The sequence below is a fragment of the Diabrotica undecimpunctata genome, chromosome 1 (genome assembly GCF_040954645.1).
Source record: "Diabrotica undecimpunctata isolate CICGRU chromosome 1, icDiaUnde3, whole genome shotgun sequence".
In the NCBI taxonomy this organism is placed as follows: domain Eukaryota; kingdom Metazoa; phylum Arthropoda; class Insecta; order Coleoptera; family Chrysomelidae; genus Diabrotica; species Diabrotica undecimpunctata.
This window is the reverse complement of record NC_092803.1, coordinates 111,902,064-112,190,421: the sequence shown is the minus strand read 5'-3', so window position 1 is coordinate 112,190,421 and position 288,358 is coordinate 111,902,064. Positions and strand designations below refer to the sequence as shown.

The following is a 288,358-nucleotide window of genomic DNA, read 5'->3' as shown; positions in this document are numbered from 1 at the left end:
GAGCCGCAGCGAGCAAGGTCATGATTGCCAATATGATTTCCAACATCCAAAACGGATAGGAACCAGAAGAAGAAGTACCCAATATTACAACCAATTTACTGTCAGTTAGCCAGTTGATTTTAAATGGTAACAAGGTTGTTTTTAACCAGAAGGGTTGTGAGATTTTTAATAGTAAAGGTACAAGTGTGGCTACAGCTGATTTAATTAATCAAGTTTATAGATTTAATTTTGTCATGTCTCAGCCAGTGGCGTTCTCTATGTATGCTCAGGACTGTTGTGATTTGTGGCATAGACGTTTTGGTCACATCAACTTTAGAGATTTGGGTATAATGAGGGACGGAGCAGTTGAGGGCTTCAACTATAAAAGGCGGGCAAGTTTGCATAATCTGTGTCAAGTGCGCTGTGAGGGAAAGCAGACTCGGTTGCCATTCAAGAGTAGTGGAAATAGTGCTGCAGAATTGCTCGAGGTTGTGCATGGTGATTTGTATGGTCCTATGGAGGTGATGTCCATCGGAGGATCTAGATATTTTTTGGTTCTTGAAGATGACTTGAGTAAGATGGTTTTTGTTTATTTTTTAAAATACAAAAGTGAAGCTCTAGATAAGTTTAAGGAATTTAAATTGCTAGTTGAGAACCAAAAAGAGCATAAAATCAAATGTTTTAGGTCTGACAACTCAGGAGAATTTTGTAGTGCTGACTTTGAATCTTTTTTAAGTAGTAATGGTATAACACATTAAAAAACAAATCCTTACACTCCAGAGCAGAATGGTACTTCGGAGAGAATGAACCGTACCCTGGTGGAGAAGGCGAGGTGCTTACTATTCGATACAGATTTTCCTAAGCAGTTTTGGGCTGAAGCCATCAATACTGCTGCATACTTAAGAAACAGATCTATGGTCAGAGGTCTTGAAGGTAGAACACCATATGAACTCTTCTATAGTAAAAAGTCAGATGTGAGTCATATTCGAATCTTTGGTAGTGAGGCAATGGTTCAAATACCCAAAGAAAAAAGGCAGATGTTTGACAAAAAGGCAGAGAAGATGTTCTTGGTTGGTTATAGTCAAAATGTGAAGGGCTATAGGCTCTATGATCCCGTTAAGAAGAGTGTAATTATCAGTAGAGATGTGGTCATTAATGAAAAACCAAAGCTGCTGAAAAACTTTGATTTCTTAGGATCACCAAGCAATGATATTGTAGTGACAGAGGTATTACCTCAAGTGGGGGATCCAGACCAAGTTAAATTCCCAGATAGACTGTCATATGAGGAAAAATACCATAATGTTTTGATCACACCAGAAACCAAGTAAATCAAGATGATCCGACAGAACCAAGAAGCCCAAGGTCTTCAAAGACTATGTGACATTTCAATGTCATAAGCAGCAGGAAGTAGATCTGGAAGACATCCCATCCACTGTGTCAGAAGCTCTATCCAGAACAGATTCGGCAAGATGGAAGAGGGCCATGGATGAAGAGATGCTATCTTTTGCAGAAAATGAGGCATGAAAATGGGAGTTGGTCGATACTCCAAAAAGTGGAACTTTGGTTGAGTGCAAGTGGGTTTTCAACACCAAAGTTGATTGTGATGATCAGGTGTGTTATCGGGCTAGTTTAGTGGCTAAGGGGTACACTCAACGTGAAGGTGTGGACTATGAGGAGACGTTTTCTCCTGTAATAAGGTATTCAAGTTTACGATTGTTATTAGCCTTATCTGTAAAGTTAGATTTAGATGTTATTCACTTGGACGTGAAGACAGCTTTTTTAAATGGTGACTTGCAAAAAACAGTGTTTATGCGTCAACCAGAATGTTATGTTCTTAAAGGTAATGAAAATAAAGTTTTTCATTTAAAAAAGGCCATTTATGGATTAAAGCAGTCTTCTCGAGCCTGGTATCAAAAAGTGAATGAAATTTTAATTAGCCTAGCATTTAATAAAAATTATGAGTTATGTGTCTATATTAAAAAAATTGATAAAAGTTATGTTTTAGAGGCTCTATATGTTGATGATTTTATAGTTTTCAGTAATGATAAGATCCAAACTGATTTATTAAAGACAGAATTATGTTCAACATTTAAAATGTTGTTGTTGACTTAAGTCATTTAAAATTGTGTCTTGGTATGAAGATTCATAGGGATAAAGATACTATTAAATTAGACCAGAGTGCATATATTGATCAGTTATTAAGAAAGTTTAATATGGAGGAGTGCAATGTTGTCAGCTCACCAATAGATAATTTTGATTGTACGGAAAGTAATTGCTCAGAAAAAGTTAAAAATCCTTTATATCAAATATTAATTGGTAGTCTAATGTTATTAGCCGTTTTGACAAGACCAGATATTCCATATAGTGTAAGTTTTTTTGAGTCAATTTAATAAAAGTCATAATGAGTATCACTCGAAATGTGCTAAAAAGATATTGAGGTATTGGAAGGGGACCAAAGATATTTGTTTGACTTATAAAAGGGATGATTTGGATTTAACAGGGTTTGTTGATGCTGATTGGGCCTCAAATAAGTTACATAGAATATCTTAACCAGGTTTTGTTTTTAAAGTTTCGGGTGGTGCGATTTCTTGGAAGAGTGTTAAACAGAAATCAGTGACTCTTTCTAGCACTGAAGCGGAGTATGTAGCTTTAGGGGAGGCTACTAAGGAAGCCATTTACTTGAGGAATTTGTTGTCGGAAATTCAAGGAAGACTGGATCCAGTTGTTTTATATAATGACAATCAAGGGGCTCAGAAGTTCTGCATAAATCCAGTATTCCATGAAAAAACAAAACATATTGGCATTCGCTACCATTTCATTAGAGAGGCTATCCAAAATAATGTTATTGAGTTGAAGTATTTGAGTACTGATGAAATGTTGGCTGACATCCTTACTAAAGGGTTGAAAAATCTTAAAAATTCTAAATTTAGGCTAGGTTTGGTTTGAAAGTTTAGATATTTTTTTGATAAGTGGAGATGTTGTGATGTATCAAAAAAAAGTATTTTAATACATGTAGCGCCATCTTTGCATAACTTTTGTAAACACTCGATGTATGGCGTGTTGCCAATATTGCTTATTGAAATAAAGATGAAGTCGTTGCTGTCGAACGAAACATGGCGTTTGTTATTTCAACGTACCCCAGAAAATCCTCAATTCCACTATAATTTTCAAGATCATCATTTGGAACTTGATGAGGCATCATTTTGGACATGCTGTTTTAAAACATCTTATGGAATTTTTAGATATAAAGTATTGCCATATGGATTACCAAATTCCCAAGATCTGTTTCAAGAAGTAGAAGAAGATAAATTTAAAGTTATAGCGAGTTTATTGATTTGTCATGATGCTAAGATTGTTATGGGAACAACAAAAGAAGAACATGTTACAACTATTAAAAAAGTATTAGAAAGGGCTAAAGAACTAGGAGCGAAGTTTAATAGTGACAAATTGTCATATTGTCAAGAATAGGTCAAATTTATGGGCCAAGTTTTTTTACATAAATGGATGCAAATAAATTCTGATAGAGTAGAATCACATTGCAAACTTGAAAAAAAATAGTAAAATACAATTTTGGGTGCATTTAAATTACAATTACATTATTATAAGACATCACGAAGAAAACCAATAGAGTTTAGAAAGGAAGATAGAAATGAAAAATTCATACACCAGAACACTTAAAAAAGAACTCTTTTAGAACCCGGGTTGCACCCTGATATTCAGTCACAAAGTATTCATAAAGATACCGCTAGCATCCACGTAAATGATAGTGTTAATAAAATCATTGGGTGCTCAAGCCCAAATATAAACTCAGTACCTACGTTGAGTCATAATATTAACCCAAATAATATTGAGACTTCTAATGGTTATAAGACCAGAGGTCGTCGTAATATAAAAACCCCTTATAGATATCGATCTTTAGTGTGAAGATGTTTAATGTACCTATATAGCTGTGTAACAGCGTAGCAAGGGACTGCTTGACATATCCATGACATGGCTAATTTCAGGCCGTCAACATAGGTTAGACAAGGAAAGAAAGGGGACGCGTAAACGTATGGAATTGACTGAAGCCGGCACCAGAAAGGTTCCCAAATCATATTTTATTTCTTCAGTAGATTGAGAATAATGGATATATATATATATATATATATATATATATATATATATATATATATATATATATATATATATATTTATATATATATATATATATATATATATATATATATATATATATATATATATATGTTGGAAATATCGGGTATGTGGTCTATATTAAATAAAAAATCTTTGTTTTTTCTAAAGCTCAATATTTCGCCATTTATTTAATAGCTTCATCGGGAGTAACTGTAAAAAACAAACATTTCAAAACACTGACGTACACTTAGATTTACAATACTTACAGAAATTAAAAGATTATACACATAAATAAAATTGAATACTAAAATAACATTATTGTTGATGAAACTGTACATTTAATAAAATGCATGTAAAAATTTAAAATATCTTTGAGCACGTTCGTTAACAATAAATAAGATGGAACAAGTAAAAATTATTTCAAAATGCAAAAAATAACAATGTAAGAAAACATTAGAGGAATAGTATTTCTTTAATTAATCATTAAGGCTAGTTAGTATGATTAATCATTAAGGTGAGTGTAGTTTTAAATTTTGTTTAATATATTGCAATATATGTTGCTTAATTGCGCCGTGTCTGTTTTATAATTTAAAGTTTGTTTATTTTTGTTAATGTGGTACATCTCCAAAAATAACCTACTTTTGTAATTTTCAGTCTGTGCCAAAATACGAGTATTGTTGTAGTCTAACAGATGACCGGTGTTTTTGTAGTGCTCGACAACTGCGCAAGAATTTTTTCCTAAGCGGCAATCACTTTTATGCTGTGTGATACGTTGTTTTAGCCACTGCGATGTATGGCCAATGTAGCTTTTTTCACATACTAGACACGGTATTTCATATACCACATTACTCCTATATAAGGTTGGTACTGGGTCTTTAATTTTAGAAAAAAGTTGTTTGTTATTTATGGTATTGTATTTAGCTATATTAATATTGGAAACATCTTTAAATATGGATACGACAGACTGGGTTAGACCGTTAATAAAGGGGAGTTTTTTGTATTTGATTGACTCATTGTTAGAATCAAGGACAGGACCATCATAGAAATTACTGCTGTAAATGAGTTTTTTTAAAATATGTTTAGGATAGCCGTTGTTTCGAAAAATTTTGTATAATATGTCCAGATTTTTTTGTAACAAATTATCATCAACAATGGACATTACCCTGTTTTTCATACCCAATACTGTATTATATTTTTGACGAGTGGTGTGGTTTGAAAAGTAATTCATATACCTTCCCGATGCTGTTGGCTTTTGGTACCAATCCAATGTCAGAATATTGTCATTTGATATATATATATATATATATATATATATATATATATATATATATATATATATATATATATATATGTATATATATATATATATATATATATATATATATATATATGTATATATATATATATATATATATATATATATATATATATATATATATATATCAAAATGCCACTGTCGGAAATGTTCGCGCCAACCTCGCGCCAATCCCCACCCTAACCCCCACCTAGGCCACGTCACCATCGACGGTATAAATGAACCGTCCCCTGGTCCCAGTCGTAGTAGTGAACTAGTGAGTGAACTAGAAGTGACTAGTGAGTGTAGTAGTGTCTGGGGGCTCGGGAGACTGAGACCTCGGAAGCCCTGAAGAAGACATCAGAGAGGATGTCGAAAGCTCGGCAAAATGGATATCGACGCGGTTCAACCCGGAAGACTGGTGAGTTTAATATTAATTTTTATAATAATATTAATCTTAGCTCTAAGTTTAATTGTACTAACCGCGGAAATCTTTCCGAACATATATATATATATATATATATATATATATATATATATATATATATATATATATATATTTTTGTATAATATGTCCAGATTTTTTTGTAACAAATTATCATCAACAATGGACATTACCCTGTTTTTCATACCCAATACTGTATTATATTTTTGACGAGTGGTGTGGTTTGAAAAGTAATTCATATACCTTCCCGATGCTGTTGGCTTTTGGTACCAATCCAATGTCAGAATATTGTCATTTGATATATATATATATATATATATATATATATATATATATATATATATATATATATATATGTATATATATATATATATATATATATATATATATATGTATATATATATATATATATATATATATATATATATATATATATATATATATATATATCAAAATGCCACTGTCGGAAATGTTCGCGCCAACCTCGCGCCAATCCCCACCCTAACCCCCACCTAGGCCACGTCACCATCGACGGTATAAATGAACCGTCCCCTGGTCCCAGTCGTAGTAGTGAACTAGTGAGTGAACTAGAAGTGACTAGTGAGTGTAGTAGTGTCTGGGGGCTCGGGAGACTGAGACCTCGGAAGCCCTGAAGAAGACATCAGAGAGGATGTCGAAAGCTCGGCAAAATGGATATCGACGCGGTTCAACCCGGAAGACTGGTGAGTTTAATATTAATTTTTATAATAATATTAATCTTAGCTCTAAGTTTAATTGTACTAACCGCGGAAATCTTTCCGAACATATATATATATATATATATATATATATATATATATATATATATATATATATATATATATATATATATATATATATATATATATATATATATATATATATATATATATATATATATATATATATATATATATATATATATATATATATATATATATATATATATATATATATATATATATATATATATATATATATATATATATATATATATATATATATATATATATATATATATATATATATATATATATATATATATATATATATATATATATATACATATATATATATATATATATATATATATATATATATATATATATATATATATATATATCAATATATATATATCAATATATATATATATATATATATATATATATATATATATATATATATATATATATATATATATATATATATCAATATATATATATCAATATATATATATCAATATATATATATATATATATATATATATATATCAATATATATATATCAATATATATATATATATATATATATATATATATATATATATATATATATATATATATATATATATATATATATATATATATATCAATATATATATATCAATATATATATATATATATATATATATATATATATATATATATATATATATATATATATATCAATATATATATATCAATATATATATATATATATATATATATATATATATATATATATATATATATATATATATATATATATATATATATATATCAATATATATATATATATATATATATATATATATATATATATATATATATATATATATATATATATATATATATATATATATATATATATATATATATATATATATATATATATATATATATCAATAAATAGATTTTTTTCAAAATTTATAATTGAACACTGACATAATGATCATGTTTTGAACATGATTTCATCATTACATATTTGTTTAGTACATCGATATAGTGTTTTAGCAAATCAGTAAATTGAAGATGAAATCAGTAGATCTACTGAAAAATCAGAAGACCTGGTAACTCTGCATGTAGTAATGGGCAAAGCACAGTCACAAAACATAGCGATCACATCGAAACTGGCCTCACTTTTCGAAAGTTTATTAAATGAACGTTACCTGCCCTCTCTCTTTCCTTGTCTAAGGGTTGAACAACTTGTTATAGATTGATACATGTATGATTTTCTGAGATATTCGACAAGATTGTAAAATATAAGCTTACTTGGTATATATGATTGTTTGACTTATAAACCCATAAAGTATAAAACACCTTGATGTGTTACTATTCTTCAGGGCAGTCCAAACCTCAAAATGAAATTTTCTACCAGTGATTTGGCTAGTGTTTCTTTGTAATGGGTTCTTTGGTCATGATCGTGTGCTTATGCGATTGGTAGTCGTTACATCTCTTCACATATTCTTCAACATCATGTATTGCTCACTTGTAAGATGCTCACATCAAACAATACTCATAGTCGGCATTTATTATTTGAGTGTTAACCATAAATTAACTTTGACCTGTCTTGAAGACCTTGTCACTTGTAATTAATTTTATTATCTGATCAAGTCAGTTGGCTGGCATCAACCGTTAAAGTCTAAAGTCCTTTTTCGAGCGAGGATCTGTATGCTTTTTTAAAACCTTTTAAAAAAAATTAATCCTTTTGGATAAATTAAAAATTTTTATAATATAATCCACCATACATCAGAAGTTTTTATTTCATTGTAAGTTTTTTAACTATGGTATACAGCAAATCACTGGATATTGCTATGAAGACACAGAGAACTTTTGACCACCATTAAAAAGCGAAAGACAGCGTATTTGTAAATTTGTAAAAAAGGGGTCCTGGTAGACGACAAATATCCTGGCTGAAAAACATTCACGACTGGACCGAATTTGCAATGGTTATAGCCAACCTTCGTTAGCGGAGACGATACTAGAAGAAGAAGAAGAAGAATGTACTTCGGACACAATACGCTAGTTGTATCTAGGACATATCCTAGGTACAACTTGGTGATTTAATATTTGTAAAACCTGTTTGAAAATCAGTTGTCGAACGTTTATATTTATTTTTTATTTTCTTAATAATTGTAGGTTCTAGAAAATATGCAGTACACAAGGCATAAAACGAACTCCGCTCGATAAAGAGCAGTTGCGACAGGCCGTTTAATTGTTTCGAGAAAAGAAAATGTCTTTATTTGCGACAGCTAAACATTTTAATATCAGTAGAACTACTTTGAGGCGTCATTTTCAACATTATACTGATACAGGAAAGAAAATTAGTACCTTACACGATAATTAAATGCACCATAAAGCCTTTACAGATTAAGAACAGCTAATGTTGTGTGATTATATTAAAGAGGCTGCAGATTTACAATATGGGTTGACTCTAAAAAATGTTTAGATTGTGACCTATCAGTTTGCAGAAAGCCAGAAGCCACAAGTTTAGAACGTTCGACTGCTTTCAATAAAAACAACGTAACTGCAGTATATACAAGCTATAAGGGTGCATTGTCAAAGTGTTCCATAAAAAATCTTAGGACCTAAAGGCGTTAAACAAATCGATTCAATGACAAATGCTGAGCGAGGTTCTACTGTCACAATGATATGTGCCATTAATGCTGATGGAGGTTTCGTACCTCCTTTGCTAATATTTCCACGAGTCATCTATAAAGACTTCATGGTAATCAATGCTCCACCTGGTACTATTGGAGGTGCAAATTCTTCTGGAACGAAAATTTATTTTTTCAGTTTATAGAACACTTTAATAAACATGTAAGGCCTTCTACTGACGCACCGTGTATTGTACTCTTGGACAATCACGAAAGTCACATCAGCGTGCCTGTTATAGATCTAGCCAAGCGAAACGGTATTATTTTAGTGACATTTCACCCACATACAAGCCACAAGCTGCAGCCACTAGACAAATATGTGGGTAAACCAATAACTATTTACAGTGTGGTTTCATTAGTTGGGAAAACATTTCCACTAGCTTTTACTCCCAATAATATTATGCAAGGATTTATCCAGTTAACGAAAACATTTTCGACGACTCCGACTATTTATCAGCACAGGTAACTGATCGTTCATATGATGTTACTTCCGATAAAAACGCAGATACAATTACAGCCGCTAATTCTGACATTTTACCTCAATTAGCTACAGAGGCTGAGATTTCTTCGCAATTAGTTGCAGAAGCTGACATTTCATCTCAATCACTCCCAGAGACCGAACTCCATCCACTTCTGTGATTAAAAATATTGTTACACCAAAGATGATTAGACCTCATCCTAAAGCTGCACCAAGGAAAAGCAATGGAAGGGTAAGACAGAAAGGAAAGTCGTGCATTTTAAAAGATACGTCAGAGAAAACCAGGATTAAAATGTTGAAAATGGCGAGTCTAATAAAACAAAAAAGAGAAAGACAAATGTTAAAGTTTCGCAACAAAATGCAGCTAAAGGCAAAAACAAGAAAAAGTCCGTTAAAAGAAAACTCGTTTCTGTTTCTGAAGCTTACATATCAGATGATAATTTTTCGGTACAAGAATCAGATATGTCTGAAATGTCTTTTGAAATATATGATAATGAAATTGAAAACACAAACAGTGATTCTGAAGTCTTAAAATTTCAATTAGGTGATTTCGTGATTTTCGTTTACGAAAATAATTATTTTCCTGGAGAAATTGTTGATATTATAAAACAAGAATTGGTAACACTGTCTTTGAAAAATCACTCAAAAATTGGAAATGGCCTGAGAGGAAAGATCAAAACTTATACCCAGCATGCGATACCTCCAAAAAAATTCGTTGCTCTAGGGAGGTTTATGAAGTTTCAGAGTTGTTAAGCTTTATAAAATTAGTTTAAACTACTTTCTGTTTTTTTTAATATGTATAAAAGTTTTATGTATCATTAACTTTGATTCGTTTAATTTTGTGTTTATTATTTTATAAAGGTTTGTTAAAATAAAATTTATTTTTATAAAACATAATGACGGTATTAGATTTTTGTTTTGATACAGGGCAGCGACAGCCGCTTATACGTATTTCGACCTCTTTAGGTCTCCTCAGAGCGATATAGCCACTACTCTGAACCAAAACAAAAATCTTTCTCGTCCTAGACAATAGTTATCGAAATAACTATATACAGACGTAACTACGCCATCTAAAAACAAAAAGAGAAATCAAACGATTTCTACCTGGCGAAACCGAATTCAAATTTTTCCCACTGTGCTTCCTAAAACTTGCCAAGCAAACAGCTTGATAAATTACTCGGCAAGGGAATCTAAAATTGCATTCCACATGCCGTTCATTATGGTCAAAATTCGTAGTGAATTCAGTTTTTGGTACTCCAACCGAAGTAAAGTAATAAAACATAATGACGGTATTAGATTTTTGTTTCTCTACCGTCTCTCATCTTAATTTAATGCCGTCATTATGTTTTATTACTTTACTTCGGTTGGAGTACCAGAAACTGAATTCACTACGAATTTTGATTATGATGAACGGCATGTGGAATGCAATTTTAGATTCCATTGCCGAGTAATTTATCAAGCTGTTTGCTTGGCAAGTTTTGGGAAGCACAGTGGGAAAAATTTGAATTCGGTTTCGCCAGGTAGAAATCGTTTGATTTCTCTTTTTTTTTTTATTTATCGTATACTGAGTCCATGGTACAACATGCTTGTGTTCAAGGTACAACACCAATTGTACCTTGGACAATTTGTCACTATTTTTTGAAGTGACCTAATTTTTTTAAATACAAATGTTATAAACATCTAACAAAAATTGAATTGTATAGATGCAAAATTCACATTCTCCCAAAATGAGAAAAACTGTTTACCATTGAAGGCTATGCTATAATGCTTCATTTTTTTTTGTGTAACAACTTTGTTGTAATAAAAACTGTTTTCCTAAATTTCATAGGTGTATTTAATGAAGATTGTTTTGTAAATTTAATTTAAAATTCAGACAATGTGAGTTTTGTAGATACCACAATGTGGAGAACTGTGAGTTTTGCACCAAATTCTCATGGATAATATTAGTCATGATGCAAAATATTTGAACTTTGATTTATATATATTTTAACCTTAAATTAAAAACTAGGACCAAGAAAAATAAGGTGATTTATATTGTTAAGGTGATAAGATATAAGGTGATTTTTGTGGGTTAGAAATAAAAACAATAAATAAATGATTTTATTTTAATTTTAATTTTAGCAAATCATTACATTTATTTTACAGTTACTATGGGATATTTGGGATAATAATAATTATTGGGAAAAAATTTATTGATGAATGAAAAAATTTAACCTAGTACGATTAATTGTTAAGACAAAAAAATGCGAAATTCTAATAACAGCAGTAGGTAGCAGTAGTATAGTACCTATACTTTCCTCCAAAACAAGCGTTAAAGAAAAATCAGTATGTAAACTTTCCAAATAGTCAGAGATTTATCATTGGATGCGATTTTAACGTAAAAAAAAACATCAATTGGAGCTCTAGGCTAACAACGAAGAAAGGAGGCGAATTGCTAAATTCATGTAGAGAATTAAAATGTGAAACTATATACACAGGGCAGCCAACATACTAGCCAACTGATCCTAACAAAATACCAGATCTGATAGACTTTTTCAAAACTAGAAACATTTCTGTGAGTTACATACAAATTGAGGATGCATGGGGTATGAGCTCAGATCATTAACCCATCATTCTGGCATTAAATTATATAATACAAAAAGAAAATCCACCTAGACTAATCAACACAAGAACTGGTTGGCAAAGCTTCAGATTTGAGCTCGAGAATTTGATTAATATGTTAGTCTCATTACGAACAAGAGAACAGTTAGATGAGGAAGTATAGGTACTAACTGAAAATATACAAACCTCTGCTTGGAACAATGCACAGGTAACATCAATCAAAACAAAAGGTAACAACTATCGTAAAGAAATTAATTTCGAAAAATTAATTTTCGAAAAAACAGATTAGAGCCACTGCAAATAAAACTTTATTCAACAACGCCAGCCAACAGTTAAAACTGGGGGGGTTTTGGGGGTTAAACCCCCCCCCCCCCCCAGTTCACTATTCCGACAACAAATTTTAAGGACTCAAAATGGAAGGTAGCATCATAAAAAAAATTTCGGTGTCCAACTAAACCCCTGATAAAATAGAATATAATCAGGAAGACATTGAAATTAAATTTACGAATCCGAAAGACATTGCAACAGACAAATGTTTAATGTAACTAAATCAAACTTACACACATGTTTAATGCTACATTTAGGTTAAAATATGTATCTAAGATGTGGAAAATAACAGAAATGATTATGGTTCTAAAACCAGGCACGAACATATAGAAGACAGTTTCATATTAGTTAAATTTCCATTGAAAACGGCAGCAGTTTTTTAAAGAGATTTAAAGGAGACATTTCATTACACCTTTGAAGGAATTACTGTTAAGTAAACATCTTTGTTATTGGTTATTAATGTTTTTTTTTTTAATTCAGCAGTTCATTTTTGATATGGTATTCTTCTTATTTTTTATATTTTGGCTCTTTAAATCCATATTTTTTTACTGTTTTCTTTAATAAAGAGTTTAACTTGTATCATTGGTATTTGTTGTGCAATAAAACATTGCGGCCCAATATGATTATTGTAATATATTGGTTATTTACAAACAAAAAACTAAAAAACATACAACAAAATTGATTTACTGGTTAAATGGGCAAATTTTACTTCTTTGTTTCCAAGTCTCAGAAAATGTAACATTTCTGTAGTTTTTTACCTAAAAACAATTATGGGGCCAAGTGTGTCCCACTAATCTAATATTTTATATTAAGTAGATTATTTTAAACAAATGTATATAAACTAAAAATTAACTTTCTTTATGAGCCCCAAAAAAAATTTAAATTCAATTTGTTTAACTTTAAAATCTGCACACGTCTCATATAAAATTGACAGTTACATTACGGAACGTACTCCCAGTCCAAAATCCAAGCCAAGCCACCATAAGCGTCATTATTTAAATCAATAAAGTAATTTCCCGCTTCGGTTTCGTTCTGTTATTGGTCACCAAAAGTCATGTGCGCATTTAATGTGTTTCTATTTGTTCGTATCGTTCGTTTGGCGCCATTATCGTTTGCGTATGCTACATTTAGTTGAAAGGAGTCGGTAGTTATCGTTTCAGTTTCATAGTCCAAACGATAAATTTGCAAAATGGTGAGTGTATTAAGAAAATAAATAAAATAGTTATTTAAAATGCTTTCATATCCGTCGATAAATTTAACAATGTAAAAATAACATTTCTATATTACATAGTACATACAAATATTAAATATGTATTGTTTTAGGCTGGTGGCAAAGCTGGTAAAGATAGTGGAAAAGCCAAAGCTAAGGCGGTTTCTCGTTCAGCGCGTGCTGGATTACAGGTAAGATACATTTTTCTCATATTTTGTTTTTTTTTGTTATCATAAATTTAGGTTAGTTTGTCATAACCTTTTTCCCGGAAGAATGCTCAATTAAAAAATTACTGCTAACGATTTATCAGTGTATGACCTAATTTATCGTAATCTATACGACCGTAATTTTGGAAATATTAAATAATGAAACCGATCTAAATAATACCAAACTTCTAGTGTGAAATTAAATGATTGGCGGGCTTTTGGCCGTTTATTCAATTTTAAACATACCGAATAACGGATTTAAAGTATTCTTTCAAAATAGACAGGTTTTTTGTATGTTAACGGTTGTTATATATTCCTAATATTACTATTTCACTCTATGTTCAATTTACTTTATAATTGTTGAATTAGTAAAAATTCCAAGTTAAATTCCTTTTATATCAATTTATCCCGTTAATTTTATACCATTCATTATCTTTGCCTTAATTCCAATGTTTTTGTTTGTTTACTTACTAAACAGTTTGAAGGGAGTTCAAAACATGATGCACATCAACATTATTTGTTCTTTATTGATATAGCCAAATTTGATATTTTTAAACCATCTTCCTTGGTAGAAAAGTCTGCTTTATCTAAAATACAATATTGTCTACTTTTAATAAATGTAGGGAATTACATGTAAATAAGGCAAGAGCCTTGCTATCATAATATATTCTAGGGATCAAGCTAGACTTTTTATTGATTTAAAGCTTTATTTTCCTGTGGAAATGATTTTGGGGCTTAATCTTGTTTGGACAAAGTCTGGAGCTAACCTTTCTGTCATCTCAAATTTTCTTTCTCTCTGTTCATTACAGCTTATGCCATATAAAAATACTTCTTGTACCTTATGTTTCGTTAAATTTCAAGTAAACATTCAAGGAAAGTACTATATACTATTGTTAGATCTTGTATTGACATGTTAACTCTTTTCTTATTTGTGAAATTGATCTTATAGCTGTATTAGAAAACTATAAGACCTATCATGACATGATGCATAAACGATAAACTAAACCAGAAACAAATCAATAGTTACTTACGTTTATTAAAAAGAAAAAAGAGGGGATGAACATATTAACATAATGCAAGGAAGAATGGTGAGAATTTTTTTGGCAAATCACCAGTGGGACATTGAAGCATGACACATCGCCAGAAGATGTGGTGATATGATCTAAGTATAAATAATATAATTGATATTTTAGTTTGAGGTTTTCGTATTTGCAAATTGAAAAAAGGAAATATATTAAAATTTAAATTAATAATTTGTAAATATAATAAATATTAGAATATAATTAAATAATAATTGTAAACATTAACAAAGATTCAGTTTCTGAATTGGACATAAATTAACAAATACTGTTTCGAAATTCTTGTAACAAATTTATAAATTTTTATTGTAATTTTCAATATGTACACTTCGTGATATTTTATGGGTAGTATATCTGGGTATTTGTAAGTCAACACTTACTTTATTGAACCATATGTTTAAACTTTCTAAATTAATACTGGTTTGCTGTTTTTGCAATAGTTAAAGTTTTAATACTTTTTCATAAATCCAATAACTTATCATTATTTCTTCTAGTTCCCTGTAGGAAGAATTCACAGACATCTAAAAAATAGGACTACAAGTCATGGACGTGTTGGAGCTACAGCTGCTGTCTACTCTGCAGCCATTTTAGAATACCTTACAGCTGAAGTAAGAATTAGTTTATTTCACATTTGCAGTTGTTTCATTTGCAATTTGTACATTTTATTTTTCTGTAGTTATAAAGTATTTATTTAGATTAGACACTATTATTATAAAGTACATCCATTTTAGAATTATTGTACCAATTGTTACACTTTTTTGTGAGAATATGCATGGCATAGTTAATTTTGAAAGGTGTTTTACAACTAACAAAATATGTATTTTCATTTATGATTTACCCATCAAAACTCTTGGATGGCCTACATCTACTTAACTTATAAGTAATAGTAATTATTAGAATTTCAAAAATAATTACTTAATAACTTTACACAGATAACACAGTTTCAAGTAACATGTTGGGCCTTTAATAATTTGTTTTGGGTGTCAATTGAAGAAACAAAATAGTATGCTTGGAAATTTCCATCACTTAATTTTACTATATGTATTTGAATAGTTTTTTCTTTATTTGCAGACCTTTTGTAAGATTTCTAGCTCAATAAGTATTAAAGTTTTCTGTTTATGAGACCTATAAACTTTTTAATAACCATAGTACCTGTGTTTAAAAATGGGCTTTGCTGGTTGATATTATCCTTTTGAAACACCTTTCTATTGATGTGTCATACAACGATTTTTCACTCTTTGATAGCACTGCTGATTATCTCATTCTGAGAAATAGTTTGTTTTTTATCTTGCTTAGTTTGTAGATCATTACCTTTTATAAATAATAGTCCCCCTTTATACTGCTAGTGCGGCTTTGGGATTATAGCATGGTAGTTTGTTATCCCTTGGGCATACACTACACAAGAAAGGAAAAAGGGCAAGTGCTATGCTTCAGCTGCCTATTATTACCCCTGGTTTTACATCAGGTACACATTTTATTCAGACGGAATCAATGTGGGACCTGTTAAAAATATCTAGATGTTCTCGCTGCCACTGGGGCTGTATCACTGGCCTTCTGCGTGGAAGTCAGACACTACTACCTTAGTTATCAGCCCATATTTATTATCTTTTATAATGTTGATAATTCATCTTCATTTTGCATAAGTTATGATGAGTTTTTAACCTAAATTATCTGTTTTCAGGTTCTTGAGTTAGCAGGAAATGCCAGTAAGGATTTGAAAGTGAAAAGAATAACTCCCCGTCACTTGCAGTTGGCAATCAGAGGAGACGAAGAATTGGATAGCTTGATCAAAGCTACCATTGCTGGTGGTGGAGTCATTCCTCACATCCACAAATCACTTATTGGAAAGAAGGGGGCACATTCTCAGCCTGCTTAATCTTATTAAATACACATATATAATATAGTAATGTTAAGACTTGAAATGTGTCAATGATGTGTTTTAATATTATTGGGCACGTGTTTCCCTCATGTGCAAGGCCATGCAGAAGAATTCCAATTTTTCAATATTTGACTACTGCTTAAATAAGCAGTTCAGTAATTTTTTTGTGTAACTAAAGAATTTCCGTTGTGCCTTGTAATTCAAATTTAATTTACTTAGTTCTTTTCTCTGTATTTTAGAAATTAGAGTTCATCATACATTTTAAGAAAAAATGTATTTTGTGTTCATTTAATAAAAGTTTTCTTACAAAAGTATCTTTGAATATTTATTTAGCTTATATGGCTATTTAATGGAAAATATTTTATAATTAAATCATTTAGGTATTTAACCCGGCATCTGACAGGTGAATTTTTTTCCACTGACAGGTGGGGTGTGACAAACCCCAGCAACTGAAAAAGTTAAAAAATTCCAAAAAATATCTTTACATTTATTTTTTATCATTTATTATTGTAATTTGTAATACACAACATGTAACCAATAACATTATATGAGTTTAAATTAAATTAAAGACAAAAGAAAAATGATTTTATGTATAATACTTAATAAAAAATAATTATATTGCACTCTGTAATAAATTTGTATTCCAAAAAAAATAACCAAATAACACAAGTAAATTAAAGACAACAGAAAAATTATTTTATTTATAATTAATAAAACAAAGATGGCTAAATTAGTAAACAATACGAACTTGAATAATTGCTCAAAATCTGTACAGTCCTTAACCCTTTAATAGGCAAGACCGTCTACAGACGGTCTTTACTCTAACCTAAGTATTTTTTTAATAACGTGTGTAATCGAGCTGAACGACAAAACCGTTTGTAGGTACTGAAACTACGAAACAAACGGTACCAGTTTGAACACTCTAGCTTTAGTTGATTTACAGTAGCTGGCATTTGTGTCGAGACATTCGTATGATTGAGACGCTAAAATTATTGGTGTTACGGGTAACAACCAATGTTAAAAAAGTACTTTCTAGTTGAGAAATAAACATGAAAATTTTTGTGGTGAGTAGTTATTAGGTATATTTATTGATTTACTACTGTGTGTTGAGGAAATAAACAGTGGATTTGAAATATCGCGCATTTAATGAAGGCCGTCTGCAGACGGTCTTGTCGCTTAGTTGCAAGACGTTTCTGCTCTTTTCTTATTAGCATGAATATTTTTGTTTTTATTTTACCTACTAAACCTGCGGTTATCGTTTTATTATGTAAAAAATGAAGGGTACACATGGTGTAGAAGGATGTAGGAGGACGTGGGCGGTAGGAAAAGGATTCTATGTCTCTACTCTGAGTGAAGAAGAAGTAACAGACATGGTATCGTTTACGGATGAAGAATATGTTGATGACGTAGACAGTGATCCGGATTTCAAGTGTGATGAAATAACACCTTAGGATGATGAGATGATAACTGAATGCATGCAAAACTTAGATTCAACCACTAAATTTGTACAGGCTGCAAACTTATCACTGAATATCAGTAGTACTTCACTCAGTTCGGTCGATGCTACTCCAATAGTACAAACTTAGCGGCTATTGTAATTAGAGATGAATCTCCACCAACTACAGCAGCAGAAACAGTAGCATCGACATCAGAAGACAACCACGGTACCAACAACAGTAGATATGACAGTAATAGCAACAACATCAAGAGGTAGAGTTTGAATGTAGAGCATCTACATTCAAACCACCAAAGGGACCAACATGATTGTTACCGACTTTGGAAGTTTCCGGCCCGAGAGTAGTACCATCAGTAGGTGGCTTCACTTGAAGAGGTTGTACATATTATGAATAAAAAAAAAATGAGATCTACTGATTATTTTTTCTTTCAGCGTTAAAAAATATTGCAAAGGTTTCACAGGAATGGAAGAATATTCTGTGGCGTCAACGTTCAATGTACTTACATGTGAACGAGGTTGTACAAATTATTTGAGAATACAACTCCCACATGGGAGGTAGACCTCATGGATTCATATATGGGTCAAAATGGACTTAGTATCAAAACAATGGACATGGCCACCAGAATTTTTTACCATCTACTGGAAATGGCGATTACCAATGTCTTCGGTCTTTATCGATGCGTAAATATCGAGAAAAATCGGAATGTCTCCGATGAAAGTGAAAGACAAAGACATAACGACGCAACAATTTCGATGGAAAATGGCTAAAGAGCTGTGTGCTACTACTGAAAAACGTCCTGTTGGACGACCATCGTCCGTTCCACAGTCGTCTAGTAGTTCTTCCGTCGGTAGACGAGCTGTTCATCAGGTGGATAGTGTAAGATACGGCGGATTAAATCATTGGCCTGAATGGGAATCGTAAAAGTCGTGCAAACTGTGTATAAAGTCTGACACTCATTCCTTTTTCACCAAGTGCAACCTTCATTTCTCCAACAGGAAAGGTAAAAATTGCTTCACATAGTATCACACCAAAGTCTGATACCTTTTTGTTTATTTACTTGTAATTTTTTTTTCAATAAAAATATTAATTTCGTGCAACTAATAAATTATGGTGTTTTCATAAATTTTCCTTCTGAACGACAAGACAGTCTGTAGACGGTCTACCATTTATTGAGCTGACGACCCCACACACACCCAATATCTCCAAACTGACCTCAGATTCATTTTTCCCACACCTAAATTACCCTAAAACCAAAATTCCTGAAACTTAAAACCTGCTATTTCTATCTTGCCGATTAAAGGGTTAAGCTTCGTCCTCACTGTGCTGCAGTTGGCAAATCCGATTTTACCAACCGAAGCTTGCCATCTACACCTGAGTTGACATTCAGTCGCAAAATGTCTGCCGAGGGGGATGTACTAAAGTTTATTTCATTAAGCGATGCAGGGCATATAAACAACGATAAATTTAACAGATAATTGTTAAAGGTGTTGCAAATGAGTCAACTCGTTCTGATAAGTAACAGTCTAATTATGACACTTTATTAATTTTTTTCTTTTCCTAACTATTAGTGTTTATTACATAGTAAATAAATATTTGTTATCATTGAATACATAGTAAGTGAAAAAATAATCCGATTTATAAAATTAGTGAATATTAATAAAAACGGACTTTTTTACAAAATATATGACCAGAGATCGCATTCTTCAACTATTTCGATATTTACTCTTCGTCGACAATGTAGAACATGACAGTCCTTTTTAGACAACAATATATCCCCTCGAAAAGACACCGATTTGGAGTAAAAATGTTTATGCTGTGTGATAGTGAAATTGGAATAATATCAGATTTATTAACAGATTATACAGTGCTACATCAGATATAGTGCGAGACAATTTATTAGGATTTAGTGGTAGTGTAGTAAAATATTTTATAACCAAATATGAAAATAAAGGACATATATTCTAGAGAGACAATTGGTACGCAAGTCCAAATTTAGCAAGTATTTGTGACAAAAATGCATGGAACGTTCTACATGAGGACCAGTGACAATATTTTAGCAGTGAACTGGAAAAACAAACGTAATGTTTATATGCTGACACCAATTCACGATGGCATGTTTTGGCTGGTAGCTGCTGTAATAAATACATATGTTTTTATTTGGCAACAGCGCTTTCCTGTGAAAACTTAACGGTAACGAAAAAACTAATATATGAGGAACAATTTGTTGAATTTGTTTGCCGTCATGTTTTTACCGGTGAGTTATCATTAAACCTATGACTTGCATGCCTCATTGCCTGACTTTACCGTTAGTTCTGATGACATATTTATAGTACCTACATATGCATTATCCCGTTTTTAGCAACTGGAGACTCTTACCACTCGTTAAGTTACACATTCAAGATTTCAAAGCAAATAATATCAGCCATCATCCCTATTGTTTGTGAGGCTATTGTCAGCGTTTTACAGGATTACATGAAGGTAAGAAAACATAGTCTATGACATATACAAAACCTTTATTTGGTCGACATGTGTCTCAAGTGAACAAAACAATCTCTATAAATGAAACATGTACTCAGTTAAAATGTGTCTTAAGTTTATTCTAACACAAAATGAAGAAAAGTAACTCAAATTTGAATTTTGAAAAGATGAGGTGGGAACTACAGTTGCATCAACACAGTGTCAAGAGAGTCATTGTCCGTTACCGTATGGGTTGAAGACGTGGAACTCATGGCTGACTGCGGACAGGTTGCTTGTGTGTGTCCCTGAAAAGAGACTGTTCAAACTATGGGTTTGGATTGGGACAAGCTGGTGGCATCGGAGCAGGAATCGGTTGGTGTACGTTGTTCGGTATTGGGTAGAAAGGCTGTGAGTAACTTCCGCTCAATGGGTTGCCATAGTCGTACTTGCCCATTTCAGCTTCAAACAGAATATTGCTAATAAGTTGTTTCACAATTTTCTAAGCATTTGACGATGGGAGGTCTTTAATATGCAGTCGTACTAGCTCTCCAAAAGACTTGAACTGATCCATACCTGATGTATGCCGTCCTTGGATAGCTCTCATAATAGACAGAGCTTCTTCTGTAGCTGATTTCTTTTGTGGGCCTCCGCCTGGCCGAACAGACGGTTCCTTTGGCAAACTTTTATTTCCATTGTCACCTCTTCGAGGTGTGTCTTTACTTGATCCACCAACTTGGTCCTGGTCGACAATCTCTCCTTCCGGCTCGCGGAGATAAGAATACGGCCGGGGTCAGAAAGCCCTGCCTGTCGTAAGAGGCGACTAATGGGTAGGAATAGGGAGGTGGAGAGCCGTCGCTTGAGGTGTCGGGTTGGTAGAAACGGACACGGTCGCTTCGGCGACACGGTCACCGGTCTACATTCCTAGTATCCGAGACGAGACTCTCGTGGGACCACTCTACTCCCATTCCAAAAGAGCCTGGTGAGGTTGAACGAGGTGGTAGAGGAGAGATCCTCGGCGGCGATCTGTCTACGTGCGAGGTGGAAATTCCTCCGCCTGCCGAGCCTATCCGCCCGTGGTGTGGGAATAACGGGTAGGTGAGGTACTCGCAACACAGGTACTACGGGGAGGGTGAAGCCCCCACGCGGTATGACTTGCACACGCTGCGTGGCACCTTCACTTTGGTGTCGGACTCGTAGGGGCAGAGGTTTCACTATGGGCGTATGTCGCGAGATAGGTAGCCCAGGGTCCGGCCAGGTCTTTATACTTGGAGGGCACGCAATTCAGCAATGGTCGACAATCTGGGTTTTGTTTGCAGCATCTTCATTTGAATGCTCGGCCTAAAAAAAGGAAAAGATTAATGATTGAATATTGCTATATCGTTAAAATTTTGTTTCAGATGCCACAAAATGAAGCAGAGTGGAAAGCTATTTCAAAAGAGTTCAATGATAAGTGGAATTTCCCAAACTGTGTGGGGGCCTTTGATGGGAAGCATATTACGTTGCAAGCACCTATCCATAGTGGCACAGAATATTTCAACTACAAGAGGTTTTTCAGTATAGTTCTATTTGCGGTGGTAGATGCGCACTACAACTTTACCTACGCAAACAAAGAATATCAGACGGAGGTGTGTTTAGTTACACAACATTCAAAGATTGCCTTCAGAAGAACACAATGCATCTTCCTCCTCCTACTGCTCTTCCTGGAAGAATAGATGAAACACTGTATGTTTTTGTGGCCGATGATGCTTTCCCTTTGTCAAAAAACATTTTAAAACTATTCCCAGGTGTTCAAAATAAGAATTCCAAGGAAAGAGTGTTTAACTATCGCTTAAGTAGAGTGTCAGAGAATGCGTTTGGCATAATATCCTCTGTGTACCGCATACCTACTACGAAGACCTATGCTATTACAACCAGAGCGGGCTACGATGGTTGTGTTGGCAGTACTTTATCTGCATAACTACTTGAGGAAAATTAACTCCAAATCAGTGTACACTCCCCCCGAAACATTCGACTCTGAGTGCCCAACCACAGGTGAGATCAATCCAGGAACTTGGAGACAATCCCCTTCCTCAAATCAAGCTTTGGTCAACATTCCTCGAACTTCAAGAAGAAGCATTGCTGAGGCACAAGTCGTTAGAAATGAATTTGCAGACTTCTTTACTTCCCCGTCTGGAATAGTATCCTTCCAACACGACAAATAATAAGCCCTAAACTATGTCATGTGTGTTGTATATTAATGTAAAATATAATTACTAATCATTCTATGAACTTACTGTGTTAATATATATTTACCTGCGTGATTGTGTCCGTCGTATCTTTAGGTGTATTTCGATCCTTGAGAAATAGTATGTTGTTGAAGCAGAACCATTTACTCTTGTATACATCAGAATTTCCGGCACCAGATTTACTTGAGTCTCTCTCTTTCTTTACTTCACGTAAAAAATGACACACTAGGTTCTTGATTTTCCTTTCCACAACTTCTTTAGCAACACCAAAAGTATCTGCGATTTCTTGTAGAGCATCTTGTTTCTTATTTCTATCTTTGTGCACTTTCAAACGATAGTCCCACAGAACAGGACGATCACGGTACAGCTCAATAAGTTCACACACTTTCGCGTTGGTCCACTTCATGACTGCATACAGCGCTGTCTCATCCCCAACTGAACCACGTGCGTGCCGCGTGAAGCGAACGGTTGGTTCGTCCCCACTACCGGCTCTCGCTGGCTTCCTTTGATGGAGACCGACACCAGAGCGATTTTCGTTGTCAAACCATTGGCTCAGCGGCACATGCCAACGGCCACGTCTACATTGTATTGGCTTTGCCAACAGCCAACCGCGGCACAGTGAAGACGAAGCTTTACAATAGATTTGGGCATGTTCAAGACAGAGGTAAATCTCGCATACGTATTTGGTTTTTCTGTCACGAACACTAGGACACTTAGAACATCTTGCCTGCTGACCTGGTCTCCTTCTCTTGGGTACTGGCTCTGATTGTTCACCCAAAATATGTCTTATAGAACTACGCGGTTCTCGAGTTAACCTCGGATTTGTTACTCTATTCCGTTGATTGCTTTCTATTAATTGTTTTCCTAACTCTTTTAGGAAAATTCTCCTAGCAATTTTCACGTCATTATTGTTCACTCTGTAAATTATTTGGGCATTAATTCCTGCGGTATTGAGAAGGGAGAAAAAGATTGATAGTGGCCAGCGGCGACTCCGACGTGAAACTGTAAGATGCGGACATTTCATCCACGACATCAACAATAATTTGTGTTGCCCAAATGCAAGAACAAGACGAGACTTAGACAGTCTTGGTCTTGGTCTTGCGGCAATGCACCTGGTCTTGGTCTTGGTATTGCACTTCCGGTCTTGGTCTTGGTCTTGCAGCAAGAGTCTTGCAAGTCTTGCAGTTACCCATTAGCCTATTGCTATTTATTAAACGTTACTTTAGATCTTAGAACAACGTAGCAGAGTAAGTACATTTTAAGCTTGAATTAACATAGCCATAATAAAGGTCGAAGAAGAACGTCATGGCTTATAAACCTGAGAGATTGGTTTAACAGATCCTCTGCATCTCTTTTCCGAGCTGCCGTCAACAAAATTACTATAACCAATTTGATAGCCAACGCTCGACAATCGAGCTCGGCACATGAAGAAGAAGAAGAATAATAAAGACCAACCAAATTAATAAATGTCTAAACAACTGACATCGGGTAGGGTTTGAAGCCACGATCTAAGCGATCTGTGCCTATGCTCTAACTAACTCATCTATCTACCATGCCCCACGGAAGTCAATCAGTTTCTTAATAAACGTTTGCATTTACTACGCTTACATGTGCTAAAACGTGGTTAAAACACAAAAAAAACAAATTAATGACATCAGCATGCCTGTACTTTAAAGAATATTATCTGCCTAGAAAGGGATTGATGGACATTATGGGCAAAAAATCCACATACATGTATCAAGGGCACAGATTTTTTCGTTGATCAGATAAAAAACTATAATCCACTTAGTAAAGCAAAATAAATGTTTTTACCAATCTTATTTCTACTTTTATATAAAAAACTAACTTATACTTAAATAAAAAATAAAGAAAAAATAAAGAATAGGTAAAAAAGCAATGATATAATCAAAAGAAGTTGTTTTAAATTAAGGAGTACCTACTTAATAAATACATTAATTTACCAAACTAAAGTAGTAGGTAGATAATATATGTAATTGGTAATAAGGTAATAAGTATATTTTTTACATCTCCACTTTTTCTAGCGGTTATTAAAAAGCTTGTAATATCTCCACCGAATTTTGGTTTTTTAGGAAGAAATATTTGTAATTCTTTTTTGTGAAAGGATATTAGATGCTTCCTTAAACCTGACGTGTTTCTGGTGTTCATTTTCATTTGAACCTTCTTATGTAGGAACAATTTACACAAAGCAATTTGGGATGCATAAATTATTTCGAAAAACTCATCAAATTTGCTTTTAGGGCTTTTAGATCTATAACTCCAACGCTCATTACTCCGACTAGAACTATTTGAATCTTTGTCCCTCATATCAGATTGTAAACTTGTCACTCCGGGCACGGGAATAACAAGGATTAGATGAAAAACAATTATTACATAATTAGACTCAAAGGAAAGCTTCTAAGTAGGAAAGCCCTAAATATCTAATAACAAACCGAGAATTATATATCGTTACTTCGGTATTTTGTTTACATGGTAGGCGACATTATCTGTTATTAATTTGTCTCGTTACTTTTGACTGTTTCAGCAAATTTTCTTTAACCGAATGATCTCATCGCACACTCAGCAGAAACAATTTATAGCCTTAGGCCGATAAGATTTGTTTATTTAGATTACTCCTGACTAAATTATAATGGGAAAAAAATTGAATTATTAAATGGTTGTTCGTAACAATTATATATTTTTTTAGCTAGGGTGACATATTTAAAAAAATATCGATACGATAATATTGTCGGCGTCGCAATGCAAGAAGATTATTTTTATGAATAGAGAGCGGCTATTCTCAAAATATGGACAATTAATTTCAGAGCAAAGAAGTCTGCTGGAAAATGTACAAAATATTTTATTTTTACATTGTAATTATGACCTCTGAGCACGTGTCAAATGTGTTTTTTTAATGAATATTTTAATTCGGTATGTATGTTTATGGTATTGTTTGTAATTCGCATAAGTCCAGTTTTTCAAATTTTATTACATATTTTTTTGCATCTCATAGAGTCTTTAAGCATATACCCGAACTACTATACTCGCTAAAACCACACTCAGTCCTAACTGCAAGACGCAAGAGTCTCGCAGGCTTAGTCTTGTTCTTGCTTAAATCTTGCACGGTCAGTCTTGGTCTTGCTAAAATTAGGCGGTCTTGGTCTTGGTCTTGCAAAAACGCAAGAACAAGACCAAGACCAAGACCGATTTTGGGCAACACTAACAATAATGTCACTTTTCCCTTTTTTGAGTGATAGGATATTAGTGTACAATTTTCTTGAAACCCAAACAGTGTAGAATACAAATCTCTATTGCGTACATTTAAAAATTCTGGAGGTATGTGTGGCTTATTTTTTCTAATTGTTCCAACCGCAGTGAGTTTGTGAGTATTTCGTAGGTTTTCGAGGAGTTCGTAGCTGGTATACCAGTTATCAAACGTCACGTTCCGTTTTATTCCAGATATCGGGGCAACTAGACGGTCTACAATATCTTTAGCGCTATTGCTTTGTCTAAAAGGTCCATCTGGCTGCTGACCAACATAAACCTCCATATTTACAAGGTAGTATGTACATGCATCTACGAAAGCGTATACTTTTATACCGTATTTAGCTGGTTTGTTCGGTATATATTGTCTAAAACTGCAGCGGCCACGAAACGCCTCCAATTTTTCGTCGATTTCGAATATTGAGACGGTGTATTGGCGTTCTTGCAGTAATCGGTCAACAATTCCTCGAATATGTGCCAATTTGTCCAGTTTCAATCTGTCTGCCCTGTTCTTTTTATGATCATTTTTCAGTCTTTTCTCTTATTCTTTCATTAGTGTATGTAACAATGTCAACAATCATTTGTTCAGATTTAAATAACTGAAAACATTCGATAGGAGTTCTGGCGGATTTAGCATACGTTTTAACACCAGGTAGATATGTTATAAGGTTTTCAGATATTTTTCTAACGTTTTTGTTTGGTACAGCTTTCAGCCACTTACTTCCATTTTTTCCTAAAAAGTGGGCACTTACATTTGGACTTCCATCTTCATCTGGGTTGTCTGATATCTGGAACGTCAACATCTTGAAGCTGGTCAGGATAGTCACTATTTTCACTATCATTGTCTAATTCTTCACTTACTTCCGAATCACTCTTGGCAATACATTCGTCACTGTCTACTTCATCCCATAAGGCCTGAAGGCGTGCTTGTTCTCGTTCGTAATTCATTTTAGCTTAAACTAATAAAAAAATATGTTAAAATCTATAATAAGTATTATTCACTTACCATACTTACTTATTTATAGGAGTAAAACAAAATAAAAATAATTCGGCAGAATGTACAAAATCCGACACGTGGGGTCTGACCGCTTTCAATCCAAATATACTTGGCGAAACTAAACAGATGACTAAAAACTATGTGTCATCGCATAGATGGATATACAATAGAAAGCTATCTATAACCTATAATAAATGCATACCTATATCTGTCTATTAAAGAAACAGGTATTGATAATGCATTATTTTGTATTCAACTATACATATCCTTTTATTAGTGAAATTAATTAACTACAAGTACACAGTGCTGAATACGGCTCTGATTAGAATGAATCATATATCGACAATCTAATAAACCGCATGCCTAAGAGTTTTGGCAACACTGATCTCCATAAGCCTAATGTTATTTTCTTAACGTGGAACGCTGTATAGCCGCTGTTACCACTACATGCAAAATTTCCATTTGTTTTAGGCGCTTCAGTATTGTTGGGGTGTACTACACCCCACCTGTCGGATCCCGGGTTAATTAACCCTGGTGTCATGCAGGCAAAGTCTAGCAGGTCACCATCATATTTCCACCACACAGCATTGATTACAAATGAGACAAACCCACTGTCAAAATTATACAAGTATGATTGAAAACAAAGTATCTGACCTCTGGCGGAATAAATTTAAACTACTAAAAGTGGTATAAACCACGTATAAACAAACCAGACAGCTGTTGATTTGAATAGAATTATTAAATTTTTTAGTAAATTTCAGCATTATGACTATGTCACAGTATATTGCCAAAGAATATTCTTTATAAAGCAATATTCTGTGACTACGTTAAAGTATTTTAAGTCAAGTCGATATTGTTCTGTTCCTCAATGCAATTCAAGATCCACAAAAGATATTTCCCTATTTCTCTTTCCTAAACTAGAAAACTTGAGGAAAAAGAGGAAATCAATAAAAAGAAAATACCACTATCATTAAGTCAACAACATACTGAGAATACATAATTTATTTTCTTGAATAACAGAACAGAAATACAAATACTTACCATGTTGGGATAGTATCACGAGGTTTTTCCCTCATGATTTATTATGGAATCTTTTAAAGACAAATCATGAGCTATGATCTTTTTTGACTGGTGACTCTCCAAGTTAAGGTCGATTTCATGTAATCAAATGAACTATCTTACAATAAAGTCAAGTTCAAGTTATTTATTTATGTTAATATACAATAAAGTACTTACATAATGTCAAAAAATAGTATAAAATAAAAATGAACATATTAAAAACATAAGGTGTAATATAAAATAATGCATATATTAGTAAGACAAACATTACACAGAACATTATACTCTGGGTTCCGCGGTATACACAAAATAGGATTCTGGATTCATCAATACACAAGCCAGTTCCAAACATTAAAGTTAAAATTTAAGAATTCATCACTTGAAAACTGCTTCTCCTTCAACCAATGGTCTCTTTGCGTCACCACAGTACTCAAAGATATCATTAGGCTAATTTCCATTTTTAAATGATAAAAATAGTCTTAAACCAAACTAAACAAGCAAAAGCAATGGTAAACATAAGACTGTTATGTTTGTTTATACCATTTATATCGGCCATGACACTGCAATCGACCTGCCCTCTACATTCAGTTTCAATCGCGAATTAAGCCACAGTCACATGATGATCACCTGAGAAAAATGATTGGTGGAACTATCAGACCATGATTGAAATGTCCGCTTTTTTCTTAATTCTCGCCTGTTTTTTTGTTCCATCTGCTATTCCATATGTCAACTATTTTGTCCTGGAAATACGATTGGACATCTGCTGCTGAAGTTACTAGATATATTCTCACTAGTTGCATCCTCTAAGGCTTCTTGTGCATATTTATCAGCCACTTTGTTTATCATATTAGGTGGCACCCAAAAGAAAGCAATGTTCTGAGATTTAGATTGTGTTATTCTTGTCTAATGAGCTTGGCCACAGGATGGGAAGAATAGGTTTTAGAGATGATTTGTAGAAAATTTAATAAGTCTGTAATATTAGGAAGTTAAATTCAGGACTTTTTGCAATGTGACATATGGCTTTAATTACTGTAAAGAGTTAGGATAGTATTATTAATCTCCGCTAATTAATATTTGTTTAATTCCATCCGTTGTTACAAAGGCAGATGCTACACAATGTTTAGTCTTAAATCCATCAGTGAATAACTGTTTTAGGAAGAAAATTAAGGTTTGATATTTAGAATTAATTAAATTACCATTGCTTTCTTATTTTCTGACAGTACCAAATTTATATGAGAAGATATCTTGCTAGGATGGACTTTGGGGACTTACAAGGTTTAATTCATTTATGATTCGTCTGCGTCTTTCATAAAAGGGAATGTGGGTTTTTGCGTGCTGAATATTTGAGGAGCGAACGGTTTGGTGACATTGTATAGTAAAGCTTCGCTGTATATGAGAGTATTAATTCCTGTCTTCTTAAATCTAATGGTAGTTCACTGAGTTGAGCCTGAAGACTTATTGATCTGAGTTGTTCTAAATGCACTGCACATTATTCTAAGAGCGTTAATTCAAATGGTGTCTAAAATTTTTAGGGTTTTCCTTAAAGCAGAGTATGGGCCGCTTCGGCCGAGCATGAACCTTAGTCAAGACCGGAACCAATATGGCCGCCGACAAAACTTAGAAGGAATCTGCATTACAGATTGTCAGAGTTCAACATTTATTCGCTAGTCTTTATATCCTCCGTTGTCGTTTGATATATTAGAATTCGGATAGTTGTTTATTTCGTACTCAGCCAGAGGCTTTCTTCAGGTAAATAAAGCAAATTTACCTTGTAGTGTGTCTATTATTATCCATACTGTCATGTGATATCTCGTGTGTCGCTATTCGTCCATAAATAAAGAAGATGCTATGTAATCCCCTTGTTTGATTTTTTATATCTTAATATAATCGTTATCCACACCCCTTTCAGGTAACACATCATACGCTCTAATCGGACCAATAACAACAGAGATATGATGTAATGCCTTTTTTGTAGTCGCCCTGTTTGTTTCCTCTTCTTCTTCGGTTTTTCCCATTATGAGTTCGCCGTTTTTGTCCTTTGGACCAACTCTGTTGAGGAGCAGTCTTTTGAGGTTCTTGTAAACTCACGGCGATGGGGTGGTACTTCTATGACTTTTCTGCTAGTTTTCCTTGCTTAAGGATCTCTTAGATTTGTTTTGTTTGGTTATTTGGTTTAACCTTACAATGCTCAATTTTTTATTTTACATTGAAAAAAGTCATATGTATAACCGTTTTATAAAGAAGACCGAAAAAAAATAATTAAAAAATATAAAGTTATTTTTATTTTAATTTCATGACATTTTTGGTAATTTATCAAATTTGATACAACGTGCATTGTGCATTTGGGCAAAATTATATATAGGAAATAAAATACTTAAGTACCTACCTTTGTAATATAATATTTTTATTGATGAAAGTTAAAGAAAGAATTTGAATCATTATTAAAACATAAATGTAAACCACATTTCGACGGCGAAAACGCAGGAACTCGTAAGTGACAAGATGATGATTTTACAGGAGAGCAAAAAAACCGTATAATTTTTCATTTAAGGTGCATCTTATTATATTTTATGTGAAATAGGATTCATCTTTGGTGAGTAAAATAAAACAAGCAAATATTTTTTAAAATCCCAACTATCACATGGAAGACATTTTTTTATCGCCTCAAGGTGGTCAAATTTAGTTTTTGTTATCAGATTTCTGGAATTGTATAGAGGAGCAAATGTCACAGATTTAAAGTCAATTTTATTAGGCCGTATTGGTATTTCCTGAAACTCGTCACCAAAATCCATTTTGTATGAAACTTTACCATCTCTGTACTAAAGCGCACGAATATCCGTAACAACGTAATTCGAATTACTTGTTCTTGAAGGTCTTATAGACTTATACGTCATTAAACTCTTTTCTCCAAAATTTCGGAAAACAACTTATAAAAAACTTATCAAGTTATACAATGTAAAGTTGTGACAACAGAATTTAGTCTTATAATAAAGTGCGCTTGCAGGTATTTGTGGCCATAACTTCACTGCATGAAATCCATAGTTATTAAATGCCATTCTCCTTTTACTGCTTTTTCCTTGTCTTGTGCTTGTAATTTTCTTGCTCGAAATTGAAATCTAAAACATAAAAATGTTTCATTTGGTTTGGCACGTTCTTGAATAGTTTTAGAGAAAGTACTTTATGATTTTCCTCTCTGCATCGTTTCTCGTAAATCTTATACACATCAACCCATGACTGAACTTTAACTAAAATTAGCTTTACTTTTAAAGCTGCTTGAACGACCAATTTTATCATTGAAGCCATTTTGAAATTAAAGCAAACTTTTTTTTCCTTTACTTTTAAAGCTGCTTGAACGACCAATTTTATCATTGAAGCCATTTTGAAATTAAAGCAAACTTTTTTTTCCTTTGGGTTCAAGACCTATTTAGCCAGACAATTGGTTGTTTAATACGTAAAAACAATCTCCTACACTTCCTTTAAATTCATGACAATTTCCTAACCGTTCGTTCATTCGCTCAATTTCCTAACCTTCCCATTGAAAACGCTAAGGTATTGTTACGTAAAAATATGAGTCATAGTTTTAACCTGTAAACATGTTTTTATTTACATGCTTATGTTTTAGATTTTACGAGAGGCGTCTATTTACCTGAATGGACCTTCCAGAACAAGGTCGAACCGATGCGGGAAATCCAGTTTGCCTTTACCGTTTCGCCGTCGTCTACTCAAGAAGGTTTTAGACTTTTCGAGATAACGGCACTGGCATATATTAACAGGACATTTTATTTGGAGGGGACAGTTAATTCTGAAGACGCGCTCGCGATATTTATTGTTACGCTCGCCTAGATAAATTATGTGTATTATTCGTTAAATAAATTGATATAAATTATTGTGCCTTTTAATGAATTAAGATAAGAACAAGACATTATAAATTAAATAGACATTGAAATAAATTCATCACAGTGGTGTAAGAAGTGAGATCGAACATAAATTAGACTTATAATAATAATACAAGTGAATATAAAATAAATTGTGAAAATGGCTACGATTTATGAGCTGACAGTGACTAATTAAGGAAGACATCTTGAAGACAGAGAATTAGCTTCTACCGGAAAAAAGGCTGAGTTAGTCCAACGACTAAAGAACGCTTTGCTAGAAGAAGGACTAGATCCAGAGACTTATATATTTGAAGATGCTGTCCTCTCGTCGATTTCGAAAGTTTCTGGTGATGTAGCCAAAGTTTCTGGTGACATCGCATCATTAGAGAACAAAGTTTCTGGTGACATCGCATCATTGGAGAACAAAGTTTCTAACGAGATTTCTTCTTTGGAAAGCAAAGTTTCTGCTAACATCTCTTTGGAAATCTCTAAAGTCACTTCTGAGTCACGTCTGCCCTCGACGATAGAATGTCGTCGTTAAAAAACCAAGTTGCTGCCGATATGTTGGCCTTCGAAGAAAAGATATGGAAAGAGATGGAAAGGAAGCTGGAAACAGGGACAGCAGAGAGAGGAAACAATCCGATTACAGTGGAGATAAAAGAAGACGAGACGAAATGTAAGTTGGAGACACGGCCGAAATTTGAAGGAAGTGGAGGTTCTATTCATGTTAAAGTCCCAACTTTCGACGGAAAATCATCATGGAACAACTACATGAAACAGTTCGAATCAGCCGCAAGAGCGAATGGATGGTCTGAAAAAGAAAAGGCTGTAAACCTGACTATCGCTCTTCGAGGAGATGCCTTAGATGTGCTTCAGACCATAGCCGTAGAGGAGACCGATGATTTCGAACAACTGAAGAAGAGGTTAAATATGCGATATGGCCACGAACATTTGGAGCATGTATATCAGTCGCAGCTTAAAAATCGTAGACAGAAGAAAGATGAGGCTCTTCAAGAATATGAGGTAGATATTGCCAGATTAGTACGATATGCTTATCCAACAGCTCCCGAAGACATGATGGAAAAATTGGCCGTTCAAACGTTTATTGATGGTCTTCGTGATCATGAAATGCAGAGAACACTGCGATTAGCTCGTCACAAAACGCTGGTTGATGTCTTATCCGCCGCCCTCGAATACGAGTCAGCTACGCAGGCCTCTGGCGGGTACAGTAAAGTTAGAACTGTAAAAGAGGAAGGAGATGAAGATAAACTTGACCAGCTCGTTAATATGATAAAAAGCATGACATACAAGAAAACGAAGACCATCAGATGCTGGAATTGTGGCGAAATAGGACACGTACGAAGCTCCTGTAAGCACCCTAGGTACGACGCAAATCAAGAAACTCACCATCAGGAAAACTAGAACGGGTCAGCCTTAGGGGGGCAGCTTCGACCCAGAACTTTTCCAAAGACCCTCTCATACTAATAGCTTCTTTGAAATGTCGTGAAGATAGTGTATATGTAGATGGAGACATAAATGGTAAAAAGCATACGTTGTTGGTGGATACCGGAGCGACCAGAACCATTATACGCCCGACAGTTATAAACAGCCGAAAGAAACTGTTACCAACGAGGTTGCGACTTCGGACCGCTACAGGTGAAAATGCTAACATTCATGGAGAAATCCAGGTACAATTGGGAATTGGAGCAGAAAAGTTCGTCCATACTGTTATAGTTGCTGACATCGAAGAGGATGTTATATTAGGAATGGACGTAATGAATATGCATGGATTCCAATTGGATTTTAAGAATAAGGTAATCAAAGTTGGCAACGAGGAGGTATTTCTCCATCCACATAATGACAACACTGTGCAAGCAGCCATTACAGAAGATACAGTCGTGCCTGCGAGAAGCGAAACGATCATAGTAGCGCGGCTACAGGGAATTGTGGACGAAGGGAGACCTGTTATGATGGAGCCTTGGAACCACGACGATGAGGTTGGCCGTGGAATCATAATTGGAAAGGAATTGGTGACTTCGGCTAAAGAAATTCCTGTGAGACTTATCAATGTCAACGACTACCCAGTGACCATAAAGAAAGAGACAAAAGTAGGAACTTGTGTACCTGTGACATCCATAATCCGTCAGGCGACAACATCTGATAATTCCAACGACAAATTCGACCAAATGGTTGCAGTTGCAGGACAGTCTCTAAATCAGATGGAGAAAAGGAAATTAAGGGAATTTCTGCGGCAGTATCGTGATATTTTCGTACCGAAAGGAGGAAAGACGGGAAGAACTACCGTTGTTAAGCATAAAATTGATACTGGCAATGCTAAGCCAATTCGTCAAACAGCTCGACGATTACCACAGGCGAAGAGAGAGGAAGCTGAAACGATTGTTCAGGAAATGAAGAAAGACGGGGTGATAGAACCTTCTACGAGCCCATGGGTCTCTCCGGTGGTCCTGGTTAAGAAGAAAGACGGAACGACGAGGTTCTGTGTGGATTACCGTTTGCTGAACAACGTTACCAAGAAAGATAGTTATCCTCTGCCTCGGATCGATGACACATTGGACACATTGGCTGGAAGTAAATTGTTTTCTACTTTAGATTTGAAGTCTGGATACTGGCAGGTAGAAATGGACCCAGTCGATAAAGAAAAGACAGCCTTCACCACAGGATCTGGATTGTGGCAATTCAACGTTATGCCATTTGGACTTTGTAATGCTCCTGCGACATTTGAGAGGCTTATGGAAAATATGTTGAGAGGGTTATCTTGGAAAACATGCCTGGTTTATTTAGATGACATAATCGTCTTGGGGGAGACATTCGAAGATCATTTGAGGAATTTAGAAAACGTTTTTAATCGACTTAAAGCTGCCCAATTGATGCTAAACCCCAAGAAGTGCCAGCTATTTCAAGGTAAAGTCAATTATCTGGGTCATATAGTCAGTAAAGAAGGAGTGGCCGTGGATAAGGGAAAAATCGATTCCATTAATGAATGGCCAAAACCAACTGACAAACATCAAGTGAGAAGTTTTCTTGGACTATGTACTTACTACCGGAGGTTTATTAAGAAGTTTGCAGATATCGCTAAGCCATTAACGCGACTTACAGAGGAAGCAAGAGAATACCGCTGGGATACAGACTGCCAAAATGCCTTTGAGACCTTAAAAAAACATCTAATAACAGCACCAATTTTAGGGTATCCACTGCCAGAAGGAGAGTTCATCTTAGATACGGATGCAAGTAATGTGGGAATTGGAGGAGTGCTGTCTCAGATTCAAGGAGGACAGGAACGAGTCCTCGGATATTTTAGTAAAGTTCTTTCAAAACCTGAGCGGAATTATTGCGTCACGAGAAGAGAACTTCTAGCAGTAGTTAAATCAGTAGAACACTTCTATCAATACCTCTATGGCAGAAAGTTTCTAATCCGAACCGACCATGCCGCCCTTAAGTGGTTGATGCAGTTTAAGAATCCAGAGGTGTCAGATAGCCAGGTGGATCGAACGACTCCAAGAATACGATTTTAAGATTGAGTACCGGGCCGGAGTTAGCCACAGAAACGCTGATTCTCTTTCCAGAAGGCCATGCCCAGCAGAGTGTTCCCACTGCAACAAAACGGAATCCAAGGAAGCAGCAGTGCTAAGAACGACGATTGTCAACGACGACTGGACGCCTACTAAGATAAGGGAAGAACAAGAGAGAGATCCAGTTATACAGAAAATCCGAAAATGGAAAGAGGAAAACCGTCGACCACCTTGGCAGGAAATATCAAACCTATGCTCAGTAGTTAAGAGGTATTGGGCCCAGTGGGACTCATTTATCATCGAAGATGGCTTGCTCAAACGAGTCCTGGAAAATGATGACGGTTCAGAGAAGAGAAGACAGTTGGTGATCCCAAAGAGCAGAATAGCCGAAGTACTTCGTCAGTTACACGACAGTCCATCGGGAGGGCATTTTGGTGTAAGGAAAACCCTTCAGCGAATTCGGGAACGGTTTTATTGGATGAACAGTTCCGACGATGTAAAAGACTGGTGTAAGAAATGTACTATTTGTGCCACGAGTAACGGGCCTTACCGAAAAAGGAGAGCTCCTATGAGACAATATAATGTTGGAAGCCCGTTTGAAAGAATAGCTTTGGACATCGCTGGGCCATTTCCAGAAAGTGAAAATGGAGGCAAGTACATGCTGGTAGTAATGGATTACTTTACTAAGTGGGTCGAGATTTACGCACTTCCCGACCAGAAGGCCGCCACCGTTGCAGATTAGACTAGGCATGAAGAAAACAAGAACTACCGCGTATCATCCGCAATCGGATGGTATGGTAGAACGAATGAATAGGACAGTTGGCAAGTATTTGACAAAGATGGTGTCCGATCATCAGCGAGACTGGGACCAATACCTTCCGTTCTTCACAATGGCCTACAGATCTGCTGTTAACGAATCAACAGGCCAGACACCAGCCAAAGTCCTATTCGGACGCGAAATGCGACTACCTTGTGATCTCGAGTTTGGATGTAAACCTGGAGAAGATGTAGCAGGTGAAGATTATGTGATCGAATTACGAAGAAGAATGGACGATGTACATGAGTTGGTCCGTTCCCACCTTCAGATCGCTAGCGACAGAATGAAGAAACGGTACGATACACAAGCCGAAAAGGGTTGCTTTAAGAAGAACGACAAAGTATGGCTGTATAATCCCAAGAAGCGAAAAGGTTGTTCTCCCAAAGTGCAGCAGTTTTGGGAAGGTCCATACCTCATTATGGAGAAGATCAACGATGTCATCTACCGAATAAGCAAGATTCCGAGGGGAAAGCCGATGATAGTACACCATAACCGGTTGGCGTCTTTCGAAGGTGACCACGACGTAGATGAAGAAGTGGAAGTAAACCAAGTCCACGATGTGTCTGACCTCACGTTTGAGGAATTCATGGGTGCCTATGGAGGTACCGGTAAAGCGAGACATGGTGTTACCACTGAAGAAAAGCAAGATCTACTCGCGCTCCCCGATGACTACTCGCTGGCCCTTACCATCCCGGCCAGTATCAAAGACGCACCAGGGTTGGCATCCGTCTTTCGAAGGAAGTTTGGTCGAGTTGCAGAACTTCAATGCCAGGTGCCAGCTCCCGGTAAAACCTTGAAACTCCAAGATGCATCACGTTACCTTTTCTACCTGGTAACAAAAGACACTGCCCGTGACCAACCTACCTACCGAGATGTATGGGTAGCCTTACTTCAATTGAGAGAGCACGTACTAGAGTCCGACGTGCAAAAGTTAGCCATGCCAAAGTTGGAGTGCCGCCAATTAGATTGGAGGGTTATCCGAAATATGGTGGAGGAGATCTTTAAAGACACCGAAGTCCAGGTGTTAGTCTGTTGCAATCCGCATAGTTACTGGTGCGGAGAGAAAACCGTCCCTTGTCATTTTTATACAACTGGAAGTTGTAAAAGAGGGTCCAGTTGCCGATACCAGCATACCGCTCCCGTTCTAGTCCCGACAAGGTTCCAGGAGGAACCATCTTTTGAGAGGGGGGCAATGTTACGTAAAAATATGAGTCATAGTTTTAACCTGTAAACATGTTTTTATTTACATGCTTATGTTTTAGATTTTACGAGAGGCGTCTATTTACCTGAATGGACCTTCCAGAACAAGGTCGAACCGATGCGGGAAATCCAGTTTGCCTTTAACGTTTCGCCGTCGTCTACTCAAGAAGGTTTTAGACTTTTCGAGATAACGGCACTGGCATATATTAACAGGACATTTTATTTGGAGGGGACAGTTAATTCTGAAGACGCGCTCGCGATATTTATTGTTACGCTCGTGTGATTTATTGCTACGCTATTGTGATTTAAATGCTCTTGGAGCGTTTTAGATATTACTACGATATCATCCAAGTAGGCAAACGCGAATTCCATATCGGGAGGTATTACCTTATCCAGTAGGCGTTGGAAAGTGGCTCCTGCGGAATGCAGTCCAAATGGGGTGGTTTTGAACTGAAAATGGCCTTTTCCGGGTACGCTGAATGCTGTCACTGGGCGGCTTGTTTCTTCTAGGGGTATTTGAAAATATCCCTGTTTCAAATCGAGGGTCGATATAAAATTTGCTTCCTTAAGTCTATCCAGAATTTCCGATATTCTGGGTAACGGATATGCGTCCTTATCTGATAGTTCGTTGACTTTTCTAAAGTCAATGCAAAATCTGTACGAGTTATCCTTTTTCCTAACTAGTACAATCGGTGAACTCCAACCACTTGTGGAGGGTTCGATGGTTCCTTCTTTTAACATCTTGTCCACTTCTTGGTTGATGATCTGTAGCATTGCGGGATTGTGCCGCCTGTAAGGCTGCTTGACTGGATCGCACTTTTTCTTCAATTTTATTTCGTGTCTTATTAAGTTGGTGGGTCCTGTTATATTCTCAAACTCCCTTAGTTCTTTTCTTAGGAACCTTTCTAACTCCGTATTTTGAGTGGAGTCTTTTAAAGTGTTACATGTCTCTTCTTGATGTTGTATGTATTGTTTGGTCGTATGTTTATCGAATTTAAGTTCGATAGAATGGTTCCTGAGGAATTCCACTCCTATTAATGCATCTTCCGTCAACCCTGGCATTACTATGAATGTTTGTCGGGTTTGTAACTTATCGATCTCGCATTCAATTGTCAACTTCTGGTTAAGCTCGATTGACACTCCATTTGCTAGTCTTGTTCTCCCGCTGTAGCTATCTAGAGAGTCCTTGTATATCTGAGCTATTCTATCCCCGACGTAATTTTTAGTAGTTCCTGTGTCGATGAGCGCTCTGTATGTTCTTTGCCCTATTTTTAGTGATACGAACAGTCGAATGTCATTGCTTGCTGGCTGTGTAACGGCGAAAACGAATGGAGTCGAATCTTGTTTTACAGACTGGGACGACTCCTTGTTTCTCCAGTCTGTAATTCGTTTCCCTGACGCCTGAAACAGCAGTCGCTGCTGTAAACCCCTTCTCTGCCGCAACGCGAACAAAACTTTTTCCATGGGTTTTTGCAGTTTTTACGGCTTTTTACATGCCGTTTTCGCATCGTACTCTGCTTGCTCCGTGCGTCTCCAGTTTCCACGGCAAATCTGATTTGCTCGGGTCTTTTCGTCTTCTAGAGCTTCGTATTCTTGGGCTAAATCCTGTAATTCGGCTAAGTTTCCGAAATCCCGGCGGCGAGCATAAAGCTTATACTCTGGTAACAAATTTTTGTATATCCTTTCGAGTTCTTGGTTTTTGGAAAAAGAGCCTTCTCGTCTGATTAATGTTTGAATCTCCGTGATATATCTATCTACTGGTTCGTTCTGTCTCTGTCTTCTGTTTCGGATTTCCTCTTCTAGTTGTAGCAAATATCCCCTGGGATAGAAAGCTTTTTTAAAATCTTCGCTGAAATCTGTCCATGACTTCCAATTTTTGTTATTGTTTCTGTACCATAACAAAGCGTGGTCTCCTAATAATTCTGGTAATGCTCTTAGTAGATCTTGTTTATCGATCTCGTAGGCCAAGCTTAATTCGTCTATCCTCTCTAAGAATTCTATTGCATCCGAATGTTTCTTGTCGAAGTGTGTGTTCCACTTTCGTACTTGATTTAGCAATTCTGGTTGCCCCATTTGTTTCGTTATTGTTAATTCCTGTAATTGTCTTCGGATGCCCGAAATTTCCTGGGCCAGTGTGTCGGATTCTGTTCCCTTGGAAGTTTTTTCTTTTGGGATTGTTCCTGTAGCTTCCTCGCGATTTTTAAAATAGATTCTGAGTCGTGCTCTCAATTCGTCGACGGTTCCCTTGGGATCTAAGCCGCATTTTTCGGCCTCGCTCTGCAATTCCTCTTTGCAAAGTCGATTTATCCACGACGTACCTGTTACTGAGTCTGTGTCTTTATCTGTCGGCATGTTATTAATTTTTGCTCGGGCGCCAGTTTGTGATGGGTAGCTCTTTCGGGGCGACAGACTCAGTAAAACACAGGTTTGAAATAAAAATAAATCTATTAAGTATATATATACAATAAATAAAAACTAAAAAAAGAAATTCTACGTTGTATATTTATAAAACAAAAATAAAATGAATTCTACGTTTCCGTCTGGGTCCCGCGATGAATGAATATTCCCCGGCAAACGTCTATAAAAGAAAAGAAACTAATTAGTACTACTAATATACTCGCTTTCGCTTCAATTCAGAGAAAGCTCCGTATATGCTCGCAAACAAAATATTTAGCTGTGCAGACCCACGGCAATGTTCAATACACAATGCCGACGGGTTCCGCTTGGCTAAGGACAGAGTATGATCCTCAATACGGAAATCTCTGTCCCGGTTGGTTCTGTGCAGATCCACGGTAATGCTCAATACGCAATACCGATGGGTTCCGCTTGATTAGGGACAGAGTATGATCCTCAATACGGAACTATCTCTGTCCAGAATGTCTCGCTGGTTCACTACACCGGCGAGTCAGGGAGCCTAGAGCGCTAGCTACAAGACTGTCTAATTCCGCTATTCACATGTCGCTGAGGTGATTCCACGGGAGGTTGTGGATCTCCACCAGTCGCTCTGTCTGCTGCGGCAGACGATCGTGTAAGCCTCTGTGAATCCATTTTTACTAAAACAAATGACAAACAGAGGGAAAGGAAGAATAAAAGAAAATCGGAAGAAGGTTTTCTTTATTTACTAAAAATCGGTGCGTCGGGGTCAGTTCGCCAAGGTTTTCCCCATATAGAGAGTATATCTTCGGTCTTCGTAAGACGACGTGTGTGACCAAGCAAAACGAAAGGATGTAAGCCTCGTGCTTGTACAAAGTTATCCACTTATAGTACGTGTTACTCAAGTTTGGATCCCGGAGATAAGATATCTCGGAGACCGTCTTTAGTAACCGTATGAAATGGTATCTAACTTTCTGTTCAAGCTTGCGGAGGACGTGGTTGTTGCTAGGCCGATACGGCAGAGCAGAAGCGCGAACTAACCTCCAGACACACCACGTAAGAAGATCGGAGAGGTACCTAAAACAAATGGGTAAGAGTATGGAAAACGACAGAAACTAACATAAAATAATAAATAGGTAGAAAAGAAAGTAAATATAAACAACTTATCTGTAATAGAGAATAACGGTTGGTTATTAAGAAATATACACACAAATATATATATCAATGCACATAAATATGAGATATAAGTATAGTTTAAAGACAAATAATTCAAATGGCTGTAAGAGAAGTAAGATTAGTTTAAGCTGGAAACTAATAATAAAATTAATAATAAAAATAGCTCTGGAGCAACCACGTTGCGACAGAAAAAAGGTATTCAAGATTATAAACAAATAACCACAAATAAATGTCACAGTCAAATAATATCAGTGTAAGAAATAAGCATCTACAAATATCACAAGCTGTAAGTAAAATAAGGTACATATGAAATATCAAATAAACATAGCACAATGAAATGGAAATGTTTCTGAAATAAAATAAAATACCCAAATAATATTCTTACGAATATTAAATAATAATACCAAGCTGGATCTTGAAGAAAGGGCGGAAGAGAAGTCTAATTCTCTTCCAAGGTTTCGAATATGAAAATGCTAGTTATTTAACAATGAATGGGTATTCCCCAACCAGAGGTCTTATCTAGATTAAAACTCGAAACCGAATAGGCCTTCTGCAAAAAGTGCACCGTCTTTTATCCCATTTTCGTGGCCTTGGTGAGTGTTGAAAGTGGGCGTGACCGTTAACTCACCAATCAGAAAATAGGATAAAGTCAGGGACCAATCAGAAGGCCGAAGGGTGAGAAATGCGCAGATCTGGATGCGTATTGGTCAGTTTCACGCTGTCTACGTGGCAGATCTGACGACATCCCCCCCCCTTTCGAGACTGGTTGGTTGGAGAATACTTTTTTTTTCTTTTATTGAGAAAATTCATTTTTACAAATTAGTAAATGTAGCGAAAAAACTTAGGTTTTTACAAATTCGTAAATATAGGAAAGAATGTTATATAAAACAAAATCTTCCGACTTGGAATGAGTGGAGATCAGTTCCTTTATTGTCCTTGTCGGAAGATGTACAAAAACTTTAAAAATATTTTGAAAAAAGGAGAAAAAAAAAATGTTCAAAGATATGTTTTGAAAAAAATAAGAAAGTTCGTTTGCTTTGCACTTATTGGACGTTGTCGTCTTCTGCTGCGTCGTTGGCGGCGTCGTTGACTACGTCTCGTGGTGGTGGGGCTGGTCGGATGTCGTCGACGTGGATTAGTCTGTCTACATCCTGGTCTCTATGAACCTCGTACGTATGGTCTCCGGCTGCTCTCAAGACGGTATGTGGTCCTGTCCATGTCTGGCCAAAGTTTCCCTTCATGTGGTTTCGGACCAATACTTGTTCTCCTGGGAGGTACGTACGGGGTTGTCGGGCGTCAGGGTTGTCGGGGAACAGGTTCCGGGCGTAGATGGTCGCTCGTTGGATGGCTCGATTGACTCTTTGCTCTCGTGTTTCCTGTTGGTGGACCTCATGCTCTGTCTCCTGGGAACGTCTCGGGCGGTATCCAAGGAGTAGTTCGGCTGGAGTTTGGTCCGTGGCATTGTTTTTTCTGGTACGGAGGCTGAATACAATGTCCGCAACGTAGGTGTCCCATCGTGGATCCTCGTTCGACTTCACTCTAGCCCTCAGACCTTTTTTTAGTTCTTGCACTCTTCGTTCTACAGGGTTTGCTCTTTGGTGATAGATGGGGCTCTTCTCACCTTCGATAGTATGTTTCCGCAGGAACCTCTCCCAGGCGTCTGTGCGGAATTGGACGGCGTTGTCTGTAATTATTGTTGAAGGTCTGCCCCATCTATTGCAAACTTCTTCCTGTAGAAAACTGATGATGTCTCTGCTTTTGGCGGCGGGTGTGCATCTGTATTCCAGCCAATTGCTCAGGCAGTCGGTGGCTAGCAGTATGTACTTATTCTTGGTGCCTCTGGCTGTAGGGTAAGGTCCGAGGATGTCGAACGAGACTCGTTCCCATGGGGCGGTCGGACTTCGTGGGACTATGGGGGCTTTGGGCTGTCGTTGAGCTGCTTTCGTGGTGGCACAGGTGACGCAGGTTCTGACGTGTTTGGTGACGTCCTTCGACAGCGTGGGCCAGTAGTAAACTTCTCGGATGGCTCTCGTGGTCTCTTCTTGGCCGGGGTGGTTGGCTTCGTCGCTATCGTGGTAGACTTTCATGATTTCTGGACGGAAGCCGGGGGGAACTATCAGTCGGAGTTTGTCTTGATCCTTGTAGAAGGCTGCTTCGTTCTCGACTGTGAATTCTTCGACGAGGGATCTTTCGATGTCATCTCGAGGTCCTCGTCTGGAGATTCTGTGCCATCGCTTGATGAATCGCTTCATGCCGGGGTGGACTTGGTGATCCCTCTGGATTCTTGTCTGTAGGGGCATGTCTGCGAGGTCGTCGAGGATGGGATGGGCTGCTTGCTCTTCGTCGTCGTCTAGGAGGCACAGCAGGGGGAAGTCGTCGTCTTGTGAGTCTAGGGTCTGGGGCCAGGCGAGGCGTTCCACTTCGGCGTCGGAGTCGTGGTGTGGTCTCTCGTCTTGGGCCGGATTGCGGGACAAATGGTCGGGTAGCTCGTTGTCCTTGCCGGGGATGTGGACGACATCGAAGTTGAATTCTTGTAACAACAGGGCCCATCGGGACAGCTTGGCTTTGTCGGATTTGTATCTATCCAACCAAAGGAGGGCTCTGCTATCTGTGTACAAGGTGAACTTCTGGTCTTGGATGAAGTGTTTGAATTTTTTCAGGGCCCAAACCACTGCGAGGCACTCCTTCTCGTTGATGTGGTACCTACGCTCGGCTGGTCTCAGTTTTGTCGAGCTGTAGGCCACAATTTTTCTATCGTTGGCGGGACCTTGAAACAGTACTGCTCCCATTCCAATTTCGGAGGCATCGGTTTGCAAATTGAACGGTTGGCTGGCATCAGGCCGTTTTAGTTCTAAGTTGCCGGATATTGCGTTTTTGATGTCGTTAAACGCTTGGTCTGCTTGGCTGTTCCATTTAAACTTTTTGTTGCCGGCTGTCAGGTCTGTTAGTGGGGTGACCATCGTGGCGAAGTTTGGTATGAAATCTCGGAGCCAACTTGCGGTGCCGATGAAGCTTCTGGCTTGTTTCAAGGTCCTCGGAGTGGAGAATCCTCTGATTTTCTCGCAGTGTTTCTCTAGTGGTTGGGTATTTTCGGATGTGATCTTATGGCCTAGGTATTCAAGCTCGTTCGCTGCAAACTTGCATTTCTTCAGGGAAACCCATAGGCCATGAGTTCGTAGTCGTTCCAAGACCAGTTGGAGGTGTCTCTGGTGCTCTTCCCAGTCGTTAGAGAAGATGATGATGTCGTCCATGTAGACTTTGACGAAGACATCAACGTATCCGGCAAGGACTGTCGTGACCAGCTTCTGGAAGGCAGCGGGGCCGTTCTTCAAACCAAAGGGCATCACTGTGAATTCGAACGCCGATCCATCGGGTAGGCTGAAGGCTGTTTTGGGCTTGGACTCCTCGGCGAGCGGTATCTGCCAGAAACCGCTTTTTAGATCAAGGGTTGAGAAGATTGTTGCTGTGCCCAGTTCCTTGATGCTGTCATGGATCGGTGGCATGTTCGAAACTTCGTCCACGGTGATGCTGTTGATTTTTCTGTAGTCGACACAGAACCTCGGCGTACCATCCTTCTTGGTCACGATGACGACGGGGCTGTTGTAGGGGCTCTTACTTGGACGGATTACTCCAGCGGATAACATTTCTTGGACCTCTTGAAACATTATCCGCTTTTTCTCTTGGGAGTACTTGTATGGCCTGACGTTGATTGGTCTGTCGTCGGTCAGGTCGATCCGCATGGAGACGGCTTTGGTGGTCGGCTGGCGGATTCTATCGTCGAAGACGTCGTTGTAGTTTTGGATCGTCTCTTGGATAGTGTGGAAGGCGAATTCCGGAGCTTGATCCGGTTGTAGCTTCTGTGTTGAGGTGTTGCTTGTAGTCTTCTTCGGAGCTTCCCAGTATAGTGTTCGGCGGCTCTGGATCCCAGCGTGCAGACATTTACGGGGTATGTCTACTAGGACTTCTTCTTGCTTGAGCCATGGCATGCCCAATACTATGTCATGGTGGAGTTGCTCGACTACGATGCATTTTACCTTGGATTGGAAGCTGTTTGAGAATCGGATGTTGACTTCGGTTGTCCCTAGACTGCGGGACGTGTGGCCTTCGCACGCCAGCCGGACTGTGGATGGACCGCCTCGTATTTCCTCCCTCTGGATCAGGTTCTTGCTGATGAAGTTGCCGGATGCACCAGTGTCGACTAGTGCTCTGATCCTTTGGGTGTTGACTTCTGCGGAAATCTTTGGGAGGTGAGATGAGGTGGGCTGATGTTCCATCGGGTTCAGCTGGGGCACTACTGCGGCTGAGGTCCTTAGTTGAGTGTGCCCCGGTTGTCGTTTCCCTGGTTCTGGTCCTGGGCACGTGGTCTGGGTACAGGGCGGCTCTGTTGACGGTTGTTTGGTCCTCGGTTGCGCCAGTCGTCAATCGTCTCAGAGGTTCTCGGGGCTGGTTGGTTGCGGGGTTGATTTTCGGATCTCGAGTTGCTGTTCTGGGTGGATGGACTTGACGTGGTGGCAGCTAGTCGGTTGTCAAGTTCCAACTCATCTGCGGCTCGCCGGAGCTCTTCCTCGGTCCTTGGGGTGGCTATTCTCATATGTTTTCGAATCTCTGGTTTTAACTGGTCCACGATGATTCTGCATCGCTTCTCCTCCGACACCTCGGGGGCTACTCGTCTGAAGAGGGCCATCTTCTTGGTGATGAATTCTGCTGCGGACTCTTTTCTCTGCCACTGGCCGTATAGCTTGGCAAGTAGCTTGGTAATCTGGGAAGAGTGACTAAAGTGATCAATAAGACGGGTAAAGAACGTACCATGATCTAGTTTTGGATTGGCGTGGTCTTCGGCCCATGTGGCTGCGTCGCCGGCTAGTCCTTCTTCTAGTATGTAGGCTGTCCAGTGTCTTTCATCGAGTCCTATGTTCGTCAAGTGTTCCGTTGCGGCGTCTTGGAATTCTTCAGGACTCTCTGTTTCGCCGCCTGAGAATTTTTGTAGGGTTGGCCTCCATTTGGTGGTGGGTAGTGTCGGTGCCGGAGGAGGGGTTGCTGGTTCGGTCTTCGCTGATTGCGCTAGCGTCAGCGCTGTTACGGCTTGCATTAAAGCTGCTAGGAGCGTCGGCAGCTCTGTCGGTGTGGGTTGAGGATCTGTTGTCCCCGTGAGTTGGGCGCCATGTCGCTGAGGTGATTCCACGGGAGGTTGTGGATCTCCACCAGTCGCTCTGTCTGCTGCGGCAGACGATCGTGTAAGCCTCTGTGAATCCATTTTTACTAAAACAAATGACAAACAGAGGGAAAGGAAGAATAAAAGAAAATCGGAAGAAGGTTTTCTTTATTTACTAAAAATCGGTGCGTCGGGGTCAGTTCGCCAAGGTTTTCCCCATATAGAGAGTATATCTTCGGTCTTCGTAAGACGACGTGTGTGACCAAGCAAAACGAAAGGATGTAAGCCTCGTGCTTGTACAAAGTTATCCACTTATAGTACGTGTTACTCAAGTTTGGATCCCGGAGATAAGATATCTCGGAGACCGTCTTTAGTAACCGTATGAAATGGTATCTAACTTTCTGTTCAAGCTTGCGGAGGACGTGGTTGTTGCTAGGCCGATACGGCAGAGCAGAAGCGCGAACTAACCTCCAGACACACCACGTAAGAAGATCGGAGAGGTACCTAAAACAAATGGGTAAGAGTATGGAAAACGACAGAAACTAACATAAAATAATAAATAGGTAGAAAAGAAAGTAAATATAAACAACTTATCTGTAATAGAGAATAACGGTTGGTTATTAAGAAATATACACACAAATATATATATCAATGCACATAAATATGAGATATAAGTATAGTTTAAAGACAAATAATTCAAATGGCTGTAAGAGAAGTAAGATTAGTTTAAGCTGGAAACTAATAATAAAATTAATAATAAAAATAGCTCTGGAGCAACCACGTTGCGACAGAAAAAAGGTATTCAAGATTATAAACAAATAACCACAAATAAATGTCACAGTCAAATAATATCAGTGTAAGAAATAAGCATCTACAAATATCACAAGCTGTAAGTAAAATAAGGTACATATGAAATATCAAATAAACATAGCACAATGAAATGGAAATGTTTCTGAAATAAAATAAAATACCCAAATAATATTCTTACGAATATTAAATAATAATACCAAGCTGGATCTTGAAGAAAGGGCGGAAGAGAAGTCTAATTCTCTTCCAAGGTTTCGAATATGAAAATGCTAGTTATTTAACAATGAATGGGTATTCCCCAACCAGAGGTCTTATCTAGATTAAAACTCGAAACCGAATAGGCCTTCTGCAAAAAGTGCACCGTCTTTTATCCCATTTTCGTGGCCTTGGTGAGTGTTGAAAGTGGGCGTGACCGTTAACTCACCAATCAGAAAATAGGATAAAGTCAGGGACCAATCAGAAGGCCGAAGGGTGAGAAATGCGCAGATCTGGATGCGTATTGGTCAGTTTCACGCTGTCTACGTGGCAGATCTGACGACACACACGCCTTAAATAGCCGTCCTGAATCCCACTATGACTTCACGTTGTAGAAGTGGATGCGCAAATATTGACACTCCCACGGTTCGAACTGTTAAACGATCATAGCATCGTTACAAATTATGTGTATTATTCGTTAAATAAATTGATATAAATTATTGTGCCTTTTAATGAATTAAGATAAGAACAAGACATTATAAATTAAATAGACATTGAAATAAATTCATCACAGTATACTCGGTTCGCTATTCCCAGTCCGAACTGTCTAGTGAATTTAGTAATTATTTTTTGCGAAGTTAGTTACTTTTTGACAGACTAAAAGTGGCTGGAAATTACTATACAACCAAGCACACCTACTCATAACCAATATTAATAGTAAACAAACTAAATAGTAAAGAAAATAGAACTTTGCGAGTTACCAACAATCAATATTTATTTATCTGCACCATATAATAAATAGTTATGTTAAATTATAACAACTAAAATATATTTTTTATAATATAAGTTATAAGATTAAAATAAAATGAAAACACTTCTCTAAATTAATTGTTGATACTTACTCGTAAAATATTATCAGTCTTAAGCCAATATATATCGATAAATAAGCTTAGAAAAGAAATTATTGTGATGCACACAATCAACTTGTTTACTTTAACATAGCCAAACCATAGTATAAAAAGAACTGTGGTTAAACTGTGGCCAAACTGACAATTATGAGGTACTGCGTCCACAAAATGGCTGGAAAAAGTTACGAGGTACCGTTTTCTGTAATTTAAAACCTTCTGGAAAATTTTCCGGCTTTAATCGCTGGTTAATAGATACTGCTACTTATTCTAAAGCGAAAACCTAAATAACTCATTTTTTGCAAATTTGTCAGTTACGAGGTCCTGCCTTTCCGACGTCGATTTGTCACATTTATTGAAGGTTAATTTTTTAGAGTTTGGTTTGTTTGCATCGGGTTGTTGCAATGTCCTACAGCAGTGGTGCTCAGACTTATAAATACTACATGGAATCTACCACATAAACTGCAAGCGTCCGGAGATCGACAGTTATACCCTGATTTTAAACCAGGAGGAGTAATTCAAATTTACGCACCGCAATGTTTGTTTGTAATTGGTACAACCTCAGGCAAGTTTACTCCACTGTTATGAAATTTTGGCACTAATGGCATTTCATAGCTTAATTAACTTATACCGGCGATTTTTTGTGTTTTTTGCGTTATTCTTTTAATTTTTAGATTTTTAGACTGCTTTTATATAAAAAAGTTGTTTTTAAAACTCTTTAGCGACGTATTAGTATAATATAATATTTTTGGATTACCGTCGAAGGCCGATATTATTAACCAAAAAAGAAGATGTATTTGGTAACCTTTTTAGTGACTTTCTTGGGTGTGAATATGTCTCTTTAGTTTACTCCTCCTGGTTTAAAAACAAAGCATAGTAAAAAAAAACAATTTTGAAAATAAAAAACTTTATTGCGCATTTCTAGTTAATAAAAAGTTGTAACTACAGTGGGTTGTAAATAAAGTCATGTTTTTCATATTAATTCTATGTGGATGTTGATGCGTGGCACTGCATATCATCCACAAGTATTTCATATGATGGTACGTAATTACGGAGGGCCAAACACAAGCATAAAGAGAGATGTTCGTCAGTTAGCCGATTACGATATTTTGATTTCACTATCTTCATTTGGGAAAATGCAGACTCACATAAGTATGTTGATCCAAAGAATGCTGTGAGCTGCAGAGCTAGCTGTCTCAAAGACGGATATTTCTCAGACGATATGAAAGACCAAAATTTCGTATCGGTAGCTCTGGATTTAAGATGTATATCTAAATTATTTCGAGTACCTCATTTTAGACGGAAATGATCTCCATATTGAACGTAACGGATATTTCAGTGCCTATTTTTTCCACATCTTGACAAGAAAATGAATTCGACATGAATGTTACAATATCAGTCAGTTTTAAAATCAGCGAAGCGTCTTTCAAACTCACCATGAAGTGTTTGTAGCTCCGTTTCGTAATAAACATAATTAAAATGGGCGGCTACCCTTTTTTTCAACGATGGAAAGTTGTTTAAATCCTTTCTGCTAATTTGCTTAATCAATAATTTCAATTTATTGACAAAAGAATGTATTGCGCTCATCATAACGATAATTGTTTTATTTTTACCTTGTAGTCCAAAATTACGGAGGTTTAAATGATTTGTTAAATTTGTTAGGAAAGCTAGATCACTGAGCCATTTTTCGTTTTGAAGTAGATGAGTGTCGTCTCCTCGTTCTTCTAAAAAGAAATTATTTTGGGAAGTAGCTCCTGGAACCTATCTAAAAATTTTCCACGGCTCAACCACCTAACATCTGTATGCAGAAGTAAATCAGTGTGTTCTGCAGAGTCGCTATCTTCCAATTGCGCTTTAAAAAGACGTCGTTGCAAGCTTCGCGCTCTGATTGTATTCACAATTTTTGTTGTCATCTTCATGATGTCGTCCATATTTAAAATTTTGGAACACAAAACTTGCTGGTGAATGATGCAATAAAATGAAAAAAAAACGATGGAAAGTCATCGTTAGCTCGACATAATGCAACAAATCCATTGTTAATGGATGTCATGGATGGTGCACCATCTGTTGTAGTACACACGAGTTTGTAAATCGGTAGCTCGTATTGTTTGACAAAATTTATAAAAAAGTTGTATATATCTTCTCCGCGAGTTTTTTCTTTCAGAGGCAGCGTTGTTAACAATTCTTCTTTAGCCAACATGTCAGAAAATACCATCCGAATGAAAATACACAACTGGGCGGTATCAGTCATATCGGTTGACTCGTCAAATTGCAAAGAAAAGTACATACACTTCATAATACCACTTTTAACTTGACTTTCCAAATCTTTGCCAATGATTTCGATACGTCTAGTAACCGTTGGACGTGACAACTGGACTTCTTTGATGACGGACATAATATCTGCTTTATTTTTGAAGTCCTGAAATAACCTGAATGCTTCCTTCACTACCTCTCCATCTTCAAATGGTTTTTTATGTTGTGCCAATATATAAGAAATTTTGAACGACGCAATCGTTGCAGCTACTGATTGTTTAACAGGCCTAGTGAACATTGATTGTTCCGTCTTCAAACTACTTTTCAAGTCTTGTACTTTCCGTTTTCTAAACAAACTCTTTTGCGGAAAATCATTTTCATAGTTTTTATGCAAAGTTTTATAATGCCGTTCTAAATTTCCGCGTTTGGGCAGAGCATCGGAAGACCGACCAACAAGATAAACATACTTATCTTTCACCATAGTAAACAGGAATTCTTCTTCCCACGCATTATTAAAATATGTTTTACTCTTTTTCGCAGCACTCATATCGAATTTCAAATATTAATGTAAAGAATAAATATATTACAAAAATGTTTTAAACTTACTAATGAATGATTAATGCTTGACTAACAGCATGCCGATACAGCACACTCCCAGTTTAAATTTATCTGTGAATGCTGATATGCCGAATTAGCATTATCGCAACTTTCGGGTGAAGAGATAGCATCATAATTATTTCGATCATGCACATGTGGTTGAGTCAGGATATTAGGCATTATTTTAGTTTCGTTTATGTGGACTATTATCTTCTTTTTATTCTTGGGATTTTCAATTTATATTTTCCCATTTTCTAATATTTGCGTCTAATACAGTTCTCGTATTTTCTCCGTGAATTTTGGAGAAATGTAACTTGTCGACCCTTTCTTTTTCTTCAATTGTATTTCCTGTTCAATAGAACTTGTAGATGGCTTCCTTGCCATCTGATGGCTTGTCACCTACCTCAATTCTAAAATTTACCAGCGTCATAGACTTGTTTCCATTTTTCCTCTACTCTCTTATAAAGAATTTACCTACAGTAGAGCGCCAATTATCTGAACTAATTGGTGGACATGGGTGTTCGGAAAATCGGTTGTTTCCGATAATCGAACAGTATTGATGTAACCTTACATATTTATCTACGGATAAATGAAAGCCATATTTACATACTTACTTATATGTATTTATATCGTTAATGACAAATAAGAATTAAACAAAAAAGTGCAGTCTTTGCAACAAAACATATTCTAGGTAAATATTGACGAAATTTTAACCACTAACGCTTAAAAATCTTCTAGTCTGCCGAAGCAAGTCTACTGCTTACGAGCGGCTAGGTCACGTAGTTTTTTAAGGACAGGTCTTTTTCATTCCAACAGTAAACAATAATGTTTTCTCTCTTTTACCATTTTTTAATTGATGGGCTTTAACAGAGGATATAAAAGTTTCTATAAACCATTTCATGAAAATTGTACTATTCACCCAAGCACTCTTTTTCGAAGTGTAAACGATAGGCATCACAGACATATTAATGTGTTTAAAACAACGTAGTTTCTTGATTTTACCAATGACAAGTATGGACAATCAGTGGCTGCCAGTCGTATTAGCACAAGCTAATGCAGTGATACGATCCTTGCTTATTTTAGGGTCAGATGCTGTTAATTTCACGACGTGACGCAAGAGTTTTTTGTGGCAAAGTTTTCCCATTGAGCCCAGTTTTTTCTGCATTGTAAACGTTTTGTTGGCGTAATTTTCTTCCTTTAGTAAATCCCTTAATTTAATTTAGAATTAATCAGCACAGTTTTTATCCTCGTATTTAAAGCTCATAAATGTCTCGACTTAAATCGTTTTAACCAGCCCGTGCTTACTTGAATTTAGCTCTCTGGATTTTTTGTTGAATTGAACTGTTTTTTACACAGATTTAGATCAGAAATAGGTTCTCCCTGGAATCTTTTTTGATTAAACCACTTATATACAGCATCATCTAAATACTTATTTAAAGCAAGTTTCATCGTTTTACGACTTGTGAATCCGTCAGAAGACTCAAGCCAGTGGTCGTATTTTCGAATTCAATCGAATTTTTTCGTATACGAGTAAGCTCGAATGAAAAATTTCGTATACGAATTTGAATCTGTATTTTTGAACGTCCTTCGAAATTTTATACGTATACTAAAAGAATTTGCACCGGCAACACTGCAAATTCGAACAACCAAAACTTAAATAATAAAAAAAGAAGAATAATTGGCAGTTTTACTTAACCTAGTTTATGGTGAATTTGTTATCTAAAACAAGAAGTAAAAAAGGGCATGAACTATGGTGGTTCAGTGTCGGCCGAACAAAAAAAAAGCCATTCTATCAACTCCATTGTGAGGGGCCTTGTTAATCTGTACAATTTTTGAAATTGTACATCCGAATAGTCCTCTAGATGGTTAAGAATGGGTTGGTGAACTTGCCTCTTCGTTCCGCTAATATTATCGCCTCGGCAAGGGCGTTAACTATTTCTTTCTATTAAAAAATTATTTAAACCACCCATTAAAAACAAAGTTCAATGTAAAAATATGGTAGGTATTAATGTAAATTTTATTGTATTGTTCAATCTAAAACAACGATTAAAACCTATCAGCTGAAATTTTATCTGACGTACACGGGCCCAGTGACAACTGAAATGACAAAAATTACTTTGATCGTATACTAGCATCGAAATTCGAATGGTTCATACCCATTCGTGTCGTCGTATACGAAAAAATTCGTATACGCACTATTCGAAAATATAAAAAACTGGATTTCGAGCGAATTTCTTCTAATTTCGTATGCGAAATATGCTCGAACGAATTCGAAAATACGACCCCAGGACATAAAGTTACTTATGCTATGCTTGTCTTTTGTCGTGAGTCGAGAGTTCGGATAAGTGGTCGTTGGGTTGATCGACGCGACGTTCGGATAATCGACGCTCTAGTGTATTTACAAGTGTAAGATCTACAAGATGGAAAAAAAAATTCTGTGTTATTAGTGGTCTGTAGCTGAGACTATGAATTAAAAGTTTAGTCAAATGAACCATAGTTGTAAAAAATATAACTTTTCTTACAAAAATTAAATTCTTTTGAACAAACATTAAATACAACATTTCATCCCTATACGGTTTTTGAAAAAAATAATAAGAATTTGATAAATTAGATGAATAGGCAATATGTCATACTAATTTTTAAGCACACGATTACTTAATTTTTAATTAAAAAATCAAATTTGACTATAAATTAAAAGTTTAGTAAATTGAACCATAGATGAAAAAATATAACTTTTCTTGTAACATCAATTTTTTTAAAAACTTTTTTAATTTATCATTTAAGACACAAACTTTTAATTTATCGTTGTAAAAAATTAGTTTGTTTTGTTCATAACAAGAATTTCACCGTGTATAAGGTTTTTGGCAACTCTAAGAATAATTTTATAAATTGGGCAAATAGACAATTAAAATGCCATATTTATTTTTTCCCCCACGATTACTTAATTTTTAATTAAAAATGGGTGTGGCAGTCCAGTGGGACTGCCGGTATAAGTTACACTTCTATACACGCATTCGCCGTTACAAATGTATTTGGGGGTCAATCTGCACACTCATTACATATGTAATGCTATAGGTAAGACATAGCAGAAAGAGAAACAGAATTTATAACAACTTACTAACAATTAATACACAACATTTGACCTGTATGAATGTATATATCCGTATATATGTATGAACGGAGTTGAATGCAAAAATTTTTTTACACATACTCTGCAGTAAAATTCATTGTTTATTTTACAGCACTAGAATAAAGTGCAACATAATTCAATATAATAATCCAATACAAATTAAGATGCAATATTCATAAGTATTTAAAAATGACAATAATATACATAACTTTTCTACTTACGCATGTGTTTAATTTACTATGTAATAATATTAATAAAAAAGTCCTCCCCGACTGGGAATCAAACCCCGGTCTCCCGCGTGACAGGCTGGGATACTGACTACTATACTACCGAGGACATGACACAAACTTATTTCAAAATTGACAGTTCTGGGTCATACAGTGATTTATTGAGATTATTATTTTGAAATACAAAAGACTAATATAATTATGAACATTTAATAAATAATACAAAACATATCACATAAATATTAATATTAATAAATATTTTATTATATATATAATATTATATGTATATATATATATATATATATATATATATATATATATATATATAATAATAATAATAAATATATAAAAAAAGGAACAATTTTATATTCGAGAGAGGAAGAGAGAGAAAATAGATCTTCTGTCTCTCTCTTACTCATTATCTTACATATGTAATGATTTCACAGATTCACTCCCATACAAATTTCTAACGTGGAGCGCGCGTATAGAAGTATAACTTCAAAATATATATAATTAACATCTTGCATTAATAGAATATTTAATGAAACAACTTAATAACTATAACAAATAATTATTAGAATGTTTCATTAATTTAAACCTTAATTCTAATTTAGATATTAGTTGCGTAAACCATACAATCGGGATCGCATCGAAATTAAGTTTGTGATTTCTACCTACGAAAAATCATCACCTGTTGAGGAGGGTATGGTGGAAAACCTATGTATTAGTACTTCACCATGCCCATCCCGCACTCTCTAATCTGTTTTCATTCGCATATATGATATTCTGCTCCATTATAAACTACAACATTTCCGCTGCGTTCTTACTTTCTCTCTCGCACCAATATCTCTTTCTCTTTTACCACTACTGTAATATTCCTATGTAAGTCTCTCTTACACTCCCGTCTCTGCTGTACTGTAATATTTTTATGTAAGTCTCCCTCACACTCCCGTCTTTCACTCGTCCAGCGGTATGCCGTTTCTTCTCACATGATGTACATACATGATAGTCTACTCCTTTCTATACGTTTCAGTTTTTTGCCGAAACAATCATGTTCCGCGTATACCATAGTCAGATGATAATTTACTTACCCATGTTCACGATCGACTCAGTATATTGCTAAAGAATTCTTGTATGCAAAAATGTGCCCCGCACAGTACTACCACCGCATCCGTAGACACGGTATTTATACCCAGTTATACACGGTTATACACGGTAAGTATTTCTTTGCACTCCTCTAATTTTGGAGGCGTACCTATTTTTAATCTCAAAACCCGCCATCCATACAAGGGTATGGAATGCACCACAACAATGCAACATCTAGTTAGATCCATTGTTTAGTTTAGTCCATTGGCGTCTTATACTATAGGCAAAATGAAAACTAGGTGAACTGTAACACTGGCTTTATTAAAAACTGTAACAAAACGCTGTTAAAACTAAACTTTATTGTCTTTTTGTAAATGAACACCTTTACGAACAAATTTATTGTTTTACACCGAACTGCTTACAATTGTACATTACTTGTTGATGTCTGGATATCGTCTCCCTGGCGCGCACTCTGTTCGATGAAGTAACGCACACTGTTGCCGGTTGTAGTAAAAGTCTAAAATAATAATAATAATAAGCAAAGATCCTTAGCTTTCAATTGGTAATGGACAAATTTTCGTAAAGCTCAGCTTAACGATTCCATCTTGGGTCTTGATTGATGCTACTCTTGCGACGTCATCAGAGCCTTGAAAATATGAACAATGCGACCTAAACGCCATTGAGTAGTACGAATATTGTCCAACTTGAGTAAAACAAGAGAACCCTCAGATAGGCTGCCGTGGTTGGTTTTCCATTTGGTTCTGTATTGAAGTTCGGCTATGTATTCGAGGCTCCAACGTCGCCAAAAATGCTGACACAATAACTGAATGTGCTGATATCTACTAAGGCGGTTTACCCTTTCTTCGGTAATGTTACGGTCTGTACATGCAACCAATGGTCGACCAATTAAAAAATGAGCAGGAGTTAATGGAGTATAATCGGATGGATCGGATGATAGCGGACAGAACATTGATTTAACACAGTATTGAATTCCTCAAATGTAAAATGAGTGTTTTGAAGAACTCTCTTTAAATAGTGCTTACAACTCTTAACACCCGCTTCCCAGATTCCGCCCATATGTGGTGAAAACGGTGGGTTGAAATGCCATGAAATAGCTTCTCGAATATATGCTTTCTGCATATTCTGCAAGGTTAGTTCGTTATTATGAAGGAAAGTGCCTAACTCTTTGATTGCACCCACAAAATTAGTTCCGTTGTCGGAAAATATATTTAAAGGCTTGCCCCTCCGTGCAACGAATCTACGAAGAGCAAGTAAAAATTCGTTTGCTGAAAGATTTGAAACAAGTTCCATATGCACCGCCTTTGTAGTGAAGCAGATAAACAGACTGATGTAACCTTTAATTATAGAACCACCACGCCCCTTGTGCGTTTTGATATTGAAAGGTCCATCATAATCTACTCCGGTATAGCTAAAAGGACTAGCCTAGCTAGTTTGCCCTTAATTATTGATTTGCTATTGGTTAAGAGTTCAATTTCGTTTGAGAAAGATTCTTGTTGTGACATTCGAATTAATGAATGAAAAGCTTGATCTAATTCGTCAATGGAAATAGGAAATTTATTAAGAGATCTTTTCTCCTTATCTGAGCGCAGAGAATTTGATTTAAAACGAAAACACACAGCAACCACTCTTTTTAAATGACTAAGACGTGAAAAGCGCTCAAATGAAAATAGCTTTGAGGTAGTGGCCAAATGAGTGAAATTCTGTTGCTTTAATTCTGGCAGGTCTAAAATATAGTCTAACTTAGAGGTGGACCAAGAGTATTCATTCAACTGAAACCATGGAGGACCTGACCACCATATATCGTGATTCAAAATTTTGCTGTGAAATAGACCTTTGGACAAGATGTCACATGGATTGTCACGTGATGATACGCGTCGCCATTTGCAATTGAAAGTGAGAGATTGAATTTCGGATACTCGATTGCTGACGAATGTGTTCAGTAAATTTGGACTGGTCCGAATCCAGGATAGTACTATAGTAGAATCGGACCACAAAACAGTTTCGTTTATTGTTATTCTTAAAGATTGCATCACTTTATTGAATAAACGTGCTAATAAAAGTGCAAAGTCCGCAAAGCTCTAACCTAGGGATAGTAATTGTTTTTATTGGAGCGACCTTTGACTTGGAGCAAAGTAAATGAATGTGGACCTTATTGTCATCATCTACAATACGCAAATAAATGCACGACCCATATGCAATAGTAGAACTATCGGCAAATCCCTGAATTTCAATGTATTTATAATTTTTGTATATGGCATGCCTAGGAAGATTGGCTTGACCAAGCTGGGATAATTCAAATTGGAATTTAATCGAACGTTCTGCTAAATCGTTTGGAATGAGTGCATCCCAAGAAATCTTCTCGAGCCAAAGTTTTTCCTTTATAGTTTTGGCTAACACTGTGCATGGACCTAAAAGTCCTAATGGATCAAAAATCTTGGCTATTGAAGAAAGAACAGATCATTTCGTAGGAATTTTATTAATGGGTAGTATTTCCACCTCATAATGTAGTAAATCCGCATTACATGACCATTTCAGTCCAAGCGTTTTTGCCTTTTCTTCTGGATCAAACTTCAAAATACATGCAGCGTTTGAATGCTGTAAGCCATCCAATACTTTATTGTCATTCGAATACCATTTTCGTAGATTAAAACAACCTGATTTTAAAATGTTTAAGACGGTTTGACAGATATGTTGGGTATCTTCAATAGTGTCTGCTCCAGTAAGCATATCGTCTACGTAGAAATCGCGCAAAATGATTTCAGCTATCTCGGGAAAAGTTTTTTTATTGTGTGTGGCGAGTTGAATAAGACATCTTATTGCTAAGTAAGATGCACATGCTTGTCTGTATGTAACGGTGTTTAGAACAAATGTTTTTATTGGTTCGGAATGATTGTCCCTCCATAATATTCTTTGTAGGTTTTTGCACTCATGTGTAAGGTAGGCCCGACGTATTGAATATGGTTCAAAGACAACCCTGATGTAGTCGGTGCTGAACAGTCAAATACTACTCGTAATTTGCTAGTCAAACTTTGTTCACGAAGCACTCCGTGATTTGGCATATAGTATACAGGATGAGGATAATCGTTTTCTTCTATCGCAGTCATGTGATTAAGTTCTTTGTATTCTTGCATGAACTGAACGTACAATTCACGGAATGATGGATTTCTTTTTAGTTTTCTTTCAAGGCTGTAGAATCTCTGTTCTGCTTGAAACTTGGATTCACCTAGTGATTCGGATTACTGTTTTAATGGAAGATGCACAATAAATCGACCGTTCTCGTTACGACGTGTATTTTCCTTGCAGTGCTCTTAACAAAATTGCTCTTTAGTGGAGAGAATCTTGGTAGATTGGCATTCCTCCAATTCCCAAAATTTTGCTAATTGCATTTGCAAATCCAAATTAATGCTAGTGCTGAGGTGGCACGGTGGCATTAGTTTCGCGTTTATTCTCGCAAAGGTTGTACATTTAAAAAATGAATTCTCGCAAACTTAACGCAAAAATTTTATTACTCCAAGAAGAGGAGGAAGAAGAAGAGTTGATAACGTTAAATCTAAATAAAAGAAATAAAAATGTAAACGAAATTTTTTCATGTCTTAATAAAGAAGGTGCTTTTAAATTAACAGTCAACGAAAGATTGTTTAAAAACGAAGAAAAACTTCGAGAATATTTTAGACTTTCCAGGGATATATTTGGAACTATCTTACAATTTGTAGTAGATCCACTAGTCTTTCATCTTCCTCGGGAGAAAATTTAGTAGATATCACTTAATTATTACAATAATAATTACTATATAAAAATACAATTATAATTTCGGTATAGATGTGTACGCTGTGAGCTCAGCTGAACGTTTGCGTCCAAATCAAATCGCAGTTGATTCCAGCGCACACCGTCGACGTACACGGCTATCGCTCTGCAGTGCGCGCAGCTCAGCAGAACCTAACAAACCGTTATCATAGAGAACCATTTCTTTGATTTTGACGAACGTGCGCGGCGTTCGACTGACTGTGAGTTATGCGCCGCTCACTGTTCTAACAAACCATAGCTTTAGCGAGTGCAAACACCACCAAAGATCGTTTAAATATAGTGTAATGTTAGCTAGATATGTTTGAAAATAAAAAATATTTCAAGTTGTAAATTGTTTCACAATGTATATTGGATATGTAATACTTTTAACCTACTTAAAATATTTGAGACGACTGTAATATAGTTCAAACTTAAATTTATGGCTTTATTTTAAAAATAAATAAATAAAATGAATGAGGCTATATTATAAAGAATGTTATCGCTTGTAATAGATAAAAAAGGATTGCTCACTCAACACTTTGCCGGTAAATGTTTATTTGTTCTGGCGTCGACCTTGACAACAACAACTGTAGAACGTAGAATCTCGAATACGTGTATTTGTTATTTGTCTATCGCAGTCCAGCCTTTTATAGTTTGTTCGCATTGGAATTGCCCATCCGGCTCGAAGGACCACGATATGTTTAGTTTGGTCGATTGGCGTCTTATATTATAGGCAAAATGAAAACTAGGTGGACTGTAACACTAACTTTATTAAAAACTGTAACAAAACGCTGTTAAAACTAAACTTTATCGTCTTTTTGTAGATGGACACCTTTACGAACAAATTTATTGATTTATACCGAACTGTTTACAATTGTACATTACTGGTTGATGTCTGGATATCGTCTCCTTGTCGCGCACTCTGTTCGCTGAAGTAACGCACACTGTTGCCGGTTCTAGTAAAAGTTTAAAATAATTGTTTGCGTCGCAATTTATTGTAACCCTTACAAAAATTTACAATTATATTTGTGCTCATACTTGTCGAATTCTTCTACAAAGTTTATTTAGGTCTGTTGGGGGTTTTATAAATCTTTTGTGTGATAATTCTCCCGAAAACGAAGTCTAAAATTACGAGAATGGGGTAGACAATCTATCAGTAGATACCACGGTGTGTCTGTCGGTTTTATGTATGTTCTGTTTAGTCCTTAAGTAATTTTGCTTCGCAATATTTGAATCTAAACATTGTAAGGTGTAATATGTTTTACTTCAGACATCGCCAAATAAGCTCTTGAGGCACATTCAAATCTAAAATGCTATTTTCTTTTTCATATTTATTGTTGCAGTTATGACAATAAATCAGTGGCTGATCTAGAATTTGCCTTGGGGAGAGGGGAGGGGGAACTTCCAATAAAGCACCAACCAAACAACATAGAAAAGATAAACCCAAAATACACAAAAGTCATTATATGCATTAAGTTCCCTTAATTTTTCTAATTAGCGGGTTTATTATGTTGAATTTGTCTGTCTGTTCATTAACTTTCATGTCAGCTAATATATTTTTATGTTTCAACAATTTTTTTCTTTAGTTTTGGAGCTTGTAGGGGGAAATTTTCCCCATTCCCCCTGTGTATCCGCCACTGCCATAAATAATAATTAAAAGAACTGTTAAGTAAATATCGTTGCCAATTAGCAAAAACAATAAAGAGTTTATTGATAAAATATAAATTAAAATTACTAATTGGGTAGAATCATAGCCCAATAGGTGATGCGGCGAAACTGGGGACACAGGCGTGGTTGGGGCAATGAACATTACTTGAGTCAAATTAATGTTAGTTTAGTGAGTTTCCGAATTTTAAGTTGACCAAACTTCGTTACTATTAAATCTATTTTTGTGAAATTTTTGTTTACTGATAACCGGGCGAATTCTACATCCAGTGGCGTATGTTTGTACGGGAAGGTGTCCTAAAATGACATACTTTTTATTTGAGAATTTTTTTGCAGATAATATTCGAAATATTAAACTGAAAAAAATGTTGGGACCTATTAAATGCCATAGCTGCAACACAGCTTCAGGTTGCCTCAATAATATTTCAGGATGTCGCATACGATATCCTCTTAGCCACTATCGTCCAGCGCTGCCAATATAACATTATCGCATTAACACTTCCTCCTCATAGTAGTCACCGTATGCAGCCACTTGACAGATGTTTTTTAGCCCGCTAAAAAAGTTTTATTCCAATGAATGTGAAAAATGGCTGGCAAACCATTCAGGACGGGTAATTACGGTTTATCAAATTGCTTAAATATTTGCTCCTGTATACTTTAAAGCTGCTACTATAACGAATGCAATTGAAGCTTTTAAAGTGACAGGGATATGTCCCTTTAATAATGATATATTTACTGACGCTGACTTCATGGCCACTTTTGTCACAGAACGAAAAGAACCTGCTACACCTGCAGTAACTACGGAACCAGAAGCGTTTAACGTACAATCAGGAGTCGCTAAAAACTCTACGTCTGAAATCGATATTTAACCACACCAAATGTCTGAATCAGCCTCTGTAAATACTCCCAATGTTCTTGACAGTCCAACTATTGTTCTTGAGAATTCCACTACTAAGGAAAATATTCATGTTAATGAAAGAGATGCCATAATCAGCGAAATACCTACATCTGAACCCGATTGTACGAGAAGAATTTTACAGATCACAAACAATACCCCTCAGCTTACAGATCCGGTTTCCAACACATCTGCAATAACTTTGAAAGAAAAAGTTGATATAGCTCCAGAAACAAAATTATTTGATTTATCAAACACTCCTGGAACATCATCAAGTTATATCAAATTAACAACCATTTCTCCGTTACCTAAATCAATTGTAGTTAGATCCAGAAATCGCAGAAGTAAAAAGTCGGAAATTATCACCAGCTCTCCATATAACGACCAACTAATTGAAGAAAATGAGAAAAAAAAGTCGCAATACAAACTCAAACTGGATGTTGGCCATAACCTACCGCCACCGCAAGCGCATCTGGGAGGGAGTTTAAAAAGGAAATCAGATGTGAACCTCAGATCGGCAGAGAAGATACAAAAAATGAAAAAGCTGGTTTCACAAAGCCAAAAACAACGCCCCATAAGAAAATTTGGAGCTGTCCAGGGTGCAACGAAACATTTAAAGAACCTATCACAAAAGACTAGATTAAGTGCATATCATGTGCTGAATGTTGGCATGAAAAGTGCAATGCCTACGCAGGTTTTGGATCTTATAAATGTGACCTATGTTGATAAAATTAGGTGCGCAATCTGACAATCCTAAATGCGTACTTTTAAAAAGCGGGTTTATAACAGTGCGCAAAAGCACTTTTTTTTAGTTTCACTTTTTCTATTAAAGTAATGTTTAGTTCGCAAATTATAATTGATTTTGTTGTTTATATATATATCAAAATGCTTAAATAAAAATAAATATACTTTCAACGCAATTGGTTTGGATTTTACACTTGAATAAACCTTAAGAGCGCATTCTTGAAGCACTCTACCCTATATACGCACGTATTATCTATTTCAATTTTCAGTAAAGGTTCACACTTATTCTTTGTAAAGTTTAGTAGGTTCATTAATTATATGAAATATTAACACTGACGTTCGATTTATTACTTTGTTGATTGGGTCATAACTGATATAGGTTATATGATAAATATAAAACATAAGCGATTTTATCAATAACGATTTTACTCCAAAGTGTACAACATGAGGATAACGTACAATAAAATGCAGGTGTGCACATGTGTTCTAATTCTAATTAAGGCTACCATCATAGTTAACATTGCAACTGCAAGTGTCCTGAGCTGAGCAAGTGATACACATATCACCAAATGAAAGAGAAGGTAGATATGCACTTTGAATATTTCCACATCTTTTACTTAGATACATAAAACTTTTAATTGACCATCAATAACTGACTTTAAAAATAACATTGTTTTCACAAAATAATTTTGTGATAATAGTGTACGTACAAAACAGAGAGTTTTGTTTTGAATGAACCTTAATTTCAACTATAACGTGGCAGAACATTTTAACCTACTTTACAATCAAGTTAGATTTAACACAGAATAATGTATTGAACCTCTTCGAATATCTTACATTTGTCCACCGACTTATTTCAATTATAGAAACCCCTGAAACTTTATCATCCACTAACGAGGCCACTTTCAAACAAAATCCTATCATCTTATTCATTATACGAGGTCAGTGCAGTAGCATCTGACCTTTATTCATAACTTTGCACCAAAACGATGCAATTTCACGAACTTGTATACTGCAGTTACCAACTAGGATTTTCTTGTTCGTAATAGTTTTACATTGTCCTTTTTGTATTCGTCGTATTTTGTTTTCGCCGAGAATGACAGGGGTAAGAAAAGAATGAGAACAACAAATTTTGCAATAATTTTTGCTTTAAACTCGATAAAAGATGTGTGGTAACTATTCAAATATTGTGAAAGTAGTTGGAAGATAAACGTATGCGTAAAACACTGATAAAAGAATGGTCTAATCGATTAAAAAGTGGCTTCACATCGGTCGACAGTATCTATAAGTTGTTCCAGTACAACAACATCGGAACATATCAAACGTGTGAGACTAGCATCGAGATCGAGTTAGAATCTATCTAACTCGATGGAGACTAGCGATTGAAGAATATTGTCGTTTGACTATGCGCAATTTAGGAAGCGACCTTCAAATTCAGACAACTTATGTTTCGAGGATTCTAACCGAGAATTTGAAAATTACTCGCGCGTCCTAAATTCAACCTTACGAGTTGGTCTAGAAAATATCCATCATTATAGGTATCAAGTAGTAGGTTTACACTTCCCGAAACAAAACAACAATCTTCACAATTGAAACTTTCATCCGAGAAGGTGAAGTTCTAACACGCCTTCTCAATGCGTAATGTAACTTCAATACCGTGGTCTCATTCATGAGCGACTGGCGACTGGTTTTCTCATTAAAATATTGTGTCATATTCATTGAACCTTTTGAAATAGTTTTTCTCAACATACAAAGTTCACACAACTGCTTATATACAAAGAGAACTGCTTCAGTGACTTAAAGCACTTTTGAGAGCATACTGTTGAGTGGGGAGAATGGGAATTATTTCGAAGGATGCCACAATGCCACGAGTTGAAAAATGAAAATAAAGCAATTTGAAACTATAATCGAAGGTTATGTACTTTTGGGACAGACCTCATACAGTAAGGCTCATTATACATAAAGTAAAAATATGAGTCCATTATTATTCCTCGTTTAATTATTTTATTTCTAAAGATATAATGTAATAGCTATTTATGCCATTGTTCGTTTTGCTCTTTTTTCCCTGAAAAGGGATTAGTGGAAGAAAAGTCCTATCTGATTAAAACAACAAAATAAGAAACAGTATTTTTATGACCGCCATACTGTTTTATTTAGTTCTGTTATATTCGGTTATAACCGATTTCCTTTCAGTTGTATAGGGTGCAACCATTATTTTAGATACTATCATCTGAAATATTTCCAAATTGTTAGAAAAACTTTTGACCTTGAAAGTATTGTTGCTCTCCACATATTTCTATGTTCCATCAAGTGTCTCACTTTATTCATTTTTGTACATACATGTCTCCCATCGTCCTTTCTACTGGTCGATATCCAATGCTGTTATCGTGAATTTGGTCGAGATTTAAAGTCCTTCTCTCTAGTATTCCCATGATATTCAGTATACATGTACATATATCAAGACCCAGTGGAATTAGATGGTATAGCCTTATACCACTTTTGTTCAAACTGAACATCGACAATATTATAGAGAATGTATTTCCTTTAACTTGAAATTAATTATGATATTCAGAATAAGTTGGAAAGTATTATTTATGCAACAGTTTATGCGCGTTATGAAACAATAACTTGTAAAGGAATCAACAATGAACCAATAATCAAAAACCATGGGATAAATAAAGTTGCAGTATCATGCTACCCGAGATAAGGTTTTGAACAAATAACTTCATGAACAAAAGCATGGCTAAGACAAACAGAAATGAATAATATCAAGACAGTAGGGAGCAAAAATTTTAGGGCAATATCTTCAAAAAAGATTGCATTTAAGTAATCTTATAAAAGATTTAAAGAATAAAGGTACCTACCATACGTATAATACCAGTGGATATTTCATGAAATCAAGTTGTGTATTACCAATATCCTTTATTTTTGCAAATATGTGTTACATGTCAATAATAAACAGTAAAAGCAGTAACTCTTCAGGTATTTTAAATCAGGCACACAATTTTTTGATTTTTATCCCTAAACACAGATCAAATATACCAGTGGAAATATTCAAAGCCTATTACTAAGAAGTCAACTGAAATATTTTTATGATTACCAAAAAATAATTCTCTTTATACACTAGAAATATTTCAGTTAACGAAATGAAATATTTTCAAACAATATGCAACACATAATGGATACTACTTACCAGATATATTGTGTACTGTGTTATTTAATCAAGTTAGTATGATATAAAAAAAAGCGGAAACAGCAAGGTTATTTTTGTTAATTTTTGAGTGTGTTATGTATTGAGTTATGTGTAATGTTAAATAGCGGTACATATGACAGGCTAAAATAATTATACACATATGTTTTTAATGGTGTCCTATTTGGTTTGAACTATATTACATATACAAAAACTTCACAAGCGTGCTTGTTATTAGTTTTTCATAACAAAATGAACAATTCACTGTACAAATTAATTAGCACTGTGAAATAAAAAGTAGAAAAAAGGAAAAAAGTTAAGAGAAATAAGGGGGGCAAATATTATTTAAATTGAGCAGTCTTTGTGGTTGCAATTGGTAAATATATTTTATAGATTTTGGACACAAATACTTGGATGCGCAAACAATACGGTGTATATTCCTATTGTGGGATGAATATTTTGATGCGTATTGCCCTCCTTTCCTAACTATATACAAAAATCAACAACTTATGTACTGTACGGATCAACACGCTGGATATTTATGCAGTTATCTGGTATAGGGTAACAATCTTTAATAGTAGTGGACACAAAAAATTAAATGGTGCTGCATTCATAAATTTGAGTGCATACATAAAAATTTCTAGTCTTATATAAAAAGTATTTACTTACCTTTTCGTGCTAAAAAAAGCTAATATTAAGATCTTTGCACATAATCAAAAAGAAAAATGCCTAATTTTTGGCAATTTAAATCATATTTTTTTATATTTGATTCAATATAAATCCATTTCGAATAAATTGAGGAAATCAAATTCTAGTAAGCTAAGGAAAATGCGATCGATCCTTTCGTGCTACCAAAAAAGTTTGGAACACCTTTATACACACCACGACAATTATTTAGGCACAAGACAATACGTTTAGGCGTTGGTAACTTTTTTCATTAATAGGCCGAATGAACTTTCCAAATCTTTGCAGCAGCCAGAAATTGGATATCTTTCTCCTTACTAGCGTATCTTCAGCTGTCGTCGATTTGAAGTATTTATATTTTATCAGGCATCAGTGGTATATTTTCTATACTGCCCATAGTAATCCAAATGGGACATATTTCTAGTCTCCTAATAATTCAGACATTATTGGTTTCTTCACAGAAATACAAAATTAAGCATACTTTATATACAGCTCATCAGCTAGATGTTTGCACAAGTATGACATTATTGACGAATTATATATATATATATATATATATATATATATATATATATATATATATATATATATACTTATATATAATATGTGCAATTATAAAAAGGAAAGAAAATAATCATATTCTTTTAAAGCCAGGCAAAAGTAGACCTCGTCCGAAAACCAAGACAACCGATCTACCTGAAGGATCAAAAATGGAAGTACGGAATACAATATACGACATGTACCAATTTCTTCAATGTCCAAGGTTCAAGTATCAATTTCTTAAATGTCTATTTGATAAATCAGTGCAAGTCCTTGCCTATGCTGATGATATCAATATTGCTAGGGGGACCGGAAAAAGCGACACGAAAGGCGAATGTAGCATTAAAAGAATCAGTTACAAAAACGGGTTTAAATAAGAAACACCAACAAAACGACGTACATGAAAATAAGCACGCAACCACAAATCCTACGACCAATTGTTATAGAAAACGACGTCATCGAAGCAGTGAACGAAGCCATCCTTAACACTGAAAATAATACTGCCGCAGAGATAAACCACAGAATTTTCACGCCAACAGATGCTCTTTTGGGCTCGATCTCCTTTTTAAATCCACAAGTATATTGAGAAATACAAAAACAATCCTCTACAAAACAATATTACGCCCAGTCCTAACATATGGTTTAGAGAACCAGACTCTTAACAAAAAGTAATGAAAACATGTTACGATGTTTCGAAAGAAAAGTACTAAGGCTAATCTATGGAGCAGTGAATGACAAAGGAGTGTGGAGAATACGATACAACTTCGAACTTTATAGAATATACTAGGAACTAAATATCGTAAAACATATTAAGACAGGACGTCTAGGGCATGTAATGCGGATGGAACAAAATGACCCAGCTAGAAAAACGCTCCTTGATAGACCCATTGGCCAGAGAAGTTACTTGACAATATCGTTAATGACATGAAAAATATGGGAATACGTGCTTGGCGGAGGAAGGCGATGGATAGGGAGGACTGGCAAGAAATTCTTGAGGAGGCCAAGATCCACGTAGGATTGTAAAGTCAGAATGATGATGATGAATTTGATAATAAACCAGAATGTATTTTTTAATCAATACTTTGAATAAATGAGTGCGTAAAAAAAGATTGATGAAAGTAGTTTAAGGAATTTTGTGCTGAAAAGATAAAACCCAAGAAATGAAATAAAAAAATATAAAAACGTTCATCGTAATATTAACCATTTTCTAATTCTTATGACCGAGGTAAGTTTAACTCACATGTTTTGGTTTAATTCCTAAAAATAATATATGTTATTTATTACGTATGTTATATAAGTCTCTCCCAAAAATAATCGCGCCAAAACGTGTCAGTAGCCTCTGCGGGATCCTGCGTAATCAGTAACTTTCTCGATCTTGCCGTATATTATCCTGTTCGACAGAACATTTCTAGTTTCTAATAACATATCCCTGTTGTGACTGAATATTATGCAGATACTAGCAACGAATTTACATTGTTTTGCTCTAAACTCAAAAAAAGGTTTGCGGAAACTATCCTAACCATTTAAAAGTCCTTTCTATATGAATGTACGAGCCAAAAGAGATAAATGAATGGTTCAGTAGGTTTAAAAATGGCTGCATTGTGGTCGATCCTCCAGAGAAAGACCGGTAAATATCGAACGTATGAGACTTGCTATTGAAGAATATTGGAAATCTATCTTGGAATTCCGAAACCTTGTGTTTCGAGAATTCGAAAATTACTCGCGTTTGTGCTGAATACATTCTAATATTGCTCACGGTAGAACAGAAAAAGATTCACTCTTGCTTACTTGGAAATGGTTGCTAATGAAGAAAATATACTTAAAATGTCATTACTCTTAACAAGTTGGTAGGTGTACGATTATCTAGAAACAAATTAGAAGTATTTATTGGAAGCTTTTAACCGAACGTCCATGTTGATTTTTTTTACAGATTATGAAGGTATTGTGACCCTACATACGCTCTAAGAAGTCAGATAATCAACAAAAATTTTACATCCAATCTAAATAGGTAACCAGACGCAACGAAAAGAAAACAGCCTCATTTTTCGGACAAACTGCGGCTGATTTCGTAATCACAATGAATCACAGCACATTCATTTAAACTTGTTGAACAGTTATTAGTAAAACATAACTCAGCCAAAATCTGTACAGTTCCGACTTAACACTCTGCGACTACTTTTGTGTTCCGAAAACTAAAAATGTCACTTAAAGTGCAAATTTTTGACAATAGAGACTATTCAAACGAGTACAACTATGGCACTGGAAGCTATTACAAAAAATGGACTTTAAAATTGATTCAGCGACTTTAAGCACCGATGGGAGCGTGTTATTAAGTCGAATATGGGAATTACTTTAAATTATGCCACAAGTATTCTTCTTCTTGGGAGCATTGGCATCCATACTCAGGTCTTCAGGTATAACTCTTGTTTATTCTGTAGTTGAATATTGCGCACCAATATGGATCAACAGTGCTCACGTTCAGAAGATTGATGTCCAGATAAATATCACCATGAGAATGATCGCTGAAGTAATCAAATCCACACCAACCCATTGGTGACCAGTACTGAGGGACATTCCACCAAAATACCTTAGCCGACTCAAGACTCTAACCAAAGAATATAAATACATCCATTCCGTGAGATGCTTGCCATGCTTGATTCCGTGAGAGAAATCTTCTAAATGCGCCCATCTTCTAGAGATGTTGGCGACCACATTGACCCATCTTATTCTATTCACAGCAACTGGAAATAGATCAGTTGACGTTAGACCAGTCCACTTCCTAAGATTGGCCAGCCAGGATATACGTCTATGTCCAGGGTCTCTCTTACCCTCAATCTTACCTTGTAGAAGTCGGTATTTATCATTACGCATGATGTGGCCGAAGTAAGCCAATTTTTGTGTTTTTTATGGTGTTAATAATTTCTTTGTGAGAGAAATGGTGGAGAAAATATTGAGGGATGAGTGGTGGTGGACACGGTTCCACAAATTTATCAGGGAGCTGCTGTCTTCAAAAGAACGAAAGAAGAGGGAACTCGCAACAGAATTTTAAAACGAGCAAGTAGCACCTCGCAAGAGGAGCGAATGGGAGACAGACGACGCGAGAGAGATGACAGCCTCGCTAAGGCAGGGAGTTGAAAGTCTTTGGTGGTTCGTGTATGTGTGGTTTTCCCGATGAATGTGTGGGAAAAAGAATGGGAATCGGGTGATAGCAGGACATCAAAAGAGATATTTTGCCTTAACAAGCCCTTCCATCCTGATGTCTGGAGTGATAGAGGATAGAAGGACCCGTCGCAAGTTCAACCAATTACAATTATACCTTGCATCGCAGAGACACCTCCTGTATTTGACCTACCAAGTAAGACCTAGTGCACACTTAACCTTCAGAACTCAACATGGTCGACGTGCATATATATGTTGCATAGGTGGGATAAGCTGTGATAACCGTCATGAAGCTGCGGCGAGGTCCAATCCATCAAACACATAACGGAGGAGCGTCACTAGCGAGCATACGAGGGCAGTCCCCAAGATCACCTGTTTGCGACGCAAGAGTCGATTAATTACATAAATAATTTCGATGTATACTTGTACGGCGTTAGATATGATTGAGCTTTGCTATATAGAATCAATTTTATTTAAATAAGGGTTAGTTAGGAGTGGTAGGAATTTTCAAAGATAAACAAGTACTATTAATCTTTTCTTCCAAATTTAAGTATTTAATTATATAAAGTTATTTTTACCATACAGAATATTAAAATATCATTTTAGTTTCTGTGGTGCCATTTTCTGTACCAAGTGTAGAAACAAGAAAACGTATTTGCACGTCTTTTTCAATTTGGTAGAACTTACATTAGAAAAACAGGAGATAACTTATGATAAACATTATTTGGTAACTTTATTAATTATTTTTCACTTTATTGTCAAATAGAAAAATCGCTCGATTTTCGCTGATAGCTTGCTTTTGATATCAAAAATTTTGTTTGCCACTGCATTTATTGGCTAAAGTTACTTGATCCCACTTTCACAACTTGCGGCATACGGTAAATTATACAGCTGAATATTGTTGCATATTGTTTGCCACATCACTAGGGACAAATTGTGCAGTAAATGAAAAAAAAAACTATTCTAGTATTGTCGAAGAATATTTTATACATTCATAAATAGTATTTCTTAATGTACATGGCCTATTTAAAATTTACAGACTAATATTCACAAAAATACTAAGTATCACTAATCACAAAATTATGAATTATTATAAACAAAAATCTATGAAACCAGTCGTATTTGATCAGTAAAATAAATGGTGTTCTATCAAAAAAGTACATACTTTCTGTTTATTTTTAAAAGCATATGTTGTTACTGCAAGTTTTGTAAATTAAAAGTCTTTAAATAGTGGAAAAGTACTTAAAAATGAAACGAAAAGTTTTAAATTCTGTGATGTCCAATAAACCATAACATAAACTTTTCTACTTTTTTCTTGATTTCCTCTTATGGAAAATCAGATAATTAATCGAACTCAAAGCAACCTCATAACCAGGTTAAATAATAACCAGTTTCTTTTATAAGACGCCTACTGCAGTATTAAAATTAAATTTTTGATAAAATATGTTGATAAAAGTAACATATTTTATTTAAAGAGACCTGTTATAATCGATTTAAACTATTTAAGATGATAATGTATTGGGTGATACCGACAAAATGATATAATAATAAAAACATGAATAATCTTAATTCTAACATTACTTAAAGGGATAATGAAAATAATTTCAATAAGAAAGACACAAGTAAAGGAACAAAGATGCCTCCTTGGACGATAACCGGCTCTATTTTCAGCTTTGTGACTTATTTCTATTTGCAGTACTACTAAGGCTGTTTGATAAGTTCTTAATCTAGCCCAGAGATAGCAACCATACTTTTTCACTTACGTTGGTACACGAGATTGTAAAATAAAATTTCGTCAAAAGTCGTTGAGGACAGCAGTTGATTGTCAATAGAGCAGTTTGAGTACACGTGGTTTTAAAAATAAAAAAACAGTATTTATATGGGGTTAAGCAGAAACAGAATTCAGGTTTGATAATTAACAAAATTATTTGCGGTTTCTAAATTTGTTCTTCAGCTCAAAAAAGGCAACGAAGATGAAAAATTCTTTTCCATCAGAGAAATTGGGGATCTATTGGGACATTGGGAGCATATAAGGTGGGTGTAATATCCATCGTATTCTCACTAGGAATTCCATCGAGTCTCAAAACATTAGGCTTTCCTCGGTGGTCAATCCTTTTCGTTCAATTTAGAAGTAATTGTAGATACACTTTGTAGTACTTTAGAAAAACACTACAAGGAGTGGATAAAGAGATTGGAATATTGCCAAATGAAAAAAAAAGTATTGATGTTAGAGGAGATTATGTTGAAAAATATGACTTTTTTGAAGGTATATACTGTTATTTTCTTTATCAGGCCATTTTGTTTTCAAATTACCCATGTAGGTACAGTAATATTGGTAAAATATAACAGTATATATACAACCCAATTTGGTGTTGGTTCTCACTTAAACGATACGAATACGCCAAACACAAAAAGTTTGCGTTTTAAAATTCACTAGAAAAAATATACAAAGAAAAAATTAGTGTTGCATCTCAAAATACATTGTTTATGTACTTTTTTAAAAACTGGTTTGGGCATATTTCATTAAAAACTATTCTACATTATAAATGAAACATAATTTACAAAAAATTTAATATAAAAGTAGCTATTGATATTTGTAATTTTTCGATAGGACACTAATACAGAGTTTATCCATTTAATATCATTAAAAAAATGCTTTAATGACCTGACATACATTTCGACTTAAATACTAATAACATTTCAGTTTTTATACAGTTTCTTGGTATTGTCAGGGTCATTAAACTCAGAACAGAGAGCGCTAGATAATACAGTTACTTCAATATCTTTTTTGAACACTGAACTTTAAATTAAAGTGTATCTCAATCGATAGAAAAGCTTGAATAGACCCTAACTATTGTCAATTTCAAATGATAAATCTAAATTTGATTAATTCTAACCAATTTGTTTATATTCGATTATATTTTTAATTTTATTATGTACAATCTTATCTTTGATTTACTAAATAGAAGTGTTTACTCAAAGGGCATAGACCAAGTTTTATACATTATTCGATTCGATTTTGTACATGGATCTTACAGTTTGGACTACTAGTTTCGAAAATCTTACTACAAACACGAGGTGCATTATAAAATAGCAGGTCTGATGCTACTACAAGAGATGATGCATGCGCCAAACGCTAGCAACCGCAAAAGAAACCATAATTGAGTATGTTGAAAGCTGTGAAAAAGAAAACTGCCCGAATCTTGGAGGAATTGACAAAAGACTTTCAACACTGTTTTGAACAATAAAAGATTCTAATTGTAATTAATGGTTTAACCTGCAAATATATTATTTTTAATTAAATTTAAAATAAACAATAGTTTGTCAGTTTTTCGTCTTTGCTTCTACTCAAAGCCATGACTAAAAAAATTCCTGTTTCATCCAGCTTTTCTAGCATTAACAAAACTTCTAGCACACTCTGTAAAATTATTGGTAACATTTATATTCTTTTAAGTTAAAATCATGTCTAAATAAGATAGTTAGTTGACAATATATAATGTATAAAGAATTACAAAATATAAAGAAAGAGCCACAAAAATGGCTACAAATGTAAATAAAATCATTTTTGAATCGTAATATTGGTTTGAAGCTGACATGTCATCGTTTTAAAACAAACCAAAATTGTTCATACTTAAATTATTGAAAATAAAAAAGTACTTTGTAAGTACAAAGCAATATAAGTACAAATTTTCAGAAATAATTAAATAAAATCTTTTTTACGTAATTTAAATAAAATGAATGCGAACTAAGTCATATCCCGTATGACTTACCGCCATTTTCTGGATCTGTTGGGAATTAAACCTATATAACTATATGAAATATTCAACATTTCATTTGAACACGATGATAATAATGTGCTTTAATAACATAAAAACTTTTTAACGTCCAGCGGTTTGAATTCTCAAAAAGAAAAAACTAAAAAACTTCTTTCGTTTGACAACAGCCCCGAATGGGTTCTAGCACTTTAAATCTCAGTTAACGTTCAAATTTCTAAGTTTGAACAAACCATTTAAATAGTAGATATAAAATAATATTCTCAGACTTATGTATTAAGTAATTATATGAAGTGAAATGGGTATAATTTGCAATCATTATAGTGTTTATTCAAGACCAAAACTTATAGACTAGAAACTAAAGCGGACCGGACAGGTTGTCATGCAGAACATGAACAGGTGGGAAATCAGGGTCATATTAGCAAAATAGTTGAGACAAACTGGACGAAAGGAGCAAAAAATAGAAAAACATGAAATCCGAGAAGAACTCTTTATCCAGCAGTCGGCAGGGCTAGAAAAAGATAATGTTTAGTTTATTTTACTCAACTAGAGAATTAAACTTAAAAAATATACGTATTTAATGATCTTCAACAATTTAAAAACTGATACAACCTATTCAATATTGGTTAAAATTATCAAGATAATTATAAAATAATGATCACGGAAGAAAAATAATTGAACAAAGATAGTTTCTACTGCAATGCATTGCACCGCAAATTTATTAGAAAAGAAAATTATATCTCTCTTTTGTGCATCCCCTCTTTTGTATGTTGAACGAACACAAACATTTGGTTCCTCGAAATTTTTCGAAAGTGATGATAGGATATGAGAGTTATGATACAGTGTATCAAAAATAACAAAATAATAAAACATAATTTCAGCCATTCTTAAAGATTTTGACCCTGCTTCCCCATATGGTAGTTTTGCACACCATCTTAAAAAATGTCGTATGCGTGTTACGACCTGTTATGCGATGAAAACGTCTAAAATAACTTCGTTTTATATATTCTTAATGCATTTTATATTTGGCAAATGATTTAATGCATACAACATAGTTTTATAACAATACCACTTAACACTTCGCATTCAATGTGAAAAATTATGCAGTGAATTAATTCTACCAATTTGGTAATTATCCACAATGATATCGGATTCAACTACAATATATTTCAGGAACGTATAGTTAATGTAAATGGAGTTCTTATCTAAAACAGGTACAATAAAATAGACCAATCAATGATGAACATAATTTCACAAAAAATAAAATAAATTTTTAAATTTGCCAGTATAGTAGAATAGTATTTCAAATAATAATAATAATAAATTACATTAAATACCATATAGGTTTTATGTAAATATTTTTACTTATATAATTTTTAGTCTTGGTATTTTAAAAATAGAATCTATCTATACAACAGAAGTCTATTCAAGTGGTTATTATAGAGTTGAGAATTCTAGAAACTAACCGGTAAATTTGATAAATTTTCAATATAATTTATGGAATATTTATTCATGATTTATAATTACTAATAAGGTAATTTTACTGACCTGATTAGGTGTGGTTTTCACCATAACCAATCACGTCATCATTTTATTATTTATTTTTAATGAAAATTGTCGTTTACTCCCCTTAAGTATAGTAGATAATATAATTTATCCTATCTACCGAATTGAGTGGTATTTATGAATAAGTTTTCAGAAACTATACACTTTTCAGGTTGTGGAAAATACAAAAAAACCTTGTTCTTCATAGGTATAGGTATTTTTTGTAATTTTTTTGGTATAAAACAACCCTTTTGCCTGCTTACAAGTTCAGTTTGATAAAGTAAGTCCCAAACTCCATTATTCCATGATAAAAATTATTAATAAAGCTAACATATGCAAGATCTTTCAAAATTTCTTAATAACAATTCTGTTATTATCTTATACAATCTTAATATCTTAATATCTCAGTATCTTAATAGCAATTCTGTTACAATTAATCACTTGGCATTTTCAGATGGGGTAATTCAGATATCAAAAAATAAACAGTTTAAATTTAAGATCAGCTATAATAACATTACATTTGTAAACGTTTTTGAAGAAAGTATATATTTATTCATCTCTGTTGATTTTAAAACTTCTGTAATTGCCTTCGAAAATTTTGCCTGTTAATCTTAATCTGAATTTAGATAAGATGTAGCGTCATTGGATTGTTGATATAAATGAATTCAGTACACGTTATATCCATAAGCATCACAAGCAAAAGTTATCGTCCAAAATGTGTATTAGATTTTGTTCGAAATTAACCCACATAACTATAAAAAATGTTTTTAAATAACGTATCTCCTAACTCGGTATTTTATTGCGAATGAGGCAATTACATATGGACAGAAACTAAACAGCTAATTGAACTCAGTTGAAAAACAAAGTACATAAGAAAACTTTCACACAAGAAAAATCGTTTCGTCGAAATTTTCTTCATGTATATGTTCAAGAAAAATTTAAATTATTAATCAATTAAGTTGGTAAGCTGCCATTAAATCTGTATAAAATAGAAGACGAATATAAGTAATACCTTGTTGCGGTTAAAAAAAAAATAATTATTCATTAACCCGAAAATTGCGTAACGGACATAAACACTGAAAACGAATGTGACATAGACGATTAAATATATGTTATATTGTCAATATTTTAACTTAATGTTATTGTTAGTGTTGACGACAAATTACAAATTAATAATTATATTTTATTCAAATTATACTTCAAAGATGTTTACTGTAACCTTTTTCTTTGGTTTAACTCAAGGGTAATATTTTTATTAAATAGTTACATATTTATGTTGTACCTATCCAATGTTACTAAATTCTTCTTTCAAACTGCAGTCGAGTAAACGATTTGTTTATAAAAATAAATGAAATTGTGTTCATCGGTGACTGGCCTGTTCCTTAATACTTGTTTAAAATAACCCATAAAATAATTTGGAAAAACAAGCTTCATTGAACAAGAATTACAAGATATATCGCCAATTGAAACTCTCGCCCATTGCAAATTATTAAGTTCATCAGTCAATCAGAATATTCAAAACAGACTGGCCGAACATACGTATATTGGTACAGTTGAAAATAGAATCGAGTAACGATTAAGAGTTAGTTGGTAAATCGGTGCAAGATAAGTATTTAGAGTGGCAAGAAAATGCACCAGGACAAAGAGCTAAAGAGGACATTCAGCCAAATTCTCAGCCTACTTACTAACCCACAGTCGAAGGATTGTCAAGGTGATAGTGGGGCTGTTGACTGGACACTATATTCTCAATAACAAGTTGAGTCTTATGGGATTGACGGAAGAAGTTACTTGCTGGTTCTTTCTGAAAGAAGAGTAAACCGCTCTGCACGTCCTGATTCGATGTGAGGGCCTCACAAACCTGTGGTATTTATAAAACGGAGAGAAAAAAAACAGAAGCATTAGCCTATATGCAAATACTCTTCTCGAGACTATTGAATCTCATTAAAAAGATAGGGCAGAAGTTTTAATCGACAAAGAAAACCACAGTAGATCTGTAAAAGATCGCAGTGTGTTCTTAGTTTGTAATCTGTGCGATGTGTTTCGGTTTTTTAACGCCTTACATCCCTACCGTAGGGATCAAATGGATCAAAACCAAAGAACAAATTTGTGTTTTTAACTAGGACGTTTGAAAAATATCTAGCGGTAGTGTAGCTCGAACTAAATAGGCGCTATACCACTCAAGATGAAGTGAGCCCATTGAGTTATTAAGCCGAGAAAAGTTATAGTAAATTATCAAGAAATCAAGGATATAGTTAGGAATAAACCAATAATTATAATCTAAATTCTTTATTTTTGGAAAATGTTTCCAAAACACATTTTTGTATTTAACATAAAATAAAGATTTTTTTTCTAATTTTGGTTTATTCTCACCAAGATATTTGATCAAGTATGATATGGCCAAAGTAAACAGTTGCACACAAATAGTAAATTAGACAGATCTTACCTTAATAAAACATGTGGGACTAAAAAATAATTAATGTAATCGATTTAAGTATATTCTTAATTATATAGAGATCATTTTTAAATAGCACTTTGTTATTTATATAAAAATCTTTTTATCAATAAATTTCCAAAACAGTTTTTTAAAACTTCGACATGTTAACTCACATAATTTGTAGATGGATATCTCTCTTTAATCCATCAAGAATTATATATAATAATCTTTTTGTAAAACAATTAATGGCATCAGTTACTTTTTATCACCTGAAAAATGTTTATCAGTTATGTTAAATTATTTCGTACTTTTACAGGTTGTAATTTCGTATTTTTTTTTAATCTAATAGTTTTAAAATTGTTTTTAAGTCAATCATAAGCATCCAGAAGACATTTTTTAGAGAATGGTTGTACGCCATATTCAGTGTTAAAAAAGGGAACATTGCTCATCTGATGAATGTTGCTCATCTTTAACATATTTTTGTTCTTATAACATTTTCCCAAATCTTAATCAGTATTTCTATAGTTTTTTTTTGGTCTATGGTCTTGTTTTTAGTTCTTCCTTTATTACGTGGAATTATTTCTTCCTAGGCCATCATTTATGCTCTTCCTTAAATGTTCCCCACAATCCTGATATTTTAACCATTATCATGCACGGAAATCTAAGGATTTTAATAAGACTGTCGTTTGTGCGTTAACACCATAAACCTACTTTTTGGCATAGAAAAGTTCAGACTAAACGCACAACGATTAAATACAATTGAAATTATTGAATAATATTGGGGTTACAACGTGCTTCAAATTCCCTCCCTGACATGTACCTTGTTTTATATAACAAAAAAAGGTTGACATTTTACTAAAGAGGGGAAATTAAGACTATATTCTGATAGCAGTTTATAAAAATTGAAATTGTGGCTTGTTGCTACGTACAAAAATCGATAATATTCAATATACTATTAAATATTAGTTCCAAATTATATAAAAGTTCTTCCAATCACTTAAAAGAATGCGAATGTGGTTTTTATGTCAATATCACAGACAACTCTTAGCTGCATATAAATCAGCATAATTTTAATTAAAATACAATTCTTAAATAGAAATATATGGCCTAGTCCTATCGTTTTTATGATCGAATTACCAAACATACATCTTGACAACACTGACTTATTAGAATATTCTAGCACTTAGGATGGATTTGGTAAGGCAAATGTGTTATTATCTAAAGAGATTGCAAATACCACCCAATTGAATGTACTGTATCCCTCAAAAAATGGACTGTAACGTGACTGGGAGAAAAATTTAAGAACTGTACTTGAACGAAAAACCAATAATAAGTAAACATTTTTTCAGGCGATGGTATCGTAATCAACACATGAACCTACTACCAACATACTTATAAAACAGATTCTTTCAGTTGTATTTCTTCCTTTTCATCAGGTGATGAAGTAGCTGTTTCAACTATCGTGGGAATAACATTCTTCCCACTTCCCCCTCCCATCGTTATTGGTTCATCGTCCTCCTCCTCATCTTCATCAATAGGCGTGAGAGCGTCACCGTCTCCGGGTGCCGGTTCGTCGGAGGGAACAAAGCATTTCAGGCAGGGTGCTAAAATAAAAATAGTTTAAGTACTTCATAAAAAATCGAGTGAAATGTAATAAAATTATAATAACAGAAATATTTATTACACCATCAATAGGAATCTAAGTTAGTTGCAAAACTGCACCAGAAGTAGCTGAGGTCCGCAATTCGTATTAAGTAGGGAAGGAACTTCTTCTATTGCTTCTCAGTTTGTGTGATGACGTTTAGTTCCTAAATGTTTCTGAAGCGATCCGGACAAGGTACCCACGGACAACATTCTTGTGACACATCACGTAATTTGTCCATTAATTTGTTTTTATTTATTTTACTATATCCTGAATTTTGCATTATGCTCAGTGTATCGTTTCTCGTCTTGACTTCTTATTTCGGTTATTTTAAGGTCTGTTCCAACTCGCACAGAAACCGTACAATGTACGGTACCGCTTCTGCGCAATAGATAAAATGTGTTTAAACTGAAATGGACGGTTCATCGTACCATCCCTTTGGCTTTCCAACTCAACTTCAATGATTGTTCAATGTACGGTTTCGAAACCGTCATTTCAGTACGCGGGCAAAACCTATTACCGTTTGGTCTGACCTGCTGAAGTGGTATAATATACTAGTAAAAATTCTCATTTTAGCTTAGTTGGTCGTTTTATTTTGATTTTCAAGTGAGGTTAAGTGTTTTAGCACTATTCTTTATAGTATTTATTGTTAAAATTACTCACATTTTACAGAATTGAAAATGGAACTTTTTGCCTGATTTAAAATATTATTTTTTTCTCCAAATAAATTATTTTTCGGTTGAATTATATTGTTTCTTTTATCAATTAGATCATTTCTTATTTTGATTTGTTGAAGTTTTTCTCTTTCTAATTATTTGATATTTGATATTATGATTTATGTCCAAAAATTTCACTAATTTCCTTCTCACACTTAAAATTTATTTACGGCCACACTTGCACATTTTATTTTGATTATTTAAAAATTTCTTGTAATTCCTTTCAAGAGCCCTTCAACGATTAATTAACCAAGTATTGAGTGTTACATTGAGATACCATTATCATTTAAATGTTGGGCTATTTTAGCCACAGTAATTTGGTATTTTTAATTTCTAAAGTATTCAGTTTGCGTTTGTATTTTATATATAAATCTAATAATAATTTGAAATCGTTTTCGTTCCATTTGTAATCAAACTTGATGTTTGTTCTTTGTGAAGATGGTCCTGGCCTGGGTGGATCAAAAATTATGTATTCTTGTAAATCAGCAATTTACAAATGCATAATATTATTTTAACTATTATTCCTATGTTTTCCAAATTTTATTCATCAAGTAATACATTATTAGAATGGTAAGAAACAGAAAAAATATTAGAATGGCCAGAATTAAAACAAATAACCAGTCTTAGGTCAGTATCAAAATCCGTTCCAACACGTCTCCTTTTCGCATCGTAAGCGAACGGCAAGTCGAAGCATGCGCATAAAATCGATGCCAAACAGTTTCGTGGCCGTTTTTAAATAAATTCTTTTTTATCTGGTTATTTTTATTGCTTATGTCATTATTGGTCACAGGTCAGCAACTATAACTAAAAAAAATAGACGAATAAATAAACAGATAATAGAGAACACGAGAAAACTATTTAATAAATGTAGTACATCGTTCTTTGGAAAGAAAGAGATACATACCTAAGAATGTAAAAACGAAAGTATATCAAAAGTACTGAACACTCAATAATGTATGGGGTCGTGGGTACTAACAGACAACAACAAAAGATGAATTCAGCTACCAATATGAGATTTTTACAAGATATTGAAGGAATCTCAAAAGCGAAAACGGTAATGGCAGATACAGAAGTGAAACTGATAGAATAAAATAAGTGAGAAGCAATTCGGACAGCTCAGTCCTATACACAGAAAGAACCATGAAAGACTAGCAAAAATGAAATTCTAAACCAGAGCACAGGAAAAAACAAGGTTGGCCGACCGCGATTAAGATAAGATGAGCAAGTTATACACTTGCACGAACGGAGACTTCAGAGAAATGTACCATATGGACAAAACGTATAAAGGTGGGAGAATAAATATAACATAAGGATACAAAAACAATTTCGACAGAAGGAAAGAAGTCTTGAAAATTATAGTGGAAGTGAGGATTTTCTGGGGTACATTGAAACAACAAACGCCATGTTTCGTTCGATAGCAACGACTTCAACTTTATTGTAATAATCAATATTGGCAACACGCCATACACCGAGTGTTTACAAACATTAATCCAAAGATGGCGCTACATGTATTAAAATACTTTTTTGATACATCACAACACCCCCACTTATCAAAAAATATCTAAACTTTCAAACCCAAACCTAGCCTAAATTTAGAATTTTTAACATTTTTCAACCCTTTAGTAAGGATGTCAGCCAACATTTCATCAGTACTCAAATACTTCAACTCAATAACATTATTTTGGATAGCCTCTCTGATGAAATGGTGGCGAATGTCAATATGTTTTGTCTTTTCATGAAATACTGGATTTATGCACAACTTCTGAGGCCCTTGATTGTCATTATACAGAACAACTGAATCCAGTCTTCCTTGAATTTCTGACAACAAATTCCTTAAGTAAATGGCTTCCTTAGTAGCCTCCCCTAAAGCTACATACTCCGCTTCAGTGCTAGAAAGAGCCACTGATTTCTGTTTAACACTCTTCCAAGAAATCGCACCACCCGAAAGTTTAAAAACAAAACCTGTGTAAGATATTCTATCTAACTTATTTAAGGCCCAATCAGCATCAACAAACCCTGTTAAATCCAAATCATCCCTTTTATAAGTCAAACAAATGTCTTTAGTCCCCTTCAAATACCTCAATATCTTTTTAGCACATTTCCAGTGATACTCATTATGACTTTTATTAAATTGACTCAAAAAACTTACACTATATGCAATATCTGGTCTTGTCAAAACTGCTAAAAACATTAGACTACCAATTAATTTCTGATATAAAGGATTTTCAACTTTTTCTAAGCAATTACTTTCTGTAAAATCAAAATTATCTATTGGTGAGCTCACAACATTGCACTCCTCCATATTAAACTTTCTTAATAACTGATCAATATATGCACTCTGGTCTAATCTAATAGTATCTTTATCCCTATGAATCTTCATACCAAGACACAATTTTAACTGACCTAAGTCTTTAATTTTAAATTTTGAACATAATTCTGCCTTTAATAAATCAGTTTGGACCTTATCATTACTGAAAACTATAAAATCATCAACATATAGAGCCACTACAACTAAACTCTTATCAATTTTTTTAATATAGACACATGACTCATAATCTGATTTATTAAATGCTAGGCTAATCAAAATTTCATTCACTTTTTGATACCAGGCTCGAGAAGACTGCTTTAATCCATAAATGGCCTTTTTTAAATGACAAACTTTATTTTCATTACCTTTAAGAACATAACATTCTGGTTGACGCATGAACACTGTTTCTTGCAAGTCACCATTTAAAAAAAGCTGTCTTCACGTCCAAGTGAATAACATCTAAATCTAACTTTACAGATAAGGCTAACAACAATCGTAAACTTGAATACCTTATTACAGGAGAAAACGTCTCCTCATAGTCCACACCTTCACGTTGAGTGTACCCCTTAGCCACTAAACGAGCCCGATAACACACCTGATCATCACAATCAACTTTGGTTTGAAAACCCACTTGCACTCAACCAAAGTTCCACTTTTTGGAGTATCGACCAACTCCCATGCCTCATTTTCTGCAAAAGATAGCATCTCTTCATCCATGGCCCTCTTCCATCTGGCCGAGTCTGGTCTGGATAGAGCTTCTGACACACTGGATGGGATATCTTCCAGATCTACTTCCTGCTGCTTATGACATTGAAATGTCACATAGTCTTTGAAGACCTTAGGCTTCTTGGTTCTGTCGGATCGTCTTGATGTACTTGGTATTTCTGGTGTGATCACTATGTCTGGAACATACTCTGAGTCATTTGAATCATCTCCGAGGTCATCATCCAAAACATCATGGTATTCTTCCTCATCTGACAGTCTATCTGGGAATTTACCTTGGTCTGGATCCCCCACTTGAGGTAATACCTCTGTCACTGCAATATCATTGCTTGGTGATCCTAAGAAATCAAAGTTTTTCAGCAGCTTTGGTTTTTCATTAATGACCACATCTCTACTGGTAATTACACTCTTCTTAATGGGATCATAGAGCCTATAGCCCTTCACATTTTGACCATAACCAACCAAGAACATCTTCTTTGCCTTTTTGTCAAACTTCTGCCTTTTTTCTTTGGGTATATGAACCATTGCCTCACTACCAAAGATTCGAACATGACTCACATCTGGCTTTTTACTATAGAAGAATTCATATGGTGTTCTACCTTCAAGACCTCTGACCACAGATCTGTTCCTTAAGTATGCAGCAGTATTGATGGCTTCAGCCCAAAACTGCTTAGGAAAATCTGCATCGAATAGTAAGCACCTCGCCTTCTCCACCAGGGTACGGTTCATTCTCTCCGAAGTACCATTCTGCTCTGGGGTGTAAGGATTTGTTTTTTGATGTGTTATACCATTACTACTTAAAAAAGATTCAAAGTCAGCACTACAAAATTCTCCTCCGTTGTCAGACCTAAAACATTTGATTTTGTGCCCTTTTTGGTTCTCAACTAGCAATTTAAATTCCTTAAACTTATCTAGAGCTTCACTTTTGTATTTTAAAAAATAAACAAAAACCATCTTACTCAAGTCATCTTCAAGAACCAAAAAATATCTAGATCCTCCGATGGACATCATCTCCATGGGACCACATAAATCACCATGCACAACCTCGAGCAATGCTGCAGCACTATTTCCACTACTCTTGAATGGCAACCGAGTCTGCTTTCCCTCACAGCACACTTGACACATATTATGCAAACTTGCCCGCCCTTTATAGTTCAAGCCCTCAACTGCTCCGTCCCTCATTATACCCAAATCTCTAAAGTTGATGTGACCAAAACGTCTATGCCACAAATCACAACAGTCCTGAGCATACATAGAGAACGCCACTGGCTGAGACTTGACAAAATTAAGTCTATACACTTGATTAATCAAATCAGCTGTAGCCACACTTGTACCTTTACTATTAAAAATCTCACAACCCTTCTGGTTAAAAACAACCTTGTTACCATTTAAAATCAACTGGCTAACTGACAGTAAATTGGTTGTAATATTGGGTACATAATGAACATTTTTAACTACAATGTCAAAGTTTTTATTGCTACTTACTGTAGTTAACTCTACTTCTCCAGCACACAACACTGGCATTTTTTCATTGTTGGCTACTAAAATTTCTTTGAGCTGTATATCCTGGGATGCATTTTTTATCCAGTCATTTCTTGACGTTAAATGCACACTTGCTCCAGAGTCAATATACCAATCTGAATTGTTAAATTCACCATTTAAAAAGACCGCACTAAAAGCACTCTTATCCTCCGGTTTTCTCTGCTGTTTTCGAAAACTCTCAAAATCCCTTTTCAAAACTGGGCACTTGTTTTTGTAATGACCTATTTGTTTACATCCAAAACAAATCACATGTTCTTTATTGTCATTTTTAACACTGCCACCGCCATCTTTGGGATGTTTTCGGAACTTGCCTTGACTGGCAAAAGCACTACCAGTAGATTTCTCGCTGCCCGCGTTCCTACCAGTTCCATCTTTCTGCATATCAATTAACTTGGACTTTATTGCATCCCCTGTAATTTGAATTCCAGAATGTTCCAGTGCCATTATCATTGGGGTGAATCTGTTTGGCAATCCTGCAAGCAACAATGAACCAATCCACTCACTAGTAATTTCGAATCCACTCCGAGTTAATTTCCGGGCTGTTTCAATCATCTGCCCTATATAATTCTCCATACTGTCACAATTATCCAACCGCAAACTTATGAGAGTCCTAAGTAAATCAATTTTTCGTGTAAAACTTTTCTCGCCATACAGTTTTTTTAATGTTATCCACACATCCAATGCCGTTGCCGCCTCTCGAATATGCACATAAATGGATGGATCAATGGATAAACATAGCTTTGCCCTCGCTTTATTCTGCGTGTCTGCATTTGTTTCACCATTTTCTTCCAGGCATTTCGATAAACCATCAAGCACAAAAACGTTTTCAATCGCAAAAGACCAATCATCGTAGTTCTCGCGACCCATTAATTTTGGCACACTGGCTAAATAATTCGTAGCCGCCATTTTCAGTCCACAAAACAAACTGAGAATTTCACTCGACCCTACGTGACTACTTTACCAAAAAAAACTCACAACTGATACCTTCAGGTTATAGAACTTTAAAACTGAATGCTGGACCCATAACCTCTTGAAAATTATAGTGGAAGTGAGGATTTTCTGGGGTACATTGAAACAACAAACGCCATGTTTCGTTCGATAGCAACGACTTCAACTTTATTGTAATAATCAATATTGGCAACACGCCATACACCGAGTGTTTACAAACATTAATCCAAAGATTATTAAAATACTTTTTTGATACATCACAACAAGAAGAATATAAGAATAACGATTACAGAAATACAAATGAATACGTACGAAAAGAATATTATAACGGAAGCAGATTCCAAAGAAACAGAGGATCATGGCAAGCTTAACGAGGAAGAAACAATAATCAATTAAGAAACCATATATATTGTTTAAAAATAAAAGAAAAATAGAGACAAACTGTATAACGTGCATAAATTTTAAATTGTAAAAAGAAAAATAGAATTATTAGGGCTCAACTGTAATAATATCAATTCAGGTTTACACAGAAAGTGTAAGTTTTTTGTCCTTTTTTGAAAGTTTACACTGAAGCTTCAGCGGTTACACTTAAAAACGCTTAATCATGTAAGTTTTTTTGTTGGTTATTTTTTTGGTTATTTTTTTGGTTATACCGGAAGTAGACGCCAACTTTGTTATTTTAAATAGAACCTAATATTTTTTATTTTATTTCCGAATTCTACATGAAATTTTAGATACAATTTCTGAATTTAGATAACAATGTCCTATACACAAAAATAAAGTATTATCGAGATTCTCTTTAGTAAGCAACTTATAAATGATTTGAATTGCACATATAGGCGGTTAAGTTTCAAACATCGTGTATAAAATATCAATAAGTTGGAAATATGGAGATACGGGCAAGAGCTTGGTCATTATTGGTTACAATTTTAAGTCAATAGTTTCGTTATTAATAGAGATATCGTAATCAATGTAGACTAGGATTTTTTTAACATTTTGAAAAAATCGAAATATCAATAACACCCTGTATTTTATTATATTTTCCGCTACATTGTTTAGGGTAGGCCATGATTTCCATTATTTAAGTTGATATTTTATTATTTTTTCATAAGTTATTAATTCTGAAAAGTAACCAATAGCATGAAAGGATTATTAATTGGATATCATTAAAAAAGTTGTAGGTATTTGGTATTAATTTAATTAGCTAATTTACAAACTAAAATAACTACATGTATTATTAAACAAATGAAGTTTTATAATAAGTTTTGAAAATTACCACCATCTACTTATATTTATGAATACTTTTCATTAAGTTAGGTATTGAAATTGTGGAAATAAGGTCGGGTGAGAATTAAAAGTAAGTAAGACTTAGGTTTGGAAAATATGTAGGTATTTGATTTTTAATGTAACCCCAAATGTCAAAATCTAAAGGAGCCAAGTCAAGAGGGCGAGCTGGCCAACGAAACAGACCCTGATTGGCAATCCATCTACCCTAAAAACATGTAAATATGTTGAACAATATACTCAAAGTTATGAGGAGGTGCTCCATCTTGCTGATAACAAGATGAAGACGCTTTTCCATTTCTTAAAGTAAGTAACGTCGGTCGTATAGCTTCTTCTAAAAGGTGGCAATAACTTTCACCATTTAAATTTACTATATAAAATTTTATTACACAAAAAAACATTAAAACTCCAACTATCTTGGAAATAACGTTCTCTACTAACATTTCGATTTTGATTAGACCAAAAATGGGAATTATGTCGATTAAATAATCCATTCTTGCTAAACTTTGCTTCATCAGACCATATAACTTTTTGATGAAGTTTTCATCCTATTTAATCTTCATTAAAAACCATTCACAGAATTGTACCCTTCAATGAAGATCACATAAATGTAAAGCCCGCCACTTACGTTCCAACGGCGCAGTACGATTTTGTCGAATGCAATTGCAGTACAATAATATTGAAAATCGGATGGGAACACACAAGTACCGATTTTGCATTCCCTTTTTTATAATGTTAAAATTATTAATTTTCTTTTTTACCAACTCTTCATTAGTATCTGCTTTCACTTTTTAGCAACCAAAATATTCACAGCTTTTTTTCTAGCGGTTTTATCATGATATAATGTCGATTTTATTTTCCAAAGCCATTCTTGTTCTTTATGAATGTCAAAGAAATTTCTTAAAAACTCCCAGCTATAAGCCATTTTCGAAATTTACCAGCAAATGATTTTTTTGCAGTCGTACGATTTTGTCGTTGTCACAATATACACGATCAAATTTACGACCCAACCAATTCTGTCGTACTGCTACAGACTGACTTGTTGTCTGCCGTCAAATCGCGCCGATTTGGTCGAATGGTGCAAATACACCTTCAAATTCCGTTCAATTTTGTGGCATTCGACAAAATCGTACTGCGGTGTTGGAACGTGAGTGGCGGGCTTAACTGTTGCACCAAATGATAAAATGGTTTCCATTTGTGTGTTCCTTTTTGTAAATGCCATGAATTGTTCTCGTCAACAAAGTAAGATCTTCCTCACAAGCTCTAACGTAGACATTTGAAGAGACCGTAAAATAACCTAAAACATTAATTTCGTTTATGTCATTGTCTAGTGATTTATTCCGCTATTCCGTTCTATTACACTCTCCATAAATAATAAGATTTAAAAATCATCATTAGTAAATCCAACATATAAACAATTGACGTTCTAAGTATCAAATCTTTGACAGCCATGGTCTACCCTTTACTAATGTTAAAATAATTTAGTGAGTTGTTATGTTTTAACTTAGATAATGAAATATCTCCAAAGTGTTTGTGTTCTATATAAAGTAAGCAACTAATAAATGATTTAAATTGTGCATGTTGGCGGCCAAGTTTGAAACATCCTGTATGAAATATCAATAAGTTGGATATAAGAAGTTCACGGGCAAGCACTTGTTATTTATTGGTGACAATTTCACGGCACTAACCTCGTTATTAATGGATATCTTCTTCTTCTGGTTTCTATCCGTTTCGGATGTTGGAAATCATATTGGCAATCATGACCTTGCTCGCTGCGGCTCGAAACAGCTCCGTTGAGGTTTTCTTAAACCATGTTCTTAAATTCCGCAGCCATGATATTCTCCTTCTACCGGGTCCTCGCTTACCTTTGACTTTACCTTGCAATATAGACTGCAGCAGGGAGTAACGGTGCTGATTTCTCATAACGTGTCCCAGATATTGCAATTTTATGCGTTTGATCGTAAACACAATCTCTGGTTCCTTCTTCATTTTTTCTAGAACTTCCTTGTTCGTGATCCTTGCTGTCCATGATATTCTCAGCATTCTTCTATAAAGCCACATCTCAAATGCTTCAAGTTTTTTAATAGTGGTGTCTGTAAGCGTCCATGCCTCCGCCCCGTACAACAACACAGAGAAAACATAGCATCTCAAATGTCTCATTTTTGTATCCAGGGATATGTTGTGACTTTTGAAGATGGCGCTCATTTTGTTAAAGACCGTTCTTGCCTTTCCTATGCGGCACTTTATTTCCTGTACATTGCTCCACTGTTCGTTTATAATAGTTCCCAGGTAGCAATACTGTTTTACTCGCTCTATCTGCGTCCCATTAATGTATAGATGAGCCCCATTTATATTCTCCTTGCTGACAATCATTTGTTTGGTTTTGTGGGTATTAATGTTTAGTCCGTACTGTTGACTGTACTCGTTTATTCTGTCCAAATGGATATTAATTAATGGATATATCGTTATTCAATATGGACTATTTTTCTCTAAAACTAGCTGACCCGCCAAACCTTAAAATTACATAATGTATCAAAGTTCAATAAGCTCCTCTTTCGAGTCCGTTAAGAAACAGATATCTCTGGGTACATAATGAAATGAATCCGGTAGAGGTGTCAATAGCGAGTTTAACATTTTCAATGTCTAACAACTGCTTCGAAAACACAATTGCACTTTGATCTTGCTGCAATAACACTCGCATGTTATTTGTCAATTGGAGCAGCTTTATATGCCGCCACAACTTGGATGATGTTAGGCACGCGTTTGATTCGTCTGCAGCAGTTCATTGGTGAATAAGTATTAAATAAAGAAGTCTGAAAATAGGATCATGGCTCCACCAAAAATGTTATTGATTGTCACGAATGTTCTTCAAAGTTCTGTTCAGTTCCTGTAATGCCCTCTTGCGGGCCAATGTACATTCATCCTAAACTATTAATTTGCATACCTGTAAAATATTCGCCATTGCTCTATTTTTTACGATGTTGCAATCTGGTGCTTCATTAATTTGGATGTTTAATGGTAATTTCAAGACAAAATTTGTAATTCGTTTGCCTTTCAATAAAGTGGCAGATATTCCAGATAAAACCAACGCTATAATTACTGCGATCTGATCCTTGTCAATAACAATAAAATTAGCAATTTGTTTTCTGTCCATCCTCAGCATCAAGGAAGTAAATTCCACCAGATCCAATGTTCACAACTTCTATCAAAGTATCATACACAATCCTTTGTTGTTGATTAAATTATGGAAAATTTGTATGAATCATTTCGAGAAATGCTTTAGTGTTAAACTGTTGTTCTCTTTGTAACTGTTGTTCTTTTTTGTAAGCATTTATTTATTTACTATCAAATATTATTGGGGCGTAATAAATTTTCTTTGAAAGTTATATTAAGCTATAAAATAAAAGACAGATCAAACACTTGAATTAGCATACTGCGGACCTGTTTCAAATTCAAGATTTGATTTTATTATATATTTTATTCTCCAAACCGCCTCATTGACATATCTTCCCATCTGTTATATTGAAACTTCATCGTTATTATTTGTCAATCATCTCAATCTATCAATACTGACATTAGGGAGTTATTAAAACCGTAAGATGACAGTCACCTTTATTACAGAATCCATTACTAAAGTACACTTCATGTCTAAGAGAGAGTTATCGCTAGACTTTTATTTTGACAAATGACATTAAATATTTTTTTATGATATAAAAATAACCCATAAATGCCTGTAAGATCCTATTTGTTATTTATATACCTAATCATACATTAACAATTAAAATAAGATCATTGAAAAGAGTAAAAGGTTGAATTTAATTAAAATGTTATTTAAAGAATATTATAATATAAAGGATGACATAAAATACGTCTTCAATAACTCTTACTTATTTTGTTAATCATAGCAACTTACTTTGTTAGTCATAGTATGACGCAATCTATTAGTTGTGATTTAAAATTACAGAAAAACTGTTTTTCATACAAATTGTCTTTCCATACAATTTTTTGAAAATTGTCTTTTACAAAAACCTTCTCCTGATAATAACAAACACAACAAAAAAAGAATTGTCGTTCTAAATTGATGCTCGTACAAACATTTCGGACATACATTTTTATTAATATAGATTTCATTGAGAATTCTAAAATAAAACTAAAAATATTAGGTTCTATTTAAAATAAGAAAGTTGACGTCTACTTCCGATATAACCGCCACATTCAGGACGACATTATATTTCAACTCAGCGTCATCCAAAACCTATGGCTTCGTAATTTTAGATTTTTAACGTAACTATATCCGCCATTACTTTATCAAAATTTATCGCGCCACACTGTATATAAAATAAAGAAAAGAGGTGAGACCAGAGATAAAAGGAAATTTTTATTGAAATTCCCCGTCATCCTTTGCTTTTCCCCGAGAAGTGTAGAGGCACCCTACGCGTCACCCTTGTCATAAAAATAATTTGTTTTCATACACTCAGTTTTCACGCTTGATATCATTCATTCACGACGGGCATTATTGTTGTCATTGTCCGTTGATGTTGTAGGTATACCTACATACGACAACATATACATTAAATGTAGGTGACTGTTAATAAATGTTCTTTGAAACAAATTTGTTAAATTTGTCTCCGCGAAATGGAAGAAGTAGTTCTTTCATTTCACACCGGTTCCCAACATCACATTGATCTAAATCTAAAATGTACAATAATAAATAAGCAATATTTACCTATGAAGCTAGTAATGGCTGAAATGGCAAAAAGACCCCCTCCGACATAGAAAGGTACATCGTAGGAATTGGTTGCATCGTATAAGGCACCTGCTAGCGGAGAACCAATTATGGCTGCAGCTCCTCGGAAAAGAATCAGAAGACCAAACGCATTGGTTAACTTTTCCAAGCCAAGTAGATCCACTAGGATGATTGAAGTTAAAGAGATGTAACCAGCTAAAAAGTTAAACAGCTCGTTTAAAATAAAATATGAAAAAATGAATGGTAATTATTAGGAAGGATTACTGGGCCAACATTAAATTGTTTCATATATACGCACATTATTCAAATGGTAATTTAAAAGAGAAAATACATGTTACCTGATATCGGAAATCATTAATTATAATGAAAACTTACATTGAAACTTGTCAGGATCAGTTGCTACATCGGAGTGTTGGTAAGGTTGGGTTAGTTCATAACAAAAACCAATTTAAAATAACTGTTTCATTAGTTTAGTTATCCAATCACAAATTGAAAGTATAAAATATAACTAAGAGTCAAAAATAGGAAAAAACATCCGGAAAGACGGATTTCTTTCAAATTTCTGAGGAAAACGACTTTTAATATGTTTTCTTCATTACTAATGACTTCCGAAATTACTTAGTATTTTTAACTTTTAAATTACCAATGTAATATATGTAAGCATGAAACAATTTAAATATGAACTTTAAATTTATATCTTTCAGTATTAACAAAGGACTTTCTACTCATTTATTGGCAAGAAGTTCTATCTAAATCTTCTGTTAACTAATTGTTATGTATTAAATCACAACTGTTGACACATATATTATTTTTGTTCTGAAACTATTTTGTTGGTGGCATCTTTAAGGTAAATATTGTATTTATTTGGGATTAATCCACATCTGATTGTAATGAAAATTATATTTTACATTTGTTTTTGACGTTTTGATTTCCAATCCGGAAATCGTTTTCAAAAAAATATAAATTAAGAATTAAGAAATTGTTAACCTATAAATGTTTATCATTGGCGTTTTGTGGAAGCCAATTTGGCAGTTGACTTATAGGAAATAAATACAATATCACAACATTCAAAACAACCAACACACTGAGATCTATAATGTCCAAAACTAAACCAAACCAAACAACACACTTTAAGCGAGAGAAACCTCAAGATCACTAATTGTTATAATAATATAGGGAAAAAACAGAGACTTCGACAGATCCCAGATATGCAGACATGCCTGGGATAATGAGCACAGAGTATAATGGAAAGATACATCAATATTCATGAAAGAAGCAGACAGCAAAAAGAGAAGAATCAAAGCAACAGTCCTTATCTTACTTATAATGAAGAAAAATGTGTAGCAAGCCCAACAATAGGATGTAGCAGGTTCTGGTTACCAATACGAAAAGAAGATGCAACATTAATAGTTTAATAGAAGGTCATAGATAGAGTCAAAAAGCAAAATTTGATATCAATCCGAGGGTACAAAACCACCGTCAGAATTTCAACTCAAAAAACGTGGCTATTTGTCTACAAGATCGAGGTCAAGTAAGTCAATTGTCAAACTGACTGACACAAAGCGACAATGATAAACATTTATAGCTTAAAAATTTCTTAATTCTTAATTTATATTTTTTTTGAAAATGATTTCCAAATTGGAAATCGAAATTTCAAAATTGAAAACGGACGTGTTGCAAAATAAGTGGTAAACCAGGACAAAATCTAATTGACAATAAACTCATGTAAGTCATATAAATCACCGAGTCCTTACAAGATTTATCCAATAGTCCTATAGAAGAGAAATGACCTTCCAGACAAAAAATTATGTATGATAATATAGGCATGAATGACATCAGATATATATATATATATATATATATATATATATATATATATATATATATATATATATACATATATATATATATATATATATATATATATATATATATATATATATATATATATATATCTGATGTCATTCGTACTGAAGACTCTAGAAAAACTTCTCGATGGGCACATTAGGAATGGTGTTTTTATTGAAAATCCCATACATAGGAACAGTATGCGTATCGAGCAGGACTCTCTCGAAAAACTTTAAACTTAATACATGAAATTAGCAAGAGAGCGCTAACTAAGTACGTTAATGGTAGCCACACGTACTCAGGGAAAAATTTGGGGTTTAAAACTGGATATGTTACATTGGATTTTTTATAACATGTTAGTACAACCACAACTACATGATTCTTGCTTTGGATCCACAGGGGCTACGATGACCACACCAAGGGCAGCTATGAAGGCCCTACTGTACCTACCTCCTTTAGACCTTTTTAGGCATAGATAAAAAGGGGGAAGTGAGAATAGAATATTATAGACTATAAGAAAACATAAACAGCATAACGGTTAGATCAGGACATAGTAAAATTTTAAATGAAATTAGAGATACCGAATGGATAATGATTTCTGACCATATGGTATCCAGATAAAGGTCTAAAGTACCTTTCCAAGAGTTATACCTGGTACACACACGGGGCTAAAATTGCAGAAAGGTTGGGTGTCGGAATATTCGGAAGTGGTGGAAACATAAACAGTTTTATTCCACTACATATTACAATCTTGCACAGTGCAAGAGAACAATCTTACCATGATGGCTTTCGAACAAAAGCGGATAAATATATGCACAGTTATTCAATGGGGGCACTTAAAAGCATCATTCGCGACTAAAAAAAGCCTGGATCTGTAGGCAACATAACTCTCACTGAAAAAATATACCCGGTCAAACAAAAGGCAACATGTGTATGTATCAGGAGAACAAGTGCTAATAGGGCTGAAGTATTGCGGAAAACAAGCATTAATCAGCTCATAGTCAACACGCTTCCTTATCTTAGCGTCTGTATACAAAAACCAAGGATATGTTTAACAATGTACAAACTACAGGGCAATAACTACTTAGTCATGTCATGAAAATAAGGGAGAGGGTAACTCATAGACAGATACAAGAGGAAACCGAAATACCCTAAAATTGGTTTCGATGTATATAAGTTAGAGCAACAGCACACATAAGTTTCATTAGAGGGCAGCCGATCAAAAAATATAAAATAAAGAAACAAATGCTCATCTGGTATTCATTGATCTTGGAAAGCGTATGACAGACTATGATAGGTTTTTGGTAGTCACTGAATGAGAATGTTAGTTTCGGAAGATTGTGAGAAAGATATTTTTATGATGTAATAACAACTTATGATAGGTAAATGGGTGACTGACAAATTTTATGTCGAGTCTAGGGGCGTGGTGGGGCCACACAATGATTCTAAAATCAGAAACTCAAGACTGAAGGATCGTTGGAAGCCAACCCGGCATAAGAATAAAGGTAAAGAGAGAAGTCGAGAGATGTCTAGAAATATGAAATTGTTTATTTGGCTATTTTAATGAAAATTGCATGTTTTTATTGACATTGTCATAAAAAGTAATACAACTCTAAATTAAAACGCACATTTCTCTTTATTATAAATCATTATTTTTGGCTAACGTCACTTAAACCTATGAATTAACTTTTAAAAAATAACATACGTGATACTTACATACTGCGATTCCGAAAAAGATTGCTACAGTGACGTACAATCCATACGTGTGGCAAAGGGGAGTTAAAGCTACAGCTATCGTAGATATAATTAAACAACAGTTATTAACAAAAAGTGCGTTGACTTGTGGAAAATCAGCTATGTATCCGCATACCAGACGACCCACAGTGTTTGTTATACCGATAATGGAAAGCAAAAAAGATGCTTTAGAAGAATCAATTCCCTAAAATAAAATTTTTCATGTTATACAAAATAAACCATAGCCAAAAAAAAACATATAAGTGATTACAAAACAAAGAAAGTCATCAAAAGTAAAAAATAAGTTTGTAACATTATTATTGGGGTTTATGGGCCGTTGTATGTTTGTTCGTTCCTTGCGTTTCGTCTGCAACTGTTGCAACTGTAGCAGATATTATCAAAAGTAATGCGGTAGTGCATGTATACGTTACCTATCGTTTTTGTCGTTCACTAATGATCTTCCTCCATGAGTACCTGAGCTATTTGTATCTGTCATACGCCTCCAGAGATCTGTCGGTTGGCCCGGTATTGAAATCGACATCGGTATCGGAATTGGTATTGAAATTTTTCAATTCAAATTTTTCAAAATTCGAGTATTTACACTAGGTTTTATTGTTCCAGTTCCATAACCTCAGGAAATGCGGTAAATTGCTGAAGTAGACAACGGTTCTTTTGGAACTTTGGCCGATCTTAAAATTTCTTTTATTGTCTTCGTTGGTTAGGTTAGGTTCGAAGATGGACTCAATGTCATGTTTTACTAATATTTTTCGACTCGATCTGCAGCCCTTTTTAACCCTTATTTTGTTTAGGATGGTGATTGGACTTGTTGCTCACATATCGTTCGGTGGGCGTTAGTTTTCGGTTTACTTTATGTTCTTCTGTACTGTATGTATTTTCCGTGCAATTTCTCTTTTACTAAAACAAAAAGTACAATCTGCTTGTTGCTCTCTATTTCCATGGTGAACGAAGTGAAGCTTAAGATCCGTGATGAATCTTGAGATTTAGTGAATTTTTCAAATTTAAGAATTATTATGAAGTTCATCTTTCCTACGGCTCCCTATCGTAAAAGTGTTGTCCACATAATATAATCAACATAATGGCTTTTTTTCTTAGCCTAGACTCTCTCTTTGAACTGCAGTGTTTTGTATTACAAAATCCAAATATTTATATAGAGTGTTTCATTAATAGGAGAGAGCGGGGCAAGTTGATACACAGGAACAGTGGGCGCACATGCCTAGATGGAAAATGAGTGAGTAGAAGCTTCTGTTTATGGCGACGCAGTGCCTTACGAAGTCCTAATGTTAACGGAACACTCTAGGTTTTATAATTGAATGTTTGTTTTCATTAGTGCAAAGTAATTTTTGAGTACAATTCATAGTGTATCTAAAGGTGAGTGGCTTGTAAAAATTTCAGTTTTTCAGTCTTCTTGGTTTAGAGGATAATTTGATTTGAGACACAAATATTCAATGGGGGCAAGTTGATGCAAGGAGCCGGGCACATTAATAGGGTCTAATATATTATTCTTTTCAAACAGAAATATGGTGCGGAGCTATTCTAGGAAGACGGATCGAGGAAGAATCCCAATTGAGAATTTTGGGAAGCCTATGAAGACATTCTAAACCAAGACAAATTTTCCCAGATCAAATAGAGACTGAACTTGAAGAGTACATAATACATTCATCGCAAATTTATTATGGACTCACTCCACAAAACATTAAAATATTAGCTTGTGAACTTGCTATGACTAATAATAATGTCAATGGTGTTCCTGATGCATGGTTACACCATAAAATGGCTACAAAGGACTGGTTCACATTATTTATGAAAAGACACGATCGACTATCAATCAGGGAGACTTAAGCTACGAGCCTTAGACGTGCAACCAGCTTTAATAAAACCAATGTTGCCCTATTTTTTGATAATTTGAAATGCGTTTTGGAAAAGTACAAATTTTAAAACAAGGATATATTAAATGTCGATGAAATCGGTGGGTAGGGAAAGCTACGTCAGGGGAGAGAGGGCAAACGGTTACTATGGTCTTGGCTATGAGCACCATAGGAAATTCGGTTCCTCCGATGTTCGTTTTTCCACGAGTGTTTTTCAAAGACCATTTTATCAACAACAGAACACCAGGCTGCATCGGAATTTTCTACCTATCGGGATAGATTACATTCGAATCATTTTTAAGTTTATTAAACATTTTCAAGACTATGTGAAATCTACAAAAGACCATCCTTGTTTGTTAGTTTGGGACAATCATGAATCACATCTTTCTATTCTTCTTCTTCCTCTTTATAAGCAATTTTGCTTGTTCATTGGCAGATTAATACCTCTATCGAAGGTTGTCACACCATCTTTTGCGCGGTCGTCCAATACTTCTTTTGCCGATTGGTGACTTATCTCTTGCTATTTTGACGACACGGGTCTTCTCCATTCTGCTTATGTGGTTATTCCATTCTTTTTTTCTATTTTGTGTCCATTCAGTTATACACTGTACGTTACATTTTCTTGTGTCTTCACTTCGCTTTTGATCTTTCAGTGTAATTCCTGTAATTCTTCTCAGTACTCTCATCTGAGAGTATGTCTGAGAGTATATCTGAGAGTATGTCTGAGAGAGTGTTTCAGAGGCACATGTCATTATTTGTCTTACAGTGGCTTTATAAACTCTTGACTTCATCTCAGTGTTAATGTGTCTGTTTCGCCATAAGGTGTTATTAAGGCATCCTGCCAGTCTATTTGCTTTTTGTACTTGATCTCACTTCTTTGTCTAGGTCTACATAGCTGGACAGTGTAATTCCCAGATATTTTATTCCCATTACTTGTTCAATACTGATGCCATCAATTTTTATTTTACATCTGATTGGTTCTTTGCTGACTACTATTGTTTTAGTTTTCTGAGATGAGATTTTCATATTATTGACACATACACACATACATATTTCTATTGAAGTACTTAATTTTGATAAAGAAAATCTATCGTCATGTTGTCCTCCCCGTCTCACACTTCTCATCGCCTGGAACCTCTTGACAAATCAGTCTACGGACCTTTTGAAAAATTTTATTTTGCTTCAGTTGATGATTGGATGACGAACAGTCCAGGTAAAACAGTGACAATTTACGATATTCCTGGAATCGTGAAATTGGCACTAACCAAAGAAATACATCCTACGAATATTAATTCTAGATTTCAAGCCACAGTAATTACGCCCTACAACAAAGACGTGTTTACTGATGCTGACTTATTGTCAAGCTCAGTTACAGATAGAGAGATGAATTGTCAAAACAGCGCTGTCGAAACTACCCAGGCTGGGACTAGCACCGTTGATAATATACAGTCACAGGAGCACCAATCTAGGTCTTCTATGAGTAAGAATGTTTCCATTCACCTGTTCACGGCGAGTCCTTAACAAATTCGTTCCTATCCAAAAGCTGAAAAGAGGAAAAATAATAAAAAATGAGAAAAACCCTTGATATCTGCGGTTCTTACAAGCCTCCAGTAAGCTGAAGAAAAAGAAGCCAAAAAAATGCTGCAATAGAAAAAGTAAAAAAGGTTAAACAAAATTATCAAGACTGGCACAAATGAGATGAAAAAATAATAATTTTAAAGAAAATGATCAAGATTGAATTTGAGTCTGAGGAAGGGGATGATACCTTATGTCTCAAATGTTTGGAGCCTTACTCGAAATCCAAACTTGGTCAAGATTGGATACAGTATATGCCATGGAAAAAATGGGCCCATATTGAATGTGGCACAGACAGTAAAATGTACACTCGTGTTCATTGTACCTCTGACTTTGGAAATAGCAATTCAGACTAAGTTTTGAACAAAAACCTCATAATTAGTGTGAATAACATCAATAATATATTTTCCTTTCACTTTTGTACTTCTTTTTGTTATATAAATTACTTTAATATTCTATTAAGTGATTAATTTCTACCTTAAACTCCATTTTCTTAACATTTATATACTTGTCTCAACCTGCCCCAGCTAATATCAACTTGCCTCCATGTGGGGAACATTGATACACTTTGTACCATTATACAAAAATGTCAATTTTGGGAAAAGTATCAATTCGATCAAAAAGTGAATGTTAGAAAAATTTGCAACATATGAAAATATCATATCGTAATGTTTTTAATAGGAAAAAAATCTAAACTAAAATTGTGTAAATAACCTCTCCCACATGTGTAAATAATTTAACTGTACAATTTTGACGCCACAATATGATTATCTAATTTAAATAACAAAGACTAAATGTTACTTCTTTATTAGATAAGATTAGTCTTTGAGATTTATACCGACGGATGCTGAGAATTCCATGGACATAAGAAGTTATCAACGGTGGGGAAACTTCGGCGCATAAGTAAACAAAAAGAATTACTAAGCATAATCAAGGTGAGGAAAATATAATACTTGGGTCATGTGCTAAGAGGTAAAAGATATGAATTACTTCAAATCATATTGGAAGGTAAAGTGAGTACAGGAGTACAAAAGATCAGTTGGAACGCGCCAGAACTCGTGTCTGAAAGACCTGAGAGATGGTTTGACCTCTCATTCACAGAAATCTTTCGTTCAGCAGTTTCCAAAGCTACAATTGCCATCTGGATCGCCAATCTTCGAAAGGAGACGGGGCAATAAGAAGATTAGATAGAATATGTAATATATAAATAAGTTTTTTTTAAACATGTTTGAGTAAAATATTTCAAAATAAATTTTGACCAATGTATTGAAATTCACATTAAACATTTGTTATAAATTGTTTTAAACTTTATATGTTCTACAATATTTATGTCCAACATCCATGTCCATCTTTTCCTTCGTTATTGATTATTGCTCTGAGGTATTTACACTTCCCACATTCTTTTATGTTATTATTTCCATATTATCGTAAAATAAGATCCATTATTTCCTCTTTTATATACTGTTTTGTTTAAGTTTATTGTCACTCGCTGATTTTTGGTACTCCTCTTTTACATTATTCACATACTCTAAGCCGTCTTTGTCCTGTGCGAAGATAATTTGGTGGATCGCGAACTGAATTGAATCTGTTGACTCTTTCGATCTCTTCATTGGCTGATTAGCACCCCAGGATCTAAATTTGTGCGGCTAATAATCACGAATTTGGTCTTCCTAATGTTAACCTTATGCTCGCAGTTCTCACGCCAATCATACATACATAAATTTATATTTAACCAGTCTAATATACTAAATAGAAGCATAAACATCTATATACTTACATCTAATTTAGCGCATTCAACAAGGTAGACGAAAGGTATGTACAATCCTGCCATTCCGAACAAATTCGAAATTCCGATCATTACAAATACCGGATTTTTCAACAGGCTCACGTCCAACATTTGAGACAGTGCAGATTTGAAACTATCGGGTAATACCAGGCAAGGGCATATATCACCAGCTGGAACAAATATAAAAATTACATGAGTAACAAAACAAAGCAATCCAATAAATTAATCTAAAATTGAAAATAACGTATCATTGTTCAGCTGTTACCATAATATGTCGTAATGTATTTAATTAAAAGTAGTAAAAAGAGTAATAGTGAAATAAAGAAATGTGTTTTTTGGTCACCGTGTCCAATATACGTTATAACTTGTAATTAATAGTCCTTATGATAACCCTCAATTAATAAATATGGTTACCGGTTGCACAATACGTATTAATTTTAGTTCAGTTTTCTCGCAAGTTCCTAAGGTTAAATCACCGGATGCTTTATATATTTAGATGTGTAAATGATTGACAACTTTCCAAAATGTGGTACGTTGGAAATACAACTTAATTTTCATAACTATAGAATTTTCTACGACCTGGACCAATTTTCCTATTTATTTTCAATATTGGTCTTCCCACATTAATATAGATCTGAGAAGATCGTTACTTGATGGAAATTTGTTATTAAATATGCTGTATGCCATTGAAAATAATACACCGATTAGACATCAAAATATGTTCATAAGTTTTTGGTAGTCCAAATTGCTTACAAACTACTTCAAATGACCAAAGTTTGAAAACAATTTCCTTGGTCTTTGTCTAGAAATTTTAATAATGAGTTAAGACCCCTTTAAGATAACAAATTTCTCAATTCTCATTCGTCAAATAAGGTGATTAATGTCTAATGAGGAATTAAGTCCCAAGTAACTTGAATTATATTTCATATAAACCAGGAACTTAATCTCATCTATCGTGACCCATGCATAATCAATGGGTGAAAGATCAGATCTATCTGGCTACGAACAAATACCTACTAATAGCCCGACAGTTATGAGGGAGCTTGGCAATGACTGCTGCTTAAGAACTCTGTCATTATTCTGTTGGAAAATTGGGCTTTTGCTACGATGAGTAAGCTCAATTTCATGTTTTAGGAAAAATCTAATTTTCCGTCTTTCAACACGTTGGCCGTAAAACAAGATAGAGACCCATCACTGAAAACAATTCTATTCCATTCCCGAGTCCACTGGACATGTTCTTGACACCAGTGCAATCTCACCCCCATGTTTTTGCTTCAATGGCAAAATACGACGGGGTCAATACTGTAACCGTTTCAAAAGATTTAAAAGAAAATCATTATAATTTCGACTATTTTTTTTAAATAAAACTACTAACCCCATCTATCTGTCAAGTACCTGTAGCCGACTCAAGGATTCTTCTGTAATTCCCAAATATATCCGGTAGATGAGCCTATTCATCAACTTGTCACTCACACCCAATTTTCAGAGAGCGCAAGAATAGCGTCTCGCTCTTTTCTCTTAAGAACGTCCAACCGTTAAGACGTGTTTTCGAAGTGGGTCTCATTTAGAGATGAGCTAAGAAATCCTTTTCTTGTCCATATTTCAGATAAATATTTATTTTTAGACCCTTATTGGAGAGGCTATAATGCTGATATATTTCTGATACATGTCTCAAGATAATATTGGTATGGAGTTATTCCAAATCCTGGCCCAATAGCCATATTTTTTTTATGGAATACCTAACCGCTCTTATCTAGGATGGTGGTGGATTGATATAGGATGTAGCCGAATCAATGGTTTCATTTGGTTGACTGATTAAATAAGAAAATAAACAGAGCAGATTCAGGTTGTACCAATTTTTATTATATCTTTCAAGAAAACGGAAATGATTATGAACTCATATAGTGTTCTAATTTTATTTAAGGGTTTATTTTCTCTATTATTCCTAGTTGATAAATAACTATATTATTTTCAATGTAAACAAATTTCGAAATTTGAGGTTAATATATATATATATATATATATATATATATATATATATATATATATATATATATATATTCATTTACTTTATAACTAATTCTTAATTTAATACTATACAAAGCTTTTTTGTTTATGGTAATGTAAACATGAAATGGTAGTTTGGTATCCTTTTGGGATGACATAACTTTTAATGTTTTCTTTTTGTTCATTACTAAGAAATAATAAAGTATAGTTTTCTTGTAAACCTTCGATAAATCTTAATTTTTTTTGCTCGTCCCCTTCGAGGATAAACCAGGGGTGGCGTCCAATAATAAATTATAATTTCATATTATCTAATTGTGCTTGGATTTAAGATACGATATAGTTTCTATATGTTTAAAAAAACCCCGCCCAATGCTCTTCGACAGTGAGCGATTCTGGCCTTGCATATATCATTGTAGTACGCAGTGTTACAATACAACACCGACTACGATAAAGTGATCCTAAACAGAAACGTCGTTCTGTAGCAACCAGCTTGTCCTGTGGCACAGACTGACAGATTACAAAATCCCTTTACATTCGATTTGGTCGCATGATCGCATTTACTATGGAGAAACTTTCTTCATGGTTTGTAGTTTTTTGGACAGAACTTGTACCACTACAATCTTCGCAGATCACAAGAAAAGTGGTACAGTCAGCACAGTATTTTTTAAAAAATATTTTAAAAATTAAATAAAGTAATTTTATTACTATTTTTTTTAATCGTCGATTTACAAAGTTTACTTACTTATTTTAAGAAATTTTTGTACATTCTGTTCAAAAAATCGAAAAAGTCCCAAAATTTTAAAATACATAAAACATGTATTCGCGGTATAAAGTATAAAGCTTCGCTCTAGTCTACAGTACCGCCTAATGTACCAACTTTTTTTTTATTACTAACGGTATAGCACATTATTTCGGAAAATTTTGTTAAAATTCGTTATTTTATACTAGATATTTCAATATGAAATAAATAAATTCGAACGTGAATTTTATACGAATAGACGAAAATTAAAACTTAATATTCCGCGTTTATAATAATTTTAATATTTTCTACGCCTTCTATAGCCCGTCTTAACTTGACTTTACAGTGACCAACAACGATTCCAAATTTCGTCAGAAAGTGGTTTTAAGAAAATCCGTCCTATTCGTAGGTTCGAAAAATATAAACTTCTTTAAAATTTAAGAGTTTTATGGAATTATATTATCTAAATTTTGTCGTTGTCATGTGCTCTAAAACATATTATTTTCTAACGATACTTGCATTCGAATGAAATGAAAATAATTGTGTATTTATGTGCGAAACATGGAAACTCTTTTCACGGAAAGTTAATTCCACAAACTTCCAACGGTTGGCCTTGCGATTTGTTTATTGTCATTGCAAAAGCCAAACATACGGGAAATTGTAGACGCTTAAAATCAAATAGTAGGTCCGTTGGAATCATAGTTATACGTGGGACATCCTCTCCTTTGTATTTTTTCTTAATGATTGTAGCCCCAATGACATTATTCATTAGCCTTATCATAGTCAGTCTCGTTTCATGGTACAGTCGAGGTATATTAATGTTACGCTGCGTAATGAAAACTGATCCTACTTTTAATTGTAAATTGTGAGGTGGAAGTCCAAGCAATTCCAACGAATTCAGAAATTCCGTAGGATAGTTGACTATATCATCCTGGCTTATAATTGTGTAAACTAATTTAAACGAAAACAGCTTTCCTGGAAGAAAATTCTGAATGGTCGTATTAAGATCATCGATATATGTTTTTTTTTCGCCAAAATTTCCAATGTCTAACAACTTAGAAAACACAATTACATTTTGATCTTGTTGTTGGGCATGCGAAAATTAGTAATGTTTTTTCTGTGCCAAACCCCTCTCAAAAAGGAAGTAAATTCCACTAGATCCAATGTTCACAGCTATCAAAGTATCGTACGCAATCCTTTGTTGTTGATTTAATTCTAGAAAATGTCTTTAACTAATCGTGAAAATTGCATTTAAAATTAATAATTTCATTAATTATTGATAAAATACAAAATAAATCATTATGACTCAGCAAACTAATCACAAATTTACTTGGATATAATAATTAATAAATGGAAGATGTATCTTCCATTCAATATCTTCTAGACCAAAGACTTCTTCTGACCAAAGAAACTGCCAATTAATACCAAAGATAAAAAAAATCCTTTTTAAATAGATGCAATAATGCAAATGGAAATATACTCATTTTTTTAGATTTCATCATAATCTAATATATTATGATCTAATCACAAAAAAAATAAGGCGAACATATTATGAATTTAAAACTCTCTTTATATTTTATACACTTATACGCCTTCGTTTGAATTCATTTAGTGCATCAAATACCTTTTCGTTCAGTTGTTGACACAAAAAAGTTCTGCACTTACTGTTAAATTTTGAATCAAATCGATACTCCGAAACTACTTAAGCAAACTGATCAGAAAAGACGAGTTATCGAGAACTCTTCAAGAAATTTGTCGAGTCAATCGAAAGTTCTTTTTGGATAAGAAACGGGGGAAGTCGGATAGCTTATTATTTTTTTAAAACTAAGACGAATGTAAGTTTTTAATACCACAATGTCCTTTCAAAATAGAATAAAGACCAGCTCTTCTTCTTCTTCTTCCTCTTCCTTCTTTATTCTATGTGAATCGCCTGTTTAAACTTCATCCACCTGCATCAACATTCAGATTGTCGCTTCACCTTTTTCAGGGTCGGCTTATACTTCTTCGTCTCGTTGGCGATTTATCTCGATTTTTACCAATTTTTACATTTTCTTCCATTCTGCTAATATGTTCATTCCACTCTTTTTTCTGTTTGGCACCCAACCATTAATTTCATCTACCCCACATGTATTTCTTATGTTTTCACTTGTTTCTCTCTCTAGAAGAATCTTTCCAGCTATGCCACGCAGTACCTTAATTTCTATTGTTTCAAGCAATCTTTTGGCTTTTGTTGTTTCTGGTCTAGATTCTGCGGTGTATGTAATTATAGACTTTATAGCAGCTTTGTATATTCTCGATTTAACCTCAATGACAATATTTTTATTACGCCATATTGTATTGTTACGGTAAACATTAAAACTGGAAACAAATTAACTAGAGAAATTCCTATTAGTAAGGGTATCAAGCAAGGCTACAGCATAGCATCTACACTCTTCAAAATATATCTGAATGAGGCGCTCTCAGTGTGGAGAAGAAAATGCTGCAATATGAGCATTCCAATCGAAGATGAGAGATTGTACACTATACATGTACACCAATGTACATGCCGAATATATGTATATATATTCAGCATGTCAACACATGCTGAATATATGTCCAAGATAAGATGTTTTTAGTTTTTTCATAATTTCTACAAGTTCACGATCTCTATTCATACGTCTTAAAACTTCTTCATTTCTATCATGAAACATGATTTGTTCATGAAATTATATAGAAACGAAGAATCTGAAGTCGAAATTATATAAAATAAACAAAAAATCTGATACCTGGAACAAAATTTCTACTGATATGAATTTTGATGTCTCTGAAGTAAATAAAAGATTACTTCGCTTTTGGCATCATTTAGACAAGAACAACAAAAAGTGAGAAAGACACAATTCTATACACAATATAATTCTAGTGGTTTGCTTTTAAATTTCATTTCAAAATCATCCACACACATTCTACAGAAATTTGTAACTTGACCTAAATTGTCAGTCGTTAAATAAATTACCAAGGCTCATCATCTCTTTTTTCTCTTTTGTAACAAATTTGAACACCACACTCACTTCTTCTTTTTTTTACGGAGTCCTGCAATAAATATAAAACTAGCAGCACTAATGATTACATCTTCATCTGTATCCGACATTGCGGACGGATCATTAACGAATGCGAACGTTCGCTACAATGTAGATGGCCCTGCTTTGTAGAGAACAAATCAAGCGAACACCTACGAATTCGATTCTTCGTTCGTTCGTTCGCTTTAATTTAAATGCACCTTAAGGTTATCAGCCATCTTCCAATTTTTTTAGTTAAAGATTCTATAGATTAACGAGCAAACTACTTAGAAAAAAAAATGAGAGAAAAATGGAAAACTTTTATATGAAAAATATATATTAGCTAGTCTGTGAAGAGAATTAATCTTATTGTGATCTTTAAACAGAAGTAAATAGTCTCCTACATAGGTTGATGATCATTTAGCAATCATTATACGAGAGATCGCGGTTAAGATTCGTATTGACGTAGTTTCTAGATCTAGATCTTTCAGCCATTAATTTTGCTGTGAACGAATAAAATACTAACTAGTAACATAACACAACAGCTTCTAGGTGACGGCAGTGCTATCTTCTTCTTCTGCAGACGCCACCCCCGGTCAACTCCTTCGGCGAGTTGGTCTTTTTGGTTATCTTGGCCATCACGTTCTCATCCGCTATATTCCACGGTTGTTCATAGTCGAGTGTACCTGCGCTTACGTGGTGTGATGGACCACATATTTGTAGGTCAGGGACTGACTAGGGATTTCAGGAGCTTCTGGGACTTGAAGACATCTGGTATGAATTGAAGACATCTGGTACACTGAAGGTACCAGGTGTGCAGAAGATTTCGATGGCGGATGTTAGATTCGGGATAGGTTGCCATCGTGCTTTGTCCGAACCAGATAAGTTTTTTTGTTGATGTCATCAGTGATTATTCGTTTGATTCCCATTATTTCTCTAATGCGTTTGTTGTTAATCCTTTCTCTTTTAGATCGTACTGCCAATCTTCTCCAAAAATCCATTTCCATAGGCGTTACCAATGTTCTTTATTTCGATGGTTATACTTATATATCCGGTGGTTATACTTATATATCCGGTGGCTACACTTATATTATTGTCGATCTTACATTCGTTGTACTTTCTTTATCTTTTTATTTTGTTTGCTGAAGCGTTGGTCCCTATTTAATATTGTAATGTATTTTCTACCTGCCGTATTTCTTTCTCTTATGGATTTGTCTAATGTTCCATCGTGCGAAATATTGATACGTAGATATTTGTTGTCGTTGCAGTGACTTATCGTGGTTCTGTCGTCTAATATGAGATTTTTGTTGTTCTCTAATGCACAAGTATTCGTTTTTCTTTGCATTGACTTCTGGATGTATGCATTGAAAATAATTTTATTTAATAAAATATTGAAAGTTAATTATAGTTAATTATAACAGAACTATAAATAGACCATAAAGAAGAAAAAAATATATCTCGATTATATTCTGAAAACTAAAAAAATATGAACTACTGCAATTAATAAAATCAGAGGCAAAATTAACCGGAAACATGGTTGAGATAGAAGGAAAATATCGTGGTTAAAGAATTTACGTCAACTTTTTGGAGCTCCAGATCACTATTCCGAACATCAGTAGATGTTGCTACTATAAAACGCAATTAACTGACGAAGTTCTAGGAAATTATGATACATGAAGTACCACAAAAGATTAAATATAAAAATAACTTTTAGATACCACCGCAATACTATGTACTTTTTGCTTTACGGCCTATTTTTTATGTTAAGGTAACGTAATGTTATATAAAAAAATCAACGACCAATGTATTCTTTATTTCTCAAATACACGGAATCTCCCACGAGAAAACCTCGAGTGCGTTTTATACACAAGAAAATCCCGAGTGCCGCCAGAAATCCCTTAGCTTAGCAACGCCTACACTATATTCTAAAAGAGGTCAGCATTTTTCGATCTCAATTATTATCCTAAGCTGCTGGAATTCATTCACAAATAGGAGCTCGGAATCACGAAAATAAAAAGTTCGTTTCTCAATAACCTACATTAAAAATTGGGTTACAATTATCGATTATGTTACATATTATTAATGTTCCACATAAAATTTTGGGCGTAGGCAGCCCCTCCGTGTATATCTATGTTGTGTATCATTAAATGTACACAGATAAACGGGATGCAACGGAAGTTGATGCAATGCAATTCTGGCTTTCTGTAGTAGAGCTGCAAGAGATTGTACATGGGATCGGAGTTTGTTTACCCGTAGAACTTTGCTCATCAGTGGTAGGGTCAGCAATCAGGAATCAGTCAGGAATCTCGATTTAGAGGAAAAATACCTGTTTTTCTAAAGCCATTTGCCCCAACAGGCTCTCTAATACTGCGCCAAGCTTTTCCCAAAAGGTTGGAAAATTCGAATTTTGTTAGTTGATTTTCTAAATTTTTGCGCTGCCAATCTGTTAAAAAAGCATCCCATGAAGATTAGAGCCCTTTGAATATACACATCCGAAGGCTGCAATATTGCAGAAGGATATGCAGAAGGCGGTAATTTAAGAATAATCACACATTCTGCCATAGCCAACACAATTAGTTCAGCTGAAATGTGCGATAAATAACCATCGTAAATCAAAATACCTTTATGATATTTCGCAGATTTCAGTTACAACCTTAGTACGTGCGGGTTCATAATTAAAAGCCATTTCATCTGCATTCCATATCCTAGTAGGGTATTGAGGTAGTTTCAAATTATTCATCCTCCTCCTAAGTGCCTTCTCTGTTGAGGTTGGCGATCAATATGGCAAATTTCTCTCTATTCTGGGCTTGATGAATTAATTTATTATTTATTTCCTTTTGTGTGGGTCCAATCTCTGATGTTTCGTAGCCAAGATTTTTTCTTTCGTCCTATGCCCCGTTTACCTTCAATATTGCCTTCTAATATTACCTGGAGCTGCTCAAATTCCCTATGGCGTATTATGTGTCCTAGATATGACGTCTTTCTAATTTTGATAGTATTGACCAGATGAGGGCGTGTGTTCATTGCTCTCAGTACTTCTTCATTCGTATTTCTGTTGGTCCAGCTTATTCTTAGCATTCGGCGGTACATCCACGTTTCAAATGAATTTAATTTGTTGACGTCATACTGTTTTAATGTCCAGGTCTTACAGCCATATAGTAATAGAGACCACACATAACACTTTAGTGTTCTCTATCTTATTGAGACTGATAGCTTGGGGTTACAGAGCATTTTACGCATATTCATGAAACAAGATCTTGCTATTTCAATGCGTCTTCTAATTTCTTTTGAGTGATTTAGTTGACTATTTAGTTCTCTGCCCAGGTATATGAAGCTTTGGGAACTCTGAAGGGTGATACCATTTATTTGTATGTTAGGTGTAACTTGTTCATGGGGGTTTTTGTGGAATACCAGAATTTTGGTTTTGGAAAAGTTAATGTCCAAGAACAGCCTGTGACTTTCTTCTGATAATATGTTCATCAATATTTTTAGTTGGTCTTCTGTTTCTGCTAATACTACGGTGTCATCGGCATATCTTATATTGTTAATGATGATTCCATTGGCTCTGGAAATTATTATAAAGTATTCATAATATTCATAATAGTTTCTAATTGATTAAAGAAATCGTAAACAACAAAAACTTTGTTGTCTTACACGTGATGATTCAATTATCTCAGGTTTCTTAAAAAAAAGTCGGTTGCGTTTTGAAAAATTCAGAAACCAATTTTCACCAGGCTTCCCCTTATTAAATGGTGTTTGCAGATTATTTTGCTGAACATATAACTGTACAGGATTGAATATTTCTTTGAGAGAAATTCCAAATCCCCACTTACTCATAGTTTTTATCCGAGAAGCCAAAATATCTTCATCTTCTTTGGAAGGGGTTTTACCACATCCAGTCACACCAGTTTAAATAGAATTTCATTTTTTAAAATGAAATACCGCTGGTCTACCTTTCCACCCATTCTCTTTTAATCCAAGTGTCGATTTCGGTACGCAATACTCCAATGCAGCCTGGTTTAGTGAAGATTTTCGCGATTGCACATCTTTTATTTCCAGTTCTAATGCTTCTTGTGAATACCGACTTCCGACACCACGATCGACAGTCTTTTTTTAATATATTTTCTTGCCATTTTTGCACCCAAAGAATAAGTTGTAAACAAAATAACGGAGAAACTCTTGAAAACGTCCACAGTATCACTTGGCATGTTAGGTTAATTGTGGACTCCTCAATTACCAAACTATTCTTCTCATAGTCCGGTTACCGAGCGCTAGATGGCGCCTTAAGTTTACTTTCAGAAACATGTATTGAAAATTAGCACTGCTACTGTACTGAACTAAGTTTTTGAAATTTAACTTAACTACAACGCAATTTACCTAAATAAAAACATGACGGTCAGACTTTTAGTTGCTACCTGAATTTTTATTTTGGTAGCTGAATGTCTCAAGAGTTATAAAATAATAATAACTAGTTACTACCAGAGAGATTAAACTAGCATGTCCTGTAAACTTAATCCCGTATAAACATAATATTTAACTTACACATGTCACAAGAAAACAGTTTCAGAACCTTTTCAATGTAACGTACATTATAATTATTTTAAAAACATTTCTAACACTAAACTCTTTTTTCTTTATCATCTTTGAAGGGTTTTAGAAGGAATACCAAGTTCTTTGCCGATTTTGCGTATTGATACTCTTCAATACGCAAACGAGCTGCCTTTAACTCACTCTCACTCTAACCTATTTTACAGGCAGATATTTTCCAGTTTCTAATATCATTTGTAAATTTTCATGCTTCTTTTTCGTATGCCATGCCAACGTTGGCGGTTGTCTTCAAACTATTTGTAGAGTGCCGTTTTCGGTTCGGAATAGTGTGACTGTATTTTCCACGTAAAATTAGTTTGGGAATATAGTATTTGCTTCCTCTAAGGATATAATAGAATAGATTTCCTTAACTATATAGAGTTCTCGTTCGCAACCTGCGGCTCTTAAAATTGTTGAATTCATGGCATGTGCGATTTAATTCGATTAAGTTTGACAAATGGTGTTCTTGCGTAATTGATTCTTACTTAAACTTTTTCATCGCAATCCCACTTTTTGTTGACTGTCGTTAATTTTAAGCCAACACGTTTCCCAGTGGCGTTAATCATATCTAACATAAGCTGTAGATCTTCTAAGGTTAGTGCTAGAACTGCCATGTCGGCATCATTTCGTATATTTTCTATTGTAATTTTGTTCATTTTAATGCCTTTACTTTCCCATTCGAGAACCATTTGGAATATCTTTTTTACGTATTTATTAAAAAGTACTGGTAAAAGTATGCAGCCCTGATGTACTCTTTTACATACGTTACGGTATCTGTGAACAGATTTCTTTTGATTCTTATTTGCCATTTGATTCCAACATAATCCTTGTATAACTCCGATGTCCTTTGTGTCTATTCCTACCTCGACGAATCTATTTAGTAGGATATCGTGTTCAACGTTATCAAAAGCTTTCTCATAATTTATAAAACATACAAAATTATCGTTTTAATCAACAGTTTGATTTAAAACAAAGACTCACTTGCATCTAACCCTTTCAAGAAACCAAAATGTGTCTCTCCGTTATTTTCATCACATTTAGAGTATATGCCAGAGTGTACAGTACACTACAATCTTTTTCGCAATTTTTACGTTGATTTTAACCAATCATCTGAAATATTGCCTGAATAATATATTCGGTAGAACAATACGTGAGATGTTTAGGGTCAAATATTTTAAGAACTTCGGCATTCACGTTATCACCACACAGATTCTTTCGATTCTTTATTACTCTCAGAGCTTGTTGAACATCAGATTTAACAATTTCAGGACCAGACCATTCTTCCCAGTTAACAGGTTATCTAGCCTCTCTCTGGTCTTCAAATAGCAATTGAATATAATATCTTTTCCATACGTTGCATAGCTCCACCGGAACCAAGACCTTTCCATCATATTTCGAGGATGTTTCTTTGTGATAGCAATGATTTCTTTAATATTTTTATGAAAGTTATGAGGTAGCAGGTAGAGCATGTAGGCTCCCCGCTTCTTGAAATTCGGAAATTACCCAGTTTTCTTTAGCTTATTTGCAATTTTGCTTAATAGTTTTGATTAGTTCCGAAAACTTTTGATATTGCTGTTGGATTTTGGCCCTCGGCATCGTTATATTCTCCATAACATTATAATTTTCATACAAGCATGGAAAATGAGTTATCTAAAGCTAATCGACTAATTTTCAAACTTTATCAATTGTGAAAAAAAAAATATGAGTGTAAATATTTTACAAATAGCATTCTGTGAAGTACCAAATCTCGAGTATTTAGTATAGTCACAAACAATTGAATTTTTAAAACTACCTTTTTCATGTCATTTTATTATCTTCGGTGCCAAGATTTGAATTTTACAACATTCTATCCTGTAGGAAATTTAATTTCATTCAATTTTTATAGATTTCCCTAAAATCATTAGTTGAGATAAATGCTAGAAAGAACGAAATTTCCAACCATTTTTGACCAAAAAAAAAGTTGTCAAAAAAATTAATTCTTTACAAGATTACCCCCTCATTACTGTCCTAGTCACACATGATTATTCAGCAATAAAACAGTAAGTATGACTTTTTTCAAACCCTTAGCGCTTGAACTATCACGTAGTTAGTTTTGTTTATTTTGTGCCGACTTCCACTGCCCACTTACTCTCACTAAATCATTCTTTAACCCTATTGCCTGATTTATCGGGTTGTTGTTCCACTGTCAATACTGTTTTCTAAGCAATCTAATAATTCTTTTTTGTAACTAAACGGTTTCTAAGCATTTTATGTTAAAAAAATTCCAGTCTAGAAACTTGTTTTAGAATAAGATCAGAAAACCCCTAATTAAGTAAATAGGTCAGCATTTTATCGCTCATTTCTCATATGTAGTAAGCATTTTATAAGCAACACTGAACAAGTCCTTCTATAAAATAAACAGGAAGTGTGTTATTTCATGAACAAAACTTCGTTTTGGAATGTGGTTGATAAAATAATCGAATTAAAGCAATCGATTCCGAGCAGAAAGTTAAAAAAAGATAGAGGGAATCATCAAACGAAATAATTAGCCTAGTTGCTACATTATTTAGTTCGATTACTCTATTTAGTTCCAGTACTCTGAACACATCAAAGTTGCCGGCGGTAAAGGACACTTGTTTCGTGGTTATACTACAATATGAATAAAAAAGGATTGATTAGTTATTGGTCAGTAAAGCTAGCGAAATCTATAAAAATGCCAGCAAAACTGAATATTTTGTGCAATGAATTGTAATGAAAATTACATTTTATGTTTTGTTTTTGACATTTTGATTTCAAATCCAGAAAGTGGTTCCAAAAAATTCGTCAAATTAAATTTACAATAATTAATATAACGTGCAAATGTTATTTTAAATTTACTAGGAATTAAATTTTGAAAGTTTAGACTTAATTGGTCTCGGTCTTGGAGGCATCAGCCATGTTTACACTTCTAGTATTGAAAGTCTTTGAAAGGTGTTGTTATACCCTCGATTGATACAAAATTCTGATAGTTCTGTACTTATTATTAGTGGTGTGTAGTGCTATTGTTGATTATAGACGAAGTTGAACGGAAGCTTGGACCTTGAATGTGACATCAATGAAAAAACTGAAATTATTCGAGTTATGGGTATATAGACGAATTCTGAAAATATCGTGGACAGAACACGCCACAAACCTGAAGCTATCTTGTTCACAAAGGGTAATACCAAAAAAGCCAGAAAATATCAGATATAAGAGACAACATATTATAGAGTGGGTAGATTAAATTAAATACCTAGAAATGGTTTTTCAGAAGAACATTAAATGAAAGTCACACTTAACAAGCTGGAAGTCAAAATAGGCAAAGCATTCTATGAAATGCGATCTTTGTGCGGAACATAATGGGGATGTGACCCAAAAATATCAAATAGATTCATGAAGCACTTATCCTAAGACATTTGAATTATAAGGTGTTAATTCTTATCTACTTGCCCTAAATATATCTTGAAGAAATTAGATCAGATGCACTACCAAAGCATCCGGATTATCACAGGATGTATGATGTCAACTACAACCCAAGTTTTGTTATCAGAATCTGGGGAACTTCCCTTAAAATACTAAAGAGAATGGCTCACGACAAAATTTTTGCTTAAAAACCTAAGCGTTAAAAAAGAACCTTGTCATGAAATCAATTATTGAATTAGAAGCACTAAGGAAAAACCCATAGCGATAACAACCCTTGGAAAAATCCAACCTTATTTGCAGAACCTATACTCTAGTAAACTGCTTTCTTGCCATGAAATCAAACTGGAACTACAACTTAAACCTACAGGAATTCTGAATGAAAACATTACAAAAATGAATTCAACTTTATGAATTTAGTGAACATAGTTAAAAAGTTCCCTTTAAAAAATTCTTTACTGATGGCTCAACTGACACAATGGGAAATTTGGGGTTTTCTCCCCAGATATAGACTATTTATTTTCATCCAAACTACCCAATTATACCCAAATATGTGGGGTAAACCCAAAACAGGGTTTTCTAAAGACACAAAACATATATCGTATTTAATGAAAAGAGGAATTATTCTATAAACAAACAATAATATCAAAATCTTACTAGTATTGATCCCAGGATACTCTGGTCTCGATGGAAAATACAAGACTGACCAACTTGCTAATATAGGTCGTTCCCTGAATATTCCCATGCATATGAAAGCACAATTTTCAAATTTTATACCCTAATTACAAAAGATTTGGTCCAACTGAGCAGCTGAATGTTATGAAGGATATTGTATAAGTAATTGATTCTATTTCAAAATTAATAAATAAATCCACACTCTACTATGGTTCAATAAATTTCCATATATCAGTACAAGATATTTACCCATAATTATCCGCACGAGAACGGGTCATCGCTCATCACCTCTTCATCTATTCCGAATTGAAGTCAAAAATGATCCTTATTGCGAGATCTCTATTAAGTGGGAAGCTTAAATCATACTTTATTAGAATGTCGCTTAAATCAAAACTTTTTCTTTTTTTTATGTAGAGATGACTTCGTCTGTTTTACAATGTTCCTCCAGTAAGTTGTCGTTCCATCGTTTATGTGGTCTTCTTACTGATCATCTTCCCATTAGGGAACCGTCTGTTGTCGTCTTTGCTACTATATTTATATCATTCGGCTTATATGATCATTCCATTCTACTCTTCTATTTCTTACCCAGTCCTTGATGTTCTCCACCTTGCATCTACGTCGTATATCTGTACCTCTAGCTCTGTTACATAGTGTTTTACTACTAATTTTTTAAAGTATTTTCATTTGTGCTGTTTCTAATACCCTTTTTGTCCTGTATATGTCAGGTCGTTTTTCTGCCGCGTATGTCATTATTGGTCTGATGACTGTTTTGTAAATTCTGCCTTTTATTTCTTTTCCTTCTTCTTCTTCCTCTTTATAAGCAATTCTGCCAATTTGAGACTTATCTCTTGCTATTTTAACGACACGGGTCTCCTCCGATATTTTTATTTCTCCATATTGTTTCATTCAGGCAACCTGCGGCCCTGTTTGCTCTATTCACTTGATCTTCCACTTCCGTTTCGAACTTTCCGAAGCTAGATAATGTGATGCCTAGATATTTAAACTCCATTGCTTGTTCTATTATCTGACCTTTTAATTATATCTCTATACTGTATGTTTTTATGTTTTAAATATTTTTAATGTATTGTTTCCATTTTTTTTTTGTAACATTTATAATTTTAGTTTTGACTTGCTGTAACTTACAGTCAAATAAACTATCTATCTATTATGTGAGCTTCCAGCTCCAATTTACCTCTTAGTAAATTTGCTGTTATAACCATGCATTTGGTCTTTTTGGGGAAATTAACATTTTAAATATTCTGGCGATTATATTAAATTGGTGCAGCATAATCAGGTGAACAATAAAGGACCCAGGGAATCTCCCTGTCTTATTCCATTGCCAGCTTCAATAGGGTCAGTCACTTCATTTCAACTTAACTTTTAAATACAATAAAAACAAGAAAATTTGAATACCTCGTATACAATACAGGCACAGAGAGGTACACCTTGTTGCTCCAACTGATTATACAGAGAAAGATCCAAGGAAAGAGAAGCATAGAGAGACGTAGAATATCATGGCTATACAACTTAATAGAGTGGTACGGATGTACATCAAATAAACTTTTCAGAGCAGCCGTCCCGAAAGTCCGAATAGCTATGATGATTGCCGACCTCCGTCGGGAAGATGACACTTGAAAAAGATATATGAAGTATGCGTCTCTGACCAGCTGGTAACTCATTAGTATTGTTATACTCTTACTGGAAATTTCTTCTATCTAGTAATAGCCAGATCTTGATGCATTATACTATTGATTTTGGAGGCACACACTTTATATGGAATACAAAGAGTTTTAAAATGTACCTAGAACAATTTAATGGCTTTTTGCTCATTTGGGTGATTTCTTTACATGATCGAGTTTTTTTAACGTGTAAATTATTACAACTTAAAAGGAAAAAGACAGTTAAGATTTGATTTCACGTATAGTGCGTCTGTATATCCGCTTATACGTATTTCACCTTAAAAGGGATCTTCAGAATGGCTACTTAAAAATTGTCTGAACGTGAAAATAAATCTTTCCTGTCTTGGTAGAAGCATCTCTAACTTAGTTAACTCTCTAAACTTAACTAAATTACAATTAACTCTAACTAAATTACAATTTAATTAATTTAAATAGTTGAATTGGTTGCATTTACTTTATTTAGTAAGATGAAGGAGGATTCCTTAATTTTCTTTCTTTTACTATTTCCTTTAAAGCTATTAATGCATCTTTCCATCGGACTACATAATCATTGTTCTAAGCATATTTGCATATCTGAGATCTATCAAATCTTGTCACATTCACAAGGTATTTAAGGTATTTTATATGATTTTGAAGGTCTTCTCCGCAATTAGACAGCACTAAGGTATCGTCTGAAATCAAAAAATGAAACTTTTTTGAGATGTGGTGCTACAGGAGAATCCACAGAATATCGTGGATTGAAAAAGTAACTAATATAGAGGTGTTACAAAGAATGAAGAAAGAATGTGAAGTCATAAAAACTGTTAAAATTAGAAAGATTCAATATCTGGGTCATATAATGAGGGGCGAGAAGTACGTATTACTTAGATTAATTATGCAAGGGAAGATACAAGGGAAGAGAAACCCAGGACGACGAAAAATATAATGGCTAAGAAATTTGAGAGAGTGGTTCGGTTGCAGCTCATTAGAATTATTCAGAAGCGCGGCCAGTAAAATTAAGATAGCGATGATGATTTCCAACCTCCGATAGGATAAGGAACCTGAAGAAGAAGAATGTATCGTCTCTCTCCAATGGCGCTACAGCCCAAATCGGGCTTTGGCTTCCTCCAAACTATGCCTCCAACCTTGCTGGTCCCCCGCCGATCTTCTCCAGCTTCTCACGCCTATCAAATTTTGTGCGTCCGTTGCCTCTTCATCCTCCCACCTTTTCCCTGGCCTTTCTTTTGGTAATGCGCCCTGCATTTTACTATCTAGGGCTCTTTTTAACAATATTTCGGTCTCTATTCTAACTACATGCCCAGTCCATCGAAGTCTTTGAAGTTTAACGAATTCTGAGATCGGTGCCCCTTCGAACAGTTGTAGAGTTCATGATTGTATCTGGATCTCCATAGTCCGTTTTCTTTAATATATCCAAATATCTTCTTTAGGACTTTTCTTTCGAAGACTTACAGATTTCGTTTTGTGTCTTGTGACATCACCCATATCTTACTATTGGTTTGATAATAGTTTTGTTTGACCCTGATTTTTGATCTTCAGTGTGTGTTTTTAGAGCGTAACACATGGGCTAAAGAAAAGTAAGCTTTGTTTCCCTTTACTATTCTTCTTTAAATTGGTTCTTCTGTTCCATCCGTGTTTACTGCAATTTCCAGATAGGTGAAACTTTCTATAGTTTCAATATCGTCCTCTAATTAAACTGTGCGTCTGTTTCCCCTAGCTCTTACCTGTGTTAGTTTTTTTGTCTTTTGAATATTTATTTCTAGTCCGGTTTCTTTGCTCCTGTTTTTAATTGTGAATATATTTCTGCCGCCTTTTTTGTTGTGCCAAACATAATGTTGATGTCATCGGCATAGGCGGCAAGCTGTATTGATTTATTTGTTGGATTTTTTCTTCGTATATTCAGCTGTTTTATCACATATTCGAGAGTGAGTTTGAATAGTGTCGGTGCCAGCCCGTCTCCTTGCTTTAATCTTTTAACTAATGAAAAGTTTTCAGTGAGCTCATTTTGTACTCTGACACATTTGAAGGTATCGTCCGCATATCTAATATTGTTTATGGTTACACCATTAACAAAAATACCTTCCGTTGTCTCCATTAGGGATTCCTTAAATATTTTTCTGAATACAAGTTAAAGAGTAAAATCCATAGAATATAGCCTTGTCTCACTCCTCTTTTTATATTTATTTCATCCGACAGTTTTTGTTAAACTTTTTATTTTTGCCACTTGGCGCCAGTAGAGATTTTTAATTTTTAGTAAATCTTTATCGTCCAATCCAGCTGTTTTCAATATTTCTAGCATTTTGTTATGTCGAACCCTGTCAAAAGCTTTTTCCAAATCGATTGCACAGATGTATACATTTTGATTTATATATCTGCATCTCTGGATCAAAACTTGGATACTGAAATAGGCATTTCTCGTACCCAAGCTAGTCCTAAATACGACTTAAGTATTGCCAATTATCTGCTCTAATATCGTGTATATTCTGCTATGTATTACTCGCAAGAAAATATTCAAAATGTGACTTATCAGACTTATTGTCCGATAATAACTGCAGTTATTCAATACATAAGTTTTTTTCTTTCAAAAAGTTGTTTTCGCTGCAGACAGTATTTTGGGCTCTGTCATATGATCATTTGATCCCTTTTTTAATATATTTATGTTATGACTTGAATGGTAATTCAAATATTTGTTAGTGTGTGTTGGTTTTCTGTAACATTTTATTACACATCTTCTTTTGAGATTAAGAAATCCAGAAATGGAGTTACTGTTTTCCTTTTCTATATTGATCGATTATTCTTTGTAGTTGAAGTTTATTAAGAATTTGTCTGATTCTAGTCCATGAAGTCATATGGATAACACGATCTTCCTCTAGAAGATATGGATCTTCCTTTCCTTCTTGTATGTAGGCTTTAAAGCCTTTTTCTTCTTCAATATTAGCCTCCTATATATATATATATATATATATATATATATATATATATATATATATATATATATATATATATTTATTTTTTTTTTAGTGGATTTTCTTGGGCTTAGGTTCATAAAAAAATTTGATTTGATACTAAGGCATTTTCATATATTTTTTCGACGTTTCGGCAGGAAATCCATGCCTTTTTCAAGAAGTAATATTGACAAGCATGTAAAAATTTGTTACTAACAAGTAGACGTCACAATTAAAATAATATTAAAAACATAGGACATACCCACTAAGTCACTACATGTAAAAATTTTTACATGTAGTGACTTAGTGGGTATGTCCTATGTTTTTAATATTATTTTAATTGTGACGTCTACTTGTTAGTAACAAATTTTTACATGCTTGTCAATATTACTTCTTGAAAAAGGCATGGATTTCCTGCCGAAACGTCGAAAAAATATATGAAAATGCCTTAGTATCAAATCAACTTTTTTTATGAACCTAAGCCCAAGAAAATCCACTAAAAAAATATATATTAAGGTTCAAGAACTAAACTCAAACTATATATATATATATATATATATATATATATATATATATATATATATATATATATATATATATATATATATATATATATATACCGGTATTTAGGCGCCACGCCCTCCCTGTAGGGATCTATGGAGGAGTATCACCGAGCCGCAAGCCCTTATCTCTTGCCGTACTGCTCCACCATAGGCCAATCAGACACCAGCATATTCTAGTCTAAGCCGCAGATTCATCTACAATTTTAAACTGCTGCGTTAGCCTTTTTTATTTTTCTGTACACCGAGCTGGGGTTCGAACCCACATCCACTGAATCATTCGGCAGTGAAATGAGAATCGGCCGCCTAGCCCGCTTAGCTATCTGACCGACAATATTAGCCTCCTAAATTGTTTAAATTATCGCACCATCTTTTTCTTGGTCTGCCAATACTTCTTCGTCCATTTGGTGACTTAGCTCGTGCTATCCGTACTAGGCTATCCTCTGCCATTCTACTAATGTGTTCGTTCCACTCCTGTTTCCGTTTTATCACCCATCCATTTATGTCTTCTATATTGCATGCTCTTCTTATGTTTTCGCTTCTCTCCCAATCCAACAGACTTTTCCCTGATATTCGTCGGAGTATTTTCATCTCTGTTGTTTCTTGTAGTCGTCTCGTTTTAGATGTGTTTTAGAACCATATTTATTTTTTAAATCGTTTTTATATAAACTTCTCTTTTGATTTTATCGACACTGAGTTACTTTCATTGTGTTCTTTAGAATTTTCCTCCTTGTTCTTTTGGATTCTTTGATTGATTGTTTTTGTGAAATTTGTACATCTTATTTCTACATTTTCAATTATCTGCATTTTTGAAACTTGTTCATCAAGCATGTTCATCTGAGGTAGTCCATTTCGAAGTGTCACATGATGTATTGTCTCATTTAAAAAAATATAAGTTATGACTGGTTACTACGAATCTCTGATAAAATAGTATTGAGGACCATATATGGCGTAGTTAACTAACAGTGTCTGTGAAAAGGGCGATTTAATTTCGAACTCTATAGACTTTTTGATCATGTAAATATCGTGAAAACCATCAAAATGAACAGCCTAAGATAGGTGAGCCACGTTATGCTGATGAATGAAACTGATCCTGTTAAAATAACCATGCTCAATAGTCCTGTCGGAAGAAGAAGGGGGCGACCAAAACTCAGATATCTAAACGATGTGCAGGACGATTTAAGGGAGATTGGAGTAAGGGGATGGAGAAGACAGACACTCGACGGGAAAGGATGGAAGAATGTTTTGAGGCAGGGCAGGGCTCATGAAGGGCTGTGACGCCAATTGACGATGATGATAAGATATGACTGTTACCTGAAGAAAGATTATGCAAAGTTCAAAACGTTGAGGTAAGACCTATTCCTGCACACGATAGCAAGCTTTGTGTTCGTTCCAACAAATACCTCCACAACTCAATCCTAACTTTGTTACAACTGTTGTTTGCTGTTTTCTACCCTAACCTAACTCATCAACACTTGCACAATATAATTTAGAGAGCACGTTGATTACAGCGAAATTAATTCAGTTGCCATGTTAAAAACACGAGAGGTTTAGCAAAATCGCTCCTTTTGATAATACTTCCTATGATATGCTTCCTTTAATTCGTTCACTTTCGATTTTGTTCCAAACCAATATTATAGAATGATATATAATCCTTTGGCTTGCGCTAGAAAAATATTTGGTTCGCTGTAGAATATAATGTATCGGTAACATCAAGGAACATAATTTTTTTACATGTATTCCGTTTACAATGTGACCTGAAAGGTTTTGCTTTTATTGTAACGAAAATAAAACGATTACATAAGGACAAAATTCTTTCAACTATTTAGTCCAACAAACAATTACGCGTTCAGAGAATAGATGTATCTAATGAAAGGTGTTATCCAACTAATTAGCGATAATTTAACAATTAAAGAATAACCGAACCGTCATCAGTCATCAGCTAAAAATAGGCTAAATATTTGAATGCATACCAACAGAGATAATTGAAATAGGCATGATATGATATTAGGTATCGGTATGTAAGTAAACTATTCCAAAAAATTGTAATTAATATTTACGATTTCAGTGTTTCTATATTATTCTAAGGCGTTTGATAAAATAAAGCCACACTCCATTTTTGGCAAAGTAACAACCAGTATAAGAATATCGTAACATAGTAATAATATTAGCAGAAGTGTAAAAATTTAAAGAGTAGTTGAAGAGACAACGCCTTCCATGTCATCTAGATTTTGTGACTCTGCTCTAGTTAGTAAAATAAGGGATTATTTTCTTTTCTTTCTTTCTTGTTTAAAGTTTTTTAAAGTTTAGTCATTAAAAATGGACAGGCGCATTGTTGTAAAATAATTTTAATATGCTAATAATAAGTAAATACTTAGTTCAAAGTTCATTTAAGTAACACATATATCATTATAAGTTTAAGTGTAAAAACTTTACAGTATTATTTCAATTAAACAATGGACACATCTTATTTTCAGAACAATACCACTTAATTTAATATTTTTTGGGTAACCGAAGGTAACACTTTCGTGCAAAAGCTTAAACATTAAACTACTTTGGTGGTGGAAAATTTGCGTGTTTCTCTCGATGCACCTTAATTGGCTCCCGAGCTGTATAAAACCACTTTAATCCTACGCGAATTGGCTCCCAACCCCATACATGAACTGGCTCTCGCTCATTGTGAAATTTCCAGAATTTGAATCTTCTTCTCCTGAAACTTGGATTTTGCGGAAAATAGGTATAACATACACCTGTATAAAATGTAGTCCTAAACAATTTATTTATTAAAGACACTGCAACTTACAGACTATACAGGTTAATGAATTCTTGTTTTTGTTGCTTGTGGCTTAATAAGTTGTAGCTTGCTACAACTTATTAAGTATAAAATTTAACTAAACAGAGACTAACTAAACCAAGATCAGCATAGCACACATTAAAACATGTATCTAATAGACAATGAACGAATCAATACATAGTAAATAATGCAGTAGTAACGGATGTAAACGTTGTAAAATTTAAATATTATTACACCAGACACGTTGTAAAGAGTTGTTGACAGTCAGTGGCATAGAAAAATGTGTAATTTTATAATATCATTACTTAGGACAGACGAGATTAACATTTTCAAAACCAGAGGGCACCAGAAGCAGAGGACGACCACGAATGAGATGAATTGATGATGTGGAAGAAGACCTACAGATTCTAAGGGTTAGAAGATGGAGGGAAGTTGCCAGGAATCGACAAGAGTGGCGACTTCTTTGGGAGCAGGCCAAGATCCACAACGGATTGTCGAGCCACTTATGATGATGATGACTTAGGACAGACATTATTTGTGACTCATTCGCGAAATTAAAAATGGCTAAAAAAATGAAACACAAAATTTCTTAAAACTTTATCGAAAAATAAGACAGAGTACTGACGGTGATATTAATCATCTTTGGGCTTTTGGGATTTTCATATTATAACCTCAAAATGACTTCAGTGATTGAGATGAAATTCTATTTATTTACATCTCGATATTATATTTATTTACGTAACAACTAATAATATCAAGTATTAAACGATAGCCTAATACTCGTATACCTCAGTACTGAAAATTATTAAACATGTTATTTAAGAGAAAGAAATTGACAGAGTGATATTGATCCTCCTCGGCCCGCTTTAGAGACGCTACTCTTTTGTTCTCTCGACTGATCTTTACGACTCCGATTAAAAGGCAAAAAGATGGATTATTTCATCATTTTTCAATCCACTCATTGAGCCAACTATTACATTTATTTATTTGTATCTCGATATCACATTTATTTATATAAGAACTGATAATACAAAATATTAAACAATGATTACTTATTATCTTATAAACCTAATATAGTTCATTCAACAGCTTTATTATTTTGATTTACAGAGGTTATATACCATTATTTATAGATATTTATTTATATATCATAAATTTTATCTTTCAAGCGAGTCACTGTGTACATATAATATGCAAAGTCATGTGAAACATTAACTTGTGACATTAAGAACAATAACATTAAATGTGCTCTTTTTGTAAAACGTTTTCTTGGATTTAGCTCCCCTTCCAGGTAGATGTGAGACTTTATTTTTTTTTAAGTTACTTCTGAAAGTTCTCAGACGCATAGCCAGAATGATCGCTAATATTCGAAACGAATCTTCTTCTTCTTCTTTAAGTTCCATCTCCGCGACAGAGGTCGGCAATCATCCTAGCTAATCGGACTTTAGAGACGACTGCTCTGAAAAGTCCATTATCATCATTTCTTTATCCATTCTTCTCAGAATCTCTTGTTTATGACGTGTTCTGTCCACGATATTTTTATAATTCTTCTCTACACCAACTCGAATGGTTCCAGTTATTTCATTGAAGTCGCATTTAAGGTCCAAGTTTGCATTCCATAAAACAAAGTCGACAAAACGTAGCACCTCGCTAACCTGACTCTTAGCATCAACTTTAAATCTCTTGTGTAGAGCACTCTTCGCATTTTCTAGAAATTTGCTCTAGCCTTTTCTATTATGATTTTGATTTTCTAAAAATAATCATTTGTGGAGTTAACCATTCTTCCAAGATATCCATATTTGTCCACTCGTTAGTCATTGGTTCCGTTTATTACAAGATTCTCGTTATTTCTATGAGTTTTTAATATTCTCATATATTTTAACGTCTTCTTGTCGTTCATTGTTAGACCATATTCTTTACCATACTCCACTATGTTTTTTTCAGGGTCTCTTCTGAGTAGGTATTAAAAAGAATTGGCCACAATTCTGCTCACTGTACGTCTAATTTCAATTTCCTCTGACAGCTGTCTATTAATACGTACTTTTGTTCGCTGCATATAGTATATTGTCCATATGATCGTGAGGTCATTGTAGTCTATTGATTTGAGGACATTCATTAATTGTTCACGTCGTACTTTATCGAAAACTTTATTATAGTATTTCCTCTGAAGTAAGTTCTATGTGTTTCAGGTCACCTCTTTCATCATTGAACAGTTCGTCGATGTATTCTGTCCAGCGTTATACTTTCTCATCCTTCTGTGTTATAGTAGTCACGTGTCTATCCAGAAGTGCACCAGTGAGATTTTTTTAGTCCCGCCATTTCTTTAACTTTCTTGTGAGATAAAATAGATCGTATCTTTTTTGAAACTCGTCGATCTCTTTGCATTTCTTTTCAAAGTATTTTTCTTTTATCTGCTTTACTATCTTCCTGGTCTCGTGGTTAATCTCTCTGTATGTATTATTATCTTTGTTCTTACACTGTCTTCATCGTATTAAGAATCTCGTCATTCATCCATTCCTCTTTTTTCCTCACGGAGGTGTTTAGTATTTCTTCATACGATTCCAGTAGAAAATTTTTTAGATCCCAGTGCTCGTCAATATCATTGTTGTCTATATTCAGTTTGCTACAGTTCATATGCAGTTCTTGTTGGAGGCATTCTTTTATGTTGGGATTTTTAAGCTTGCTTGTGTCTATTCTAGGAATTCTTTGATGCCCTTCACTGTTTTAAAGTTAGTGTAATCCTGACGATAAGTGGGTTGTGATCTGAAGTCACGTCTGCTTCGGGATATGCTTTCACGGCTTTAACAGCATTATGGTATCTCTCATTTATCATAATGTAGTCTATTTGGTTCTTAAATACTTTCTTCGGTGTTGTCGTCTGTTTGGTAGCTTGAAAAATGTGTTTGTATCGCTCTATCCTTGCGATTTCCCAGACCATAGTTTCCTACATACTTTCCAATCTTTGCATTGAGATCACCTAGGACTATCGTGGTTTCTCTAGTTTTCGCTATTTTCAGTGCCTCTTCGATATCTCGGTAAAATAATTCCACATCTTACGCATTCGTCATAGGAGCATATACTTGTATCAAGTTCAGCTTGGTATGAGATATCACTAACTTTAATACCATTACTCTTTCTGAGATAAGCCATTACTCTATCTAATACAGCCCTTCCACTGCTGTATTAGATATTTTATTAACTATTACTGCAACGACGTGTCTGTGTTGGTTGTCCTCGCTACCGGAATAATATATTGTGGTTTTATCTGTTGAGAAACAACCAGAATTCTGAACATTCCAGGTTGCAATTCTATTGTTGGATAGTCTTGCGTTAAATTCTCGCTTCTCGATTCTTCTGACATGGAATTCGTTGATTAACGACCCGATGAGCCTTGTCTTTTTTTCCCTGCCTGAGGTAGGCTTCCGATGGCCCTGATCAGTAACGCCGTTGTCGGTTTTTAACACCATGATGATTGCACTAGGGATATCCATAGGGATCTTTAATGTAGTGATGTCCCCTTGCCTTCTACACCCCTATCTGGTTGACCAACGGTCATATAATAATATATAGCAGATATATAGCGGTCGCGGAACTCTGTCCGGTACGAAATTAACAATGAAAAAACAATGGGCTGCTATAAAGTTATTATTAAAAACTCTTCGAGATCTTATAAAATGGAGTTTAGTTTTAATTTGAATATTGTCTTACTTAAAATATTAATTTTTCACTGAGTTATTGAGCCTTGAAAATAGCTATTTTCGCGCTTTTAAGACCTAAAAAGCGCATATAAAATAAATTTCGCAAAAACTATTTAACTTATCTGGCTTTTTTTTGCACACAATTCAAACAGGATAAGACCCTCAAGTTCAGGTACATTTAAACAAATTTTAATAAATAATAAAAAAGTTATTAATAATATTCAAACACAGCGATTTTATTGTTCATTTTGCAATAACTTTTGTATTTATTAACCGATTTTTATTAGCATATCTCATTTTGTGTATCTTTTTTCCAAAAAAGTGGTCTGTTGACGTCAAATCTCTAAATAGACAAGTTTTCAAGTTACGTGCAAAATAATGAGTTTGACATTTTGATTGTTTATTTAAGAATAGTTCCACTAAAAAATGATGAATCTTCAGATGAAAGTCTATGAGATAATACATCTTCAGAGTAATATCTCGTACTATACAATTCAACCGTCACACCCGTTGTCACACAGTTGTTTCCAGTAAAAATCTAACTTAATTGGCCTATTATATTTTTATATATTAAGTAATTTAAAAAAATAAGGACTTTTGAATAAGGAAAATAAAATAAAATAAGGAAAATTTAATTACTTTTCAATCTAGTCCAATACTGCAAAAATAAACTTAGCCTTGTTAATGAGGCGAATTCTTAACTAATCAGTTCTAAATTGTAATAGAAGCGTAGATACAATGGTGATACAAAAATTCCATTGATTACAATGTAATTTAATATACTTATAACCAAAACACCTCTTTTTAATTTAGAAAAATAACTGATTCTAACCTACACTCACGTACAAAATTAAAAGCAGCAAGTGAAATCGTTCAAAACAAAATGAATATGTTTTGATTGCTCTACTGGAAATAATTAATCGATGAATCTTTAGTGAGAGCCTATTACGAACTTCATTCAATTACAAAAAAGAAATCAAACGATGTTATTCGTACTCTTAACATACTACAAGTGGATCAAAATGGTAAGAATTTACGGTTATAGATATTGGTTCACAATATAGAGGAATTAAACGGATAGACAATTTAGACTATCAACCTCTAACTGGTAATGACGACGAAGAAGCAGAAAAGCAGAATTTGAATCAAACCTCTATAAATCATGTCTCAAACTGCTAACATTTAAGAATCCCAGTTTCAATTCGAGAAACAACTAAGTCTACACGTATTCCAGGATATGTGGGTAGTTACCACCCCAACACGGGGGGTGGAAAAAGTTAATAAAAAAAAACATGGTAGTCGCTAGAATAGTGAATTCTAAGACAAAAATGTTCTTAAGAGTTTTTTCGAAAAGTCAATATTTTTGGAGTTATTCGTGACTGAAAGTTCACAAATTACACGTGAAAAAAGCATGTTTTTAAACGATTTTTCGCGAATATCTCAAAACAATTAGATTTTATCGGAAAAATTGTTTGGTTTGGATATAAATAAAGCTTATAAAACAAAGAACTAAAAATTAAACGAGATATGATTGTTTAAAAGTTGTATTAGCCTGCGTTTAGCACCATCCTCAAGCCCTTCCAGCGCAACCTTTTTAAAATGAAGGACTTGAAAAAAATTTAATATAAACCGCTTTGTAGCTGTTAAAATAAACTACAAAGTGGTGTATATTAAATTTTTTAAAACCTCAGTTTAAAAAGGGTTGCGCTGAAAAGACTTGAAGATGATGCAAAACGCATGCGAATACAACCTTTAAACAATTATATCTCGTTTAATTTTTAGTTTATAGAAAAGAAATAAAAGCAATATCAAAATCTTCGGTAAAAAAATGTGTTTTTCGCGTTCCCGTATTTTTTCTGTGTCTTTTTTAGTTGTTGAGTTATTTTGAAAAAATGGAGATTTTTTGAGAAATTCCGAAAATAGTGTGTTCAGCTTCTTCAACATCATATGTTTGGATTTCTGTATTCGATGAATAAAAGTCCACTTTCGAACAGCCATAACTTTGTTAATATTAAATTTTGATAATACTAAAAAAAACGAATCTCTTTGTTTTATAAGCTTCAATTTATATTCAAACTGTTTTCCTGATAAAATCTAAATTTTTGGAGTTATTAGCGAGAAACCGTTTTAAACCATGCATTTTTGACGTAATTTGAGAACATTCAGTCACAAATAAACTCCAAAAACATTGACTTTTCGAAAAAAAACCCAAAGAACCTTTTTGTCTTAAAATTCAATATTCTAGCGGCTACCATGGTTTTTTGATAAACTTTCGCCACCCACGAGTTTGGATGGTAATCACCCTCAAACGAAAATCACATATTGGCATAGGGTAGATTTTGATTTTTGAACTATTATCTACCTACAGCCAATATTTCAAGCAAATCGATGCATATAAAAAAAATTCAGAGGTTTTATACGATTTTTATCTTCATATCCTAACGATTAACGAAATTTCTAACCTGAAGGTGCACAATATACTACACTTTTAGAAAGAAATATGACTATAATAGAAGAGCTTCTATAATAACTAAAAATTCATCGGTATACTAGAAAACGGAAAATATCGTAAGAGATCCCATAAATATCAATAATAAAAAAAGAAACTGGTGATATCTTACATATCAACTTACATTTAATTTTTTGTGTATTATTACAGAAAGGTCCGCCATAAATAATGCATTTTCGACATATTTTTGCTAATTAGATCATTTGTAGTAAGGTATAATTTCTGTACTTTTGAACCTAAGAAACTTTAATAAGAAGTAGATAATGGATAAGATCGTTATAATAATGGGTAAGTAGTTCTGTACCGGGTCTAACTGAACTTCACCTTCGCAACGAGGGGCACTACACAACTAATTTGGGACATTTCATGTGTTTTTTCGGCAACAATAACAAAAGTATCAATGGTGATGGCTTTTGGGTTTCAAAATCCCTTTCTCCTTATATACTGGGCTATCGAGCTATCAGTGATCGTATTATTTCCTCAAGATTGAATGGATCCCCCTCTATTGTTTATTTGGTTCAGGTATATGTTCCTACCTCAACTGCTGACGATGATACAACTGAATCTTTCTTTAACGAGCTGGAATCATATCTCCAAAATATCCTAAATAAAAAAATCGCTATTATCATGCGCGACTTGAACTCAAAAATCGGTGTAACTATGGGTGACGAACATATTCGAAATGTTGTGGACAAATATGAAACAGGTAAACGTAATTCAAGGGGAGACCGTCTTATCCAGTTTTGCGTTAACAATGATTTGGCAATAATGAACTCTATGTACAAGCCCCATCCCATCTCTAGGGAATATTGTTTAATTCCAGAAGATTGTACACTTGGAATTCACCTAATGAATGACACCGAAATCAGATCGATTACATAATGATTAAACATCACTGGAAAACATCTATTAGCCAATGTAAAACACAACCAGGCACTGATTGCTTCTCCGATCAACAACTCCTTTTTGCAACACTAAAGCAAAAATTCAAAGCGTGTGTAGAGTCCGCAACAAGAGGATATCACAAATAAACACAATTTAAAAGTCAATGTAATGAAAGATTGGAAAATATTTTACTAACCATCCGCACTTATAATTCCGAAAAGATTTGGTTATCTTTTAAAAATACCTCGATACAGATATTGGCTAACTGTAAGTCACAGTCGATTCAACCGAAAAAAAAGTGTGGATGTCTGCAGATACTTGTGACCTGTATACGCCGATACCGATCAAATGCCTGCGGACACCCCACATGTACCTGAATGTCAAGCCTCCACTTTCCACTCTTTAACAGGGACACATCACACTGTCTTTGAATCTGAACCTGACATACTTTTTTTTGAGACGAAATTTGCTCTGAAAAGACTTAAGTTACACAAAGCAGCAGGTTATGATTTCTTTGTCGCTGATGTCTTGAGACATCTTCCGGTATATGCAGTGAGAATATTACATTGATTATGTAATGAAATCTGGCACACAGGCGTCTGGCCTGAGGATTGGAGAAAGACCATACTCATACCTCTACATAAGAAACGTCCAAATAATTGTAACAACTAAATGATATATCTTGGAGCTCTAGTTAACAACACAGGCAGTTGTGAATCCGAAATTGTAAGACGCATACAACTAGTAAGACTGAACTAAACGGGGTATGGCGTGTTCGTCACATTACTATGGCAAACAAGAAGAGACTCCTTTCAACTGTGGTCTTTTCCATATTTTACTATGCATGCAAGACATGAACAGTTAAAGAATCAGATAGACGACGCACACACGCTTTTGATATGTGGACATGGAGACGACTGTTTCGAATTCCATAGACGGCTCGCCGCACGAATGCCTCGGTTCTAGATGAAATTAAGCCCAATCACCATCTCTATAGTACTGTTTACCCTAGAATTTTAAAGTTCTTTGGTCATAATCATCGAAGTGATTACAAAATGGTGCGCTTGGTGGTTCAAGGAACGCCTCCGAGTCAACGCCAACACGGCAGATCTCCACAGCTATGGGTAGACATTACGAAAAATATTCTCAACAAACAGTATACGGAGGCAGTACATGTTTCAGATGACCGCGAACAGTGGAGAAATATTATTAATCAAACCATCCGAGCTGCTGAAGCTCAATGATGAACCACAACATATTATCTGGTGAGATGTTAATGACCATTATGATGAGGTAATGGATATTAGAAACGAAAAACAGAAAAGACAAGAGGAAAAGGATGTGGTCCAATTCGATTTCTCGTGTACCTTAATGTATTTATTTACAAGATACATTTAAGTGTATCGAATTTTTAGGATACCATGTTTTAGTTTTAGTACCACAGATCTCGTTTTTAGATATAGACTGAAATTAACTAAAGCAGTGTATTTTTGCGTTATTTGCTTTAAAATTATTTATAATGAATGTGTTTACAAGCCACACAACATGGTTTTTAAACTATTAAACTGTTTGCATGGTTTGCTAAAGTATAAAATTACATCATTATGATTAATTTGCGGTATAGTGTTAATTTCTACATATAGCTCCCATTTCTAGGTACCTAATATTAAATTTCTCTGAATATAGTGTGACACTGAAATTACCATAAAATATTATACTTTTATAAAAAGTTAAAAAAATAAAACTAACATTTTTTTCCATCGCCAAAGATTTTTCTGTCTTTTCCCGTTTCAACGTTTTTCTTAATCCACTTTTCTCCCCATAATTGTCTTTTTCCAGTTCAGATTTGGTTAATTTATATAGATATACGGATTTTTTACCTGCCCGTGTCACCTTAAATGGATTTTCTGAATAGTTCACTAAAAGTTTTGCACAAATAATAGAAAGAAAACTTATTTTTGGGAAAAATTAACTTCCTAAAAATTATCCTATGTACTTTATGATTCAATAAGAAATCACAATTAAAAAAAAAAACAGTGTTTTCTATTAAATTCAAATCTTTCGTAAATTTTGAGACACCCTTTATTATTATTTTTTTAAGTAAAATAAATATTTCCGATACAGGGTTTCCTATAGAGTAAAACATAAATACGATCCACCCAGAACATATACCGAACCTACCATCATGATTTTATTTTGTTTTAGGTGAGTGGCTACAGCTTTTTTGTCATTTCTATCTATATCTACCTTACATCGGCCAATACAGTTTGTAAATTTAAAATTAAGAAATATTCAGATATCGTTTACTAAAAAATATGAATACCTACGTGTGCCATCGTCGTCTACTTTTATTTGGGGTATGCTCAATATGCTCTGTCTATAGTTGGTTAGAGATTTTTGAGATTTGTATTCCGGTAAGTTCAAAACAGATCCAGAATAAAAAATATCCTTCCTAGACAGTGGCCTGACCATTTGACGAGGCTCTCTACGACTATTGATCGACAATTTGGAAGTATATGCCAAGCTCTCGACATCAACCTGAAATAAAGAACAATATTTTAATTATGTAACAATAAAACACTGAAAATTTTGTTTTCAAATTATTTCATTACTACACCTCATAACAAAGTATGATGTCATATTTAATGTTGAACGAACCTGACATTCTGGTGCAAGGTCTTCTACTAAGTAGATGCAGTCAATAATGTAATAAATTTTTAACTAATGATTATAAAAAAATTAAAAATAATAGGTTTGTATTATTCTATAAACCATCGCATACTACATAATTACAATGCATAAAACATCCCTTAGATACAATATTTTCCCTTTCCATCCTTTAATGATACAACTATATATTTCCACGTCAGCAGAAAATTACAACAATTATTAACTTCTTGCAAAAAATAATGGATATAAAAAAGACGATACATAATTTGCTAAATAACAAATTTCAAAAACATGCATTAATCTCATTTGCTTAACATAAAAAATGTCAGGGTTCTTTCAACAATATGTGCCGTTCAGTTTAAAGGGTAATTTAATTCTAGATATTCTGTTTTGGTCCTACTGAGTGTTGTAGAATATTTATAGAAAAAAAAATACACCAAAAATTAAAAGAAAAAAATAACTTAAAACCACTTGATCTAAGAGGAGAATATTAAAACGAACATAATATAAACAAAAAATGGAATCACTTTAAATCAGTATTGATTGAGAATATGAAGTCAATATGTAAGAATGCACCACATAAGGTATCCATATCGTGGATAAAAGAAGGAATGTAAAGACCAAGATTACAGCACTCTAATTCTGATGGGACATACGTTGAGAGCATTCTTAAAAGTGATACATGCTAGAATATGCAGAAAGCTAGAACAAAATATCAGCGGAACTCAAATTTAATTTCGAAATGGTCTAAGCACCTAATGAGCGTTATTCTTACGTAATGTTATATTCCACAGGTACCTATTATCTTCGATAAAGTTCGTCATATCCATCTGGTAAAACTCTTACAGGAAAAAACCTCGACTCAAAAGATATTAACATTACAGTAGAATCTCACTAATCCAACACTTCAATAAACCAACATGTCCAATAATCCGGCACCCTCCGCCTGGTCCTCCCTCAACCCTTCTTAAAAGAGACACGGCGTATGCGCTCCGTCGCGTCAAAGAGTGACACTCAATCTTCAAAACCTATCAGGTGCACGTGCGTACATATTTACCTGCTGTTTTAAGTAAGAATATTGTCGTTAAAAATGTCGAGTAATCGCAAACAAACACTCTAGCTTTGAAAGATAAAATGGACATTTCAAAGAAGTTAGAAAGTGGAGAAAACATGTGCAAATTGGCGAAAGAATATGGAGTTGGAGTTGAATATGGGCCGCCTTAAGAAGACGGAATCTGGACCAGGAAAGAGCAAAACATTAGAGTTGATAGATATCGAATCTGGAGTATCTGGAGAAATTCTGAAAGCGAAAGCAAGATAATTTTATAAAAAAAAGTACAAAGCAAGATTTTCGTGCCAGTGTTGGGTAGCTGGATAAATTTAAAAAGTGATTTGGTGTCCGTCTGCTAACTATATCAGGTGAAAAATGGTCAATTAACAGATTTTCAGTGCAACCATTTATCCAGAATTTTAAAGACAGAGTAGAAAAACTGGGTCTTTTTCCTGACCAAATCTATAATGCAGATAAGAGTGGTCTATTTTGGAGACTGTTACCCAACAAAACATTCGTATCCACTAAAGAATCGAGCGCGCCAGGTTATAAAGGGAGTAAGGATAGAGTCACATTTATGCCGTGTTCAAATGCAACACACAAATTGGATTTTTTAGTGATTGGTAAAGCCAAAAATCCCATATTTTTCAAAAACATTTATCTGTCAGTCTGATACAAAAATCCAATTTAAAAGTTGGGTCACAGGAGAGATCCAATTTGCCAATAAAAACTTTCCTTGTACTTACAATGCTCCACGCTACACAAACGAACAAGAACTTAGATTAAGTGATGGGAATATCCAAACCATTTTCCTATCACCAAACTTCTTCATGTACCATGTCCTTTCAGAACGTTGGTTACCCTTATAGCTATCTTAATTTTATTCTCTGCCACCCTAAACAGCATGCTTGTATCAATATCATAACAATCTCGCAAGTTCTTCAACCATGAGGTTCTTCTTCGTCCTGGACTGCGTTTTATCACCAAACTGCACACCTTTATTGCAGTCAATGGATTAAAAAGTTATCCAAAAGGTAAAGTCCAATGTATAAAAATAAATTGCTCATCCATATTAGTTTTAAGGAATAAAGCAGAGCCTCAAAAAAATTAATTTGAACGATTTTGTATTCTCTCTCGCATGGTGCTCTCTTTTACTTGACGTAATACAATTATCACATAAAAAGCTATGGCCTACAATGAATGCGGTATCCCAAGAAACAGAAAAATGTGACCCTGAAGATAATCTACCTATTACCGATTGGTTTCAAAATGTAGCAGAAATACGATTCGAGACAAGTGAAGAAGCTTTAAATTCTTGGTTTGAAGGGACCGAAGAAAGAAAGCAAAACAGATAAGGTAAAAATAAAACAAGATGCAAGATTTAACTGTTTCAATACCGGCATAAGATGGGCTAAAGAAAATGGCCCATGTGCTTCTTCTTCTTCTTGATATGCCTATCCGTTACGAATGTTGGCGATCATCATGGCAACCTTTATTTTATCTGCAGCAGAGCGGAAAAGCTGTACAGATGTTGTATTGAACCAGATTCTGACGTTCTTTAACCAAGACGTTCTTCTTCTTCCTGGACCTCGTTTTCCAAATATTTTTCCTTGGAGGATGGTTTGAAGGAGAGCATATCTGGATTCATTTCGCATAATATATCCGAAGAACTGTAACTTTCGAGATTTGATGGTGGTCAGTACCTCTCGGTTCTTATTCATTCTTCTGAGGGCCTCAGCATGATTAAAGCAAGTGAATTTCACAACAGAAGATCAGTTGCATTTTGTAATGAATTCATAAACCGTGAAGACAACTTTTGGTGTCTAACGTTGCACTTTCAGATGAAAAGGTGTTTCAATCATATAATAATGGGCACAGTAAGAGTTTATAGACCGATAAATCATAGGTTTGATGAACAGTATACTCATCATTTAAGAAATAGTGAAGGATTCTTGGTCAACGTATGGGGAAGGATAAGTGCTGAAAGCCCGTTTGTTCTCACATAGAAGAAAAATTAACAGGATTATGATGTAAATGTCTGTATTTGGAATGAACCACGACGCATCAGTGATGGCACGAAGAACCTTAGATTGAAATCGCTCTAGTATCGCTATGTTGCTATTTGCTGCAGTTCCCCACAGTTCCATCCGGTATGTCCAGATAGGCCGGATGATTGCTTTATACATTAATATTTTGTTAGATAATAGTAAGGTGGATTTACGACCGTGTAACCAATAGTGTTAGGAATTGGTCCCAAGACACTGCCTTGCGAAACCCCTGGCTTTATGTTGTAGATGTTAGATACATTTTCTTCGTATCTTGCATACAATAGTCTTTCTTTAAGGTATGAATTTAGTATCGTGTATGAGGTATTGCGTTCTTCAGTTTGAATAGTAATCCGGGATGCCAGATCTTGTCAAATGCTTGACTAACATTCAAGAAAATGGTATTGCAAAAGCTATTTTCCTGGAAGGCTGATTGTATCTTTTCTACCACCCTATGCACTTGTTCAGTTGTGCCGTGTTTTTGAAGAAAACCGAACTGATGATTAGGTCTAATATTGTTAATCTGTATTTCAACAATCAGTCTACTTGCAATGACTTTCTCTGCGACTTTGATATAACTGGTAATAGGCTGATGGGTCGGTAGGATGTAATCTCATGTGAAGGTTTTTCTGGTTTTGGAATGGTAATAATTTCTGCTAACTTTCATTGTGCAGGAAAGTAGCCTGTTCTTAGTATCGAGTTTATGATTTGTGTTAGACTTACTATTCCTTTTCTGGGTAAATTATTTATTATGTTGGTCGTTATAGTGTTGTAGTACGACATGAAATCATGAATACTAAATAAAGTCAATATTAGGAAAATAAAACATTCTGAGCTCTTGTTCTAATTATCTTTCAGTATTTTCTACATCATCGGAATATTATCATCAGATTGTAAATAGCCCTTGAAAATACTCCTGCAATAGAACTAGAACTGTTAGCAGTTCATTTTTAGTTCAAGGGTGTCTAAAAAACGCCTCAATTCAACCAAAATTCCATAAAAAAATAACTTTAGAACGATATGAAGATATTTGAATAGTTGCAAGCTGATAAAATGTATGATTAGTTCACGCTAGAAGATTTATACAACATATGTATATATATATATATATATATATATATATATATATATATATATATATATATATATATCAGTTTTTTCTTTTACTTCTTGTAATCTATTGTAATTATTTGTTTGAGTCTCAGTCTTCAGTTTATCAGATCGGTTCTTAATTGGCGTATAATTATTAATTGTTTACTGCTGAAATTCTTAAAACTCAATTTTAAATCAATGAGAAATATTCATTATTTATATTATTTAAATCACAAAGCATTGTAATTAGTTAAGATAAGTTATCATATTGTTTATGATATAACTTAAACTTATTATAATCAAATCTATATTTTATTTAAGTATTCTATTAATACACGTTTGCATCAGTCAGATGTTTCTGTACATATTGTGTAATCGCTTATATTTTATAGAAAAATATGTGTCCCCATCAAAAATTGTTTAGATTTAAACTTGTTCAAAAACCACACGTATTTTTGATTAATTATTAAAATTTCCATGAGTCATTTGCAATCAACTCAATAAACACAGAATAATCAGTAAATACATATACATACTGTAAGAAGAGCTTGTTGTAGCAGGTACCATAAACATCGACGGTAAACCTAAAACTTTTAGGTCTTCTGGCTATGGCCTTTTACGTCCTTTTACACTGGTTGATTGAAGAATGTGTATTTTTTGCATTTAATATTTTTTTTTATTTGTAATTAAATCCATCAGCGTTAATCAGATGACTTCCGTTACATAATATATTATCTTTAGATCATAGAGTTGTCATTCTGGGCTTGTTTAATTGGAACATCTGCAGTATCTACAGTATTTTCTACGTATATGTGCAAGAAGATGGTTTGGAAGCAGGTCCTTTAGCCACAGATTTTTATTTGTTGTTTTCTACTGTGATCTATTATTTAAGTTACATCTATAACTGTTTCAGTCAAATGACAATGGGAGTTTCTTATAAAAAGTCAATCAGTCACTTAATTATTTTCATCTCATGGAAACTTTATACTAATTGGAAAACACACTTGTTCTTGTATATTTAAATACAATTGGTCTATAGAGTTCTCGTTCATTTTCATTTCAAGAAAATATTATTCAAATTTCTAATAGAAAAACAAAAGCATACTGATTAACTTTACTAACTTTTGCAATATCGGTAGCAATATCGCACTTTGATAGGATATATTTAAAATATTCAGGTGGTATTCAAAGCAAGTTTTTAATGCAAAGAAAAATATAAATTTTTTGAGATGCTTGAAATATTTTATATATTCAAGTGTCACCCTTTGTTATTCAATCTTACAGTATTTTGTAGTGTTGGACGGTTAACTGTATTCCCATAGTTCTATTCTGTACGTCCAGCATTACATTTATTATTGTCTTATATACTTTTATTTTATTTTCTAGTGATACCTGTGATTTTTTGTTTATAGCGAGCTCATGGTTTTGATTGTTAGCTCGAATAATGTTTCTTGGCTTTTATATGCGTTTCCACATGATTTTTTTTAAATTTATATATGAAATCGTTTATATTTCGTCTGTGTATTGGTGCGTATGGGAGTGTTATCTATGATTCATTTGTTTTTCAGTGTTCCAAACTAAAAGGAGTTCAAAACAAGGTCAAATGCTGCAATTGTGGAGAAGAACACATTGCCAAATACGCAATGTGCAGAAAACACATAGACTACTTGCACAACCAGCCCCAAAAGAATATGAAAAACAGACCAGCTCCAAGAACAACCGCTCCACCACAAGCGGTATTTCTTATGCACAAACAGCAAGAGGACAAGCAGATCAAAGCAACAACCAACCTAGCGGAAGTGGATCACAGTGGCGGCCGGTCAGGGTCGGGAGTGCCGACCCACACCTTTATAGATATTATAGATTTTATTTAATATTTAATTTAATCGGTATTTCAATAATTAATTGTGGCAGGTAATCAGTTGATGTCATTTGTGTCTGTGAAATAAAAAAAATATGTGGGAGATAATATAGACTAAAATTTATTCATGGTTTTTAAAAGAATTCGACCAATTCGACCAGGCTAAATTTTATTCATGGTTTATAAAAGAATTCGTCCAATCTGAGCGTTAAGTGATCCCTGCGTAAGACACTTTTCAAATTAATGATCCGAAATCGGAGACATCCATCCGCCTGAGAATTCTTAAAAAGACAAGTTTCGGGGTTTCGGCAAGCCGATCCCAAGTTTGACGATTTACATGTAAAAATCAACGGAATATTAGTTAATAAGCAACCAAACATACATTTCTTTCCATATGAATTTAATTATCAAGTATGGCAAATTTAAATTTGCCGATGCTTCATTTGGATTGGTGATTGGTCGCGAACTGTACCTTGCGAGCGCGGGATGAAATGTTATTTCGGGACGGATAAGTACCTAAGAACTTAAGTAGTGAAGTGAACTGATATTGAGTGCACGAACTAGCTTTTGTTTCTGTGATTTATTTTTATTTTCTTAAGTAATACTGTGATACGTTACGTCGAAACACCATGAAACAAGAGAGAATGTCAAGCTTGTCTTAAATGTCAATAGAAAAAAACTTTTAAAATCTCTCCAAAACTCTAATAAATTTTACGATGACGTTATAACCCATTTTGCTACTTCCAAATAATGTAGACTAGAGTTAATTTATAAACATATTTAGGTTCGAAATTTATAGGAAAAAACAAAAAAAAAACAAAAAATCTCCTATGATGATTGAAGTCTTTATTAGACGATATACCTATCTGAGGAGACAAAAAATACCTTGCCGACCTTGTCTCTCAGGCCACGAGCCGCCACTGGTGGATCAGGAACTATTAAGAATACGTGGGCTGAAATTAACAAAATAGTCAACGTACAAAAGATGATGATATTCCTATAGGATATGAATCAAGAACTATTCAAGGCAAAATCATTTGGAGAACAAGCAACGGTTTTCTTAAAATACGAGGAGCTCTACAATACCAATTAAACGCCTGAAGATACTTCAATTCAACATAGCCTCGCTAAGACTAAGAACAAAAGAACTTAGGGTGATGGTAATAAGGAAAAATCCGGACATCATCTGCATTTCAGAAAAACTATATATGACGAACACACAAGTATGAAAGATCACGAACTATGGAGGATATGGTGGAAGAAATACTCCTAAACACAGGAGAGTAGCCATATACATCAAAAATAACAATAAATGGAACCAGGTAATAGTTAACATACAATCCTTTGAAAACGTAGGTATCAAAATAGGTAGTACTAACATTTTTTTAATTTACAGGAAAGGAGGAAACAATCTAGCTCTGGAAGAAATACAAGCAATCATGAACACAGCAGAGACCCTTGTCCTAGCAGGAGACTTCAACGCACGCCACACAGCATGGGGATGCAACGAGATTACTAGGAAAGTAATCCAACTACTAACATACTGTGAAGACAGAGACAAAATGTTATTCGCACCAGACAAACCAACAAGGATTAGCCCTAATCCAAGAAAGCTAATGCTGCAAAAAAACTCATACAACTTTATATTTTTAGGTCCAGCCCAAGGCCAAGAAGATCCAACTTTACCAGGCATGCGTGAGATCGGTGATACTATATGCAGTCCCAGTATGGAGTTCCACATCAGAGACCAACTGGAAGAAACTGAAAAGAACAGAGATATCATTTTACAGGATAATCGAAGGATCAACATGGGAAGACAGAAGAACAAATGCAACCATCAGAGAAAAGCTCCAGTATACACCACTGAGGGAGGTGGCTGAGAACAGGCCACGATTCTTCTTTCACCAAGCCACAAGAAAACTCCTAAGACCAGAGACATCCTCGCAAAGAACCGAATACAGAGGGTGTACAAAGAAAAACACACACTGATCGACCATCTGAGAGTAGGGTGGCTATATATATATATATATATATATATATATATATATATATATATATATATATATATATATAAGTGTAATATCATACCCTTATTCATGTGAAGAGATAGCAGTTGGAATTCGTCTGAAAAGAGTTTATTATCGTTAAAATTCTACAATATAAATTATTAACAATAATAACATAACTAAAATAACTTAACAAATATACAAACCTGAAAAGAGAATCAAGAACAATGCTATTTCTTACGCCATTAAGTAATTTGACAATTGTACCATACAATTTACAATATGTCAATGTCAATAAAACTTAAACAGTCATACAACCTAAAACTTTAAATAACTAAAAATAACTAAGCCCTGCTGTTTCACTTAAAATAAACATAGGTTTACTTTTACATCCCCCTACCAAAAAGGTATGATAAACCATCTAAGTATATGGTTTATCACAAGGCATCAATTTTGAAATATGGAAATAATTCATATCATTCTTTTTGTATCCAATATCTACTTCATATAATGTATTTGAAATTTGTTTTTTTATTTGAAATGGACCTACTCTTACTTCGTCAAGTTTTTTTCTATTTAGTTTTGATTTATTTTCTACATATGCCCAATCTCCCTCTTTGAATTCATAGGATTTTCTATTTTTGTCATACAGTTTTTTATTATATTCATGATGTCGTACCGAATTTTTATAGGCTATTTCTTTATCTTTTGATACATTTGTTGTCTCACACAGTTCCTCGGGAACAATCGGATCTGCTTTTCCAAAAAGCAAATATTCTGGGCTATATCCGGTTACAGAATGATCTGTTTTATTGTATTCCTCTATACATTCTTCAGCTATTTTTGTCCATGCTCGAATTCTAGTTTCATTTTGTTTGCATCTTATTCTGTTAACTAATGTCTGATTAAGTCTTTCATTTAATCCATTCGAGAATGGACAGTCTACTGCTGTAAAAATTAATTGAATATTTAAATGTTTCATATGATTTCTAAATATTTTGGAATTAATTCCTGGATACTGATCTGTTAATAATGTTTTTATGGGGTGTTTATCTTGAATTTTGGCGATTAATTTTATGAAATCATCTGTGGTCTGATTTTTAGAAGTAACTGCAAACGCATATCTGGTGAAGTGATCTACAAGTAAGTGGAGGTATTTTTTTGTCGAACGATTGCCACCAAATCCTCCTATTGTATCTAAGGACATTATCTGAAAAGGTTCTTTTGCTGGACCCAATTGTGACAGAAGACCATATTTTGGACCGATTCTTGTTTTATTTTTACAGCAGATCTCGCATTTTTGACAGATATCCTTTGCTAGTGAATCTATATTCTTAATGTAGTAAAAATTTCTAATTTTGTTTGTTACTTTACCAGCACAAATATGACCATAAAATTTGTGAACTTTTGTTATTAACTCTTTTCCAAAATCTTTGGATAAAATTATTCTTTTTTCATTCTTCCTTAATTTATAAAATATATCTTGGTTCAAAATTGTTCCTCTCATTGTATCTATAACTTGTCGATTATTATTTTGGTCTTGTTTTATCTCAGTTAATGTGACTAGGTTTACCGTTCTTATGAATGTTTCTGCATTTTTCATATTTTCCAACACTGGGTTTCTAGAAAGGCAGTCTGCTTCTACATTTTCTTTTCCAGGTTCATATTTAATGTCGAAGTCAAATTGTGAAAGAAAATGTGTCATATCTCCTAATTCTTCATCTGGTCTTGTACGAAGTTCTCTTCCCTCAAGGGGTTTATGATCAGTAATAACGAGAAATTTTCTTCCCATTAGCCAGTATTGCCAAAATTTTATTGCTTCTTTAATTGCCAGGCACTCTAAAAAAATAGCCTTTTTATTTTTTTGATATTTGTTCAATTTTTTTGAAAAGTATGCTACGGGTTTCATTTCTCCATCTCTTTGTTTTTGTTTCAGAACCGCACCAATTCCTAGAACACTAGCATCTGTATATATAGTTGTAGGAGCATTTGGATTAAAAATGGCTAGTATAGGTTCAGAACAGAGGATATTCTTTGCCCTATCAAAAGCTGTTTGGCAGCTTAAAGACCAGTGGAATTTGATATCTTTTCTAAGTAAATTATGTAGTGGCTCTAATAACCTAGCTGAATCTTTTATATATTTGTGGTAAAAATTTACTTTTCCCAAAAACTGTCGTACTTTTTTTCTCGTGTCTGGTGCTGGAAAATCTCTGATCGATATTAAATTATCATGTAACGGACGAACTGAATTGTGTCCCACAATGTGTCCCAAATATTTAACCTCTTCTCTTGCAAAATTACATTTTAGAAGTTTGAGCCTAAATCCCTCTTCAATAATTGCTTTCATAAGTCTTTCTATATGGTCTAAGTGTTCTTCAAATGATAATGAGAATATTAAAATGTCATCTATGTAGTTTATACAAAATGAATTTAAATTATGCTTCCTGATAATATTACTTAAAATTCTTTGAAATATTGCGGGAGATGTTTTAAGCCCAAAAGGTAAGCATTTCCATTGCCAATGACCACTTTGGGTAACGAAGGCTGTCTTGTATTTATCTTTTATCCGAACTGGAATACACCAAAAAGCAGAATTTATATCTAAAGTAGTAAAGAACCTAGCATTCCTTGTTTTGGTCAAAATCTCGTCAATTAAAGGAAAAGGTTGGGGTTCAGGAATAATTAATTTGTTTAACTCACGAAAGTCAATGCACAATCTTGTTTTAGATCCTTCATCTTTTTTAAAAGCCAATGTAACAGGTGCTGCAAAAGGTGAAGATGATTCTTCTATTAAATTTGCTTTTAATAATTGTCCTATTTGAAATTCTATCTCTTTTTGGTCTTCTATCGAGCATCTATAGGGTCTTTTTGCAACAAATTTATGTTCTAAAAGTTTAATTTGAGCTTCATTATTTTGAACCTGCCCAATGTCAAATTTATGTTTTGCAAAAATATTGTCATATTTATTTAGTAATATTTCTATTTTATTTTTCTGATATGGCAATAAATGTTGTAATTTTGCTTCAAAAAGTTCTGTGGGAATTCCCTCATTAAAGTTTATGGAGTATTCTGTAATATTAATATTATAATTAAATTTTTCGATTTTTTCTTCAATTTTTCCGTATAATCTTTGATAAATCTCTAAATCAAAATCTTGTTTCATTTGAAAATTTAAAATAGAATCTAATCCGAGTAGAATATCGTACTCAAAATATTCATCATTAATTACAAAAAGATTAATATTTTTCTCAATTTTATTAATTTTCAGTTTTGCAATTAGTTTTCCTGTAAAATTTGTTCTGCCATTTATCGTTTTAAACATATTCCTATCTTCTTGAATATCTAATCCTAACTTTCTTGCCACCTTCGAATTCAGAAGAGTAACATTTGAGCCTGGGTCATAAACTCCACATAATTCTTTATTATTTAGGAATACTTTTAATTTGATCAATGGCAGCAAATCTAGTTTTTTTGTTCAGTTACTGTTTCATTTAATGTCTCCTGTATAGCAATATTATTAATATATTTAATATCATTTGATTTGTTTTCTTTTGTTACCTTTTTATCTTTTTGCTTTAAACGGCATATTGCCTCTGGATGAAACCTCCCAGGGAATCCTTTTTTATCACAATATTGACAAGTAGTTTTCTGTTCTTCTGGTATTATAGTAGATTTTTGATAAAAATTTGGTTTTGTCTCCAATTTATTCTTCTTTTTTATAACTAAACTTTCCAATTTTCGTAATTCACCTACCAATTTTTCCATTGTTGTAACGTCAGCTCTATTAATATTATCTTGTATATAAATTGGCAAATTTGTTACAATTAAATCAATTAGTATATCAATGGGAAAATCATTCTTTATATTTAGCAATAAATTTTCTTTACGAAACGCATAATCAACAATACTACCACCTATATACCTAAAAGAATAAGCTTGTCTATGATTATGCCAACCTGTTTCACAAAAACTATCTAAAAAATTAATTTTCCATACCTCAAAACTGTTATCTAAGCCTAATGTTATTATTTTTGATTCAAACCATTCTTTTGCTATTCCATCAAGAAACAAACGTAGAATCAAAATCTTGTCTTCATCAGCAACCACCTCACATCGCAAACATTCTGATTCGAAGGTCTTGAGCCATGAATTCATTGGAACATTATTTCCATCAAAATTTCGAAGTACAAAATCATCTTTTATTTTTTTTAAATTTTTCTTTTCAACTTTAGGTAAATTTGTGTCATTAAATTTCTGGAGCAACTCAGCAAATGATGGAAATTGTTCAGCTGTTTCTATCTTCTCATACACTGGTAATAAGGTCTGTTGTAAGTACTCACTTTGATAAACCACATCACCATCTGAATCAAAATAAATCTCCTTCAAATTGTCTTGCTATAGTACATGTTCTAAAGGATCCTCTTGTTTTCATAGATGCTAATATATTCTTCACTTTTTTCAGATGAAATAGTTCAGAATGATCAATTTGAAGTTGTTTTTCAAAGGGGATTTCATAATAAAAACGGGACCCTGTTGGCTGCAGCCACTTAAATTTATATACATTTTTCTTACTATCACTACTGTTTGCTTCTATAGCCATGCAAATTCTCATTGATGTAAAATTCATTCTTAAATATCGTTTTATCCAAATAACGGCTTGGAAATTTATAGTTATCACTATATTTTTTTTTATCAGCTTAAGTTCTTGATTTATAAGTGTAATATCATACCCTTATTCATGTGAAGAGATAGCAGTTTGAATTCGTCTGAAAAGAGTTTATTATCGTTAAAATTCTACAATATAAATTATTAACAATAATAACATAACTAAAATAACTTAACAAATATACAAACCTGAAAAGAGAATCAAGAACAATGCTATTTCTTACGCCATTAAGTAATTTGACAATTGTACCAAAGAATATAGACGCTTCTATAAGCGTCTATCTTCTTTGATTGTACCATACAATTTACAATATGTCAATGTCAATAAAACTTAAACAGTCATACAACCTAAAACTTTAAATAACTAAAAATAACTAAGCCCTGCTGTTTCACTTAAAATAAACATAGGTTTACTTTTACATATATATATATATATATATATATATATATATATATATATATATATATATATATATATATATATATATATATTTTCAGTCCAAACTTGTATGAGTCTTAATTAACTACATTCTATATATTGTATACTCTTACATTGTTGTCTAAATTGGCAAAGCTTTCAGTATACGGGCGTTCGCAAACTTTGCATACCTGTTTTTTGCCAACGCGCCATTTGTCTTTGTTTCAACAACTTACGAGTTCAAGAGTTTCCTGCTACGTAAACTGAAGTTATTTATTTTAGATCGTTTTGAAGGTTCATTTAAAATTAACCGAATCAAAAGTTTATAAAATTCGAGACGTTGTTCGCTATTTATAAATACCGAGATTTTGCCTTCGATAGGATACATGCCTGAGTTCGATAGGAGACGTCCCGACGCCAACTAATGTTTTATTAAAATTACACTTTTAGAGTGATTGATCAAACTTGGAGATGGCTGTTGTTTTAAAAGTTAGATTGGAATTTATATATATATATATATATATATATATATATATATATATATATATATATATATATATATATATATATATATATCTATATATATTTTTAAGAAATGGTCAAAGATAAAATACGTGACAAATGTGACAAATTTAAAAACTTATTTAAACTGAAAAAATGTAGTAAACCACTGTAACTTTCAATAATCAAATAGTTAAAACATTAATAAACAAAATTTATTGTATCTTCAAGAGTTACAATGTGAAAGGGATTTCACCCCATTTCATTGTTCTTCACTGCATCTTGGCGTTCCTTTTTTCAGGAAGCTGTATCTTTACACTGAACGTGTTAGTTGTTGCTTTGAGATGTCAGGGTCTTCTGACATTATTGCCACAAATTGGTTGCATTGCTACTGTAGTTATCCTTTCTCAAGTTAAATTTTTTCCTCTTATAAGGCTACACCGTACTGACAAGACCAACAAGTCAGAAATACCTATTTAAGGTTGTCTTCCACCTTTTATATATTATGTATTTTTAAAAACTTCTGGAAGCATCCGGAAATAAAACGCATTATAAATTTTAACCAAATGTGGAACAATTCCTTCTTGAAGCAAGTTCCATATATACTCAATTCGATTGAGATCGAGAGATTGTGTTGTGTCATTTTTGCGCATTCTAGTTGTAGGTGAAATAACGAAATAAAGAAAGTTATTTCAATATAAAAATAAACAACAGTACTGAAAATAGATGAGACTGGACATTAACATGGCATAAAGGCCAGGATATCAAAAGGGAACGAAAAATATGGAGCACTAAGAGTTTCACTGCAATCAAAGTATGTATAACGAAACACAAAAATCCGAATTTAAAAGACAGTAATCAGACCAATTATAACATACAGATGTGAATGGGTTTTGGGAAAAACTTAAATAGACTTGTTGGAAAGATGGGAATGAAAAATGTTATGATCAATTTACAGCGGAATTAGCACAAACATGGGGTGGCGAAGAACAAAGAAATAGAAACGCTATGCAACAATGTAAAAGTAACTAGTTTTATTAAGTCAAAAAGAGCGAGCTGGTTAGGAAATAGATAAAGAATGGGAAGTGAAAGAATGCCAAAACTTGTCCTAAAAATAAAACCAGTGTAGAGTAGAAAGTAGGAGAAAAGGTAGATCCAGACAAAGATGTATTATTAACGTAGGTAATAGAAGATTTAGAAAGCATAAATGTAGAAAACTGTGAAATCATAGTAATGTGTGAGGAGTGAAGTCCAATAGATTAAATAATATAGAATAATTAGAATTATGCAGCAGTAATATTGTAACGTGTTATAGAGTATGTATTAGAGAGTATGTTAGAAATATTGTAAATTTGAAGCCCTAGACCTTCAAGGTCTGTAGAGCTATGTAGATTGTCTTTAAGTTCATGTTATTTGGTTTTGTGTACGAACGTATGGTCCTTTCAAGTACAAACAATGGGGCATTAATCCGTACTTATCAACAGTGTTGGCGACTAGCATTAAATAGGGAATATATTTGTAAAAAGATTTATAAGTCCTGTTTGAGGTGCCAGGATATAACCCAAATGGAATAAATGAAAGTTTAATACCCTCCTGTGATTAATTTTCATAGGTCGTTAAAATTTGAATCACTTTATTTAAGATCCAAAAATATACAACAAAGAAAATAACAGCCAAATTAAACTACCTTGTATAAAAAACCTGAAATAACCTTTGTTATGTGTGTGAAGGTCTAAAAACACATAAGCACACGGTGATATTCTAACCAATACAAGATGGATGATTCAGCTCTCCGCTTAGATGGCGCAGAGCCAATTCTATTAAAACAGACACAACGAGAGATAATGAAATATTATTTCTAGGAATCAGTTATTATAACTACACTTGTCAGGATGTGTAAACAATAACACAAAGAAATATCTGCCAACAAGTCAAACAAACTCGTACATGACTTTTGTAGGACAAAGTCAAGTTGAAATATTCAGATTTCTATCAGTCAAGTAAATTTTTACATTTTATCAAAATGAATAGAATTTTTTTATAATTTGTTTGGGTTTTAGCTTGAGGATATGTATATGTATAAACTTTCAGATAAAATGTAACAGAATTGTCAAAAACGGTTTTTTGTTGTTAATTTAACTGTCTTAAGATTTATCACTATTCTCTTTTCTTTATCCTTACATGGAGTCGGCTTTCTAATGACTTTTCTACGCATGTTTCTATCTTCGCTCTCAGTAATATTATAAATCGCCTTCACAGACTAACCGTCCCTCATTATGTTTTCTTTGGGTGATTCTCATTTCAACGTTAAACATATCGTAATCATCTTTACCTGCGCTTCCTCATTTTGGTGTCAATTGATGCCACACCTAATCTTTCCTTGATAAATTCATTCTTAATTTAATCTTTTTTTCCTTTTATCTCTTTACTCCACTATTCATCAAAACATTCTCTGTTCTGGGCGATGCAATCGTTATTCTTCTTTATTTAACTGTCTAACTTTCAATGCCGTCCATAATAGTTGGTGTTACGGAGTTTACCTCTCCAATTTAATGGAATTACATTAGGGTTCTATGGTACAACAGACGACTCGTTTTCTTCCATTTTTGCTGTCCTACTCCAACTCTACTACATACATTTAAATCTAATTTTCCGTTTCCCTATTCGCTATGTGCAAGTGCCGAAGAGCTACATCTAGTGACATAAATCAGTGAAGGTGTTAGCACTATTAATATGTTAGTCTTTATATTAGCTGCAAATAGTGAGTTAAACTTGTTTATTTAATACAATAATTATTGAAATATATATCAATAATTAACTTGGAAAAATTTTGAATTAATTAACTGTAAAAATTCGTAAGTATATTTTTTACGTTTGGATTTCATTATTTGACATAGTGACATAAATCAGTGAAGGTGTTAGCACTATTAATATGTTAGTCTTTATATTAGCTGCAAATAGTGAGTTAAACTTGTTTATTTAATACAATAATTATTGAAATATATATCAATAATTAACTTGGAAAAATTTTGAATTAATTAACTGTAAAAATTCGTAAGTATATTTTTTACGTTTGGATTTCATTATTTGACATTTAGGATTGAGGTTATGAGGTTATTAAAAGGTAAATATTGTATGTAGTAAATAAAATTAATTATTAAATTGCAGTATTACTATTAATATGCATGCAATAATAAAAACTGAATTCCAGAAAATAAATCATAAAATACCTTTCCAACCAACTATCATATCCACTGTATAATACAAATAATAATTGCATATGATATGAATATTTTGAAGCGATATTAACGACGATTTCATGACAATTTAAAGCACACTTTAACTAATGTTCATTTTAGACTAAATTGAACAAACTTGTACCAACATGATTATAATTGAAATTTATACTTTAAAGTGAACTTTATTTTATGAAATTTACACTTAAAGTGAACCTTAATTTAATGTTCACGTCAAACTTATTACGAAATCGGGCGTAAGAATGCAGAATTCGGGTTATGTTACTTACTTCTACTTTATTATTATATAAATCCACTTTTCTGTTGTATTTTTACAATTAATTAACACAGCATTTGCGAAATCCCATTTTCTTTAATAACTACTTATGATGCTAACAAAGTTGTAAGATTTCAACAAAGTAGAAATAAGGATCAAGCAATAAGAAAAGTAGTTCCAGGAAAGAGTAGAGAAAAAAGTTTTCGTGAAGAACAAAAGAACCATAACGGTAAAATAAAACAACATTTAGTCCAGTCGTCAGAGAATTGACCCTTAAAAATTATACAAACAAGCTGAATTTGGCCAAGAATATCAATTTTGGGATCCCAAAAAAGATGCAAAAAAGTTTACCACTTTTACTTTCGGGCTTCCACCTAAAACCCCCCTCGTAGGGAGGTAAAAACGCAAATAAATAGATTTATCAAGAATCTGTACGACGTAGAAAAAAAATTTTTCAAATAAAAAATGTAGCTGAGATAATTTTGAATAAAAATTTTTTTTTGCACTTTTTATGTAGAATGAAACAAAGCTTGAAGCTTGGTTTTCTTAGAAGTAAAGCTTAAAGCGACTGACGGTTTTGAATGTCAGTTGCACGTGTGAAATCAATGTTATATAAATTTTGTATCAACGGTAAAAATTTGATATCTTTTTATCAGAGCGTCCTATAAACAAAAATCAAAATGTGTTTTAAAGGTAAAGAGTGCAGCTTTAGTATGCAATTTTTACTTTAGCGCAAATGAAGTTAGTTTCTATAAATTTGTTCAATAAATAAACATTGCTCGATTTTTGCCATTTTTTACGATTTGTTAGGTTAGGTTACGATTCGTTACGATCGTTAGATTAATAAAATAGAGACCAATCTTCAAAACCTTTAACATAAAATTTAAATTTTGAGTTGTGGTAACAAAACTGAGAAATTTGAAATATGACTAAAAACCGCAGAATTTAAACTTTTACATTACAAAAGATCGCACGTAACAGAAAATGGCCCCAAGAAGACGGTTTTGGGTGTAATTTTAGTAAAAGTTAGATACTTTTAAAAAACGTACTAGTGTAATTGAAAAATAGCAGTTTTAAACGTTTTAGATTGTTTGTAATGTGAAAGTTTAAATTTAGCGTTTCTTAAGCATATTTCACATTTATAAAAACAAACTTTATTTGCGGCAAAATTCAAAAAAATCTTTCGAAAGCTGCACTCTTTACCTTTGAAAGGCATCTTGATTTTTGTCGATAGGACACTCGAATCAAAAGATATCGAATTTTTACCGTCGAGCTGAAACAAATTTTAGTGAACATTGATTTCGCGCGCGTAACTGACATTTAAAATCGCCGATTGCTTCAAGCGCTGTTTCTGAGAGAACCCTTTATTCTACACAAAAAATGCTAATAAACAGTTTTGTTTAAAATGATTTAATTTAATTAATTAACCCCCCCCCTTACGAGGGAGGTTTTAGGGGAAAGCCCGGGAGTAAAAGTGGTAAACTTTTTTGCATATTTTTTGGTGTTCTAAAATTGATATTCGTGACAAAATTCAGCTTGTTCGTATAATTTTTAGAGGTTCGCCGGCATTTTCGTCTCTGACGACTGGAGTAATTGGGATGTCCAAAATAGATAACTATAATAGTTGTTAGTCAACAATGATGCAAAACGATTGTTACGAAATGTGTGCAAAGAAGTTACAAATAAAATCCTTTGTACACCTCCACAACTTTCTCATTATATTTTACTGGATCTGATTACAGATACAGAGATATGCCAAAAATATGTTCCTTGGTGTTAATTTATACTGATATAATAATGTAATATAGCAAAGTGCTGACAGAAAATTAAAAATAACAACTGGACAAATCAAGAAAGAAAAGATGGAGTTACTATTATTTATAACATGGTATAATATCTTTAGATGGATAGTATGCTTTTAAAAGCCTGTCTAGATTAGATATCTGGTATAATATAATATTAGAGATGTCATATATTGAATATCGTTTTGTATTTGGTTTGTATTTTTTTGGTTCTTACTACAATGTGTGATTCTTTGTTCACAAATACACATAAATGTTTTATGTATCAGATTTTAATATTAAAAATAAGAGAGTTTGTATGCCGGGATAGTCAAAAAGTAATATATAACGAAGGGGAATTTTGTATCTAATATGGATTTTATATACATAATACACTAAGGTCGAGCGCCCACGACGCAACTGTTTAAAAAAAAAACGATTAAAAACTAGTGGAAAACTAGTCGCAAGTTAATCGCCTCGTGGGCGAAGACTCGTGCATTCAGACTGCCGACACTAACAAAATAGAAGCGAGTGCAGTCGGTTTCGGACTACAGTTTTAAAACTGTTGCTCCGTGGACGCTCGACCTAAAAGTACACTAAATGGACACTAAAAGTATCAAGTATAAACAAAAATGAAGATTGGAAATTCATAGGCAGATGCTAAAGATACCTTGGATAGCAAGAAAAACTGAGGAAGTACTAAGGAGGTGCTAGAGAGTGTTAAACACCAAAAAATGTCTTATCTGGGACATATAGTCAGGGGAAATCGATATAGAATACTACAACTGATCCTTAAAGGCAAAATAGAAGGTCGTAGAAGTGTCGGAAGAAAAAAGGTTTCTTGGTAAAAAAATATTCGTGAATGGATGATTCAGGATTTAGATACGTTCTACCCCTTGACAAAACATATTAATTGTCCTAGCAAACCTCGCAAATAAACACATCAGTTTTACATCTGGAATAATCTGTATAGCACGGTTCTTTGCAGACAACGCATTGAATGCACTTCTCTCCTTTTCTGTCTTTCAAGAATTTTCCATCTCAATAAAGAAAGTAGCATCTTTTTCCTCAGGATTGTCTGCTGCAACAGCTATCATGTCATTATCATCAGAAGAATAGTCTTTAAAACTTACTGATTCGGATTCTGAAGAAGTATCTTGAAAGATTGCCTCCTTCTTGGTCTTACGTAGATGCTGCCACTACAGGATGGTTGTTCGTTATCTAATGATTCCGTTTACACTTGCAGCTGTACTGCTTTGGTTTGTTTTGAAGAGGAATGTATTAAAATTTCTAAATCTTCTTTATTTGGAGACGAAATAACTATTTCTGCTTTTCCAGGTGCCGCACCGTACCCCTTTGAGGTCCTTTCTTTTTTTACACGGCCAATTGTGTATTGCTAAACTATTGGAAAAGGTACCAATTTGCACCTTTCCCAATAGTTCAGCAATGTCATAGTGTGTAATTGGTCTTTGATTTGACCTTAAAAATAAAACACTTCTGTGACTAAAGAATCACTTTCTGCAGAGGTTAAGGCTCCTACCTCTTTCGAGCTACTAGAAAAGATTGGACTTTAGACTGAACAATATTTAATCCAGTTTCATTCACGTTGAATACTCTACCAGCTGAATAATTATAATTTTCAAATATCGCCTCCAAAATATCAAAGAAGTGTGTCACACTTCTCTTATTAAAGCCTTTGGCTCTATGAGCGGACGGATTGAATCGATGGATCTCCAGTTGGCTTTCTGACAGGAATTGTATCGTTGTGTGGTTTCAGGAATAAATCCAACCATTTTTTTCCAGCACTCTCCTTTTCTTTTCAAAATGGACTTGTTTATTTATTAAAGGTAGCCAGATGATAAGCTATCCATTTAACATTATTTGTTGTTAACCCATAACTATTTTTCCATTAAAAGTATATAATCTATCAACTGATCTTTGAAGTTTTATGGTAAGACTGCGGATCTTCCTAATTTTGTTTTAACATCCTGCACTAGTGTAGTATGCGTCTTAGTTGATAGACGGAATATTGTAGTGCGTGGAACGCTGAATATATCTGCGGCTTTTTTGTATCGAATCTTCTGACTTCGCACAACGATTGCAAGAACCATGTCTTCATTTCTCCATTTTTTACGACGCATGGTATTACGTATTTACGAATATTTCATAATAGGAAAAAAATGGTATTCCATACCATACGTAGGCGGTCCGATAAGCTTAGCCCAACTGCCCAATGGCGCCACTATCTCAGGAGAAATCTACTATCGTGGAATACATTCTCGTAGACGGCTAATGTCAAAATTTCAGTCCAATCGGACTCGCAGTTTTGTTTGTAACGGGTGTAAAAGCGGGCTTATCCGCGGATTGTAGAAAAATGAAAGAAGAGCAATATCTTTGGATATTGTGTACGGTGCCTTCCTTCGGAGATTCGATTCTAGTTTTTGGAAGAGAAATCGCACAGAGAAATGAAGAGCGCTTGGATACAATGTACGGTGCCTCTTCTCCTTTGATCGGAACCGTCAAAAATTGATTTAACGAGTTTCAACGTGGTCGCACGTCAGTCTTCATGAACCACGCCTTGTGCCCCAAAAATGGCTACCACGGAGGATAACGTGATTAAAATCTACAATCTCGTTTTGACAGACCGCCAACTGAAGGTGTGCGAGATGAAAAGACCGCGTATGTCATATGCTGCATAAAATTTTGGGCATGAGAGAGCTGTGGACGCGATAGGTGCCGCGTTTGCTCACTCGGGATAACAAGACCACTTCAGAGCAGTGTTTGGCGGTATTTAAGTGTAATCTGAAGGAGTTTCTACGCCGTTTGTATCATTGTTACATATCAGAGACCAAGGAACAGTCGAAACAGTGGACGGCACCCGGAGAAGGTGAAGAAGGTTCTTCGAAGAAGGTGAAGAGTGTCCTACCGGTCGGAATTATTGGGCCGATTCAACGCCGAAGTTCATCACAACGCACCGGCTCATAACTCCGCCGTTGCCTTGTTGAAATTGGTCGAATTTATTGGACTACGAACTGTTGCCCCATCCACCGTATTCTCCGGATTTGGCCCCGTGCGACTTCTTTTTTGTTTGCAAACGCGAAAAATCCACTCACCATGCAGAAATTTAAGTTGAATGCGGAGGTCATCGCCGACACGGACGCCTACTTTGCAGCCCTCGAGAAAACGTATCTTTAGACGGGTTAAATAAGTTGGAGCACCACTGGGTCAAGTGTAAAATCATCGAGCTAAACGGAGACAATGTTGAGAAATAAATCGCCACTACCAAAATTTTCCTTTTTCTTTTGTAGACTAAGTACTTATCGGACTGTACATATAAAATTGATACTTTAAATAATTTTCTAGATGTCAGAAAAACAAAGCGAGCTACGAAATTACAACTGTCACCTTAAACAGTTTATAGATGACTGTCTACAGGCACGAGTAGCACTAGCTACATGTTGGTGATGCCATTTCGGTACCCCCACCTTTTTAGGGTATTCCATAATGGGGACATATTCCATATTTAGCACATTTTCTCTACATATAAAGAATCAATAGTATGGATGTTTGACACAATTGAAGAAAAAAGAACAACGAATGCATGCTGCTGTAGATAAAGAGATTAAGATTATTATGAACCAAGATAGAAACGCGTGAAGAAAATAAAATAGTAGAAATAAATTGGAAATTAAATTATCTCTCACAGGAATAAAGTAATGCAGAGAGAATAATAATGACGATTCTAGTTCTGTCGTGTCAAAAATCTCCGTTTATAATTTTAAAAATATTTTTGAGTATTAAAACAACAGTTAATAAACAACAACGAAATACAATTCTTTTATTTACGTGACTATCAATAAACTAATCATAACAATAGACTAATAAAATAGATATGTTTCAAGCAATTTGTGGTCAACATGAACTTTGGCTTTTAGAGGACGAAATAAAAAACACAAAGCGCAAATTATAATTTGTTGCAGTTAGTCTAGCTGTTATAGGATACATCAACTGATAATGCTGATAATCGTTAAAATGCGTAAATATTTACACATATCTATATTTCCTGTTGATAACCGTGATTGTATAGAACTTGAAATGTGGTATGGGATAGGATTTTTTAATACAAATAATCTTTCCAACATTTGGGTGTAGAATCGACTTATAGTTATGAAATAATGTAAAAACCAAAGAAACTTAAATAGTTTTGATTTAAGTTTTAATTAAAAACAATTTTAAGCTTCTGCGAATTCATTTTAATAAATATCAACATAATTTCATATATTTTTTAAAGCAGGAATATGTACCCCAGGGTAATGTACTAGGTCTGACACTCTGCTCACTATATACCAGTGATATTTCTAATCTTGAGCAATTGCATACATCTATAGATCCGATTAACACCCAGACTAAAACATGGCGTATTGTGTTGAATAAAACCAATCTGTCTTAAGTCACATAAGAATATATTATAATATCCAGATTTTCTATACCGATACAGCAATATGTTTGGGAATGATACCAACGGTAGACTTCGCTGAAAGCCCATATCAAAAAGAAACGTGTAAAACTTACGATAATATCAATTTTAGTACGAAGACAAGAGGAGCCTTATGAATTAGGTCAGTGAGTTTGATAGTTAAAAGTAGAATATTACGGATATTTTGGCACACTAATTGGCAGTACTTTAGTATTAAATAATTATAAGTTAGAAACAATTGTTTAATGATTTACTTGACCAATTTGAAAATGATAGAAAAAAAGTGTTTTCTTAAAAATTTTCATTTTGCGTCTGTAGTTTCAATGCCTCGCTTTTTTTCTATTTCTATTTGCTATTTCCTATCAATAATATGCATTGCTAAACAGTCTGCTAGACATCAAGAACCAAGACTTATTTCCATGCCTTCCTTATTAACAGAGGTTGGTGACCACATTTCTAAAAGGTTCTTTGTCCTTAGCAGCGTAGTTCTACATCCATGTTTGTCCAGTCCCGAATATTTTGCAGCTATGACTTTTTCTTTTTACCTATTCGCTTTTCCCACCTACTGTATCTAGGCCTAGGCAACCTAATCACGTGCCTGGGGCCCGTAATTTTTAGGACCCGAAAATTAGGTTTTTAATTTTAATTTTTATACTTAATTTTTGTTTTTATTTAACAAGAAAATGTAATATTCATAAGTATTGCTGAAACGTGTCCAAATTATACCGAATCGTTGATTGATAAAGTCGACAAGGTTGGACGAACGTTCCCGTGCTTATCCATCCATACCGGCGAGTGTCGATGTGTGTAAATACGATCCAGTTTTTCACACGTAAGTACGATCCGTAAGTTTTTTATAAAAGTACTACATTATTTAATTAAAATAATATATACTTAATCTTAAATACCACAAATTGTGATCTGGTTATATAAAAATTATATTAATTGAAGATAATTTTCTTCTTTATTTTTAGTGCGTAGTCTTTAAAATGAGTAAATGAGTCAATAAATATTTAAGAGGAAGTGAAAAAAGAAAACGAAAAGCACATCGAGATAAAGTGGCAAAACAAATAAGAAGATCATTTGACAATAAATGTTTAACTGGAGATGGAAAACAATTACAATAATCGTTATCATTTTCACATGCTCAAACTCCAGAAACATCACTTGTGTCTGAAACTATTCTCCAAAAATACCAGCAGGAAAAACCATGCAATTCCCATTGTGAAGATGAAACAAAAGGAGAAAATATAAATTTAAAATCATCTCAAAGTAATGATGAAACTAAGAGTTTTGTAAACGATATTGCATTATAGCCAGGGATCCTTAACAGACACCATGCGAGAGTATTATATAAAAAAATCCACCAAAATCAATAAACATAGCATTGGAATTATGTCTTATTCGATGCAACAAAGGGTCAAAACAAATTACAAGAAAATTAACTATTGCTTCCTTCTTCAGAACAATTAATAGCGGGAAAAAAGTTTATAAACCAACAACTTATTGTACTGTTACGTCTGTAAATTATTTTCCAATCAAACAACGCCGATGAAAAAAGGGACAAATGACTGGAAAAATGTACATAAAACATTGTCAGGGTATGAAAACTCCAGTGACCACATTAACTATCACTAACTGGCGGGGACAGCGTTATGATAATGCGTTTAATATGTCAGGTAAATATAAGGGACTCCGATCCAGAATAAAAAATTATATTTTTTCTGCCCATTTTATACCTGCTGCTGAAATTTTCATGGAAAATGAAAATTTACTTTTTTTAATATCGTTCAGGAATTGTACGTATTTTTTTTTCAAGTTCTACACATAGCTACAATGCATAGAACAAAGATGAAAAATTATTAAAAATATCCCAAGCTGCCGGTTCAGATAAAAAAAGTTGATAAATTTTAATATGTTCTGTTACTTACTATATGGGAAAAGATTTAAAAAAATAAATGCTTTAAACAAGACTCTTCAACAGAAATACGAATACCTAAATAGAAGCAGTTTTAATATATGATTCATTGAGTAAGATTCATTCAAAAAGAACAGAAACATTAAAGATATTACATTATACTAATGATAAAAAACGACAGAAAATACGAAAACTATTTCATAATGTAATTCCATAACATGAAATAAAATTCAGTGGCAAACAACATTTTAAAGTTAAGATTTTTGTTGTTGTGTGCGATTCTTTACTGACCCCATAAAGTTCTGAGGGATATAAAACTATTAATAATAAATTCAAAACAATTTTTCATGATAGTGATGTTACAGATTCTCCAGTAGAACAATTAAAAAGATATGTACAAGATTTAAACCTAGCTCAACTGAGTAGTGAAGTATTACAATTTAAGACTTAAGTAAAGAAAATATTATTTCGCCTGTATCTATGTAGTCATTTATTCAGGAAAATAATATTAATGCAACATTCCCAAATTTAAAAGCAATTCTGATAATGTATTTAAACCTTTCAATAAGCAATGCAAGCAGTGAAAGATCATTCTCAGAAATGGCCAAAATAAAAAAAATTTAAGATCACATTAGGCCAACAAAAATTAAATAGTTTATCATTCTTTATATAGAAAGAGTTGTTAAATAACTCTGTTAATTATGACAAACTAATTGACAAGTTTTCAGAAATTAATAGTGAGAAAAAAGGCAATATAACTAATAAATTTGGGTATATTTGTTGAAGTATTATTGTTTGTTTTAATAAACTATGTGAGTGTTGTCTGAGCCGCCGACGAGTGAACATCGTAAGCGTTCAGCATCGAATATATCGTTTAAAAACTTGTGTAGTGTGCCCGATGTGGTTTTTGTACGATAAGAACAATTAATACCTTTTTATCAGAAAGTGATTTAAAACCTTATCATATTAAAAACAGTTAATACAAATATTTGCCGGCCCTATAGGCCAGGCATTGAGTTCATTAAAAATTAAATTGTCAGTTAACACCAACAATTGACGTGCAGCTTATGTGTACATGAGCAGCACAGGAAATACCATTAAACCAACTGTTCCTTCCACAACAATGCCACAACAAGATTCAACAAACCGCAACAAACAAGATACATCAAACAACAACATTTCTACAATGTCATATGTAACAGCAGCAAAAACAACACCGAAAACAACCTACCCAAAGAAAGAACAAGCAATCATACTCCATGCCGAAGACAGCCTCAAATTATTTGATTATGTAAAAGCAATTGGTGATATTATCGAACCCAAGAACATCTGCTTCGCCTCCAGAATCTCCAACAATAGGGTTTGTATATATTTAACTAATAAAAACATAGTAGATGAACTTGTAAAATCTCATCCTACCATACAAATCGGCTCCCTAATTTTAAACATACGTAAACTCGTTTCTCCTATGAAGAGAATCTTAATATCCAATGTCTCCCCGTGTATCCCACATGAAATTATCGAAACTGCTGTTAAAAGCCTAGGCCTAAAAATTGCTTCTCCAGTATCATTTCTTAAAGCAGGCATTCCGGGAGAGGAATTCTCACATATTCTTAGCTTTAGGAGACAAGTTTATGTGTTCCCGCCCTCCGAAACCTTTGAGCTTCAAACCTCTCTTATGCTCTCTTTCGAAGATAATGAAAACCGCATCTTCCTTTCTACTGACAAAATGGAATGTTTCGTCTGTAAAAGATCAGGGCATGTCGCTTCCAATTGCACAAATCTACCAGAAAGTACCTCTTCTGACCAGACAATTGTTTCACCTCCTTTAAGAGCCGAATCCACATCTACTGAAAAAAGCCCAGAAACCAACACTGTACCTTTCACACTAACAGAGATATCTCCTCCAGTCAATAATGTACCACTTACATCCTCAAATAACAACTCCTCATTAGAACAACCAAGTCAACATATGACAGATACACAAACACATTATAAACGCACACACTCAGAACTTTCTTCTCCTAGCGATATAACTAGCATAACTGAAGAATCTACTCATAGTGAACAAACTTATATCCATGCTGGATTTTCCAAACCACAAATCAAGAAAAAACTTAAACGGTCAAATTGTGACTCAACTCTATCCGAAATGGCAAAAACAATCATACGCGAACTTTATAAAGAAACTCCACAGATATTCATAATCCCAGCAGATAACATAATTGCTCTTCTTGAAAACTGTTACGGTAGTAGCGATCCATACGCAGAAGCATTAAAATTTACACCAGACATCAAATCACTCATTTCTACGTTATACCAAATATATCCCAACCTTAATGAGAAATCAACCAAAAATAGATTAACTCGTCTTATAAAAAAATTTAAGGACAAAACCGAACTCTTAATGGGTGATTCTACAAAATTATCCAATCTTGACTTTTCACACGAAACAACTGATGATGAGTACATCTCTGGCACATCTCAAAACTCACAGACGTCTCAAAAATCTTCTTATTTAACAAATTCATAATTATTCAATGGAATTGCGATGGATTCTATCCTCGCCTGGCACGCATACAACAACTTATTTCCAAAACCAATCCTGACTTTATTTGTTTACAAGAAACAAACTTTACAGAAACACACAACCCTCATCTAAAAAATTTTGTTAGTTATCACCATATCAGAACTACACACCGACGCGCCAGCGGAGGGACATCAATTTTCGTATCAACTAAAATTTTTCACCGTAAACTTCACCTAAACACTACATTAGAAGCTGTTGCTATAACAGCATGGTGTCCAGAACAAATCACAATATGTAGCTTATATATTCCTCCTAATTACACATTGACAAGCACTGAATTAGAAAACCTAATATCTCAAATTTCTGGCCCATTTATTATGGTTGGAGATTTTAATGCACACAACACTATGTGGGGCTCCAAAAATACATATGGTAGAGGTAAAATAATCGAAAATGTCATTAATAATACTGATATTAACTTATTAAATACAGGAAATAGTACATACTTTCATATTCAGTCAGGAAGCTTCTCATCAATAGACTTAAGCTTATGTGATCCCAAAATACACCCGTTACTAACTTGGCATACTCTAGATAGCTTATTCGATAGCAATCATTTTCCTATTATCATTACTAACAATGCAGTCAAATCGGAATATACAAAACCGAGATGGAAAATCTCAGATGCTAATTGGGAACTCTTCAAACTAACTGTAAAAGAACGCACAGATGTACTCAAATATCAAAATAACATAGACGAAGACATAAAACAACTAAACCATTGCATAGTTTCCTCTGCAGAGGAGTGTATCGGCAAATACAAAATTAACCCAATAAAAAAACACGTTCCCTGGTGGAATGACTCATGCAAAACAGCAATTCAAGAAAGCAAAAGAGCTTTAAACAGATTCCGAAAATCGCGCACTCTAGATGACTTAATAGATATTAAAAGGCTCAGAGCAAAAACAAAACGCATAATAAAAAACAGTAAACAAAATTCATGGAATCATTTTACCAGCTCTATTACAAAAGATACCCCACCGACTCAAGTATGGTCAAAAATAAAGAGAATGAAAGGACATTACACATCATACAAAATTCCAGCTCTCACCATTCAAGACAAAATAATTACAGATGACCAACAAATCAGTGATATACTTTCCCAACACTTTCTCAATAAATCAAATAATCCTACTAATCCACATAACGAAATTGATGCTACTCACAAAACTTGCAATACTAATCATCCCATTAATATACCTTTCAGTTTCCAAGAACTAAATGATGCTATTCTTTCGACAAAAAGCTCAGCTGCAGGCCCTGACGATATTCCCTCTATCTTTTTAAAAAACCTTCACCAAAATACATACGAGAAAATACTCCAACTGTTCAACAACATTTGGTCTTCCCAAAAATTCCCATCACTATGGAAACAATCCATAACGATTCCTATCAAAAAAGGCGATCAATGCCTAGACACGCTAAACTCATACAGGCCAATCTCTCTCACCTGTACATTATGTAAACTTCTAGAAAAAATGGTTAATAAAAGATTACTTTGGTACCTTGAACAAAATAAAATCCTCGACCAATTTCAATCAGGCTTCAGACCAAATCAATGCACCATGGACAATCTTATACTTCTGCAATCAACAATTGCGACTGCGCTATCTAACAAAAATGAAGTCATTGCAATCTCCCTTGACATCGAAAGCGCTTTTGACTCCATACCGATTTCTGTAATACTAAACAAACTAAACCAGAACAAGTTATCCGGTAATATATATTCGTTTATAAAAAATTTTCTCACAGAGCGATTCTTTAAAGTAATTACTAATGGCAAAACCTACTCACAGCACACAACCACAAACGGTGTCCCACAAGGGTCTGTCCTAAGCAGCACACTATTTCTCCTTAGTATTAACGATATTAGTTCATTCATAAACGACCCTGTACAATACGGAATATATGCTGACGACATTATAATATTATTCTGTCATGGAAAGGTCACATCCAGCACAAATACTTTACTACAAAACACTCTAAGTAAAATAAACAACTGGGCCAGTCAATCCGGCCTTAACTTCTCCCCATCCAAATCCAAAGTTATTCATTTTACCAGAAGACAAAACACGCAATCTCCAACCATTACTCTGAATGGAAATTGTCTCCAAGTAGTAGATCAAATAAAGCTTCTTGGCATTATTTTCGATAAAAAACTTTCCTGGAGACCACACATTCGAGAACTTAAGGGTAGCTGCCTTCAAAGAATGAATCTTCTTAAATCACTAGCTCATTATAGTTGGGGAGCCGATGAGGAAACACTACTAAAAATATATCGAGCTCTTATTCGCTCCAAACTTGACTATGGTAGTGTTCTCTACATGTCATCAAGTAACTCACCACTACGTTCACTAAATGTAGTCCAAAATACTTCCCTTCGACTCTGTTTAGGAGCATTCCGATCCAGTCCGGTGGAAAGCATTCATGTAGAATGTTTCGAACCTTCGCTTCATCTAAGACGGCAACAACTTCTACTGCTCTATTTCGCTAGAGTTTCAGCAAATCCCACAAATCCCACAAGAAACCTCATTTGTAATAGACAATTACCAGTTACTAATAATCCTAGAATGGTACCGTCCACTATACAGATATTAATTCCTTATTTAGATATCAATCTATTGTCGACCAGCCCTTTCACGGTCCCTCAAACTCCTCCATGGATATGTAAACTTCCAAATTTCAATATCGAATTATCCAAATATAATAAGAATGAAACATCACCTTCCGTTATCAAACAAAGATTCTATGAAATACTACAGCAATGCAACTTCGATAAGATCCTTTACTCAGATGCATCTAAGACTGAAGAAGGTGTTGGCTGTGCTGTTACAACGACTACAACCACCGTCAACTTGTTTCGACTCTCCAGCAATTGCAGTATTTATACTGCTGAACTATATGGAATACTACAAGCGGTGAAAACTCCACTCAACGATGATAAAACTATAGCAATCTGTACGGACTATCTGTCCTCCATGCAGTCCATAAGAAACGTACATTCTATCCACCCAATAGTTCAAGAAATCCAGAGTATATGTAATCGCCTTCAAACTAATGGAATTACAGTAACAATATTGTGGGTTCCATCACACGTTGGTATTCCAGGTAACGAAAAAGCCGATCAAGCAGCAAAACAAGCATGTTCTCTTAACGTAACAACAGACATTCAAACATCATCAGATTTAAAAAGAATAATCAAACATAAAATAATGGACCTTTGGAATGATCATTGGAAAAGAAGCAATACCAAGTTAAGCATTCTACAACCAAACATTTTCTACCACCAGCTCCCACCAATGAAAAGAAAGGACAAATCTATCATTCGAAGATTGAGAATAGGGCACACACGCCTTACACATGGACACCTAATGAATTCCAGTAATCAGATTTTGTGCCAGTACTGCAACAGCACGACTTCCGTAACACATGTACTTCTTGAGTGTCAACACTACCTGGCGGCCAGAAGAAAATACAATCTTGGTAACGACCTAAAAGACATACTTATCTCAAACAGCAGCAACTATGAAAATGTTTTGAACTTTTTAAAAAACACAAAGTTATACACTTTAATATAAAACAAAATGTATTATAAAAAATGTATTGTAACTAATTTGTACCCAATGTAAAGTAATAACCATGTAAACATGAATGTAAATTGTACCTGTGTCAATGACCATTAGCTGTCGAGACACATATTTTTCGAAATAAAAAAAAAAATAAAATAAACTATGTTTATTTAATTTTTGTACATGTATATTATTTTTTTCTTTTTTTTTTTCTTGGAATCCAACAACTAATAGAACTACATACTATATGCTTTGAAACTAAACTACAAAACGCAAATTATGTGTCATGACTGAAAAATAGGTCCGAAATTCTGTATTTTTGTCTCGACATCACTTCTCAGCATTTCCTTATTGGTGACTGTGGCCGTCTATGGATTTTTAGCATTCTCCGGTATATCCAAAGTTTAAAGGATTTAATCTTCTTAACTAGTTATGCTTTTAACGCCGGTGTTTCTACGCAGTACAGTAGTTGGGCCAGACGTAACATTCAATAAACCTCAGTCTCAGCGCAGAATTCAGATTTCTGTCACATAATAATAGCCTGAATTTTAAGAACGCTGCCCTTGCCATTTCTATTCCTACCCTGATCTTCTGATCTGGATTAAATTCAGAGTTTTCCACTCTGTCTATTTGCTGCTCACACAGGGTTAGTTCATTATTGGCAGGACCGTTCGATATTAGCACAAACTTGGACTTACCAATGTTAACGTCAAGCCCCATTTGAATGCATTCGCTATTTACTGCATCTAGTAAAGTTTGTAGTTCTTTCATACTTTCAGTCAGAAGTACCGTATAGTCTGCAAATATTATGGTGTTTATTATTTCGCCGCTAATTCTTATTCCCTCTTTTCGTTCTTATAAGGTTTCTCTGAAGATAACCTGTGGATGAGCAAATTATACGTGTCAGTTTCTTCAGGAGATTGTTTCTCGATGTCTTTCATCTTCGTGTTCTGACAGTGCTGTTTGTATGTGAAGGACCTGTCGAGGGTAACCCCTAGGTATTTTGTGGTTGGGTAGTGCTCTAATTCCTGACCCGACCACACAGCTTTTTGTCAGCTTCTTTATTATTTATTATTATTATTTATTTCTATAAACTAAATAATAATGAATTTCAAATATTCTATGAACAATTGAAACAATCCTTAAAACATACCAAAAAACAAGAAGTGAATATCTTGCTAGGAGATTTCAACGCCAAAGTATGCAAAGGAGGTGTTGGCAATACTGTGGGACATTTTGGACTAGGAACGCGAAATAATAGAGGAGACAGCCTTGTTCAGTTCTGCCAGGAAACGGACAGTGCAATAATGAACACCTTTTTCCAATTACCACCTCGAAGACTCTATACCTGGAAATCTCCAGCTGACTGTCAAAAAAAAAATGATTAGAAACCAGATTGACTACATCATCATCAACAAACAACGATTTCAGAATTCCGTAAAATCCGCAAAAACATATCCGGGAGCAGATGTTCGATCAGATCATAATCTTTTACTAGGAAGTTTCAAACTCCACATGAAAAAAGTCCATAAAAGAAAAGCACAAAAACGTCCGGACATCCAGAAGTTGAAAGATAAAACCACAAGAGAAGAAGTCAAAGAGGAGATCAACAACAAAATAAACAGCATGGTAATCTCAGATATTAGTCAAGAAAACATAAGTGTGGATGATATGTGGAATAAAATCAAAAATATCTGTAATTCTGTGGTAGATAATAAACTTAAACCAGAAAACAATATAAAGAAACAGCCATGGATGAGACAAGAAATATTAGAGCTAATGGAAGAACGAAGAAAACACAGAAATAAGAATGAGGAAAGGTACAAAGAAATAAACAAAATCATTAAGAAAAAGATTAAACAAGCAAAATAATCATGGCTACAACATCAATGCATAGAAATAGAATCCCTTGAACAGAAGCATGACACTTTTAACCTACGTAAAAAGATCAAAAACTTAACGGGAGGAAACGGATCACGAAGTCATAACTTAATAATAGACGAGCACAACAATCTGCTCTACGAAAATGAGAGAATACTTGAGAGATGGAGGCAATACATGGAAGAATTATTCAAGGAAGAGCAAGAGACAGAAGTCAGTGTTTCTGGATGTTCAGGATCAGAAATAACGCTCAGTGAAGTAACATATGATGCAATAAAAAGACTAAAAACCAACAAAGCACCTGAACCTGATAACATACAAGATGAAATATTAAAAAACTATTTGAAAACAACCAACTCAAACTCCTAACAAGTCTACTGAACAAAATCTATGAAACTGCAGAATTTCCTACAGATTGGCTAGTTTCCACCTTTATCTCTCTCCCCAAAAAGGCAAATGCCACCAGATGCTCTGATTACAGAATTATAAGCTTAATGAGCCATGCACTCAAAATCCTTCTTTCTGTTATTCTTACTTCTTCTTCTTTCTGTTATTCACTCCCGCATATATAGAAAACTTGAAAAAAACATTAGCAGTGTTCAGTTTGTGTTTAGAAGCGGACTGGGAACGCGAGAGGCCCTATTTACCATACAAGTATTGATACAAAGAGCTCGAGACGTAAATTGCAAAGTTTACACAAGCTTTATAGACTTTGAAAAAGCATTTGACAAGGTGCAACATCAAAAATTATTTTAAATACTGAAAGAATCTAGTATTGATGACAAAGATTTAAGCCTAATTAAAAATTTATACTTACAGCAAAGAGCAACTGTACGAGTAGACAACGAAACCTCACAAGAATTCACGATAAAACGGGAAGTACGTCAGGGCTGCATTTTGTCACCGACGTTGTTCAATACTTACTCGGAAATGCTGTTCAGGGAAACTATTGATGGTTTAAGAGAAGGTATAAAAATCAATGGTGAAATCATAAACAATGTAAGATATACGGACGATACGGTTTTGATTGCTGATAATGCGGAGGATCTGCAAACATTAATAGACCGTGTAATCCTGTGACAGGTACCGCATGAAATTAAACTGTAAGAAGACCAAAATTCTTGTAGTAAGTAAAAACGACGTAATACAGCACTAATTCACAGCTAACAATGAACCCTTGAAAATAATCGACAAAATTACATATCTTGGATGCAGCCTAAATAAGGAATGGGACCACTCACAGGAAATAAAATGTCGTATACAAAAAGCCGAGAGCTGTCTTCAATCGCCTCAGGAAGATTTTATGTAATATGCACCTGAACATTGATATAAGAACCCGAGTCTTGAGATGGTATGCATTTTCTACCCTTTTATATTGAGTCGAAGCCTGGACCTTGACGAAGGCAACATCCAAACGATTAGAAGCCTTCGAAATGTGGTGCTACCGCGCATGCTCAGAATTTCCTATACCCATCATGTTACAAACAACACCGTGATCCAACGTATGAATAAAGATCTGGAAATTATGCGTATCGTGAAAATCAGAAAGATGACATACTTAGGGCATGTGATGCGCAATGAGAAGTATCAACTAATTCAACTAATTTTACAAGGCAAGATAGAAGGCAAAAGATCCCAAGGGCGCAGAAGGACATCGTGGTTGAAGAACATCAGACAGTGGGCAGAGAATAGGCATCAAAAGAAAAAGATTATTTATTTATCTTTCTTTATTATTTAAATGAACATACCTATGTTTTTGACAGGTTTGGCTTCGTTCATAGCAAACTTCCAGTTTAGATCAAAGGTTCTTAAAAGTTTGCCCTACACTACCGCAAATGATCTCCTTGTGTAGCGATGGCTGTGTCATCTGCGTATATGAATTGTTTTCTTTCATGATGGTCATTTGTGTAGATGTTGAATAGCAGGGGAGCCAGCACACTACCCTGGGCCAATCTGTCCAATAAATTAGATATTCTAATTTGGGTTAAGTTACTAGTGAATTACAAAAAAATAACAAACAACTCCAACTTTAAAAATTTCAATATTAATTATAACAAACCACATTCACTATTAATAAGATGAAAATTCAACAGTGATCGTTTGTCGAAGCACCTTCATAGAATAGGAATTTCCGATAGCTCTTTCTTATCTTTTAATAATGAAACTATCGGTGACATATCGTATTTCCTAAAATTATTTTTATATTCACCAGACTCAGCTCCTATATCAAATCTTAATCAAATTACAAGATTAGTCTACCTATTAACTTCGCAGTTTATTATCTTATTACGATAAACCCATATTCGATATTTGATCATATAAACATAAACCAATGTCACTCTTTATCTTTTTATCCAAGCACAGACGAACATATTAAAAATATGTAGATGTAGTACAGGTTGAACATTTTTTGGACTTATTTGTCATTCGGCTGAATAGTCCAGTCAGTGAAAAATAGTTTGATCAAAACTGGTGGTCTTAAGTTGGTCATACAGAATTATGTCTGTATTGAATGACCAACTTGAGACACAGTCCTCCCCTTCTCAACTTATTCAGTTGCAGACTATAAAGTTTAAACGCATGCCAAAAATAGATCACTTGAGAAGGCACTCTGCTGAAACAGCTGTAGTGATAAAAAAATTAAAATTACCAAAGTCACCAATAAATTTTGTGGAAGTTTTGAAAACAAAAGTTTTCAGTGTTTTATTGGTTGATAAAATGAATTTCCATCAAGTAACGGTCGAATCCATCAGTTATTTCCTAAGTTGTCTATGAAATATATTATTAAAATTATCTTCAGAAGTTAGTTTCGAATTATATAAACACTTATACCATTTAGAACTGAATATTTTTGGGTAAGTGGTAAAGTTTTTATTATATAAGTTAAATATGACAAAAAGTTAGTGACAAATAGGTGTAGAACTTAAATCTGGTACTCAAACATATTTTTTTTGATAGAACATTCAGAACAAGTTGCTTATTTTTATTCAACACAAATAATTTTCGCTTAATCTTGCATAAAACATCCCTCAACGTAAATGCTTACGCATATTGTTTTATAAATAGTTACAGATTTTCAGATTCAAATCTTTAATTACATTTTAGGAAACCCGTCAAGCAAATAAGTTGATTATGTAACCATAAAATCCGCGCACGAAAATTTAAAATTCATTAATTCCAAGAACAGTAATACGCCGTGAATAACTGCTAGAGTGTAAAAAGCCAATTAGGATAATGATAATTATAATAAATTTCATTTTACTTACAACAATGTGGATCTAAAGACGACAAATAACTAAGAAACAAGTTTTTATGTAAGTTACATGGAAGTTACACTTGCAATACAGATTCGATTTCATAATTTCTATGGGAGTAGACTAAGGTGTAAATAATTGTTGTAAATGGTATTGAGGCTCTTTTCATTGTCCAGACCCTCTCGTATAGTCGTTTCTTTCTCGAAAATAGTTAACTAGTATTAATAATAGGTAGGTTGATTTTTCAAAGTTAACTACCTGCTTATATTCCATTAATGAGTACTACAATTCAATAAAATCAAGTTATTCTTTGAACGCACTTTTCTTTTTTGATAATAAAGGTATGGAAATGGAGATGATTTTCTCATGAAGATGATGAGAAAATGTTCTGCTATTAGAGAAGTAGGTTTCCTAAAGCTAATGACAATCGGATATTAAAGGGGAAAGTCTTAGAGAAAATATAGACATACATACAAACATAGATAAAAGGTCGACTAGGCCAAGTTCTATAGATGGGGAAATAGCCACAGCAATCATAAAACCAAGCAGAATTAGATTATAAATAAATTTCAGCCATATAAGTCTCAAGGGACAGATGGCATATATCCAACATGGGATTAGAGATATTGATTACACACATATGCAAGATCCTCAAAGCCAGTTTAGCATGGGGTTCGTACCCCAAAACGCTGAAAAGACTTCTGGAAAGGTACATAAGAGAGGAAGTGCTAAAAGATAATCCTCTAAGCTATCGTCAATATGCCTACCAGTCTGGTAAATCTACGGAGCGTTGGATGATCTAAATACGCTTATCTCAAAGTAAATAAATAGAGGACAAAGATGACCGCTTTTTTAGTATTGAAAGGACATTTAATAATGTTATTAACGCTTTGATTAAAGAAATCAGTAGACACTCTGCATATTACCTGCGGTAATATGCAAATGGATAAGGCCATCCCTGGAGAATAGGATAGCGATATCTACTCTGGGTAAAGCAATCATCAAAGAAAGAGCAGGTGGAGGTTGTCCACAAAGAGGAGTCCTGTCACCTCTAATTTGGGCAAACTTTGTAGATAATCTCCAAAATCTGTCCACAAAAGACTTTTATTGCCTAGGATACGCTAACGATACAAGGCCTAAAACCACCATGGAATACTCACATATTGAAAACTACACAGAAGCTACTATGTCCTTGGGCAGATGTAGGAGGATGTGTGGTAAAAATTGGGATTATGTGGGTGCCCTAAATAAACTAGGAGACTGTAGCAAAGTTAAGGTAGCCTTGGTACCAGGGCACGAGGGCCATAAGGAAATGAAAAACCAGATGAAATCAGCCAAACAAGCCTCTTAATGCCATTCATTCGACCGGAACCCTTCTGCTACGTTTCAAAGGCAGTAACAAAAACGGCTACAAGAAAGTAGGTAGCACACAAATCTCTGGATTGGTGGAGAAATTCACCAAGACAAAGAAAGGCGAAACAGTTCATTATAGAACGTCCACCAAAATTTACAGCAGACCTAACAAGAAAAGACTGAAAAATATTCAAAGCCATAGTAAGTCTGTTAACAGGGCACTGTAAATGATATAAATACGTAATCTCTACAGGTACAAAATATTTACAATTTTCAAAAAGGAGGTCAATTTACAGGCCCTCAACTTTCTTAGAAAGGATTAAAATTTCCATGCGGCAGACCCTGTTTTATAGAATGTGAATCATTTTAGTTAAGATTAACAGGTTGTGTAATGTCCTGTGATTATTGTCCTGCAACGCGCAGAATTGTCAGTTCTATAATAAAAAGCGATATTAATAAATGAACTTGTGTAGTAAAAATGTCACAAATATCTAATTTTATTCCTGTGAAATGAAAGTGTCATTTAACCGTGGCAATGAAAACTTTAGTGTTAAATGTACATGATGCTCTTGTACATGAACATTTTACAAGTACTGTTCGGAGTATAGTTTCTAAGTGTTCAGATATGATCGGAGTTGGATAAGCAACTATTTATAGACTTTTAAAGCAACGAAAGAGTGGAAGTATTACAGAAGCACCTAAAACGTCAACAGGGAGAAAATTCATTCATATAGACTATACTGTGTGAAACAATCGATTCGAAAAAGTTCATTCATTTTATTTACAAAAAAAAATTCCTACTTTGGATAAACTTTTAGTAGACATTAATGAAGACGAATCTTTGCCAAACAATTGTGGAAAACTTTACGTGAATTGGGATTCGTTTATAAGAATAGCAATAGAAAATCTGCGCTCATAGAGAAAAAAGAAATTATCTGTTGAAGGAGACAATATTTAAGGGGAAATTGAGAAAAGAAATGACTGCTGATGTTTTGAAGTTATACTTCTATACGCGCGTTCGACGTTGGAAATTTGTACGCGAGTGAATCGGCAAAATCATTACATTTGTAAGATATAGATAAGAGAGAGAGACGGAAGATATATTTTCTCTCTCTCTCTTTCTCTCTAGAGAATAAGAATATTCCTTTGGTAAATATATTTAATATTTATTAATATTATTATTATTTTATATTAATTCGGTAGATATATACATTTGGTCAAAATCTTTTACAAATAAATATTCTTCCTGGAACTTCTATGATTCGTAATAACCTTTAAATTTTTGGAATACGATAAACAAATAAACACAAACTCAAAATACAACGAAAAAACTGACATCTTAATAACGTTCTTGTCAAATAATGACATTGATTAGCCACCTTATTATTTAAGGTTACTGGTCGAATGAGTTGAAGCCCTGTATTTAGAACCAGAAGTCGTGAGTTCGATCCCAATGAGGGAATACATTTTTTTAATTATTATGTTCTGATTTTTCTGACTTTGGTTTTAAAAATCAAAGAATGGGAAAATCATAATTTTTTTGTAATATTGTTTCGATAATTTTATACATTATTTAATTTTCCAAACTATTTTATTTATCATTGAATATTTAGTACATGTAGTAGTCATGGGTGTAGAGATGAAAGGGACAAATATAATAATTGTTATTTTAAAATTCTTTTATGTATATGTTTATATGTATGGAGATAAATCTCAAAAAAGGTCGATTTTATTTTTAAATTAAGATTTTTTTGCATATATATGATACTAGTGACGTTATCTATATGGAAAGAAAGAATTATTCTTTCACCGAGAGTTAATTTAATAAGATTTTCACAATTTAGTGGGGATTTTGAAACGGTGCCACAAACAATTAAAAAAAATCCAGGGCCTTAATGCTTTATACAAGTGCTTTTAAATAATATATTAATTTCTCCATGGTCCCATTAAAAAGTATCTTACAAAATGGCGCCAAGACGCTATTAATAAAACTGAGGCTTCGTTCAGTTACCTAAAAATTTAGTAATTCAAGTTTGAAGGTTCAGAAAACAGTTGTTTGGGTTATTTCGTGTTTTTTTTTTTCGCGTTAGCATATTGAATAAATTCATTAATTTTCGCTAGAATATACATATGTTGACTATTTGTAATTATCTCCACAATTTATGAGAACAAACTATATACAAAAATGTTTGACCCTTTTAATATTTATTATTAAGGACTTAATAGTTATTGTCTGTCTGTTTTCTGCCTTTATGTGCTATAACTATAAAGGAAAAAATTTATTAAAATCGTTTGTAAAAGGTATATATTTAAAAACCCAAACGGGCTATGTTACACAAAACGTTTTCGGAATCCATAATCCATCCAGATAAAGTCCTCGTAGACATACCGTCTCAGGACTAGCAACTTCAACGTGGAATCATATGTCGCCATGTTACCTAATCCAACGGTAACTTTAACATCTTAACATTTTATAAGAAATACTGTAAACCAAATGGAAATAATTATTTTTTAACGGGTTTTTACCCATATATTTAGTGGCTACATTCATGTACTCCTAGACACTGATGATGGAATTATGGATTCCGAAAACGTTTTGTCTAACATAGCCCGTTTGGGTTTTTAAATATATACCTTTTACAAAGGATTTTAATAAATTTTTTAATATATGGTATACAGCCAACTACAGGAACGTAGATTCCTTGTGGATTATAAAGGAAAAATCCTAAAATCTTGATACTTGATACATAGCTTGGTCCAAGGTCGAACCCTACTGAATTTCTTCTTCTTATTCTTTATAAGCAATTCTGCTTGTTCAATGGCAAATTAATACATCTATGGAAGGTTGTCAGTCCGTCTTTCGTCCGGCCAACCGATACTTCTGGTGACTTACCTCTTGCTATTTTGACGACACGGGTCTCCCCCATTCTGCTTATGGGGTTATTCCATTTTAATTTTTTCTATTTATTGTCAATTCGCTTATACACTGTACGGTACATTTTCTTCTAATGTCTTCGCTTCTCTTTCGATCTCTCAGCGTACTTCCTGTAACTCTTCTCAGTGCTCTCACTCTCATCCCTGCCGTTTCCAGTAGCCTTTGTGTTGTGGATGTGTCGGGTCTTGTTTCTGAGGCATATGTCATTATTGGTCTTACACTGACTTTATAAATTCTTGACTTCATCTCAGTGTTAATGTGTCTGTTTCGCCATATAGTGTTATTAATTCATCCTGTCAGTCTATTTGCTTTTTGTACTTGATTTCTCACTTCTTTGTCAAAGACTCCATAGCCGAACAACGTAGCTGCACATTAGTAATAATGATATTTTATTTCCATTTTTTTTTTTTTTTCACCAAAATATTGATTCAATCCTTCATTTACTCTACTCTAATTACAGGTCAAATGTTGTTTATATACAGCAAACGATGCACCATATACCTATATACCTAATTCTGTTTCTCTTTCTGCTCTCTCTTACCTATAGCATTACATATGTAATGGTTGTGCAGATTGACTCCCATATAAATTTGTAACGGCGAACGGGTGTATAGAAGTATAGAAGTATAACTTCTACCGGCAGTCCCACTGGACTGCCACACCCGTTTTTTGATAAACATGTCAGTCAAATGATATATTTATTACCTACTAATTCTATAATAGTCATGGACAATGCCAGTTACTATTCAAGTTTAAAGGAACCGTTACCTCACACTAAATGGAGAAAGCAAGAACTCTTGGGTTGGCTAATGGCCAAAGAAATAGTAGTGCCAGCAGAAGTTTTACTTAAAAAAGAGTTACTGCAGCTATGCAAACAATATTCACAAAAATGTAAGAAGTATAGTGTAGATGAAATAGCAAAAGAACATGAAGTTAAAGTGTTGCAATTACCACCTTATCGAGAAAAAAACATTCGGGAAACAGAGGGAGTTTCATAGAGGAAACACTAGAACCAATTATTATTTCTGTGGGAAATGAAGAAACTGATGATAATGATGATGTCTCCATATCTGAAGAAGACAACTTATGTATTTAGGTATGTAAATATATATATTTATATTACTAATTATAAGTTTATATGACGCTAGTACCTGAAATATATTTATTATTAAATTGTAAGGAAATGTTTTAAACCAATATTTAGTATTTTTATAAAAATAATGTGTGTACATAATATTGACATTTTAGTTTTTTTATATTAAAGTAATTATATGTTCTCCATCACTGAGGCGTTCAGTTATTGCTTGATCCCTTAGGGTTTGCTCATTTGCATTTTATGATGTATTGTATTTGAAGTTTGTCGGGGTGGTCATATTAAAGTTGAGTGAAAATCCAGATAAGAAGGTATCAATTATTACGTTTTTTTCTGCATTAACCAACCCTACATTTAGACCTTCTTTGTAGTATCATCATTTTCAAATGTTCTATAGCTCGAAGTAAAGAAATATTGAACAATTCGTGGGAATTAGATGACGTAGCAGATAAAATATTAAGTAAATAGAAGTAACACAGGTGGTAATAACGATTGATACTCCGAACTAATAAAGACAAGCTCAAAAGCAAAAAGAAAAACTTGGAAATGTTGAGATTTTTATAGCTCATTGTGGTTCAAATTATTATGACTATTAAACAAGTCATATATTATGGCATTGGATCATGTGATTATATTTTCAAACCAGAATATTTATATCTACCTTATAAAATAAAAGATTCAGTACTTACATCACTGGCATTCCTGCTGATATTTCTACTGATGAAAGAACCAGTCGAGTCGTTTCTCTTTCTTCTCATATCTCCATTGGAACTGTTGACTGCATTTCTCGAAGACGATATAATAGGAACTAACGTTGGTTTGAATCTCTCCCCGAACGAAGTTTTCCTCATTCTATCAAAAGTAGGCACTGATCCATTCTTCGGTAAACCTTGAACGTGCGTTGTAAAAGCCGGTTGACTAGCATTTCTAGGCATAATTTTAGGGTTTCTAGGTACTTCGATAGCGCTGTTATCCGAATCTCTTCTTACTCTTTGGCTTGTTTCCGACGGACCGTTTTCTACTTTTTTACCTGATTTAATCTCAGTAATACTTTCCCTTGGACTAGGTGTTCCAGAGCTGCCGCTATGTTCGGTGACTTTAGCTTCTGTTATAGTTGGAAGAGTAGGTACAGTGGGAATTGGGGTAATGTTGCTTCCCGCAGCTAGTTGATCTAAAGCTAAACTAGAGTGTACTCCAGGATCTCTATTAATAGGTTGTTTCTGTCTTTTCTCCATGGTTCCATCAGGAAGTTGTACCATGAAGTAAGATCCACCTATACTGCCTCTTTCCATCGCCAACTTCCGTTCTTCTGCCATTCGCTGTAAAAGAGGTTTCTCTCCGTTGTCTTTTGGATATTCCAATGGTCTCATCAAAGCACCAAATAGGATACAATTGAGAATCAGCCCTGCCAGTATAAGATTCGCTCCTCGCCAACCGTATTCTTCCAAAAGAGCAGTAGCTAGTGGCGCGAAAGTGAATGTACCTACACCTGATCCACATACTGCTATTCCCGTGGCTAGCGATCTTTTTGTTTCAAAATAGTACCCGACACAAACCACTGCCGGCAGATAAATCAAACCGAAACCGATTCCTCCTATAAATCCATACGTAAACATAAGCCAGTTCACAGTTGGACTGAATATCGATAATACGAAAGCAATGGTGGCAATAATACTTCCCGAAATACACACTGCCCTACAACCGAACTTGTTCGTCAAAGCACTTACTAGCGGACCCGCGCTTAGGTACATTCCCGAAAGGAGGGATCCCACCCACGCCGTTCTTCCTTTAGTTTCATCATAATAAAATACTATATCGGAGAGGAAAATACCGAACGTATAGGCTATACCGTCCACGATCATGTTACACATGAACGAAGCGAATACCACGACCCATCCGTATCCCCCGTCGGGAGGGGGCGGAAGATCGTGGTAATAGCAGTACTCATCCTCGAATTCATCTTCTTGTTGTTCTGCTGTTAAACGGGCTGCTTCTTCACATGCCACTTCACTATCAGTCTGAAACAGAAAAACAAAAGGATTAGATATTAAGAATTTACTAAACAGTAAAGCAGGTCTGTAAAGACCAACTCTAACATTGAAGAAAATGGTTATGACTTATATTTCTAAATACAGTTTATTTGCCATACAACTTAAGTGATCTTCCGATAGTACCATTTGCTAGTAAAAGTGTAGGTTTACACGACACTTATTTTGAAGAGTAGTGTAAACATGGTACATGGATTGTACAAAACTGAATTCAAAAAACAAGAATACGAAAAAAATCTGTAAATAAATTTATTTTAAGTAACTAGAACAACATGTGAGAAAATAATGTACTGTCGCTCCTACTTTTTAAAGTGCAAAAAAATCAATCCATAACATCTTCTTCTTCTTGCAGTTTGGCTACCATCACAGCAATCTTTACTTTGTTGGCTGCAGCTCTGAACAACTGTATTGAACTGCACCCATACCACTCCCTTAAATTTCGCAACCAGGAAATCCTCCTGCGTCCCACATTTCTCTTTCCCGAGATTTTTCCTTGGATTATGAGTCTAAGCAGAGAGTACTTTTCTCCTCTCATTATGTGGCCCAGATATTCCAGTTTTTTCGTTTGTATGGTTTTTATGACTTCGCATTCCTTCCCCATCTTGAGCAGAACATCTTGATTTGTTACTCTTTCTGTCCATGGTATTTTCCACATTCTCCTGTAACACCACATCTCGAACGCCTCAATGTTTTTGATGTTTATCTTTTTCAGTGTCCAGGCTTCCATGCCGTACAGCAGAACGGAGAAAACATAGCACCTTAACATGCTCGTTCTTAAGTTTATATTTATGTCCCGGCTGCATAGGAACTTTTTCATTTTGACAAACGATTGTCTCGCTATCTCTATTCGCCTCTTGATTTCTCTTGTCTGGTCATTAGTATCAGTGAAGCAAACCCCTAAATATTTGTAGGACGTAACTCTTTCAACTGGCTGATTATTTATGGTTAAATTCACATTGGTGTATAGCTTCTTTCTTAAATTCATGAATTTAGTCTTTTTGATGTTCAGTTTTAGACCATACTTTTTGGTATGGGTGTTTATGTTTTCCATCAAAAACTGTAAATTTGCTAGGTTATCTGTTACTATTAGCGTATCATCAGCGTATCGTATATTGTTAATTAACTCTCCGTTAATGTTCATACCAATGTTTTGCTCTAGGAACGCTTACGGCCACAATAACAAAGTAGTTCTCAATCCCAAAGCATGGACATTACCAACATGGAATGTCAGAGGTCTTTACGGCAAAGAAGTTGAACTTGCTGAAGAATTTTAAAAAAATCAAATAAACGTGCTAGATATAACAGAGACCAAAAAGAAGGCAAAAGCACGCAGTTTTGAGAGAATGGGCAATTTCTTATCACCAGTGGAGTGTCACAAAGCGAAAGTGCAAAAGAAGGTGTAGGCTGCCTAATAAACAGTAACCTAATAAAGAATATTAACGATTGGGAATGCATTTGAGGAAGTATTCTAAAGTTAATACTGGTAACATAAATTAGTTAATATTATCGTTATGTATGGAATAAACGATGACGAAAAAGCAGATAGCAAATATTTATTCTGGGATAAGGCCTCAGAGATAATAGACAATTTAGAAGACAACACTATAGTATTAGGTGACCTAAATTGTCGAGTGAGTGCAAGAGATAAACATACCCCAGATGTATTAGATGATATGGTAAAGAAATAAAAAACGACAATGGGGAACGTATTATTGACCTATGCAGAGAAAATAATTTAATAATAATGAATACATTTTTTCAACAAAGAAATGCACACAAATACACAAGAGAAGTCAAAAGCAGAGGAGGAAGATCCATCACAGACTATGTGTTATTGGACAGACCATCAAAGCAATGTATTAAAGTCGTAAGAGTAAAACGAGGAGCTGAGGTAAATAGTGACTACCACCTAATTGTAGCTAGGACCAGTTTGAGATTGCGACGAGAACCAATAACGAAAGAAAACAAAGAAAATGAGTAAAATAAAGAAAAAAAACCCCTATAGAAGTAATCAAGTCATATAAGCTAGCAGACCAGAAGAAGTTTGAGAATTACGTGGATAACTGCATAACAGAGCACGCTGAAAACTTAGACCAAACTTTGCAAAAACTGACAGAAGCACTACTAAACGGTAGTAAACAAGTATGCAGAATAACAAGAAATAATGAAAATAAGAAGTATACAAACTCGTGGAACAATGAAATAAAAGCAGAAGTAAAGGCCAAGAAGATAGCTTGAAATAATTATCTAAGAAGTGAAACCACAGACAACTAGCAAACATACAAGCAGCAGAGAACCAAAGTCAAAGCAATGCGGAAAAGTTGGGAAGTATTTGGAAACAGGATGGAAGAAGACTACCACACAAACCAAAAGTTATTCTTGAAAACCCTGAAGAATTTAAGAAGCGAAAACTCTCCAGAAACACCAAAGCAGATAACGAAGGGCACCTACTGCATGACAATGATCACATCTTAGATAGATGGAAGCAATATTTCGAGGATCTACTGAACACCCAAAGTTATGTACAAAGCAATCAAGAAGAATCAGAAGAGGTAGAGCACGAAGACCAAAATCCAGGAGAAATAACTATGGCATAAATAAAAGAAATTATACAAAAACTTAAAAAAAGGTAAGGCGACTGATTTGATAAAATCACAGTGGAAAAAAGGGAGATAAGCGGGAATTTAGTAACTACAGAAGTATAACACTACTGAGCATCACATCTAAGGTGTACGAGAGAATATTAGAAAAACGGCTTTTACAATAAGTTGATTCTGAAATGGAACAATCACAGAGTGGGTTCATAAAAGGCAGAAGCATCTAAGACTACATTTTTACTATCAAGAAATGAATACAAAACGCTCGGAACTTAAGCACTGAGTTATAGCAAGCCTTTATTGACAGAAAAAGCATTTGATAGTATTCCAAGAAAGTAATAGACATATGCTTAAAGAAAGGTGTCAATACCAAACTCAGGGAAGCCATTATGAGACATACAATGAACAGGGTCAGACCCGATAATACGGAATCCAAAGAGTTTATAGTAAATGAGGCCCCACACTATTGAACATCGACATACAAATCTAGAAGCGGTATGGATCTCAGGATCATAAATTTGAGGATTAATGAATAACCTATAAATACTTGGGAGTACAATAAATAACGAACAGAGGAACTGAAGAAATAAGTTCGGGAATAGAAAATGGGGCTCGGATGTACCACGCAATCAAAAGTACCTACGCTTTTACATAAAAAAAGTATCCCGAAAAGCCAAAGTGGCCATCTATTAGAGGGTGCTTGTGCCGATTTTATTTTTTGGTAGTGAAAGTTGGTTACTGATAAATTAAAATCGAAAATGCAGAGCATAGAAATGAAGTTTCTTAGAAGAATAATGGGTATAACCAGATTGGACAGGATTAGAACTGACGCAGTTACAGAACATATTAAGGTCCAACTAATTATTACGAAAATTGAGAAGTCCCAACTAAGATGGTATGGACACATGATTAGAATGGATCAAGAAAGACCAGTTAAATAAATATGGGAAGCGAGAAGACAAATTAAGAGCAAATGAAGACATGGGACGATAATGTGATTTCAATTCTAGAGACAAAAGGCATTAGCAAAGAGCAAGCAAGAAACCAAGCAAAGAATAAGAAGCAATGGAGAAAAATTTACACCCATTACACCCGAAATATTAGGGTAAAAGGAACAAACATTATTTTGTCATAACTGTTTTTTATCAACAAAACTACTTTTCATTTTTTTAATTTTCGAATAATGCTATATGTTTTTCCAAATAAATAATTTTTTCGTATAAATTGTGTTTTTTATTTACATATAATGTTTCTCTTTAAATCTATATCCAATCTATAAGTGCCATCTCCAAATGTGTCTTTTTCGCTATAAAATTTAGGGACATTATGCTAGCCTTCTACTTGCGATTTGTAGTCGCGCGATTGTTTAGTCGCAAAAACTAAACACATTGTTTTAAATACAAGTCAAAATATTGGCGACTAAATAATCACAGCGATTAGGAACTGAGCCACCTGTCTTATTTTTACCGCGACGCGATAGTCGCCTGCAACAATGAACGGACAAGCTTAGATATGCATCCACTTACGACTATTAGTCGCGATTCTGAAGCCAGCTATTTAATTTTCAATTTTTTTAAAATATCGGACAACAAGGAATATGTTGGAAATGTTGAGGGCATTTTGAGTACTATTGATTCTGATTTTGAGTACTATTGTTCAAATAACATGTAAAACTGTCCTTTAAAACTCTTTGATTTGTTAACGGATGAGGGATGAATCCAATAACAATGCTTTCGTCGTTTGGTTCTCACTCGACGCAAAAGAGCGATTACACAACTAGTTTCGATGTCATCCATTGAAAAACTTATGTAATTAAGCGATTTATAAATCGCAGTGGAGGCACCCTCTAGATTTTCTACTACAGCGATTTTTTGTCGCCGCGACTAAAAATCGCAACTGGAGGGCTAGCCTTATTCTTATCTCTAAATATAATAAGTTTCAAAATCTTAAAATTTGCATTTATAGACAATTTGTAGCTAATCTACACTTCTAATATTGACAGGTCGTTATCACTTCCGGTAGTACCGAAAACGAAAAAAGGAAGATTACAAACAAAATTTCTTGAAAATTTGTATTCACAGAAAGTAATGTTTTTTAGAAATTTACATCGGAATCCGATTTCTAAGTACAGTTTGTTTACAAACGGTACAAAATCCGCATTTTTTAAAAATTAAATTAAACCCCGCCTTAAAATACAGGGTTTTAAATATGTGTATTTTAATAATTTTCTTTTTAAATGGTTTTAGCGTTCCCTATACCTAGCATATACTTTTGGAGTTGGTTGTAGTTTAATGTTGACCTAATTCTAATCTATAATCAAACTCAAAAACAAAGGTAGCCACGACAAGAAATATTCATTTACAGACTGCGTAACTTTTAATTGTTATTCTTCTTGTTATTTATATTCTTGGCCTATAAGAACAAAAAAAAACGGATTGTTCCACATCATCAAATCTACTAAAAATGGACATTAAATGGAGGAGAAAATGATGTATTTTCAATAATAATATATACAACTAATTTAAAAAAAAATAAATGCTAAAGAGTAGGAATGAAACAAACGTAAACTATTACTATTGATTTTAGTTAATAAATTAATCACGTACTAGTCAAAAAATTACACTTTAAAGTCCTTCAAATGAATATGTTATACTGTCATTAATACAATACACCAAATATGTATCAATCTAAATAATTTATCGATTCAAGGCGCTAGGCGACAATACAATAATACGACAATTGTCTTATAAAGAATGAACAAACATAGCAAAATTTACTACACATGACACGCACGTGATTGTCATTGTGGTTAGTTAACTATTTATATCCGGTACACTCTAGGGATTGTTACAATTATAAGCAATTTCAGTATAATATTCGCCATAAATAAAAGTAAAATTAATGTCAAAAATATAGTATTTGAATGTCAATAATAAAATACGTAAAAGTAGAGTTGTAACCGCCTCATTATTATGCCTTTTACGCTTTTACCTATAAGAATAGAGGTATAAATTTATAACATATCTTGAGTTTAGGTGTAAAACAAGGATATACCTTGTCGCCCATAAAGATCTAGAACGAACTTACATTTAAATAAAATAAAATATTTTAAATATTAAAATAAAAATGGCTGGTAATAAAATTTAATAATAATGTAGTCTAAAGGATAGGCACATATCCGAAGAAATTTTTTTATCATTTGTAGAATCATTTGTTAAAAGTTCTTGACAGTATGCCAAAGTAAATTTGTTTTTACCAACGGAAAACCTAGTAATTCTTAATTTTAAGCAGTAATAAAGTATTTTTATTTGAAATTAAAGCGGAGCTGGAATCAATGGTATTATAATCAGTTACTTCGTTTAAAAAAAACGGGTCGCCGAATTGAAGTCTGATCGTATAAGCACACATAATAAACCTCCTATTGGACTACCAAAAGCCTACTTGAGCTACTGGCTCTATGAAATATATGACGAAACAATCTACCATCCCCTATTGTGGAACCTACCATCCCCGTGGACTAAAAGTGAGTCAGAATGCAAACTTAGTGTGTATTCTAACCACCTAATTTGCGGTCGGCCTCTGCTTCTTCTTCCTATAGGTGTTCCTGTCGTCTGCTTTTTAGCGAACGACAGGACCGACCATAGCAGTGTTTTGTATATAATAATTTAGTTTTTCTTTGGATATTTCTTGAGTGGAATTGTTTTTGGAGTCCATAGTATGCCCTATTTATAAGGTTTATTCGTCTTTTAATTTCTTCGCTTGTTTTGTTGGTAGTAGTCATTAGCGAGCCAAGGTATGTGAAGCTGTCGACAAGTTTAAAGATATGATTTCCAAAGACTGTTTCCCGTTCCTCATTTGTTATAGGATCCTTAGTAACCAACGTGTACTTGGTTTTGTCTTCGTTGATGACTAGACCGACCTGTTTCGTCGCCGTAACTCGCTTGCTATGTCCTATTATGTCAATATCATCAGCGTTGCTAAGATTTGTATCGATCTATTGTAAATAGTACCGCCGTCTCTAATTCGTGTGTCTCAGACGGTCTTTTCCAAGGCAATGTTAAATAGGAGACAAGCCAGGGCATCGCTTTGTCTTAGTCCATCCTTTATCTCAAAGGATCGAGAATCTTCTCCCTGTATCCTAACGCTGGCTTTTAAGTTAGACATTGTCATTCTCGTTAATCGGATAAGTTTTTCGGGTACACCAAACTCACTGTTCTCTCGACACTGTCTTATGCGGCCTTGAAGTCGACGAATAGGTGATGGGTTTCAATGTTAAATTCAATTTTCTCAAAGATCTGTCTTATTGAATGAATCTGGTCAAATGTTAATTTTTCTGGAGTAAATCCGGACTGGTATTTTCCAACTATGCCAACTTTGTAAAGTTGTTGCCTTTCGTAGAGAATATTTGATAGTATTTTGTAAACAGTTGTTAACAGGATTATACCCCTATAGTTGTCACACTGGAGCTGATCGCCTTTTTTATGTAACGGGCATATTACGCCTTGAGACCATTCACAGGACATGGTTATATTTTGCCAGACCAGAAGTAAAAGTTTATGCAGTGCTTGTAGTAAGGCGTCGCAACCATTCTTGTAGAACTCACTACAAATTTGATCAGTTCCTGGTTATTTATTATTTTTAAGCTTTTTAATGGCTTGGGCAATCTCTTCAGTAGTAGGTGGTCTATCGTTTGAGTTGAATAGATTCCAATCATTTCGATCTGCTACAGTGTTATCTGCTTCCTCGTTATAATGGCCGTTAAACTCGAAAATTCAACCCATCCGTTCAAGATTGAGACCGTATCACTTAGGAATGTCCTTCTCCATCCTTACAGCTCCCTATTCTTGGCTTAAACTCTTATTTACATTTCTGTAGAACTTTAAGAGTTTCGTTTTGATTTCTTACCCATTCTATGTTTTCTAACTGCTTTTCTTCAAATTGTCTTTTTTTTGTTCTATGTAATCTTTTTTCTTCCCTTCTTAGGGTCCGGTATTCCTCCTTTGCTCTTGTGCATCTAGCTTGATTTGTCTTTAGATATGCTCTATTTTTGTTATCTGTTGCTTCTTGGCACTCCTTGTCAAACCATTCGTTTTGTTTAACTGGTTTCTTTTTTCCCAATATTTACCCTCTCGCAACGGTTTCAATGCGAAGATGATCAACATATCTTGTTTGTCTTGTTTTATATATTTATCCTTCTTTAGGTTTGTTATTCTTCCTCTGATTTTTGCCATTACAAGAAAGTAGTTACTATCTATGTTTGGTCCATGAGGTCGAAAGAATGCCTTGCATGCATAAGGAAATGATCTATCTGGTTAACGGTTTCGTTGTCAGGTGATTTCCATGTTCCTTTGTGTATCATTTTATGGAGAAATCTTGATCCTCCTACTATCATGTATTTAAAGCATGTTGAAGATATTAATAAATTTAAAAAGATAATGTAAAGACACAAAAATATGTATATGCTTAATGTAAAACGATAATGTAAAGAACCAAAAAAACAGGTAAAATATTGCTGTAGGTAAAAAATTTCCAAAGGTAGTATTCCCAAGAATTATATAAAAAATATATCTTAAATTTTTCATTGCATAAAGGTTATATTAAAATTATACTGAAATCTACTTATTTAATTAAGTATTTTTCTTGTTTTAACTATTTAAACTTAATACACATTAAAAATATTGTGTATGGTGTCGGTTTCCTTTGACTGTAGGCTTAATCCATTAGCTATCTCTTAGATATCTCTTATACTGATTATATTTTTGAATAATAATAACCTATTTGATAATAATGATTTACAAATATAATTTACACAGCTTTACAATATACAGCTTTATATATATATATATATATATATATATATATATATATATATATATATATATATATATATATACAGGTACATATATATTTTTTCCAAAAGGAAAATAAAATTCCTGTAGCTGACTGTATACCATATCTCACAAAAGTTTTAGTTAGAAATCCTTTATAAAAGGGGCTACATCACAACAGAACGTTTTCGGACTAACTAGCCCATCATGAGTGCATTTACCAGGTGTAAATGTTACCAGATGTTAAAGTTTTTAACCGACTCCCAATTGAGGGGTTGCTGACCCAGAGACGATGTCTCTCTATCGGCCATCTAGAGCCCCTAGAGAGTTGCTGAGTCTCGCTATAAACTCATCCACGACCAGATTCCAGAAGTGAGATAAGACTCACTCTGCGAACATCCTCTGGCTACTTGTATATCTCTCAGAAAAGACGCATATATCACAGGGCTCTTCAACATTCAGTCGGTCAACCTGCAGCTTGTTTCTTGTATTCCTTTCAGCCGAATTGCCCTTGTGATTACGAGATATGTTGTTGAATGTTCTACTTATATCGAGAAATGCACCCAGCATTTCTTGGTTTTCCAGAACGTACTACACCCTCTGTAAGAGATGATGCAGTTCTAAATCAGTTGTACCATAACACCTGAAGAAGCTAGAACATGTTAAGTATTAATTAGTGTAAAACATGTTATGTATAAGTAAATGGAGTGAAATATAGTGGACTGTAGCATCTAATCATAAATCTTGGATTTGTTATTTTAGTAAATCCGTTTCTGTGTTTAAGAAGGCTGCTTTTTCTATGACCGCTTTATGACCTGCATTTAAATAGTTTAAGTGCCGCATAATTTATTCTGACTACTTTATAATTGTTCATAGATAATAAATCTTCTTTCTCTACTCCTACGTAATCTTTTTTTGTTGCAAAAGTTAAATGATTTGCAATGCAGTGCACAATGATATGTAAATAAAAATCGATGTGTGCTATTAAGACGAGTTAACCTTGAAACTGAAATACTTCTACTGGATTTCGATAAAGAGCGTTATCATGTGTTGTAATAAATTTTTGTGCAAAAAATGTATAGGTATAAGACTATATAATTATATATATATATATATATATATATATATATATATATATATATATATATATATATATATATATATATTTGTGTGTGTGTAACTATAATATTAATTGGAATGTAAGAAGGTTCAATAATATAACAAAAACAATGATGATTTATTAAAAATAATATTTCATAGTGTCCTAAACAAGTCTGCAATTTCAATTAAATGTTTTTAAATTGCGGTGTTATATAGCAATATTACGAAAATAGTTCATTGGATTAATCAAAAAAACAAAAAACTGTTAATTTCACCTAATATATATTGAACAGATATCTTGAAGAACCAATGACTGATGCTGAAGAAAAAATATTTACGAAGATTCATTAATCTTTAATCATTAATTGAAATAAGATGTGGAGTGAGACAGGGATGCGTATTGTCGCCAATTCTTTTTAATGCCTACTCCGAAGAGATCCTGAAAAACGCTCTTGAGGGTGAAACAGCTGGAATAAAGGTAAAGAGAATTCCCATTAACAACATTAGATATGCGGACGACACTGTAATCTTAACCGAAAATATTGAAGATCTTCAGAGACTGGTGACCAGAATAGCGGAGTATGTAAAAGAGTATGGTCTAACAATGAATGTCAAGAATACGAAATTTATGAGAATATCGAAACAGAAATAACGAGAATATTCTAATAAACGGAACCAACGTCGAACAGGTGGACAAATATGCATATCTGGGAACAATGATTAACTCCACAAATGATTACATTCAGGAGATCAAAATCAGAATAGAAAAGGCTAGAGCAAATTTCAACAAAATGAGAAGAGTGCTATGTACAAAGGATTTAAAATTGGAACTAAGAGTTAGGTTGGCGAGGTGCTATGTTTTTTCGACTTTATTTTATGGAATGGAATCTTGAACCTTGAATGCGACATCAATGAAAAAACTGGAATCATTCGAGCTGTGGGTTTATGGAAGAATTCTGAAAATATCATGGACAGTACACGTCACAAACAAAGAGGTTCTGAGAAGGATAAATAAAGAAATAGAAATTTTAAATATAATTAAAACAAGAAAATTGGAATATCTCGGACATATTACACGTGGAGAGAAATACACCTTGCTCCAACTGATTATGCAGGGAAAGATCCAAGGAAAGAGAAGCATAGGGAGGCGTAGAATGGCATGGCTGCGCAACCTGAGAGAGTGGTACGGATGTACATCAAATGAACTTTTCAGAACAGCCGTCTCGACCTCCGCCGCGGAGTTGGCACTTGAAGAAGAAGATTAATCTTCAAGAAGTGCTATTAGCAGCGATCACATATTATATTCCATGGTCAAGAGTTCTTTCTACCCTGTCAATATTTTCTTTTATTAACTATTTGATGTCACGTTCTACCCCGTTTTACTTTTCACGTGTCTCCTGTATTGCAACTTATTTGAAAGATATTAAGCGTGTGTCATCCTTTGACATTTTTGACACTAAAAACAGGAAGTAATCTCAGAAAAAAATGAATTTGGGTTGGGTTTTCTAGCGTTTTTTTAAATTCACTCGTACATTTCTAAATCAAAGCTGCAGACCCATTTTGGATTTTACACTTACTTTTTATATATACATTTATGTATAAAAGGCGTACACTAAAAGTTTTGCAACAATAAATAAAGTTAAATATATTTTTGGAAAAATCAGCTTTATTGTTTTTTAAAGTATTCGCCTTTAAGATCAATACACTTTTGCATTTGAAGAAACCAATAGTTGAAGCATCTATGCCAGTCCGAAATAGGTATATGGGAAAGGAGATTTTTGTATCTTTGACTGCCTTATCTGGCCTTGATACCTGAAAACGGGGCCAAGTCAGGACTGTATGTATGCAGGATGAGCCGCTAAATCCATGTATTTTGCCTCCAAATACAACTGTGGCCGAATGGTCTTCATGGAATTCGTGATATATATTCGTAGATGCATCAAAGCTTGAATTCTTCAAACCATCTGCGAACAGTTGACGGGTCTGGTGCTTTATCACGAAAACCAACCATCGTACGAAAACTTTCACGAGATTTTATTTTTTTCGCGCAATTTATTGTTTTGAAAATTTGTTGCTACTAAACCAGGAGATGGATTTTTAATCTGTGAATGTTTTTTACCATAAAAAATGTCAAAATTTACGAAAATCATATCAGCGAAGTCGAATAACTCGCTAGGTGGAAAGAACTTCTGTTTCCGTCCTTATATACTGAAGTATACAAGTGCTATTAGTACACAATACCTAGCTAATAATTTTATTTTAACAATCCCAAAAAAAAAAGACCAATGGAGTAAAAATCTGGGATCTGACCATCAATCAATCCACTGACCAGTAAAGTTATTACCGAAGAACTGCCTTATTGACATTGTTAATGTGGAGAAGTACCATTCTGTTAAAAAACTACGATCCCCAAACGATATTAAAAAAAAAACCAACTAAGATATATCTTTGAAAAACAAGAAATTTAAATATATCCCTGCATTTTAGGGAGAGAATTTTGCATTGTGTATGGGAAATCAATACGAGGGCTTTGAAATTAGTGGAAATTAGCACACAAAGTCAAACAACGATTGGGGCTCTTAGGAATACCGAGAAGACCTTGACAGGCTGGTGAATCATAACAGTGTCACATTGGTGGTGGTAACCCTTCAAAGATGAGGTGTCTGGGGCCCGCACGGTAGAGCTCTTTGGCACCGGACGAAAGGACGGGGATACGGAGACCCCTGTAGGGGGCCATTTGCTATTACTAGGGACACGAAGGCACCAATGGGGAGCTCTTTTATGGTACAGTGGTAACGGAAACCCCCATGGGTTTGAGAGTTCGGAAACCCTCCGTTCAGATGGTTATGAGGAGGGCCCCGTGGTGGAGCCTACTGCAGGTTCAGAGGTAGTGGGTGCATTGGGGGAGCCACTGACCTGGTAGAAAGGCTTTGATTTTGTTTTTTATGATTACTTATCATTTTAGATCCAACGAGTAGCTAGGGATATAACAGTGCGTTACCTTCACTTGGAAGTAGGGGAGGTGGCGGGGTTTTGATAGCGAGTTAAAAGATTTCACCATCTTTACCCTCCATCACTAGCCACAGACTGTCAACAACCGTTTTCCTATCCGCCACCTGAAGACGCGCCCGATCCGCTACTAGTTCTTACAATATTATTGCTATTGTTCCCATTAGTCTTTTTATCTGTGAAGTTTCAGCTCTAATCTCGACTGCATAAGTAAATAATGACCTTAAGCATATTTTGTATTTGTTTCTTCATACTGGATATTCATTTTCTAAGTTTACGGAGACGAAGAAGATTTTGGAATGACGACCAAGAACTAATTTAAGCAGTTTAAAATTTAAAAGAATGGCTATTTTTGAGTAGTCAGTAATGGACGCAAAAGACTGGATGAGGATTCGAGATATCCCAAGATCTTGCTGTTTGTTTCTTTGTCTCTCTTGCAATGCTTATATCACATATTGCTTCTTGCTACGCAGATTAATAGAAATATTCTCAAAAATACAAAAAATCTTACTATAATGTAAATACATACACGATGATGTTTTAGAGGGCACAATATTAAAACGATTTTATATTTTAAATATTCCTCTATCTTTGTATAAAACGGATTGTATTTCAAACGATTCATGCACTTTAATTATTATATCACGTGAACAAATCATAAAACATAAAACGAATGGTAAACCAGTTTAAGAATATCTTAGAAAAATCAAGCAATATTTATAAGCCATCAATAAACATTTAATTACTATAATATAAGACGATAAGTTAATTATTTTATTCATGTGCATTATGATAAACAAACATCAACTCAAAGGTTTGCTATATGTTAAAATTATATAATTTGCCATCGTTTCTTATCAGTTATCAGCCAGTATAGCCGTGACCCTAAAGTGCACTAGCCGTTTATGGATTATAAAGTTTGAAATGAATAACACACCTGGTTGCGCCACGTGTACGTTATGACGAGAATAAAATTTTAAAAATTGTCACGTTATGCTCCCACTGTTCACTAAAAATAAACGAATGGATTGTTAAGGATACACCGCAAATCTTGTTTTTTCATAATTTTATTAAGTTTGAGTAATAGGTAGATGGTATGTTTCAATCAGAAACGTACAAATAGAAATTAATATTTGTTCCAGCTACGACACGCAGAATTAATGAATAACACAGTAAAAAGGAAGTAATAATGAACTATAATAGCGATATTTAGGAAAAAGTTTCACCGACTCTGTAATTACATTTCACATAACAAAATTTGCGAAATATATCCGAACCCCTATTACTTGCCAATAGCGTCTATGCTATGCTAGAAGCCACAGTTAGAATACATTGCAGGTAAGATACGGTCGACCACGTTGCCGATTTGCCCCGAGCGGCGCATCAGGACCGGATTTAAGAATCATATCACTGGAATATACGCGCACACAACAATAATTGCCTACGGTTTTATAAAAGACTATCATTATTGTTTCAACTTAAGCATGATTCAATCATCGATGTATAAATAAGAGAGTTACATTGTCGAACTAAACAATAACATGAAGAAAAATACCAGAAAAAAAGTAAAATATATCAAAAACTCATTGTCGATAGCTTATCTATATTTAGCAATTTTCAATAGCTTCCATTGTAAACACATTCTTTGGGAAATAAAGATCATTATAAAGTCGTTAGAAGAAGCGAATCAGTTTTAATCCCTATTGTCCACGCAAAGCAAACATGTCTCTTTGTCGATTTGGGTACTAGCCATTAGATCAAAAACTTGTTGGCAAAAACTATGAAAGCTCAGTTCTATTTCATTTTCGCAAACGGATGAAAGTACCTACAACATGAAGCCGTTGCTAATATCTGTCGTGAATTTCAAACAGGGTATGACTCTTAGAGTGCAAGTAAAACGTGTGGTGTTAAATGTATTAAACTATCATCTAAACTTAAGAAATGGTGACAGCTTGACTATTACAGTGGAAAAAGTATTACTGTGGAAAAAAGCACAAAAAAAATGTGCGGTGTGAGTGTTAGCAAAATTTATGACATCCGCGAAGAGGCCCAGCAGGACGAACTGAAACCGCTACAAAAAAGGAAGAAAAACAGTTTTCAGTCCAATTCACGTGAGTATACTTACGATGAGTGAGGGAAATCTCGAATCAGGAAAATTGTCCATGATTTGTTTTTTGGAAAACATACCACCAACCGTCGACAGCATAATGAATCGAGTGAAGGATGATGAGGACCTACCAGCTTTTTCAAAAACTACATTTCGTGGGCTACTCAATGACATAGTTTTTGAATATGGTAAAAGAGGTCGAGATTCGATAATGATGTAAAGAAAAGAAAGAAAGCTAATGTAAACCTTGTTTATACCAATGAGTCTTGGATTAACGTCGGTGCTGCAGTCAAAAAAGAACGAAGGGACACAACGATCAAGAATCAAAGAGATCCTCGGTTTGTTCTTCTTCATGCTGGAAGCCAAACTGGTTATGTGGTACTGGGCTAATTAACTTTCTATAATATCTATATAAAGAATGGTTTGAGAAGACATTAATTCCAAACTTGCCCAAAGACAAAGAAAACTTTCGTTTTGGATAACGCGTCACACCACTCCCGCAAATTTGATTTCCCGAAAAAATTGTAGAACAAAAGGCAAATAAGGATTGGCTAATCGAAAAGAACATTTTCTTCGAGGAAGATTACCTAAAAAGTGAATTACTGGATACTGCGACCGCATTTAGAGACAAGTACAAGTATAAAATTGAAACAATTGCGGAAAAATATGGCGATAAGATTTTGAGATTCCCGCTTTACCATTGCGAGCTTAACCCGATTAAGATGGTGTGGAGTCTAGTTAAAAGGTATGTGGCTTTAATGAAACGTCGATTTTAAAGAAAAAACGGTAGAACGGTTGATAAAAGAAGCTTACCAACGCGTATCTAAAGAGCAGTGGCATAATTATGTGAACCACGTCAAGAAAGTAGAAGAAAAAATGTTTGCGGTGGACAACTTGAAGGAAGATATTGAACCGGTGATAATTAATATAGGAGATGGTTCAGAGGATGAGGATGATTTAGATATGGATTGCGGTTAGTAATAATTAACGAGAAATATCTCAGATTTAATGCTCATTTATTTGTTTCATTTCATTTATGATGTATTTTATGTATATATATATATAATATATATATATATATATATATATATATATATATATATATATATATATATATATATATATATATATATATATAAAGTAGTTAGGTATTATTGACTGACACGTTATGTAAAATAAAGTTTTATTTTGAGGTTGCAGTCATTAATAGGGCAGGAAAGTAAAACTCTTTGTTCTTTAATCAAGCTTTCGCAAAATTTATTTGCTTCTTCAGGATATGCTAAAATATGGTAACAGTAAATACAACGAAATTAGAACTAAATAGCATTGTATAAAACTAGTAAAAAAAAAAAAACTTACAACATGAGGTTAATCCATTAAATTTTCAAATTTGCAAAACATTAAAACTTAACTTATTTTAAAAATTATACAGTTATGTAAGTACAATATTCCAATTTAATTTAATTTTGTAAAAATTCATTTTGACATCAAAATGAATTTTTACAAAATTAAATTAAATTGGAATATTGTACTTACATAACTGTATAATTTTTAAAATAAGTTAAGTTTTAATGTTTTGCAAATTTGAAAATTTAATGGATTAACCTCATGTTGTAAGTTTTTTTTTTTTTACTAGTTTTATACAATGCTATTTAGTTCTAATTTCGTTGTATTTACTGTTACCATATTTTAGCATATCCTGAAGAAGCAAATAAATTTTGCGAAAGCTTGATTAAAGAACAAAGAGTTTTACTTTCCTGCCCTATTAATGACTGCAACCTCAAAATAAAACTTTATTTTATATATATATATATATATATATATATATATATATATATATATATATATAATGAACCAAAAGTATTTGCTGACAACGTAAGGAAGTAAACGTTAAATAGTGGGTTTGCAGCAATAAAAAAGTGGGAGATTATTGCTCAACATTGTAACATTGATAAGGACACATTTTTCAAACTGTTAACTTTTCTGTTCGAAAACAATTATTTTTCATTTAACAACAAATTTTACAAACTTTTGGTACACCTATGGGGAACCCTATATCACCAATAATTTCCTGTTATGTAATGGACCACATACTAGACACCATCATCCTTGTCCTACCTTATAAATTACATTTTTTTAAAAAATATGTTGATGACATAATATTAGCATTACCAAGCATAGGGATAAATGATATACTTTGGTATTTCAATAGTTACAACCCCTACATTCAATTCACATTAGAATGTGAAGATACTACATGTTCAGTACCTTTTTTAGATACTAAATTAATAAGAAAAGGTACCCATTTACTGGTTGATTGGTATAGAAAACCTCTCAGTTCAGGCAGATATCTAAATTATTGGTCATACCATAAATATTCGATGAAACTGAATTTAGTTAAAGAAATGAAAAATCGTGTCCTTAAAATCAGCGATACCGCTTTCCATACAAAAAATCTAAAAATCCTTTTTAACCTATTCATTGAAAACTCATACCCAAGTATACTACTAAAGAAAATTTTGTTTAACACTCCACAAAATTTAACTAGTCATTTAAGAAACGAAGAAAATCTGTCTGTATCACAAGATAGAATTGGACCTGTAGATCCTTTACCACAACAAACTACAATTAGATATGTATCTCTTCCATACATTAAGGACATTGGACAGAAACTAAGTAGAATTTTTTCATCAATTAATAATATCAAAATTGCACATAAAACGGTACTAACAGTTAACAAAGTTTTTTCTAAACTTAAAGACCAATCCGCACTCTTGTCTTTAACAGATGTTGTTTACTGTATACCGTGCGGATCATGTGAACAAGTATACTATGGTCAAACATCAAGATGCCTTAAAGATCGCATTACATCCCACAAGTCAGATAATAGACTGCATCCTTAAAAAACTGCATTGGGTGAACATGTATTTAAAAATGGGCATCAGATAGATTATAATAACATCAAAGTAGTAGAACAGGAAAGTAACATCACCAAAAGACTTTTTCTTGAAATGGCCTACATTTGCCAAAATAATAATACAATGAATCATAGAACTGATATTGGCCATCTAAATGAAATGTTCTCCTATTTGTTACTACTAGATAAATGCAATAATAACACAAACAATAATTTATCAATTGAGATTTAAAAGAATTTTGTCAAAATAATGTCACGTATTTATTTAGAATAATTAAGTGTTTTTGTATTTATAGTAATTTTTTTTTTTAATTTTTAAACATAAAAATAATTTTTATATATTAAAAAAGATGAGAGACTATGATAAATTTTATCAACATTATAACACATCTTCGTTGATACAACCTCGTTAAGTTTGTAAGTAGAAACAATTTTTAATTAATTATACCAACACCAACAATTTATTAATCACATTTGTAGCTCCCTGATGAAGGACATAACCAATGTCCGAAAGCTTGGAATAAAAATTTAAAAGAGTACACGTTTCATTTTTTATTGCTGCAAACCCACTATTTAACGTTTACTTCTTTATGTATATATATATATATATATATATATATATATATATATATATATATATATATCGTATAATATATATATATTAATAAGAACGAAAATCAGAGAAGCGAAAGAAAAAGAAGCAAGGGAAAGATGCGAAGAAATTGAGACTCTGCAGTCAAAGTACGATAGTCACAATGTACATAGGAAAGTTAAAGAACTCACAGGGGGACTAAGACGAGAGTAAAATAAGAACGTGGAAAGAATATCTAGAAAAACTATTTGAAAACCAAAGAGATAACACCTTTGAGCTAGAAGAAGAGGTAAATGATGGACCAAGAATATTACAGCAGGAAGTTTATTCCGCAATAACACAGTTAAAGGATGGCAAAGCGTCAGGCTTACAGAGAATCTACAAGTTCTGTGAAAGGAAATCCAATTTCCCGCAACCAGTTCGGGTTCACAAATGCTGTTGGTACTAAGTAGAGAGGCTTTGTTCTCAGTCTCATTGCGACGGATGACACAAATTACTCTATTTGACAACTCTCTTCTTCTTCTTCTTTTGGTGCCTATCCTCTGTGGATGTTGGCAATCATGTTGGTGCATACAACTTTGTTGACAGCTGCTCTAAATAGATGTATGGTAGTCATTACTGCCCACGGTCTGATGTTTTTCAACCACGATGTCCTTCTGCGCCATTGAGATCTTTTGTCTTCTATCTTGCCTTGTAAAATTAGTTGAATTAGTTGATACTTCTCATTGCGCATCAGATGCCCTAAGTATGTCATTTTTTGACTTTATTTTGACTGAGTCAAAACACCATTAAAATATGTCACGAACAAAATTTTAACTTTCCAACTAAATTTTAAAATGTATTTTGTCCATTATTTTACATGTTATATTTTATATGTGTGTTTTTAATGTTGAGGGTCGTAGCTTTACACAAATAATCTCAACGACTATGTCTTGAAGAAGGAATAAAAGAATTCCGAAAGCTCGACCAAAAGTCAAGAGTGTTTCTATAACATCCCGGCCAAACCTACTGACTGCAGCCCTAATAAACTGTTTTGTTTGTATATATATATATATATATATATATATATATATATATATATATATATATATATATATGTTCGGAAAGATTTCCGCGGTTAGTACAATTAAACTTAGAGCTAAGATTAATATTATTATAAAAATTAATATTAAACTCACCAATCTTCCGGGTTGAACCGCGTCGATATCCATTTTGCCGAGCTTTCGACATCCTCTCTGATGTCTTCTTCAGGGCTTCCGAGGTCTCAGTCTCCCGAGCCCCCAGACACTACTACACTCACTAGTCACTTCTAGTTCACTCACTAGTTCACTACAGTGAACTAGTGAGTGAACTAGAAGTGACTAGTGAGTGTAGTAGTGTCTGGGGGCTCGGGAGACTGAGACCTCGGAAGCCCTGAAGAAGACATCAGAGAGGATGTCGAAAGCTCGGCAAAATGGATATCGACGCGGTTCAACCCGGAAGACTGGTGAGTTTAATATTAATTTTTATAATAATATTAATCTTAGCTCTAAGTTAATATATATATATATATATATATATATATATATATATATATATATATATATATATATTATATATATATATATATATACCTCAATATGCAGGTAGGCGACACGCGACACATACCTTTATATATATATATATATATATATATATATATATATATATATAGGTATGTGTCGCCTACCTGCATATTGAGGTCACGAGCCTCCACTGCAATTTGGTCTGCCTTGATAAGGTGCTTAAATTTAACGGCTCCAGATTTTTGTATAGTAGTGTTTAATTTAAGTAATTTTTGCCTCATTCATTTTATTATTTTTTATATTATACTATAATACACAATAGTAGTAAGTCCCAACTATATCCCTGCTTTATTTCGTTTTCATTTTGAATTCTTCAGATTTTTTATTTCACTCAATAATAAAGTTCTTATATTTTATATAGATAAAAATTTTACAAAATATTTTATCATGATTAATTTTATACTTATATGGCAATTAAAATAAACCTTCACTATACCATTTTACAAGTTCATTACAGAAAAACAAACAATAATTATGAAATAATTGAAATATACTTACAATTCTTATCATTTATATAGATCTCACACGGATCATCAGACACAGTTAGATTATAATAGAATATTAATATAGTCATATATTATAGATATAATAGAATATTAATGTAGTATAATTAATATAATTCAATATGTACGAAATGTGATAAGAAGGGATAACAAGCCATTAGTGAAATTTTAGACACAAAATAAAACATATCAAAAATCCATTTCAGATTGCAAAACATTGTAGACCACAATTGTAAATTTAAGAAACCATGAACTTGAGCTAGGCTAGTAGATTATGTAGTATATATATATATATATATATATATATATATATATATATATATATATATATATTATATATATATATATTATTGTAGATTAATAAAGGCAGAGAAGAAGAAAATCTATATATTGTAAACATAAAATTTGTTATTTTGTAACACGTTAAAGTAGTTTTTTAAAAAAATATTTTTTTCTTGCATTTAAAATGTAAAATACCTATTTGTCTGTCTATTGTTAACATAGGTATTGGTTTTACCCAGTATAAAGTTGTCTTTGTTAGAATATTTGTAATCTAATCGATAATATTCATGGAATTGTTTATTGGTTTTGAAGTGCATTTAAGAACAATTTGTGTTTGAACCTAAGATTAACGAAAAAGTTTGAAAGAAGTCGGGAATTTGGAGTTCCTAGAAAATGTTAAAGTACTTACGACTGGGAAATTTGAAGACGTTGACATGAAGAACTTTGTTTTGACCAATGAAAAGGAAGGAAAGTTATTGATGGAAGGGGGTGTTAAGCCAAGAGTTTTTGGAATAAAAGAAAACGATTGTGAGTGTAGAGACAGTGCAGAGAGTTGATTCCCGATAGCTGAAAGGAGCAGTTTGTGTTTAAGAAAAAAAAGTAAAAAAGTGTCGGTCTTCGTTAGCCAGAAGCCTTGTAGGCATCCGTAAATGTAACAAGTATAAAGTAATATTTTTTGAAAAGTTAAAATTAAATTCAGTGATAAGTGATAGCAGTTGTAAGTACTCGCATAACATTATCCGACATCATGAATAAAAATTGTTCCAAGGTATTCAGATATACCTCTATATTTCTTTCTAATAATATTCTCCGTTGCGGGGCTTTCTGTTTCATCGACGCACAAAGAATCCAGTGTATTTTGACAGGAACTTTTACATAAACAATTTCATATTATTTTTAAATTATTTCTTGCAACCATAATTCATTATTGTATCTATACTGGGTAACTTTCTCTTTTAAAATAACTTGCGGTATTTTTTATATGCTTTTTTATATTGAATTACTTACTCTTTTCATAGATTGTTTGTTTTTTGCAATTTATGCTGTCATTAAAATTTGTGTTTATTTCTTTGGTAGAAACATTTCTTTTAATATACGGTTATATGGTTATATTTTATTTTTGAATTTTATTTATCAATGAGCTTCCTCTGAGTATTGGTTTTGTATTTCTGTGATTTAATGACATAAAAAATGAGATTATTTACCAATTTGAGCTAGCCCAAAAAAATTTTTGTTTTATTAATTATTAATTCAAAATATATTATATATATATATATATATATAAGTATATATATATATATATATATATATATATATATATATATATACAGATAATTAAACCTAGAGCTGAGATTAATACTATTACAAGAATTAACGTTAAACTCAACAGTCTTCCGGGTTGATATTTTCTTTATGAGAGGTCTCCATGTCGAAGGTAACCGTATCGTCATCTCTTTTATTAAGACAATTTGGCCTTTTTTCAATTTATATGGCTCCTAGGATAATTATTGGTTTATAGGAACGGGTAGGGGCTATGGCTCTGGAGTTTTCAAAATCAATATTGTGACCTGTATGAAGATGGTGTTGATCTAGAGCAGAAACTGAATGGGAATTGCGAACAGAAATGGAATGTGCATAAATTATATTTTGGATTCTACGATTTGTTTGGCCTATATAAGATCGGGGGCAGTCTACACAAGGAATTTCATAAACTCCGTGTTGTTCATTTGGAATGTTGTCTTTGATTGATCGGACGAGATGAAAGTTTTTGTTGGGGGGTAAATATTGTCTTTATTCCTCTTGATTTAAGAATTTTGTCGATTTTGTCAGTGACACCTTTGATGTAAGAAAAGCTTTCGTATGATAAGGGTCTGAGTCTTTGGGTTGAGATTGAGTGAGAGATTAATGTCTTTAGGTGCTCCTATTGATGTGATTTTCACAGTACCCGTTTTGAATGAGAGCTTGTTTTAAACGAGAGAGCTCAGCGGGTCTACATGCATCATCGCAAAGGTGTACTGATCTGGAGACAAGGGTATTAATGACTGAATTAATTTGGGGGCATCAGGTGGCTATGATAAAGAAATTGACATCCAAGAAATGTTCACGGATAAAGAAATTGTAAGTGCCATTCAAAATGAAGAAACACCATGTCGATGATGAACCACCTGCTTCAAAAACTTCTGCTGCTGAAGTTGTTAAAGCCCTGAACACGACCGTGAATTGGGCAGAAGACAACCTTAACAGCAGTGAGGAGATCATGATGCTGGGGCGTACAAGAGACAGAGCTTTTGATCAGCACCTGGAGACTGGCGTCCAGAAAAAAATTATAGATTTTTTTACTGCTTCCCATTGAAATTTATATAGATAATATGTATTTATTGAATATATTGTGTTATATATATTTATATAACATAATATTTTATTAATATACATAAAGCATTTTCAGTCATTTTCATTGTGTTTTTGCAGTTTTTCTTCTACCAATACAAAAGTCATAGGTAATCCGAATGATGTCATCATCCGAACAACCCGTTTCCCCGATTCCGTTCAGATTAACGCGACCCCGTACTGATACATTCTAAAATTGTGTATGAAAACTTAATCGGTGATAATAACAACCGAAAATGGCAAACAAGCAGGAAGGCAGTTTTAAACTAAACAGGAGTTATATAACACAATGCATTTTAAGCTTAGTTTGTTATTCCAAGTAAAATGCTAACTTTTACACAATTTAGATTGTGCGAACCTCATTTAAAATTAAAATGTTGAATACTTTATTAACTGAAGAATTTCAAAATGTATGCAACTTCACTTCATAACGATGTTTACATCAAGGCATTCAAATGATAGTTACCAATTTAATTCAAAAATTTACCAATTGGTAGTGTTTTATAAACTAAGTGATTTTTGAGGAAGTATTAAGAAAATCGTATTGGTTGGTGATCAACCCATTGAACACAAAAAATTATACACTTAATACTATCAACAAAGGAAATCAAATACAGGGTGAGTCATGAGGAACTTTACATACTTCTACCATATGTAGAGTCCCTCAGGGAGCATATCATGTGGCCACTAAAAAATGTCAACTCCTCTTCTTTATTAATTAACAGGGTGATTTGTGTAATTGACCATTTATTTCATTTTACTGTAGTGTTTATACGGCTCATTTGATTTTTTAATTTTTGCATGATACAGTACACTACTATCAAGCATTCGACTGGTATTAGCTAAACTAAAAAATTCCAGGACTGGCTTTGGAAAAATTAATTTAGGGATTCGTATTAAATATTACACCCTGTATAATTTTTTTTAAATGCAATAAGTGATTTTCAAACTACATAAATAGCCAATGAAAACGACATATGCGACAATGTTGTCGCACTTTTATTGAATTTTTAGTGAACGATCAAATCTTACCAAAAATAGAACAACCATAATGAAGAATCAAATTATAAGGTATTAATTTAAACAAATATTATAAATTTCAAACATTTTAATTAAAATGAGTTCCTACAACATAATCTAATACGTAGAAAATTAACATCTTTACTGTCACTTTGTATTATCTCTACGATAGAATCAATTGTTTTTCAATTTTAATAATAATAATAAATAATAAATTAAATTGATTAAAAAGTCAAACCTCTTGTATGTGTTAGTTTTTGTTGATTGTAAATGATTAAAATTTTATGTCAAATAATAATACATTGCATCAACTGTACTAAATAAAAATAAATCTAAACAAGTTTAAAATGAAGGTTGGCGTTGACCGTTTGACGTTTCTTGATATTTTATACCCATTGTCATTATTGTCATTATCAATTGTTATTTATGTGTACAAGAATACATATTTCTTTTGTCATATCTACGTTAAGTACATTGTGTTAGTTTTGGTAGAGCTTTTGTTACTTTCGTTCAAAATGCCACATCAGTTTTCGACCACAGAATATGCAGACATAATATTTGTTTATGGATTCTGTAATGGGAATGGTAGGGCTGCTAGTAGAGAATATCGCAGGAGATTTCCTAATCGTCGAACTCCCAGTCATCCAACATTTGGGTCAGTTTTTAATTATTTGCGAGAAAATGGCACTTTTCCTAGTGGAACAACAGAGCGACATGTAGATGAGGCGCAGGAAGATGACATTATGGACGCCGTTACTATGAACCCTACAATAAGCACTAGACAAGTAAGTCGAGAACTCAATGATACTCAATCAAAAGTAAGTAGAGTCTTACAAAAAAATAATCTATACCCATATCACATTCAAATGGTTCAGCGACTACATGCTGGAGATGAGATCGATAGGTTGGAATTTTGTAGATGGATTAACAATAATCGACCAACGCTATACAGGACACTATTTACAGATGAAGCCCAATTTACCAGAGACGGGATAAATAATTCACGAAATTCACATGTGTGGGCAGAAGAAAATCCCCATGCTATTCGAGAACGTCGTTCTCAGTTAAGGTTTTCGGTTAACGTGTGGATTGGTGTCATAAATAACCAATTAGTAGGTCCTCACTTTTTTGATGATCCTTTAACAGGGCAGGTCTATTTGAACTTTCTACAAAATATTTTGCCGAATTTGCTTGCCAACGCGAACGTGGCTATCCGAGGGATGTATTTTCAGCATGATGGGGCACCCCCACACTTTTTACTGGCAGTGAGACAACATCTCAATAATGTTTATGGCAACAGGTGGATAGGACGTGCAGGTCCTATTTCGTGGCCTTCAAGATCCCCTGATTTCAATCCCGTTGATTACCATATTTGGGGACGATTGAAGCAACTAGTTTACGCAGTGAATATTAATAACCGACAACAATTAATTGATAGAATTATACATTGTTGTAATACTATTAGAAACGATCCCCAGAGTATCCGTAATTCAATACGTCAATTAACAATTCGGCAACAAAAATGTGTACAGGCTGCAGGGTTCCATGTCGAAAATCTATTTTAAATTATTTTTATTTTGTTACCATTATTGTATCTTTTCCAGTTCTAATTTATGGGTTTATCATAACTATGTACCTACATACTTTTAGTTTTTTTTTAAATTGTTCTTCGTTATTGTTAGTAGTTACTGTTTTTTGTTGTGCAGTGACTCAGTTTATCATTTCAATTAAAATGTTTGAAATTTATAACATTTGTTTAAATTATTTACCTTATAATTTGATACTTCATTATGGTTGTTCTATTTTGGGTAAGATTTGATCGTTCACTAAAAATTTAATAAAAGTGCGACAACATTGTCGCATATGTCGTTTTCATTGGCTATTTATGTAGTTTGAAAATCACTTATTGCATTTTAAAAAAAATATATACAGGGTGTAATATTTAATACGAATCCCTAAATTAATTTTTCCAAAGCCAGTCCTGGAATTTTTTAGTTTGACTAATACCAGTCGAATGCTTGATAGTAGTGTACTGTATCATGCAAAAATTAAAAAAATCAAATGAGCCGTATAAACACTACAGTAAAATGAAATAAATGGTCAATTACACAAATCACCCTGTTAATTAATAAAGAAGAGGAGTTGACATTTTTTAGTGGCCACATGATATGCTCCCTGAGGGACTCTACATATGGTAGAAGTATGTAAAGTTCCTCATGACTCACCCTGTATATTATGTTCGTTAATATGAGAGAAAAATAAAGACTGGCTAAGCTTAGAATTTATATATATATATAATTTCTAAAAATTATTTTAACTATTTAGAGACATTATTAATTTGACCAAGAGCACGGTGAACGTGCTCCGAAGAAGACGAAGACTGTCCTATCGGTCGGAAAGGTGATGGCCACCATTTTCTGGGATTCACAAAGGGTGATCTACGTTGACTACATGGAGATTGGCAAAACGGTCACAGAGCTCTACTACGCCAAATTATTGGACCGATTCGACGCCGAATTGTAGAAAAAACGACTCCATTTAGCGAAGGAAAAAGTGCTGTTCCACCATGACGCGAGTGCTGAACGGACGCGCTAATACCTCAGACATCGCCATAACAAAATTGGTGGAATTGGACTACGAACTGTTGCTCCATGTACCATATTCTCTAGATTTGGCCCCATGTGACTTCTTTTTGTTTCCAAACTTGAAAAAGGCACTCGCCGGGCAGAAATTTAAGTCTAAACAGGAGGTCATCGCCGCCATGGAAGCCTACTTTACAGAGCTCGAGAAAACGTATTTTTCAGACGGGTTAAAAAGTTTGAGCATCGCTGGGTCAAGTGTATCGAGCTAAAAGTAAACTACGTTGAGAAATTAATCACAACTTTTCCAAAATTTTCGTTTTTCTTTTGTAGGTTAAGTACTTATCAGACCGCCCTACTAGTACTCAGTATCTGAATTTTTTTTTTTGCTTTTTTAAGCCGCCTACGTTTTAAATTAATAATGATTGTATCCATGTTACAAAAAATTACAATCAAGAGAGCAGGTGAGTGAAATCTAAAGGAATTCTTAAATTAGCTAGGTAATTAATGGACATAATTTGTACAGTAGTTGTACAGTTTTCAAACTATCTGTTTATTTTATGGTGGATATTCACATATGTTTAGCTGTCATCTCTTCTTTATATTTTGGGTATACACAATAAAGATTATTTATTACTTGATATTTTATTACAAATATTATAATCCAACAACAAAAAAGTAACAAATAATCCTTTATTCTGACCAGATCGAGAAGGATGTGTGGTGGTATGAAGGTGTGACAACATGAGAAGCATTATTTCAATTAAGAGAGCCCGTACTGGAGTTCAACTTGCAAAAGCTAGCCATGCCAAAGCTAGAATGCCGCCGATTAGATTGGAGGGTTGTCCGAAATATGTTGGAGGGAAATCTTTAAAGACCTGTGGAAGTCCAGATACTAGTCTGTTGCAATTCGCCTAATTACTGGTGTGGAGCGAAAAACGTTCCTTGTCACTTTGGGAGTTGTAAAAGAGGGTCCAGTTGCCAATACCAGCTTTCAGTTCCAGTCTCTCTTAAGGAGGGGGCAGTGTTACGTTAGCCGTGTTCCGTCTATGTTGGAAAAGACTCGAATCGGCCTTAATAACCTTGTCTATCCACGATGTTTCGAGAGATGCGGATCCAATTCCAGGTAAATGGCACCGTTCATTCTGACCGGATCACCCGATATATAGAACCATAGACGTACACTATTTAATTGTAAGCTTTAGTCTGAAATAAATATTGTATCGTAATAAAGTCGGAATAATAAATTTATATTGTTTGTACGGTTTTAAATGGGCGATATAAATTGTATTATATAAATTAAGTTTCAGTGTACGTAAATATTGATAGTATAAATAAATTAAAATAAGTGTAAACAAAGACTAAATAGTGTAGATTTTAATTAAAAAATTAAAAGGCTGTAAATAAAAATAAAGTCACTTTACACTAAACACACACTAGTTCTTCTCTGCAATAATCAAAACCAAACTTTTCACAGCCTTTCTAGTGTATTGTTGGAATCTTCATATTTTTCTATGTAATTTCTCGAGATTTTCCAGGTTAAGAATTGGAGAAATGAAACTATTTATAAAAGGCTATACAAAAATATTGCATATGTTTAAAGTTTAATATCTGTTTACTATTGTTCTGAAGCTATTTTCTTGTGCCAATTTCTATATTATTTACTATTTTTATTGGGAATTAACCACAATTTCAGTTTAAAATTAGTTTATTTTCACGTTTCGATTTCCCCTTCGGAAATTGGTCTTAAAATACAAATTAAACAAATGATTTTGTTTTGTTATCTTGTAATACAAAAAATAATTCTAATAATTTAATTTTATCTGCCTCATTCATATAACAATTCAGACATATTATACTGTTACGATAAATAATGACGTGTCATATGACTGTAAACATATTTATTGCTAATATCTTTTCTTTTCTAGTTATTTCGGCGCTCAGTTGAAAAACCAGTTTCAGCCGTCGACCGACTTCTAGTAAATTCGCCGAAAGACCAGTCCTTGAGGGACGTTCTCGTCTATTCGATGGGATCCCGTCCTAATGGAGAAGGTCATCGATCCTTCTAGATAACGGCATTTTACATATATAAATGGGAAATTTTATTTAGAGGGACAGTTAATTTTTGAAGATCGCACCGCGTTTTTTAAAATGTAACGCCCGTATTATAATAAATTGTATAATTATTCGTGTAAGATAAAATAGTAATAAGGACTTTAATAAATTTGTAAGTGTTATAAATAGAACCTTTAATAAATAAATGAAAACAATAAATTAGAAGAATAATAAAAACATAACAATACATTTTAAAGTCATCATCATACTAGCTTTACAACCCTGTGGTGGTTCTAACCTCCTTAAGGATTTCTCTCCAGTCATCCCTATCCATCGTCTTCTTCCGCCAAGCACGTATTCCCATCTTCATCGATGTTATTAAGGAACCTTGTTCTGGGTCTTCCTCTTCTTCTCTGGCCAATGAGTCCATCAAGGAGCGTTTTTCTAGTTGGTTCATCTTGTACCATCCACATTACATGCATTATACACCTCAGACGTCTTACCTTAATATATTTTACAATATCTGATTCCTGGTATATTCTATAAAGTTCGAAGTTGTATCGTCTTCTCCACACCCATTTACTTTTCTTTCGAAACATCGTAACATGTTTTCATTACTTTTTTTAGTATTATTTTAAGTGTTAACGAACGCTCCCAGATATATAAATTTTGTTAACTGCTTCGATGCCGTCGTTGTCTATAAGAAGTGGCCGTAGGATTTGTCGTTATGTGCTTATTTCCTATACTTCGTTTTGTTGTTGTTTATTATTAAACCCATTTTTGTAGCCGATTCTTTTAGTTCTACACAAGCCTGTCGTACAGCGTTTTCCGTCCTCCAAACAATATTAGGCAAGGATTAACACTGACATGTTAAATATTGAACCAGTGCACATACGTCGATTTATTGGATTTACGCGGCCAAAATTATTTTACACAGATTTCTACTAAAACTCATACAAATCAAAGAAAAATATTGTTTTTTAAAAATTAAAAATTTTTTTAAAAAATAATTATTTATATTACAATAATTTTGTATTAAATAAACAAATTTAAGTCACTTTATTTGCAGCTAGTATAAGACTAAAATATTAATAGTGCTAACACCTTCGCTGATTTATGCCACTAGATGTCGCTCTTTGGAGCTTACACATAGCGAATAAAATCAACAGTATTCCCCGAGAGGAGGCGAGATTATAACTAAATGTGTTACAAACATAAAAATGAAATAGAAATGTCACTACAAAACGGCTTGCTTTTGTCTTTCTAAAAATAATAAAATAACAGTGAATTTTCTTAAATAAAAAGAAATATTCATTCTTACCTGAATTATTCGATTCCATCACAATCACTTTAAAAAATAAGGTAAATATCACAATTTTTAAAAAGTTTACTACTGAGCTTAGAGAGCAAAACGTCACTAACCTGTGCAAGCAATCGCACGTGCACATGTACGCGATGAATATTCTGGAGTGGATCATTTTTTGTCTCTAGGATGTTCCTTGAATGTTTAACGTCACTTTTGAAATTTGACTTTTGGTCGGCTAATTATTTAAAATCAACGTATTCGCTCCGTGCGTGACTGATGCGACATCTACCGCCTTCATCTGACAGTTTTGGACCTCCAAATTTGAGGTTAAATATATGTTAAATAGATACGAAATTGACAAGTATTTGACAAATAGTTTTTTAATTATAGAAATTGACAAATACTTTTTTAATATTTTTTCAGTTTATGTACAAAATAAGTTTAGTATTAAAAACTGAGTTTCTAAAAATTCATCAACTTTATCTTTTCAACCCCAAACGGAAAAGAAAGGGAAAAATCTAGTACTAGCAAACCAAGTTTTTGCATGTGGAAGAGCATGTAATTAAAAACAATAATAGTAAAAATTATGATATAAAAGCTAAAGTCATCTGGCAGGCTGCAGTTAGCTTGAAGCCTTATGAAATATCATTTAAGGTAAATTATTTAAATTTTTCCTATTTCAATTGCATAAAAATGAAATTATGTGATATTTACTTTTTCATATTAAGTAATAGCACGAATCCATATTTTTCTTTTCCCTAATTTATATGTAATCTTTGGAAACCTATAAAAGCTAAACTCACTATTTTTGCTATTATTAGCACAAATAAATACGCAACATGTATTTGCACCCAATTTTGATAAAATTTATGCGTAAAAAGATCGCAAAGGTCCAATTTTGTCATATTTCGCCGCTACGCACGCAGGCATCGTTTCAAGGTACCCCTACCATGGTCACGCACGGAGCGAATATGCGGTAGTTGTGATCTGCGACAGGTATTACTTTTTCCAGAGCCAGATTGAACAATACGTATATAGGAGAGACGGTAACCCTGGCGCAGCCCGTTATTTGTTTTAAATTATATGTTCAGACAATTCTCCTGGATTCGTACTCTATATTCAACTTTTTTAGGAGTTAGTTTTGTTAAAATTACCACCTGACTTGGTACTCCTAACTCATTCATTGCTCTGAACATTTCTCTTTTATTCACAGAGTAGTATGCTGCTTTGTAGTCTATAAATATGTAATTAGTATCTATGCCTTATCCCAGTGTTTTTTCTAAAATATGTTTTAGGATTGTAAGCTGATGAATTGTTGATTTACCACCTCTGAAATCAATTTGGTATTTTCCCATTATTTGTTCTGCATATGGTACCATACGATGGCTTAGTATAGTGGATAATAATTTATACGCTGCATTAGAAGCACAATTCCTCTGCGGTTAGAGCATTAAAAGATTTTTTTCGTTTATGGTGCAAAGTATTCCAATATTCCGATCACTGGGGAGGCACTTCTATGTTCATATTTCTTGTATGAGCTGCTTTAGTGCCATTATGGTATCGTAGATACATACGTACATTTTAAAGTAGATGACTGTAAAATAATATTTTCAATATTTTTTAAGTGCGTTCCTGGGACGACTTTATTGGAAGGTAGTTAATTCGATTACATGAAATCAACTTTAACTTAAGAACACCCGCCAGAAAAATCATAGCATGTGATTTGTCTTTAAAAAAAGCAGTTGAAGTTGTAAGAATAAGTGATAGACTAATGACAGGGAAATTTGTACTTGATAAACAAGTGTTGAAAATTATGTGTATGTGTGGTACACTCCTTAAGTCAATTTAGGTGAGAATGAAAGAAAATTAGGAAAGTTAGGATCTTGCTATGATCAATTAGAAGACATACTGAATCATATTCAATCAGAGAGAATCATAGTAGGAGGTGATTTTAAAAGTTAGTGAGACTATTAGCCAACAACATAAGTTGTTTGTCCTCAAGTAAAAGGTGAAACAAAACCAAAATATCAGAGAGGACAACAAAAAATTAAGTGGTGGATATTAAAAGATGAGAAAGAAGGTATATTAAGGACAATAAATAGTGGAACAAAAATGTAGTGGCCAATATTATTAGAGATACTGCTATCGAAACCCTATGTTTTAGGATTGTAAGCTGATGAATTGTTGATTTACCACCTCTGAAATCAATTTGGTATTTTCCCATTATTTGTTCTGCATATGGTACCATACGATGGCTTAGTATAGTGGATAATAATTTATACGCTGCATTAGAAGCACAATTCCTCTGCGGTTAGAGCATTAAAAGATATCTCCTTTTTCGTTTATGGTGCAAAGTATTCCAATATTCCGATCACTGGGGAGGCACTTCTATGTTCATATTTCTTGTATGAGCTGCTTTAGTGCCATTATGGTATCGTAGATACATACGTACATTTTAAAGTAGATGACTGTAAAATAATATTTTCAATATTTTTTAAGTGCGTTCCTGGGACGACTTTATTGGAAGGTAGTTAATTCGATTACATGAAATCAACTTTAACTTAAGAACACCCGCCAGAAAAATCATAGCATGTGATTTGTCTTTAAAAAAAGCACATGCAATGAAGACAACAAAATTCTCCTGTTGGAAAAATCAAAAAAAAAATAGTAAATAATTTTAACATCTACTCCCAAATAGGATTTTAGTGTACGTGTTTATTATTCTATTATCAAAAAACTCGCAAGATATTGGATTGTTTCTCTGGTTGTGGGTTGTTAGTTAAACCATCAATAATTAAACACAATGGACCTCTTAGGTCGAGTGGAAGGGTGATTAAGCGCCCAGTCAAATTGAACCTAACCATCAATAATAAACTGTTTAAATAGTCTGTGTCTCTTAAAACTGTATAGAATTTATCTATTTGTCAGTAGGTATGTCTGAAAAATATTTGCCACTATCTCTGAAAAACAGAATTTGCTTATTTATATCTAATTTGCACACTATTTAGTCAAACACTACTTCTTGCATTCTGAAAATTAATACTGCTATTATGTAGCTAGTTACTACTTCTATATGGAAGTAATATTCAATAATTTTGCTTTTTGTTGTGTTGAATACCATTTTTACTTAACTTACTCATTTTTTTTTTAATATAGATCTAAACAAACTTTTTTATCTATATTTTATCTATAATACTAGTGCAGTCACCATTCCCAATATGTTATTAGGCATGGTGACTGCACTACCAACAAGAAATATAAATAAGAGAATGTATAAATTACTAGGTGTTAATTAAGTACTTTTTTAAATCTCTGAATGGCCATCATGTAAAAAAGAATTTGGAATGTTTTACTTACTTTGATCCTGATTAGTTGGACAGCTTTATCTATCATTTTTTAGAAATAAAATATCTTGAATTAATATTTTTTTAATTGTTTTAAAATAAATTTAAGATAACTTCCACATCTTATAATCAAAAGTTCTTGCCTATAAAATTTATAGCATAAGGAACATTTTACCTTGTAAAAATATTTGGTACTTGTATAAAGTTTTCCATTCCTAACATTAACAACAAAATATCAAATAACACTTTTGTTTATTAAACTAGTCTCTATGCGAGTTCATGTGATATTTTTTGTTTGAGATGTTGCATATATTCCATTTCACTCCAGTCCTTTCATATAGTAGCATATTTGAGGGATTATGAAGTGGGTTTTTAGGGTGTATCATTTTAGTTATTGCCCTCTGCCTGCTTCTCTCATAAACCCATAAACCGATACTCCATTGATCCAAACTTTCAATTTGATGGTTTGGGTATGTTTTTTGTTGGTTTAAGTTTAATTTATTATCAATTATTATTCTGAGATATTTTATATAGTTGGCTAAACTTTGTTTTTTTTACATAATTACAAAATTTACTTTATTTTAAATTTAAACTTGATCTACAATTACCAATTCTAATTTATACGAATATGTAATATAGACTATATGAGTATGGTTTAAGGCAAACTAGGCAAATTAATGTACATTATTAAATTATCTACATTATTTACAATGACTTATTAAGTCAGACACATTTGTGGACACAATATTACTATGTGGCCGATACATTTTAACATATCCCATATAAAGTATGTGCGTCCTAGTGACAAATTAAAATCAGCAAGATTTTGGTTTATAGCACATTCCTTACAATAGAGATCTTGCTCTGTGTAGAACAATGTAAGTGGATGTGAGGTAATACTGCACTTGGGTTGCATTGGTGATGTGTTGGCCAAAGTGTGCAGGACATGAAAGTGTGCTAGAAAAGGCATTCAGGAATCAAACGTCTGAAAATCTTTTCAGGTCATAATAATGAAAAGATCTCCAATATAAGAAAATTATACTAAAACGATGGTATCTCCTTAGGTAACATGTTGTGGAAGCAATCTGAGACTCCGCTCAGATTTATGGGTGGGGACTATTTCAGACTGAACACCATTACAGGTTAGAAAAATTAGGATAGTGTCTTGGAATCATTGAGGATACAAATTGTGGCATGTAGATAAAAGTAACACTAGGAATGGAGTTGGTATAATTGTTGATAGAGAAGTAGTTGAAGTTGTAAGAATAAGTGATAGACTAATGACAGGGAAATTTGTACTTGATAAACAAGTGTTGAAAATTATGTGTATGTGTGGTACACTCCTTAAGTCAATTTAGGTGAGAATGAAAGAAAATTAGGAAAGTTAGGATCTTGCTATGATCAATTAGAAGACATACTGAATCATATTCAATCAGAGAGAATCATAGTAGGAGGTGATTTTAAAAGTTAGTGAGACTATTAGCCAACAACATAAGTTGTTTGTCCTCAAGTAAAAGGTGAAACAAAACCAAAATATCAGAGAGGACAACAAAAAATTAAGTGGTGGATATTAAAAGATGAGAAAGAAGGTATATTAAGGACAATAAATAGTGGAACAAAAATGTAGTGGCCAATATTATTAGAGATACTGCTATCGAAACACTTGGAAAATCCTCAGAAACGAAGTTTGAGAATAAAGAAACCTGGTGGTAATGAAATGAAAGTAAAGAGAAAGTAAAAGAGAAGAGCAAACTATATAAATAGCGACAAGAAAATAGGCCAGACATAGATCTTCAAAACTATAAGGTAGCTAAAAAGGAAGCGAAAGTAGCTAGCAATAACAAATGCTAAAGTAGAATATGAAGCGTATGGTGAACTTGATGCAAGAGATGGTGAAGCAAAGATATGTATATAAAACAGCCAAAAATAGAGCAGATAAAGCAAAATGGTCACCAAAATAACAAAGGGGAAGTTATTCAAGCATTTCAAAGAGTAATGTAAAGAAAGGTAAAGCCATTGGACCAGATGATATCCCTGGAGAAGTGAGGAAATCTTTAGCCAGGACACGAACACATTGGCTAGAACAGGTTTGTTTACCTGTAATACCAGACAAATGAAGTATCAATGCATTGATACACATTTACAAAAACAAAGGAGATACACAACAATGCATAAACTACAAGGTTATAAAACTACTTAATTACACCATGAAAATATGGAAGTGAATAAAGAACAAACAAATACTTATATAGTATTGATAGATCTTGAGAAAGCATATGACAAATTCTCGAGAGATTCTGTGTAGCTGCTGAATAAGAAAAGAGTTCTTAGTGAGTATGTGGAGATTGTGAGAGTCATTTGTGAGAAAGTAACAATTACTTAGTACTTATTAACAGAGGTGTTGACGGGACTGATGAATTTCGTGAGAAAGTAAGATTGCATCAGCAATCTCAGTGCGTAGTCACTCAGACTCAGACTACACACTCAGTGTGTAGTCCTTACTTATTCTCGTTAGTGTTGGATTAAATAACAAGGAAACTACAGGGTTACCTTCCCTGGTGCTTAATGTATGCTGATGATGTAATATTAGTAGGAAATACTAAAGGGGATTTAAAACAAAAACTGAAACAGTGGAGATGACCTCTTAAGGCAAAGGTTTAAAACTTAGTAGGTCAAAAACAGAGCATTTGGAATGTTCTTTTAAAGATGGGAGTTACTACAAATCAAAAGATAACTTTGGATGGTAAAATGATTATAAAAAGTAAATTTTAAGTACCAAGGATCAGTATTATAGAGTAATTGGGAAATATATGGAGATAGAAGCAGTAGAATTAGAGTTGGGCCATAACACCAGTTATGATGTACTGAACTGAATGTTGGGAAATTAAAAAGAAAGAAACATTGAATTCAATTCATTGTATTCATACAGGTGGTGGTAATGAGACCACTTAGATGGAGGAGTGGAGTGACAAAAAATAATAAAATTAAGAATGGGTATATTAGTAGGGGAGTCTAGGAGTAGCACAAATTTATACCAAAATGAGAAAGCATAGGTTAAGATTGTTCGGGCTTGTTTAACATTGAGACATTAATCACCAAAAATGCAGAATTGCTAATTTGCAAATTTCTGAAAGGTGTAATGAAGGAAAACTTGTGGAAGATGCTTAGACAGGACATGTGGGTGATTGATATTTGTATTTTTGGTGATTGATATAAAGAAAGATTCATTTTAACATTCTTAAGGTTTCTTACAATTCCTAAACTAAGATCTTTTAAAACTGTTTAAATATTATATTAGAATGAGTATTACTTATACCTACTTCTACCTTGTATTCTATATACATCAATGTGTACACATTTGTAATGTACTTGATACATTCAATTATATATGTTCTGGAGCTACTTTCTTGTGGCATTTTAATATCATTTACTATCTTTGACTGGAAATTGTGATTAATTTAACTAAAATTAAGGTTAATTCCCATTAAATATAGTAAATAACATCATATGTTAGTGTGATGTTTTTGATTACCATTATAGATTTAAATTCAAAATTATAAATGAATGGAAAACTTTATTCAACGTCCAGTACCATAAGTTATTTGATGTTACCTATTTTTAGTTCATGTTTTCAAGATATGCTTTTAAAATTGTTTTATATGCTTAAGCTGTATTCCTAATATAAAGTGGTATCTTCTAAATTGATAATGTACTCAATCAATCATTGTTTATACTTGGAAATTTTGAATCGAAAATTTTAAGATTCTTCAGCCTTGGCATTGACATAATTACTGACATTTAGAATTAGCCATGTGATTCGCGGCATATTTTAGCAATTTGCATGCATATGCTTGTGAAATGGCTGTTTGTTTGCTACAAACATGTCAAAATCTTACAGATTTACTTAAATAACAAGGTTTGAAAACTTTGATAATCTTTTATATCTAAAATACTTCTGAAGTATAATAAAATAAATTTACGTCAATTACGTCATGTTAGAAGAAAATAATGATCTGTCTTAAACAGTTGACCAATTTTATTAATCGTAATGGATTACAGTTTATTGACGAGACGATTAATTTGGACTGCTTCGAACTTGTCACAAGAGTTTTCAACAATCATACTCCTATTATCTATGGAATTTTAAATATTTATAGGGATTTAAATTTAAGTAATTAAGAAATAAGGTTCTGAAACTGTTTTCTTGTAGCATGTTTAAGTTAAATATTGAGTTTATATTAGAGATTAAGCCACAATTGATTGTAATTTTAAATAAATAAACACAATATTTAATTAAGAAATGAGTAAAACAATAATAAATATGTATTGTTGCTAATAATGACTCTGAAATTAAATATTTATCATATTTAGGTACTGAGTTCATATTTCAGAGAGAAGTTTGTAAGATTATTCTGTGATTGTACGCTGTACGTAAGTAGAAAAATATACTTTCCCAAATTATAAAAAAGCCAAAATGTATAAAGAAACATGTGATAAACAAAGTTTGCAAAATTCTAAGAATTCCGTTGCATAGCATAAGTTTTCGTTTTCAAGTTTACACAAACATGAATTTTGCAATGTTGAAAGTTGAATATAAAAGCAAGCAAATTCGCTAAACAATTTTAAAAAAGATAGAAATATTGCAGTTTAGTACCAAACCAAAACAATATTTGCCTAGGCTAAGTATACCTACCTGTAAGTAGTAAATTAATACTTTTTTTTGTAATACTCCAGAAAATGCCGGTGAACCTCTAAAAATCATACGAACAAGCTGAATTTTGCGGAGCATATTAATTTTTGTACCCCAAAAAAGATACAAGAAAGTTTACCACTTTCCTCCCGGGCTTTCCCCTAAACCCCCCCCCCCGCAGGGGGGTAAAAACGCAAAAAAATCAATTTACCCAGAATCTGTACAACGTAAAAAAAAGTTTCAAATGAAAAATGTAGCTGAGATAATTTTAAATAAAAATGTTTAGTACAAAAAGTATTTTTTGTGTAGAATGAACCGTTCTCTTAGAAACAACGCTTGAAGCGAACGTCGATTTTGCATGTGAGTTACTTGCACGAAATCAATGTTCAATAAAATTTGTATCAGCTCGACGGTAAAAAATCGATATCTTTTAATTCAAGTGGCATATCGACAAAAATTAAGATGCGTTTAAAAGCTTTCGTATGCAGTTTTTGTATTTTACCGCAAATAAACTCAGATTTTATACAGGTGTTAAATAAATAAACGTGGCGCGATTTTTGCCATTTTTATGATTCTCACGAGATCAATACAATCTATCCCTTTCATTGACTGGTCACTATGAAGTTTCGATTACAAGAGCCTAACCTTTAAAACCTATAGCATGAACTTTTAGTTTTGAGTTTTGGCAACAAAGGTAAAGCATTTGAAATATGCTTAAAAAACGTTGGATTGAAACTTTTACACGACAAACGATCTAAAACATTTAAAAATTTTTTTCAATTACACTAGTTCGTTTCTCAAAAGAACAAAACTTTTGCAATAAACTACACCCAAAACCGTCTTCTTAAATGCATTTCCCATGACGTGTGATTGTTTATAATGTAAAACATTAAATTCTGCATTTTTTATTCATATTTCAAATGCTTCATATTTGTTACCACAACTCAAAATTGAATTTCATGACATAGGTTTTAACGATTGATCTCGAAAAATGGAAATTTTACTATAACTGGTCAATGAAAGTGATCAATTTTATTGATCTCACGAGAATCGTAAAAAATGGCAAAAATCGCGCCACGTTAATTTATTTAACACCTTTATAAAAACTGAGTTTATTTTCGGCAAAATACAAAAACTGCATACGAAAGCTGAACTCTTTACCTTTAAAACGCATCTTAATTTTTGTCGATAGGACACTTAAATCAAAAGATATCGAATTTTTACCGTCGAGCTGATACAAATTGTATTGAACATTGATTTCGCGCAAGTAACTGACATGCAAAATCGACGGTCGCTTCAAGCGTTGTTTCTAAGAGAACGGTTCATTCTATACAAAAAATGGTTATGAATAATTTTGAATAAAATTATCTCAGCTACATTTTTTATTTGAAACATTTTTTTTCTACTGCGTACAGATTCTTGGTAAATCGATTTTTTGTATTTTTACCCTCCTGTGAGGGGGGTTTTAAGGGGGAAGCCCGGATTTAATAGTAGTAAGCTTTTGGCATCTTTTTTGGGGTCCCAAAATTAATATTCTCTGCAAAATTCAGCTTGTTAATATGGTTCTTAGGGGTCAAAGCTCTGACGACTGGACTATACTTAAGTGTAGATATCTAAGTAAATTCTTTCTTGCGTGCGAAGAGATCTGTACTCCAATCGGAAATTGAGTGGAAACTTTAGAATTTATTTAATTAGAAAAATGAGGAATTCCGAATTTACATAAATTTCAAAGACAATAATCTCTACCAAATAAAAATAAAGTGGACACGATTGTAAACTCCATTCACCCCTTTTGGAAGATCCAATTTAATTCTTTTAACAACAAATTAGAAACAAAATGTTAGGATATATTTTATAAAAACTTCTGGGGATATTAGAGCATAAGATACTCCGCAAAATCTTTGGAGCTATAAACGATCAAGGGCAGTGGCGCAAAAGATATAATTTCGAATTATACCAACCCTTTAATAAACCAGACGTCGTAATTAAAACACAGTGACTTAAATCGGCTGTACACATAATATGAATGCCTGACAATATGATTGCTAAAAAGCTAACGACATGTACGCCTATGGGAAGAAGAAGCAGGGGCCGACCGTGAATTAGGTGGTTAGATGGAGTTGAGACCGACTTAGTGATACTAGAGATCAGAAGAAATTGTTGCCAGACACCGAACAGAGGATTGTCGAGCCAAAGATGATGATAATGTTTTATAAATAAAATTTTTCTTATCCTTTTTTGTACTTGTGTACCAAACTTCAATATTTCTGTAGAATTAGTAAATAGGTATAGGAAGATATTGCCTATATCAAGAATTCACCAATGGATAAATTTCCTATTTATTGATATTATGCTCTTCTTTGCCAATCAGTACACAACAATTATTATATATCTATATGACGGACTGTACTTTGTCTTGGTTCTACGAAAGCGAAAAATAAACATCCGCGACAGAAAAAAAAATGAAGTAATTAATGCACAACAAAGAAGATCGTACTTTCAATTTGATGTATGTCTAGCCATAAATATTGAGATCAAATTTGTGAGTTACAACTTAACTAACATTGAATTGTATTTTTAAATGAATTACATAGAAATACATGAGAAGAAAACAAAACATTTGAAAGTCGGCAAAGGAACAGGAAAATGAAATAATTATCTTACATGGAAAAAATAAAAACAACGGCAACTTTCAGCTATTTAGAATTGACTATGAAAAAATAAACTACAAACAACAGAACACTCAGCACGATCACAAAATTAAATGTAAGTACCCAATAGGGCGGATTACGGACTACGGACTAGTCAACATACGAATCCACAAAGGAATATGTACTACAAATTAATAAAATTTAGAAGCAAGTAATGAATTGAACCTAAAAATACTAGAAAAAAAAATTGGAACTATTATCGGACCAAACATAACTACGGAAGGTGAAAGATGAACAACAAGAAGCATACAAATAGAAGAAGCATTAAATGGTGAAAACATTGCTAAACAAAAAAATTTAACGATTAGAATGGATAGAACATATCCATTCAAGGGAATTATAAACTGGGCCCCAATATGCGACAAAGAAGGAGATGGAGGGACAATGTAAAATTAATGGGAATATCGGACTGAACAACAAAATGTAGGGCTAGAATAGTGAGTAATAAAATTAGTACCATGCCTAAGATACATCCAAAACTAGAAAAAAAAAGAGTCCACCTCATTAACAATATCAAAAAGACAGTATGCAGTCTAGAGTTTTATCTTAAAAGGTTTTATTATAAATTTACAAGACTGTCAGTCTTTGATAAGAATTATACTGAAATGAACAACAAAATCTGGAAGCAAAAGATTTGGACATATCCAGAAATAGTACTAAAACGTTGTATTCGGTCAAAAAAGAGTAAGGTAAAACTATCTATTAACGGCCTATACAAATTTGTGATGTAAATCCGGCCTATTAAAAAACTGAAATTCTTTTGTGAATACGTTTAAGTTGGTTAAACTTAATACTATGGCGCGTGTGTATCCTAGCGAGAAATTTATTAGGCCGTTTTGGTGTGTATAAATGGTAGGGTGACATGTTCGAGCTTTTGTTTTAGTCAGTTCAATTGATTTAAGCGACGCAATCAGTTCGTACCAAAAATGTACTATCAAATTCTGTCCCATACTTTTTTTTTCAATAAAAGCAAAAAAGGAATTTTACATCTATGAAAGTCAAGTCGTGTAACGCGCCTCAGACTCGGACATACTAGGTTAACACATGATTACTTAATTAAAAAGTGCGAACCGCCGCGATGTGAAACGTGTAATACGACACTAACAATAATGCACCTACTATGTGAATGTCCCCTCTACAATCAACAACGAAGCAATAACAAGATACCAGGAACACTTATAGAAGCTCTAGGTGCAGACTGTAACTTTAACAATACTCTGAATTTCTTGAAAGACATTAATAAGTACCACAATATTTAATAAACCAAATTGTATTGAAGTAATTGTACCTAATGTAATCCACTAATTTTTCGCTAATGGCCATTTGGTCGATGCGATTTTCTAAATAAAAAAAAAAAAGTCAAGTCGTTATTTCTAATGGTAGAAAATGAAAAAATCTGGAATTTGTAAAAAAATATATATTTTTTTGTAATTTACCTAAGTTAAAATAATAGTCTGGCAATTTAATAATTGCAAAAAAACATTAAAATAATTTTATTTTATTCTGGGCGCTATTAGATTTTATTATATTTCGCATGTACTCTAATTACGACCTAATTCAAATTTAGTCTGATATGGTATCTACCAAAAATTTCTTACATTTGATTTTTTTCTAGAATCATGGTCAAAACTAAAAAGCCTAAACCAATGCAAAGAAAAAAATATTCACAAGAGTTACTGGATCGTAAATGACTTGAGAAGTGGCATGTCTGACTATAAAACATCCAAGGCATACCAAAAAGTACATTGAAAGATAAAAGAATGCAAAATTACGTGCACAAAAATATTGGAAGACAACCAGTTATAACTAGTGAAGAAGAAAAACTAATTGTAAAATGGATATTTTTTTGGCTGACGCGGGTTTTCTTGTGACATGCGATCAAGTTATTAACACTTTATAATTAACTATATTATATTGCTATTTTATAGCAATCTGACAGCTAGTCGTTCCTCCGTTACAGAGGAAATTATAACAATTGGTTCAAGGAAGTACCTATATGATTATTTCAGTCAAAATTGCATCACAAATGTGTTGGAAGATCCAACCCGAATATTCAACTGAATAGAAGAAGAAAAAGAACGTCTGACCATATTAGCAACAATATTCGCTAGTAGAGATCTTCCACCACCAATGGTTTTGTTTCCCTATACAAGGCTACCAAAACATTTAGTTTAAACTATGCCATTAGGTTGGGGTATCGGATACAATGAAAGTGGATGGATGAATACAGAAACGTTTTATGAGTATGTCACAAACTGTTTTAATAAATGGTTGAACGAAAAAACATTAAGCGACCTGTCGTGTTATTGTTGGATGAACATGTTAGCCATATGTCTTTGGCATTGAGCGAGTTTTGTCGTAAAAATTTTGTCGGAATTGTCTTGGTAATTATTGTCCCAAATTCCACACATATCATGCAGCTGCTTGATGTTGCTATATTCTGATCTGCCAAAGCTACATGGCGCAAACAGTTCATGGTTTCAAAACAAAAACCAATAACGAAAAAGTTAAGCGCACTGATTTTGCCCCATTAGTCAAAGGATGGTTTGATTCTACTCTTAAGATTGAAACAATAAAAAAATCTTTTAAATTTACTGGACTGTTACCATATAATGTGGACAACGTGTCATTTCAAAAACTAGTGAAAAGAAGAAATAACATGCAACCAGAAAATAAAACAGAAACTCAGGACAATTTTAAGAATCAATTTGAAGATAAACTGTCTCCGCAGACAATTAAAGCATTTAGATCTAATACAACTTCATTGTGGCAAGTAGATTCACAATATCACAAACTGTATGAATTCTGGAAAATAACATGCGCGACTAAAAAATTTGATAATCACAATTCAATTCCACTTCATATGCAGTCAAAGAATGCTTCCACTTTCCAATAAATCATATAATGACATATCAGACCAGCTTATTGATGAAAGTGACAAATTGGGCAATTCATCATTTGTGAACAATTTTCCCGATAACGAAAATTTCACTATCTTGGATTTAGATGAGGAAAACATATTAAATATTTACAAAAGTTTCAATGTGACGGAAGAGACTCGCAACGTGAAAATTTTGAAAATTGAACATTTGAATCTTATAAAAACACCTGGCATGTAGAAGATGCAGTTAGCAATAACGAAAACATCCCGGGTAAATAAATTCATCTATTTTATTCTGAGAATATATATGGTAAACGATCATCTCCTGCTAAAAGTTACCCATCAACTTCCAACAATTAAAAAAAATACAATTTGGAAGCTACTAGAGAAAACATTGATGATACAAATTCGGACTTGAAAGAAAATGACGTTCCTTCCTCAACTCCAGATTTTGAAAAAAGGTTTAATACCTCACCTCTTAAGGAGAACTTACCATCAAAAATATCTACAGTAGAGCTGACACAAAATCAATCTCCCATAAATTCCGCTGAATCCTATTTTGTCACTGCTCCAAAATTTCCAACGCCATTTAAAAATGCATTTTATTTCCCCAGAAAAATATTTTAAACGTCCAAACGAAAGGCTACAAAAAAATTTAAACCTATAGAAGCGATTGCTGATGATTTCATGGAGTACCAGAGAAGAGTAGAAGCTGAAAAAAAATTAAAAGGAAGGAAGGAAAAAACAAAAGCTCGAAGAAAAAGAAAAAATGCACCTAAAATCACGAAGAAAAATGCAGAATCTGATAGCAAGAAAACAGAAAAAATTAAAATGTCGAAAGCTGTCAAATTAAAACTAAACATCGAGAATGAAGAAAAACAAAGAGGAGAGAAAGATAACACATAAAAATAAAAATGAAATTTCAAACAAAAATGTTGGTTCTGATAGAAAAACATGTGAAAGAACTAGAAAATCGATTTCTACGCCAACAAGATAACAATTCTATGGATTTAGAGGTGGGCGACTACGAAGTAGGTGACTACGTCATTGTAGTTTATGAGGAGAAACATTTTCAAGGAGTAGTAGACAAAATAACAGAAGATAAATTCAAAATCAAAGCTATGGAAAAAATAGGATATTATTGGAGATGTCCAGAGACAGATGATATTGTTTGGTATGATCCAGAGGAAATTGTTTGTTTAATTGCCCTACCTCAATCAATTAATAAAAGGGATCTTTTTTCTGTACCTGAGATAAATAACATTTAATTTAGGTTCAAAATGTATTACCGAATGAACATCGTATTTTATTTAGTTTTTCTATAAAAAAATGATGTTTTTATGCTTCTGTATTTTTTATATCTACTTTGAAAATATTAAAATACATATTTACAAAAAATTGTGTGTACAGACTAAAACAAAAAAAGGGATAATTCTTTTAATATAGAGGCCGGAATTAGATCACCATTAGGCCTGAATTACCACTAATTTTTCAACATAGGCCGGAATTAAAGTTGTTTGCATTTTAGTGTAAACATTTTTTTTTGGCGAAGAAACAACACATTTTTCTTTTTTTTTTATTAATTACTTATTTTGATAAAGAAAACATCACGCTAAATATACTTTAAATCCATTTTCTCTATTATTTCTTTTCCTTAATAGTTAGGTACGTCTAAAGTCAAATATTCCGTAACTGGGCGGTTATTAGGTTGGTTTACCTTAATATGAAAATATCCGATTTCTATCTCACTTAAAACACATCATCATCATCATTTTGGCTTTACAACCCTGTGTGGGTCCTAGCCTCCCCAAGAATTTTTCTCCAGTCGTCCCTATCCATCGCCTTCCTCCGCCAAGCACGTATTTCCATATTTCTCATGTCTTCATCGATGTTATCTAGGAATCTTGTTCTGGGTCTTCCTCTTCTTCTTTGACCAATAGGTCTATCAAGGAGCGTTTTTCTAGCTGGGTCGGTTTGCTCCATCCGCATAACATGGCCTACCCACCTTAGACGTCCTATCTTTATGTGTTTTACGATATCTGGTTCCTGGTATATCCTATAGAGTTCGAAGTTGTATCGTCTTCTCCAGACACCATTTTCATTTACCGCTCCATAGATGCGCCTTAGTATTTTTCTTTCGAAACATCCTAACATGTTTTCATTACTTTTTGTTAAAGTCCAGGTTTCTGAACCATATGTTAGGACTGGGCGTATTATTGTTTTGTAGAGTTTTACTTTTGTATTTCTTGATATAACTGTAGATTTAAAAAGGAGATTAAGCCCAAAATAGCATCTATTAGCCGTGCAAATTCTGCGGTTTATCTCTGCGGTAGTGTCATTTTCAGTATTGACGAGCGTTCCCAGGTATACAAATTCGTTAACTGCTTCGATGACGTCATTTTCTATAACAAGTGGCCGTAGTGTTTGTGGTTGCGTACCTATTTTCATGTATTTTGTTTTGTTGGTGTTTATTATTAAACCCATTTTTGTAGCCGCTTCCTTTAATGCTACGTACGCCTCTCGTGCTGCGTTTTCCGTTCTCCCAACAATATTGATATCATCAGCATATGCTAAGATTTGCACAGATTTGTTATATATTGAACCGGTAGTTGTGATTTGTGACGTACGTATTACTTTTTCCAAAGCTAGATTGAATAGTATACAGGAGAGTGGGTCTCCCTGACGTAGCCCGTTATTTGTTTTAAAAGGTTCAGAGAGTTCCCCCTGGATTCGTACTTTGCATTCAACTTTTTCAAGGGTTAGTTTGGTTAAACTTACCAACTGATTTGGTACTCCTAGGTCTATCATTGCTCTAAACAATTCTCTTCTATTTACAGAGTCGTAGGCTGCCTTGTAGTCTATAAATATGTGGTGCGTGTCTACACCGTATTCCAGTGTTTTCTCTAGAATTTGTCTTAGGGTTGAAATCTGATGAATTGTTGATTTACCACCTCTGAAACCAGCCTGGTATTGTCCTATTATTCGCTCTGCATATGGTGCCATACGATGGCATAGTATATTGGAGAATATTTTATACGCTGCATTTAGGAGCGTAATTCCTCGATAGTTAGAGCATTCAAAGATATCACCCTTTTTGTGTATGGTGCAAAGTATTCCAATATTCCAATCATTGGGAAGGGACTTCTGTATCCATATTTCTTTTATAAGCTGCTGTAGGGCTATTATGATATCGTGGCCACCTTCTTTATATAATTCCGCTGGGAGATTATCTATTCCGGGTGATTTGTTTCTGGCTAGTTTGTTTACAGCGTCTTTAACTTCCAGGATCGTTGGTGGATCCTCCTCCCTCTCGTCTGCTCCGCTTACCTCGCAGCTTTCGTCTTCCGGGTTTTCTTCTTCCTCTATATTAAGTATCACTTAAAACACAATAAAACAAAAAAGAGTTACATTTATCCAATATAAAAAAATAGCCAAACTTTAATGTAGATATCCATTACCCAGTGGTTATTTACTTTATACTATGTCACAAGCTACAGCTGATTGTTAAAGAAAATATTAAAAGCAAACGCTGAGTTAGTAGATGACAGATGTGATGATCAAGGTACAACAATAGATACCGGTCTGATTTTTTATAATTATCGTCAATCTCGATCGATGAAGCATTAAAAAAGAAGACGACCAGTTTTATATGGCAGAGATAGAATTGAATGGAAAGAAGCAAACAGAATCAAATGATTGCAAGTGGATTTTTTTACGCTGTTATCAATGCGAAAATATTTTTAAAAAAGTCGACTTATTTTAGGAATGTATAGAATAAAAAAGATTAAAGTACAGCGAGAAATATTTCAATCATCCAGACTAAGCGATCTATTGTCTTATTAAAATTACTTAGATAGTAAAAAAATCATGATACGTTATATTATACAACAATAAACTTTTAACCCTTTGCACTCGTAATCATGCTTTCAAAATTTAATAAATACCTAACTGGAATTTTTTTTTCATGTTCTATCAAGATGAATTTTTTTAATTCAAATAAATATAATATTTTTCTTGATTCATAATATTTGTTTATTCTCCACACTAAACGATCAGGTGAACAAAACTTTCCTTCGCACAAAAAGGTAAATACTTTTAAAATTAACAATATAATTTACTATTCGCTAATGATTCATCTACACAAAAATTAAAATTAATTTCTATGTACGCATCTATGCAATAATTTTTATGGTTCTACGTACATATTTCCTGCATCTTTGTGGGGGTGTTCAAACAGTCAGTCATTTAACATCTGTATATTTTGGCTCTAGCTAATAAGCAAATTTGGTGTCTGTTCAAAAAATATTAGTTACAACACATTATTGTTCAAAACAGCTGATGACCTTGCGAAAAGCCCAGTGTCAAATTTAAAAACCTATTTGAATTCAAAATCGAAAAATTCGTATCTATTTTTTTTTAACGATGTCATTATTACTTATTGTTAGATTAATACTGTCAAAAAGATTTTATTGTTGAAGAGCGATTATCTTTGTTTTTGCTACATACATAATACGTTAGTTTCTACAGTCATATTTTTAAAAATAGTTCCATTCTTACCCTATTAATTTTTCTATTGTTTGTCCTGGTTTCCGCGGAACTCATTTTCCACGATTATTTTGAAAATTTCAAAAAATAAAACTATTTTTGAACTCAAACGCGCGCCGATCGAGCAAACGTCTCGCACTTGTGATTCCACAACAAAATATCCACAAAGAACGCAATGACGTCACGCACCTATTCCTTAGGGGTCCCTTTCAAAGGGCTGCGAACACAGAAAAATGCCCGAACAATTATCAATCCGCCCATGATATCGCGAAATAATACTCGATACGTCGAGGCAATTTTACGCCTCGGAAATTATTCGCTGGTACTGTGACTGCTCACTCTACTCGCCTTGAAGTTGTAAATATAAATTCATTAGATAGGTGACGTCACTTGTGGACGAGTATGTGCGTTCGAGAGTCGATCAAATTGTCGCCGAGTATGATATCGCTATTACAATCAGTGGCGGCAAACTAGAGATTACTACAATTTTGAAATTAAAGTTCATTTTTTAAACGCTAAGCATGTACTTACGTTTGCATATATAGTAGAATTCATTGATAAATGTACATTTCATATTAAGTCCCTTAAGTCTATACAATTTAATATTTTATAGATTATAAGATTAATAGGACATAATCATCACTGTTATGTCGCGTCCCCACAATTTTTTTAACATCAGTTTATATGGTGATCTTAATGTTTTGAAAGGTTTTTAGATTTATTTTATTATTTCCCTTCTTTTTGTGCATAGTGCATATGCTTAGCTGCGTGTAGATGTTTCAGTTGCTGTCTTAATATGTACTTAATTTATTTTAAGGTTTTCTTCCTCTTAGTCTGAAAATGGACTCAGTATTCGCAACTTTACATCAGTTTCTTATGTTTCTAAGCCATCACCATTAATGACATTACAACTCAGTATAAACGCCAAAGCCTTCTTTAGAACAATCGACCATTGTCTCATTCTCTAATAACTCGAATAAATATTATAACATCTTCGAAGTTGTCTTACTCTAGTTAGTTGTTTCAACGGTCTTCTTCGGTAGAAATCTTTTCTAACTGTCGTGTCTTCCTATTGCTTGATTGCATGTGTTTATTAATCTGGGACGTACTATCCTCGTTTTATATCGTTCAGCTCGTCTAACACGTCTTCATTGGCAACTTGGTCTAGCAACGATATTTTAACTGCTCCCCCCCCCCTAAAATTTATATCTCATATTCTTATATTTATATAATTATGTATATACTTCCATTGTATGTATATACGTCCATTCACGATGATAAGTTTGTTCTTGCAACTACCATATTTTTTCATTCTTGCTAGTACTATAAAATCAATACAAAAATACAAAAATGGTCACCTTGAATATAACATAGGAAATGAATTTACGGTATTTAAATGTACAACGGTTGAATGTAAAGACCATTAGGTATATTCTGAAATTGCCTCCCTATGAAAAGAGGGTTTCGCAAATGTTTTGTTGTATATACAGACTAAACCAGTTTAAAATCTTTAGAAAATTAACCATATGCTTAGTCAATACATCGTGTTATCGGAATGTAAACTCTTAGTTATGCTTAAAAAACTACCTTCTTTTTCAACGTATTTGAATTAGTTTTCTGTATGAATGAAAAGAATAAAACATATATTAAGCAATTTTTCTTTCCTTCTTCCCCATATATTACTAGATAGCCGCCCGTTCATAATTCGATTCAAAATTTCGTCCTTGATCAGAATGTAACTCTAAAGAAACTTCATCACATGTGTTATGAATGCTTCTGTTACTGTAGCTGCTTCTTGCTAGAAAGGAATGCAATTTGAAGCCATTATTTTGAACAATAATGCATTAAGATTATTAAGTACTGATTTCCACTCACTGTCACCAGAAGTGGATAGAGAATATCCACTGCAAAGATATTGTGCCATTTTACCACGACTTCTTGTTCTAGGGCCTTTTCTATCATTACATAAATCACATTTCTTACACCAATCCTCTACATTTCGACGACAATTGATCCAGTAAAATCTGTCTCGAACTCTGGCCAGTGTTCTTTTCCTAGAGAACCAAAATGTCCTCCAGAAAGGTTGCTATGAAGTTCTTGTATCACACTTTTAATGTGTGATTTTGGGAGCACCACTTGTTGAACTGTATATACTTTCCCACTTCCGATATAACAGACCATTGGAAAGATACAAAAATTTTCATTGATACCAGTATGCCTTTATAGCTCCACTGTATTTGGTTATTTCCTCCTAAATAGGTCTTAATCCATTTCTAAGCCATTCTCGTATAATTTTTAAGTCATTATCTTTCTTTCGACTCTTTTTAAGGTTTTCCATGGTAGTCTGATCATTGATATCTTTCCTGTATAACTGTGGTTATCTGGACATTTACTTCTTCGGCTACGTTCTCTTTATCTTTAAGTCTTTTACAGTACTGGCATTTTCGTTCTAAACAGGGTCGAATAGAAAGAATATCGGCATTGTTATAGAGACGCTCCTATACTAGACATGTTTTCCAGGTAAGTCGTCTTAAACCCATCTCCATCGGACGTTCAAACGTAGCTGGAGCATTAAAAAGACCAAATGGTAGAACCTGAAATCTGTAGAGACCACTGCCAATTGAAAAAGGTGTTTTGTCTTTATCATGAGGATGTGCTTCTACTTGTCAGTAGCCGCTTTTTAGATCTAGGGTAGAAAACCATTCAGCACCTAGTAAAGTGTTTAGTGTATCATCTCTTCGTGGCAATGGATAACTGTCTATTTGTGTGACTTGGTTTAATCTTCTGTAGTCTACATAAAAGCGATCTTTCTTAGTTACTAAGACTACTGGTGAACACCATGGGCCTGAAGTTTCTTCGATGGCATCTTAAATATTCTAGAACTTTAATATTTCTTCTTTTTCGTAAAGGGGCTTCTTCTATGTGGGATAAATCTTACGAAACTTTCGTGAGATCGATTCCTTAGAGACCTATCTCTACTAGTATTTCTAATAGGACTATGTGACGGGCTGCTGGATGTCGATCTAGGCGACCTTCTGACCTCATTCTTGGATTCTTATTTTCTTGCTTGGGATCGGCTTCTGCAATTGGTTTGTAAATGTCCGACTCTACCACAATTAAAATATTTTCTGTTTTCATTTCGAGTTTTTTTGTTGAAGATTTTGCAATATGATTAACATTTGGGATAAAATAGGTTCTTGGTTATTTGTGGTTGGGATTTCTTCATTTTCTCGAAATACTATTTCTATTAATTTTGGGCGAGATCTGGAAATTCTTTTCACCGCTTCATATTTCTGGGCTAAGATTAGTGCTTCATTTAGCGTTTGGTGATGCTGCAATCGAAAAGCTTGTTCAACATGTCAACATCCTCTAGTCAATTTATGAATGCCTGTATACCAATTTGTTTCCTGTTTTGTGATCTTTCTTAGTTACTAAGACTACTGGTGAACACCATGGGCCTAAAGTTTCTTCGATGACTTTTTGAATATTCTAGAATTTTAATATTTGTTCTTTTTCGTCAAGGGACTTCTTCTATGCGGAATAATTCTTACGGAACTTTCGCAACAGTATTATAAGAACTAATGAAAGGAAAAGCACAAATATTCAAATAATATCAATACAAAAATGGAAAAAGTACTACGAGGAATTACTAGCATAAAATGTGGATGAATTTTTGACTCAATCACTAATAAATAGTTTTGTTCAAAACATTTTTTATTTGAAATATTTTTTCTACGGCGTATAAATTCTTAATAAATCGATTTTTTTCTGCATTTCTAAGAAGCCAACCAGTAAGCGTGATAAACTATTTTGCATATTTTTGGAGTCCTAAAAATGAAGTTCTCAGCAAAATTCAGTTTGTTCGTATGATTTTTAGAGATTCAATGGCATTTTCGTTTCTGAAGACTAGAGTATATATAAAAAGAGTAAGTATATTTAAGTTAGTTTAATAACTTATGCAAATTCATGTACATGTACTAAAAATAAATAAATCTTAACTTACTCTAAATCCTCCTCAGAACGGATTAACTGTATATCAAAATAAATAAACGGGCAATAAAAAAATTAGCAAAGTTTTTTAGCAATGTATATAAAGAGAATTCACCTATTCACCTTTATTCATAATTAAACTTAAAGGACTGTACAAAGAAAATATAAATAGTATTAAATAACATATATTTTATATAGTCCAAATTAAATGCAATGTAAATCTATTGAATATAAAAATTAAATGTGACATAAGTCACATTAAATATAATATGGACTCTGCTGCTTCTACGGCGATAAATCGACATGCTATGCTATCCAATCAAGGAGTTCTGCATGGGAGCCAGCAAACGAAAATGGATCTTACACCTACTGAAATAAATCAATATTAAGTGTAGAATGATCAACAACTACAAGGTAATGTTCATATTTATCAACCTTTAACCGCAGCATATTCTCAAACAATGCAACAACCCCTATACTATAATCTACCTCCAACCACACAAAACCCAACTAAAGCTTAAAAAGTTGTCAAAAATCCAAATAAAAGACATCAAACCAGCCTAGACAAAAAGTTGTAAAACAGTCAAAAATCAACAACTAATAAATTTGAGGTTCTAAGCAAAGAAACCTAGGAATCAAAGAAATCAGAGAAAGAACAAACCTCCACCAATATTTATTTAAAGAGTAAAAAATATAACTAGACGAGCTACTAAATCTAAAAGCCAAAAATAGGTATGAACTGAAAGTTTTAAATTTTGACAAAGTAAAAATTCAACCCAAAACGACTGAAAGTTATACAATAATCACAACAGCGTTAATGAAGAAAAAAAAACGAAGTTTCATACCTATCAGATCAAGAATGGCCGCAATTTCAGGGTCGTACTTAAAAATTTACATCACTCGATTGACAAAATTTATTTAAAAAAGACTTGGAAGAATTTGGTCATATGGTTAGAAACATTTGGAATATTAAACATGCTAAAACCAAAGCCCAGCTTCCGATGTTCTTTATTGACCTAAAACCTGCTGAAAACAGCAAAGGAATATACAAAATAGATTACTTAATGAACCATAAGGTCAAAATCGAACCGCCTTTCCAAAAAAGGAGATTCCCCAGTGCTCAAGATGCCAGTGTTATGGACATACGAAAGCATACTGCCAACTAAGACCACGGTGCGTAAAATGCACCAGCGATCACGTAATAAAACAATGTACTACAAGGATGAATCCGCCGATGTCAAATGTGTCCTTTGTGAGGGAAACCACTTCGCAAACTATAAAGGTTGTAGCGTCTACAAAGAATTGCAAAAGAAATAATTTCCCGCACTTAGAGCTAAGCAAAGCTTGCAAGCCACTCACTCAGTCTCTGCACACCCTGTACAACCTGGCATCGCTAGTAACAAGAATGTTCATGAAATACAGAGTACGAATATGATCCAAACAGAAACCACAAACGACATGAAGGAACTAAAAGGCATGTTAAAAACACTAATGGAACAAATGGGCACTATGCTAAACTTACTCACAACTGTTATCACCCAAATCTCAAAATAAATAAGTTCATGAAAATCGCCATTTGCAACGCCAAAGGACTAGCATAATATGCCCATGTGGTCAAGACTTTTATAATAAATTACAATATTGACATAATGTCAATATCTGAAACTCATTTTACAAATCGAAGTAACATTAAAATTCCATAGTACATGGAGAAACTAGAATAATAGTTAGGTCATCAATAAGGCATCACAAAAAAAATGAATTTCGTAAAACTATATCCAAGCAACTAGCGTTAGCATAGATAACTGGAACGGTCCACTGACTATTAGTGCCATTTACAGTCCACCACGGCACACAACAAATAAACAGCAATATCAAGAGCTTTTCAACACACTCGGAAATAGGTTTCTTGTAGGAGGCGACTACAATGCTAAATACATTTACTGGGTTCTAGATTAATAAATCCGAAAGGCAGACAACTGTATATAGCAATGAATAGTAATAATCTCAGACATAATATATCAACAGGTAAACCTACATACTGGCCAACCGATCCCAACAGAACTCCAGACTAGGTCGATTTTTGTGTCACTAAGAGAATTCCACCCAAACTTCGAACAATACAATCTTGTTTTGAATTGTCATCCGACCACTCTCCTATCATGGTTACGGTATCCATAGAAATTCTTGGGAAGGAACATCCACCATTTCTAGGTAATAAATTCACGAATTGGAAAAATTCCCTACCAAACAAGTTCACCAGACTTAAACCTTAAAAAGTCTCCTATATACGACCTGATTACCGCTAAAATCCTCTAGGAACTCTCCAAAAAAGGAATTCTGTACTTGACACAGATATTCAATGCAATCCTTAGAACGGGCTACTATCCCATTCCATGAAAAGTGGCACAAATTATTGCAATATTTGCAGGTAAACCTACATAAGACATTAAATCATATATACCTATTAGCCTAATGCCGATGATATCAAAGGTTTTAGAAAAACTACTGTTGGATAGGTTACAACCAATTCTTGCATAACGCCATCTAATACCTAACCAACATTTTGGATTCAGACAACAACATGCCACCACTGAGCAAATACATATGGTCTGTAATTTTATTCATGAAGCTCTAGAAGAAAAGAAATATTGTTATACAACTATTGAGATACACCGACGTATCAAGTCACCTAGGATTCGATAACACGGAAAGAGTCCCACCAGAGCTCAATCCTTTTGATATCGTAGGTATTTGGAATGGATGAATTGTCCCCTTAGAGGGAGTGTGAGTCGTATAATTAAATCTGGATAATTTTCAATCAACATAATTGAAAAGATAAAAATAGAGAAAACTCTAACTATTCCTATTTACACAATCGAGTTAAATACCGATCCAATCATTATCTTTTAAATACACTCAATAAGTTGTTCATGCCACTTATATAACGCAAATTGTTAAGTGCCTGATTGCCTATGAAGATTGTGTAATAAAAATAGTGTTAGTTTTATTATAAACGAGTTTTTGGAAAGGCTATAAAATATCCAAGGCAAATCTCTATTTTTACAATTCATAAACATCTTTATAACCCTATCGTGACATCAATGTCTCATAATAAAGTTGATTAATATATTATTGTGTTTGTATAAATTTGATATACACAATATCATTGTATACTTAGACGTGCAAAATAAAACAGGCTCTGAATTATTTTTTTACCGAGGCGTTGTGAATGCTATTTTAAATATTTTGAAAAATATTTCCCCTTAATAGATTTCTCTTATTCTTTTTAGTTTTTATCATTTTTCAGGAATTGTTAATTGGATATTGTTATTGGTTAATCTTTCCGACATCGTTCCATTTTTTTTTTGGTCTTTTGTCACCGTGCATATTTCAACATTGTAGCGCCAATGATTACAATAATGTTCAGCTTGGTCAAGTTATTTTTCTCCTATCAAATTATTATTAAGAAGACTGTTTTATTATCAGAATTTTTAAAATTATTTCTTCTATTGTTTCTTACTATTAGCAGTTGTTGAAAACATTGGTTTGTGTGTTTTCTAAATCATTACCAACATTCGTTACCTGTATCCTATACTACACAATTATATTTTGTTTCATCGACACTCTGTGGTTTTTCTAATGCATTCTAATTATTGATAATAATTGAAATTATTATTTTAATTGCATTTGGGCCGACATTAATAATTTTGTTGCTTTAGAGACTGCCGGATTGATGACGTAGATTTTATTGACATTTGTCAGTTTCACTTTCCAAACAAACCTTGTTTAGTGTGGATAATTTGTATTTTTCGGTATTTTTTCATTTTTTTACAGAATCTTTAAGATTTTTGTAATATCTAAGTATTCTAATAGTTACTACAACAATTTTACAAGGTTGTGTAAATAATAAAGCATGTTGTTTTATAAAAATAGCAATAAAATGCATGTATCAATAAAGTAAGGTTAGAATTTCTTTAATTTAATCTTTTAAACTATATTTCATAGAAATATAACACCGAATTATGATGGTATTATCGTAAAAACACTATACTTAAAAGAAAAAGCAGCAGAGGAAACAAAATGTTTTCAAAACTTTATAGAAATTAAAGTCTTGAGATTGGGCATTTCAACTTTCGTTTGGAAAGTAATAATAACAATATGGCCGCCGTGACGTCACACTCCGGCTGTCCATTATATTTGTGACCATCCACTAGAAATGGGCGCGTGAGTAGTTTTCTATTCCCGTTCACAGTTACTTAATTTCACTTACGGCCGTAAGTACATAAATTGAGCCCGCTCATGAAACACGACTACGTGATTCACGAGCCACGTCATATAAAATTTCGCGATAGTTTTTGCAGTTATGTCGACTTATTTACTAAAGTTGATGAAATAATTGCTTTTTTCCATTCATTGGGCTGTTGCTTTCGATTTAAATATTTACTAAATATATGTCAGAATTTCAGAGATTTAAAAGTTTTATTGGTACATTTCTCAATCCTGGTGCTATTTTTTGATCTGATGAAGGGCTTTAGTTATGACTGCTGAGTCTATTAGTACTCGTTGCTCACTTTGTGTTACGTTGGTTGATTGGCTTTCATAGTCATTTAGGAATTCTGTACTATTTTCTTTTAAGAGGTTTATCTAATAGGATTGAAATTTCTCTTTAATTGGAATCAGGTTCATTCCTGTAGTGTCTGTATTGTTTCCGCATTCCCTTAATAATCTTCAATGCTTTATTTCCCCCTATATTACCAGCTTCTAAGTTGATTTCTTGGAATCTCTCTTCCCAATACTTATTTTTTGCTCTTTTTATCTCTTACTATCCTGTATCTTTTGTGTACTTAGCCATTTTTCATAAGCGGTTTTATTTTCACCTACAAAGTTTCCTAAGTCTTCATTCAACGATGCTGTGTCATTTTTTTTATCTTGTAGAGAGTATTTTTACCCCAAGAGCTTCATTTTTTCGCTGCCTGTATAGGTACATGTGTTAGATTTTCACATATTGCATAAGATTATTGTCTTAAGGCGCGTTTTCACGGGTCGATCTGGATTGAACGATTTAGGTCGATTATGAAATCGAAAGCAAATTGAGTATGTAAACCATAAATCGACTTGGCCGTTCGGCCTTCGGCGGAGTGAGTCGATTCGACGGAAGTAGAAAGACTGTCTACTTTTGATGGGCGATTGTCGCCGAATCGATGACAAACGACTGAAATCGAATGTGTAAACATCTCGTCGAACGAAAACAACGTGCAGAAAGCCGAGTAGAGTACTTCTAACGTGTATGCAGTTGTTGTTTTTAGTGCGATAAGCTGTAATTTTGGGAAAAAATGAGTGAAAATGGTAAGATGCAGACATGGCAAGATTTTTGGATGCTTAATAAAACTATGATGTATTATGGAATCCACAAACTGAGCTTTATAGCAATCTACAAGCGGGGCGAGCAGCATTGAAAGCAATTCTACAACATATGAATAAACCGAATATGTCTGAAAATTACTTGAAAAATAAAATAAAAAATATTACAACAACATACAAATTGCGCAACAAATTAATTGCACACCTACAATAATAATTTCAAGTGATGCCGTTTTATACCACAATTAATTCAACATTTGTCGCCTATCGTGTAAACCTTTTTGCTTTCCACACAGATCGAATTATGGTCGAACGATCCAAATCGTTCAACCTAGATCGACCCGTGAAAACGCGCCTTTATTCTATTTAATTTCGTGGCTAATCTCATTTAGTATAGAAATTTTGTTGAGACATTTATCAAACTGTCGATGTTATATTTGATGGTATTCATTGGGGTTCGGTTTTCGTCAGCCGATCCTTTATCCTATATAGCGTTTTTAAGGGAAATAAGTTTTAACTTTCTTCTTCAAGTGCCATATCAGAATTATCCGACGCTTCTCGATTTTCTGCCACATGGAATAATTGTCCTGCATTTGATGTCTGACTCCATTCACGTATGTTTTTTAACCAAGAAACCTGTTTTGCTTCTACACCTTTACGGCCTTCTATTTTGCCTTTAAGTATCAGTTGTAGTATTCTATATCGATTTCCCCTCACTATAAGTCCCAGATAAGACATTTTCCGATTTTTATTGACCCTCTTTAGTACTTCCTTATTAGTTTTTCTTGATGTCCAAGGTATCTTCAGCATCTGTCTATGAATCCAACACTTTAGCTACTTTTAGCTTCTTTTCACCACTAAGAAATGATCCATACCATATTCTGGGGTGCGCATTTAGTAATATATCTGAAAATTACAAATGACTCTTCTGTCTAACAACTAGATCACGATAACATCGAGAAAAGCTGGAAATAACTCAAAAATAACATAATTAACGCAGCAACAGAATCACTTGGAGAGAGGAAATTAACAAACACTACCATATCAAAAAAAAATCTCATGGTTTAGAGAGGAAGTGAAGACAAAATGTGAACATGATGGAACAGATGGAACTTCTCTAAACAGATGGAACATGACTTCTACGAAGAACAAAAAGAAATATGGAGAATGATCAGAGGACAAAGAAAAGAGATGAACAAACTAATAAAAACGAAACACATTCAGAAGGAAACATGGGTAGACTATTTTTAATCCCTATTTGCTAAAGGTGACGATAATGAACCACCAACACCAGAGGTGAGGACCAACAAAGAAATAAATATTGAGAAGGAAGATGTAAAGGAAGCATTAAGGAAATTAAAGAATAGACAATTACCAGGAGAGGACAGAATACCGAACGAACTCCTAAAGTACGGAGGACAAGATCTGAATAAACAACTATTAAAGCTAATCCAAAAAATAATGGAACAAAACAAAATTCCTCAATAATGGAGATCAAGCATCCTAATACCTCTCTTGAAAAAGACAAAACCAATCAGACCCAGAAAATTACAGAGGAATTAAATTATTAAGCAATAAAATTAACAACCAAAGTGATAACAAATAAACTGAATGAAATTATAATACTAGCAGAAGAACAACAAGGTTTCAGGTTGGGAAGATCATGCACCGACGCTATATTTATAATGAGGCAAGTGCAAGAGAAATCATAAGAATACAACAAACCGGCATATCTATGTTGGGAATAATCCAAACGATCAAAAATATTTACCAAAACAATACAATAAAAGTAAAAGTGGAAAAAGAACTGGACCCTATTGAAGCTGGCAATGGAATAAGACTGGGAGATTTCCTGAGTCCTCTATTGTTCAACCTGATTATGGATGAAATAATAAAAAAGTAATAGTATAAAAGGATACCAAATGGGAGAAAAACCACTTAAAATAATCTGCTATGCAGACGACGCAATACTACATTGTTACTAAATCCATAGTTACAACAGCAAATTTACTAAGATGTAAATTGGAGCTGAAAGGTCAGATAATAGAACACGTGATGGAGTTTAAATATCTAGGCATCAGATTATCTAGCTACGGAAAGCTCGAAACTGAAGTCGAAGATCAAGTGAATAGAGCAAACAGAACCGCGGGCTGACTTAATGAAACGATATGGAGAAATAAAAATATTGGGAAAGAAATGAAAGGCAGAATTTACAAAACAGTCATCAGACCAATAATGACATAAGCGGCAGAAACACGACTTGACACAGAAAAGACAAAAAGGATGTTAAAAATAGCAGAGATGAAAACACTTGAAAATATTGATGGCAAGATACTATGGGACAGAGCTAGAAGTACAGATATACGACGTAGATGCAAGGTAGAAAACATTAGGAGCTGGGTAGGAAATAGATGAGTAGAATGGAACGATCATATAAAACGAATGGCAACAAATAGAGTAGTAAAGACGGCAAGAGACGGTTCCCCAATACGAAGACGATCATTAGGAAGACCACGAAAAAGATGCAACGACAACTTACTGGAGGCACATTGAAAAAAGGACAGAGTCATGTGTACGTAAAAAGATAAAAAAAAGTAGAAGTTTAACAACTATATCATCGATTATAGATTTTAAGTTTCGAGTGGATTGTGTCCACGTGTACGTATGAATGTCTCTATGTCGAAACCATCCACTTAAAATTTTCAGCGTCTATTGTTCACATAGGTTGATGATCCTTTCCCCATGGTTTTAACTTCCTACTACTGGGTCATTTGCCTTGGATCCTGTTCTGCCATTTAAGTCACCAATCAGAAGTACTTACCTCCTTTCCGTTGCCAACATTTTCCAAAGTTCTCTCTCTCTCTTCGATCTTGACCCCCCGGAGGAAGTGTGATCATCGTAATGTCGTGTATTGTCCGTCTCCAGAGATCTCTGTCTCTGGTCATTTCTTTTGACTCATGCACAGATCTCTTGCATATACCTGTAATTTGTTCGATCTATCTTGTTGGGACTGGTCATCTTCGACCTTCTACTTCTCCTTGGATAATTCTTTTCATGTTTCTGTGCCTACTGTCATAACATGTCCAAAGTATTTTAATTGTTAGAGATGGACTTTGCTGGATAGCCGTTTGCTGACTTTTAACTCATTTAGAATTGAATTATTTGTCCTGTGGTCGGTCCACGGAATTCGTAACATTCTTCTGCAACAGAACATTTCAGTGGCATCTACATTTATTTTTTATAGAAGTTTTACTAGTCTATTCCTCTTGCTTCCGTGTCTCTTGATAATAAAGTCCCAGGCTTGGGACTGGAATAGCATCTAATAAGTTAGTTTACGAATTTAAGAGTTAGTTTCAGTTAATATCTAAGAGTTTAATAGAAAAATGGAAGATGAAAAATGACAGATGAAAAGAAAAGCAAAATTTTAGTACAAGTATACAAAAAATAAGTGTTCAACAAATTGTAAGGCCATAAAACTTCTTAGTCATACCATAGAAGACAGGTTAATAACAGATGTAATTTTATAAAAATATAAAAGCAAACAGTTTAAGGTATTCATTAATCTTGGGAAAGCATATGATAGAGTACCTCAAGAGGTTTTGTGGTGGTCACTGAATAAGAAAGGAGTTCCCATTGAGGATACTAATAAATTACTATTGGTTGTGGATTAAATAACATGAAAATTTTTTCATTTAATCTAAGCTGATTAATGTCTTTTGCTTACTTTGCTCTGTTTGAAAGTTTTATCAGACGTATTTTCTTTACTATCTTTTCAACACCTACCCAAAGATTTTTACGTTTTTATTTAAGAAACTTCACTGTAAAATATCAAAAGTTTCACTGTCTAATCAATTCAAATTGAAAATATTGACCTAATTAATTTAAATAGCTCCCCAAAGCTAACAATTGAAACTTCGAACTTTGAAATTAAAGTTGTTTTTTGACATCAATTGCTCAAATTATAGATTCGAATTTATAATTTGTGAACGGTTGTAACATTGAAAACGGAAATCATAGCGTTATAAAATAGCAGCTTAATAAAAACAATAATATCTCTGACCTACATTAGATATGTTTCAGTGTTAATAAAATAAAAAGAAATGGGCATAAAAGAGTAAAACTGATTGGCAAATAGAACTAAGCAGTTTACGGCTATTTTATAGGCTCTATGAAATAATTTGGAGTAGCCATTAGCATGGAAGAAATACAAAATACTAATATTCGACTTCATAAGTTTTAGTAGTTTTAGTTTTTTTATTTTATTAGAAAATTTTGAGTGAGAGTGACTTTTGTCTACGATGTTTATTCTCTTTTTTTTTGTATACATTTCTGATCCTCGACGCCGCTTCTGCTTTATCTGTATGTTAAGCAAATAACTTTTTTTTGCTACCGTTAATGGGGTTTTTACGTAGATTGCATATTAGAGTTATTTCTAATAATCGGATTTGAAATGTGAAAAAAAGCGAACAATTTGAATTTGTATAACTGTACTTGATCTAGACACTAAAATTTTGGCAGCGCTCTACCATTTCTGATAATATCAGAAGTCATCATCAACTATGTTATTTTTAATAGAATACCGCACATACTATTTCACTTTTAGATTCTGCGTAAAATTTTGGATAGATTTTATGTAAACTACTTTCTTCTCTTCTTTCAGTACCCTGTCCGATTATCGAACGTCGGTCGAAATTAGCAGTGGTCTCTTGATACCACTCTCGTAGATTTCGGAGCCAGGATGTTCTTCTTCGGCCTGCGCCTATCCTTGGTGTTGAAGGTTATACCTCTCTGGATGTCTCATTACATGACCGAAATATTGTAACTTTCGAATTTTTATCGTTTTTGTCATTTCTGTGCTCTTTTTCATTAGATGTAAAACTACTCGTATTTCATTTCTTATTCGATCAACCCAACTTATCCGCAATACTCGTCGATAAATCCACATCTCAAAGGCCTCCAATTTATTAATTAATGTCGCTCCAAACGGTTCAGCTCTCCATACTATAAAACAATGTGGAGAATATGTAGCAGCGTAATAATTTGATTTTAAGGTTTAACGTAATATCTCTATTAATTAGAATTTTCTTTAATTTATAGAAGGCGGCTCTGGCTTTTTCAATGCGTATTCTTATTTCTTTATTTATATCCCAGTTGTAGTTAACGTTTGCGCCCAAATAGGTAATATTGAGGACTCTTTCTAACTCTATTCCATACGCTCTGATGTTCGTTGATTGTAACCCGTTTTTCTGACAACCATAAGTTTTGTCTAAGAAGTATTAAGTTTTAGCCCATATTCATCACATGCTTCGGTTACCCTGTTAAAAAGTCGTTGCAGGTCTTCTTCATTGTAGGCAATAAGTACCGTGTCGTCTGCATATCTGAAATTGTTGATATTAATTCCGTTGATTTTAATGCCTGTATCTTCAACTAAGGCTTCTTTGAAAATAAATTCGGAGTAGAAATTAAATAGTAGAGGTGATAGAATACATCCTTGCGTCACTCCACGTCGTATTTCCGCTACTTTCGTCGTATTGTGTCCAATTCGTATATTTGCACATTGATGTCAATACAAATTTTTGATAATACGGAGGTCTCGGTATCTGAGGATCAATTCTTAACTGTTGCAAAACACCTATAAGTTTGTCATGGTTTACTCGGTCAAAGGCCTTTTCGAAGTCGATAAAACACATATATACCGATTGTTCGATATCCCTACATCTTTAAACCATGACCTGCAAACTGAAGAGTGCTTCTCTGGTTCCAAGGTTCTTGTTTTGTATATTTTATTGAAGAGGCTTAGAAGAGAATGTTTACCCTTATCGTCGAGTAGTTTGATTATTTCGTTTGGAATTTCATCTGGACCGGTTGCTTCCCTATTCTTTGATAGATTTATAGTTCTAAACTACTACACATCAACAATTTATATTTTTTGGATTATTCATTTTTTTTTTCAAAAATTTTAACAGCTGAAGACTGAAATTTAAACATTGATTACTCATCCAGTTATACACAATCTCTTGAAACATTTTAAACTGAGAATAAGCAATGTTTTTTTTTACAACTAAATATCATTTAAAAAACTTACAAAGAAGTAAACACTCCTGGTGAATATTTTATTATTAAAATATTTACAATTTATCCAAAACTTTCGGTCCAGTCGAACCATCATCAGTGAAACCTAGCAGCATTTTCACGTTAAAATGACACAAACTTAAGGTACAATTTTGTCTGTTAAACTAATAAACATGTGGAAAATATCTTAAGAGTAGTTGAAACGACCTATCAATCTAAGTGTAAAAATCTTTAGATTACATGAAAATAAAATTATATTGTAACATTGTAATGACACAAGATCGATGTTATAGGATATAACTATAAGGAAACGTACATTTTCCCTGCTCAAAAGAAAGAGAACTTCGTTCAACGGTTAGAACCAGCCAACTGGCTAAATAAGGAAGGAAATAAAATTTATTAAAATTGACAGGTCTTCAAGACAGTCGAAAGTAAATTTTTGATAACCAGTCAAATAATAGCCCAATATGCGTATTGTGTGTAATAAATTTTAGTTATGAATTATATTGTAATAATTAAAACTAAAGTGAATGAAATTTATATTACTAAGGTATATTTCAAGTTATTGTGAAAAAGTTATATTATTAGTTAAGAAAGTCTGGTAAATTGCTTGACTAAAGATAATGTAGAATCTTTAAAATTTACCAATGACATCACCGAATTGGGTGAGAATTTGTTGTATGAAAATAAGGCAATAAAGTAAACTATTGCATAATAATTAATGCACATGCCCCGACCGACGACAAACTAGAAGACATTAAAGAACAGTTTTCCGAAGACCTAGAACAAGCCTACAGAAGATGCCCCAGAAATGACATTAAAATAGTGCTAGGTGATATGAATGCAAGAATAGGACGAGAGCAAGTTTTTATGCCGACTATAGGAAGGCATAGCCTACACAACATCAGTAGCAATAATGGATTACGACTGATAAACTTAGCAGCAGCACTGAAGATGACCGTCGCTAGCACGTATTTTGAACACAAGAATATACACAAGGTAACCTGGACCTCCCCTGATTTAAGAACAACTAGTCAGATTGATCACATCTTAATAGATTCAAGACACGGAACGGACATAATAAACTGCAGAAGTTATAGAGGCGCAAACATAGACTCAGACCATTGTTTAGTGATCTCAACACTAAGGGCTAGAATTTCAAACTCCAACAAAAAAAAAAGAAATAAATAGAAAGAAATGGAATGTACAGAAGCTGAGAGATGCAACTGTTGCAAAACAGTACTGGGAAAATATTACCAATAGGTTAAGGAATCAAAGTCTAGGCGAAGAAGACCAGAGAGATATAGACTCTTTCTGGAACAAGATAAGGGAAGATATTGAGTCAGCAGCACAAGATGAAATAGGAACAAAACTATTGGTCAAAGAAGAAGAGGAAGACCCAGAACAAGATTCCTAGATAACATCGATGAAGACATGAGAAATATGGAAATACGTGCTTGGCGGAGGAAGGCGATGGATAGGGACGACTGGAGAAAAATTCTTGGGGAGGCTAGGACCCACACAGGGTTGTAAAGCCAAAATTATGATGATTGCATAATAATTATAATTATGTGTGTATACTAATGATGGAAAGATGCCACTAAAAAATATTTCTCATGAGGTTGGTTGCCTATGTAGAAAAATAATAGGGCGGTCCGATAAGTACTTACCTAGTTACAAAAGAAAAACGAGAATTTTGGAAAAGTGGCGATTTATTTGTTAACATAGTCTCCTTTCAGCTCGATACACTTGACCCAACAATGCTTTAACTTCTTTAACCCGTCTACGTTTTCTCGAGTTCTGAAAAATAGGCTTCCGATGGGGCAACAGTTCGTAGCCCAATTCGACCAGTTTCGCCTTGGTAACAGCGGAAATATGAGTGAGCAAACGTGGCACCCAACGCTCCAACAGCTTTCTTATGTCCAAAATTTCATAACGGATATATGATTTCAGCCGGCGATCTGTCAATACGAGATCGTGGATTTTTGTCATGTTATCCTCCGTGGTAGCCATTATTACACGATAGCTGATTTCTCTTGAGATAGTGGCGCCATCGGGCCGTGAGGCTAAGTACTTATCGGTCGACCTAGATTAAAGAGGCTGTAGACGGAAAATTAAATTAGAAACATCTATATGTGAGATACAGACACACACGTACTAATTAGAATTAAGATATAGGAAGAATAGGGTGTATGAATGTTATGGGGAGATGCAATTAGTTAATATTTATAAATGTACTTATAAATTAAACTTGTATTAGGATAATTCTAAAAAATTTTTGTAGCCAAACTGTGTGTAAGGAAGCAAATATGGTGGCAGTATCTGTATGAAATAGTTTTTAATGAGCGGTTGTGGTATTAGGCGAAATGATAAGAGAAAAAAGTAATTGAAAACATATGTATGTGTATATTAACCAGAGATAAATTAGTTATATATGTATCTATATGTTGTAACTTAAACAAGCTATTTACTTAAGTACACAATCTTGGCCTTTCTGTTGTCGGAGAGTTTGGGTGCGGTTCCTTAAAAAATCTATAATATAGAAGCTGTTTGGTTCTTTAAAATTGAAATGAAATGAGCGCCATTTATTAATAGTTTATCCTTGTAAGGAAACGACCTCAGACAAAGAAATAAAATGAAAAATTTAAAACAAAATTAACCTTTATTATTTTGTATGGAACAAAAGCTTATTAAAAGATTCTACGTTAGAAAGTTACGTCATTCCAGAAAAAAAAATAAGTCTGTGTTTACGGTGTTAAATTACAAATGAGAAGTGCTTATACGACACTAAAATTAAAATCACATCGTAAAAAACAAACATTTTTTTGTAATGAGAATATATAATGAGAAATATATGAAAATAAAATTATACTTTATCCCAAATTTCGAAATTCGTTCACATAAAAAAATACCTTTGATATTTTTGATAGGTAGAAAATAGATATTTATTGTAATTAAAAGATCAATAATAAATCACTTCACCGTTTGTGGCTTGTGTGGCGCTTAGAAAGGATAGATAGAAAGGGAACGAGGAGTTTACGAACGTTCCGATTTTGAGGCGACGGTCGGAGTTATTAGGAACTACAGTAGGGTCGTTGAGGTAATTTAAATGCACTCGGCGGATAGATGGCGTAAGCAACATTATTTGAAATATTTACTAGGAATTATGATAATAAATTTTTTGAAACTTTTGAACCGGTTACAATATCAGTGCAATAAATCAGGATATGCAAAATTATTAATTTTGATTAGAGAAACAATTTGACATTAATTGGTTAAAGGGTACAAGTAAATCTAACTAAACAACACAAAACGGTCCAGATGGCTGAGTTAAATTGGAGCTTAAAGTACCCAGTGGATGCGGCTAAAATGTTTGCATGAAAAGAAAGATTTGGCAGTGTCGGTAGGAAGTTTTGGGAAAAGGGGGATTTGGTTGCGATATGTGGAATAGCTTGATGTGTGCAAACAGATGTAAATATATCACAGGAGAAATATCTTACGTGAATGTACAACATATGCACAAATGCAAGAAAAACTAGCTCAAATGTAGGAATTATGATTGAGTAAATAAGTTACAATAAACTTGAAGATATGTGATCTAAGTAAAATTGTTAATTGAGAATCCAGAGGTATATTAAACCATCATCAGTGAAAGCTATTATGTTTACTTAGGTTTTACTGATGATGGTTAAACTAGACCGAAAACGTTTTAAAGATATTTTTAATCTTTTTTGGATAGATTTTAAATATTTTAATAATAAAATATACAATCATACATAAGAAGTCTTTACTTGTTTGTGAATTTTTTATACTACGGTATACAGGCAACCACAGTGATTTTTTTTTTATTTTAAATATCATTTGTACCCATTCTCATTTATAGATTAGTCAATAATTTCAAACGAAACAGTAAAATTTTTGTCAAAAATTATTAATATCTATTAATTAAATTAAAAATATTTGCGGCCACTTTTTGATTGTCAACCTATTGTTACGATAAATATTATGACGCATAAAACTGTAAATATATTATTTCTAATTCTATTCTATTCTAGTAATTTCACTGCTCAGCTGAAATACCTGTTTGCCAACTTGAATTCTAACGGGTCACCCACAATTCGAAGTTTCCAGAAGCAGGCCGAACAAAACTAGTCCGCGTGACCTTCTCGTTTCTTCATTTAAGTTCTCGATTAACGGCATTTTATATTTAAAGAGGGAATTTTGTTGAAAACAGTTAGTCGAAAATAAATTGTTGTATCGAATAAGTTGTATAATAAATTAATATAAATTATTGTGTTTTTAGTGAATTAGAATAAGTGTAGAAGACAAAATAACTGTCAAAGTGAAAATTTGAATTTAAAAGTTCTCCGAGAAAAATTATAGTTTTTAATAATTTTAAACAGTATTGATTTAAAATTTAAGTGCAAAAACCATAATAAACCAGTCGGTTTTCTAATTAGTATTGTGATTTACTTTTTATGTATAATTAGGATTTTAATTTTGACCATATACTTAAACGACAAGTGTTTTACGGTTGTAAACTTATATTTTGTTCCCCCAATGGGGGACTCTAGTGCAGGGACGTCCTCGTTGACGCAAATGTTAGTAGATAATAGTGAGGACCATTTAAAAATAACTAATAATCAAAGCATGATCATAAAAAATGTCAACAGTGTAGGTGCTGTCATGGAACCGGAAAAGAAAACCTTTAATTTACGCTCAGATAAGTATAATATTAAAAATATTTGGGTTTATATTGAAAAAGTAAATGTTGAAAATTTAGGTAGATTACATCCGATGACTGTTGGTCACATATTATTCAAAAAATTAAAGCTTACAAATATTTTAGAAATTAAAAGCATAGGTAGAAATCGCATCAAGGTTTTGTTAAAGTCCTTACTGGAAGCAAATAATTTAGTAAATAATCAAGCATTAAAATTGGAAAATCTTAAGGCGTACATACCTAATCATTTGTTGGAAATCAAGGGTTTAGTACGGGACGTAGATACTCAGTATGACGTAGATTATTTAATAAATACTATAGAGTCATCTTCTAAAGTTATTAATATATATAGAACTAAACGTAAAGTTGTTAATGATAATAAAGTTGAATTCATAGATAAAAAGACAATAATTATCACATTTGAAGGCAACGTTCTGCCAAATTATGTTTCTTTTAATAAGGTATTTTGTCCTGTTGAACAGTATATTGGAAAAGTCGTTCAGTGTTATAAATGTCTTAGATTTGGACATGTATCCAAACAGTGTAAAAGTACACAAGAACGGTGTATTCAATGTAGTGAAATTAAAGAAAAAGATCATAATTGTAATAGAGAAGTTGTATTTTGTATTCATTGTAAAAGTAGGAACCATCTGTCGATATCTAATAAATGTCCACAATATGAAAAACAGAAAAAAATAAAAAATATAATGGCTGAACATAACATATCTTTTGTAGAAGCACGTAATTACTGTGAAAAGTCCTTTTCAAATTTTGTAAGTAACAACTCCTTTGAATGTTTAGCAGAATATGAAAAAGATTTTCCTAGTTTGCCTACAACTAGTAAAATTATTCCGGTATCTAAACAAGTTTCACACAAGCCAAATTCTGTTTTTACTCACACTGATTTAAATATTACGAAATCTCAAACAAATAAAAAAAGAAAAGTCAATTCACCAACTACACAGTCGTCTACTGAGAAACCAATGTTTCCTTTTGTTTTTGGACCTGATAAACCTTTACCTGTTAATCGAATTGTACCAAATTATGAAAACGTTGAAATTAAAAGAAATGTAACTGAAAGTCTTTCTACTTTTATATATCAGCTTTTACAAAGTATACAAACTTTTGATGATATACGATCTATAGATAAACAATTAATAGTCAATAATATTGAACAGGTATTGGAGGGTACTCTGATTAATACTAAATAAAAAAATGTCTTGTCAACCTAAGTTAAAAATAATGCAGTGGAATGCTCGTTCTGCTGTCTCAAATAAAAATAGTATGATGCATTATTTTGTAACTAACAAAATAGACATAGCTCTTATTAGTGAAACATGGTTTAAAAAAAATGTATTATATGATTTTAATGGGTATAATCTTGTTCGTAATGATAGGTTGGATGGTTATGGTGGAGTTGCTATACTGATAAATAAATCAATTTGTTTTACTGAACTAAAAATTGAAAATAATAATTACAATAACGAAATACAGTTATGTGCTATAAAAATTAAATATGGAAATAGTCAAATTAGTTTTATGTCACTATATAGAGCCCCGAAAATAAGATGCACGATAAATGATTGGATTAATATATTTTCCCAGTTACAAAAACCAATTATAATAGGAGGTGATTTTAATGCCCATCATACTATTTGGGGTTCAAGTACAAATGATGGAATCGGAATACAGCTGATTAAAATGGCAGATGATCTTGAATTTACAGTTTTAAATAATGGACAACCAACAATACTAACTCAACCTAACCAAACTTACTCAATGATTGATGTAACTTTCTGCAGTCCGGATCTTGTTAGTAAGACTGAATGGTCTATCTCTTCAGATACGCTAGGATCAAATCATTTTGTTATACAGTTGGAAATTTGCATTAAAGCCGAAACAGAAAAAATATTACCAAAAAATAAATGGAACATCAAAAAAGCTAATTGGCCTTTATATACTTCTTTAGTACAAAACTTTTTTAACCAAAATACTGAAATTCCAAATAACACATCAAGCAAATATGAACATTTAATTAATAGTATAAATTATGCTGCTCACATTGCAATACCACAATATAAACCTTTTAAGCCAAAAACTCGAAACCCGCCACCTTGGTGGAATTCTGAATGTGACACTATTATTAAAAACCGGCAAGATTCACTCATGAATTATAAAAAAGAACGTAATTTTGAGAACTATATAAAATGCCAATCAAACATGGCAAGTACAAAAAAACAACTAAAAAGTATTGCGAAACAAAGCTGGGTCAATTGGGTTTCTTCTCTTAATAAATCAATACCATCATCAGTACTTTGGACTCAAGCTAGAAAGTTATACAGAAAATCACCAACAAAAAAAAAATCTTTTGAAAATATTTGGATAGAAGAGTTTTTTGATATAATTGCTCCTCCAACAGTGATATCTATGCCTAATAAACCTAAGAAAATAGTAACCGACAAAAACCACTTTTTACTTCAACCGATTAGACAGACAGAACTAAGCTATGTTTTAAATAATCGTTCTAGCACAAGTCCTGGTTATGACCACATTAAGTATCCTATGCTTGATCTGCTTCCTCCAATCGCTAAAGATCTTTTATTGGAAATATTTAACGAATTTATGTCTGCAGGTACGGATGAATTTAAAGAAGTTATTGTAATCCCAATTTTAAAGCCAATGAAGGATCCGAATCTGGCAAAATCATACAGACCAATTTCACTTATGTCTTGTGTTCTCAAAGTATTAGAAAGGATACTAAAAGTAAGGCTTGAATGGTGGTTAAGTGAGAAAAAACTACTTCCAAATTCTCAGTTCGGTTACAGACATGGATGTGGTACTTTGGATGCACTCGCTACCGTAGTAACTCACATTCAAAATGCATATTCTCGCAATATGTATGTTCCACTATTATGTTTGGATATTGAAGGTGCATATGACAGTGTTAATTTAGATATGCTAAAAGAAAAAATGATTCAACAATTCCAAATACCTTTCCTGCTTGCCCAAAATATTGTCAATTTCTACTTAAACAGGAAAATATATATTAGGATGGAAAACAATCAACTCATTGGACCACGTTTTAATAGTTCGGGTCTTCCACAGGGCTCAGTTTTAAGTCCACTTCTATTTAATCTTTACACAGCCGATTTTCATAATATTAGTATCGAAAAAATTTCATTTAATACAATACAATATGCAGATGACTTCTGTATCTATACTGAATCTAAAAAATACAATGACGGCTTAAACACATTGGAATGTGTTCATGAACATTGCTGTAGGTGGTTTAGAAAAAATGGTTTTGAGTTGGCAAACAACAAGTCTAACATTTGTATATTCACTAGACATAACTTGCCTCAAAGAGAACAAATAATATTAAATGATAATCATTTTCCCCTCTGTAAGTCGATAAAATATTTGGGTATGATTTTGGATACAAAACTGACCTGGAAACTGCATGTTGATTTTATGCTTGATAGGTGTAATAAAGCACTAAACTTTCTCAAATCAATTACAAAAACTTGGTGGGGTGCTGATGTTGAAACATGTCTTCTATTTTATCGTTCTTATATCAGGTCCATTATAGATTATGGCTCTGTACTTTACGGATCCGCTAGTAACAATATTTTAGGCCGTATAGATGTTTTTATAAACACAGCTTTGCGGTGTTGCATGGGTGCTATGAGATCTACCCCTATTGAACCACTTTATGTTGAGACAATGGAACCGCCCAGTAAATTTAGAAGAGAATATCTCAGTCAAAAATTTCTCCTTAAAGTTCGTGGTTACAACACTTGTTTATATAAAGATATTAGTAGTTTAAACTATTTCGACTTAACAAATAAATATTGGACTCACAAGAATTCTCCACCCTTATGCGAAGCATTTCGAAATACTGCAAATAAAGATACTGAACTTACAGTTGCAAATAAAGTGGTAAATTTTAAAGATTTCTTTGAGTTACTGGATCAAGTACATATAATACAACCTATTTATCATGAGAACCCTTTAATAAGTCGTATTGTTTTAAACAACTATCTAACAAATTGGCCAAAATCTGTTTGTATTTATACAGACGCATCTAAAAGTTCAAAGGGTACTGGTTGTGCCTTTTATATTCCAGATAAATTTATAGAAAAAATGTTTAAGCTGCCCACAAATTTCTCTATTTTTAGTGCCGAGGCTGCGGCCATATATGAAGCTTTAATTTATTTTAAATTTGCATCCTATAGTTCAGCAGTAATTTTATCTGATTCATTATCTGTACTTACAGCTATTCAAAAACCGCAACTACCATGTAGTACTTCTAATCCATACATTTTTTTAATTAAAAAATGCTTATTTGAAATTAATAAATACACCCAAAAAATACAATTGATGTGGATCAAAGCACATTCAGGACTTACATATAATGAACACGTAGACCAGTTAGCTAAAAATTCCATCATTCATGGAACACTAACCAACTATCATCCTTGCATTATAGATGCTTTTGCTTGTTCAAGAACTGAACAAATGAACAACTGGAAAGCACACTGGGAAAAGTACTGTAGTATTTCAACAACACAATATAGTTTGATACAACCAAATATTCCAAAAAAACCTTGGTATAACAATTTCATCCTCCCTCGCAAATATATAACTACCATCAGTAGACTTAGATTTGGTCATGCATGTTATCCTGCACATTTATTTAAAATAAATATATTAGATTCCGATATTTGTCAAAAATGTCAGATTAAAAGTGACTTAAACCACATATTTTTTGAATGTCAAAAGTATAAACAACACACCAACAACCTTATTAAAAGAATGATGGACAAGAACATCCCACTTCCTGTTAATATTCTCTTTCTACTATCACTTAATGAAAAGAAAATGTTTGACTGCTTGATAAACTTTTTGTCTGATAGTAAAGTATGCCTGTAATTAGATTTGTAACCTATGTTTGGAAAAAAATAAAAAAAAAAGATTAAAAAAAAGGAATATAAAAAAATACTTAAAAAAATAGATTAAAAAAATAAATTAAAAAAAAAATAAATTAAAAAAAAATAAATAAAAAAAAGGATTATAAAAAAAATATTAAAAAAAAAAAAAAAAAAAAAAAAAAAAAAAAAAAATAGTAAAACAATCACTAAGAGGATCTAAACCTCCGAGGTGTTGAATCGGGTTTATGTCCTAACGTAGTGATTAAAAAAAAATATATATTACCATAGTTGTATTTATTAACATAGTAGGTAGATATTTTTATTTGTAAGATGTATACACTATGTATTTCACGTCTGTCAATAACTGAATTATAATTAAGGTATAATATAGTATTTATTAACATAGTATGTACATTAGCTAAGTACGGAATAATTATATTATTATTATTATTATATTAATCATGTTTCACTAATTCTTTAAATATTTATATGCATATTTAAATTCGAAAATAAAGCTCATGCTGATTGTGACTGGCTGAATGACAATTGTCCAAGCCAAGAAAAAAAAAAAAAAAAAAAAAAAAAAAAAAAAGTGTAGAAGACTGTAATAAATTAGAATAAGTGGAAATAAAGATTAAATAAACTAAGTATTAGAACATTTTAATAATAAATAAAGACAATAAATTAGATTTAATAAAAATACTACACTATTATAAATGTCTACTTCTAATTTTAGATGTATAATTTAAGATACAAAAAAGACCTCATTGATATTCCAATGAGATGAATTTAAATTTATTATTTACTTATGGAAAGTGCAACGAAATCATTTTCCAAATCATCCAAGTAATAATATCAGATATTTCGTGACTAAGAAATACCTGGACGACTTACACTAACAAGTTTATTGTTGAAGAACTGTCTAACTGACAGTTCAGTTCAACTCAACATTCAGTATAATTTTTACTACATTGAAAAGACCTTCTCTTATGTAATAAATAAATCTTTTCATTCCATAATAATAAAATTACCTTATTCAACGTAACAGATATTAAACTGAAATGACGGCATCTCCTGAAGTAAGATATTTCAAACTGAGCCTCCGTTCGGATTTCCGGACGAGGACAATTTCAGAGGGAACACCATTACAGCTTAGAAAAATTAGGAGAGTGTCTTGGAATGTTGGAAGCCTTACAGGTAAAAGTACGAAGTTGGTAAATGCGCCTAAAAGAAGGAGAGTACAAATTGCTTGCATTCGAGAGACTAGATAGAAAGTACAAAGCATACGAAGCATACAAATTGTGATATGTATGGAGAAGAAACACTAGGAATAGAGTTGTTATAATAACATATTACGTACAACAGTGGACAAAATCACTCTCAAATAGATTATTACATGACAAGAAAAGAAGATACAGGTACGTGAATGTAAGGACTGCAAGGCAATAGTTACAGTCCATCTAATTTACTTACCGTTGCACGTCATTATCGTTGACAGAGATCGAAGTTGACATAGTTGCCAAAGTATACAAAAATCCTAAATCCATTTTAAATCAAATAGGTCACATAATTATTGCAAAAGTGGATTATACAACAAAACAATATTTAATGTTAATTAATAGAAACAAAACAAGAATTAAAAAATAATCTTGTTAAAAACAATTTGAGCCGCTTGTATACCTGTGATAGAAGTGTATTAGTTTTTACGGCCTGGGAAATAGAACTCACAGTTGAAATATGTAAATTTAAAGCTGCAGCTACACGCCAAAACAAGAATGTATATTTTAAGCATCTACAATAATATACAAAACATACATTTACATACTTCTCTAACAGCAGTCAATGGTAGAATGGGACCGTTATTATCACGTTCCTGTTCAAAATAATGAATCAAGAAGCTACCATCTCTTTACAACGACTATTTAAATTCTTACGTGACATTTTTGAAATAAAACACACTAATTTTTTTCTAAAAAGAACATACTTTATTAAATAGGTAGAAATATAAATCAAAAGGTATTCACTTTAAAATTCAAAATAATAAAGTACAAAAAGTGTCAACACCGCAACTGTCAAATAAGTGTTACCAATTTATGCCAAAATATCACCTTCGTTCGATTACAGTTACAGTGTGTTCCAAAACAACTGTTCTTCATAAAAACGCTTTATAATGCATTTATACAAACTAAATGAAACATATTATTGTGTATTTCTTTAATTTAACATTAATAGAAATCTTTAAATATTATTTTTAATTATTATTTTTTATTTTTTATATTTATAATTTAATTATTATTTTTATAATTTTATTTTTATTATTTTTTTATTATTATATAATAAAATATATCTAGTAGCTTGTAATGCCAGTGTACTCAGCAAAGTGATTCTAAAAAAGAACACACCTACCGCCTAAATATTTGGTGTTGGTATCATGTGACCTCACGGGCTATGACGCGGATGACGCGCAACGGTAAGTAAATTAGATGAAGTATAGTCAGTAAGCTAACAACATAAGTTGCTTGTGCTGGTCATCGAAGTAAAAAAGCGAAACTAAACCGAAAGAGCGGAGAGAACTACAAAAAATAGAGTGATGTATGTTAAAAAATGAAAATAAACGTCTATTATATATATATATATATATATATATATATATATATATATATATATATACATATATATATATACATATATATATATATATATATATATATATATATATATATATATATATATATATATATATATATATATATATATATATTGGGTTTTGTAGTTAAATACTGGCCTTTAAATAAAACTCTTTTAGGTTTGTTAAGCTTTCGAGTTTATTTAACTCTTTCTCAAAACATACCTTGTGAGAATTGTAATATAAAACTAGCAGAATTACTTAACATTTGACATTATATTATTTGATTTTCTTTTTGGAAAATCAGAAAATCAAAAACAAAAACTATTAGAATAACTAATTCTAATAAAACAAGAAAATTATTTTTCCATATTTGGAAAGATTGCATTCTTCACAAATTTAAAAAACAGAAAAATTGAGGTCAATTTGGGACAAAGTTAATCCTTTTTTTTTTAATTTACAGCATCTAATTAGCTCCATAGGTTTACAGTAGTAAGGGATCTTTATAAAGCAAGTTTAGCATTTTGGACATAATCATTCTACAAATAAATAAATAAATAAATATCCTTATTATATATATTCTTCTGGCTTCTGGTAGTAAAAAAATGACAGTATACTAAACATGACAATTTTCCTAATCTTTTTATTTTAGAAGGTAATTAAATAAATTGAACGAACATACCTCATTACATGAAGTATAAATAATTCACTATAGAAACTTTTAAGCACGCTACTGTGGTAAAACTTATTTTACGAAACACTAGTCTAGGATGAAATATAAAATTCATTGGAAATGTAAGCCATCCGTAAAACACCGGAAAATCCTTGAAAATCGAACCTATAAAGTATTTATAATACATACGCACATGTAAATATGTGTACGTTTTGTTTATGTTTAAATATTTCTTGAACCAATGCGATTAAAAACATTATTTACTCGAAAGAAATAAAAGAATAAATACCGGATTTATTCCCTTATTCTTTTGTTAGAGTTTAAAAAAAACAAAAGGACCTTATAAAGACAAACTGTGTTTCCAGAAATACGAGTATAATAGCTAAATGCGTTAAATTAGACAAAAAAACTATATGTGTGTTATGTCTAAATTGTCTTAAAAATTACTATAATCAAATGATCAATTTTTATTTAGCCAGTTAGAGAGTTGTGTGGTCAACAAACTAACTACATACCTCTTGATCGAGTAAATTAAACACCATCAACAGAATGGGTCAAAAAACCGGTAAGAAGACCACCAAAATCGAACTCAAAACAGTCAGTAGAAACCAAGAAATTTTCGACGTAGACACGAAACAAAAAATAATAACTAAAAAAAAAATGGCCAAAAATTCAATTTTTATACAGGCCAAAAACATTGAATGTTACAGTGCGTACTGCTAGAAAATTACACTGAGGAGAAGCACAGAATAGAGTGGTTTGCCTTCCTAATCGATGACGAAAAGACTAAAAGATTGGTATTAAGAGGATTACCAGCAGGTACAGACCAAAAGAAAATTCAAAACGCTTTGGCAATAGTGACATTGAAGTTATAAAACTGATCTCTAAGGGGGAGGATAAAAACGAGTTACCGCTGTTCTCGATTACAGTGCACGAAAACGGTGAAGCAGCTCTATGAAAAACTACCAACCTATGCTACATGTCAATAAATGTAGAAGATGTTAAAAGAGAAGAATTGGACCCTATCCAGTGCCTCAATTGCCTGGGCTTTTAAATACAAGATGTGTGAAATGCGGTAACAATCACAGTAGTGATGGTTGCAAACTAGAAAAAGAAAAATCGAAGGCAACGAATGCAAACTGACGGGGTGTACACACAGCCAGTTATAGAGGGTGTCTAAAGGCTCTAATAAGAAGATCATATGCTCAGGCCACAACAAACAGAACAGAAAACAGGCCATAACAACCAAGCTAAGCACAAGCCGCAAAAGAATGCAAAATTGATTAGATGGCTGTACCACAAACGAGAACAACTGGATAACAATTTTCCATAGAAGCACTAGTCCAATAAAAAAAAACAATTGCAGTAAATGCTCACCCAGATGAATCAAATCCTGAATAGCCACATCTAACCCAACAGATCGTGTTAATTCATCCAGGGATCACCTGCGGATAGGATCATGAAATTCAGGAGCACTAAAATCAAATATTAACATTCTGGATGAATGTTATAGCAATCCAAGAAACGAAAATGTCGAAAAACATAAGAATGGAAATTCCACAATATGACATCTACAGAAATGACTGGAAAAAAACTCTGGATGCACAGCATAGTCAGAAAAGGATTAAAAGACAACAGAATGCCTGCTCCAAATATATTGGAAACGTTGAAAGCAACAATACTAAAAATAGAAACAGAAAGAACAACCGTTAAAATAGTATCAGCCTACATGAGACCATACTTTTCAATCCAAAACGAAGATTTAAATGTTGTCTTGGACACACAAAAACCCACAATAATAATAGGTGACCTAAACACAAATTGGCACGACGGAACAACAAATATAATTGAAAGAATACTATGTGACTACTTAGAAGATAAAGGCAGTACAATAGTAATCGGAATAGAAGAACCGACCTTCTTCCCCGGAGGAGACGTACTTCCAACACATCTGGATATAGCAATTCTGCGCAACCTAGAAATGATGTATGATATACAATAAGTATCAAAAGAAAGTGGAAACTACAACCCAAGCATATTAAATATAGAGCGGTGGGGACAAAATCTACTCCACACATACCAGAAAAAGAAAACAAATTTTTGCAAATTCTGAGTATTAAGTTCGTGTACTGTTAGGCAAGTGCTTGTTGCCAGACTCTCCAGGTGATTGGTTGGCGAGGCAAGCAAACACCGTTTGTTAAATTGACAGTCAATCGTCCGGCACACACAAAATCCTAGTGCGGAGAGTCAGTGACCAAGGCCAAAAACCAAGGTTTTTGGCCTTGGTTGGACATTCACACATTTGGAGAAGAGGCAATTCTAAAGGACTCAGAAAAGGAAAGGTAAAAGGAAAATGGCGCATAACACCACCTAAGACGTCTCTAAGATTAAAAATAAATTATGTCTGAGATTTAGACAGGGTAGCTTGGTGGTCAAGGGCTACGGTCTCCGCGAGGCGTGATCCCTTTGGACATGAGAACACCCTACTCCGGAAATTTTATATCCCCTAGAGCTGGTAAATACTTTAATGAATGAATGTTTCCTAAGCAGGACAAAATCCCAACCGACTTAAAATTCTGTAAAGAAATTTTTCTCCTTAATATTTTGGAAAAAATCTGTAACGAGACCCTTAAGGGGATCCGAGGTCCTCACTACAAACATCATCACAATCTTTCAATTTTCGTTAAGAAACTCCTTAACGCCCTTTCCTTTTTTAAATTATTACAATCAAACCTTTTAGCCAGAAAAGTCGCTGTATAAGTACGTGTTCTGTTCTATCAGACAATGGAGTTGAGGTATCTACATTGTAAAAATGACGTGCATCCTATCCTCCATGCTATGGCATGCTGGGCGAGCCATACAGTCTGTGGTCAACATCCAGAGGCATGAGCGGGAACACAAAGTGTATCATTACTCATCGCTTATGAAACGCACCTGGCGGATCATAAGGGCTTTCACACTATATTCTTTTTTAAATTGTTTTGAGATACATGTCTTTAATCTTTTCTATCAGCCTCTCATGGTCACCTTTTTTTCTTCCGACCTCGAATGGCTATTAAGTTTCCGAGGGCAGACGGTTCACTACATTTCCTTCTACCATACTCTAGGAAGGTAACTGAAAACCAACTTAGAGCCTAACTTTTCCAAGAAACAATTATAAAAATTGTTGAAAAATAAACGGCCCCACAGTACGGACGCTACTTAAAACGAGCAGAGGTTCTAAGAATCTCCCGATCAGAGAGAAGTATGAATACATTTTCTGAGAGGAAAATAGGTACATGGAATGTAAGAAGCATGTAGGAGGAACCAGGAAAGGTGCACACATCATAAAAGAAATGAAGCACCTAAATATAAGTATCCTTGGAATAAGTGAAATGAGATGGTCAGAGTCTGGTAAAGTAACTATAGACGATCACATTGTATACTATTCAGGAGAAGACAGTTAAAAACACAAAAATGGTGTAACAATAACTGTGACGCAGGAAACAGATATAACTGTAAAAAACATCGTGATATTCTCATACAGGATACTAATGTTAAGAATACAAACAAAAATAATAAATGCGAATATGTTACAAGCATACGCACCCACACAAGACTGAAGAAGAAGAAGAAGAAGAAGAAGAATAAGAAGAAGAAAAAAAAGAAGAAGACATTAAAAAATTCTATCATGATTTAGAAAAAGTATTAGCATCTACAAAGAAACACGAGTTCAATATTGTCTTGGGAAATTTTGTAAGGAAGATTGACGAAGTAGAACAGAAAGATACCATAGAAAAATCTGGTCTGAGAATACGAAATGAAAGATGAGATCTGTTGGGATATTTTTGTGTAGAAAAGCAACTAGTAATAACAAGCACAATTTGTAAGCTGCGAAAGCGTCGTCTTTACACCTGGAGATCACCAGCAGATACACCTGAACGAGTTGTCTGTAACAAAATACACTTCATATGTATAAATAAAAGATATAGTTATACAGTATTAGCAGTCCAAACTTATCTAAGTCCAGATGTACCAACAGATCATAATATTTTGGTAGGAAAAATAAGACTGAGATTGAAAAGGGTTACAAGGACTAATAAGCAAACAGTTACTATTAGAAAAAAAAAAAAAGATGTCAAATGATATCGCAAAACAAGAAATAATCAGTGTATTAGAACAAAAAATAAAGGTGACACCAGGAAAGATAAAAGAACTGAGGAAAACTGGATGAGAACCAAAGATATATTAAAGCCAGTTCAAGAAACAAAATTAAGGGCAGTAAAAACAAAAAGCAAACAAGAGTGAATGACAGAAGAAATACTGAGACTCATGGACCAAAGAAGATAATTAAGAAAATAAATATTAAACGAATACAAAAGGATCCACGCAATAATCAGGCAGAAGATAAGACATGCGAAAGCACAGTTTCATAGTAAAGAATGAAATGAAATTAAACACTATGAAAAGAAACACGATACATTTCATCTGCACAAGAAATTAAAAGTGATCGCCGGAAACAATCGGAAACTACTATCCCAAAGTTTAGAAGACAAAAACGGATACGTAGTATTAGAAATCAATTAACAGTTAAAAGAATTGAAAAACTTTATTTCTGAATTATTTGAAGATGAAAGAGTAGAACACCAATTGCTATAACAGGTTTGTCTTTAATAGAAAGTGAGGTTACATAAGCAATACAAACGGCAAAAATTGGAAAAGCACTTGGCTTCGATCGAAACTTAGTAAGATCGATGAAGTAAGTGCTGTAATACTTAAGTTTTTGGAAGAAAATAGATTTGAAGCACGTGTGGTATCTTTAATAGAAATAATGACACTGGTATATTACCAACTAATTGGCTTAAGTCAACATTTGTCACAATCACTGTCAATCTCCAGTCACTGTGGAGGAAAAGAGGTCAATACCTCTAAATTTTTTATAACTGAATCGATTTTGCTAAAAATGAAATTAGGCTTATCTTACCTCCCTCTTCAAAAGTTATATATGCGCTAGGTGAGCTTTTTATTTTTAAGGGGTGAAATCGCCCCTTATTGAAAATAATGAAAACAATTTATATTAAAGCATTTTATGGATTTAAATCGTGTTAAATTAGGTAATTGAAATATTGTCAATTATAATAATGGATATTGTGTACATTCTCAACCCTTAAATACTCTTAAAAACCACCCCTTTTAATAAAAATAATTGTAAAAAATCGTTTAACAGCTTCAAACGCTTTTGTAGTGCATTTATATCATCTACAATGTAATTCTCTGCTTATATAAAATAATTTTGGTTGATTGCAACACTTCAACCCTTAAAAACTACCCCCTATGTCAAAATATATAAAAAAATCTTTTTAAACAACTTCAAAAGTTTTTAATGTACATTTATATTCAAAAATTCCTTTCTTATCAATAAAATATTTTCTGATTGGTTGCTTATTTTCAACCCTTAAAAACCACCTCTATGCTCACGAAACAAATTCCCCTTTGGTAAATGTCTAAATAAAAAAATTAAGTATACTCATGATGTTTTTATTGTAAAAAATTATGCATGAAAATACTTTACATTAGAAAGTATACAAAATATATTTACAAAAATAAAAATTATTTACAATATATCAAATTATTCATTGTCTGAAACGTCATTCTCGTCGTGTTCTAACTCCACCTCTTCGTCTATTGCAGGACAGTTTTGACAATTGTCGCCAGAGCATGTTCCACACGTAGCATTGCAAAATAGACCTAGTCTACGACAGCCACACGCTGAGCCAACCCTTTTTGCAATTGCAAAAAATCATTTTCAATAGTTCTTCTGGTGCAGGTAAACTTTTCATTTTTATTGGTTGTAAAATATCATCACTCTTGAACCATCCCCAATCCGTTATATCAATCTCTTTGTTTCCTAGCTATATCTGAGTTTGTAAATAAACTCTTTTGATATGCTCATCCAGGGCACTTACAGTTGGTACAAGAGATGATAATTTAACTGTACTATTATTAGTTGTGGCTTTAATAAAGGATTCGTATTGCAGTTAAATGTGCCATTCTCGTAGATTCGTATTGCATTTGTTCAAGTAATGATGAATAATCTTCGACCTTATTCATTTTGTTCATGTGGGTGTCTTTGGCAAGGCCATACAGCAAAATTGTACAGTATCTCCCAGCTTCTAAAATGTCTTCGAGATCTGAAGTACTCCTGTCATTGGCACTCATTGGCGGCTTGCCCACGCAACCTCAAAGGAGTGTCGCTTCTCTGTGTTCGTTAGTTCTCAGAAGCAGATGTTCAGTTTCGAGGTGTCTATATTATATACATAACATATATATGTATATATATATATATATATATATATATATATATATATATATATATATATATATATGTATGTATGTATGTACCTATTATATACATATTTGTGTGAGTGTTAGTGTGTCTGTTACCAGTTTTTCGAATATACTTGAATAAAGCATTTATATACAAAAAATAAGTTGCTCCAAAATATAAATAACATGCTCCAAAATTTTTTTAGAATAACTCCGTTAATTTTTAAGCTATAGTGTCCATTAAAAAAATATTTTGAAGGTAATTTCAAAAGCTACAAGACTAAGTAAATTAAAATATGTTAAAATTCTTTCTTTTTAAATAGTAAAGGGCCAAAGTGCTGATTACAGGTGTGTCCGCTGTATCTCAAACTTCAATTTGCTATATCTCTATTATTTTTGGAGTCAATACTGTCATAGTACTGTACTGCTGTCAGTAGGTAATTAATTATTTGGAGCAGAACTACTCCCAGAGCAGAAATGTTTCAAAGATTCCTTATGGTATCTTTTTTGGTACTTACACTATATAAGTTTAATAACAATACAGAACAAGAAACACATACACTCAAAATTATTATCTGGATCCTATGGAGGATGGTGCAGAAGACGAAGAGTTGTTAAAGGCAATACTGGACAGGATAAGAAAGCTCAAATCTCCTAAATTGTAGATTCGAGCATTTAAAAAAATACTCAAATACAAATACTTAAAACATAAATAAGATTAATAAAATACAAAACAAACTATACACACTATTTAACAACAAAAACACAACTTACTTGAACTTTAATGAAAAATGCCTACCTATAATCAATTATACAAGGCGCAAACAGCCCTGCAACCAAATTCAATTACAAAAAAGTTGAAAAACAGAGCCATGCAGTGGTACGGGCATGTACAAAGAATGCCAGAGCACAGGTGGCCGAAAAGAATATTGGACTGGGACGCGCCGGGAAGAAGACAAAGAAAAACAGACAGGAAAACATACATAAGAAATGCTATGATAGATAGAGACCTCAGAGAAGGTGTCAGCGAGAATAGAGTACTGTGGAGGACGAAAACAGCGAACTTATAATGTAAAAAAAGCCGAAGAAGAAAGCAAAACGGGAAAGAATTCTTTATTTTTTAGAAAAAGGAAGATATTATGCTATAGATACGTTATCATAAATAATCAAAATAAGCACATGATTTTCTGAAAAACGAAAATAATATCTTAGTTTCGTAACACACCATCTCGCTCTATCAATTTACACTTGTTTCCATTTGTCGAGATTTATTGTCCAAACAATAAAATCTCGACAGTAGAATTGCGGGTTTAGGAGAAACGTGACACCAAGGATATTTAAATAAAAACCATATTCCCTCCAAAAAATTGCACAAGCTTGGAAATCAATAGTAAAAACATTTCTAAATATAGAAAAGATCTGCGACATTCTACTGCAGTATGTACGGAAGTTAAATAGTTATTAATATATACGGAAATATGTAAAATAATTTCAGATGAGCTTGTTTTTAGTATTTTTAAAATCTAGGTGTTTTTTATATATAAAGTAGAGCGCAACTATCAACCGATAAATAATTAATACAATGAAGGGTAGACTAGTTAGTTAATTCATGCTTTATTTAATACCACGCATATAACTGCCATTTAATACACAGAAGATAAATACCAAATTGACCAAACATGTATAAATATAAACATATAAAACTGTACTTTGTTCTTGATATTATAGAATATGATTAAAGTTATTTTAAAATTTTGAAAAAAACTTTATTATATTATTCTAAAAAATTTATGTATCTACTCTTATCATTCAATATCATAAAAAGTATAGTATCAGATTTGTATCTGATATTGGCACACATTCGCATGACTGTGCCAATAATGGCAAAGGCAAATATTGAACAAATAAGATGATAAAGACGATTCATTCACTTACCAAGTTGTCGGATTCTCTTCTGGACTCTCCTTCGTATTTTTCGGGATCTTCTTCGTCGTCTCTGCTTTCAGCCTGCCCCATTGCCCCAACTGGGGCTCATCAATGAGCCCTCGGGGTTGCGAGGGTGCAACCTCCGACGTGACGACGCCGAACGTTTCGATCTCGGCGAACGACAGACGCCACTAGACTAGGGAAAGCGACGGCGAGCGTCAGTACACGCAAGGGCCGCAATTTTAGTGGAAATTGCTCTGCGCCGTTGCCGTTTTTCGAAAAAATTACACTAATTTCTTTGATTATAGTAATTACCTATTAGGGAGACATCATACTGCTCTTTAAGATCAATGCTATAAGTTCTGTAACACGAGAAACAATCTTTGATGAAATTCTAATATGGAACATTTAAATGAGTATAATTGATTTTGGCCTACTTTATTTATTCAGAGTATTAGGTCAATGAAAAAAAAAAACAATTTGAAAACAAAGTGAGCAGCGGTAATAGAGAATCATGAGAGAAAATAAATCTGCTTATAATATTTAAAATAATAATAATAAATTAATAATTAGAGAACAGTATACAGATTTACGGAAAACCCGTCAAAGAAAAAATATAATAGAGTACAAATAGCAAAAGTGCGATACTAATCACAGAAGAGGAACCAATGGAAGAACTGTCGAAAAAAAATAGATAAAATCGATAATTTTTAAAAGGAGAAATATTAAAAAACAAAATTTATATCATTCATTATTAAAAGAATAAGAAAGTTTCATAAAATATTTCGTTTTTAAATTTGCAATCGACTATTAGATTCTACTGTCACAAATTTAAATAATAACATTTAAAATTTAAGATATTAAAAAACTCGCAACTAGCTTTTAATAATTTTTTGTACTAACAGTATTTTATACGATCGTTATAAAAAGTAAACTTTTTTAAAACCATATTAATGAATAATGTATGACTTTTCTAACAGACAAAAATAATTATTTATGCACCAAGAGTGTTATTAAGATAATTACGCCCAGAGAGCAATATAATCAAGCCAGAGGGCCACTGGCCCGAGGGATAGATGTTGCTCGATAAAAATTTGACGTCTGTTGCGTATATTATGTAGTCAGTTGGATTTATATTTAGTTAGGGATTTATGTCATTTATTTATATTCCGTTATTAAAAAAATTGTTCTTTCAATGTTTATAAAGATTGTTAAGGTTAGTTCTATAACGTGTACTCCTTTCAAAATTGTTTAAAATAAAAAAAAACTTTGTCCTAAAACATTTCCTTTTTTTCTTATACAACAGGGCGTTATAGGTATAACGCCCACTTATTATGCCCTAGGATATAACAAGTGTGTTTATGGTAATCATATCTAAGCTAAAATAAACCAATAATATGCAAGTGAAAGATAAAAAGTAAAATATGTGTGAAAAAAGTGCCCTAACGTGTCATTATTTCACGCTAGCGAAATTAGTTTATCGCGAAGCCGCCTATGAATATAATCTGTTAAACGTAACTGCAGTTGACGCAAATGACATTGTGATTGAATACAAAGTCAAATTAACTATAAATAGTTATTAAAAGGACAAATTTACAATATATATGAAAGCTGGTTCTGATTCCGAACAAGAGGTGCTGTTTCAGTGAGCGCCAGGAGAAATAATTAACTCAGCAAATGAAGCAACCAAAAATAAGTCAAATATTTTCGTCAAACAAACGAAACTCACATAGCGTTAATTTCTGAGACCAATTTCGCACAGCTGAGTCATATAAAAATACCAGGATATTGTGCCTATTTCACAAATCACCCAAATAGAAGCCACCACGGTGGCACGCCATCGTTATAAAAAAATATTATCAAGTACATTCGTGTCTGTAGTTATTCACTCACCTAGTGAATAACTACAGACACGAATACTTATAAGCTACCACAATACAGTCGAAGAAAAGATGCACCAATTACAAATGTCTACAATATACTGTCCACCAAATCACAACAAAAAAAGAGAAAACTATGAATAGTTCTTTAAGACGTTAGGTAATAGGTTGGTCGCAGGTGGAGATTATAACGCCAAAAATATATACTGGAAACCCAGAGTAATAAAAACAAAGGTGGAACACCTACTACAAGCCATGCAAAAGTTAAATCTTCAGTATTTATATACAAGAGAGCCCACGTATTGGCCTGTTGAAGTCGCAAAATTCCGGACCTACTTGACTTTTGTGTTACAAAAGGTCTTGATATGAAAAAATTTAAATCAGAATCCAACTTAAATCTGTCGTCTGACCATTTTCCAGTAACTATAACTATGTTTTCTGATATACTGCAGATACTTCGGGAACCTAGACTGCGCACAAAAAATACAGACTGGGAGTACTTTAAAGAAAAATTAAATGAAAGGATTGACATAAATTCCGCTAAAACAAGTGAAGACTTAGACTTAGGCTTAGCAATCTGCATGGTTAGCCACCCTCGAACAATTCACTTTATCCATAAAATATAAAACAACTCTAATTGTTAAACAACAAATCGCAACAAAACGTAAATTTAGAAAAAGATGGCAAACAACCAGGATGGAAATAGACAAAAAAAATTCAACAAGGCTTCCAAACAACTAAAGAAACTGATACTTGACATACAAAATCAATCTGCAAATAAATACTTGAATGAACTGAGAGTTACAGAAAATACTGATTATTTTTTGTGGAAAGCCACAAAAAAAATTAAAAGACCTCAACAGCATATCATACCTATTTAAAAACCTAGCGGTGGATGGGCAAGAATTGACACCGAAAAAACCGAAACATTTGCAGATAATCTCACTGAAGTATTTAAACACCCACGAATCGAACACGCATATGGAATATTAACAAAAAAGGTCTGATTTTTTTCAAGCACCTTATCAAATTGACTTACCACTTGGAAGTGTTAAAATTATAGAAATGTATTCTCTAATAAAAGAAATAAACCCTAAGAAAAGCCCTGGTTGGAATCTAATAACCGGTAAAACTATACAAGAACTACCTGTTACAGTCATAAAAACACTCCAGCAAATAATGGAACGCAGCCTTAAAATTAAACTATTTTCCCTATCACTGAAAAATTGGTGAATGAATGATATTGAAACCTGGCAAAAAACAGAAGAACTAAACTCGTATAGGCCAATAAGTCTGTTATCAATTCCGTAATAACTACTAGAGAAAGTTATACTTAAGCAACTGATCTTCTTCTAAATGTGCCTATCTTTTGGAGATGTTCGTGACCACATTGATCCATCTTATTTTATTCACAGCAGCTCGAATTAGATCAGTTGACGTTAGACCAGTCCACTTCCTAAGATTGGCCAACCAGGATATACGTCTACGTCCAGGGCCTCTCTTACCCGCAATCTTGCCTTGTAGAATCAACTGGAGAAGTCGGTATTTATCATTACGCATGATGTGGCCGAATTACTGCTTTGGAGACTAGTTATGTTACTTGTGTGGTGTATATATGAGACCTTCAACATACGTCGGTAGCACCACATTTCAAATGCCTCTAATCGTTTTATGGCATCTTCTGTAAGGCTCCAGCTTTCTACTCCATAGAGAAGGACACTAAAGACGTAAAAACATTCTTATGCGTATATTGATACTTAAAGATAATTTACAGAGAATCTTCATGTTAAAGGCAGTTAAAAGAGCTTCTAGCTTTTTCCCAAGTATCCTTAATATTGCAGCCCAAATAGCATATTTTTTCCACTCTTTCTAACGGTGTATCACCTATTGTAATTTGGGCGTTTATGTTGATGTTCTTACTAATTATCATTATTTTTGTCTTCTTGTAATTTAGTTTTAAGCCGTATTTATTACATGCTTCTACAACGTTATCAATCATCCTTTGGAGCCCCTGCGCACTATCTGTCGGCAACACTGTATCGTCTGCATATCTAATATTGTTTACAAGTTGGCCATTTACAGCAATCCCATTTTCTGATTCGTCCAAGGCCTCTGTTCAGATGTTTTCAGAGTATATGTTAAATAATGCTGGTGACAATATTCAACCCTGTCTAACTCCTTTTGCGACTGTGAAGATCTCGGATAGTTCATTTTCTAATCGTACGGTTGCTTTTTGTTGGAGATATAAGTTTGAGATCAGTCTTATATCCTTACCATCGAGTCCTGATGTTTCTAGGATATCGATTAGTTTCCCATGTGGGACTTTATCAAATGCCTTCTCGAAATCAATGATTTCGAGAAGGCCGTTTTGTTTTTTTTTTCGAGATCTTCGTTTGTTATTTCTGGGCCGTAGGGATTGTTTATTTCAGTCGGACTTCGTGCTGCATCTTCCAATTCTTGCATATATTCTTTCCATCTTCGTAAATTATCTTCAATGGTAGTCAAAATCTGGCCTTAATGTCTACAACTATGCCTGTATTGCGTTGTTTTCTGATATTTTGTACCTCTTTAATTTTTTTGTGCATATGGAAATCGTCATATTTGCATTGTAGTGTTTAAACTTCCGTACATTTCTCAGCCATGCTCCTTTTGCTCATTTTATCTCCTTTAGTATAGTCTTATGTAACTTTTTGTATTCGTTGTCATTTCTACCTTTTAATTTTCTTCGCTGTTCCATCTAGTGCGATATTTTATCTGTCATCAATTCTTGCTTCTTTTCTCTTTTTGATTTTAGATATTCATGCGCAATTGTGGTAATAGATGTCTTCATTTCGTTCCACTGTTCTTCTATGCCTCTAGTAGTTTTTTCAACTATTTTCGCAAAATTCTTATTAACATCTGTGTTTACTTTTTTCTGGATGTCATTTTCTTTTAGTAGTTTTATATTTATCTTAGGCCTCATTTTCTTATGAATTATCTATCTTGGCCTCATGAATTGAGTCGTATATATCAATAGACTATGATCTGAGGAGACATCTGCGCCTGGATATGTTTTTGTTGAGGTGATAGAATTTCTAAACCTTTTGTTTATGTTGATAAAATCAATTTCGTTTCTTATGACTTTCCCTGTGATTTTCCCATTTCCCTGAAGCAACTGATAAAGAAAACTCAATGAAAGAAAAGTTATACCCGACAATCAATTTTGTTTCTGAAACAAACATGGCACCGTGGAACAGATTCATCTTGTGGTAGAAAAAATTAGCAATGACCTAGAAGGTAAAAAATTTTGTAGTGCAGCCTTTTCAGACAAGAGTTAGGCATTTGATAAAGTAATGATAAACGAAATAAAACAAAACTTACCATACCCCTTATACGAAAGGATCAAATCTTACCTGAGTATACGAAACTTTCTAGACAAAAAAAAATGCAAATTTTTCCTATCTCTGCAGGAGTATCACAAGAAAATGCCGCACTGCCGATCTACCTGCAACCAAATCAACGCTAGTTGCAACCTATGCTGATGATATTGTTATTATGGTATCACATACTAGGCCTGAAGCTGCCTCCAGAGGTTTACAAAGCGTTTTTGACAAAATAGAAAACATGTGGTTACACATTTTTCATATGAAAGCCCAAAACCCCAAACCTAACCCAAAATTAAAGCTAATAACAAGCTAATGGAGATTATAAATTTTAAGTAGTTTGCTTCATATATATTTTAAGTTCAAATTCTTAGAATTTAGAACCTTAAAAATTTGCAGAATTATTTAATTAGGATTTAAGCCGGATAAACAAAGAAAAATATCACCACTTGCTACGAAAGTTATCAATGTTACAGAACAACTAGTAGGCCAAAGGTAGATCAAACCTCAATGAACGCATATTTTAACCCAACCCCAAATAAAAAAAAAATGAAAATAGCCCGGATCTGACAGACTGAACGCGAGTGCTGCAGCGTTAATTGAACTTTAAACAGTGACAAATCCATTTGGTTCTGCTAATTTACTTTTTATTCCAAAAATTCATTCCATTCCTACCATAATTACGATTTTGGCTAGCATATCGTTTTGGCTAAAAGATCTTTTAGTCAAAAAAGGGGGCTTTTTAAAAGGGCAAAAAAAGAGTTTCCATGAATCTATGTCTATAAATGGGAACAAGACAACAGCCAACAGCTGGGCTGCGTAAGCAGACAAAATGAAAGACAGAAATAATTCCGGACCACTACTTATAAATCCAAAAAAAAAAATGATTGGAATCCTTTCCCTTTGTCAACATATTAAGCTTAAAACTGTAATTTATATGAATTTTAACTAGGAGATGAGACTTTCGATTATACGTATCTTGAGACTTTGGTCCAGATATTATTAACAAATAAGAATTTAAGCTTCTGAAAAAAATGGTGCTATTACAATCTTTTATTATTGTGCAATAAAAATTTAACCTTGTAAACACCTTTAGAAATAGAAAATAACATAAATGAAGCAAGGATGTCCCAAAAATATTTAAATAAATACTTAAAACTTAAAACACATTAAGCTAAGAAAAAAGACAGAAATAAAAAATAATTTAAATCATTTTCACTTAATTTTATAGTATTAATACTGTTGATGACTTATAACCTTGACATGGTAAGATGTTAACCTTGAATCATAATAATTATAATGTATAAACAAGAACTGTGACTCAGTGCATTTCTTCTTTTCATATTTTATAAACAACAGTATTTTATGCGAAGATATAAAAATTTAACATATTATATATCAATAAAAAATTCAAACGAAAGATCTGTAATGATTATTTACTTATTATAATACTTACTTTTCAGTTGTAAATATTAGGTGTAAATCTAATATATTGTTATAAATTGATAATAGGTAATATTTATATATTTCAATGGTTAATAATAATAGCGGAATATTATACGTCATACGTACTGGTTTATAAATTTAAAAAAATGTTTATGAAATAAATATTTTTTTAATAAAGAAATAACATTGTTTATAAAGAAATAAGGGACTTAAAAAATTTGTAAAATAATAGTTATTGTCTTTAAATAATTTAGAGCGTATATATCACTCTTACGTATTCCATAACAATACCGCTTCGTTGTTCCTTTTCGTACCGGTATTATAATAATAATCCATTAATTAAAATGATTTGCTAATTGTAGCACATTATTATTATTTTTAATAACTAGACTTTCTTTTCTAGTCTTTCGTAGTCTAACGACTACGACTACGACTGAACTGTTCCGCGCTGCAATAAATAAAGTAAAGATAGCCGTGATGATCGCCAACATCCGGAACGGATAAGCACTTTAAGAAGAAGACTTTCTTTGGTATTTTTTGTATTAATTATCCATATTATTCACACACAACCTAACTTATATCTTATATGAAGTCAACGAATATTTATTTTAAAGCAATATAATCACCAATACATAAAAAATAAAGGAACCCATAAATTCGTAAATATTAAAATTAAAATTATTTGTTTTAAAATCAATAGTATACACAATTTCAATATACAAGAAATGATGTTTAAATTGTTTTTATTTATTTACCTATGTTTATTTTTTAGTAGTCAGTGTTACTAACCCTGGCCTTATGCAAGTTCCAATTCGCGTGGGCATGCTCCTAAACAAATTGTCAACATTTTATTGTCTTGGATTGCTTCATTTCTTCAAGGGCAGCTTGTACTAGGTGTACGGTGTTTTGTGGATTATCCCGGCGAGGTCTAATTCTTTTTTTAAGCATATCTCACAAATGCTCTATAAGGTTAAGGTTGGGTGAGCAAGCAGGCCACTACTGAATTACTGAATAGTGATATCTTCTGCTTCAAATAAGTCTGTAGGGACTCTGCTGGTATGTGGAATTGCATTATTATGCATAAAAATTGAATTTTGTCCCACTACGCCACTAATGCACCTAGAAAATTTTTTTTATGATGTTACCTCCATTTTAAGTTCTTAAAATGTGTGAGTAACAGTGTCGGAATAGGGTCCTCGGGTGGGGAGTTAACCCCAAAAATTTGTAGCTATAGGTTCTAGGGTCTTACTATAGGTTCTAGAACTAAATCAACATACCTGAGAGCTATTAAAGTTGGTTGAATCGAAATTAAAGAAGTTTTTTTACCGACCATATTACTTCCGCAGAACATAACACTTCCTCCTTTATGTCTGTAAACAGATCTGTCTGTCTCCGTTCTTACGTCTTCCTTGTCATCTAAGTATACGAATTCATCAGTCATATGATTTTACACAAATCCTACTTTCTTTTGAAAATAGCATATTTTGCCAATTTCCAATGTTCCAGTTTTGATATTGAGACACCAATTTAGGCGATCAATCTTGTGATGCCTGGTTAACTGGGGTACCCATTACTATCTACTGCTGTATAGTCTTTGGGCACAAAGTCTTCTTCTTATTGTTTCAACTGAAATACTTACACCTGTACCTTCTAAAAGCTGTTTTTGGAGTTGCGGGAGAGAAATTGTTGGGTTTCTTCTGGCTACTTGGACAATAAAACGATCGTGGCAAGCCTTTGTTACTTTTTGAGGACTTTATCTTGGTATATTCTTAAGCGTTCCTGATACCTAGTATAAGTTTTTGATACAACACCCTGTGTTACGCCTATCACTGCAGCTATATCCCTCTGAGACACTCTTTACTCCACAAAACCAATAATATTTCCTCTTTGCACATCCTTTAACCCCATATAAGGCATATTATCGTTTTGAAAGTAAGTTTATTTATTTTCGTTCAATTTACAACTAAAAGAAAGAATTTATACCGTACCGGGCTGTGTTATCTGATTATTTTATTGGTTTGTTTATTTTTATTAAAAACCTTTATTCTTCGCAACAATAACAAGTTTTTCAAAAGAAATAAATATTGGTTTGAAATACATGGCGATTCCAATATAAGTTTGGATTTGTGTACATTATTTATATTATTAATATTATATTACCAATATAACATAATTATTTACAAAATTTCTGTTCGAAAAAAATTTCTGACACTATTTTTTGATGAAAGTCCTATTCTTGATTGTTTCTTTCAGAAGATCGGTAATAGTTTCCCTCAATAGAAGGTTTTCCTCAATGCCGTATAATATATAGACCCAGCCAATTGTGTATGTGGTGTCAAAAACATAATTCCCTTTGATGCTTAATGTTTTGATACAAAGTTGCCCGCAACGTTCACGATTTTTTACGAAGTTGACACGCATATACGTCATCGGTTGTGTCTGTAATCATAAAATACGTAAAAAAATTTATTTAAAATTTTAGAAGGTCATTAACTTAATATAGTAAAATTCCATTTAGGTGTCTTGTTTGTGGTCGAGGAAGTTCGAAGAGCGACACATTATCACTTGTCAAGAAGGTCATTTTTGAAATGTATGTATATTGTTTTATAAATATTCGGTATACAAGATAGACCGATCACTATATTATTTATCTATGTACCGATCGTTGCAATACCAGCATATCGACCAAAAATTTGCCAGGTTTATCGACCACGTGACCTAAATGACCAATGAGAAAATTACGCGGTCGATAAACCCGGCCCATTAGAAAAATATGCTGGGACTGCTTTCCATCAGTTTTCTCTGTCGCACTGGGGGAACGCGACTGAATTGCAGCAGTCAGTCTATTTAGTATTATATGTGTATGTTCAGTAGGCGTTGTTTATTTAATAAATAAATTATTATACATTATACTGAATAATTCAATTTGAATTAAATTTTTTGTTTTATTAAAATTATTTAAATTTAATTTTTCTAACTAGTTTTTTATATAGATTTCCTTTTGACGAAGAAAAATAAACTCAGTATAAAATAAACCAGCACGCCATTGTTGTAGTAAACATACCTTCAACCTCCAAGTATCCAAGAAATAGGTCTCTATGACACCTGATTATATAGCAAGCATAGCCGACTGCTGGGTTTATATTGTAACGAAATAGCCCATCTCCGATACGTCATAATTCTTAGAAAGAAAAAAAACGCAAGAATTGGCATTTCAATAGCGCACGTCTTTCGATGCGGTTTCGATGAGACGAATTACAGGTGGGACTACTCCAGAATATTCTCGAACATAATACTTGTGGTATATATATGTAACGATGTTAGGAGTTAGTTTGTTTGATAAGAGAGTACCGAACTGTAAACTTATAAATAAATATATTTATATAAATTCGAACCGCTCGTTTTATTTAATCTCGCTACAGTTGGTGTTACGGTGTGAGATTTAGAAATAAATTCAGCAGTGATTGCTAAATAAAAACAAAGACTTTTGAACTTTTGAAAAGTATTGTTCGTCGGGAACAGCCGCCTAACTCGGTAGTGATCTTTGAAAAAAAAAAGAACATTTTAAAAGTAAGTGTATGCCTGACCAAAGATGCTGCTAGTAGAACTTTCAGTAAAACAGTTGCGTGAGCAACTAGAAGAACGCGATGAAGACTGCAGTGGGTCCAAGAAGATACTTCAAGAACGACTGAAGACTGTGCTTGACAAGAATGGAAAAGACCCAGAGACATTCCAGTTCGAGTCAGCAGAAGCAGTTTTAATGAAAATAAAAAATGTCTCGCAAATGATAGAAGAATCTTCTAAAAAAATGATGATAAATTCGAGAATGTTTCCAAAAGATTCGATGAAACGTCTCAAATTATTAAAGAAGTAGCTAGACAAAACGACGAGAAACTCGAAAAGGTTTCCACAAGATTCGACGAAGTATGTATTCAGAACAATGAGAAATTTGAAGAAGTCTCTAAAACATTCGATCAGATACAGAAAAATGTAAACAACGTAGAAGAGAAGATCAAACAGCATGATAACCAATACAAAAGTGTTACCACCAGTTAATACAATAGCCTTAGATCCGGTAGTGAAAGAAGAATCACCTAGAGACGAAACGACACATAATATGAAATTCAAATTGCCACCATTTGATGGAAAGTCTTCTTGGTCCATATACCTTAGACAATTTGAAGCTATTGCGACAGCCAATCATTGGACAGAACAAGAAAAAGCTGTTTCCTTGACTGCTGCTTTACGAGGTGATGCTGTGGATATCCTAAGATCGATTTCTAAGGGTCAAGAAAAATGTTACCAGACCTTGTTCACTCGACTAGACAAACGTTACGGAGATGCCCATCTACAACAAGTCTACAAAGTACAAATAAGAAGTAGAATCCAACGAGCAAGTGAGAGTTTGCAAGAACTTGAAGCAGATATTGCTCGTTTAGCGCTGTTGGCCTATCCAGAGACACCAGACAACATTTTGGAAGAAATTGGTGTAGATGCCTTCGTCAATGGGTTAAGAGACAGTGAACTACAGAAAGCTTTACGACTAGCAAGACCGAAAGTTTTAGATGAAGCGCTCACTATTGCCTTGGAACATGAAACATCTAGTCAAGCTTCACGGAGCTATCGAGTACGAACCCCTGAAGAGAGCGACGAACAAAACGAGAAATGTCTGGAGGAAATCGTACGGAAAGTAGTTCGTACATGATGCCGAAGAGATGTGAACCCAGATGTTGGAACGGTAACGACGTAGGTCACATTCGTCGTAAATTGCATGAAAATAATACAACAGTTAGAAAGCTAAAACAGATCGAACACTGGGCTGGAAAAAGGCATTCAAATGCTGAGGCTCAGTCAAGACGGCCATACCATGTAAATCGTAATCATTGTCTTGAATTAGAAGAACGACTTTGCCCGGTGAGTGAACAACCTGCCTGATGTTAGGTCGTGAAGTTCGTTTGCCCTGCGACCTAGAGTTTGGCTGCAGACCTTCTGAAGAACATGTTGCAAGCGAAGATTATGTCGACCGCCTGAAGTTAAGAATGAATAACATTCATGAACTTGCCCGACAACACATCCAGTTAGCCAGTGACAGAATGAAAGATCAATATGATTTTCCATGCAAGAGTGAAAGCTATGAAGTAGGTGATCTTGTTTGGCTTTATAATCCTCAACGTCGTCGAGGCTTGTCGCCAAAACTGCAAAGACAATGGGAAGGTCCGTATGAAATTAAAAAGAGAATAAATGGCGTAATATACCGAATTAAGAAGTTGCCGAAAGGTAAACCAAAAGTAGTTCACATAAATCGTCTTGCACCATATACTGGCTCAAATGAAACAGAAGCACGAACCCTTCAACATGAAATCAAAGATGACCGGCGACCAAGCTTTAATGAATTTATGTCAAATTACGCAGACACAAAGAGTGCTAGATTCGGCGTGACGACAGAAGTTCAGCAGGATCTTTTTAGTGTTCCGCATAACGTCTCTCTAGCCCACTGTGTTGCCCAAGATCTTGAGATGACTAAAGGAATCTCATCTGTATTCTATAGGAAGTTCGGTCGTTTGGACGAGTTAAAAAACCAGCAGCCTAAAGTTGGAAGAGTACCGAGATTAGAAGATGGTCCTCGATCTTTGCTGTATATGGTGACCAGAAAGTCGTATACAGACAGGGCAAGCTACGAGGATATATGGCGTGCTCTAACTAATTTGAAGAAAATCGTGTGCAGTTATGACATCAAGAATTTAACCTTACCCAAGATAGGCCATGCACTAGAAAATCTGGACTGGAAGATTGTCAGAAGCATGCTTGAAGTGATCTTCCGAGAAACCGGCGTACAAATTACTGTGTGTTGTATTAACCCAAAGAGATCGTGTCCTTTAAAGGCTGTAGACTGTTATTTCTTCTTGAGGGGTTCATGCAGAGCTGGAGAGCTCTGTAGATTCCGCCATCCTGGGCCTACATCTGGAGTTGCTGATCGAGACGCTCAGATCTAAGAGGGGAACAGTGTAACGAAATAGCCCATCTCCGATACGTCATACTTCTTAGAAGGATGAATCTAGAAAACTTAAGAATTGGCATTTCAATAGCGTCGGTCTTTCGATGAGATGAATTAGAGGTGGGACTACTCCAGAATATTCTCGAACATAATACTTTTGGTATATATATGTAACGATGTTAGGAGTTAGTTTGTTTGATAAGAGAGTACCGAACTGTAAACTTATAAATAAATATATTTATATAAATTCGAACCGCTCGTTTTATTTAATCTCGCTACAATATATTATACGTCATTGTTATACGAAATTTTACAGGAAAATACACTTTGAATGTGAACGATCGTGCAACAGAGGTAAATGGAAAACACTAGAATACAAAAAAGCCGCATACAAAAGTTTTCTGGATCTGAAAAATTGTCTTATCTATGAAAAAACTCTTAGCAATGGTCATGATTTAAAAAAATTACCTAACACAGGTCTAAGTAATGATCAGTTGAAAATATTTCGAACCAACGTTGTAAAACCAAAAATTAAAAAAAAATCCGTGTATCAAAGTTTGACAACTTTTATCCGTTCATAAAATTGAAGTGTATAAAAGTAGATAGGTAGATAAATAATAGTGAAATATCATTTTTGATACTCGTAAGTTCCTTAGTAAGTTTGTCTTTATACGAAGTGTGATGTAAAAAATCATAAATAAAATCCAACAATAAATAAAATAATAAGTAATGCTTTAACAGGTAATACTTTTATGGAATTAAAGGTAATATTGAAATAATATTCAAACAACTGGAAAATGGCTCTATTAAGCCAGGATAAACCGAAACATAAATGTAGGTCATTTTATTTTCTTCTTTTTCTTTTTATGTAGACATAACTCTGTCTGTTTTTCAATTTGCCTATAGTAAGTTCCACCGTTTTCGTAGTCTTCCTATTGGGGAACCGTGTCTTGTCGTCTTTACTACACTTTCCTAAGGTCCACAAAACAAAGATATGCCGGTTTTCTGTATTCTAATGATTTTTCTTGCACTTGCCTCATTATAAATATAGTGTCGGTGCATGATCTTCCCGACCTAAAACCTTGTTGTTTTCTCTGCTAGTGTTATAATTACATTCAGTTTATTTGTTATTACTTTCGTTGTTAATTTTAGTGTTGTGTTTAGTAAATTAATTCCTCTGTAATTTCCCAGATCCGATTTGTCTCCCTTTTTGAAGGGAGGTATTAGGATGCTTGATCTATATTCTTGAGGAATTCTGTATTGTTCTATTACTTTTTGGATTAACTTTAATAGTTGTTTGGTCAGATCTGGTCCTCTGTACTTTAGGAGTTTGGTATTCTGTCATCTCCTGGTTATTTTCTATTTTTTAATTTCCTTAATGCTTCATTTACCTCTTCCTCCTCAATATTTATTTCTTCGTTCATTACCGTCACCTTTAGAAAATAGGGCTCGAAAGTATCTGCCCATGTTTTCTTCTGAATGTGTTTCATTTTTATTAGTTCGTTCAACTCTTTTCTTTGTCCTCTGATCATTCTCCATATTTTTTTATGTTGGTTAGAACTTGTGTTCCATCTGTTTTGAGAAGTTCTGCCAGCGATCAGTGATTTTTATTTGTCTAACTAAAGTACTCGTTTAATTTCTGATTAGTTTATAGTGGTTGTATGCCTGTTGTGTTTGTTCTGTATTGTAAAAAATAAAAGTCTTTCCTTCACATTTTGCCTTCACTTCCTCTCTAAACCATGGATGCGGTTTTCTTTTTTCATATGTTAGTGTTCGTTACTTTCCTCTCTCCAAGTGATTCTGTTGCTGCGGTATTTATAATATTTTTTCCCATGTTTCCTTGATGTTATCGTTTTTTAATATTTCATTCCCAGCTATCTTCTCTAATATTCTTTTTCTGTATTCCGTGGATTCCGTATTTAGTCCTTCAGCTCTAATTTTTGTTTGTGTGCGCCGTTTTCTTGGATGTAAAGTATTTCATGATGATTCTTATTTTACATAATACTAGGCTATGGTCGCTACCTACATCTGCTGAGTTGAGGCATCTTACGTCGATTATTTTTGAAGAATGTATCTTTGTTGGTTATAACATAATTTATCATAAATCTTGGTCCACGTGTGTTATTGAATCTATATTTGTGTTGGTCTTTGTGTTTAAAAAATATGTTGTTTATTCTAAGTTCGTTATTCGTGCAGAAGTTTATCATCAGTTCTCCATTTTCATTTTTAACATTTTCGTTATGTTTTTGCTTAATTCCGGGTGTTAGTTGATTGCCCATTCGAGCTTTAAAATCTCCTAATATTATCATCTTTCCTCTGACTTGATCTACTACTTGTTGTAATTCGTCAGTTACGTACGATAAAATTTTTTTTGAAAGGTCTAAAGGCGTCACAGGTTCGTTGTAATAAATTAATGTATACAATTCAATGTCTACAGTGACGTGATATTTAAAGAAGCGCTTTCAGATTCAATAGAAGGTATATCTACCAATGAAGAAGTTTTGAATAACGTGCATTTTGCAGACGATACATTAATAATGAAGGATAACAACAATGATTTACAGAACGTAATGCAACGATTTGATGAATGCTGTCATGTTGTTCCGCCAGTCTGTCGAGTTCTTCCCTGCATTTCCAAATGACATAGAGATTACCTTAGGACTCCTGAGACCTTTCATAGTCGCTCGACTATGTGTTCATATATTGATCTGCTTAAGTTCAAAATGCCATATGGTAATTTCTTTTACACAATGCAACATTGTATAAATCTATGCATGGAACACAGATGTGTATTCTTCTAGTGGAATGGAAATGTTCCCATTTCCACCACTACTCAATATTTCTGCACACGACGCTTCTGCTGTTTTAGATCCGTCTTATGAATATATGGACTAAAATTTTAACCCAGATATTACTGAAACTTTTATTGTTAACATTTTAAATTAATTTCGAATTTTCATGGAAATTATAGCATATGGAACCAAAAAACACAATCATATATTTTTTTATGACGATACCTGTCAAGTTTTGACATGTTCTTTTAAAAGGACGGTAGTAATATACGGTACCAGATATCATATATATTTTATTAGTATCAATTTACAAAGAATGAAAGGATTTAAAACAAAATTTTGGATGTAAAGGTATTTTGCACTTTTCACACAAAAACTGGACTTTTTTGTGACAATATCCACATCGCGATTGCTTTTCTTGATAAAGAACCAAGTGGTTAATACCGTCATATCTTGAATTGGCTACTGAATTCGAATTCCGCTTAGAAGGTCCGCGTTTTGTTTCTTTTTTAAAAGTTTCCAAAATATTAGTTGCAATAGATCTTCTAAATTCAAGTTGATCCAGTTTACCGTCTTGAGTTTTGTGAATCTGCCACGCATTTTGAATAGCCATATCAACGCAATGAGCAAAAAGGGGAAAATACCATTTCTTTCCTCTTATGGACAGTCGATATAAACTGATGTTCTGGTCACTGCGATCAACGCCACCCATGAAGTTATTGTATATTCTAACAATATTTGGTTGAGGAACTTGAATATGTTTTTTCTCTGCTTGTGAAAATCTCTTTACAGAGAAGCAAGGCATTACTGGTACAAAATTGGAAGCAATAGAAACGATATTATTATCATGCCAGCGGCAAACCACTATTCCTGTATTTTTATCAAGACGATACTCGTATTTACCACGTTCAGTTTTTTTCATAATAGATGAACAGGGTAAAGGGCATTTCATGGTGCGATTTTCCCTTACAGTGCCTGTACCAAATATGCCTCTTTGTTTTAGCTCATGCAGTAAATGAATAGAAGTAAAATAATTATCAAAATAAGATGGAATCGCCTTTGAGGCCATACTTCATTCAATATGTCTGCATAGGATAGAACTACTGATGCACCCAATCCAAGGACTTTATATTGTTCAGGTATTGTAGTGGAATTACCTTGGTAAGGAGAAAACCAAACTATGTATCCCAGACGAAGGGCTCCTACCCACATTTTGTACCCCCAACGGATTGGTTTTCCCTTGATGAATTGTTTTGTGGGATGGCGACCAAAATACGGAACCATTGCCTCATCTATGCTGTGATGTTGTTCTAAAGGGGAAAATTGTATAAATTTTTTTGTTTATTACGTCGAACAGGGGTCGCATCTTAGCAAATCTATCAAATTTATCTAATGACAAGTTATTGCAAACATGCAAAACTTTCATTATGTGGGAAAATCTATCCCTAGATATAGCAGCTACCACCATTGCGTTGTGCGAATCGTCACGATTTTCCCAGTACAAGTACCTTTTCGGCACAACCGCATAACCACTCAATACAAGAACGCCTATAAAACATCGAATCTCATTTTGAGTAATGTCGTTCAAAAGATTTCTTTGTCCTGCGTAGATGTTAGTGTATTCGGTAACCAAATTGATGACTTCATCATCAAAAAACAAATTGAAAATTTCCATCGGCGACTGAGTCATTTTCGGTCCAAATTGAGTTTTCCAGTAAGTACAATCAGGGTGTTGATACAAGTCTCCTTGAATCCAGTGTGCAGATATTCTCTTCTCTAATTGATGGGGCAGCTTTTCCTTGGAAAGAAACAAAGCCAATGGTATATTGTCATCATCCGAATCTTCTTCTGGTAGGCTGGAATTCACAGAATCTTGTGGTAATTCAGTCGCGTTGTCAAAAACAAGTTCTACATCGTTTCTCAACTGACTACCCGGTAAATTATTTATTGTAGTTAGTTCTTCATCGCCGGAGTCGCAATCGGTGACATCATCATTGGCATTTTCTGGGGGAAATATGATCAAACCATCTGGAGGGACTGGGATTTCATCAGAATCAAGCTCTTCTAATAGCTCATGCAATTTGAGAGGCCTCCTGAAACAATACGCACGTTGGTAGTACTAATTACTACCGTCCTTTTAAAAGAACAAAATGAAATCCCAAGCGCCGAGCCTTTGAAACAACGTGACAACTATTCGAGCCAAGAATATACGTACATAAGTCCCTATTATACAATAATCCACATGCCAATGCCGTGAAATAACAGTTTTTTAATTTTAGACTTACCTCCAATTATAAGCATCCATTTTGTAGTCCAAAACCTGGCAATTTACACAGATAACCTCACAATTACAGCATGTGCGCGCACTAAAATCGTTAAAACTTGTCGAATGCTGGCTCTTGAAAACACTCCATCTAGAGCCATCTATCAGTTGGTAGCTGTACTAACCTAAATTACGCATAATTTACACTGCCTTTTAAAAGGACGGTAGTAATATCTGGGTTAAAGTCCATACCTCGACTGTATTTTATGAAACACTATCAACCAACCAAAACGATAATTCCTAATCATCTAACGTTCTCATGTGTTTCTTTAAGGTTGGTCTTCACCCTCGATTAATTTGTTTCTGATCCTAGAGATGGCTCTACTGCGGCATACTACTGTGGTAATTTTTTTAACTTAATCGTAGATTTCTACATGATGACTCTGTAATATTTTCAAACCCTAATATAAATTACAGTTTTCTATCATTATATCCATTGGCTGAGTTGCCAAGTTGTGTAGACAGTAATTTTATCAAATACCTAGTAGACCAAATAAGCAAAGATATCTTTAACAACACCTTTATGTATAATATTTTACTGCTCCGCTGTGTCAATCGGAATATATTAAAGTTACGCATTTGCAAGAACATAATCCACACATATCATTGAAAAATGACACATATTTATTATGTAAACATTTTTATCGACAAAGAGGTACTTAGCGGCGCTATCTGTGAATATCGTATTACCATTAAATTTATACATGCAATCATATATTAGATTTTTGTTGATAGTTAAAAAATTAAATTATCTGGTATTATTTAATATTTTAGTGGGATTTATATGAAAAATGGTCAATCGTCAAAAATGTTATTTAAAACATGCGAACATGTCTTTCTTTTGGTCTGTTTATTACTGGTTTCAGGTTTGTTATCTTCCTTATTAGTGCGTCTTTTTCTCTTCTTTGTATATATCCAAACCATCTCAGTCTGTGTGGATTAATAAATTTTACTATGTCTTCCCCTTCGGTTATATTTCTATTTCTTATTTCATGCTTCATTAGTCTTTTATATTCTCCTTGTTCGGGCTTTATTGGGCTGTTTATTCTTATCATTTTGCTTTTAATAATTCTTACTTTTTCTTTATATTTTACTTTTTATTTATATTTTTATTTTCTTTATATCTATTTTCGTAAGACATATTACTTTCGCTACGTATGCTATCACTGGTCTAATTGCTGCTCTATATATTTTTGTTTTTGTTTTTTGCTGTTTTTTTTTATCTTTAAGTAGTGAATGATATTTCCAAAACACGATGTTCTTCTCTCACCTTGTGTGCGTGGTAGTGTCATGCGTTGGATGTACGATTTGGGGTAGTTGATGCCTATTTAGTTATCACGGTTCTATTTGGTCTAATTAGTTCTTCAGTTTCCGTATTCGACCATTTTATAAAGCCAAATGAGTATGTGAAAAGTGGTATTGCGTATGTGTTTATTGCTTTTACTATGTGCTTGAAATTAAGTTTGCTTTTGAGTATTAGTATCCCAGATTTAGTCATACGGCTCACACTCCATCTAAGGGGAAAATTCACTCATCCCAGATACCTACGGTATCAAAAGGATTGAGCTCTGGTGGGACTCTTTCCGTGGTTCCGAGCCCTAGGTGGCTTGGTATGTTGGAGTATCTCCCATAAATTTTCTTACACATCTGGACGTTGAGAGTACTAAAGCTTTCTGCATAGTCTTGAGATGTTCATTCAGACCTAGCTTTTTTATGTTTTCTAGGAGTTTCTTTGGAATTACTCCAGTAGTAGAGAGAATAATAGGTATTGTCTGGGTACTTTCCATTCTCCACTGTCTTCGTATTTGAATTTCCAGATCCCTGTACTTGGCGATTTTTTCGTTCTGTTTAACACGAAGATTATTGTTGGGTATCGCCACATCAATTAATGTTGTTTGTCTCTTTAGTTTATTAACTAGTATGAGATCTGGTCTATTATGTGCCACTGTTTGTTCTGTGAGCACAGTGCGGTCCCAGTATAGCTTGTAGTTGTCATTGTCAAGTATACTCTCAGGAACGTATTGATAATATGGAAGATGGTTTGTTTGAAGAAGTCCCAGTTTGATAGCTATCTCTTGATGAATGATCTTTCTTACTGAGTCGTGCCGTTCCTTATATTCAGTTGCAGCAAATGCCTGACAGCCCCGGTAAGATGTTGGATGGTTTCCTGAGCTTAACATCCATATCGGCATTTGTCACTCTGGACCTGAGGGTCTTTGACGATATATTTCAGGTAATTTTTGGTTTGTATAACCTGATCCTGAATGGCCAGTAGTGAATCTTCTGTTTCAGGGAACATCTTTCCTGACGTCAGCCAATAGTTCGACGCTATATTGTCGACATGGTCTTGACTGACCTCATTGGGATGTCGCCCGTGCAGAGGTTCACCCATCAAACAGAGAGAGAAATAGGTATAAACCCTGTGACTGTAAGAGAGATGATCGTGAAGATGACTGGAAGTACGGAGGGATGGAATAGTGTTCACAATTACATCCGAGCAGTCATTAAAAAGAAAGAAGAAGAAGAGAAACACCAACCGAACCAACGACAACCAGAGATAAGATCTAATTACTATTTTAATGGAAATAAGCCTCAATTGAAGGTTAAAATAAGTTTATTGACGTTTGAATCTTTGATCTTTGAATTGATTGCACTAATAACTTATTTATAGTCCAACAATTAATAGAAAAAAGAATAGTAGTTGGTACCAAAGTACATCTAGCCTTCATCGACCTAGAAAAGGCGTATGATACAGTTCCAAGACTTAAATTGTGGCAACAACTCGACATTAGTCCATACCTTTTAGGAATAATTACGGAAGTATACAGGGAGAACACTACTTACCTAAAAATCGGAAATAGACTATCAGAGCCAATAAAAGTAACTAAAGGACTAAAACAAGGATGCATAATGTCACACTCACTGTTTAATTTATATATTGAGGCAGCCCTCCATAATTGGAAAAACCACTGCCTGGGAATGGGAATCCCCATAGGAAATGACGTACTGTTCTCCCTGAACTTTGCGGATGACCAAGTCGTCCTAGCTCAAGATTTTTATGATCTAGAATTTATGATAAAGTGTCTATACAGAGAATATGTAAAATGTGGGTTACAAGTCAGCATGAAGAAAACAGAATATTTAGTTATCAATTCAGATGCAAGGTTTGAAGTGTTGATCGACGAGGACGTGGAAATCAAACAAGTGGAAAAATTTAAATATTTAAGTGTACTCATTGCTAAGAACGGCTTGGGACAAACCGAAATTAAACACCGAATTACTCAGAGACGTAAAATTGTAGGATGTCTGAACTCCTTATGGTGGGATCACCACATTTCCAAAAGGAACAAAAAAAGAATAGGGCAAACCATGGTTGAATCAGTTCTTTGTTATGGCTCTGAAGTATGGACAATTGTCAATGCAGACCTGAAGAGAAGATTGTTAGCAGTTGAAATGGATTATTTGAGAAGAAGTGCTAGAACATCAATCCAGGAAAGGAAGACCAACGCTACAGAAACGGTCACTGACAGAATAGAAAAAAAGAGGTTCAAAATGGTTTGGACACCTATTGAGAATGCCTGACGAACGTTGGCCCCAAAAACTTCACAAATGGATGCCCCCCCGGAAGAAAAAAAAGAGGTAGAACTTGACGCTCATGGAATGAAGGAATTAGACGAGCGATGGAATCGAAAGGTTTGGAGGAGGAGCATGCCTTAAACCGGCAGGATTGGCGGAGAAGAACGGGAATACGGCGATAGCTGTCTCCAAAATGTATTGTATTTACAAGTTGGCTTATTCCCATTAAAATAGTAATTACTTTAAAAGCCATAAGAAAATAGTTTCAGAGCAATAGATAAGATTTAGATAAGAGAAGTGAGTGTTCCAAAAATGTATTCACTCCACTTTCGGAGTACGGTACGTGTGACAGTCAAATGCACACAAGTAAGAGAGGGTGGTTTTAGTTGGTAGGCAGGATAATAGATACCTGAATCTTTGGCACTGCAATCTTTAGTACTTTAAATTAAACTAAAACCCAAATTTTAGGGACTCAAAATGGAGGTAGCATAAAAAAATTTCAAACCCCCCCCCCCCCTCAGACAAATTCTGTGTACGATACTGGTTATGCAAGAAACACTATTTTTATAAATAATAAAATAATTAACTAAAAACGCCTAAATAGGTTTTTAAAACTAAATAGGTTTTTTATAGATATATTACTTATAGAGTGTAAATTTTATGATATCCTACTTTCAAAATAAAAGTTGCAGTATCTACTATTCTGTAACTCTGTAAGTTTCAGCATGACCGGTTCAAAGTTCAAACCGATAACATTCCTATTAAATTTTGTTGTTATCTGCCAAAGTGTTGTACAAAGTAATTGGTATGGCAACCCTGTTAGTGTGACGTTTTGCTTGAAGCGTTTCGAAGCCGAATGTAATGCTATCTATCGATGATAAATACTACCATTGCTTCAGATGGAGCCATCTCCCTACATTACGATTTGAAGGCGGCAGTTCAAGACATAATTCTTGTTTAACGAGATTTTTCATATGTTTAGGAAAAAATATTTAACTTTTTGTTGCAAATATTTTCCACTTTTACAGTTTTATATATGTTGTTATTAAAAAATTTTTCGGTTTCTTACCGGTAACTTTATTATAAGCCGAAACATATTATTTTTTCCTATTGGAACAAAACTGTAAATTCAAAAATTTTCAAAAAATTCATAAGTATTTCTTATAATCATATCTTGATGCTGTAAAAAAATTAACAAAATCCTATGTTTGGTTTTCCCGCTTTATACTTGGAAAAAAGGAGTTTTTTCAAAAACGAAAACATGAAGTTTGTTTAAAAGTTGTCAAAATACTTCTAGACATCACATATACCTTCTCAAATTTTTTCAAATTTTTTGAATTTGGGGTTTGTCTTTTGGGGGGTGCAGATCAACCTTAAATATCTATTAGTTTTCCACGATGTTCAAAGACTGTAAGAATGATATGGTCCAACTGGTAGCAGACACTCTGGGATTTTTTTTTATAATTTCTTCTAAAATTTTAAATCAATAGAAATATTTTAAATCAAGTTTATAACGGACTAATTTTTAAAAATACATAATGAGATTTACCAGGTGAGCATAACAATGTATAAAAGGTGCATTAGGATATTTGACTTTAATCTGAATTTGAATCCCACTAAGAGAACCACTAAAAATTTTGATGAACATATTATCAGAAGAAATTCACAGGCTGGGCTTGAACATTAACTTTTCCAAAACCAAAATTATGGTATTCCACAAAAACCCCCATGAACAAGTTACACCTAACATACAAATAAATGGTATCACCCTTCAGAGTTCCCAAAGCTTCATATACCTGAGCAGAGAACTAAATAGTCAACTAGATCACTCAAAAGAAATTAGAAGACGCATTGAAATAGCAAGATCTGGTTTCATAAATATGCGTAAAATGCTCTGTAACCCCAAGCTATCAGTCTCAATACAATTGAGAACACTAAAGTGTTATGTGTGGTCTCTATTACTATCTGGCTGTGAGACCTGGACATTAAAACAGTATGACGTCAACAAATTAAATTCATTTGAAATGTGGATGTACCGCCGAATGCTAAGAATAAGCTGGAGCAGCAGAACTACGAATGAAGAAGTACTGAGAGCAATGAACGCACGCCCTCATCTACTCAATACTATCAAAATTGGAAAGACGTCATATCTAGGACACATAATGCGCCATAGAGAATTTGAGCAGCTCCAGGTAATATTAGAAGGCAAGATTGAAGGTAAAAGGGGCATAGGACGAAAGAAAAAATCTTGGCTACGAAACATCAGAGATTGAAACCTTCTTCTTCTTTGAGTAGCGTTCCCAAATTTTAGACGTGGGTAGCTTCCATGACGATTTGCCGATATCGTTCTTGATTTCGCCCGGCATGTAATAATTCATCTGCTGATAAGTCAGTCCATTGACGAAGGTTTCGAAGCCATGAGTATTTCTTCCTAGCAATTCCTCTTTTTCCGTTGAGTATCAACTGCATTATCCTGTATCTGCTTCCTCTTATTATATGCCCCAGATATTCGAGTTTTCTCTTTTTTATCATCTTTATTATCATCATCATTGGACTCACACAAGAGGAAATTAATTAATTCATCAGGCCCAGAACAGAGGGAAATTTGCCATATTGATCGCCAACTTCAACAGAAAAGGCACTTAGGAGGAGGAAGAGAACCACTAATATTATTAGCGTTGTCATATTTTTGGGTATCAACTTTTAAGCACTTTACACAAGAAATGAATCAGACATTTTTCAATTTCTAATTTAACTGGGCCGTCACCGTGTTTCGAATGACACGTAAAGTTAAACACTACTTAGATAGTCGATCTCGGCTATCTAAGTAATCGTTAACACTACAACCTGAGCCAGAAGGTTATAATTACAAGCAAAACTAATTTTTTCTGCCTATCGCTCACTGACTTACACTTTAGTTTCGGCAAAACTTGCACATTTTTTAAATTCTAACTTCCTTTCAAGAAGATGACACGCAAAATCAATTTGTACAAATTACTGCCGGCCTAACATCTGTGACCGGCAGATCTAAGTGCAAACATTTTAGGGGGTGGCCTGTAGAGCTATTCAGAGAACGGCTGCCTGGGGAGGATAATATCGGTGGACCCATATCCGAAAGGAGGAGGGCGCTTCACGCTGTTGTGCTGTCTGTCGTTCTCTACGCGGCACCAGTCTGGAGTGAGACGGTAGAAATGCCAACTTACAAGAGGTTATGGTATGTGTCGACAAAACTAGTCTGCTGCGGGTAGCATGTACCTACAGGACTGTATCAGCTGCCGCTCTATGCCAGCTGACACAGTCCTGCGATTATGAATTCGGCCAGGATTCATAATCGTAGCGGGCGAAACATTGAAGGGCGAGAGGTGAGTGAGATAAGACTTAGTGACTTATAGACTTATAAGTGAGATAAGGCCGAGAGATCAGTTTCAATCGGCCAGTGGCAGAGATGCTCACAGACCCCAGCTATTTCCGTAGTTATCTTTTAGGAGGTTTAGGAGGGCACAGTCTGATCAGTGCCATTACTGTGGTCTTTTAGATACTGTGACACACACGATGTTGGAGTGTGCGCGTTGGGTGGACGCAAAAGAGAAGTTTGAAAGAGAGTGCAACTGCAGAATATTTGATTCTGCAGTTCTGGAAAATGATGAGGGATGGGTGGTGGTGGACGCAGATCCACTTATCAGAGAGCTGCTCTTCAAAAGAACGAGAGCAGAAGGAACTCATAACAGAATTCTGAAACGAGCGAGTAGCACCTCGATAGGGATCGGTCTGTCACAGGCCGAAATAGGAGAGAATGAGAGACAGACAACGCGAGAGAGATAGCAGCCTCGCCCTTATTAAAATTATACAGTTTGATTTTTTTATTACAAAATATTTTATAATTTAAACTGAGTATTTATTTAACAAATATGCCACATACTTGCTCTCGCAGTGCAAGGGGCATGGGCCCAACCCAAACCAGATGCACATTTATACCTCAATTCTCTATCCTTCCCGATTTTTCACAAATTGGATCCACATCGTCTAGTTCATCATCATCACGTATGTCTTCCACGTCATTTTGCGATTCCTCCGTTTCACTTTCTTGAAATTTAATCTTCTTAACATGGGTTGATTTTTGGCCTCTTTGCCAAACATTTTTTCTTTTGTAGCAGCTAGCTTCTTCTCGTTTCTCTCTTTTCTCTTAAAGTCAGCTTCTTCGAGAATATTCTTCATCGGTGTGGATGTCGGGATTTCATATCGTTTCTTTGTACATATCCTACTTTTTTTGAGATTGTGTGGACTTTTGGTAGTTGTAACAAATCCGAAGAAGAAACATTAGCTTTTGATGTTCCAGGAATTGGATCTATTTCAGAATTTAGTTGTGGGAATGCCTCTGAAGTAATGTTGCCCTTTTCATTAATAGGCTGATCTTCCAGTTGCTCGATATCAGATGCTCTATGTTCTTCTACTTCATTTTCTACGACTGGTAGAAACTGTTTAATAGGCAAAAATCTATATCTTTAAATTTATTTGGGTCGAAAGAATAAATAGATCTAAAACCAGCAATCCCTTTCTTCATTGTACAAACTTTGTTAAAAGTCTCAGCTAACTGAAAGGTAGTTATTCCCTGATGTGGATGTGCTCTGGGATATAATTCCCATTCTTTATTATAGGCTTCCTTAAGAGAGCTATAAAATAAAAGGTCGAGGGGCTGTAATGTAAAGCCTCTGGAAAGTGTACGGAGATATGAATATGAGGCGAATTGAATTAGCTTTACAAAATTAATATATCTCCAGTGAATATCTATTCTAAGAATTAGGACATACAGCTGCGAAACTTGAATACTAAAGAAAGAGATAATAGCGAAACTCAAAGTCACTCCAAGGTCAATGAACCGATGCATGCTAGGTATAACAAAGAGAGATCGAGAAAGGATAGAATGGATCCGACAGTAAACCAAGGTCACTGATGTAATCCACAGAATTTAGGGAGAAAAACTGACAATGGATGGTCTACTAGAATTACACTGTAGTATCCAAGAGGCGTCAAGAGACCAAGAAAAAGTACA

At 33.7% G+C, this 288,358-nt stretch overlaps 3 protein-coding genes and 1 long non-coding RNA gene across 6 annotated transcripts; 2 read left to right on the top strand and 2 right to left on the bottom strand.

Moving 5' to 3' along the window:
- The first annotated feature begins 13,728 nt into the window (after positions 1 to 13,728).
- On the top strand, positions 13,729 to 17,379 carry His2Av (Histone H2A variant). Its single transcript, XM_072546919.1, has 4 exons — positions 13,729 to 13,883; positions 14,015 to 14,092; positions 15,681 to 15,794; positions 16,868 to 17,379. The coding sequence occupies exons 1-4, from the start codon at positions 13,881 to 13,883 to the stop codon at positions 17,060 to 17,062; spliced, it is 390 nt and encodes a 129-aa protein (XP_072403020.1). The 5' UTR covers positions 13,729 to 13,880; the 3' UTR covers positions 17,063 to 17,379.
- Positions 17,380 to 50,484: 33,105 nt separating this feature from the next.
- Positions 50,485 to 51,351, bottom strand: LOC140434375 (general transcription factor II-I repeat domain-containing protein 2-like). Its single transcript, XM_072522568.1, has one exon. It carries the CDS (start codon positions 51,349 to 51,351, stop codon positions 50,485 to 50,487), a length of 867 nt encoding a protein of 288 aa, XP_072378669.1.
- Positions 51,352 to 67,585: 16,234 nt separating this feature from the next.
- LOC140452573 (monocarboxylate transporter 14) lies at positions 67,586 to 262,120 on the bottom strand. 3 transcript variants are annotated; one of them, XM_072546909.1, is made up of 8 exons: positions 214,109 to 214,281; positions 210,510 to 210,639; positions 175,906 to 177,234; positions 132,871 to 133,081; positions 101,008 to 101,186; positions 95,752 to 95,974; positions 92,167 to 92,382; positions 67,586 to 79,881 (listed from the first exon to the last, which is right to left on the bottom strand). In XM_072546909.1, the coding sequence occupies exons 2-8, from the start codon at positions 210,543 to 210,545 to the stop codon at positions 79,670 to 79,672; spliced, it is 2,406 nt and encodes an 801-aa protein (XP_072403010.1). In that variant the 5' UTR covers positions 210,546 to 210,639; positions 214,109 to 214,281; the 3' UTR covers positions 67,586 to 79,669. The 3 variants fall into 3 exon arrangements, with proteins under 3 accessions (XP_072403010.1, XP_072403000.1, XP_072403003.1); XM_072546899.1 differs by lacking the exons at positions 210,510 to 210,639; positions 214,109 to 214,281 and adding an exon at positions 261,944 to 262,120; XM_072546902.1 differs by lacking the exons at positions 210,510 to 210,639; positions 214,109 to 214,281 and adding an exon at positions 225,336 to 225,706.
- LOC140452596 (uncharacterized) lies at positions 197,902 to 206,378 on the top strand. The gene is made up of 3 exons (XR_011952224.1): positions 197,902 to 198,522; positions 204,498 to 204,917; positions 205,720 to 206,378. It is a non-coding gene; the product is annotated as an uncharacterized lncRNA (long non-coding RNA).
- Positions 262,121 to 288,358: the final 26,238 nt, after the last annotated feature.

Excerpts from the sequence above, each read along its gene's own strand:
- LOC140452573 (XM_072546899.1), bottom strand. The coding sequence starts at position 262,024 with ATGGGGCAGGCTGAAAGCAGAGACGACGAAGAAGATCCCGAAAAATAC. Across the intron at positions 133,082-175,905 it reads TCAGCAGGAATGCCAGTGAT|GTTGATGTCGAGAGCTTGGC; the intron begins GTAAGTACTGAA and ends TCTTTATTTCAG. Across the intron at positions 95,975-101,007 it reads TTGAATGCGCTAAATTAGAT|GGAATTGATTCTTCTAAAGC; the intron begins GTAAGTATATAG and ends ATTTTATTTTAG.
- His2Av (XM_072546919.1), top strand. Across the intron at positions 14,093-15,680 it reads CAGCGCGTGCTGGATTACAG|TTCCCTGTAGGAAGAATTCA; the intron begins GTAAGATACATT and ends TATTTCTTCTAG. Across the intron at positions 15,795-16,867 it reads TAGAATACCTTACAGCTGAA|GTTCTTGAGTTAGCAGGAAA; the intron begins GTAAGAATTAGT and ends ATCTGTTTTCAG.
- LOC140434375 (XM_072522568.1), bottom strand. The coding sequence starts at position 51,351 with ATGAGTGCTGCGAAAAAGAGTAAAACATATTTTAATAATGCGTGGGAA.